Source organism: Carassius auratus, chromosome 23, assembly GCF_003368295.1.
Source record: "Carassius auratus strain Wakin chromosome 23, ASM336829v1, whole genome shotgun sequence".
NCBI lineage: Eukaryota > Metazoa > Chordata > Actinopteri > Cypriniformes > Cyprinidae > Carassius > Carassius auratus.
In genome coordinates, this window is record NC_039265.1 from 8,530,187 (window position 1) to 8,761,756 (window position 231,570).

General features: G+C 35.9%; 7 protein-coding genes and 3 long non-coding RNA genes across 17 annotated transcripts; 7 read left to right on the forward strand and 3 right to left on the reverse strand.

The window, feature by feature from the left end:
- The first annotated feature begins 235 nt into the window (after positions 1-235).
- On the forward strand, positions 236-24,486 carry LOC113041199 (ankyrin repeat domain-containing protein SOWAHB). Of its 2 annotated transcripts, XM_026199601.1 has the most exons (13): positions 236-492; positions 5,899-5,960; positions 6,687-6,926; positions 9,384-9,485; positions 12,298-12,354; positions 12,684-12,785; positions 12,953-12,964; positions 13,611-13,613; positions 21,416-21,502; positions 21,617-21,619; positions 22,932-23,004; positions 23,234-23,323; positions 23,581-24,486. In XM_026199601.1, the coding sequence occupies exons 1-13, from the start codon at positions 369-371 to the stop codon at positions 23,763-23,765; spliced, it is 1,140 nt and encodes a 379-aa protein (XP_026055386.1). In that variant the 5' UTR covers positions 236-368; the 3' UTR covers positions 23,766-24,486. The 2 variants fall into 2 exon arrangements, with proteins under 2 accessions (XP_026055386.1, XP_026055387.1); XM_026199602.1 differs by lacking the exons at positions 12,953-12,964; positions 13,611-13,613 and adding an exon at positions 15,999-16,001.
- Positions 24,487-31,051: 6,565 nt separating this feature from the next.
- irx7 (iroquois homeobox 7) lies at positions 31,052-33,063 on the forward strand. The gene is made up of 2 exons (XM_026199603.1): positions 31,052-31,258; positions 31,439-33,063. The coding sequence occupies exons 1-2, from the start codon at positions 31,052-31,054 to the stop codon at positions 32,171-32,173; spliced, it is 942 nt and encodes a 313-aa protein (XP_026055388.1). The 3' UTR covers positions 32,174-33,063.
- Positions 33,064-34,725: 1,662 nt separating this feature from the next.
- cd40 (CD40 molecule, TNF receptor superfamily member 5) lies at positions 34,726-39,563 on the reverse strand. Its single transcript, XM_026199604.1, has 9 exons — positions 39,395-39,563; positions 38,422-38,506; positions 38,017-38,139; positions 37,555-37,704; positions 37,161-37,251; positions 36,469-36,527; positions 35,982-36,071; positions 35,838-35,857; positions 34,726-35,743 (listed from the first exon to the last, which is right to left on the reverse strand). Exons 1-9 carry the CDS (start codon positions 39,422-39,424, stop codon positions 35,528-35,530), a joined length of 864 nt encoding a protein of 287 aa, XP_026055389.1. The 5' UTR covers positions 39,425-39,563; the 3' UTR covers positions 34,726-35,527.
- Positions 39,564-44,954: 5,391 nt separating this feature from the next.
- On the reverse strand, positions 44,955-45,597 carry LOC113041733 (uncharacterized). The gene is made up of 3 exons (XR_003275454.1): positions 45,524-45,597; positions 45,263-45,410; positions 44,955-45,185 (listed from the first exon to the last, which is right to left on the reverse strand). It is a non-coding gene; the product is annotated as an uncharacterized LOC113041733 (long non-coding RNA).
- On the forward strand, positions 45,495-50,461 carry LOC113041732 (uncharacterized). The gene is made up of 4 exons (XR_003275453.1): positions 45,495-45,607; positions 46,180-46,471; positions 48,347-48,632; positions 49,184-50,461. It is a non-coding gene; the product is annotated as an uncharacterized LOC113041732 (long non-coding RNA).
- Positions 50,462-53,870: 3,409 nt separating this feature from the next.
- LOC113041734 (uncharacterized) lies at positions 53,871-57,555 on the forward strand. Its single transcript, XR_003275455.1, has 3 exons — positions 53,871-54,674; positions 56,268-56,299; positions 56,481-57,555. It is a non-coding gene; the product is annotated as an uncharacterized LOC113041734 (long non-coding RNA).
- Positions 57,556-94,595: 37,040 nt separating this feature from the next.
- LOC113041202 (uncharacterized) lies at positions 94,596-101,365 on the forward strand. The gene is made up of 2 exons (XM_026199605.1): positions 94,596-96,203; positions 99,693-101,365. Exons 1-2 carry the CDS (start codon positions 95,756-95,758, stop codon positions 99,911-99,913), a joined length of 669 nt encoding a protein of 222 aa, XP_026055390.1. The 5' UTR covers positions 94,596-95,755; the 3' UTR covers positions 99,914-101,365.
- Positions 101,366-101,574: 209 nt separating this feature from the next.
- Positions 101,575-109,912, forward strand: LOC113041203 (cytochrome P450 2C31-like). The gene is made up of 10 exons (XM_026199606.1): positions 101,575-101,689; positions 105,309-105,517; positions 105,594-105,756; positions 105,848-105,997; positions 106,643-106,803; positions 106,971-107,147; positions 107,451-107,589; positions 107,672-107,859; positions 109,141-109,282; positions 109,356-109,912. Exons 2-10 carry the CDS (start codon positions 105,320-105,322, stop codon positions 109,529-109,531), a joined length of 1,494 nt encoding a protein of 497 aa, XP_026055391.1. The 5' UTR covers positions 101,575-101,689; positions 105,309-105,319; the 3' UTR covers positions 109,532-109,912.
- A 2,970-nt stretch (positions 109,913-112,882) lies between these two features.
- On the forward strand, positions 112,883-134,341 carry LOC113041204 (cytochrome P450 2J6-like). Of its 4 annotated transcripts, XR_003275349.1 has the most exons (13): positions 120,091-120,412; positions 121,354-121,395; positions 124,450-124,658; positions 124,738-124,900; positions 125,639-125,788; positions 125,908-126,068; positions 126,952-127,128; positions 127,278-127,416; positions 127,511-127,698; positions 127,910-128,051; positions 132,619-132,793; positions 133,190-133,329; positions 133,465-134,341. XR_003275349.1 is itself a non-coding variant. In XM_026199608.1 (12 exons), exons 4-12 carry the CDS (start codon positions 124,461-124,463, stop codon positions 129,049-129,051), a joined length of 1,494 nt encoding a protein of 497 aa, XP_026055393.1. In that variant the 5' UTR covers positions 112,883-113,180; positions 120,376-120,412; positions 121,354-121,395; positions 124,450-124,460; the 3' UTR covers positions 129,052-129,394. The 4 variants fall into 4 exon arrangements, 3 of the variants coding, with proteins under 3 accessions (XP_026055393.1, XP_026055392.1, XP_026055394.1); XM_026199608.1 differs by lacking the exons at positions 132,619-132,793; positions 133,190-133,329; positions 133,465-134,341 and adding exons at positions 112,883-113,180; positions 128,876-129,394 and having other exon boundaries at positions 120,376-120,412; XM_026199607.1 differs by lacking the exons at positions 132,619-132,793; positions 133,190-133,329; positions 133,465-134,341 and adding an exon at positions 128,876-129,394.
- Positions 134,342-134,575: 234 nt separating this feature from the next.
- Positions 134,576-227,756, reverse strand: nhsa (Nance-Horan syndrome a (congenital cataracts and dental anomalies)). Of its 4 annotated transcripts, XM_026199610.1 has the most exons (11): positions 227,175-227,756; positions 150,703-150,855; positions 149,686-149,822; positions 149,558-149,602; positions 147,062-147,124; positions 144,103-144,298; positions 142,902-142,949; positions 141,285-141,416; positions 138,285-141,152; positions 138,060-138,183; positions 134,576-137,965 (listed from the first exon to the last, which is right to left on the reverse strand). In XM_026199610.1, the coding sequence occupies exons 1-11, from the start codon at positions 227,452-227,454 to the stop codon at positions 137,347-137,349; spliced, it is 4,665 nt and encodes a 1,554-aa protein (XP_026055395.1). In that variant the 5' UTR covers positions 227,455-227,756; the 3' UTR covers positions 134,576-137,346. The 4 variants fall into 4 exon arrangements, with proteins under 4 accessions (XP_026055395.1, XP_026055397.1, XP_026055396.1 ...); XM_026199612.1 differs by lacking the exon at positions 147,062-147,124; XM_026199611.1 differs by lacking the exon at positions 142,902-142,949 and having other exon boundaries at positions 227,175-227,755.
- Positions 227,757-231,570: the final 3,814 nt, after the last annotated feature.

Genomic DNA, 231,570 nt, shown 5'->3' on the forward strand with positions numbered 1-231,570 from the left:
ATATTTCACAGATATTTTACTAAAATGTATTAATGTGTTCCTATACTAATGTATCTGTATCTAAAATCATATTTGGTTTATTATTGTATAAAGAGTGTTTATAGAGATGGTTCTGTCATTATAAGGTCATTTAGTTATTTATCCTTTATTAATTCTCTTTGAGTCTTCAGAGCACAAAGGGTTAACTGTAGGAGGTTCAGTTTGCAGCTGAGGGTGGAGTGAACTTGGCCAGTCAGTGTACACTTTTCTTCTTCAGTAATTAGCTTGGCTGCCAGCGAAGTCATGCTTCAGCATCTTCGAGAAGAACCCATCACGACTACATCACATCTGTTGTGAAATTACGTTTTGTTTTCAGTTCCCTGACAGAGATGGGCGAGATCAGTGAAGCGTCCTTACTGGAATACATCTGTTCCTCTGGAGGAAAAGTCAAAAATTCCGATCTGTCCAAAACATATAAGCATTTTATAAACCATAGCGATTTGCAGCTACGTGGTGAGTAAATAAGAATATGACATTTATTTATTTTTTACATTCGCGTGCGCTTTACATCCTTGTCTTCACTGCAAGCACGACGCGACGCAAAGCGCTCTCTCTCTCTCTCACACACACACACACACACACAAGGCACGTTTTGTTTTTAGAAGCACTAGCTTAACTGGATGAAACTGAACGGTTGGGGTCTCGAGACTCGTTCTGATAAATTCCTTTAATAAAGTATATATATATTTATTTGACACGCAAACGCAACGCACGAGACGCGACGCAACTGACGCACGGGTAGACCAAAGGGTTAAAACCCGCTCTAGAATATACTTTTTTTTTATTTTGATGAGTTGCAAACAGCGTTAAGGAGTGTTTCTGGGAGCACATTCCGTTATTTTTAACTCTAAAATAAGATTTAAAAACTCATTTTAACGCACTTAGGAATGGCATTTAGTTTCTTGAAAGTAACTGTGGCAAACATCTGCTTTAGATTAAAAAGCTACCAACAGATAGAATTACACACATGGAATTCTGTCATTTCCTTTGCTCCCTCAGGAAGGGCCTCCACATTCCCCAACCATGAAAGCGGAGTTCTAAATACAATATTCACAGTTTGTTTCATTTTCCAATATTAATCCAAATCCAGTCAGATTGAATTATGTAACACACTAAACTGATTCCTATAATAACCAGAATAAGCTGATATTTCAATTTCTATAAGTCTGAATAATGATAAATCTGAGTGATAGGTCTGTTCAAGTTGTGAAAAATTAAACGATTAAAGAAATGGGTAATTGGTAATTATTTTCCTTGCTTTAATCAGAATATGACCACATTCTGATTGATATTGGAATAATCCTGTGCAAGTTATCACTTTCTGTGTCTTATTTTGATTAATGCTGAATTGTTAATGCTGACAAATGCTTACCTGCTTTTGCTTTTCTGTTGGCCTAAACGAATCAGTTGTTATTTTACACTGACAGGTTCATGTGCGAGCTGATCAACTGTTCAATATTTGATAACTTTTAGATTATTTGCACCTGATTTGCACTCAATTTCAATATCTTTGTTGCCAGTTTATTTAATTGATAAAATGTTTTGATTATGTTCTCAATATGGCTTAAAATTCCATGTTATCAACATCTGCCACTGAAAACAAATATTGTTTGAACGCTGTTTTGTTTATGGACATTAAATATTCATGTAAAAATGGCATAGCGTGTGGCCAAAGAAGGCTGCAGCAAAGTGGGCCAAATAAAAAACATGTTCTCATAAGCCATTTAAATTGTAATTACATTAGATGATGTTGCATTTAATCTTACATACATGTGTCATACATACATTTATGAAACAATTATCCGTAATGGCTTATAATGCCTCGTCCAGCTGTGCCAGTACAGCTGTGAACAGAGGTTTCAAAATCTGCCTTCATCTGGTACCATCTGACATAGCTGACCAATTATCATAATTATTCTTGATTACCGCAACAGCCTGCATGGCATGCTCTAATTCTGGAGTTATAATGATTCCAGTCCTTTTTAGGATGGTGGTTTTGATGGGATCTCTGGCAGTTGCTATATTCTGTGTGGGAACATAGAGTCCTCATGCAGTTGGCAAGCATAGACTAATACATTTGCTCCGAAATCTAAACTGTGTGCCTCTCAGCTCCATGACAGGAATTCTGCGGGCTCCTACTGTTAAGTGCTGACTTCCCTTAAGGTTTCCTGTTGTTGTGGATGCTGTGTTGCAATGTCATCCCTGTCTTTTCCCCTGGCAGGAAAACGGAAAGGTTGTGTAGGGTACATTCTCTATTTAAAGATCCTAGTCCTGATATATTTTGGCTGTTTGGCACAGTTCAGTTCAAGTGGTTCTCATTTTTAACCCTTTATATATCACAATATATAAATGTGCATTTTATTTTTATTTTTTTATTTAACAGCATCCTCCGTCTTCTTCGAGGTATGTTTGTTGACACGAAAAGAGTAAAATATTTCATAAAACAAATTGGATTCTGGGAAATACTTTTTGTGTGTTTATTTTTATTTTATTGTTTTATGTAAATTACATTTATCAATTCATGTTCATCAGTTTGTTACAATTTGTTCATAAAATTATAAATTATAAAAAAAAAATGCATGCATGTTATATAAAAAATAATAAAAGAGATCAATACTATTAGAGCAAAAAAGTGTAAGCAAATGTAAAAAAAAACATAGATTAGACTAAATATATTTTTTTAATAAAATATTTGATAAAAATGATATGCAAATAAATAATGCATCTAAAAAGAATGGGTCAAATATAATAATGATATTTAACAAACAACATTTTCCAAATATTTGGCTAAATATTTTGGAATTTACCCCTAAAAAACAGTGAAAGAAATATATATATCATAGACTATATGTTTATTCTTTTGAAAGGTGAATACTTCAGAATAAGCTTACATGATGACCTTCAACAAAGTGTCTTACTGTCTAACATTGAATGTGTCCATTGCCATGGCAACAAAATAACTATAATAACTAATCAGTCTGATGGATCTTTTAATGAACTCCGTGAAAGCAGATACACACACAACTCATGTAAAATCTCATTGCACCATAGGTGTTTTACTTGTTGTGCAACAAATAAAAAGAAACTATATTCTACTTAGAGGCATGGAATGAAATTGAAGCAGGAAAAGATCTTCTTGGGATCTAAATAAAACTACAATCCAGTGCTGGGGGCATCTGACTGATGGTGACCCATTGGCAATTGTTGTTTTATATATATTTAATTTAAATATGTGTGTGTGTGTGTGTGTGTGTGTGTGTGTGTGTAGTTGGTTAGCTAGGATCGAGTAAAACTTCTGCAAACAGAAGCCTTTATGTGATATGAAAAGTAAACAGGACCATTACAACTAGAGCAGCGTTTTCTTTTAGACTGTGGGTTGTGAATCACCACAGAGGGGAAGTAAGCGGTTCAGGCAAACAGCAAGAATGATGGTACGTTCATGCCATGTCAGAAATATGAAACGTGTTATGTTCTCAAATTCAGTTTGTGGGGTTCATATCTTGTGTTTACATATTTCTGACATGAACGTCTCCTGAACTCCTGCTCCTCATGGTCTTCTGTGCATGTAAAAACAAACAAGAACCACCTGTGTCGTCCGATTCATGAAATAATGACTCTTATGACTCTAACGGTTCTTTTAATGGCTTGTTCTGGCGACTGGCAGTTACTCGTTTAAATCAGTCTAATGAATCTTTTACTGAATGAACTCTGTCAGAGCGGCTACTGAATAATGACTCGCTTTCTGAACTGCATGTTTAATTTCAAAGCTCATTATATCACTATTCATAATGTTGATCAGCAATAACATCTTTCAGTCATAAGCTCATCAATTATTAGGAAATGCATATTAGACATTAAAAAACGAGTTTATTATATTTCAATATATTAGCACCACCCGTGTAGTCCAATTAATGAACAAATGACTCTTATGAGTCATTTCCTTTAATGATTTGTTCACTCAGTGGGCAGTTAATCATTTGGATCAGTCTGATGAATCTTTTAATGAATGGCAAGTTCCATGTCAAAGCTCGCTATACGTCACATGTCATAATATCATCAATAATTAAATCAAATTACTTACAGTGAAAACGATGACTTGTTAATGACTTATTTGAATCATTCTGATGAATCTTTTAATGAACTCCATGAAAGCAGATACACACACAGCTCATGTAAAATCTCATTGCACCATAGGTGTTTTACTTGTGCAACAAATAAAAAGAAACTATATTCTACTTAGAGGCATGGAATGAAATTGAAGAAGGAAAAGATCTTCTTGGGATCTAAATAAAACTACAATCCAGTGCTGGGGGCATTTGAGTGATGGTGACCCATTGGGAATGGTTGTTGAATATGAGCACAGCAGTAATGATGGATTTGTTTGTTCAGCTCTCCCCCCTCTCTGTCATTTAATCATTTTCTATTCTTGTGTAGTAATTCGAGCCAGTTTCTGGTTTCTCCCTGCTGCAGTCAGTCTGTGCTAAAGTGATGTTGCATAACATCACAGACTCCCACAAGCCAGGAATCAGAGTCCAGTGTTTGTGCCAAACGTTACACAGCTAATCTTTTCAGTCCAAAACATGCAGATAGAACAAATAAATCAATAAACAAGTGGTCAAGGTTTGTTTTCAATCACAAATCAGGAAATGTTGTTTTTTAAAGAAAATTACATTAATTCGTCCAAAAATGAACATTTCCTGAAACTTTACTCTCAGGCCATGCAATGTGTGGATGAGATTATTTTACTGCAACATATTTGAAGAAATGTAGTATTAGTTTAGTATATGTTTCTTCATCGGAACAGAGCTGGAGAAATGTAGCATTACATCACTTGATCACTAATGGATCCTCTGCGGTGAATGGGTGCCGTCAGAGTCAGAATCCAAACTGGCCAGATAAAAACATTACAACAATCCACAAGTAATCCACACCACTCTAGTCCATAATTTTTTTTTTTTTTTTAAGTTTGTAAGAAACAAATCCATCAATCAAGCTGTTTTTAACATTAAACCTTTGCTTCCAGATGGTCCTCTATCCATAACATTGCTTTCTCCAGTGAAGAAGTTGTCTTGTCTGAAACAGGGGAGAAATATGCAGATCAAGCACCCTTTGCAAGCATAAATATTCCAAAACAGTTTTACACTAATTTGTTGGTGGATTTTAATGAGAGGACAACAAGAGACAGACTTTTTCACTGGAGGAAGCGTCATTGATAATGGAGTAGTATTTTGCCCAGAAGTGACCGTTTAAAGATAAAACACTGAAACTGTGGAATAATTCTTTTACAGACATGCAGCTTTTTATCTCACAAGGCATTAATTGATGAATTGTAGTCATGTGGCTTGCTTGTGGTTTATCATGATGTTTTTATCAGCTGTTTGGACTCTCATTCTGACGGCACCCATTTACTACAGTGACAAATGATGTAATGCTAAATTTCTTAAATTCTGTTGTGATAAGAAATAAAAAACCTTCTACATTTGTGTGTGTGACTCACTTCTACTACATCTTGGATGAGTACATTTTCAGCAAAGTTTCATTTTTGGGTAAACTGTTCCTTTAAATCTATGTTAATTCTGTCATCTTTTACTCACCATAATCCCCATCCAATCCGGTGTGACTTTCTTTTTTCAGTGAAAAAAAAAAAAACAGAAGAAAGCCATACAGGTTTTAATTCTAGCCTCTGGCATGCTTTGGGTTTTCTTCTGATGCTGAGTTTAGATTTACAAAGGAAAGAACGAATGCAAGGTCATACTGTACGAGTGACCTTTCTCCTAAGATAAATTTAGAAAACATGCTTGGGAAAAATGTTTGCAAGCACATACTTATGGCACTTTAATCTCTTTTTTCCCCCTCTAGCCAAATACAGAGAAGAGTTCAAACTCATCATTGATCGAATTGCGGTGGTGAAATCTGAGAATGTGAGTACATGTGTTGTCTAATCATTACTGCACAGTTTAAACTAATCAACTCCTCCCTCAGTCTGATTATGTAATCATTAGAGCATTTTTTGCATGTGTAATACGATGACATTTTATTCCCTGTCCCTGAAGAATAGTCGCAGAGGACTCTATTCCCACAGTGATTCATTATTTACTCTGTGACTGGGATAAGCTTCCCTTTCTCACATTAATGCTATACACCACACCCTTATGATCTTGGATCATTGTCCCACATGTGTACTTCCCCTCGGATGAGATCACTTTCAGTCTGTTCTGATCTGGTTTCCAGCCATACACTACCATTCATAAGTTTGGGGTCAGTAAGACTTTTGAGGCTTTTGAAGGGTGTCTCATATACTCCCATAGAGAGCATTTATTTGATCAAAAGTACAGTGAAATTTAGAGAAATAATATTACAATTTCAAAAACTGTTTTCTAATTTAATATGTAAAAAATTTAATTTATTCCTGTGATGCAAAGCAGAATTTTCAGCAACATTACGCCACTCTTCTTTTTATTTCGATATTTCTTACGTATCTTTAATGTCACTTTTGATAAATAAATAGATGATAATAATTATTATTAAACAATTGTGTTAAAGTGTTAACCTAGAAATAGATATGTAGGTATTATTTATACACAAGTCATATTTTTTTACGACATTCAAATAACAGAATAAAGGTAATGGTTCCTTTTTCATTTCAGGGAGAGAAATATCTCATCCTCAAGAAGAAGTATAGACAGCAGATGCAAGAGCGAGAGTCTGGCGCTGGAAAGGGAGGAGAACCAATCAAGCCGGTTCAGCCGAACCCACAAAATATTCTCCGGGTCTCCAATCCAGTGCAGAACCATAACCCAACCGCTCAGAAACCAGCACTGGTGGCCTGGTGCTCAGGACCCATGATTACAGTCACAGAAGCACCAGAACCGACTCATACAGATGTTGTGAGTGATTATTGATCATAATAGTTCTCTTTTACTCATTGAAGGTCCGTTTTTTAAAGGAATAGTTCACCCAAAAAGGAAATTTGCTGACAACTTCAGGCCATCTGAGATGTAGATGAGTGTGTTTCCTCATCAGAACACATTTGGAGAAATTTGGAATAACATCATTTGCTCATCAATGGATCCTCTGCAGTGAATGGGTGCCGTCAGAATAAGAGCATAAACAGCTGATAAAAACATCACGAAAAATCCACAAGCATTCCACACAGCCTCAGTCCATCAATTAATGTCTTATGAAGCATGATTGTAATAAAAAAATATCATAGTTAAGACACTTTTAACATCAAACAGTCATCTCATCTGAATCAGGAGAGAAATATGCACATATCAAGAACTGTATACAAGTGCAAGCAGTCCAAAACTGTTATAAGCAGATATGTTGGTGGATTTTGATGTGAGAGGACAATAGAGGATGGGCTTTTTCATTGTTAATCTTTATTATGGATTATGGACTTTTGGCAAGAAGCAACGGTTTAAAGTTAAAATGCCTTACTGATGGATTTGTTTCTTAAAAATCACGCAGCTTTTTACTTCACAAGACGTTAATTGATGGACTGGGGTGGTGTGGATTACTTGTGATGTTTTTGTCAGCTGTCTCATTCTGACGGCACCCATTCACTGTAAGTCCATTTTTTTATTTTAGGTTGAACTGTTTCTTTAAGAGGAGTAAACATTAAGTAAAACCTCTCTTAATAGCTCAGACAGTGACCACCTTTGTCACATCCGTGTTATCATACATGACACATCATGACATCTTATGATTTTGCTAAAAAAAAAACATAAAGAAGAAGAAGAAACAGGAACTAAAGGGGAATCTGGATGAGTTATTTAACCACAGTATTTCATCAGTGTTCTGTAATGTTGACGTTATTCCATTAAACATTCATATTTAAAGCTCTAGTTGAATGTAAGGCATTATTGTTGTTCAAGTATTTGTTATAGTCTCAGTTAGAGCTAGCATGACATGTTCACATCAGCTAAAGTAGTGTAATACTCTTGTGAAATTCAGGTCTCTATTAATCATTTTCTTGGATATCATTCAGAATCCGGTGTTTTTCCTCAGACTGTTTGCTAAAGCTTTTCTGGTCTGGATTAAAGAAGCAGCTGGTGATAAGAGAAAGCTTGTCAAAAGCAGATAACACAGTGTTTCACTTGCCTTATCTTTAGCTGTAGGACTTCAGCTGTTAAAAGCGTTATGTTGAAGCACATATCGAGACTTCCGGCGAGGTAGAGTATAGTGGGCATGTAAAATTTCCTTTTTGGAATGATTAATTGCTATTTTTTTTACTTGGTTTTAAGATCATTTTCACTTATCTGTGATGCCTGAAAGCATCTTTGGATAATTTAAGCCTGTGAGGTTTGCATCTCTCTTTGACTAAAACATCACTTACAAGAGCATTGAGTATGTAGGTTAACGTTGGCACACAACTGTCACAGTGCAACATTCACATTACTATTACTGGTAACCACAACTATTAATGCGAATCTGTGATCTTATATGTGGTCTTATGATTTCAATGTGAAAAAGTGGTTTATCTCTCTTAAAAGGTAAACATCCTTTTGCCCTCATTATTGGAATTTGTGAGCCGATGATAGGTTGTTGTTATAGTTAACTAAAAATGAAAAATATACAAATATTTGATAGAAATATTGCCTCTCTGCAACTTCAAGTTGAAGTACTAAAAATATCTAACTGGGGGGGGGAATAAACAAATTATATGAGAATTTAGAATTTTGTTATTAAAGGTAAAATGATTGAAAATGTTAATATATTCAATTAATAACATGAACATTTATACAGATAATGTATTTTGTGCTTTGGGTATAAATAAATAAATTATATATACATATATATATAAATGTGTGTGTGTGTGTGTGTGTGTGTGTGTGTGTATTCAAAGAAATTTTAACTGTTGCCTTGCACTAAAACGACTACTACTAAACAAAGAGACCAAATACATTTAAATACAATCTGTATTGAATGTATAATTGAAGTTTCTATTCATGTACACATTGATAGTAGATTCTGCTAAAACACTGGTTAATGAGTTGCAGTTTTCACTCACACATAGAGTGCATCAGCGCATTCAGCTCAACACACAACAGTGTGAATTTCCTGTCTGCGCTTATTGTCACTTTGAAATTGTGTCTAGAAAACTGTTAAACAGACATAGCCTATGAAAGCATCTGCATTTACTTCTGAGCAATGAAACCATCACACCATCTTTCTATAGTTTAGTTATCCTGCTCTCAGTATGAGGAGGAGTGAAGGTCTACTGAGAATGTGTTTGGCCTGTTGACCTGGTATTTTGTCAGCATCAGCACATTTGAGCACAGTGAAGTGATCCTTAGTAAGTGATCTTAGTGAAGTGTAACTTCTGCCTTTCTTGTGATTAGCAGGTAGAGAGCACCCTCTCCCCGCCAGCAGCAGAGGAGAAACCAGAGGAGCTTTCAGCCTCCGACCGAGAAGATGACCTCGACAAAGACTCAGGGTCAAAGGTTAGAGTCAAGGAGCTTGAACTAACATGAGCTGTTTTTTTTTTCTAAACTGATCACACTCTATGTTTCTGTTGCTCTGTCTGAAATGGAACTAACGAGCTTCTTTTAGTTGTCATAAAAGCAGTAGAACACAGAAGGGTCAATGGAATATCTGTGTGTATTATTTATATACTAAAAAAAAAGCACCCACATAGAAAATGCATTTCATACAGACAATGGCTTTAATATACCTTTTGTGATTTAACATTATTTAAATATTTTCATTAAAACTGATTCTGGTGTTTTATCCTGGGCTTATAGTAAATATGTCTAGGAGGTTTTACTATCCAGAAAGAAAAATAATAATAAAGACTTAATATATAATTTTATAACATATTCTCAATCATAATATTTATCAAATAATATTTTATAAATGTATTAGATAATATAATATTAAAGTTATAATTATAAATTGTAAAAACAAATTAATAACAAATTATAAGTAATTTTATAGTGGATTTACATTTATCCAGCTAAATAGATGCCAAGACCTATATCTATAATCAAAAAGGTACAGAAAAAAGGCCTGAGCTCTAAAAATATTATATTATGTATTTAAAAACATCAGATAAATCTGTTTTTTTATATATATAAAAAGTAAAAAAAAAAAAAAAAAGTATTAATGCAAAATTAAAGTCAACACTCGAAGCCATTGTGTTTTCATGTCACATAAACAGGAAATGACATCACAAGGGTGCCCACTGTTGACCCTAATTACTGTGTCATAGTATTCAGATTTAAGTTAAGTTAATCACTGAGAATACTTCATGGTATTATTTAAAAAAAAAAATATTTCTCGAAAACATGTTGAATGGCCCAAGCAACCAATTTCTAAAAAATTTGCACATGCATCCAAATTTTTTTTCTCACGATTTAGTTTTTTATTATTTGTCATTTGCCATTTGTCATTGCTCTTATTTGTACATCTTTACTTATCATTCGCTGACAATATAAAAAAATTATTCAGGAGCCCTTATACCAGGGCTACTCAATTGGCGGCCCTCGGGCCAAATGCGGCCCGCCAATCATCTTCACCCCCCCCCCCAATAAAGAGATTGGGATGGCCCCCAACCCCCTTGGCCCCCTTCAAATTTTCAATTCTGTAATCCGGCCCTCAGATGAAATTAATTGAATAGCCCTGCCTTAAACAATCTTCACACATGATATATGTAATACTAGGACTAACCAGAAGGTGGCGCAAGTTAAATAGCTGGATTTGTGAAAGGCCTTAGTTCAGCCAGGAGTGACAGCATGAAAGACGCATTAATCTGCATTTGAAAGAAGCTTTCTATTCTTGTGCAAAACAGAAACATGCTCCACCTCATTATAGAGAAAATGATCATCTGTGCCCTCCAACATTTGTATGCAGATTAACCTGAGATACAGCTAGTTAAAGACCAAGAGCATAATGTTAAAACAAGATTTAATGTTTGAGTTTTGTTTTGTTTCATTAAAAAAATTTTTTTTACTGTATTTTTATTAAAGTTCAAGTAATATAAGTAAATATCGAGTCTTCTATTTTGCTCTTAGAGCTTTAAAACATGAAGTGTTTTGTTTTTTCATTAAATCTTTCTCTTTCAGTCACACTACTTGCAAACTGTTTAAGTAGAAAAGATTCACACTTGAAAGCTCTTCACGCCTGAAAGCTCTTTCCAAGAAGCGAGACAAAACTGACTAGTCCTTTAGAGGAATTATTCATATGATGCATTGAAGCTGAAATCATCTGCATAAAATGTGATCTTTTTAATATTTTACAATGCAGTGAAACTCTTTCATCGACGTATTCATTACTGCATTCAGGCTTCACCGCTGTGATTATTTGTCACCAGTCTGGTTGGTTTCCACATGGAAAAATAATAGTTTCACATGCAATTATTCAGTCACTCTCCCGCTCTTTTCATTCTTCTCTCAAAAGGAAATATGTCTGGCTTGGTTCCTATTTAAGCAAAGGTAAACAAATATTGCACGCAGCTTTCGGAAAACTGTAGCATATATGAAAGAGTGTAAGTGTTTTCCCACTGTCTCGGACACTCTGCAGCTGTCCTGAAAACAATTAGCCATCACGTGCACTGCAGAAATGACCCAACTGCTCCATTTTCCCTCACATTAATCAGCCTGACTGACACTTCAGTACATAAAGAGAAACTGACCATCGCTTTGGCTCACAAAACTGATGGCTTCTGGTAAAACGGCATACGATAAAATAAAACCAAAGGCACAGTTAGAGCAATCTGGTGCTCATTGGAGCCAATCATTCACCTCTGGTGAGTTAAGTGGGGGTTTTATGCTTGTGTTACCTGTCAAGAAGGCAGATTGGAGGAATTATCCTTTGTTTTTACTGTTCTCTTATTTCCACAAGCAGATTTGCTGTGTTTTTAAAGGGGAAATGTCCCTGGAAGTGTTTCTGGTATTCAGTGTGAGTCTGTGTACTGATAAACAAAGCGGCATTATGGGTGTTTTCTGTATTCGCTGCGTTTACTGGATCTTTGATGGGATCTGTTTATGTGTGTGTGTGTGTACTGATGACTTTGTGGACTGTATGCGTTGTGTATTTGCTTGAGTTTGTTCATTCTTCACAGCGCTGGGTTCCCCTCCGTTCATACCGCAACTACAGAACAGGAAGAGGAACCTGTCAAACCCAAACGTCCTCTTTAGCGTGTCGTGTTATTTGTGTTACTAACCGTACAGTGCAGTTTCACACTGACTCGTCCGAGCTCCAGGTGCTACTGACAGGTGGTTTTGTGAGTCATATCACATCCTGTTTCTTTTCCAGAGTGAATCCGAGCAGGATGAGGAGTGCGGAGGCAGTTTGGGATCCACCGCTGTGGCTGTGAGTGTACATAACGCATAACTGATCATAACACGCTTTATGAGAAACCTTTATCATGGTAAATTTACAGTAAAATTCCTTTTGCTACTGTTGCTACAATAAAACTGTGGTTTATATACAGTAACACTAAATTAAACCAAAGAAAGATTCCTAGACTTTTTGAAGGAGATGGCATACTAATGTATCATAACTTGACAATAAAAAAAGTTTGGTTAAAGACGGTGTGCCTTTAAATTAAGACATTTAAGCTCAGGGTACTCCAGGTGTCTCCCTTTAAGAAGTACTGTAAGTTTGTTAGGGTAAAAACATCGTTTTTGTTTGGTCCATAGCTTGATCCTCTTGAGAAAGAGTGGATCTTCTCTGCAGCAAGTGGCAAACTGTCTCAGCTCACTCAGCTCCTGAGGCAAGACTCCTCCCTGGCCAATAAAAAGGTAGATATCATCAGTATATACTCACATTAAGTGTGTTGTGTGTTGCATAATGTGTTCCTCTATGTCTAAATATATGAATGTCATTTGAATGCACGCGTCTCATATCATAAGCTCAAGTTTTAATAATGAATTTTTATTGGTCTTTTCATGTGCTCGGAACAAAATAGGACTTCACCTCAGTAAGTTTGCAACCAATCATACAAACACTGCATGTACAGTAAAAGTTACAGTATAAGTTTAGACATTTAAGTCTTAATTCATATTTTTTTATATATTATTAAAAACCTCAATATGAGATGGAAATGAATTTTATTATATATTTAATTTAAACATAAAATATTTTAAAGTATGCTATATTAATAAATGGACTAAAATATATTATTATATTAATAAACCAATTGCAATTATATAAATAAATTAGTTAAAATAAATTCTACAAATTCAATCAATCATTATAAAAAATATATAAAATGTCTTTGAATTCTGTTTAAAAAGTAGGATGAAGCTTGCGACATTGATTTGAGTGACTAAATCACTGAATAATAACCTTCCACTTTGTGATATTTGATAGTTTTATTGACTTCACTGATCTTCTGAAATGTCAAATGTAAAAAAAAATTGAATATTAAAGGAGCAGATGTTGCCAAACTTATACAGTATACACAAAACCTCAAACATATATTGAGATAGATATGTTTCAAAAGTCTTAAATGACAATTTCCATTTGTAATTTTGTCATTTGCAATTGTATTCATTAATAGACTTCTCTCTCTCTCTCTCTCTCTCTCTCTCTCCCTTATATCTCCTGGATTTGACTTCCAAAAGGGGGTGAGTTAAAAGTTTTCATTATTGGGGAAACCTTTTAAAACAAGTGTCCAAGTGGATAAGTATTTTATCACACATTGGATCACATGTGTGCACTCCAGCACATGTAAATTTTTCGCTCGTCAGCGACGTTCATGACGTTAACTAGAGTTCTGGACCACCGATTCCCTGTGGCTCCTCGAAGGTTACTGACTTTCCACCGTTTCCTCCCTCGTACCCAGGTGCAACACAGACCAAAGAGCGAAGCTCAACCCCGATCATGCGTTTCAAAGGCTTATTTTCAGAAGGATTATGAAAGATAGCTTTTTAGCTCCTTCACCCCCCAAAACAAGCTCAAATCCTTTTATTTGTCCCCCCGGTGCGCTTAAGAGCTTTGAGCCTGTGTTTGTGGTCCCTGCCTGGGCCGGAGTTCTCACACTGTCCCGTGTCAGACCACCTTCTAAGAACCTCTAAGCCCTTCGCCTTCCCCGCGCTGACAAGATACAACGGCGGCCATTGAAGTGCGGGAGAGATTAGGGCTCACCTCAAAGACTTCAACCACTTAAAGATAATCTGAAAGTAATAGAGCAGGCTGGGATTAATTGGAGAACAATCGCCGCCATGTCCCCAGGAAGGTGGTAAGTCTGACCCCCATGTGGCTTTGATGCCCCCCTTCCTGAACCGGGACGACGTGCCAAGCAAGCCACCTCTCCTCCGTTTGGTACAATGCAACTGTGCTTGTGAGATGATAGTTTAAGGGGCGTTTTATCTGTAAAAAAAATTAAAATATCAGAAGTTCAGGCACCCATCATCTCGAGTTATTAGATTTACTCAATTTATGGAAAAATCATTGTATCAATTTTAAGTTTAAGTTAAGTTTAACGCAATATATGTCCGATGAACTCAAAATTCATGTGTTCAATTTTAGATCATTATAAATTAATGTTAGCAATAGTGGTGTAGAATTGCCTTAGTTTATCTTAACTTGTGTATCATATTGTTGAGCCATCTTAAAATACAGATAAAATGAAAATATAGAATAATAATGACTTCCGAAATGGAAAAAAATCTTACTGAAAAGAACCACTCTAATGCTGACTTGACACATACATTTAATGACAATAAAAAACACTGCATAGAGTTAAAACATTGGATATTTCTGAATGACAAATATTTGTTGTTATATCTCCCTGTGCTTTGACTAAAAATACAAATCAAACTGAGCATGCTCAATATTTTCTTAGTTGGACCTTCACCACTAAACTTGACATTGCATGTTCTCAAACTAAATGAGCAAAAAATGGCCTTTAATATTATATATAATGCCAGCATTTCCAACCTTTAAAGTAAAGTTTTTCTGACGAAACAAAAGTTGGATTTTTTTTCAAGGATGCTCGTTTTTTTGCTGTCCTGGATCTTTTCTGCCACTTCTATTGTTTAAGTCTTAAGTTTAAGTAGTTAAGCTTCGCCTTTAGCCTCTCAGTCGCTGAAGTTGCACATCACCCCGAGTCCGTAACCCGACACAATCTCTGTTTTCCTTTCACATGTTGGAAGCTCCTTTGGGAGAAAATTCCAATTGAAGCTCTCACAGTGAAGCCCATAAATAAACAGTCCTGATCTCAGATGCAGCGCAAACACTCCTCGCTTTAAGCCGTGCACTCGAGCAGGACCGCTCGCTTTCTGGCCACAAACCAGATAAAGGCTGATGTCCTTCAAGATCATTTCATGAGAGTGATATACATATAACATGGATATTAAGAATTTCTTCCCTTGTTTTAGTAAATTGTGGCCATGTTGTTTAAATTAATTGCCTTGATTTGAATTCATTAAAACTAAACTACATGGCCATTATTTACTAACAGGGTTTCTGCTTAATTCACCCTTCCATAAATTCAGGCCTAAAAAGATCTTAAATCAGAGTGGAAAATATTACATTCATAGTCATGGCATGTTGCATAGCCTGCAAAAAAATAAAAAAAATAATAAGAACTCTATTTTGCACAATATTTATGTTTTGTTTTCCAATATAAAATGTGGTTTTATTAACAAAGTTCGGGAGAAGCACGATCAGATAATCATCCAATTTGGCACAGGTGCATTTCGTTTAGCTAATCATCTTAAATAGCACACAAGCATATATATATCCAGTCTTCCTACCTCCTGTCCCATGACAGTTTTTTCGGCATCCCTCTTCCACCCCAACTCCTCACTTCTAATCTATTTATCCCAAATTGGGGATAGGGGGAGTTATTTGGGTTCGGGCTGTGCTCCGGGCCCGGACCCCTCCCCCAGGACAGCACGCTAAAATATGCCTACTATTCGCCTTCAGATTAGATGTAAGGGTGAACTTGTGAACATCTAAACATCATAAACCGCTTGTTTTCTGAAAATTAAACAGAATTCTGTGAGTTTGTGCTTAAAACCAGAACGAATGAATGAATGAATTTTCTGAGCCCATAGACTGATCTTATTTTAATCATAAACTCAGAGAACTCACGAAGATCAATTTATCATAAAAAAAATTTTTTTAGGATCTTTTTGGTTCTCAAGTAAATGTAATTTGATTTAGGAATCTTTAGGCTTTTAAACTGAAAAACAAGAATACTGACGAAGATCATTTTTTGTTGTAGTGTTTTGTTTTGTTTTTGTTTTTCCACCCACTGTGATCGGAAGCTAATAAATAAATATCATTTATTAATAAATCAATATTTATTTATTTACTGAAATGAATTAAAATATTATGGAGATAATTCAAATTTGTTTTTGAAGCACTGACAAAAGACATTTACATTTAGAAAGCCGTATTGTGTTCTGTTAAATTTATTCCTTTCAATTTTCTTTACCTGGTCATAAAAAGTCTAACGTTTCATAACACCTGCAAACTCTATCTATTGTATTCTATCTAATATTGACGAAAGACAGTGGACCTTTTTTGACTGTAAAAATCTGCTGAAATATCTATAATATGGCCTCGCCTAAATACAGTTTGATACTATTATTCTCATGTATTTTTAATTTCTTTTTACCCCTGAGTGAAGAATAAAAAAAACTTGCTGTGCATAAGTAACCAGCTATTCAAGAGTGAAAAAAAAACCTTTTACAAAAATGTGCAGCAGCATTGTTAATAATAAGAAACTGTCCTTGACCAGCATATCAGTATATTAGAATGATTTCTGAAACAAATTTTGCCATGCATCAGGCGTAAATGTAAATCCACCTGTGTGCTCATCTCTTTCTCTTTCTCTTCTCCTCCACTATGTCATCCTCTCCCGATGTATCCCGGACTTCCTTCTCCCTCCGCCCAGTTTGTGAGTACATTATTTGTCCATCGCTCTTCTTTATAAGCCGCAGCGAATATGTCTCTATTGTGTCTGTCACAAAGGCGCTATTTGGTTAGTGAGAGTTGAGGGTTCCCCGCCAGGCCAGAACAGGAACCTGAGGAACAAGGGTTTTAGACGTCACATCCTGTTGACCGTCATCCGTCACGCCGAGCCTCCATGAGACCTGTCGCGCTGTCAGTCAAACATGTGCGCCAGCCAATCCATCTCAAGGGTGCGACAGCCCAAACAATAGAGCGGCTGATAGGGAAACCAGACTTCATCTATCACAATATGTCCTGTGGGCAGGACTGGAAACACCTACAGGAGACAGCACCCTCCCGTAGTACAGAACACACAACAGTAGAGATATGATGCATATTGTGTACAGATGAAATAGTATGCCATATGCGTACGTAGATTTCAGACTGGTGTGCATTGTTGTCATGTGACTTTAGTCGGTGAGTTGGGTCTATAGTTATTAAAAACTACTGAAATTGTAATTTAGCATTTTTTATGACATTTTGTGTAAAAATGTCTTTTGGCAGAATCAGGGTTAAGTTACTAAAATTTGTAGCTGATAGATACTGCTTTAGGTTCTTACACTTACATTCATTTATTTGACAAAAATATTAAGCAGCGCAACTGTTTTAACTAAATTGATAATCAGAAATGTTTCTTGAGCAGCAAACCAGCATATTAGAATGAGGAGTAGTATGTTATTAGGAACCAAAAAAGTATTTCAGCATTTCAGTATGACATATTGTTGTCACATGACGTCATTTTGTTTCCTTCCAGAAGTTTTTTGTTTAGAATTCTGGGCAGTCCGAATTAGTATTTGACAAATCAAAATATTATCAGCTGATATAGCATGGAGAAGTGATTTAATTTTTACTTTTGATACATTTATTTGGTATTTTTCACTATGCACTAAAATAAGTGAAACAGAAATTTAAAGTTAAATACTTTGGATCAGAACTGTATTTAAATCTTTGCTACATATACTTTTCTTTTACAAAACTTAAAATTCCATTGGATTCATTCATTCATTCATTCTTTTTTTTTACTCTTTCAGTTTTGTTAAAGGTGCTGTATGTAGGTTTTTGACTCTACTAAAACATAAAAATACCATAATATGTTTGCAGATATTTAAGAAACATGCTAAGTTAGCATATTTGTTTATCTGAAAAACAATGCTACAGTCAGTTATTCTCCTTTAAAAATTTCTGTTTTGGGCCGGAATGTCTTTCTCTGTTTTGCTTTGTGAAACCCGCCCACTAGCAGTTTGCCCAATTGTATTTCAGCATTCCGTGTTGCCAGTTGGCGGAAAACACAAAATTTTTCATTTTTCATTCCTCATCAAGTTCCTTTTCATGGTGTCATCAATGTGGCAAGCTGCATGTGTCAAGTCTGAGGAGGTGGGGCCTTATATTTTTAATTTGGACTGCAATACCTAGTTCAACCACTCGGTGTCAATCCTACATACAGCACCTTTAAGAGTTTTGAGAGGTTTGGTTTAACTTTCAGGAAACAGAAAAATTAACTTAAAGGGATAGTTCACCCAAAAATGAAAATGACCTTGTATTTTACTCACCCACAAGCTATCCTAGGTGTAAATGACTTTCTTCTTTCAGATGAATACAATCAGAGTTGTATTAAAAATGTCTCTATCAAGAGTTATAATGGCAGTGAATTTCCAATAAAATACATCCATCAATAATAAAAAGTGCTCCACGTGGCTCCGGGGGATTATTAAAAGGCCTTATGAAGCAAAGCAATGCAGTTGTGTAAGAAAAATATCCGGTGAGAAAAACCGATAGGAATATGCAAGTCTCCAGGGGTGTAACGGTATGTGTTTTTGTATCCAAACGGTTCACAGGGTAAATTCAAAGTGATCATCCCTATGCCCTACTCCCTTTGAAGGGCAGGTCCCTTGGAGTGGAGACTTTGGAGTGAGCAGGATACGTGCCATTATGTAGTTGTTTGGAATATACTTGGCAAAAGGTACAATGTAATTTCCTCATTATCTTCAGCTAAGATGTTCCCATAACAACACAGCACAGTGTCCGTCAGCAAATATCGCTGTTTTACTGGCACAAATGTATTTTTATTTTTATTAGCATAATTGTTGAAAATCAACATAAATTTTATGTTTTAAAGAGTTTTATATTTCCCTCGCTTCCTTTGCCAAGTACATTCCAAATGGCTACATAATGGCATGTATCCTGCTCACTCCAAAGCCTCCAAGGCTCTGCCCATTGAAGGGAATAGGGCATATGGGATGATCAGTTCCATAGCCCCTTTCACACTGCCATTCCGGCAAATACATGGGTAAAGTGTTCGGCAATTGTTCCCGGGTCGCTAGTTTTTGCACTTTCACACTGCCAGTGATGACCCGGGATATGTGCGTGCTTTCACACACAACCCGTGAAGATCCCGTAACGACATGTGACATCAGCGCGTGATGTGTAATGTACGAGTCGACAACGCTAGGCATGTAATACTTTCACTGAAGCAAGCGAACGATCTCGGCGTCAGTGCGGAAAGTGAGGAACTGATCTCATCTTCATTACAGTTTGCACGTATTTTTTTGTTGCGAACATTGATCTTCCTTCAAAAGACGGTAAAAGAGTTGCGCGATAACGCACGTCATCACTTTGACACGGAATTAGATCTGGCTTTTGTTCACACAGCGCTCGTTCCGGGTTGAATCTGGCAATGTTACTAGGTCCCCGACCCGGGTTCTTACGGGAATCAATCCCGGGACGTGGTTGCTTTCACACAGAAGGCGACCCGGCAATGTTCCGGCAATATGACGGGTCCTACTTGCAGTGTGAAATTTGGAATTTGGAATTTACCCTGTGAACCATTCAGTACGAAAACACATTCCGTTATACCCCTACTAGTCTCACAAAATTCAGATTTTGTGTACAGCAAAGGAAAAACCAGTCTCCTCTTGGTTTATATTGAAATCATCCAACATTTTTCTTTACAAATCATCCTTTTGAACTTTTAATTCATAACCGGGTGCTTTATTTTGCTATCTCCTCTGCGCTTCTGCATTCTCGCTTTTCTTTTTTTCTACAAATGCATTTGGCCTTTTAAAGGTGTTTTCCTTAAATCATGGGGTAATTTTCATTTTTGGGTGATTATACCTGTAAACAGTGCCAGTTAAACTTTCCAGAAATAGAAAATGAAGCATTAAATAATGCATTGAATTCAGATTTTCTCCGTAATACCATTCACAAAGTACAAGCACATAAAGTGGCTGATTTTGATCCAGTGTCCTCTTGAAGAATCCACCTCACATCACCGTCCTATTAAGGAGGTGTGTCGCTCAGGCTGAGGTCAATAGCTTTCCCATCTTGTCCATTCATCGTGTTTGAGAGCGCCGGGTGTTTGAAGCTCCAGTGTCCGTGTGCATGTGTGCGGTGCGTGGCCCCTTCTCCTTCTGACAGGCCTTGTCAACAGCCTGATGCCTGGGTGGGTCCTCCATCAGAGGGTCATACCAACATCATCAATCTTGCACCCCGTGACAGGCCTGTGCTCCCCCCGCAGTGGGCACACTGGTTTGTTGTTTTGTAATTAGACCACCATTAGATGGCAGGAAACCGTCCCCTCCACACCCTCTGTGCACAGCTGGCAGCCTATGGGAGCCGCGGGCCGCTCCACTGTGTGGCGTTAGGGGGGTGGGGATCTACCTAGTGGGAGAGAATGAACATGCAGAGTGTAAATGATGTATAACAAGATTAATCAGATGGCTTGACGATTGTGTACTAGCACAAACAAGCTGTCCAAACAAGCAATATGAGAATTCAGATCCACCATGCTGCCCAAAAGTCTCAGACCACAATTTGGACAGAAAATTATATTTTTGGTTTTAGAATTTAGAAAAATGTTAAATGGTTTACCTCATTTAAGTAATTCTATGAAACTATAAATGTTACATGTTAAAAATGGTTATATACACTTAAAAAAAAATATTTAAAAGATGAAATTAAAACTATGGAATAACATGAATGCAAGTGTGAGAATCATGTAGTGACCAAAAAATGAAAGAATTAATAGTCAATTTTTTCTAATAAGTCAAATAAATAACTATTAAAAATATTTGAAGGGTTTCTTAAGATTATGCACAATTTCTTGGTTAAATGTAGTAATAAAAAAAATGTATTGAGTGAATGAGTGAGTGAAGTAAAATAAATAAATGCAATAAAATAAGTCAATATTAAAATAAAACAATATTATAATGGAAAAATATTTACAAACATTTAGTATTATGCACAATTTTTAGGTTAAATGTAATTGGATAAAAGAATGGATAAGTAAAAAATGAACATTAGAATAAAATTATGATCAAAGTATTATCTGAGGATTGAATATATAGTATTCTGAACAATTTCTAGGTCAAATTTAAAAAAGCATTTAAAAATGGATATAAAAAAGACATTGTACAGAAAGATATAAATTATATTTAATATAATTTTAATGTTTCAATATCTCTGACAGACAGCACTACACTGGGCTGCGAAACATGGTAAAGAAGACGTGACCACAATGTTGGCAGAAGCAGGAGCTGACGTCAATATAAAAGCAGTACGTGCCACTGCTTCATAAATCAATCCATTTTTAGTTGATAACAAACGTATACATGCCTAAACTTAAATGCATTTACTAATCATGATGTTTTTGTCTTCTTTCCTCTCACAGCATGTAAGTCCAGCTCACCTTCCATTCACCCTCGCTGTGTAATGTTTCTCACGTGTGTGTCAGGCTGCCAGAAAGCGTCCGCTTCTGACATAACTCCTGTGAAAGGGTATGCGGGTGCCCAGCTGTGCAAATGAAGCCCGGCGCTGTTTGAGAATGTCTGTTCATAAATCAAACTCTGTCATGTTAACAGCTTCCCTTAAACAATGTCTTCATGTATTCCAACAGCAGGCTCAGAGCAAAGCAATTTCACTCAATTACCAGGCAATTATGATTCTGTCATTAGATTTGTTGCTGTAACCTCAGTTCATTTGTGTCCCGTCTTTCTCTCCCCCTCTTCTCTTCTTTCTGTCACTCTCTGATTCTGTCGTGTTGTGGTTATTATGATTGGGACATGGGCACTAGGGGGTGAGTGTCGAATATTACTTCACCCTGTCCATTTCCTTTTCATTTCTGTTTTGTGGTGAGATTGATCACCAGCGATATTTAAACCAGAAAACATTTTCTGCTTGGGGGAGTCTCACAAATAACATTATTTCACCCCCAAATCTAAAGAAAATAAATAAAATTATATTTAGCAGTGGAGAAAATCACTCATTTTCACTATTGTAATGTGTGCATTACTTTTGTGTTTATTAATATCATTATATATATATATATATATATATATATATATATATATATATATATATATATATATATATATATATATATATATATATATATGAATATATATATGAATATATGAATTAATGATTAAATGTTGCAGTGCAAAAACAAAATATGTAAAATATTTTAATATATATAAAATATATTTTGTTTAATTTAATTAAATATTTTTGTTTAATTTAATACAGTATATCAATATTTAAATCACGCAGAACAAAAAATCTGACAGATTTTACTTTATGTAAAATAGTTGTTAATGTAAAATATAGTTTGTTTTATATTGAATTAAATATTTTCCTTTAATTAAATTTATTACAAAATATGTATATATTAGTGTGTGTGTGTGTGTGTGTTTGTGTGTGTGTTACGGCAGTGACAATTATTAAATACGCTTAATTGTCATGCAAATAATGTCACAGTCCAACAACTGTAAAATATATTTTATTCACAAAAAGAAATATTACTACATTTAAAATATTATATATATTTACTATTTAATTAAATTACATATTTTATATAATTTCATTTCATTTTAAAAAATTTAATTTTATATGTTTTTTTTGTATTTGATTCTTTCGATTATGGGATGAAGTATGACTTGGACATGCTTTTGACACTTTTTGATATATTCAGTCTTTTGTTCTTACAGGGATACACACCGTTACACATCGCAGCACTGCATGGCCATCAACATATATTTGACCTGCTGGTCAGGACGTACGGTAAGCATTCATACCTCCAAATGTTTAATTTTATTTTATTTTATTTTATTTTATTTTATTTTATTTTATTTTATTTTATTTTATTTTATAAGCATGCAAATCAAATTAACAGAGCAAAAATGAACAAAATATCTTGACATGTCCCGAAATTCAATAAGACGTAAAAATAAAAGCAGCAACATTTGAGTTTGCTCCATTTAATATTGCTGAAATATGAACATGTTCACAGGAGCGAAGGACAATCTGCGGGACTACAGCGGCCATTTACCATATCATTACCTTAATTTACAGGAGACACAATTAGAAGACCATGAACTATGTGAGTCAATCTCAGTTTACTTTTTTTGTGCTAAAGTGCAACGCAGCATGTGTGTGTTTGACGTGTGGCACATGTGGAAAGAGCAGCACTGAGGATGTTTTCCACATTAGCGCAGGCATGTGGTTTCTCTCAATCTGCGGGGTGCCTCATGGATCAGTTTTGGACTGTTTGTCTTCACCCTATTTGTCCTTCCAGCATGTTATTTCATGCACAGTGTGGTCTTCTTCTTAACACTGCTTTGATGTCTGTTCTCCAAGCTGAAGTCAGCGAGTGCCACAGCCTGACCCAGGCTGGCGAGCGCAGGAACAGGAAGATCTCCTCATTATTTCACTCCATGAAGAAGTGGGGTTCAGCGGAGGACCTGGCGCCCGTGCTGGAGGAGAGGACTGTTGCTCATCAGCTCATGCTGCCTGCGTTTAGAACCAGAAAGTTCTCACGGTAGACTGTGTGAAGTCTCGCTTTAGTGCCGCTTTAATAGTGTACAGATGAAAACACACTTTGCTGCTTTATTCGAACAGATACTATGATGTTGTTGTATTCACATTTAAGTAGCTTTTTTAACTTAATTGGCATTTGTAGTGTTATGCCACAGCACTGTGTGATATTCTATAAGTCTAATGTCTTATTTTCTCTGCTAAAGGTTTACATTAAGCAATGAAAAGGTGCATTTTAAATTACCGTTTCATCTTATGACCCCAAAGTTTTACAAGTCTGAAGAACTACGTTGTCTGTATGTTAATGCTAAAGTTCTGTCTTGAATAGAGACCAAGTTCAGCATTTACTTGCCTTATTTCCACCTTACCAAACTTAAAAGTCAGAATCATAGTTTGCATAGATAGTTCGATAGAGACCATATAAATGCACAATTTAACTCTATTTTAGCTAAATACATAAATAAGCTCCTGAATTTTTTTTTATGATGTCATGATAAAGGAAAAATTATAACAGCCAATACTATCCCAAACCAGAGTTAGAGTTATGATCCAATTCCAGTTAAAAAATGAGTCACACACTTTGAAATATTGAAATATATTTTTATGGAATTTGAATGCTTTGTAAATGCCAGTTCTTTTCTGCTTTTCTGCTGCTAATGTCTTGAATTGTATGTTTTAGTGCATTTCTATATTCAAATAAATGCATTCCAAATGATGATGCTAAGTAAATCTGCTAGTTTGTGCCTTATGTTGGAAATCTGAAGGTCTTTCCTGTTACCTGAGTGTTTATTTTCATGTAATTTACAGTCCCCTTATATATAAAAAAATAATTATTATTATACTGCGTGTAATGTGTGCTTTTTCTCCTGTTCATTATTTTCCCTCTAATTGTTAAGATCTTTTTTTTTTCATAAAGTTTTTCGTTGCAATCTCCCAGCTTTCCTCCGGGCCCTCGCGCTAATCTAGTGTGCAGCTCTTTCATCAGTCTCCTGGATCACCCTAACAAGATTACACTCTATCAGATCTTCCACCTCAGTCCCTGTCCCCTGGCTCACACCTTCCCAGCGAAGCTCCTTGGTTCTTTTCTCCTCTCCTTCTTTGATGCCCATCGGTCGCTCGGCTTTGAGCTCCCCAGATGGAGCAAATATGGGCCCTAGTGGCCCTCCGTAAGGTCCTGAGCCCTTAATTCCATATTAGTTGCAAAAGGCCAACACTTGCTTTTGGGTATCCCAGGAGAAGACAGGCAAGTGGTTTTGTGCCTCATTTCTGAAGGGCATGGGGGTGTTTGAAGGATAAGAGGGCCTTTCTGTAATAGATACTTATCTGACTGCCCTGCAGTCCTCAAACACGCTGCTCCTCTGAAGAGATTAGAACCCAGGGAGGGCACATTAGCTCTAATCCCGTGCTTTGAGGGCTCTGCCCCACCCCGCGCTCCACTTATTCTTGCCCCTTCTGTTGCAGGGGGATACCTTGTATCTGGCCCATGTGTAAGGGGAGCCTGTGGCTACACAGGAGGGGGGTCAGAGGGTGTGTGCGTGTCTGTGTTTGCAGGGGGAGCCGCTGAAAAGCACCGAGAGGCCTCCACTGCTGTGTAACTGATTCCCAGCTCTCTGAAGAGATTAGGTGCTACATTGTTGGTTTGGATGCTCATTTCCATCTGAGGGCCGCTCCCCCTGCGGTTTGGGGCCGCCGTTGTGCCGGGGAGGGGAACTGAAACCAGCGGCTCAAGGCCTCCAGCTTCCTTGTAGTCTTTGTTTTACAAATGACCCAAAATGTAGATGTCATGTCACAGATGCCTTACAAGCACACCAGGTATTGATTGTGAGGAGAAGACAGTGCATTTGTTAAGCGCTTCATGCGAGTCTCGATGCTGGCTGTTATTCAGAGTTTCTGATCACAAATCAATGATGTCTTATCTGCAAAATATCTATCTATCTATCTATCCATCCATCCATCCATCCATCCATCCATCCATCCAATACATTTAATCTACCAAATCTATCTATCTATCTATCTATCTATCTATCTATCTATCTATCTATCTATCTATCTATCTATCTATCTATCTATCTATCTATCTATCTATCTATCTATCTATCTATCCATCCATCCATCCATCCATCCATCCATCTAATACATTTAATCTACCAAATGCATATCTATCTATCTATCTATCTATATATCTATCTATCTATATATCCATCTATCCATCTATCCATCTATCTATATATCTATCTATCCATCCATCCATCCATCCATCTAATACATTTAATCTACCAAATGCATATCTATCCATCTATCCATCTAACCATCTATCTATCTATCTATCTATCTATCTATCTATCTATCTATCTATCTATCTATCTATCTATCTATCTATCTATCTATCTATCTATCTATCTATCTATCTATCTAATACATTTAATCTACCAAATGCATATCTATCCATCTATCATCTATCTATCTATCTATCTATCTATCTATCTATCTATCTATCTATCTATCTATCTATCTATCTATCTATCTATCTATCTATCTAATACATTTAATCTACCAAATGCATATCCATCCATCCATCCATCCATCTCCTTTTTATTTATAAAATTTATATCAGCCTATTTAATACATTTGAGATTTTTTCTGTCTGTCTCTCTTTCTGTTCATTGAACTGAGGGTGTTCTCTTGTTACTGTCTTGTTCTGCACTTATTTTCGCAGCATCCCTGTCTTTCGTTCAAGCAGCAGAACATGTCGCAGGAATCTGGAGGCCGTATGGACGCAGTGCTCTGTATTCTCCACCACACACGAGGATGCTAATGTAGATGGGCCCCAATCTACAGCACAAACTCCAGCCACCATGCCGCCTGTCGCAGGCTAACGAACACCACCTGTCACTCACCCCATGCGGGGGCTGTCAATCAAATCACACCCCAAAAAGAGAAAGAGGAGTGGGCGGGCCCGGTCCAGACCCCTAACAAAGGCATCCTCCCATTGGTGAGTACTTGCAATGTCACTTCTCTGTAAAGAAGAGTGATAGAGTGGGGCTGATAACACAAATGACAAAAGATAGATGGATAGTGGAGGGGGTGATTGATAGAGGGGAGGTGGGAAAGACTGATAACATTCACGTTCAGCTAACTTCCCTCTGTTTGGGCCTGTGGACTTGGCATAGCTCATTAGCTCTCAAAATGAGGTTTTGAACGCTAAAAACAACAGCATTGTTTTAGGAGACCAACACTTTTATGAGCGCATGCCATTTAAAATGAGACCTGTCTTGTAATGAAATGGCCCACATAAAAGGAAGGTGAATTTTAAAAGAATTAAGGCCAATTTAGTCAACAAACACAACTTTATTTTAATTGCTTTAGGTTTTTTAACTTAGAAAAATGTGCTTCATGACATTCAAATGACTTAAAACCTTTTATTTAGGTCAATATTCAAATATGTTTAATACAACTCAATAAAAAACAAAAACAAAATGAAAGTCTTTTCTAGAGTTCATATTAGGTGGAAATAGCTCCTTAAAGTAACATCTGGCTTTATTCATTAGTTTGATTCTTTAGACTAAATTCCTCTATATTATAATTTAGTAAAAGATAAATGTGATAATTCATTTTTAGCTTTTATTCTTTATTCTTTTTATTCTTTCTTGATTCACAGTGTTTAATTAAATTTGACCTCTTCTCGCCTCAAAACGACTTAACAAGGACCTACTTCCAGAAAGAAAAACTAACATGTGGAAGGTGTGAAACTCTCTGTGGATTCCCTTCATGCTTTTGTTAACAGATCTTATTGACACCTGACTATTGGCCATTCTAATGAGATGTTCAAGCCTTTTGTCTGCTCAGTGGTATGTGATGAGCGCTAAATGAAGTCACACCTCTACCCATTGTCATTATCTACTCATTAGGACACACATACTGCGCTCAATGGATGATCCTCACATTTGCAAAATTTCCATTTGGGTAAAATGCAGATTTAATTTTCAGTTTTGGAGTACCTAGACAGACCAGTCTGGTTTTGTCTGGACATGTTTAAGATTTATATTTCCTCACCAGTATAAACTATGGTTTATTTCTTATAGTTTATTAATTCAAGCTTGGAGAAGTTGATTTATTACAGATTTATTTTTTTATGACTACAACATCAAAAAAAAAAAAAAAAGAAAAAAAAGAAAAGAAATAATATATATATATCCATGAAGTAAATTGAAATTAGAATTCTTTACCATATATAAATTGGATTATTTTACTTTTTATTTACTGTATATTTGTATGGTTATTTATTAAATTACATTAATAAAATTAATTAAAATTAAATTAAAATTAATATAACAGACACTTTATAGGTTATATATATATATATATATATATATATATATATATATATATATATATATATATATATATATATATATAATATATATATATAATTCCATCCATTTGCATGTTATTTCCGTTTATTTAGTTCATTAGTAATAGTTGTTTTTTATTTTAACTTCTATTTTAAGGTATATCTTAAAGCCACATTTTTGCTTATTTATTTATAAGCTTTTTTATTTACCATAATTGTATTTTTAATATCCATTTCGAGTATGTCATATCCATTTCGAGTATGTCTTGCTTATTTATGAGATTATTTATCTAGTTTATTATTATTTTAATTACCATGCATTTGCATGGTTGCTTTATTTTATTTACTTTTATTTTCTAAGCCATTTTAAAGTAGCCATTTTCTAAAAAAAGTAAAACCAGGTTTTGTGCATATTTTTTATATATTGCATTTTTATCTATGCATATTTGTTATATACAAACTAACTGTATATAAGTGTATCCATTAATTATATTTATTTATCGTCCAATTGATTAATCATGACCTATGAAAATATCTTTTCAGTAAACATATTTTATGACGATTTGAGGATTCCAGCAGACCTTGGTGTGAAGAAGTAACACTAAGCTGGTAAGTACCGGCATCTTTTTCTCTGATCCTGCAGTTGTTGATTTGTATTGATTAATCTGGTTGATCTGTTTGGTTAACCACAACACAAACCATGAGGATTTTGACGGGAGGAGTTCCAGTAGAGTGAAACAAAATTGAATTAAGCTCTCAGGAGAAATCTCCACTCACACCAATCTTGATTTCTCTGCTTTCTCTGTGGTGAAAGACTGGAAAAGCTCATCTCTTATCTGAAGTATGTCGGTCTGCTATCTCCCACTGTTCTCCTCTCTGCAAATGACTGGCATCGCATGAGCAAACAGTCTTAACTGGACCTGTCAGGACATGAGTACACCTGTATTGTGTGTGAGAAGAGAGGAAAGAGAGGAGAACGCTGAATGTGTGTGAGGAACACAATAATCACAGCCCTGAGCTGCTTATCTCTAGAGATGCAGCATAAGCTTTGCTCTTTGCTCTTTGCTCTCGGTTTTTACCATTGTGCTAGGTGAGTAAATTTGCTCTTGGCCCTAAGGGATCTTAACCCCACCCTGCTTCCAAACTCATCTGTCCGTCTGTCAGCCCTTAAACGTCTCACACCTTCACAACCTCACCATACAAAATCTTAATAAACATTTCCAAATAAAAGGTTATGAACATATATGACAAAGATCAAGGTAAGTAACACTTCTTTTCATCAGATACACTACTGAAATAATACATAAGATGCATCTAAACTTAATTCTGAGACTCTATCAAAGTTTTAGGAAACAATGCATGCCAGCATTGTTTACTAGATAACAGATTAAAGAGCAGGTTTCAACAAAAAACTTGTATTTCCAATGTCAGAGAGCATGCACCCCCTGCTATCGGGTTGTTTGCTGTGCTTTTCTCTCCAGGGCATTGGTATGTATGTTTAGGAATTCTAATCTTATCTGAGTATCTCTCTACATTAACATCTGTTATGCTGCAATTACCATATACATTAGTCGACACCTGTTTCGCTTTAACCTATTTAATTACGCCAATTGTATCCTACTAGTTTGTTGTGGGCAAAAGCAAAGTCATCCGCTTTTAAAAGAGGTTTGATGTTCGGTAACAATAAAACCAAATAGACTAATTCATAGTCCAGGGTCGTTTGGAACCGAGAGAAAAAAAAAAATCATTTGCAACCGTGCAGAAATGATTTAGACTATAAATGAAATTAGAAAAATAATTTCGCTTTTAGACTAGTTTAGCCTATTGGATTAGAAAACAAAAGAAAAAAATGTACGTGTAGGCTAAACTTTTTTTTTATGTATACTTTGTAAATGAAGTAGACACAAAATTGTATCTGATAAAACAATTTGTATTTTTAATAAGTTTAACGAAAATATTATCTATTTAAAAAAATCTAAATTTAATTTTTAATTTTTTTTAATTTTTTATTAAAATTGAATTAAATGTAATCTACTTTTTATACCTATGAATCAAACGTGCAACCCAAGTTAAATACATCTGCAATTATATATATATATATATATATATATATATATATATATATATATATATATATATATAGAGCCTATATATATATATATATTTTTTACTTGCACTAAATCTAATTTTAAATCAAAGAACCTAAAGTTTCCAGATCGGTGTTAATCTACAAGATACAAGATATTTTCTTGCTTTTTCGAACGCCTCAGACACACATTGCACCGTGTTGCTAATCAAATTCTTATAATGGCTTGTCAAGTCGTGTCTTGTATCGGTTTGCTCAGACAAAAAGATGAAACAGTCTCAGCAAGTTGGAAAAAAGTTTATTCTGAGACGTTAATGTGCGACATTTGTAGCTGTTCCGACGGTTTTCAATCGCTTCTCTATACTGAGCAAATATACATTCAATTCAATTTAAAGTGTTTACATGCAATAAAGATTAAGTAAAACAAATAAAACAAAAACAAAATAGGCTATATTAAATGTAAAATAACATTTTAAGTGATTTCTCTGCGTGAAGCTTACTTTCATGGTTTTAATAAAATCGTTTAATAAAATTTCATGGTTATAATCACAAATCTCATATAGGAGCATTTCCCAAAAGAAAAAAAAAAAAAAAGAATTTTTCTTCGAATGGAGCTCTAATATTTTCCACTCTTCAGGATAAACGTAAGATAAGCGTCGTGAGTTTAAAGACTTTTAGATGCCGTCAAAAGGAACAACCGAGATCCTCCTTTGAAGGGATTTAGCCCCAGTGAAAGCTTTTCGATCACAGCTGTCAATCAACCACCATGGCACCGCCCACTGGCGCGGCTCCGCCTATAAAGAGCGCCCGTGAACTCGAGGGAGTGTCATTCAAACACCAGAGCTCAGGGAATAAGGATGCCTGCTTCTCCAACGGGGTTTGGAAACTTCTTCATGGACAGGAACATCAGCATGCCCGCTGGATATCAATTACTGGGCTGTCCGCCCGGAATGCAACAGCCACCGCAACATCTTGTGGGAATGCCTGGGGTTCCCTTACCTTTCTCAGGAATACCGGGGTACAGTTTCATCCCTTATCCTCATCCCGGACACATGGCACACATTGTAAGTATTCTGAAGTATTATATTATTATATATTGCATATGCAAATTTTAATATTTTATTTTGTACTACACACGGTATAGCCTTATGCATGTGGGAAATAAAAAACACGACAAACTGAAAAATTATTCTTTATATGCATATATTTCATAATCTAAAACCGAATCTCTTGCTTACTTTCAGAGCAATTCCTATGACCTGAAGGCTGCATCTCCGTATCAAGCTCTCCTCGGACGTGGAGGACCCTATTACTCTCCATATCGTCCCATGCCAGCTGATGACCCGAGTAGGGTCACCAAAGTGGCCACCAGAGAGAGCACCAGCGCTTTGAAGGCCTGGCTCAGCGAGCACCTTAAAAACCCATATCCCACCAAAGGTGAGAAGATCATGCTCGCCATCGTCACCAAAATGAGCCTCACGCAGGTGTCCACGTGGTTCGCCAACGCCCGGCGCCGCCTGAAGAAAGAGAACCGGGTCAGCTGGGCCTCCAAAGGAAAGTCCGACGAGGAGGACGAGGAAGAGGAGGGTGAGAGCGAAGAGGAGGGGTCTTTGAGGAAAGGCACGGAGGATGAAGATGAAATCGATCCTCAAACGGTTGATGACGATGAGGAGGATGTCGCGGGGTCAAAGTCGGTCGAGGGCCGTTTAGCGGAAGGACTGGATCAGCAAAAGGAAAGTGACAAGTCTGACACGTCGCGTGAGAGCAAAAACGAGGTGTGTAAACAAAACGTCGATGTCCAGAAACCTAAAATCTGGTCTCTCGCGGAAACCGCGACTTCAGATATCGTCAAGAAACCCAGCGATCTGAAACATCTCCACAGTCCAGACTTCGGGAGGTGGTGGGCTGGGTGGCCTTCACGGGAATCCTACTCGCCTGTGAACCTCTCCACACATGACCTGCTCAAACAAACTCAATGAATCCGTTAATCCAAGACACTATAGATTCAATTCTGGATGCACTTTAAAAACAATTGGGAACGTTTTGTTGTGGAAGTTTGCATGGGCTACAAGATTTCACCCAAATGATGCGCAGACCTATTGTGTAAATATTGTACAGATATTTTGTTTAAATTATAAATGCATTTACTTGCTGACTTATTTTTGGTAAAATAAAACGTTGAAAAATTAAAAAAGAAAAGTTGTGGTCAATGGTTATGGTTAAAGTCTTCGGTAGTGGTTTAGGGTTTGTTTAAATCATATAACTCGTATACGAGTTGCGTTGAAATTGTTATTAAATAATAATAATAATAACGTGTTTAATTGTTTTGCTTTTAGGTTTAGTTACAGCTTACACTTGATTTCCAGCTGCAATGCTGTAGTTTCTTAAAGTCATAATTAAAGACCCATTAATTAGAGCAATAAGTTACGAAAAGTCTCAAATTTCAGTTAATTTAAATAAGTGTTTGTTACCAGCAACATAATTAAACGTTTAACAATTATGAACCTTATGAAATGTAATAATCGAAATAAAAAATAATACAGATAGTTATGCTGTTTACACAAGCAATTAAAGCATCAACATGATGCAGGCATACCAAGGCTCGCCTCACCCAATAAAAAACTGGCCACAGATAGGCCTAATAAAAGTTATAAAATAAATTTTAATTTTGTTAGTAAATCAAATTCGACAGTAATTGGCTTTAAAAAAATAATGCAGAATATTCGCCATTCGCTGTCTGCCAAAAAAACCCAAAAAAAAACATGGCATATTTTTTTAAAGCTTCAGTAATGTGTTCGAAAGTCACATCCAATCAGATATCTATCGGTTCAATGGTCACTCCTCTATCCATGATCACTCTCGAAAAAATAAGAAAGGATGCAAGTTCACTGTCTAACTTTATATATGATAATTCTTGACGTCATTTAAGAGGGGCTCTCAGATTTTGGAGACAGATCAAGACTCAGAGTTTCACTTCAAGGCTGGATTTAGGCTTCATGTTATCAGTGAGGACGCCACTATTAAGGGATTTGCATATCTGCCTCTGATCTGTTAAAACAATTCAAAGCAGCGCGGATTAAGGACATGAATTGTTCCGTTTTAAAGTGTGATAATTAAGATTATTCTCTTGTTTAGTCACGACTTGACAGACGAAAAGTGCCAGAGGCTTCTACCTTTACCCTCATTTAGTGCTTAAATGGGATCAGTAGTGCACAAAGTGACTTATGAGAAAATAAATAGTAGCCTATACTGAAAAAAAAGTCAAATGAAAAACGTTAAAAACTGAAAATAATATTAGAAAACTTGAAAACAAACGTGGAAAAATTTGATTTTATTAAATATATTATATTATATATATTTATTATACACACACACACACACACACATATATATATACATATATATATATATATATATATATATATATATATATATATATATATATATATATATATATATATATATATATATATAAACATGGTACTCACAATTAAATATAGAATAAAACTACTTTTAATGCAAAAAAGGGCAAACAAATAAAATAAACAAATGTAACAATTTATTAGAATATAAAAATCACAATACTTGCAATAATAATAATAATAATAAAATAATTTGCATATTTCACCAATCATCGTTTTTTATTGCTACTAAAACGATCAAATAAATAAAATAATAATAAAAGAAAAAGGTCAAATAAACTGCTCCATCGAGGAATGGGGCATCAAACATCTTGCATCCTTTGGTTTCTTTTATAACTCTCTCTGGCACAAACACACCAATGGGATTAGGCCTTGGGACAATATTCTGTTTTTGCGGCCTCCCCTCTGCAGAGGGAATGATAAAAGGAAAACTCCTCCTTGCCAATCACTATGGCCTCCATGTAAATTCAAAGGCCTGTGGCCTGTTAATCCAAGGATAATGAGAAAACCCCTGAGTACAAAAAAGGAGCACCTCCCGCCCTCCGCCCTCCGAGCACATATTCACAGCTAACACACACTGGGCACAACAATCTCCTCCGTGCCCCCCTTCCAGTGGCCCAAATGATGTGTAATCCCAGTCTAAACATGACAGGCAAAAGGCTGTGATATTGAGATAAGGATTGAGGCGTTGAACAATGGCGTGAGATACATTGCATAAATCAGCCATCAATGGGCTTCTCGATCCGAGCATATGGTCATCATGACCTTATTTATAGTTCAACAAGATACTTTTAGATGTGTTTGTTAAGATATATACAAAAATGGGACCTTCATAATAATGCCAAATGTATTTATGTATTCATGTATACATTTTCTAATAAACAAAGGACGATAAAACAAGAAAAATAGTGTACCTTGTGATTTTCCTTTGATCAAAAAATGAGTTTTAAGATCGATTCATGACAAAATACCTCAAATATGGAAATGGCAGCCTCTGGTGGACAGTCAGAGTATCCCACAATGCATGAGCGATTTATCAGTTTCTCACCAGGACATTTCACATCTCATAAGAAGCGAGAGGAAATCGTATAGTGATAGACAGGTAATTATTTATGGTGAATCAGGAACTTTTTTTATATGTACAGAGAATCAGCCATTTATGTAATATGTACAAAATTATTATTAATACAAAATTAATAATAAAATATAAAAGTAAAAAAATAAACTGGATGGAAATATTTACACAAAATGCAAGCAACCCTGAGTTCACAACACTTAACAGTTGAAATGACAGTTCAAAGACAGCAGCATAAAAAAAAAAAACATATACATCATTTTGAAAACATAATAATAATAACATACACTACTTCTGTACCACATTATTTTCAATCCCAACTTAAATTTTTTGAATGTTCAAAACTTCTATATTTAAGCATTTTGGAAAACACAGAATAAGTGTTTAGTCATAAATATTAAGTAGCAAACAATAACCCTGAGATGCATGCGTGTTTGTTCAGTGCAGTCTTTCTGCATCACATTTTTTTTTAAATAGCAGACTACAGCTGATGTGACAGAAAATCTCCTCAGAAATGCTTCTTTATTTCTCCACTCTTTTAGAATAAGTGTCAGTAGCACGTGTCCATGGAAAGCAAGAAGCCAGCTTCACTAGAATCCATCACTGTTTGCATTTTGGTTTGCTTCTAATTAGATTTGATGGCTTTTCATTTTAAACACATTTTATTGTAATGCTTTTCAGCATATTGTAACAGTCACATTGCAGTGTTAATGAAACTGGGAACACTGATCTTGTAAGACATTACAAGAAGACATTAAGAGTAAAGCAGTGCTTTATAGTGTAATGCTGTATATACAGTATATAGAAGGTTGTAACGCGTTGCAGAAGACTGTGCTCTACAAAAATGAATTTGATTCAGTAGTTGGGGTAATAGTGGGTTTGCCATCCTCTTGTGCCACGAAATTTCCATTGTCAGTCAAGTTACTTAGCGTGGGGCTCACAGGTACGCTGTGGTCAATGTCCTCCTGAGGCTGTTGATTTAGTGGTTGGTATGCTTTCTCCACATCTTCAGGTTCTCCATGTGTTAAGACCTCTATGGTTTTTTTGGGGAACTAAAAACAAAATAACCGTTATCATTCAATTCTAAACAGGAGAATTTTGCTTTCCTTTGTTGCTTGCGACTGAATGGCAAACCCAGACATTTACCTTATAACATCCAGATTTTCCTAGAAGAAAGTAAAAACACGGTTAATGATAAAAAGCTGGAGTATGAGCACTTCAGTGCATAGGAATTGATTGTGAGATATTGTAGATACATGAATTAGATCATCAGTAGGTTGCAGCACTTACTTTTTTTTATGAAAACGAATACGACAATTGCGACGATTATCAGAAAAACTCCCACCCCAAGGAGAATGATGTAAATGTTTGTACCAGCCACTGAAACAAAACACACAACAAATTCGGATGACAATCTTCATCGTTTCTAATAGTATGGGAAATCAGAACATTACTACTGACAACATTTCAGTACTTCTTGCGAAAAAAGCCATCTTTTAAGTTTATTCTCAGAAGTGAACACACCAGTTTAGCTATACAGGAACTAAAATCTGCCCACACAATTCTCCAATTTTACTAATGTACTTTCAATGCTTAAATAAAGTATTTTATATATTTTTAATTTAATTTAATTTAATTTAATTTAAGTCTGTAGACTTAGTCCACATTAAGAGCTATCAAATCAACAACAATTTCCATTCCACTGACTATTTAAGATTCATACTGACTTCGGGCAAAGATTGCAAATGACTGAAAGCACTTTTAACAGTGTACTCACCACAGGTCCGATCTGAGGTCGAATTGCCAGGAGTTTTTTGATAATATCCAGATTCACATCTAGAGGGGAAAAAACAGAACAGAACAGGAAGTTTTATATAAAGACTTCAGGGAATTATTTCTGTTATTGCATTCAGAATGACTGAATCAACCAGATTGCATTAGGTTAAAAATAAATTTAGATCAGGCAGAGATATATTCTTTTTTTGGGCAACAATGACGTTACCCAATTGTTTCACACTCAACATTGCAGAAAAAAAAAAATCTGTTCTAACAATATTTAGGTAGATATTCCCATTATGCTATTAAAAAGCGGTTTCTATATGTTTTCAGAAAGTTCAAAACATCCAGTTTTTAATGTTTTAAAAAACACTTGATTATGTGAAAGTTAAAGGAAACATTAATTGAACATTCAATTTTATAATTTTGGAATCATTATGGGAATGCTACTTTTTGAATGTTCTCTGAACCATCTGAAACTAGAAGGTAGGGACATTTTTTTTTTAAACGTTGGACCCAAGCCCAAGCACTAATGTTTCATTAAAACATTTCATGAATGATGTATAAACAGTGTTTTTGTGCTACCATTTTGGGAAGGTTATTAATGGCCAGATAACTTTAATTGATTCTATTAACATTCCTGGAGGAAAGTTTGAGAACAAAGGGACTTAATATCAGAAGCCTTTTTCATACTCGCTCCATTTCATGCAGGTGTCAGAAGAATCACTGGTGGAGAATGTTCCATTTTCACATGGCTTACACACAGTATCACTAAATGATGCACCTGTCAAAATAAAGAGTAACAAGATGAAACTCTTGTGTGTATTCAGTGTAAATTAAGTGTATGCACAGGGTCTGAACCTACAAGCTTTCATTTAACCACTAGCTATACCACACCATTCAGCTTCTTTCAAGTGTCTTTGGCCAATTAGAGAAGTACCATGATTGTAAATTCATTACAACACATTTAAAATTATATTTTGTGACATGATATTATGATTCATTTTTTAATAAGAATGTAACGGTACAAATTAGAACAGAATCAACATGAAAAAGTAGTTTTACATTCAAATCTGACAGAACAAACCTTTTTTGAAAACTCTCTGTCCTGGCTTGCAAACTGTATGTTTTATACACGTGTCGCAGTCATCAGATTGTGTACAGTAGTATCCAATTTCACACTGACATTTGCTTAGCTCCGTCTTGCTGGGTTTATTTTGTGGCAGAAAATGCAAATCTGAAAATTGAATGAAAATTAAAATTAAAAAAAGAAAATCAAGAGAAAAAAATAAATAAAGAGTAACTTCACGGAGATCTTCCAATTACATTTATTCACTTGGTAGCTGCTTTTATTTATAATTTAAAAATCCTGATTAATTTATACTAAAGATTTATACTAAGATTAATAGTTCTTTAAACAATTAATTATTCATATTTATAGATATTGCTAGTATGCTAAAATAGGTGCAACTGTCTAAAAATATAGATACATTAATCTAAACAAATTGTGTAAAAAAAAAATAAAAAAGTTAAACTAGTGGACACTCACTAGGGTCACAGCTGGGCTGGCGCTCACATGTGGTTTTGATTGTGAAGCCACTTTGATACTCTCCGTCTTGGCAGTCCTGACAGCGAGGGTCCTCGCAGTTATCATCCACCAACATCCTCTTACCTGTGACACAATCACAGTAACTACCCGCTCTGATTAGACTAAGAGATTCATATATTAGGGCTACAAGTAAGCAAAACATGATGCTATTGTTTTTATTTTTTTTTATGTAAAACAATATAAACTATTAAAACTAAGGCAATTTAAGGCAATAAAAACAATATGGTACTGTAGACTATTCATGTGTATTTTTATAGAAAACAAGGAAGTAGAGGCTACATGCTGATACTTCCTCTATCTAGACTATATCAGTTTCCTGACACGCTACACAGTTCGTCAACATACCTGGTCCACACATCTTACAGCATTTTTCATCCTTCATATAATGTGTTCCCATCTCACAACATGACACGAGGTGCACCAGTGTGACCTGTCAAAGGGTAAATACATAAAGAACATCATGAAGAATATTAACCCTTGTGTTGTGCTGAAAATCCTTCCCCTAATTGGTGTTCCTGGTACAAAATTGCTTGTTAATCTTTAAGTATGGCATATTATCACCAGATCTTGGATTCAATCTTTTTGTCAATTTGTTTTCTTGTAATTGGACAATAATCTGAATTGCCCTAACGAAAAATAACCATGGTTTTATTATAGTAAAACTGTAGTAACCCGTGGTTTTCAGACTAAATGGTATAAACACAGATTTACTATAAATACCATGGTTTAACTAACCATGGGTTTTTGTTTTTATTTGTAGTAAAACCATGATTAATTTTCGTAAGGGTGGTCATAAGCTTTATTGAACTGAGCATATATTTACATGTAAGCATGTTCTTGAGTTATTTAAGTGGGCATGCGGTCCCTTAGACCTCCAAACAGAAACACTGGGCAAACTTGAAAACGAAACCACTTTATTAACGTTACAAAAACAATGCGGAAAGTCCCCGAGATCCCCACCCGGAATGACCGCTTTTCAATACAGAAGGCTGCAACCTTACAATAGTGCATTAAATGACTATTAAACAACCAGACGACGCAAATGTTTTTATATGTGTATAAGACCCAGACACTTTAAATGCTTCTCCAAGACCAGTATTCTCGAAACTCGAAAGCGAAAGTAACGCTAACACACGAGTCGCTGTTTTAATAACAACGACAATCTAAGAGTTCTAAATGCAGCACATGAAAAATAGAAACTGATTCATTGTTACACTGAATATTAGCAAGTTCAATAATAACCACCATTCATTTTAATGTGTAGCCTAGTTAACATGCACGCACAAAGCGTTACTCAAGCGTAAAATACATCACTTACCAGCACCCAAGGAATGAAAGCTGTCCTCATTGCTATATCTGTAATAACCGATCCTTGTAACCAGCTGTTGATGTCTCACAAACAAATAAGACACTAAACCGTCTGCTAGAGGTCTTAAACGCTTGACAGGCGCGAAGCGAACAATGGGGAAATTTCTTCCCGCAGACCCGCCTACAATATGACGTGCTGCTTCCCATTTCCAAGAAGAGAGAGTTGAAACTTTAAAGACGTATTATTAATGATATTGATAGGCTAATTCATGATAAAAGTGTAAAAGTATTACATTTTTAAGAATTATTTCACTTTTCGAGTTTTTTTTTTTAAGTTGCCTAAAATAATAATTAATATAATTTTAATTCATATAGCCTAATCTAATATATACATCATAATTTAGTTTGAGAAAATACCCAGATAATAACATGGAATTGGTTTGTCTCTCAGTCTTATTCCATGACAACGTGACTCAAACAGGCAGAACTTCCCAGCTCGACTTTCACTTCCTTCAGAACACAAACCCTATTGAGTGATGTCAGCAGTGACGAAACGTTTACCTCTTATTTGCAAGTGACATTTATTTACTTACGTACTTGGCGGATTAAATATCACCTTAGCATCATTAGCAAAACAGAAAATCCTAGTTCATCTACTGAATGGACTACACTGTGTGACTAAAGCAGAAAGATTCTGAGCACTAAGGCCTGCCATTGCATTTTGTACTTTTTACTTTTGCATTTTGGAGGCAATGTAAACATTTAGTGTTGGTAGCAGTGCAGTGATGTTTGCAGTGCTTTCGAACACACAATTAAATTAAATAAATCAATAAATTGATGTTTTATAATAAGAGACAATTAATTTTGGGGTAAATGTGTACTGCAGTATACAGGTGAATCTCCATAAATTAGATAAGTTCATTTATTTCAGTAATTTAACTCAAATTGTAAAACTTGTGTATTAAATAAATTAAATACGAACAGACTGAAGTATAAGTGTTTAATTATTTTAATTGTGATGATTTTAGCTCACATTTAACAAAACCCAACAATTCACTATCTTAAGAAAATTAGAATATGGTGACATGCCAATCAGCTAATCAACTCAACACACCTGCAAAGGTTTCATGAGCCTTCAAAATGGTTTCTCAGTTTGGTTGAGGCTACACAGTCATGGGGAAGACTGCCGATCTGAAAGCTTTCCAGAAGACAATCATTGACACCCTTCACAAAGGTCATTACCAAAGAATCTGGCTGTTCACGGAGTGCTGTATCCAAACATTTTAACAGAATGTTGAGTGGGAGGAAAAAGTGTTGAAGAAAAAGATGCACAATCAACCAAGATAACTGCAGCTTTATGAGAGTTGTCAAGCAAAATCGATTCAAGAATTTGAGTGAACTTCACAAGGAATGGACTGATTCTGGAGTCAAGGCATACAGACGTGTCAAGGAATTTGGCTAGAGTTGTTGTATTCCTCTTGTTAAGCCACTCCTGAACCACAGACCATGTCAGAGGCATCTAACCTGGGCTGAGAAGAATAATAACTGGACTGTTGCCCAGTGGTCCAAAGTCCTCTTTTCAGATGAGAGCAAATTTTGTATATCATTTGGAAACCAAGGTACTCGAGTCTGGAGGAAGGTTGGAGAAGCTCATAGCACAAGTTGCTTGAAGTCCAGTGTTAAGTTTCGACAGTCTGTGATGATTTGGGGTGCAATGTCATCTGCTGGTGTTGGTCCATTGTGTTTTTTTGAAAACCAAAGTCACTGCACCCATTTACCAAGAAATTTGCCTTCTGCTGAACAGCTTTTTAAAGATGTTGATTTCATTTTTCCAGCAGGATTTGGCACCTGCCCACACTGCCAAAAGCACCAAAAGTTGGTTAAATTTCATTGGTGTTGGTGTGCTTGACTGGCCAGCAAACTCACCAGCCCTGAACCCCATACAAAATCTATAAGATATTGTCAAGAGGAAAATGAGAAATGAGACCAAAAAAATGCAGATGAGCTGAAGTCCACTGTCAAAGAAACCTGGGCTTCCATAACACCACAAATCCATCACCTCCATGCCATGCTGAACTGAGGAAGTAATTAAAGGAGCAAAAGGAGCCCGCACCAAGTACTGAGTACATGTACATGTACAGTAAATTAACATACTTTCCAGATTTTTTATTGCTCTTATGAAGTATTCTAATTTGTTGAGATAGTGAATTGGTGGGTTTTTGTTAAATGCGAGCCAAAATCATCACAATTACAAGAACCAAAGAATTAAACTACTTCATTCTGTGTGCACTGAATTTATTTAATACACAAGTTTCACAATTTGAGTTGAATTACTGAAATAAATGAACTTTTCCATGAATTTCTAATTTGAGATGCACCCGTATAAATAATATAAATAATATGAAGTATTATATAGCATAAAATGATGCTGAAATAATACAATAAAAAGTATTGGAGCAGTGGATAAGACACATGCCTTTGGTGTGAGAGACCCGGGTTTGAATCCACTGTGAGACACCAATGTGTCCCTGAGCAAGACACTTAACCCCTAGTTGCTCCAGTGGCGTGTGACCTTTGACATATATAGCAATGGTAAGTCACATTGGATAAAAGCGTCAGCTAAAAGAATAAATGTAATATAAATAAAAAGCATAATAAATAATACTATACACTTATATAGTTCTATTGATATATAATATAAAACAATAGCCTATAGGATAGATAAAATAGTGATAGCAAAACAGCTCATGAAAAAATAATGTTGATACAATGGCAGCATGAATTTACACAGTTCACACATTTCGCCACTGTGAGAACAGAAGGGCAAAACAGAATGTAACTTGAGAGTTTTACAGCCGCAGGTGAATCCCACCCCTGCTAAAGGGCTCTCCCCTATGAAAAAAAAAAAAACCCAGGTCTGCTGTCAACTGACAGCATGAGGAAATCCCCACTTTACAAGGAAGTTGTTTTGGAATATACATGCATGAGTACTTTTAGGGACATACCGTGGAAGGGAATAAATTGGCCAGATTCCAACAGAATGACGTCTGGATTCAGGAACTTCAGACAGACTTCGATTTTTAAAACATAAAGCCGATTGTCTCTCACTTCCTCACAAGGTATTCTATCTGAGAATGATTTGAGGCATGGCATACTGTAATTAAAGGTTCTAGTGAAAAACCCTTCAGTCCCAAGAGGAACGGTTCAGAGAATATGGACGTCACATTTCCCACGTCAGTAAAAAAAAAAAAAAAAAAAAGCTTTTATTTTTCAAGACACTGTTCAGTCTCGGGGGCTTGTTGTATTAAAGTCTGTAGGCCTGTGTGTTCAAAGTGCAATAATTGACAAGTATGCAAAAGTTATATGACAAATTCTGCAAAAACACCAGAATAAAAAATACATCTGCTTTGCTGTTTGTGAGAGAACTCACTAAACTAAACACTAGACTACTAGCAAATTAAATAGGATGTAACGCTTCCTTTTCTCAGTCTGTCACTTTTTCACGAATATAGGCTATTTTAGGTGTTAATTGACACCTTCATATGAATATGTTTGGGTGTTTTTAGGTGTTGAGGGATTGCTAAGAACACAACCTTTAAACTTAGTTTGTTCTCTGAATTTTGTTTTGTTTAGTCTTAATGTGGTTGTTAAATGTATGAAAAAAAAAGTTTAAGGGAAATTAATTTGGGAAATTAAAATACTAATCTGTTCCCCAAATTAAGTGTCCGTTCCATAGTTTGCCAAACTATTGAAGTTAATAGTTCACAATTAAAAATCATTTTCACAAATGTACGCAATGTTAGGGTGGTTGTCTGGGCATTGCCACAGAGATATGGACCATTGCTTTCAATCAGGAGGGGAGGGGTGTATGGCTTCGATTTGGATTCAATATCAGTTACTTGGTTTAAACTGTGTATTTGCTTGCATTCATTGTGTGTAATTATGCAATCATTATTAAAAAGGATGTAGGCTTAAGTTATTAACTTTTTAAATGTCTTATTTAAAACTCCAGTGTTTAAATTTGTCTAAATATGTATTGAAATTAAGAACTTTAAAAAAATTAAGCAAGTATGACCTGCAGTTTTCTAGATATATTTAGTAAAGACTAAAGAGCCATACAGATAGGGACTAAATCATGGCATTACAAATTAAAATTATTTGTTTTACCTGACCACAAAATGACTCTAATTTGCACAGGAATTTAGAACCTTCCTATTTTAACCTTTCTACACTAATTGTTATATTAGAAAAATATCATAATTGCACAAATAGTATTTAATATCTCTTTAAAATATTAAATTAATATTATTTAACTGAAAAAATAGTTAAGCTTGTATGGTCACATTATAAGTAAGCAATACCTGAGGGTTAAGGAAACCATACTAATGTTGCCTCTCCATCACTCTCCAGAATAAAATGATACTGTAAATGCCATCGACTTAATAATCAATGCATAATATGCTGTAATGTTTACCAAAAATTGCTGCAAGTAATTCCTGTTTGATGGAGCTGTAGTCTATTTAACTTACACCCATTCAAAGGTATTGTCAACGCTGGTTTGTTTGGAGAGCGCTTTGGATAAAAAACGAAGCTATGACTGTGTTTCATACCGCGGGCAGGGTTGTCGCTTTGCGTGAGATTTACGCGGGCAGCGTGAGAGCGCGTGACAGAGCCTGGAAGCGTGTCTGACGCCAAGTGCGTGAGAGTTGGCAACCCTGCATACATAATGCTTAAACAAACAGTCAGGTAAAGGGTGGAGGTGTATTATTTTATTTTTCAGTTTTCCGTCTTCATTTAAGCTGCATTTAAAGAAACTGGCTTGTAAGAATATAAGAATATGGAAGAATGTGTGTTACAGGTAAAACTTCGCCATCTTGTGCTCGTTTACAGTATTGAATATGATAAGTATATTTACTGTAACATGCGTCCCAATGTGCATTCTATCCATCCTAAATTATATGTGATATAAGTGATTTTCAATAATATTTAGGACACATAGGGTGGATAGTATTCACATTATGACGCAGGTTAGGTGTCTAATTTTAACATTGTAAAAGTAGTGCAGTATACTTTAGAGCACATCTGATGTATGTACAGAAGCAGTATGCAATGATTTATTCCTGTTTTAGCACCACATTATTACTTGAATATTATAATTTAAGACTAGTAACGACTATTAGCACTGATTGGAGCACCAAACCTACATTTTGATAAAATGCAGTTGATTATTGACTAATTAAACTGCAGAGAGTGAGGGGAAGTTAATGTCATTAAACCTGATAAGAAATTTCCAGGTTCATTTAACCCCAAAATCAAAAGAAAAATAAGAAATAATATTTTGCTTAAAGAAAATGATGATTATTCTTAGGACCTTATATTTAGGATATGATTATTTTAGGATTAATTTTCTTTCTTTTATTTTTAATAAAGAATATAGAATCTCTCGCTCTCTCTTTTAATTTATTTATGTTTTTTAGATTTTTTGTGAATATGACATTCACTCAGCTTTCAATGTTGAAAAAATTGTATTTTTTTTTTTTATTTATTTTTTTTGTCATTGTTAAAATTTCCAGACAGTGTTTATTAAAGATGGCTGGAATTCTGTAGCATTTGCTTGTGTTTAAGGAAAGGTTAAGCAGTGTGTAGTTCCTTCAGTTTCTGCAGAGCTGATGCGAGGTGAACTTTGCCCTCTCTCTGAGTGTTACGCGTGACCTCGCTGACCTTCAGAGGACTCAGATTCAGATCAAAGATGAGGCTGTAGTTCTGTAGCAGGCGTTTGGCTTGGTCTCTGTCCAAGTGACCTGAAAACATCATTTCATCACAGTTTAAATCACTTACGTGCTTCAGATAAACTGTATTTGTGCGATGGGTTTTATACCTGTGTTTTGGGTGTCACACATTTTTAAGGCCATCTCCATCTTCTGGAACCTCTGAAGCCATGTTTCTTTTTGTTCTGCATTGGCTTCGCTTCTGTCGCTCACTGATTCCAGGTCAGTACTGGTCACTGACACATCCCAGATCTCTGCCTTAAAAACATCCATCAAACCATGTTTAAAAACATCCATCAAAATGTGTTATTTTATTTCAGAAAGCTGCTGACAGTATAAAATGATAATATTTTGGGCAGCTACTGACAGACCTCAACACTTTGCTGTTTGTCGTCTTGTACAGCTTTCTGTATGAACTGCAGCAAGTCTTGATAGTGCACCTGCAAATCAGCATGGTGAGTAAAATGCACATAAAAAAAATAACTTCACATAAAAAATTACAAACTTTAATGAACTTTAAATTTTAATTTTAAACTTCAAACTTATTATTATTTTATTTTTTTACCAAATTGGAAAACCGGTAAATTCCAGAAAAACATACACATAAGTCTTCTTTCATCTTAGAATATAAAGAAAAAAGTAATCAAATCTTTGCAGAAGAAAATGAAACTTTTTTTTTTTAAATTAACATTTTTAAAAAATTGTTTATAAAAAATCATTTTTACAAAATATTTACAACATTTTTACTTTCCGTCTCAAAATCAAAAAAAGAAAAGAAAACAGTTATTTTGCAGAAATACATTTAAATACATTTTCAGAACCATAAAACGATGTCCCCACGACAAACAAACAAAGAGGTTAATAATGAAAACAGTCAGTGGTGTGTAGTGTAATATGAAACTAGAATAATTAAGTCAGTATTCAAGTTAAGATTTCTGATTTAATCATTGGGTTTCATTTTTGACGAATGCATATGCCACTGAAATTAAAAGCTGACACAAATGATATTATTTGCTGTGATTCCCAGAGGTTCTGCTTGATGATTGATCTCCAGTACCTGCTTCGGGTCGCTGGTGTTACTGAAGGAGTGGAACATACAGCCCAGTGTAGTGAGCTTCAGAGGGAGCTGCAGTCTGAGGAACAGACATGTGAGTTCTGACTGATGGATGGTTCCTGATCGGGACGGATCGAGTGATGTCACTTCCTCCTCCATGATCTGGAATGTTCGTGGCTCCAGATCCTGCAGTTCCTCTGAGACGGATGAGAGGAGGCAGAACTCTGGACTCAATTTAACTGGCTCCTCTGTCTGGACATATTGAGTAAGATTTGATTTTAAAGATTTGATTTTTAATTCAGCATACACTATCAAAGGTTTGTGGTCAGTAAGATTTAAAAATTTTTTTTTTTAATTTTATTCCAGTAAAAAATACATTTATAATGTCAAATTAATAATTTATTTTATAGAATATTTATTATTTCTTTTCATCAAATAATTCTATAAAAGGTATCACAGTTTCCGCAAAAATATGAAGCAGCACAACTGTTTTCAGCATTGGCAATAATAAATTACATTTTAACAACATATTCATAGAAAACATTTATTTTTAAATTGTAGGAGTATTTCACAATATTAAGTTTTTTTTACTGTATGTTCAAGCAAATATTCGCAGCCTTAATGAGACTTCTTTCAAAATCACAAACAATTTCTGAGCTCAAACTACTGAATAGTTGTACTTGTTCGATTTGATTAAAGACAGCATGCACATTATGTCTTACCTGTGCTTCCGTAATATGAGGATCTTGCATGAGTTGTTTTGTGTAACCCATGTTGGTTGTGGACTTCAGATGTATGTAGGACTGTGATCGATCTCCACATGGTGCTGTCACACACCGTCTGCCAGGAACCTGGATCATTACCAAACCATTAGCATCCAGCTATCATCAGCACAAGCTTTAGATTATAAAGCACATTTTTTCCTTCTATTAAAGAATGAGAAGTGGATTTCAGAACCCTAAACAGCGCTGGTATTTTGATACTAGGTTTCAGTACCATGGACAGTGCAACCATTTGACCTCTAGAGACCTCTAAACTGGTCAATGACAAGCACACAGTGGTAAACAATGGTTAAGTCTAGCAAAATTACAGAGTTTGTGAGTTGAATATTGCATTGTCAGTGTAGTTTTTGATGGAGTTGATTTTTTATTACCTGTCTGAGGACATCTAAAAGGTTTTCTGTGTGCTCAGCTGGTCTCAGAGGCTCCAGGTCATGAGAAGGTGATTTTCTGCTTGAATCTCCATCTGTGACTCTGTTAGGTGGACTGTGTCTGTGCTTGGAGAAGTTTGTTACCTTAAGATGATCTGTAGGACTATATATTATAATATATTAAATGTTTTTGTATATTTTTATCATTGTTAATATTTAATGTGTAATGGTAAATATCATAACAGTGTTAAATGACATTTAATTTAATTTTAATTTATTTATATATGCTTAATTTATCCTGCACCATTTGTGCTGTGGACAATAATAAATAACAATTAAAATATTTTTAGCAATATTTATATTTTGTCCGAGGTATAAATGTAAGTATAATAAATGTTTGCAAGTTTATTATTATTATATAATCTGCCAATATATAAATTATAACTCTAATTTAACAATTTAAAAAATATATACATAATTTTTTTTTAAATATACATATTTAGATATTTTTAATACATTAAATTATTTATTTTTTTATCATTATATATTTTTATTTTTATTATTCTTTGTTTTGTACCTTTTTGTCCCATTAGTGAAATGCTTAATTTGTTTCCCACCAACAATCTTCACCACCAGCTGTGGCATGAATGTCTTCCCTGTGGTTTTCCATCCATCCATGATGTGGGAAGCTCCTACAGAGAAGATAATGAGACACAAATGAGTGATTGTTCAAATACACACAAGCATATATTGGGCATTAAAATGAATTTTGTGCTTAAAATTGTCTGAATGTCACTGCATTACATGACAAGATGTCAAACCTCATAACCTACTTCACTTTCCTGAGGCTATTTGACTTTAAAAACTGTAAATCTATCAAATACTTTAATGCTGTGAGTTTGGTTGGTGTCTGAATGCAAAAAAAAAAGAAGCAAAAGAAAACATTTACTTACCCACTATCACCGAATCTCTTCTTTTTGTGTCTTTCAGGTCTATAAAACAGGCTCTCTCAAAGCGAGTGCCCTTGTCCGGAGCTGATATGTGTCTGAGATACAAGCACGGATGAGGTTAGGAGCAGCAATATCCACAAATAAGAGCACAGCCTGTTCTCTCTAGAGTTCTCTGGACTCCAGGGGTACAATCTCAACTGTGCCATGGTTACCCGACCAGCCCAACCTCTCTGCCACAGCCACTTCCAGTAAATACACAGATAAGAGTGATTTATTACAGTCTGCTTCAGAAAGAAAGTCATTCCGCCTGACTACACAACGATAAGGTGAGTAAATTGGTTTTAAAAGCCTAAAAATGGTCTCCTAGCTAGCTTGAATAGCGATGGTAAATGCTATTATAAAATATTATTATTATAGTTTTTTTTTATATTCTCATTGTTATTTTTATTATATATATATATATATATATCTATCTATATATATATATATCTATATATCTATATAGATATATATCTATATATATATATATATATATATATATATATATATATATATATATATATATATATATATATATATATATGTGTGTGTGTATATATATATATATATATATATATATATATATATATATATGTGTGTATATATATATATATATATATATATATATATATATATATATATATATATATATATATATATATATATATTTGTAATTTTTTTTATATATTTTGAATAAGCTTGTTTTATTTTATTTTTTAATGGACTACACAATGATAGGTTAAGTAAATGGGTTTTTTAAAGTTCAAAGATAGGTATTAAGGTAGACAAATGACATTTTATAAATTTTTTGGGCATTTTTGCCTTAATTGTGATATAGGACAGATCAGACAAGACAGGAGTGAAGTGGGAGAGAGAGAAGAGGGCGGATTTGGGAAAGGTCCTCAAGTTGGGATTCAAACACGGGACGCCCGAAGCGCAATGGCGCTGTAGTCGGCTACGTCGATTTTATTTTTTAATAAGTAAATATGTAACATACTTTTAAAATATCAATTCATTTAGGCCTTTATGCTTCAGTTGTTCAGGTTTCAAGGGCAGTGATATGAAGTGCTGCCTCTAGGGGGCGACCTAACACAGGAAGTAGACATTTCATTCCCAATCTTTCAAGTGAGCTTTGCCAGTACTTTCAGGTCAAGCTGACATTAGTAATCAACAGCACATTACTTGAAGATTTATTTATTGTTGTTCAGTTCCACGGCAGATGAAGTCTTCCAGCCAGTGTGCCCATCATGCTGATCCTGACCTGTACTCTCAGGGTGTAATTATTTCATCCATCAGGATTAATGACTGGTCTGTAGTTTATTTGATGGCAGTAAAGGTGCTAATAGAATCAGTTTTAATTTGAGCACAATTCTTGATAAGCTACGGGGAGATACAGACCGGTAGAATTGGGCTAATTACCTGTGGAGGACCTCAAACCGGTTAATCCGCTGTCTTTTATTGAAACGTGAGCGCAGAATGTGCTTCTGATTGGACTTGCAATGGTCAAACGAAAGGCCAGCACGTGGCGGATAAAGAACACAAGTCTAATAAGCAACGCGGTTCTCTATTTTGTTTGATTTGTGCAAATTAAGGCGTGAAAGTGGCTCTTAATGAATGCGGAAATGGGTGGTTTTGGGGGGCATCAGTAGTCGTGGCACATCCCAGTGTTTCTGCCTTTCTAAACGGCTTAACACGGTTGAAGTGTGAAAGTCAGGCTAATTCTGATCTTAATGATCAAAATGTAATCCAGCCGGCGGAGGCTCGGACTCCCTCCATGAGGCAGATTGCACAGCTCAAACCTCAAAGGAGCATAAAATCACAGTGCTAACACACCACACAGTCCACTCCAACTTCAGAGGCAGGCAAAGACTGAAAGATGAAAGAGAGAGAGAGTTGGTTAGAGATCTGGGATGACAACTGAAAGACTGTAGGTTCAAACCTCACAAGAGGTGATTGAGGAGCTCAAATGAGGCTCTAATCTATGGTTAAGATTCATATTAATGTGTCATTCCTATCATTCCGATTGGAATTCCGACATCATTTGGAATCAGTCCTGATGGGATGAGATAAATAAATCCTCTTAGAACTAAATGAGATGCAACTGGATAAGATGAAATTACTACAGGATTTTTATAGTGAATGATCTTCATCAGAGCCTTGCTTGATGTTTTTGAATAATGTACTTTTGTTAAATTGGAATGCAAAAAAGAAAATTCACAGTTCTTCTGGACTGCTTCCAAATTATGAAAAAAACTATTTCATTTGTCATTTTTATAGATTGCCTGCTCGATGTATACTTAAATTGACTTGAGACTCAGGAGGACAAAGAGAAACATTTTCTCTGATTTTCATGAACCTGTTTAGATAAAAGGAAGTCTCTTATGCAAGTTGTCACTCTTTTTTCAACTAATAAAATTAGTTTGTTTGTGAATTCCACTAATCCAGCAGTTATTTTTAAGACATCCATAAAATTAATCTTTTTTTTATTTCATATTTATCTCTTTATTGTTCTGCAACAGGATTTATAAAACTAACCTACAATGTACAGAAAGCTAAATTATAAATAAATATTAATAAAATAGGTATATTATTGTTTAATTATTTAATTTTATGGATTTTAAGAAAGCATCTTTTGTTTTCTCAAGTTTTACATTATTGCAGCAATTTTCTTTTTATTCTAAGAGATCCATAGGATTAATTTTGAATTATATATTATTTAATATAACATATTTATTTATTTATTTATTTGTCTGCAGAATTTATTAAAACTGTACTATAATAAATATTAATAAAATAAATATAATAAGTGAATTATTTAATTTTAATTTAATTTTATTTTGTCTTTTACCGTATATAGCAGAGATACAACTATTTGAAAATCTGGAATCTGAGGCTACAGAAAAAAATAATACTACATTCGAATACTGAGAAAATCGCTTTTAAAGTTGTCCAAATTAAGTTCTTAGCAATGCATGTAGCTAATCAAAATTTTTGATAAAAGTTTTGATATATTTACGGTAAGAAATTTACAAAATATCTTCATGGAACATGATCTTTACGTAATATCCTAATGATTTTTGGCATAAAAGCAGAATAAATAATTTTGCCCCATACAATGTATTGTTGGCTATTTCTAAAAATATACCCCAGTGACTAAAGACTGGTTTTGTGCTCCAGGGTCACATATATAAACCTACATTAATAACTATTAATAAAATATATTGTTTTATAAAAAACATAATTATTTCATTTATTATTTTTAATTAATATTTATTTGTCTTACAACAGGGTTTATAAAACTGTCTTGTATGGTGACAAAAAGCCAAAACTTGACTAGAATTGACATGATTTGAGCTTTGACTTAGACTTGAGCACCAGAGACCTGTGAACATTCCATTAAGATTTCTAGGTTTTAGTTGCTCTGAATAAGTTCATCTGCTAAATGCCTTGAATGTAAGTGTTTCTCCAAAAGAACTGTCTTTTATTATTACTGTAAGTCACTGTAGTGTCAAAGAATTGACTAATTAATCCTTAGGGTGAGTCCGTTTGAACATGTGCATCTGAGTGTAAGAATAAGTTAATGGAGGTCGTGACAGAGGCGGCGTGAGAGACTGAAGTGTGTGTGTGTGTGTGTGTGTGTGTGATAGAAAGAGTGATGTATAAGAGGAAGGTGCTGTGGAGACTGACAAGGTGATGAATCACCACCTTCATCCTTTTTATTTCATCTGATGACATCCCGTTATTGTCCAAACCCTCGCACACTTACACATACACCGTATCAGGATGCCGTTTCTGTAGAGAGCAGCTATTTAAACATTTGTGTGTGTCTTTGTGCTGTACAATGGCACATAAAATGTCTTTAAAACATGGAGTTTTTAAAACATTTTTCATAGTAGGATGCATTTTCAGCGTGTTTTCATGTAAGTGAAAGGGCTTTGTTCACTACATTAATCATGTAAGTGTGGTTGCTATCTTGCAGACATACTGATAGGGCTGAAATGAAGATGAATGAAAGCCACAAGGCTCATGGGTGTTGCATTTAAACATTTATCTCAGGAAGGTTTATTTAAATAGTCATTTTTGTTTCAATTTTACTCTCTCATTATCATACTTCCGTTCATGCTCGCAGGTCTTTACAAATGCAAAGTCATCCTGGTTTCTGTTGTGTTGAATGATAAATCTTTGGAGATTCTGTTTAATGTGTTTCTACCAGGCTGAAATCATAACGAAATGTTTAACGGTGCCCTGATAAGGTTGGTTGAGCATTAGCAAGGATGGGATTTCTCTGTGGGTTGACACTTTCATGTTCTGTAATCTCACATCAAGATTTCATGTCTTCTCATTTCAAAAGCAGACACAAGCTGCTCTGTCACACATAAGACTTTAATGTTTATTTAGCTGTGAGGACGACCGGTGTCCATTATTCAAAACATTTATGATTATAGCCTCATTTGTGGAGTTGGTTTTTGTGAGAGATCTTGTAATGAGCATGATTCTACCTTCCTGATGTTCAAACAAACAAACGTATAACCTTCAACCAACTATAATAGAGTTTATATCCCGTAATTCTGACTTTATAATTAGCAATTGATCATTAGCTACTGTGACTACATCCGACAAGCCATGGCGCTCTCATGCTCTCCTGCAATCAGGCGGCAAGGAAGTCGACAGGAAGTTGAAGTCGTCTGCGTGCCGCCATCTTGTAGCAGAACTTCACTTGCGATAGCATCCCATTGACTCCCGTTCATTTTGGCGTCACTTTGACAGCGAATAACTTTACATCTGAGGTGTTTAAAGACTCCATTTGTCCAGTACTTATTTCTAAAGATACACGACAATGTATAAAGGGCTCCATTACCTTCTATGTTACATTATTGCCCCGTAGAAACAGTTGTAAAAAGTTTATTTTTTACAAAAACAGTTTTTGTAAAAATAGGCTAACGATTGCGTCATAACCACGCGTCTCTCTGTCGCATTACCGTACAGACAGGAGGAGAAGCTCGCAGGCAATTAACTTAATATGGCGTACTGACGTTACATTTTAAAATACTATACAAAATAATTAATCAGAATACTTACTCCTGCTCACTCACGACAAAGAACTCCCCGCTCAAGCTCGCCGTCTCTGCAAGATTAACGATGGCAGTTTGCACGCACAGCCACTTAGAAGATTTACATCTGTCAGACAGGTTGCTGACGTCGTCAAGCTTAGTTTGAATCTGCCTTCGTTAATGTACTCTAGTGTTTGGTTTGTTTGTCAGACTAAATGGCAGACTCTGCATTAGGATTGGTCAGATCGCCTGTCAATCAAACTCATCACAATTCTGAGAAAAAAAGTCAAGCAATTGCAAGATAAAGTCAAGTCAAATCACCTTTATTTATATAGGGCTTTATACAATACTGATTGTGTCAAAGCAGCTTTACAGTGTCAACAGGAAGTATATAGTAAATAGTGTGTCAGAAGTCAGAACTGTGAGACAAACAGTCGCAATTACTTTTTAGTTTTTTTTATTCAGTGGTGGAATTCCACATGGTTAAGATGTCACCTGTTATGATGTGTTAGATGTCATCACTTGTTGACGCAACCAAAGTATTTTCTTTGTTAGTTCATCAATCCTAATAAAAGTCAATAGCCTTGTGGTTAGTGCATCAACATATAGCACAACTGTGCTTACAGAGACCTGAGTTTGATTCCCATCTTGAGGTCCTTAGCTGATTCCTCTCCTTGCTGTAATTTATTTTCTTCTGTCCTATGTGAATAAAAGGCATAAAAACAACTTAAAATTGTGATGCACAGTATGTAGTGAACCAGTGTTTGTTACATTATTGTGTCTTTCTGTATTGACCCGCATCAGCATCCAGGATCTGAACTCAGATCTGTTTTGTAATTGCTCATTATATTTGCACTTGGATAATGAAATGATTCTGGAGAGATGTGTTTCCCATCATATCGGTGTGATGTATTCAACACAGCATCTTTTACCTGCCATAATCTCCTTGTTTTTGTCACTCTTGTTGAAAATTTATTTTGTGGCGATCTACGCGATGGTCTCTAATTGATCAGCTCGACAATTAGACAGAACAAGGCCTGTCTCTCTGTTTGTCTCTCTATCTCTGTCTGTCTGTCTGTCTTTGTATGTCTGGCAGCAGCTGCTCTGAATCAGGTTATCCTCTGACAGATAATGGATGTAGCCGGTATCTAAGCATGCTCCCTAAAGCCAGCTCAATCCTTCCAACAAGATAAAGCCGACAAATTACGCAACATGAAAAAAACTCGCCGGAGGAGAGCCAGAGAAAGAGCTGAGGATGTAAAGAAAGAGAGGACACAGGTGAGAGAACAAATGTGCTTAGAGATTAATTGATAATTTGGTGTGTGATTCTCTCGTCGTTAACCTTTAGCGCAGCGCAAATGACGTGTCACTCCATTTAAACAATGGGGTTGTCCGGCGCGGCTGATTGTGTATCTGCTGTCAGGAGGAGCATTGATCAAGAGCTCCACATCAGTCTAAATGTGCAGGAGTCTCTCAGCGCTCCGTTCATTCATCACACGAGCCTCCTCCTGCTCGCGTCCATCCTTATTAATGTCCTCTACGAATGTCAGCACCTCCCTCTTAAGTACGGCCAAGGGAGAGCGTCGCACATCCTTCTTTCTTCCTCAAGGTCTTCAGAAGTTTTAGGGAAACTGACAGTCTGGTGCTGAAAGTTTTCCAAAGGGCATTTAAAGGGACAGTTCACCCATAAATTAAAATGGCGTCATAATTTAAAGAAATAGTTTACGCAAAAATAAAAATTCTGTCATTAAATACTCAACCCCATTCCAAAAATGTAAGACCTTCATCTTCTTCGGAACACACATTAAGATTTTTCTTTATGAAATCTGAGAGCTTTCTTACCAATATAGTGATTTGGCCTCACTTTTTTTTTTACACTGAGAATCTGCTTTAAATAATGGCTATTTTCCACAATCTGATCTTGTTGTATGAAGTTTCAAGTAAAACGGTGACATAAATATATTATTTTCATATGGGTCTGAAGTTAATCAAAGTGGCTACAGACTCTGAGATTTGAAATTATATCCATTTTTTGTTGATCAAGGAAGTGGTTTGAAAAATATGATTATTAATATTGTTGCGGGGGGGGTGGGGGTGGGGGGTTTGTCCTGCCCCCTTTACACTTCGGTTTAGGGTACTGCTCAGCCTTAGTTAAGAGTTGATCAAAATAATTACATTCATTAAAAACTGAGATTCTAAGCTCTAAAATGATACATAGTTTGTGTTATTCCGTTCAGGGGTTGCTTAGTAATTTGATTTAGCAATTTTTTGTGCCGGAGGTGTCCCGCCGGAAGGTAATCTCTGGTTTTAAAGGGTTAAAAAGTCTGGTAGCACATATGTGTATTTATGTATTTATGCATGTGTGTTGTTTTTAGCTCATCAAGTTAAATTCTGAACAACTAGGTTGTTATGGCATTAAATAAATAAATAAATAAAGGTGCATGGAAACACTAAGATGTGGATATAATTTCCAAAATGTGCATAAAAATGGCATGATTACTTTAATTTAGAAGTCATTATTAGTACAGTATAAGCTTAGATGAAAATACAATGATGTTCCATTTCTATTCTGTGGAAGTGATGGTTTTGTTCTCTTGAGCACAAAATGCAAGTTGTTTTATATTATTTGCAAATAGTTTCATATTTTAATTTTCAGTTTTTATTTTATATTTTACTTTACATTTTGTATATATATATTATATATATATATTAATAAAAAAATTCATAATAAAGATTTGAATAAAAACATAGCTGGTGAAACATTTTAATGGTGTTTTTAATCATTTTTAAGGCTTGATTGCTATATATTGTCATTGTATGGAACACATATATGCAAACATTCTTCTAATATTTTCCACTTGTTTTCCACAGAAGAAAAGCATATGGGTCGGAACGACATTAGGGTGAGTAAATGATGAAATAAGTTTCATTTTGGAGTAAATTATCCCTTTAATGTCACCTTGGAAGATTTTCTCCACTTTTCATTCGAGATTTCAGCCCCCCCAGTATGTCTTTACAGATAAAACACGCTGACCTGATTAGAAAATTACCTGAAAATTACTGTTGTTTTTTGTCATGCAATAGAGGATTGTTGCTGGAAATATCTGGAGCAGGTCCGCTGTGACATAATTATTCAAAGGAGCATGTTGTCTAACCTTCACAAACGGCGCCGATCATCCATTCAGAGCCTCGTGTTTAGGTGGGAGATGTAGCAGGACCAGGGTTCAGTGTGGGACCTCAGGAGGCAATGAAGCAATACGTTTCCATCTTTCTGAAGGTCACCTGACCTACATGTGCTGCAGGACGTTGGACACATTTTTTTACTGCCAGTTTGTATAGATTTATCAGTGTCACTCCTTAAAATGTGAATAAATTCACATATTTAGCTCCTTTTATAACATTTGTCAGGGGTGCTTAGTAAGGCATGAATCAAAATAGACTTTGTTTACTTACTAATACATGTTTCAGGTGTTTTTGTGCGTCTTTTATCAGTACATGTTATTCTAAACAAAAATATGACTTATTTTTAACTCTGAATGATGTTTCTTGACTATGAGTCATCCTGTGCTAGTGACGTGTCATGTTATGAACATGTTACGCTATTGCTGAGATATTTTAGTTGTTCTAGAAATGGCAATAAATAATATAGGAGAGCACTCGCATGGGTCCTGGAGATGCGGATGACCTAGAAAGACAGTAAAAACACAGGAGAAAAATAGACAAAGGGTCATTCAGTTCTCTTCAGCCCATCACCATGTGCTCAAAAACGCCGTGGTTTTCAAAGTCACCCAAGACCTGTTGTAAACAGTTCCCTGAGTTGAACCAGTATGTAAATATTCACAATAACCATATACAAGCTGAGTCTTCCACCCACTTAGACTGGCTGATTGGCAGCTAAAGTGACTAATGCTGCATTCAAGATCTTTGGAAATCATAATTACAGCATGATGTGCGTTCCAATGATTTTTGCTAAAGTGAAATGTTTTTGCTCTATAATGTACTTCTGGAAGCATTTTTGCACTAATGCATCACAATGAAGAGCAAAGGATGTGCATTTGGTGAGTAATCAATGTTTTTTTGTCATTCTTGTTTTCACAGAGAATGATGGGAAATGTAGTTTGATTGCACTAGTCTGTCTACTCATGTATCAGCTAAATTACTAGTTCTTATGCTTATTCAGAAAATAAATATTAAGCACAAAAAACATTTTCGAAAACGGTGTTTTCAAAATGTATAATAATACACATTTTTCTTGAGCATCAAATCAGCATGTTTGTATGATTTCTGAAGCATCATGTGATACCGAATACTGGAGTAATGATGCTTTGCATCACAGGAATAAATTATATTTTAAAATATATTCAATCAGAAACCAGTTCTTTTAAATTGCAATAATATTTGTAGCGAATAAAAAAGGTTAAATCCCAAGCATACTACGACTGTATTGATTGAATTCTTTACACAAGTTTTTCTTTTAAAAACATTTTCATTGCTCATATATGTTTTAATTAAAACAGTAATGAATTAACAAAATAACTCTCTGTAGGTCTGCCTTCTGAGCTGACACTATTTAATATAATTCAAAGGTAGAAATTAAGTTTGATATTGAGCTGAATGAGACTTGAATGAAACCTCTTTTTTTTGTGTGAAATTTTGAAGAGTAAATGTTCGGTTTTCAAAGACCTGTGGCTCACGGATGATTGCCTCCCCACCTCTATGTCATTTCATGACAGTGTGTGAATCCGCCGCTGATAAGAAAGCTTTACTGACAGAGAGACTGACGGTCTGTCATGGGCTCATTGCACATTGGCAAAAGCCTGTCGCTTGATCGGGTTTAACTCGCTACTAAAAGGGGTCAGCGCTAGATTTACCCCAGGTGCTCATGTGTTTCTTTAAATGCTAACCAATGCAAATGGCCTCACTGTTATCTCTCAGTTATGCCAAATTATTTTAATCCAACAATACTTTAGATCCGTAATGTGTGCTGGGAATGACAGATGCCAGCTGTTCTTCAAACTCGGACAATGCCTGTTTGAGCTGAAGCATTGATGGCTTCTCTTTGCAATAGTGCTCCAGCTCACCCGAAGGGACGAGGACGGATAATGGAAATTCAGAGCCAAAAAGCTTGAGGGTTTGCTGGGAACGCCACGTGCCTTTCCCTCTGGATCCTCCTGAAGAGAACCTGAAGGATTCGTTCAAACGGCAACGAAAGGCATAAAAAGAAACTGGAAATGCTTGCTTGAAATGCAAAGTTTTGATATGATTGAATTATGTCACATGGTTTAGTGTTTCTGCATTCAGCAAGTTAAACAAAAGCTAATTTTGGATGTGTATACATCTTTTTATTTATTTTTTTATTTTAGGAGTATTTAATTAATGTCTGCAGTCGATACAATACATAGTATATTGACTAAAGTCAACAGTAAAGTCTGTTACTGTTGAAATAGTGTGTCAAACTCTCAGAACTCTATATTGCAGCACAAATAAATTCTAGCAATCAATGAGCATTTGGTTACATGTGTAACATACAGTACTGGAGGTTTTGGTCATTTCTGTGCTAACTTTGGCTGGTTATCATGGCTACACTGCTAACCATTCAGTCTAAACAACTAATAGACCAGCAATACTCCTTTTAAACCAATTTTGGATTTTAAAACTCATGTTCCAAAACGCTGGACTTTTGGTCGTTCCTAGGATAGCAAAGTCCACTAAAGGAGGTAGAGCTTTCTCACATTTGGCTCCCAAACTCTGGAATAGCCTTCCTGATAATATTCGGGGTTCAGACACACTCTCTCTGTTTAAATCTAGATTAAAAACACATCTCTTTCGCCAAGCATTCAAATAATGTATTTTTTTAATTGTGAGTGTAGTTGCATCTGATCAAAGGTGCATTTTTATTCATTAGCTTGGGTTAAACTAATTTTACTTTGTTGGATCAGCAGCTATGCTAATGATGTCTGTATTTTGTTTCTATGTTTCGCCACGGGATTTACACAAGCTCCAGTCTGGATCCAGAACACCTGAGAACAGATGATGCTGACCCTCAGAGGACCCCAGATGATGCTAACCTTGAATCAACAAACAGAACTAACAATTATTGCTAAATGTGTGACTGAATCATATAATAACTTAATTAATAATATTGATAGTTCAACATCTAGCTGACTACGTCTTGTATTATTATTATTATTTTTTCTAAAATCCTGTCAAATGTGCACAAACTACTAGCTACTACTAAATATTGTAGAAACATAATTTTCTGTAAAGTTGCTTTGTAACGATTTATTTTGTAAAAAGCGCTATACAAATAAACTTGAATTGAATTGAATTGATGTTCCTCATAAAACTCATAAGACTTAAGAAGACTGGTACTCAAGAAATGCAACATTTGGATTACTTTTATGGTTCTTTTTTCATCATCTGCTTTATTTTACAGATATTTTTAAATCTTCTCTCTTTGTGTTCTACAATAGAAAAAAATTCTGCTGGTTTGGAATGAGTTTACATCGACTTCAACCTGATGGTGAGCAAATGGAAACATAATATTCATTTTTGGGTGAAGTGAACCTATCTGTTTTATCACATCTGTTTGCCATTTGTTCTACTAAACAAGCAGTGATTAATGCTCATTCACACCAAGAAAGATCACTATGAAGATATAACTATAACGATAACTGCATTGACATCCATTCACACCACCGCACAATAACATCTGTTTATAAACACACTGAAGTTATGTTGTCTTTTATCATTGCTTTAAATGCTTGACCTCTTAAAAATCTAGAGTTGGTTAAATCCTGTTCGTAATACTATTCTTATATATTAAGACCAATTAACCTGTTAAAACTTTATATTTATTGTTCTTGGTGTGAATGAGTTTTTACTATTTCTCATATTTATAGTGATTTGATCAAATCTGTACCCCCTTAGTAAACTCTGGCATATAATTTGAATGAAATATTCCCTAATTAATGTGTCTTGTTCCGGTCAGGTCTGCATTTACTTTAGTAAGCGATGGCAGATGCAAAACAGGTGCCAAAATCCCATAGACTTACAATGGAGGAAGGACCCGAGCTATATTTAGTTGAGCCTAATTGTCTAGCAAAACAAACACAAATGCACTTAATGCACCTTTAATGACAAATGTCTACATATGCATATGTATTTTATGGAAAATAAGGGAACATGGAAATAAAAATCCACCCAAATCATTCATTAGGCTCATATCTAGGTCAGCTCTCTAGGCACGAAGCCCCTGCTCTCATTGTGCTTGAAAAGAAACTTGCAGGATGTGTATGACAAAACTCAGACACAATGTATGATTTTTAAGAGACACATAATGTTCTCATAACTCTAGAAATTTGTATATGGGAAATAAAGCATGAATAATTTAACATGTACATCTAGCTGATTTGGAACGTACTGTAACACCGGAAACAACTCTGTTAATGTCCGTCAGTTTGTGCACTTAACTTAACAAATGGTAAATGCTATATGCTAACAGATGATTTCCGTAGTTTCCCATTAGCAAATGTATTACATGTATAATCAATGAAAATTTAATCTGCATGTCTGTCTATGCTTTTTTTTTTTTTTTTTTTGCAGGGATTATTATAATGCATTTTGGGATTGCCACCTTCAAACATTGGACAAAACATGAAGGTAGGATAATATAGTTTACCTGTGATGCCATAAATGCAATCTAGGTAGTGTTTTTCTACAGTTATACGGTCCATCATTTTCTGTAGTGCTGGTTTCTGTGGTAAAATTCCTATTCATTTTTCCATACTAAGTTTCTTCGTTAAAGCATAATCCGTGAACCAACCCAGACAGCTACAAGGTGAATCACAACATTACAAAGTGACAAGACAAAAGTGTAAGACTGTTTACTTAATGGTTTTAGTGAGGGAAAAAACTACAGTCCCATGAAGAATTGCAATTCCAATTAAAAACAATCGAAAAAAAAAAACTGTTAATTGTTTTGGATAAAAGTTGTGTATATTGAAACAATAAATGTTAGGTTTATTGCACTATATATATATATATATATATATATATATATATATATATATATATATATATATATATATATATATATACATATATACACACACACACACAAATATTTAAGTATTTATGGGAGTGGGCGGAGCTAAAGATTGCATGCTTTGCGCACTGCAACTCTCTTATTGGTGGAATTTTCTGTTCGGCATCATGGGTAATGTAGATTTCACCAGATTCTGCTAATAGCATTATTATATAAACATATTGAATTAATTTGAACAAAAAGGTTAAAGTAAAACATACAATCAAGCTCATAACTGATAAGCGGGTTTATCAACTATCCTTAAAAAACAGTTTTCCTGTGGAGAAAAAGACAACAGAAGCCTTGCACATTTCATTTACAAATCTTAAAGGGGTAGTTCACACAAAAATGAAAATGACCTCATGATTTACTAACTCTCAAGCTATCCTAGGTGTAGATGACTTTCTTCTTTCAGATGAGTACCATCAGCGTTATATAAAAAATGTCCTGGCTCTTCCAAACTTTTATAATGGCAGTTAATTGAGATTTTGAAGCCCCAAAAAAGTGCACCTATCCATCATAAAAAGTGCTCCACATGGCTCCACAGTTAATAAACTCCTTCTGAAGAAAAGCGATGCATTTGTGTAAGAATAATAGGCATATTTAAAACTATAATATCTAGCTTCCATTAACTGTTGTATGCGTGTTCACGAGAGAGTGTTCCAGCGGATGATGTAGAATGGAGACTTAGGCTAACTTCAACTATGGTGAGAAGTCAGGAATTAGAAGTACAAAATAGAGATTTGCAAAGAGAAATGGATTTTATTATAAACCAAGAGGAGACTGCTTTTCCTTTGCTGTAAACAAAAACTGGTTCTCAAAACCTGTCTTACGCACGGCTGAAAATGCCACTCTCTTATAAACGCACGAAACTCTGATATATTAACTCAGACTGTGTTCATCTGAAGGAAGAAAGTCATATACACCTAGGATGGACTGAGGGAGAGTAAATCATGGAGTAATTTTCATTCTTGGGTGAACTATCTCTTTAAAAACTAGATGGCTATAGTAAGCTAGCTGTATATTGCATTTGATCTTTTATTATCACTGTCTTGGTACATTAGGCATGTTTTTCCGAAAGTTTTTCATGTTAAATGCTGTAGAACGTCCCACTGTTTTTGTGATTGAAATACTGAGAGGTTACCTAGATATCCGTGGCTTGATATAGATAGTAATTCGACAGGCTTGGTCTCCAATTCTATAGATGTTTTGCCCTCCAGGTGTTATAATGTGACTAAGGTTGAACTAAGGTTCAGTGCACAAAAATTGACATATGATGCTCAGTACACAAATAATCAGCCAGTCAGAGTAGAATGCTTTTCTGAGCTTGTATGCACTCATTCTTGTCTGCTTTGAAGCACATATGTGTTTGTGTAAGTGAATGTACTGTATATTTCAGTGTCTCTGTGTGTGTATGTGGATGTGTTTAGGTGTCTGCTGTAATAAAGGTTAATAAGGACGTCTTTTTTGCTGCCACACAGACAGAGCTGTCAGTCCGGCACAGAACGTGACTCTAACAGGTCTCCGCCACATGCCGCGGTAGAATATTTTAGAATATTAATTGCATACTTGGTATGCTGTTGTCATATGGCTTTTATTAGTATTCTATCAAGCCAATGAGGCGTGAGACCACCAGATGTAGCTCAAATGTCTCTCACTGGGGGAGTTCCGCTGTGTGTGTGGAGGGTGTAGTGTCAGATCAGCGCTCCACGTCTCCTGTTCATACTGTAAGTGAGATGATGAACACGGATGGGTTTAGAAATGCTGTGAGCAAACAGTGAGTCTATGACTCAATAAGTAAGCATAATAACTCAAGGTCACAGATTTGAGCTATCAGAGATGCAGGTTAAAAACTTCTCATGACACTTCACATATTCAGCAAGGTAATATAAGTCAACATGAAACACCATTTGATAGATAGACAGATAGATAGTTTATATAAATATCTCTATTAAAATATTTCTATATATATTGTGCACATACAGTATTTCATTAATGTTTTTATACACACACTAAATACACTCACAAATAATAATAAAAAACATATAATTATTTATTTAAAATATATAATTAATATTTATGATATACACACAAATAACTGCATATTTATTTATAATTTTTTTGTTATGTATAATAATTAATTACATATATTATTAATTGTCATATAATATTATTGTAATGTTATATATGTGTACATATAAAATGAAAGTTTACATACATGTCTGTATGCATTATTATTATATTTATATCTAAATTATAATGTTAATGATAAATTATATATATTTATTTTGTATATATATAATTAACGTAATATATAAATAATAGAAAAAATATAAATATTGTAATTATTATAAATAAGTGTTTTATATATAAAGAAATAAATAATTGTAAGTCTATATTATATAACGTTATGATTATGTTAGTGTAGACACAGATGACGGCTGAGTTCTGAAATGCATATTTGTTTCACTAATTGTATTTATTAAATTAAAAGTAACTTGGATCACTTGTTTGTGAGCTGTAAGCATCCTCTATTTATGATTTATACAGATACAGATCTGCATACCTATTCTAAGTATTTCTAGTCTTTCTAGTTTTTTTTCTCTTAATTTGTGGAATTATTTTAAAGACCAAATCTGTGAAATATTATTATGCAAACAGTACTGATGATCGAGACAGAAAGAGAAACATCATAGAGGGGCTACAGTGACTCATGACACTGAACACGCTCAATAAATCAAGCCGACAGAGAAAGTGTGTGTGTTTGTGAGAAACAGAAGCAGTGTGAGAGATTGTGAGTGTGTGTGTTTCTGCTCTCCTCTCGTCTTAGGCAGCTGAGGTCAGTGCTCTTGACCTGCTTAAATGCCACAGTCACTGAGCGTTTTATCTGCACCACGCAAATGATCAGCGCCTCATCTGTATTCAACACACACACACACACACTGTTTACCACATAACCACTCAAGCACAGCAATAGCATTATCTCATGCTATCACTCGCAGTCTTTTGCACGGGAAAAACTTGATATGCAGGTCCAACAAATGTGAAGTAGATGTGACCTGTGCATCCTGTTGATACAAATGCTTAAGATGAATCAACTTATTTGTAGGAGTACTCTGTATATTTATTATGTGTATACACACGTGTATGTATATATATTTGAGAAAAATATTTTATGTTTATATATTAAATATATTTATTTATAATATGAATTATATGAATATAAATATAGACATGTATATATGTACTTACATTTACTGTATGTATCTGTATTAATATATACATAATAAATATACACAGAACACACATATACATTATGCAAACAAAAACTTTTTGTATGCATTAATCATTAATTCATATATATATATATATATATATATATATATATATATATATATATATATATATATATATATATATATATATATATATATATATATGAATGATATAGTGTAGTTATTAAAATATAATAAAATATTTTAAACCTTTTATATTAAAAAAATGATATAGGAAATGTAATTATTTAATTAGTAATCTAAAATGTATCTAGATTATTTTATTTAAAACTACAATTTAATATTATTATTATTTAATAATTTAAATGATTACATTTATTGCTTTATAATAATGCTATTGTTTAAATGTATTATATTTAAATGTAAATGTATATAATATCATAAACAATATAGTGTAATTTAATTAATGAATGGTTTTCTAGAAATAACTGATATTATTGTGTCTTTCTGTCTCTGTCCTAACCAGGTGTGACATGATGAGAAGTCATTCATCTGTCCACACTGAAAGTGACACATTGTGTGATGTACAACAGTAAAAACTCCAAAATGTGATTTTCCATCAATTCAACTTTACTGTGTTTACTTTATAAACCAAATTTCCAACAAAATGTATTTTTCAAATATACTTTGATATTGCTCTAGCAGAATTCCTCACTTAAATTATTAAATATAAATAAGTAAAATATAAATATATACAATCCAAGAAAACAAGTTTATGCATTAGTTTTTTTTTTTACTGTGAAAAAAGTCAATATTAATAATTGAAAAGTCATTTTTTGTAGTACAAATGTATGTTGATTTAAATCAATGGTTCTTTCTCTAAACTGTTTTTTTTTTTTTTTTGCTGCTTGGGAAACTGTAAATGATTTTGTTGCTATACAAAAAATTTGCATGTTGACTGTAAAATAAAGTCAGATGGCCTTTATTGTTGTTATATGCAATAATTGGGTTTTACTAAAGATGAATATTCACTGTCAGTCCCCAAATCAGTCGGATCACTAGAGATTTGTGGATTGTTGTAAATGAAAACCAATATTACGGTAAAAATTCTGAAACACAGCCATGATTTTGAGTTCATTTACAGTATGTTTTCCACAGCATCAAACGATCTAACCTATAAAAGTAAAACTGTATGGTATTCTGGTATCTTATTTGCCACTAATTTATGCACTAATTCCAGCTACACAACAAACAGGTTTTAGTGCATTAAATGTATGATGTCTATGTATAGCTTTCTTCATGTTAATTTTCTGTAACCATATACAGTATATATATATATATATATATATATATATATATATATATATATATATATATATATATATATATATATATATATATATATATATATATATATATATATATATATTTAAGTTGTTAACTGTTAAATGCTGTCATCATTTATTATAAGTTAACTAGATATATATTTCTTTGAGGACAAAACTTGGCTTGTTAATCACTGCATTTCAATAATTTAAAGGAACAGTTCACACATAAATGGGAATCATTGACTCTTTTTAACTCTTTCTTTTTAGACTAAATTTTGAATCTTCCACTCTAATGAAACATGCTTCTTCACAAATTCTCAATTTCTCTGCCACAGAATAAGCTCATAGGGTTCTGATGACATGAGGGTGAGAAAATCATGTCACAATTGTCATTTTTGGGTAAATTACCTATTTATAGCTGCACGCTGGATTATAACCTGCATGCACTCCCAAGCCAGCTGCTTTAATAACATGCTTTAATAACACAAACGCCTCTTTACATTTATCTGGAGGAGCATTATAAAGAGTGCATTTACGTGTGTGTGTAAATAATAAAATTGCATGTGATTTAAATGCATTGACTGGAATCTCTGCGCATGTTTGTGTAATATGATTGAGCAGTTGTGATTGAAGAGAGAGCCATTTCATTCAGCCGTGTTTGTGCTTGTGTAATCATTACTTCCTTCTGGAAGCGTGCAGCTGATGGACTGATAACGAGGGTCATTGCAACTGAGCTGTTAAATTACACAACAACCATCAGTCAAAACGTGGAGAGAGAGCATGAAAATGACCAGGTTCTCACTTTCACTGTCGTTCTCTCAATTTGTCTGTCCTCGCTCCTGATCTCTCCAGAGAGATGTGTGTTTCTGTGTGTGTGTGTGTGTGTGTGTGTGTGTGTGTTTGTGTCTTATTTCAGAGAGAAGCCCAGCATTACTGTGAGGTGTCTGACCCTAATTTCGTGAATATTCATGAGCGTATACAATCTGTCAGCCGGTGGCCTGTCGTTGTGTCATCTTTATCAGCTTGTGTGTCATCTCTCTGGCATTGGTTTGGAGAGGCCTGATTTGTAATTATGTTGTTCGATGCCATGAGGCTTCAGCTATGAGATGTATAAGGATGGATCCCAGACACAAGGACAAAGTAAGAACTAGACTGAGACAATTCGCCACTTTAGTTCAAACCTGTTTATTTTTTATTTTTTGTTAGATTGGTGAATTTGTATAAATGTCGAACAAGAAGTTACTGCATAAATTTTAAGGGGTCATATCGTATCAAATTTATATTATTTTTTTTAAATAGTTTTTATTATTTAAATTATATATATATATATATATATATATATATATATATATATATATAATATAAATATATAATTATTTAAATATTATTTAAATACTTTTTCAATATTTCATTATATTATTAAAATACATTAAAATGTTTTATTACAATTACAATTAATTTGTAATAAAATGTATTATATTTAAATATATTGAAATGTAATCTTTAAATATAGTACATTTAATTAATTAAATACATTTTATTACAATTACTAATTACTATATTATTATTATTGAACTAAAATATATTTACATTTAAATAAAATATAGTACATTTCATTATCAATTAACAGTCACTAGGAAAATTGATAGAAAAAAACTTGGAAAAGGAGAAGTTTTATCAGATATTTCAGTCTTTTTTCTTGCTGACCATACAAACATGGTACACACATACACAAGCGCTGTCTGTCCATATCTAAAGACGTAGATAAATTGCCACTGTACCCGAAACAAATCAGGCCAGGTTAAAGAGAATACGTTTGTGGGAGTGTATAGAGAGGTCGTTCTGCTCCGTGTCCTGCAGTATTGCTGACAGTCACTTTACTTCAGCCAGCACATATTTCACATCTCTTCAGCAGCTCAGCAAGGATTCCACGCTCAGAGCTCATTACCTCGCCTGACAATTCATTAATAACAGTGGTGTGTGGCTGGGCTCCGTCCGTGGGGATCACGCTCACGCAGGCCCGCTCATGTGGGCTTCAGGTCATTGATGTGTTTTTTTGAATCCCAGAACTGGGATACAGCACTGTGATAGTAATGACGGCTAAACAAGATTAATTAACACTTGATTCATTTAAGAAGAACTTTCCCAAATGAACTCAAGATTCTTCCACAGGATGTATTTTATTTATTTGACTTTAATTATTTAAATGTAATTTCATTAAATATTAAAGATTTAAAGATTTTCTAAATGTTTGGAATTTTAGTTTTATTGATAATTTTTAACTTAAGTTTTCAGATTTAAGTTTACGATTATATTTAAACTGTATTTTCTTTTTCTTTGTGTGTTTTAATGATGGAAGTATAGGGTACAGACTCTGGGAGGGGGAGGACGAGGAGTGTTGCATTAGCCGGTGTTTGTGACCCACACAGATCCTCAGACTGTTGGCGGCGATAATTACATTTCCCAGAATGAGCACTGGCACTGTGACACAGGGATAACACCTAGAATATCCCCCTCTCTCTCTCCTTGTCTCCATCTCTGGAGGAACAGATAGAGGCCGGGTGAAACAAATGCGTTTCATCAGGGGACCGTGTGCCGCAAAAAAATCCTATTTGTTCCGAGTTGCTCTTTATCAGCGCTGAAGCTGAGATATGGGCGGCACTGGAAGGTCGTGAAATGACCTAATGAATCCTGTCCAAACTGCATGAAGGGGAGGCGAGACCTGCTTTTAGGCAGATATTGCAGAGAAAGATTTTGTCCAATATTTCTTTCTTTTTTCTTCTTCAGTAAATTGTCATGACGGAAAAGATTCCCCCGTGATTCCTCTTGCGCTCCTCATCTTTCCGTATTAAAATCCACGTGGATGACTCAATTTTCTCCTGCTAATTTACTGCAGCACAATTTTAATATTCTTTAACCTTTGGTGATTAAAGTTTTCTCAAGGTGGGTGGATGGGGAACGGCTAAATCAAAGACTGTTAATCTTCATTCTTAACTTATTATTTCTCATCTCACGTAGCGTAGCGGGTGTTCGGCCGTCATGCTATCACACACGTGATTACGTTACACAAACACAAAGCCGTGTGTGTTTGACATGTCTGTGATTGACAGTCTTAATGGAGAATCTTAATGACATACTCATCAGGTTTATTGTTTTTAAACTCATATTTACAATCGTGCTATATTTTATAGCTAATAGCAGGTCCAGGTTTTGCATTTTTGTAACCGTAACTAATTGTAGGTCACCTTGAAAATTAGTTCATGTTAATACAGTTGTTTTTGCATCCATTTTAAATATTTATTTTTGACATTTATGCATTTATTTAGATAGGACAGTAGGTGGACAGGAAGCGAATGGGGAAAGAGACATTGGAGTGGTGTCAGGAAAGGTCTGTAAGTTGGGAGATGAACTCAGGATGCCTGAAGCGCAACAGTACTACATGTCAGAGTGCTGCATTTACACAAATCAAGAATAGGTTTATTTTTACATTCATTGGTGACTGACATGCATGGAATTTTCAGTAATTTGAGATAATGCTTCCCTGACATTTATGAAATTTTTAAGAATTTATGAGATAATGTTTCCTCACAATTAAAATAACTTTTCAGTATTTATAAGACAAAACTTTCCCACCATTGATTAAATTTTTAATAATTTATGAGACGATGCTTCCTGCCATTTAGAGAATTTTCCACCATTTATGAGATAATGCCTTCCAACATTGATGGAATTTGTAATCATTTATGAGATAACGCTTCCTGCCATTGATGGAATTTTCCAGAATTTATGAGATAACCCTTCCTGCGATTGACAGAATTTTTTCATAATTTATGAGATAACGCTTCCTGCCATTGACAGAATTTTTCGTAATTTATGAGATAACGCTTCCTGCCATTGACAGAATTTTTCGTAATTTATGAGATAGTGTTTCCTGCTATTAACTGAATTTTTCCTCATCTATGGGATAATGCTTCCTGCCATTGTTTGATTGGTCTTTCTACCTATGAGGGAATTTTCTGTCATTTATGAAACATCATTAATGAATTAGAAGTCAGAAAGAGCTTTATTACCAACTATGTTTACACACAAGGATTTTGACTGAATTTTCCATCATTTATTAGATATCACTTCCCCGCCATTAACAGAATTGTCCATCATTTTTGCGAGAACGCTTCCCAACCACTGTTGGAATATTGATCTTTCTGTGTGTTCACTGTTATACAGTAGGAGGTGCAATTGCACATCTTCTGAAAGCGTATTGAATCTTTGAATCAAAACACTGTGAAGAAGCAGCAGAAACAAGCGATTGTATATGTAAGCATATGCATATGTGAAATAACATATGTCATCAAATATTAAACGTGTGTATTCTGGGTAGTTGATGGGATGTTCCTATGTAGTTTTTGGGGCATTGATTGGAACTCTACTTGAAATGTAAATCTATTGCTTTTTTGTCATCTGACAGGCAGAAATTGTAAGTCAAGCATAATATGAGGAGTTGCAGGGTTCATAAGAGTCCCTAATACAAAGTACGAGCAATAGTAATAACGATGCTTGACTTGGCAATCACCACTAATACCGATGAGTCAACAGCTATATCTCAGTCAAAAACTGAATATATTTTGCATACGAAGCAACCGTCTGATTGTCTGTGATTGAAGATAAGATAAGAGCTGGAATGGTTCATGTGACGGTTGTTAAGCAGCAATTAACAGCTAGCAGCTTAGCTGAAATCTGCTGTGTCAGTAACTGAGGACTTTCTTCTGTTTGTTGTGCTGATTTTATCATGTGTTTTGCTTCAGTTCAGCAGAATATCAATCTGCACAACACAAATGGGAATAACAAGGATTGTAAACATTGGTAACAGTCTATCTTCACTGCAATGAATTAAATTACTTGCAGTTAACATCACCGACAGATAAAGCTGATGTTGTGTCCCTTCACAAACTGTTTATTTTAATAGAATTTAATTAAGATTTGTGCTAGTGGCTTTGACTTTGAAGATTTGTAATTCAGTACAGAATTATGATGGTTTTCCAGAAAAACAATTTAGTTGTGGAAAAATTTCAAGCAATTATTCACATTTCTGTCCTGTTACTATATTTTGGCTGCAAGGTCCCGAATAATCATTTAGCTTTTAGTGTGTGTGTGTGAGTGTGTGTATGTGCTGTAGTTTGTAAGTTTGAACAAATATATATATAATATTTCTTAAATAATAAAAAAAAAAAAAAAAATATTTATTACAGAAATTATAGTAATTACATATAATGTAATGTAATGTCTGTAATAAATAGCTATATTTCCTTTATTATATATATATACACACACACACACACACACACATATATATATGTTTTAAATGCACAACCTATAATAATATATTTTTATAGAATTTTTTATTACAAATATTTAATAAATGTTAAATATACTTAGAAATAACTGTATTGGCAAATAATCTTTTAGTCCACTGTTATTTCTTCTTCTTTTCTTTTCTTTTCTTCACATAGGCTGTGTTTAGTATGAATTTAATTTAGTCCACATGTGTTTTATCATGTAGTAACTACTGATTTCTTCTAGATCTTCAGGGATTTAGGTGTTTTTGTGAGCCAGCATTTACACATCAGCCTTAACCGAACATGACAGGCATCCTGTCACATGGCTGCATGGAGTTCCTGCAAAATTTAAAGCGAGTGCAGATGAAATGCTTCATTATTAGTGTTGTGTCAGAGCGAGGAGGGAATCTCTGCAGATGGACACAGGGACAAAGAGCCTTCAGAGAGACAGATAAAAGAGCAGCGTGAGAAATGCATTACGAGGTATTGATCACAGTGACATGACTATCAGCTGTGACTTCCACAGAAAAGGTCACACGGCTTGAGCCTGTCTCCCAGATTCGAAGAAAACGAGAGAAAAAGACAGGGAATGAGCGTGACCGAGACATTCAGACAGCTAAATAATCTAGCCATGTTTTTCATTTTAGATAATTGAAGATTGTGTAATCACTGTTGAGTTAATGATGAAATTTAAGATATCACTAGAGATTTAAGATCATATTCAAATCTGTATACATTTTTTTATTTTTACTTTCATAGAACACAAAATGACGGTCACACTTTATTTTAGGGTCCAATTCTCGATATTAACTAACCATTAACTATGACTTTTGCCTCAATTAACCCCTTATTTGCTGCTTATTAATAGTTTATAAGGTAGTTGTTAAGTTTAAGGTATTGGGTAGGATTATGGATGTCATGCATTATATGTACTTTATAAGCACTAATAAACAGCCAATATGTTAATAATAGATATGCTAATAAGCAACTAGTTATTAGTGTGAATTGTAGCCTATACTAAAGTGTTACCAAAATGACATATTTTGCCTGTTCAGGCTGCTCTTTTCTATAGGATGAAACCATAAAATGCAACCACAAGGAAGAATGTCAAGCTTCAAAAATGACACAAAGTTGAACACAAAAGACGATATTTTGATGCATGTTGTTACCCAGCCAGTCTACTGACCATTCAAAGGGTGAGATAGAGTTTTAAATAAGAAATTGTGACTCATAGAGTTGCAGTTCAAACAAATAAAGTTGCAATTGTGAGATATAAAGTCACATGTTACCATATAGAATTCTAAGAAAAAAATAGCAACTGCAAAAACATTGCAATTATGAGACGTGAAGCTGCAATTGTGACATGTAGAGTCAGATTGTGACAAAGTTGCGATCGTGAATATGTAAAGTAACATTTTAAAACATGAAATCACCCCACAATGATAAGAACCATAAGACCTTCGTTCGTCTTTGAAACACAAATTAAGATATTTTCGCGGTTTACGTTGTTTACGCTTTGATCCGAATTTAAACAACATATCCGCATACATACTATAGGGTTGCATATGTTGTTTACGTATGTGATACTCTCCAAAATGGCGGTATAAGGTGACGCTGGGGGGATGAATTGTTGAACAAAATTTTTATTTTTCTTTACGCACAAAAAGTATTTTCATAGTTTCTGAGCCTTGATCGTGTAAGGCTCCCTGCATTCTGTGGGAGAGTCAGAGAGCTCTCGGAATGCATTAAAAATATCTTAATTTGTGTTGGGTCTTACAGGTTTGGAACGACATAAGAGTAATTAATGACAGAATTTTCATTTTAGGGTGAACTATCCCTTTAGTTTGTAACTGTGATATGTAAAGTCAAACTGTGACATAAAAATTGCAGTTATTAAATAAAGGGGCTATTGTGACATGTAAAGTCACACTGGAAACTTAATGAGAAATAAATTATAAATTATCGCAATTATGAAAAATATAATGTCATTTGTGACAGTTGCAATTATGAAAATTACTGTAAATTTCCAGTTATGATATGTGAAGTCACATTGTGTTGCAGCTCTGAGGAATAAAGTTGCAGTTGTCAAATATAAATTCATATGACAAAGTTTTAACTTTGATATGTAAAGTCACATTATGACAAATAAAGCTGCAGTTCTGAGATGTAAAATCACATGGACATAGTTGCAGTTGTGAAACATAGTCAGTCACAAAGTGTGTCAAATTGTGAAATATACTGGATGCAATTAAATTTTTTAATAAATAATTATTTACTCTGTGGTTCCTATTGAAGCCCATTTCCACCACTGAATAAAAAATAAAACAAAGTAGTTGCAACTTTTTATCTCACAATTATTACTTTTTTTCTCAGAATTGTGAGTTTATATCTCGCAATTAACACTTTATAACTCACAATTGTGATAAAAAAAGAAAGTCAGAATTGCGAGATATAAACTCAAATTGCGAGAAAAAAACCCTCAGAATTGTGACTTTATAGCAATTCTGACTTTACTTGCGATTGTTTGTTATAAAGTAAAAATTACAAGATGAACTCACGATTCTGAGAGAAAAAGTCAGAATTGTGAGATAAAAAGTTGCATTTACCTTGTTACCAAATATTTATTTTTTATTCAGTGGTAGAAACGGGCTTCCATTGGCTCCTGTACACATCATTATTTGTGGATATACTTGTTTATATTACTAGCAGTTTCTGAGTGAAATTTATTTCTGCACCAAAATTTTGCAAGTGTATTATGCTAACCTAATGGTGATAATCTAATTATATTAAGATCATATTGTGCATATATTTGTTTATATGAACTATTTATTATACATATATTTATTATATATTTATATAACATTTTTTGTTTGACATCCATCTCCATTCAGTATATAGAAATATATTACTAATATACTTATATTGCCTAATATCTAATTTTGCTTTCCAGAGAAAAAAGAAACTCCTACATGTTTGGAACAACATGACAGTAAAAAGATGATAACTAAACTTTGCGATTTGGCTGAACCATTCCTGTAAAACATTGTTGCATGCTTTTAACAAGAAGAAACTAAGATGTAAGTCTTTAACTAAAGGTGTTTCTAGTGAAATGCACTCAGACTGCACACTGGAGCTCTGATTCTGCATGCGAGTCAGCGTTCTGACTCTAATTTCCTGTGAGATCGTGTATGCGTGTACACGTGAGAGAGGTTTTCACCTCGAAAATCCCTTTGCGATCACAATGTTACAAATCAAAGCAGACAGCAATGCCTGCACCTATTACAGTCCCCTCATTCACTGTAATCGTGACTCATCTCACTTTCCTGTAAATCTTTGTCCTCTGGGTTTATGTAGTGCAGTTTAAATCTCTGAAACCCTCTGGGCATGAAGTGTCTCGTAAAACTGATGAATCTGCTTTTCATGATGGGATTGGCAAAGCTTTATCAGAGCAGCTGGAACGTGCACATCAGGCCCGGATGTGTTTGGGTTTCACTTCTAAAGGGGAACGTTTTGTTCTGCAGTGCCAAACCCTGACCCATAGTGACCACGCACACGGTAGAGCCCCTGAAAAGAAAAACCACCGTAGACAAGTTATAAATGTAGTCCTTATTTCTTGTGTGCTATTTTACAACTCTTCTGAAGCCATACAGTACTGGTCAAAAGGTTAGAATAATTCAGTTTTTGAAAACAGTAATATTGTGAAATATTATTACAATTTAAAAGAACTGTTATCTATTTGAATATATTTTGAAATGTAATTTATTCCTGAGATGCAAAGCTGAATTTTCAGCATCATTACTCCAGTCTTCAGTAATATGCTGATTTGCTGGTCAAGAAACATTCGTTATTATCAATGTTGATAACATTTTGTCTGCTTGATATTTTTGTGGAAACTGATATACTACCACCTAAATCATTATTTTATTCATCAAATACATTGATAATAATCAGAAATGTTTCTGCAAATCAGCATATTAGAAGGATTTCTGAAGGATCATGTGACACTGAAGACTGGAGCAGTGATGCTGAAAATTCAGCTTTGCATCTGGAAAATAATAAATGCAAATAAATGCCGCCTTGTTAGATGAGACTTCTTTCAAAAACATTCAAAAATATGAAATCTTAGAAAACAGACACAAGAGTAAGTAAATAATGACAGAAATGTCATTTTTGGATGAACTATTATTGTATCATGCATATTTTCTGTGTGTGTGTGAGCAAGTGACTGAAATCTGTGTGATGTGCATTAGATTTTCATTGCGTCTGAAGAGAAACGGCTTCTGTCAGCTCTCGGTGCTGTTTCGATTCCCCCTCACGTCAGCGTGACACGCGGCTCTGAGTCATGCAGGCTGGGACGGCTCTGCAGTTTTGCAGCATCACTGCAGACTCTCTCACGCACAGACGCTTTGTGTCTCAGCAGTCCATGGTCACTCTCTTCCACTTTATTTCCTGTTACTCTCTTTGTGTTCTTGAAATAGAAAACAGTTATTTTAAATTGTAAAAATATTTTACAATATTACTGCTTTTGCTATATTTTGGATCAACTAAATGCAGGCTTGGTGAGCAGAAGAGAATTCTTCAAAAAGCATTAAAATCTTACTGTTCAAATTCTTTTGGTGTAATTTTTTTTATATATGCATACGTTTATGTGCATCTAAAAAATTTGAATATCATGGAAAAGTTAATTTAAGTTTAATTCAGAAAACCAAACTTTCTTATATTCTAGTTTTATTCTAGAAGTTTTTTTTTCTTTTTTCTGATGTTTCTGACTTACAGCTTAAGAAAATAAAAAATTCGGTATCTTAAAAAGAAATCTAATATTTTTTCAAGATCAAACCAAAAATATTTACAAAATAGAAATGTTTAAGATCTCCAAAGCAGGTTTGATTATGTAGTCAACACTTGGTTGGGGCTCCTTTTGTATGAATGACTGCTTCAGTGTGGCGTGGCATGGAGGGGATCATCCTGTGGCACGTTAGGCCTTCAGCTCCTCTGTATAGTTTGTCAGATGTTACTTATCTTCCTCTTCACAATACCTCATAGATTCTCTATGAGGTTCAGGTCAGGTAAGTTGGCTGGTCAATCAATCACAGTAATATTATGGTCAGCAAACCACTTGGAAGTGGTTTTGACTCTGTGGGCAGGTGCTAAAGTCCTGCTGGAAAAGGAATTCAGCATCTCCATAAAGCTTGTCATCAGATGGAAGCATTTGGACTTGATAAAACACAATGGAGCAACACCAGCAGATGTCACGGCACCCAAATCATCTCTGACTTCAGAAACTTCACACTGGACTTTAGATTCTGTGTCTCTCCAGTCTTCCTACAGACTCCAGACCTTGATTTCCAAATGAAATGCTAAATTTACTTTCATCTGAAAAGAGGACTGTGGACCACTGAGCAACAGTCCAGTTCTTTTTCTCCTTACCCCAAAGTGAAATGCTTCTGACGTTTTTTTTTTCTAGTTCAGGAGTGGCATAGTTCTAGGAATGTGAAACCTGTAGCTCTTTTCCTGAAAACGTCTGAGTGTTGTGACTCTTGATGCGCTGACTCCGGCTTCAGTCCACTCCTTGTGAAGCTCTCTCAAGTTCTTCAATCTGCTTTTCCTGACAATCTTCACTAGGCTGTGTTCATCCCCGTTGCTTGTGCACAGCACATGAAGTGAGCACTGCAAAAGCCCCAGCGTATAAGGACAGAACAACCCCACATCTCCCCTCTGTCACTTCATAAGCACATTAGAGACAAGAGAGCTAGAGCTAATTAATATCCAATTAATATGCACAACAGCACTTCAGCAGCCCTTATCAAATGAGAATGCACTGTTTAATGCTTTCACTGAAGGGTTTTTAAATCAGGACTTTGTGTTTCATTAATAGAGAGACAAGATGTAACACGTTTTTATTGAAATAGACACTCTCAAGTGTCGGCTCAACATGCATTTTCCTAGCATAGTTCAATACTTCTCAGTTATCTACAGTATATTGTAAAAATCCAGCCAAGTATGAATTTGTCATGCATTCAATTAAATGTATTTGTTATATTGGTACTGTGTTCTTGTTAGCACTTTCTAGAATGGTGGTACCATATACATAACAATGCCTTTTTTCTGCTTGCTTTCTGACATTGGATGTCTTTGGCTTAAAATGCATCTTGCTTTTTTTGTCAACTCATGCAAGGAGTAATGCATTTCTGCCACAGAATAAAGAGATAAATAGTTGCAAAAAAATAATAATTTTGAGGTGTACATTTAGAATTTTAAAAAATTTGTGGAAAAATGTCAGAATTGTCAGATGTTAACTCATATTTCAGAGAAAAAAAAAAACAAATTGGGAGTTTGTAAGCCTGTAGTTACAACTGTAAGATAAAACTGAATTGTGAGATAAACTCTCGACTGGAGAAGGAAAAATTCAGAATTGTGAGATAAAAAGTCTTAATCACCTTATTTTTCGTAGTGGAATCAAGATTCAATACAGTAGCTATTATTTTTGCTCTGCTTTTATGTTTTTACTTGTATTTTAGTGAACTTTTTAGTTTTTGTTTTTAAGTGTACAGTTTTTGTTCTTTTGCAAACTCATTTCTATTTATGAATGTAGCAGGTTATATTTTGAGCCTGTATGCTTTACTTATATCCTATAGCTCTCAGAGGTGTTTGTCACAAAAAACATTTCACTGTGTATAGCATATGTAACTTTAGCAAGAAAACATCTAGTTGTTTTTAGTATTTCTCTTTATGCATGTACTTGTGAAATTACTTGATGGTGCTATATTTTAGTTGCAGTGTGAAACTGCAAACTGCAGTGTTCCCAATGTGTAGAAGTTTGGCACATGGCTGGAATAACCCTATTTTGAGTGCACTCAGTCCTCAAGAACAAATATAATCTATCACACCATTTCTTCCATCCTGCTTCTCTCTCTGGAGAACACAGCGTTTGTCTGATTGATTGAACGTCTTGTTTAGATGCATTTCACCCGAGGCCAATACCAAGCTGAGCTCCATCTGCACCGCACTGCTACTCATATCAAAGGTAAATGTTTGTTTTCTGACGTAATGTTCAAGTGTATTTTTCATCTCTCTTTCCATTTATAAATTTATATATATATTTATAAAATCATAGTGTGCATAAATATATCAAATATTTCAACTATTGACACCCAGGTGAAAATAACACTAGCTGTGCAGCTATTGGCAGCTGAACCCTGATAGAACTACAACAAAATGTATGTTTGATGTTGCTGAACATGGCCTGGAGGGTAGAGGATGAATTTCAACATTTATGTAAGAGTATCCCAAGGTATATATACTGAACGCAAGTAAAAATTGGCTTCTGTATGTACAATAATAAATCTAACCTTGCTGATGTAAAGTGATGTGAACGATTTAAATCAAAGGCAAGAAAGCTCAAGGACACATCTTTCCTTCTTTAACTCATCATTTTTTTAAGACGACCGATTTGAACAGAAACAAATTGGCGATTCTAGGGCAATACTCATGCTCAAGAGCGTGTGTGTGTGTGTGTGTGTGTGTGTGTGCATGTGTTAATAATGACCAGTGGGAGACTGAGACCTGTAGAACCAGGGAAAATTCCCATCAAGGTGTCTGGCTGGACTCTCCTGTCATCAGAGCTGTGATGGCATTTTTCTCTCCAGAGGGAGCGAGTGACAGAAGGGATGAGAGAAGCTGACTAAAATGTGTGAAAGAAATGTGCGGCGGGCTCTAGGCTGCATCACTTCAGCAACATATGGGCTCCTAATGAACAGTCTTCCAGCCAGCAATGTGGAATGAGTTGAGCGATGTCAAGAGACGCACACAGAGACAGCGGGATCACCGAATGAGTCAGTGGGACACCAGACTCCCAGTTCAGTCGTGGGTTGCTTTTCAAAGAGGAGCGAGGAGATGCCACTACAGGTGAACCCAGGAGGTGACCTCAACCATCTGTCCACTGGTTTGTATCCTAGAGACCACCTGTTTCCACAGCAACAAAGTGTTGATGGGTCACGTAAAGCACTGTCGCATTAACGAAATTTTGTGGGCAAAAAAACTAAAATGTCTATTTCAAACAAGCAGCTTTCTTTTTGTAAACGTGACACGTTTTCAAGACCAGCTGAACGCAATACCAGATCTCTGTGAGGAAATCTTGCCCCTCATGAGGAATCACTTGATTTCACCCACGAAAATTTGCAGAAGAATGTAAACATGCCTGTATCTTAAAGGGATAGTTCACCCAAAAATCATAGTTATGTTATTAATAACTCACCCTCATGTAGTTCCAAACCAGTAAGACCTCTGTTTATCTTCAGAACACAGTTTAAGATATTTTAGATTTAGTTCGAGAGCTCCCAGTCCCTCACAGGTCAAAATCAGCATAAAGGTGACCAAAACATCAGGCATGTTATACCTGTAACCAACTGTAGGAGAAAATGTTTGTTGATTTCATTGCACTGCAGTAGTTTCAAATCTTAAGTGTCTTTAGTCTTTAAATGTAATATTTCAAAAGTAATAGTATCCATCTGTATTACATTTCACATTGTTTGTTAATGTAGAGTGTTATTTAATAATTCGGTTTACTAATTTGGTCCCTCAATATATACTTTGCTTACAATTTACTAATTTTTTCCCTGGATTCAGGGGTGGATCTAGAAAAATATTGATGGGGTGGCGAGAAGGGGGCAGGAATTTTTGAGGGGTGGCAACACATGGCAGACGTATATATACTGAATTTAGTCACAGTTATCACAGTTTGATGATAAATAGTATATGTGCACACTACAAAAGGACACAGGCTATCATTTACAAACGTAATTTCATGCAATCAATGTATTGCATTTGAAACAGTTCATATAAGGAATAAGTGACCATACCCCATAAGCACCACACACACTAATGCATACAGTATGCATCAACATGTCATTAAGAGCATTATAAAAGGTTCAGTGTTATCAATATGTCAATTTATTATAAGAAACACAAGATTTTAACAGCCAATGACATTTACAGCTGGGGAGACTCAACTGATTTTCTACTGTTTAGTGTTAATTACCATCTAACTCAACCAGTCAAGAGCTACGTTTAGCCTTAGATGTTATATGGTTCCTGAAGCATAGGTTTTATTAGCTGAAAATAATAATTAATAAATAAACATTATAGACACAAGTAGTTTTATCAAATTAAATGGTGAAATCCTCTCATCAATATAGTGAAGAGCTGAAAACAACATGCGTGCTTCAGTTTGTGTGTGTGTGTAGTAGAGCACACATTCCCAGAGACGTGTATAACAACACCTTAAGGGTTCCCATAAGCAGGATTTATTGTTGTGTCCCCCTTCCTCAAATATGATGATGGAAAAAACCTACTATAGGGGTGAAAAAATAACTTTAATCAAATAAAAAACTAAATGAATAAATTGTATTATTTACAAATGACAATTGTAGCTCTTGACATTTACCTGTGGCTATAACTTTATTATGACTCTAATTTATTTTATAGTCTCAAGCATTCAGAAATCATGCAAAAGGAAACTAAGCAGTTTTACTATGATAAAACCATGGTTTATTTTTGTAAGGGTTGTGATATGCAAATTTTTTGTTGAAGAAATTATAAAGCCTGTGTCATCTATAGCAAAAAGGTGGCCAAAAATGAAAGATTAAGTGAATATTTGAATGAAATGTTTGGTCAGTAGCCTAAACAAGGATTTGATTGTCCTGTAAGAGTAACAGCAGCAATCACATGGCATTTGTAATAGCATGTACATAAATTGTTTATTTTGTATTTGCCTACATTATGTATTTTAACAGTGTTATTATTAACCAATCAATATTGCCTCATTATTTTTTATATAATGCATTTTAAGCCATTTTAAAGGCAATTGATGGCTTAAGTCTGTTTTTATAGGAACAACAACAACATTTGAGTCAGTTTGGGGATCGCAAATCATTTGAGTCAGTGTGGGAGTTCGGAGCGGGATCGCGAATCATTTGTGTCAGTTCGGGAGTTCAAAGCGGGTTCGCGAATCATTTGAGTCAGTTTGGGGATCGCAAACCATTTGAATCAGTTCGGGAGTTCGTAGCGGGATCGCGATCATTTGAGTCAGTTATGGGGATCGCGAATCATTTGAGTCAGTTTGGGAGTTCGGAGCGGGATCGCGAATCATTTGAGTCAGTTCGGGAGTTCAAAGCGGGTTCGCGAATCATTTGAGTCAGTTTGGGGATCACAAACCATTTGAATCAGTTCGGGAGTTCGGAGCGGGTTCGCGAATCATTTGAGTCAGTTTGGGGATCGCGAATCATTTGAATCAGTTCGGGAGTTCGGAGCGGGTTCGCGAATCATTTGAGTCAGTTTGGGGATGGCGAATCATTTGAATCAGTTCGGGAGTTCGTTGCGGTATGGCGAATCATTTGAGTCAGTTATGGGGATCGCGAATCATTTGAATCAGTTTGGGAGTTGAGCGGGATAGCGAATCATTTGAGTCAGTTATGGGGATCGCGAATCATTTGAATCAGTTCGGCAGTTCGTAGCGGGATCGCGAATCATTTGAGTCAGTTTGGGAGTTCAAACCGGGTTCGCGAATCATTTGAGTCAGTTATGGGGATCGCGAATCATTTGAATCAGTTCGGGAGTTCGTAGCGGGATCGCGAATCATTTGAGTCAGTTATGGGGATCGCGAATCCTTTGAATCAGTTCGGGAGTTCGTAGGGGGATCGCGAATCATTTGAGTCAGTTATGGAGATTGCGAATCATTTGAGTCAGTTTGGGAGTTCAAAGCGGGTCCGCGAATCATTTGAGTCAGTTTGGGGATCGCGAATCATTTGATTCAGTTCGGGAGTTCGTAGCGGGATTGCGAATCATTTGAGTCAGTTTGGGAGTTCGGAGCGGGTTCGCAAATCATTTGAATCAGTTCGAGAGTTCGGAGCGGCTTCGCGGATCATTTGAATCAATTCGAGAGTTCGGAGTGGGATCGAAAATCATTTGAATCAGTTCGGGAGTTCGGAGCGGGATCACGAATCACGAAAGATTTGCGCTCTTAAACTTTCAAATTAGCCATAACCTTTAATTCGTTGCTGCCAACTGGAGTGGCAAGGCTTTCTTTTAGGGTGGCATTTGCCTGCCTGGATTTATAAATTGTGTGCACGATTTACTAATTAATTCCCTTGTTTTATAAATTGTGCTCATGATTTACTAATTTGTTCCCTCGATTTCTAAATTGTCTGCTCGATTTACTAATTAGTTTCCTTGATTTATAAATTGTGCACACGATTTACTAATTCGTTCCCTCGATTTATACATTTTTCACACATTTTACGAATTCTTTCCCTCAATTTGCTAAATCGTGCACACGATTTATAAATTGAGAGAACAAATTAATTATTGTGTGCATGATTTAGCAAATTGAGGGAACAAAAGAGTAATTGTGTGCACGTTTTATTACATTGAGGGAACAAATTAGTAAATCGTACACACAATTTATTTATTTCTTCTTGCATGTCATGTACGGGGCTCTGTAGTATTGGGATCGACTGTTAACATTATATCAGTTGTGTGTTTCTCTCTTTTTAAAGTTTTCAGTGTCAGAGCATTTTGTAATGCATGGTATTTTAGGACTTTTGACCTTCTTTGAATCTCTCAGTGCAGAAGCATGAATAAAACATCTCACATGTTGATACTGTCAGTGAATCTGGGCCAGAAGACCTCCGCAGTTTAAGGTGGGTTAACAGACCTTAGATTGTATTGCAGACTGCTGTTTTTTTACTTGACCTTTGATTTTTAGTTGTGTGCTGTGTTGTAGCGGATAAAGCTCAGAGCAGTTTTGGAAACAGTTTTAATTCCATAAATATTGTTTCGAAATAACTGCATTTGTCATGAGCTTCATTTTAAATCAGGTAGTAAAAAGCATTGTCCATCAGAATAAGACCCTATTAATCAGCAGTGGATGTTTCTCGCAGTGTGGTAATTTTAGCAGGATAAGTTTAAATGCCTTTTGGTTGTATTACGCTATGACGTAAGGCCTCTCCCGTTTTCAAATTAATCTTCTTTAAACGAGGCTGTCTGATTTGATACGGTTTCCTATATAGAGATGAGGCTCTAGTATCTACTTATTAGTGAAGAGGGTAATGATAACCACTCGTATGCAGAGACAGTAACTCAAAGTGTGTGTGTGTGTGTGTGTGTGTGTGTGTGTGTCTTTAAATCTGTGTGTCGTCTATCTTTGACCTAAAGACACTGTGATGTCTTGTTCTAATCAGCTCTACCTTCACAGATTTAATGACTTGAACTCCGTCACAGTCCAGTTTAATTTCTATGGCAAGGAAATTAAACTGAGCTTAATTCACAGAGTTCAGATCAAGTTTATAATTAAAAGATGTAGAAATGGCAATAATGATCACCAAATAAGGTCCGTTTGTTCAGGTATCCATGTGTCAGTGTTGGGGAATTTCACCTAAAGATATGTCCAGGCATTTTTTGACATGAAACTCTAAAGACAAAATACAGATTAATATTCAAGGACTTTTATATATAGAAAAAAAACAATATATATATATATATATATATATATATATATATATATATATATATATATTTGAAGATATAAAAATGTTTAAAGTGATTCATGTAAAAAAAAAATCACTTTAATATTTAAATAATAGTGTGTTTGTTTGTTTGTTTGTTTATTAATTTATTTATTAATGAGAATGAGAGATTTTTCTGAACATTTCAGTGTGCCATGAAAATAGAATTAAAATAACTTTTTTTTGTTTGTTTTGTTCTTGACAAGTTTCATTGGATTCACCCAACCAGTGCTGATGCAAGGAGGTAAAAAATAATACAAAAACACTTGCAAACAAAGTGTGAGGGTGAGTTTTACAATTATTCCTGCAGTGTCTGTCTGCTTCCTTAAGCTTATCACCGCCTTCAATCCCATGATTCATAGTGCTATAAAAACAAATTGCTAATGAGTTAATCCCTGTAGCGGTCTGCCCTTCCAAACTTCCTTCACTCAGTAGCAAAAAACTAATCCAGCACTGAAACTTTAGGATTTACAGCCGTGTCCCATAAGATACATATCCTGAATATAAAGCAGATGCGGTTCACCTTCTGTCCCACTGTAAACTCAAGGGGTCGGTCAGGACCTCCTGCCAAACCCAGAGGAGGTGCTGATGAAAACTGCTATCAATTTACAGCTTTCAATTTCCATACTTAGTGAGCCGGGTCACTGTCGACTGCTCATTTTCCCACCATTACTTTCTTTTCCACATATCTTATTAATTGCTCGTTTCACCTTCACATGGTCTCTATTGAACCTGATATTGTTTCTACTGTTGATTCTTAATGTTATGGACAAGACAGACTAATATGATAAAGTCATAAAGGTTTGGAACAGAGCTGGGTAGATTACTATTACAAATTGTAGTTTGTTACTGATTCCAAACAACATGACACAAATTATAATTAATGATGTGATCCATTTTAGTTAATATAATCAGACTAACTTTTTGGTTACTTTTAGGTAACTTTTGAACTAACCCATTTATCACATTGATTTAAGCTGGATAAAATTGTATCATATTGATATAAAAATACAAAGAGTAAGAAAATGTGTTCCATTCATTATTAACATGAAACATGACATTAGATTAAAGTATATATATATATATATATATATTAAATAGCATCAATCAAAATAAAAAACCTTGCAAATTTCTTTTTACATTTTATGTTTACTTGCATGTTATGTGAACATTAACCAAAAGTAAAAGTAAAAGAGTTTGGGAATCCCAGCATTACTTATACATGAGAAGTAACCTGAATTTGTGCATTTTAATGTTTTGAAAATAAAATCCTTCCAAGGACATAGTAATACATGGTTAAATAACACACAATTCAAAAAAAATGTATGTGTTTATCAGTAGGTGATGCCATGTGATGTTATTTCATGGGGGTGGTGTTAGCGCAGTGGATAAGACAAATAAGACACATAAGACATGCCTTTGGTGTGAGAGACCCGGGTTCGAATCCACTGTGAGACACACCAATGTGTCCCTGAGCAAGACACTTAACCCTTAGTTGCTCCAGAGTCGTGCGACCTCTGACGTATATATAGCAATTGTAAGTCGCTTTGGATAAAAGCGTCCAATAAATGTAAATGTGATGTGTACATACACAATGGCATGCAAAAGTTTGTGAACCCCTTGCAGAATCTTTGAAAATGTGAATAATTTGAACAAAATTAGAGATAATACAAAATGCATGTAATTTTTTTTTATTTAATACTGTCCTGAGTAGGATATTGCACGTAAAATATGTTTACAGTCCACAAGACAAACAATAGCTGAAATGATTAAAAAAAAACCTTCAAAAGTTTGTGAACCCTTGGTTCATAAAACTCTTTGTGGTTACGTGTGATCTATGACTATTTTATTATTATTATTTTTTTTGTGATGGTTGTTCATGAGTCCCTTGTTTGTTCTGAACAGTTAAACTGAGCACTGTTTAAAAAAAAAATCCTTCATGCCCTAAAGATTCTTCATATTTGAACCCTTTCCAGCAGTAACTGTATGATTTTGAGAGACATCTTTTCACACTGAGGAAAACTGAGGCACTCAAACACAACTATTAAAAAAGGTTCAAACATTCACTGATGCTCCAGAAGAAAACAAGATGCATTAAGACCTGGGGGGTGAAAACTTCTGAACAAGTTGATTTTGTTCAAATATCTTTTTATTTTTAATTTTTTTATTTGTATTTAGTACTTTGGAAGCAACAGATGATACTTGCATGTTACCTGGAAGACAAATTAATTAAAATTTACCTTGATCTTCAAATTCAAAAAGTTTTCACCCCCAGCTCTTAATGCATCATGCTTCCTTCTGGAGCATCAGTGAATATTTGAACCTTAATGCGTTTAATACTTTCCCCCTACTTTTTCCATTTTATTACACATAACTTATTTCCTGAACTTATTTGTTTTGTTTTCTTTGTGTGTATGGATTACTTGGGTTGTTACCAACATCTTTAAAAATATATTTACTGAGAAAAATGGTGATGTGACTTATTTACCCGCTGTATGTATGTGTATGTACTGTATGTGTGTGTATATATATATATATATATATATATATATATATATATATATATATATATATATATATATATATATATACTGTATATATATATATATATATATATATAGAGAGAGAGAGAGAGAGAGAGAGAGAGAGAGAGAGAGAGAGAGAGAGAGAGAGAGAGAGAGATTATGGAAGTAAAATATGTTCTGAACAGCTTTTCATGTTGATGTCAAATTCAGTGAGATACTTTTAAAACAATAAACCGTAAAAGATGAGCTGCACTGATCTGAACTCCATACTCTCATGTATTCAGGAGCTGTGTGAGTGTGGCAGAAGTCATCAGTGAGCTGTGTGGAATAGAGAGCTCATCTTTGCTGAAGGTGAAAGATTGCTGCAGAATTTCCCCTCATCTAAATGAAGCGGGACAGAATGGAGTGAAGAGGAGCAGAAGCTGATTGAAGAAAGAGTGCTTGTGTTACTGCGTGAGGTCAGTTTCATTTCACCCCAAAGAGAAAAAAATCAACAAGGCTGGGAGTATTCTTTAAACCTCCGAATAACTGGCAGGAAAACATGAAACACAGCACATGAGGGGACGACAGCCTCCTTCACATCAGGATTCAAATAGTTGCTTACAGTATGACACACTTAAAAATGAAACATTTATTTTATGTCCATATTTTTTTAATGACATTGCATTTAACAAATATATTTGGCAGGGGTAGTTGGCAGGGTGTTGCAATGTCATTGCAAGCATGCTTTGGATGGTTGCTATGGCATTAAATTGTGGTTACTAGTGTGTTCTGGATGGCTGCCAGATTATTTGTTATAAGGTTGGTATGATATTCTTCTAAACTGAACATAAGGTTATTAAGAAGGGCCAGTTAGTCCTTTCTGATGCCACTCATTCACTATGTATTTGCTAGGGCATTGACTATATAGTAGCTAGGGTATTCTGAAAGATGTTGCATTGATAGATGTCTATGCTGGTTGTTCTGGTTAAAAGCGAGTAAATACAGTTACTGAATGCAGATCTGTTACAGTAAGAAGAGAATCCACAGCTGTCAGCCCTGAAGGACAGGATGCTGGCCTTGTTTAGACAGGAAGTCTTAAATAAAGTTTAGGAGATCCCTCATTTCTGACAGCTGCTGTGATGGATCTGAAATTTACATCACACATAACCTTGAGAGGAACAGTGGCCAGAGCGCTGACAGGCTGTACAATACAACAGCAATAAACGGAGCAATGAAAAGAGAGCGGGATTGATGGGGGAGTAGGACTGATAAACGTGAACGGAGCAGCTCGCTTGTGACTCGCTGTTGTTCTTATTTTCCTCTGTCCCTGAATAGAACATGAATAGAAAATCAAAATGCAGCTTTCTTTAGTTCTTTAGTTCCTCTTATGTATGTTTTAGAAATACCATAGTTATGCACAGATTAGAATGCAATGCATACATCTTAAAAAAAAATTATCTTATAGTATACAAATTGTGCACATTATCTACAATGTACAAGTAATATAATTCATTGTAATATTATTTTCATGACAATGAAGCACATTTTCTCCTATATTACCATCTTGTATGTTCTCATGTAATATTAATTATTTAAACTGTAAAGTATGTAGTATTTATTGCACCACTTTTATTTTATGCTGATCTATTTTACTATAATACAGAAAAAGCTTCAAGAGTAATGCGATATTAACACATTGCATTTTCTATATTTTAGTTCTAATCATTATTTTATGTGTAAAGTACTGTATTTACCGTGGTATTTAATGCAACGCCTTTATTTGCTAATATGTTTTAATCATTCAGTAAAAAAACTAAAATCAAGATTTTAGGGTAAACAATGTAAGAACATTATTGCTTGTTACATTTTGAATCTGGGGTTATTTCATGAATTTCACCCTCTCACATCAGTGATTATTGCTTTGGGAATACTTAAATGCCCACGTTTGGTCAGAAAAGTGCCTTTACTGATGAGATGAACCTGTTTTAATTCGATTGGGCCATTTCTTGAGCTCTTTGATATTGAAATAGAAATGTTTTAGAAGTGCAAATATAAATAATGTATATAGCTTTATCTACCTTTGATGTTCTGTGTTGAAGCCAGTCGTCTCTTGCAATCAAGGTTGATGATTTAGTAATTATACAACAGTAAACACTCTTATTCTCTGTGAAATGATAGCAGGCCCTTTGAAATGTGAGTGTTGTAAGATAATAAGAATATATGTCATGCACACATTTTAATTAGTTTGAATAGCATTGTCATGTTAGCATTTCAACAAATTGATCAACTTTGAATTATAATGGCGGATTATAGAGAACTGCTCTGATCGTGACTAAATTAGACTTTGAATGTCATTTTTCTAAATATCATTTAGATTCCTTTTTTTTTCTTTTTTTAATAAGCAAATATTCAAGAAACCGAATCACAAGATGTTGAATGGATAAACTACTTGGTTCTAGTGCACTTGAACAGGAAAGGAGCTTGAATATGTTTTCCTCTCACAAGGACAGTTACGGATGAGTCTTTACTTCCTGTCCTGCCACACCAAACAGATGAGTTTAGGTCTTCAGGGCTAAATATCACCACTACTGCTACATCTTCCCAAAGACGTAATCCCCATCAGCCATTAATGTTATTTTTAGAGCCCTAGCTCATCATGAAACGAACATCATAAAGGGTGACTAATGGAGATGCGGGGCAGCAGCGCTGAAATTGAATCTACTTTAGTGCTGAGCTCACCTGAGGACTTGCAGAATTAAACTGAAACATTGCATGAGAGGGAAAACAAGCTCTCTGTCTCACTGTGTTTACCCTGCACAGCAAATGACCTCACTTTCAGTTATCGCAGATGGAGACATGAAAAAACACAAGCAGATTTGCATTTCAAAAGAAAAATAACAGCACTTGCATAATGGCGTTTAAGTTTTAAGCTGAGTTTAGACTTTAGGTTTTGCTTCTAATACATTAAGTCATTTTGCTTCTCAATTAAATGTATCTGGATTTGAAAAAGATTTAGATATTTGTAATGAAAAGACAACAAATGCTGATTAAGAAAACATTTTTGCAGTGTAGAACCAGAATGTTTGAGGAAAATGGCTTGAGAGCACTGTTATGAATGAATACAATTCATTTTGACCACTGAGGGAAGATACACACACACACACACACACACACACACACAGTCTTTTAAATGACAGGAAGAGGAAACAAGGACATGGAGTGAAAGAGAGAGAAAAACACGTGTGCACACACAATGTGCCATGTGCTCCGTCCGAGGTCATATCTGATTTGAAGGAGTGTAGTGAGTATGGAGCAATTTTCATCAGAGCATTTTCATCTGAGATAAGCAGCTCCGCAAAACTGTGACTGTTTATTGCATGTGTCACCTGTGAGCATCATGAGGAAGAGAGGAATGCTCCTCTTCCTCCATCCTCGTATGAATCAGCGCTGATTAGCTCTGATTGGAGAATCATAAGCACCTATCAAAGACTTCACTTATACCTTTAATGAATCATGCAATCCATCTCATGCTAAAGGCAAACCTACAAAACAATCGAAACACTCACACCTGGATATTACAGCATGCTGTATAAATATGCAGAAGTGATTTTGCATTTAAAATAAGAAAAAATGTCTGCCAATAGGGAAGAAAATAAACATGCTTTCCATTAAATGACATTGATCAGTTTTTCAGAAAACAAGACTTAGTATCTTAAGTAATTTTGCCTGTCAAGAGTTTGTATCTTGACTTGAATGTTTAGGAAAAAAAAGACAGAAATACTGAAGAAGAAAACCAATTTCTGCAGTGTGAACACTGGTGTGAATGTTTACATACTGTGTAAATGTGCATTATCAAACATTTTTATGAATGCTTGCTCTCTTGTGACCTCTTGTCTTGTCTTTTATCTGTCTTCTACAGACTCCGAGCTGAAAAACAGCAAAGCTGCACTCGTGTCAGTGTGGGACTGCGACTAACGTCTCCTCTGAGGACTTGGATGATGAAATGTCTGGCCTAGATCTACAAAACACCCAGATGTGCCATTCCAGGCTGGGACAAAAAGGTTATGAATGAAACATGATAAGAGCAAACAGAACAACTGTCTGGAACAAACACTTCCAAAGAGCCAAAATTGGAAACTGTTGGACGAAGGTACAACTCTAGAGGTGATTACATTACAATTAACATTTAATGTTTGCATTTTTCATGTTTGCTCTTTAATAGACGGGTAGATCAGTCATGTAATGGAGAATGATAAACTATTTAAATTATCAGATAGGTATGATAAAGAGAAACCAGCTCTGAAGCCATGCTGTATGATACTACAGTATATGTCACGATTAGCTGAAGAACTTGCACATTTCAACAAGGACAAGTCTCAGGACAAGTCACATCTTGTCATGTCACTTTCATAATATAGAAAAAATTAGTTTAGACATTCCACTAAACTTTTTTCTCAGAAAATAAATAGATTTTTTTTTGTGTATACTATTCATTTAAATCCAATACATAGATATTTGATTAGATTTTAGATATTTGTTTTATTTAGAATTGTATAATTTTAGTAGGTCATGTCCAAGCACAGAATCTGCACATGCATAACCAGTATTATTTTAGTGTTAATTATAAATATATAAATATATATAGTATATAGTGTTTTTTAATATATAGTGTTTTTTTTTCAGTTTTCATTTCATTTGAAGTTTAAGCAGTTTTGTGCTCTTTCTGGGGTTTTTTTCTATACATTTTTTTTCAATGTATTTATATTCTCAAACCAGGTTCGTTCAAAATACTTGCCTTTAATGTCTTATAACACCAGGTAGAAGGCACGTATTTCCAATGAGTTTTACTAATTTTAGTACTTCAAATTTTCACTTAAGGCAACATTTGTAGTTTTCCATTTAAGGTTTTAAAGGGGTCATATGATGTTGCTTAAATGAACATTATTTGGTGTATTTGGTGTAATGAAATGTGTTTATGCAGTTTAAGGTAAAAAAAATAAATAAACACATTACTGTACATTATTGTTGCTCAATAATGCAACAACAATACTACAATGAGAACAAATTTTTTAATAATTATCAATAACTTAGCAATACATCTCTGTGTGGAATTCAGCAGAACTTGCTCTAAAATCAGATAATTCTGTGTGGCTCTAGTGGATATCGCTCATCAATTTAATGTTCAGTGCTGCTCCTCTGCCAATAATGCCCAGTCATCCCAATGCTGAGCATACAAACTCAGTTTATGTGAACATCTGGAGACCTGCACGTCAAATGACATGGCAGCACTTAAAATTAGCACACTTTTTTAGGATTAGAATGTTTTTTGAATAAGCCATTCGGCTCAGATTATCCGCCCAGAATATCTCCATTTTCCCTGTGCATGCCTTTAAAATGATTGCCCTGAGAAGATGGGAAACGTTTAATCTAGAGGTAGCTCACTGCATGATGGCAAGAGAGAGAGTGTTTTATTCTTGCAATGCAGAGGTTTCCATCTGAGGGATTACTGTGAGGATATTGTGTCATTCCAGATATTTTGATGTTACAGACCACTGTAGTGACGACATGACATTCAGCCAAGTATGGTGACCAATACTCAGAATTTGTGCTCTGCATTTAACCCATCCAAAGTGCACACACACACACTGTGAACACACAGCCGGAGCAGTGGGCAGCCATTTATGCTGCAGCACCCAGGGAGCAGTTGGGGGTTCGATGCCTTGCTCAAGGGCACCTAAGTCGTGGTATTGCCGGCCCGAGATTCAAACCTACAACCCTAGGGTTAGGAGTCAAACTCTCTAACCACTAGGCCACGACTTCCGATTTAACAATACAACATTGTGTTTAAACACAGAACACATAGCTTGATGCATATCAGACTTCCTGAATAGGCATCATACTATACAGCAATCTCACTAGATTTTAGCTTTTATTTTAGAAATTCAAACAAGATTGAAAGGGGGGAAAATCATCTCTTTTCAACACCATATTCCCTAAAGTGAGAACTAGTGTTTGCTGTAAACTTGTTGTGCAATGTAATCAACATTACATACTGAAATAATGGAAAGTAATAATAAAAGTAATTCATTTCCAAGACATATCTTGATGGTGATTAGAAAATCAATTTGTGTGGTTAAAAAAACCCAACTAAATATGCAGAACATTTAATAAAATGTTTTTTCTTCACTGCAGGATCTTAATCTCACCTGAAGAGACAGATCTTTGAAGGAGCATTCAGCCAAGCTTTAATAAATGGTCTTTTGATATTTATCATCAAACCCTAAACCGGGAAATCCATCACATCTTGCTCAGACTTCAGTAGCACACGCCTCCCTCTACCTGATTTGGTCTTTTGCTGTAAGGTCACTGACTCCCGTCTCTTCCTCTTCTTCTTCTCGTTGAAAGCTCTGATACGCTCTTAATTGACTCCAGTCCATCAGAAAGGGGGGACGGCAAGGCCAGCGGACACACAGGTGTGCAAAATATCACAGGAGGTAATTGACAAATACAGACGGGGTGACCTCCTGTGGAGAAAAGTGACAGGGGTTACCGCTATACTTGCAAGAGGGACTCGTGGGGGTCAGTGGCGGAGAACTCTTTAGCTAATGGTGGATGGTGTCCAGCATTAGTTAAAAGTTTGAAGTTATAAAATGTATAGTTCCCTTCCAGATTGGTCAATACAGAATTTCTGCTAAATTAAATTATAGTTATGATGCAATGATGCAAAACTATTAAACTTAGTTTAAATGTCAGGGATGTGATTTAATACTATGCATGATGGTGTTTTCGTCAAATAATTAGCCTATGTCATTTGACTTTTGATCAGACCGTTACAGGTTTGAGTCCATTCTAAATTAATGATCGGGAATCTGGATTTCGTATACTTAAAAATAGGAATAGGGCACAGTCCTACCTCTTCATTCATGCATTACAATTCTAAAATGTGCTATAAATCTCTATCCATGACAAATTTCTCTCGGGGAGTAAAAGGTGTGAGCATTTCGTGATGTCTTATTTGTCTTGGGGGAAAGAGCTAACTAAACCACTTTATAATCTTGCATTGGTTATTTCAGGTACGTCACTAATTGGGCAGTTTTGTGTTTCATTAAATCATCTTTATAACAAAACATCTTAAACAAGCATCTCTGGTTCTTGGTTTTAGCTGGTCTCACTATCTTTATAATCAGGTGTTTGGCAAGTTAAACCCTCTAGTATTCCACCATGAATAACTCGAAAACCCCTCTTAAAACATCGAACTGCACTGTGAGAAGTGTATAATATGGAAGTCATTGGCTAGCAACTGTTTGTTTACCAACATATATTCGTGTTCAAGAGAACAAAGAAATTCATACAGATTTGGAACTATTTGATGGTGAGTAAATTATGACAGTTTACATTTTCAGGTGAACAGTCTCTTTGATTTACTTCATTATTACGTATTCGAGTTAAAACCAATTAATTTAGATGTTACCATTGTGTATGCCTGGTATATATATATATATATATATATATATATATATATATATATATATATATATATATATATATATATATATATATATATATATATATAAAAGGGAATAAATTCAGATGACTCACATAGATTCATAATGTTGCAGGAAAGTTGGTCACATTAAGACAATTTTAAAGATATGCTGTATATCTCTTTCTCTCCGGCTCTTGGAGTCGTGAGGCACAGGTCACAACACGAAGGATGTTTTCGCTTGGTCTCCTCATCTCTTATCAGCAGAAGCTAGAGGATATCTCACGACGTGATCAGAAAAAGGGAACACGTGATTTTTGTGGCGCGCACGGCTAGTTATAGATAGTTCGGATGAGATAACCGCAGAGGTTTGTCCTGGGGGTTGAGGTCCTGGACCACCATTATCACCCTGCTAGTGATGGTGATGTTTAAATGTGATATTTTTTATAATACTAAACACATATCCGTCGATTTTGCATAGTCTCCTTCAACCTTGTCCTTCAACAAAACAATGGTTAATGGCCAAAAAAATACCCTAACCTATTTTTTTTTTTTTTTTGCAAAGAAGATGCCCTTTTCCGTGTGAAAATTTCACTTATGACAAAAGCTAATGTTTTAAGTGTTTTGAATGTATAAAGTAGCTCAAAAATTAGGATTCATCACCGCGCTCCCTTCAGCTGTCTGCACGCGCTCTCAGTGGTGGCTGGAAGCGCGAGCGAGTGGCGCGTCGTCCTTATTCTACCTTGGGAAAAGGATGCAAACCCCCCACGAAACCCGTTTCCAGGTCAACATGGGGTTAGATTTGCTGAAGGCGACCCCCGTTACGATCTTGAACGCACTCGCTTTGAATCCCCCGGCCACCCACATCATACAAAATAAACGCGCGTGTTTGGAGCTTGTGATGAAAATGCTGACGTGCTGACGTTACATTTGATCGGTCCGTCTGCGCGTTTGACGTGAAGACCCGCTGAGGGATCTTTATTACTCTTAAGGACTTTTTTATGGACTCGAACGAAGCTCGCAAATGTCTTGCTTGTGGAAACGCTTTCTTGGAGAGCGACACGACTTTAGGATTTTTGCATAGTTATGAGACATTATCAAAATGACGTGTAGGTTACGACAGTAGTCTGCTGGAGGGATTTTTCGTACTTTTATCGACTTTTTATGGATGCGAACGATTGTCGCAAGGATCGTGTTTATTTGGAAATACTTTTCAGGGGAACGCTGTATTTGTGAATGTCCTGCATAGGCGTTTGTTTATTCAGAAACCGGTATGTTTTATGTTTTATACTCAAAACTCCTATCATACTGCACCATTTGTCATTTAAAGAACGTTTGTTTGCATTTTATCTTATTAAAAGAGGAAACATGACTCGAAAGATCATCACAAACATCGTGATTATGTGACACTTGGAAACGGTCTGATTAGAATGAAAGGTATTCATTTCAACGAGGTGTTACAGAATATTCCTAGATCTTTTCGAATTTTTATGGACGCGAACGATCGTCGCATACGTGGAATTTGGGAATGTTCTGAATAGAATACAGCGTACCAATTATTTATACGCAAAGCTCCTACTGCAGAACATTTAGTTCTATGTTATCTAATTAAAGAAAAGAATATAGTGCTGTGATACTGAATTTGGGAGTTATGTTGTGAAATGGTATGCATAATTCTAAAGCTGTAGTTTTATTTCCAAATCATTTGAACATTTCCAAGCTGCATATTATTAACCCAGGAGTCATGACATTCGTGTATAAGGGAACAGTATTTGGATAGACTGAAAGAGACTTCAGAAAGAGTTTGGCGCAACTATCCACTGGTGATGCCGGAGGTCACTTCCACCAGAAGTGATAGGCTAACATCCAAAGGCATTATGTTTTTATGCAACACCACAGCCATCAAGGACTGGAGCTATTTTCTCTCTCAAATCTTGCCTCTTGTGAATAAATCAGCGGGATTTGTTCATCAGAATATGGACCGGGTGGAAGCGGTGACGAGCACCATGGTGACGGCTCTGGAGCCCGACCTGAGCGGCATGAGCGCCAGTCACCCGCCGCTCAACTCTAATCACACGTCCGGAATGGAGCACGTCTTTCAATACTCGTACTCCGAGAGTGACCTGCAGTACACAGACTACAGGACGCCGCCGAGGGACTCGATACAGCTGCCCAAGGCGGTGCTGTACCTGGTTATGGCCGCGCTGGTGGTGGTGGCCGTGGCGTACGCGATCGTCGGGCACCTGGTGAAGGATCTCGTGCACGAGTTTGTGGGTAAGTGCATTCTGGAAATGTAATATATTTGATCATTCAAACAACGCTCTTATTAAACACTGTGCATGTATATGAATGTTTTTGTTATAATAGATGAAAAACAAATGCAAATGCATCCGTTTTCTATTATTGTACTACTAAGTCTAAACCAACAAACGTGCTTAAACCCCCTCTAAAACCAGCTATATGGTTTTCTTTAAGTTTTCATTAGGTGTGTGTTTTGACTATTTATAGCTAACGAGCTAAATAATTGCAACTACGTCTGCATCAGTTTTGTACATTGTACTGTTGAAGAAAAATCAAGACCAACGTATAGTCTGACCTGGTTTCCCAGCTGAACAATGCTTAAAATCCCCATTTAACAGATCAACCTGTTCATGCTGGACCTTCTAAGGTTTTTCAGCAGATTGTACATATCTGCTGCTTATTCATCTGCAGTCTATTGTCATTTTTTGTGTAAATCATTTTCTGTTAGACAATATTTGTGTATTTTGGCTATGCATTTTGAACAGAAATTAAAAACATAAATGTTGCTCCATAAGATAAGTATGTATGTGCGGGTAATGGACTCATAATATTCAGTAGGGTCAGTTTTCCTTGATGGAGGACACAACTGTTTTCATCAGTTTTGACGTGCAACTCTGAAATGTTGACATTCACATTGTACATTCACATTCACCTCCACAAGCCTCCCGACCCGTTCTCTCTCAAAGCTAGTGTTGAGTAACCGGAAGGGGATGAAAAGAATTACATTTAATTTCTTCAGGGTCCCTCACTTCTGTTTTTCAAAGACCTTGACGTTTACCTGAAGCGATGAAGCAGGCAGGTCGGACACACACACACACACACACACACACACACACACACACACACACAAACACACACACACACACACACACACACACACACGCACACAAATGAAGCAGAGAGGGGGCATGAGCACTCAACAATACCTGAGAGATTTCTCCAAAAGCCCTGGTTGTACTCTCCTGTAGATGTTGCTCTGTGCTTTTGTGTCGGTCCTGAGAGGTGTAAATGTGAAGATCATCGGTTTGGTGAGATCCTCACTGTATTTTTTTCTTTCAACAGGGTTAGACAAGGTTATCGTAGTAAAATACAGTTTAAGTCAAATGCTCTCTTTAGTTTACTGTACATTTTGTCTGATAAGGAAAATAGGGTTAGGGTTTCTTCAAAATGTACTTTTGCGCCATTATTTCTCTTAGCGACAGGAGTTTTTTTTCTTTGTGGATGATAAAAATGCCATGGGGGAAAAAAAGGAACCACAGAGAATACACAGAAATCATCTGTCAACTACCCTGAACTTCCTGGAAACCTCTTAGCAATAGCAACCACTCAGGACACCTAAGAATAGTAGCAGTGACTTTTGCCTTTGCATTTGTCTGGAAGGGGAAACAATGAAAATAATCTATTTTGTTTAAATAGCATTTTCAACTGACACCAGTGTGATCATGTGCAGAACACATATTAGCATGGCTTATGAGCTAGAAATTACTGTGTTTTTTATTCAGTTGTATGTTATTTATTTAATAGTTTATTGCATGCACATTTTAAAAAGACATCATATTACACATTATTCTTTCAAAGTTTTTTTAATTTTTATTTTTATTTTGTAAAAATCCTTTTTAACATCCTGATAATTTTATCATGCTCATTTCTCTCCTAATTGGCATACATTCATTATTATGTGGAAAGTTTTTATCAGCCACATTTGTTTACTCACGCACTACAGAGTTCTGCTCATCTATTCCAGCATGCTCTTTGAGTCAAAGGCAAATGCATTTATTCCAGCCTTTGGCAGCATATATACAGTAGGCTGGTGGTTTCAGCTATGGAGCGTTCAGACTAGATGGCGGTTCATTACAGTTGTATAAATCATTAATCAAGTAGCACTTTAATTCGCAATAGGTGAACTGCAAAGTGTTTAATGCAGTCAGACAGCAGGCCTCGGCTCATATATAATATGTAGTGTGTATTGCATTACAGAAAGATGCTGTTGTTGCTTCCTAATTGGAGTATCAATTTTGTTTTCATGAATTGTGAAGTACGATCCGGACATGTTCATGACAGGTTTAGTGAGATTCACCCAACTTGTTTCATAAAGCAGGGCTGCATATCATTTAAGTTTTATTAAATTTTTGAAATCATACCTCTTAATCAAGACCTATTTTTAAGCTTATGTCCTTGAATAATAATGTGTGTAATGTTTGAATAATGAATCTGTAAAAGTGTGTATGGCTCACAAAAGTCTTGCTACATTACTGTCATCAGTAATCAGATGTATGTGCTTGAGTGCATTGCATATGAATATGTATTTTCATCTCAAACTTGTGTGATTTCTGCACCTCTGTCAGTACAGATTACTATGGTTTAACCTCTCACTTCTGCTGCCAGAGGCTGTTTACTGGCATTTCTGGTTTGTGCTTCCTATCACCTATCGTCTTTATTACTTATTTTTTTTAGACCCTAAAAAATACAGAATAATAAAATAAGTTCTGAATAATATTAATAATAATAATAATAGCAAAACACCTCCGGATTAAAATCTGTATTTTATTTTATTTTTGTCAAAAATTGAGACTGAATAAGCCTTGAATGAAAAAAACTAATATGCAGTAGTTAATAGTTGTAACTCCAAGATTCTTCATTGTCCAAAACAACATTCTACACAGGCTCTTATACATCGTCTTGTGCTTCTGCTTCAATAATGTTAAAATGTGGAGAGGATAAGGACACATTTGTTTGAGAAGCACTATTTTGAAACCCTTAGGCAGATGTAAGCATGTGTGGTGGTAATTTTTTTCCATTTAGTGTTATGGGAGAAAAAAAACACACTTGTAATACCCTGCAAGTTAAAATTTTTAAGACAAAAAGTGTAATTGAAACATTATTTTTGCAAACACACTTCTGTTCACTTTTTTATTTATATATAAAAAATATATATATTATGCTCACCAATTATTCGATTCAAACTACAGTAAAAACAGTAATATTGTGAAATATTATTAGAATTTACAATAATAATTTTCTTTTTAAATATATTTTAAAATTTAATTTATTCCTTTGATGCAAATCTGAATATTCAGCATCATTACTCCAGTCTATGATCCTTCAAAATTCCTTCCTGATTTCCTGCTCAGGAAATATTTCTTAATGTTGAAAACAGTTGCTGCATGCTTCATATTTTGTGGAACGTCTTTCAGAAACATCTCAATTAGTGTGGCCTCGTAAACTAAGCTTAATAATTGGTCTCTATGGATGCCTGAGAACAGGTGTTTAACATCAGAGCTGTTGCTGTACAGTACGTCCTTCAGCATGACTGGAATGCTTTACTGGCCAGTCAGCATCTAGAATAATGCTTATCCATTTTTATATTGTCCCAGCTTGCCTGTCACAAAGTTAATGTCCCTTCTGGATCCATTTGAGTCTCGATGTGACTGATAATCATCTGTAATCTGTGTCTCTCATCAGAGTGGGTGTTTGGGCCCCGTTCAGACAACCGCAGGAGCAAGAGTGAGGTGAACTGCATCAGCAGCAGCATGAATGAAATGAGCGAACTCTCGCATCCAGCCGACACTTGCTGCATCGTGTACAATCACTCTGACTGCCCGAGCACCATTAAGCCGGAAGAACTGGTGGTCACCATCGATGAGACCTCGCAGCTACCTCGTGAAGCTTACAGTGGGACCTGACTGAGACCAAACTCTCACCTTTGATCCAGCCCTTTATTGTGAGGAGAAAAGCACATTTGCTTTAGTTTGATCAGCGTCTGTGATGTTGAAAGCCGGTGTGGCGAAGTCACATGGCAGAAGACTTATCCTGGGATGAGGAAAACTGAAGAATCTGGGAGACTTTAGAAGGAATGGAATCACTTTAAAGTACATTAAATGTTCCGTATTGAGTGCTGTGAGACACTTTATATTTTCAAATCGAATAGTGAAAGAGAAAAGACACTTTTTTATCATTCATATCAGTCTTGTCACACAATATTTCGGTTTATTTATTTCTTGTTTTGTGGAGACATGCACTGTGAATCTAGAATAGTGTTCTGCTGTTATCCATTTCCTACACTACCTGCAACTTGCTATGGTTTGATTTTCCCGCTTTTTGCAGATATTTATGGCTGAGTACTTATGGTATTTGCAAATACTCACATTTTACTCAATTTCAGGTTTCTTGTGATCGACTCTGCTGCTTAAAAACAGAAATGATTGGAGATCTTCTCCCTACAGCTTGAAATTTTGAAATTTTAAGTAACGAAGATGGTTTAGATAAACAGCCCTTGATCAGTAGTTAATCCACAATGGCTTTTTCATCTAAGCCATTTTACCAAAAATGTGTTTTATAATAGAGAGATGAGAGATTCTACACAAACACTTCTCACTGAAAATATATATTTAAATGGTAGAAAACTGCAGTTAAATAGACTTTTGATAATATATGTGAGTTATATGTAGACAAAATGTCCTAAAAAATACATATCTCTGTTTACTTCACGACTAAAAGGGCTATAATTTCAGGTTTCATTGCAGATGTTCATCATAATGAAGCTTAATCACATTTTTAAACAGATATTAAAGTAAGTGTGTATTAAAAAGGCATAATCAAATATTTCAAACTTTGTCAACTTCTGCTGTCCTCTCTTTCATACATTTTTAACAATAAAAGTAAAAAAAAGAAGAGAAAAATAGCTCTAGGCAGTTTACCTGGCCACTCCTGCCATATCAGTAACTTGTTATGACCTTTGTAGCCAAAGTGTAATAATTGTTATGTCAGATGTCACAAAATTGCAAAAAATACTAAACTTGTTTTGTTGTAGTCCTAATTCATATGTCCAGTCATGCCATGTAACAATAATCAAAATATGTTACAAAAGTTGTAGAAAAACACAGATTTTATTTTATTTATTTATTTATTTTTTTGGTTCATGTCATGTCCTGTATCTTACACTAATGCCACAAAAGTCACCTTAATAAATGTGTGACATCATGTCTAATTTATCTAAAACAACTTGCTTGGTATTTATTTTTACATAATTGTTTCAGCTACAAAAACAAAGCCTGGCACATTATGAAGATCTAAAAAAGTTATTAGTGGGCACTTTTTCAGTGATATTAATTAATGCAAGCAGAACAAAAGTTAGTCTTCTGGTCAGAAAGGTGATGTGCAAAGGTTTCCAATGTGCAGAAATCCTAATATTTATAATTACATTTTATACATGTATAATAACTATCACACTTTTACTATACTGTCTATTATGAATATTAAATAACTCATATTCCCACTGTTTTGTTTTTATTCTGAGTGTATGCGCATTGACGTCAAGAAGTAGGCTGGCGCGTAGTGACGTCATCACAACATTCCGCACTTCCTCGTTCGCTGAAAGTCGCCTGCAGTTTTTTTCATATGAGCGGCTCTGCGTTTATATTTCCACGGCCGTTCATTTTTTATTAATAAACAGAGTGCTCGTAAGTACACACATCTATTTCTATGCAGTGTTTAACGTTACGATGCGGCTTGTGTTGCAGCTGCGTTTGTGAGGTAAACTCCCAGTCGGGGAGAAAGTCCAACTTTGTTGTGTTTTTAATGATAATGTTAACGCCTTTACCATGAAGGGACTTTTAGCGGTTTGATTTCTTCTAACGTTAACGTTACCTACTTTCTAAAGTTATAGGTGGCAAAAGTCCCTTTTAAAATAATAAATTATACTAAACCTCTGAGTTTCAAAATCAGGACATTCTTAAAAAAATACCAGTGATAAATAAAATTTAAATATATTTGAATAGACATTCAGAAACAATTTTAAAAACGTATTTAACGTTATATAAAATTGGAAATGATATCAACGGTAGACCACAACGTTTTATTGAAATCTTCCATACAAAAATGAATTAAATGTGTTAAGTTAGTCAGATTAGTTTATTCGATTCATGCTTTAAAAATCTGTATTACTGTATGGAAGTATATATATATATATATATATATATATATATATATATATATATATGTATATATATATATATATATATATATATATATATATATATATATATATATATATTTATTAGGGGTGTAACGGTTCACAAAATTCAAGGTTCGGTTAGATACGATTCACTGGTGTCACGGTTCGGTTCGGTTCGGTACGTTTTAGATACAGCAAAAAGAAAAAAATGGCAGATAAATTTCCTTGATTTAAAAAAAATGCTTTATTTATTAAAACTAACAAAGTATGTTTTTATTTTTATTTTTTTACATTGAACAATGATGGAGCTATTCTTTACCCATCTTCTATGGTGTTTTCTTAGCAGCATACTGTATAAAACAAAAAAAGCTCCTTATAAAAAAATGAAAATGTTATATTGTTGTAGTAGTTATTAACAAATACAAAGATGTAACTTTTTATATGGAACTCTATAACTCATTATATTGAGTGTGTTTTTACTCAATTGGTTGGTTCTCTATAGGTCTTATGTTTTTTGGAACAAAGCAGGAATTACGGTCTGGCTGAAATGAGCTCGTGAAGGAATATTGTAACGGGGCTCAATTACGCATGTTCTTAAAACCTGCGTTTTCCACTACAGAGTAAGGCGATCGCTCACTCAGTACGCGCTGAAGGCTCGTTGGAAAATGGCTAAAGGGTCTTTCACACAGGACGCGGTATGTGCGGCGCTGGACCCTGGGCTCAGCGTTGCCCTTCAGATACAACGCGATTTGCGCTGCACTATGCCAAGAGCAAAGTAGGTGGAGTTTTCAAAACTGCCCGTGCATACGTTCTATTTATAACAGTTCTTCTATCTAATAACGTGCAGGCCTGTTAATTGTATCGTACTGCTCAGGAAATTCAGACACAGTACAGTACTAAAGTTAGTCCATTTTGATTTCCGTGCTTGTTTGGATGCCCCGATCGATTGGTAAAGTGCACTCAAACACCAGACCTGTTGGTAATTGGAGGATCTTCTATTTCTGGTCTGTTAAACGCATTGGCCATTTTGCAACGAGACTTCAGCGCGTACTGAGTGAGGGAGCTCCTGACTGAGTAGCCTAACATAAACATATAAGTTGGTGTCTTTTTCTTCTTCGGGGGTGTCAGGGGAGTTGCCTGTTATGTCGTTTGGGTTATTGGGCTACCTTGTTGAACGCATATCATTATATTTCACAATTTTTTATTTATTTTCCATATAATTAATTAGTCAAACGAACCGTTCGGTACATAATAAGTACCGCGTACCGAACCGAAAGCCTCGTACCGATTTGTGTGTGTGTGTGTGTATATATATATATATATATATATATATATATATATATATATATATATATATATATATATATACATACACACAAATATATATATATATATATATATATATATATATATATATATACATATATATAAATTGTATGTAAACTTTTGAATGGGGTCAATTTTATAAATTCAGTCATATATATATATATATATATATATATATATATATATATATATATATGACTGAATTTATAAAATTGACCCCATTCAAAAGTTTACATACAATAGCTACCCTTGAATCTTAATGTGTTAATCCTGGTTGTTTTAATATTTTGAGATAGTTGTTCATGAGTCCCTTGTTAGTCCTGAGCAGCTCAACTGCCTGCTGTTCTTCAGAAAAATCCTCCAGCTCCTCCACATTCTTCAGTTTTCATCTTCTGCATATTTGAAAAATTTTCCAAATAGTATGATTTTGAGATCCATATTTTCACACTAAGAACAACTGAGGGACTCATACACCACTATTACAAAAGGTGAAAACATTTACTGATGCTCATTTGCATGAATTCTATGCTTTTTACTTGGTTAAGGTAAGGTTTTTATTTTTATCTTTATCATGATTATCATTTTTAAATGTACTGTAAAACTGGCACAAATTACACAGAACTTGACACGTTTCGTTTTTTTCTTAACTATTTTTTTAACTATTAGGGTTGGGGTTATTTCCAGTTAAAAAAATAAAAATAATAAGTTCAGTATTCATGCAAGTTGGACAGTTTTTGGACATTGAGTGTTACAGTTTGCACTGTTATGCACTGCAGATTATGCAGTATTAGTTTGCAAGGGTTAGGCCATGAACGTGTGTGTATTTAAACACATTATGCAATGAGTAGAAAGTTAAGTTAGTATGTAATTTATTGTGTTTGTGTGTGAACTCGCACTCCTCAGTTTGAGTCTGATCTGCTGCGGTTGTGACATTAAGAACAGCCAATTATCTCCACCCGCTTATTAAAATTAATGAAGTGTGTTTTAGCACAATAATGAAATGTTACCACAATTCCATAAGCCTTAAATGGGATCAAGCATGAAGGCAAGTGGAGATGCGATTGTAATTAGCCCATATTAACATTCAGATAGTTGTGTTTCTGGCCCAACAGCCATCCTGCTTGTACTTGATTATTCGGCTTTATTCAGTTAGGAAGCAGTTCTCAGATGGAGCTGAAGGAGATTTTATGGAAGTTCTTCTCTAAAGCCTGCTAATAAAACAATAATGCACTAAACATCTGTAGGAAAGTAGGCCATCGCCGCTTCATACACATCAGGTGCCACAGAAGTATGTCATAAAAATTCATAACTGACAACATTCATGCGTTTGCAAGGTCAATAGTGTAATATATTTTCTTGTGTGAATTGATTGATCTGATCCGAGTTCCTCAATGGGACCTGTATGATAATTAGCAGTATTTTCTCTTTGACATGTTTCAAATTCAATGTCCTAGTTCAGCGGACAGCGTTTGGAAGTTCAGGACTATTAGTCAGAAACTCACTGATTCTTGAGATGTGAGACACAACACGTCCCACCAATTTATATTTAATGGGTAACTCTTTACATAAGGAAGCATTCGTTATTGCATTGGTTAACATTAACTCACAATAAGCACTACATTTGTTAAAGTATTTATTACGCTTTGTTAATGTTAATTAATACAAATGCAATTGTATAGTGTTAGTTCATTTTATCTTTGGTCCATATTATTAAAATATACAATTTTGATTTTATATATATATATATATATTTTTTAATGAATTTATAAATGATATATTTGTGTGTAACCTGCCTCTAGTATCAGTAAGCATGGCGTCAGTTCTGTCACAGCTGATGGGTCAGTGGATGGATGTTCAGGGTCTCCTGATCTTTCTGTGTGTGCTGCTGCTGGTCAAACACCTGCGAGATGTTCTTACAAACAACATGCCGCCAGGACCCTTCCCCCTGCCTTTGGTTGGAAACTTTTTAAATATAGGCTTTAGTGATCCTCTTGGCGCCTTTCAGAGGGTAAGTCACATATCAAATGCAAATGTGTTAAACAATTCTGAGTGAATGTGTAACATGTCCAGATCATGTCGATCAGATTGCTGAGAGGTATGGAGATGTGAGCACACTGTATCTGGGAAACAAACCTTGCATACTGCTCACTGGATACGAGAGTTTCAAAGAGGCGTTTGTGGAGCAGGCGGACATCTTCACAGACCGGCCGTACTTCCCTATAGTTGACAAGCTCAGTAAAGGGAAAGGTACAGATGCAGAAAAAGCGATATTGGAGCAATCAGATTTAATACTTTGATTCTAAAATTGACCTTTGCACACTTCATTCTGTCTGTTTAGGTCTTATTATGTCCAGCGGACACATGTGGCGTCAGCAGAGGCGTTTTGCTCTGGCGACTCTAAAATACTTTGGTGTGGGGAAGAAAACTCTAGAAAACTTCATCCTGCAGGAGTGTCGCTTTCTCTGTGACTCTATACAGACTGAACGAGGTCAGTGAGCAACAGTGTAGGGATAAACACCATTTCTTCTACTCTACAAACAAGATTGCTGTCATTCTTATACCAAAACTCCAGTGAAATGTTTCAAAACCAGGAAGGGACATTTTCAGTGTCACAAGCATGTCTTGAAGGGCCTTATGTACATACTGTCCTCTACAGGCCACCATCTGCCAGTGCAAGTGTCCTTTGAAGGTCAAATATATAGGAAACCACATGAGAGATCATCTTATTGAATTTTTCTCTTTTCGTTTAAAAACATACACAGTGAGATTCAAAAGTCTGAGACCACATTGAAAATCCGGGATTTGTTTTGTACCTGTAAAAAAATGTTTTAATAATAATAGCTAATTATACTAATACTAATAATCATCATAAAAAAACCTATAAAATGTAATGATAATAAATAACCTTTAAACAATATAACTGACAATAATTTAATATTAAATATTAAAATAAAATATCATAAATGCATTAAGCAATAAAATAATAATAAGTATAAAAAATGATCATAAATGATAAAAAAATAAAATGTAAAAATAAAAATAAAAAATCAATTCCATAATTGTGAGCAAATGTGTGAATAAAAGCATTTTGACCTCATAACATTGCTCTTTTCTTTCTCTATTGTGTTTCTAGGTTTGCCCTTCGACCCTCAGCATTTTGTGACGGATGCTGTGGCTAATATAATCTGTGGGTTGGTGTTTGGTCACAGGTTTGAGTATGATGACCACAATTTTCATCTGATGCAGAAGTATTTAGATGAATTCTTACAGCTTCCCATCTCGAACTGGGGACGGGTACGAGATCAGCCTGCTTTCACAAGGCTAATAAAAAGACTTAACCCAAAAACTAGTTAATAAACTGAAACGAAATGAATGCTGTAGCATAGTACTTGTCAATTGAACCAAATTTCATGTTTTCTGAAAAGTATTGCATTGTTTGTCCTTTATTTGTCTCTTTCCAGTTATATAATCAGTTTCCCACCCTCATGTCGATGCTGCCTGGAAAACACCACACGGCCTTCGCCAGCATATCTAAACTGAAACCCTTCCTGCAGGAGGAAATCAGAAAACACAAGGAGGAGAGAGACCCGTCCAACCCCAGAGACTACATCGACTGTTATCTGGAAGAGATTGAGAAGGTATCGGTGTATTTCTGTTCTTTTAAGAGACCGTTATTGGTAGTCGGGACATGCGTTAGCACCTCTTTTGTAAATTTTCATGTCTGACCTACAGAAAGATGCTTTTTGCCTAATAATGATGAAGTTACAGCATTTATAGTGAAACATAACTACTGAATTTAAAATGAAGTATGTTTTGAAACGGATTAAAAACAGATCTGAAATTTGTATATATATATTATACATTATTAAATAATATATATATTTTTTGCATATGTGAAATAAAAATTTTTCCTCTGTTTTTTTGTATTTCATCATTCCCAGTGTAAGGACAGTGAGGCGGAGTTCACTGAGGACAACCTGATGTACTGTGTGGTGGATCTGTTTGGAGCAGGGACAGAAACCACCTCTAACACACTCAGATGGGCCTTACTCTTCATGATCAAGTACCCAGAGGCACAAGGTGGGATAGCAATCGATCAAAATAGTCATTTCCTGTTGCTTGCCTTCAAAAACGACCATCAGCATGCTCTTCGTTGACTCAGAGAAAGTCCAGTCTGAGATCGATCAGGTGATTGGACAGACACGCCAACCACTGATGGATGACCGAACAAATCTGCCGTACACCTATGCAGTGATCCATGAAATCCAGAGGTTTGCCAACATTGTTACCTTCACGCCTCCCAGAATGGCCAACAAGGACACGACAGTGGGAGGACGTCTCATCCCGAAGGTTATTTGGTTTTTGTGTCTTGCACCATACAGCATTTACAGTGGGGCTCGAAAGTTTGGGCACCCCTTGCAGAATCTATGAATGATTAAAAAGAAATAAGAGAGATCATACTAAAAGCATGTTATTTTTTATTTAGTTCTCTCCTGAGTAAGATATTGTACATAAAAGATGTTTACATTTAGTCCACAAGACAAAATAAATCGCTGAAATCATTAAAATAACCCCATTCATAAGTTTGGGAACCCTTGGTTCTTAATAGTGTGTTCTGTTACCTGATGATCCTCGACTGTCTTTCTGTTTTGTGATGGTTGTGCATGAGTCCTTTGTTTGTTCTGAACAGTTAAACTGTTAAACAGATTCTTCAGTTTTCCAGCATCTTTGCATTTTTGAACCCTTTCCAGCAGTAACTGTATGATTTTAAGAGACATCTTTTCAACTGAGGCACTCAAACACCACTTTTAAAAAGGATTAAAACATTTACTGATGCTTCAGAAGGAAACAGGATGCATTAAGATGGGGGGGGGGGGGGGGGTGTGAAAACTTTTGGAATTTGAAGATCAAGGTAAATTGTACTTTATTTGTGATCCGGGAAACATACAAGTATCTTCTGTTGCTTACGAAGGGCAGAACTAAATGGGAAAAAATTATATTTCAACAAAATAAAAACAATTTGGCCATCTTCATCCTGTTCAAAAGTTTTCACCCCCCAGCTCTTAATGCATCCAGTTTCCTTCTGGAGCATCAGTGAATGTTTGAATCTTTTTTAATAGTTGTGTTTGAGTCCCTTAATTATCCTCAGTGTGAAAAGATGTCTCTCAAAATCATACAGTCACTGCTGGAAAGGGTTCAAATATGCAAAGATGATGGAAAACTGAAGAATCTGCAGGACCTTAAAGATTTTTCTGAAGAACAGTTCTCAGTTTAACTGTTCAGAACAAACAAGGGACTCATGCACAACCATCACAAAACAGAAAGACATGCGTGGATCATCAGGTAACTGCACACAGTATTAAGAACCAAGGGTTCCCAAACTTATGAATGGGGTTATTTTAATGATTTCAGCGATTTTTTTTTTGGACTTGTGGACTAAATGTAAACATCTTTTATGTACAATATATTACTCAGGACAGTCCTGAATTAAAAATAACATGCATTTAGTATGATCTCTCTTATTTCTTGAAAACTATTCACATTTTCACAGATTCTGCGAAGGGTGCCCAAACTTTCGAGCCCCACTGTATGTATGTGAATGAATCTGCAACTTCTGTTGGTTTATCACAGGGTGTGGTAGTGATGCCACTGCTGAAGTCAGTCCTACAGGATAAGAATGAGTTCAGCACTCCGTATGAATTCAATCCTGCTCACTTTCTGGATGAAAATGGCAAGTTTTTGAAGAAAGACCATTTCATCCCATTTTCAATAGGTAGGTCGTTGTCCATTCAGCTGTAGTACTGTGAGTTAACTCTGAGTTTACTGATCCAGAGCCTGCTTTCCAGGTAAGAGGATGTGTCCAGGTGAGCAGCTCGCTCGAATGGAGCTCTTCCTCTTCTTCACGTCTCTGATGCAGCGTTACACCTTCCTGCCTCTTGAGGGACAAACGTTGAGTCTGAAAGGAACTATCAGCGTCTCATCTGGTCCTGAACCCTTCCAGATACGTGCTGTGCCTCGATAGTGTAGATTTTAATCATTCAGAAATCAGCTCCGCTCCAGAATCATGTTCAAGCACCAGTGTTCATTATATGGGTTCTTTTCCCACAGGAATCCACAGCTGTGGCTCACTAACAGTCATTACTGAAGGAATTTAATTCATTTTGAAAGGAAATTGATCTGATTTTCTTCTTTTAGTACTTCGTTTCTGCTTATATACTGTCTGGTCATCAAATGCAGGGAAATCAGATTTAGCAAGATAAATCCAGTAATATTGTGAAATCTTATGGCAGTTTCAATTTCAATATTTCTTTCTTTTTTAAGTGTGATAAGATTAACCTGAATTTTTAGCATCATTATTCTAGTTTTCAGTGTCACGTGATCCTTCAGAAATCATTCTAATATGCTGATTTGCTGCTCAAGGAACATTTCTCATTATTATCAATGTTGAAAACGGTTGTGCTGCTAAATGTTTTTTAATGGAAACTGATATGTATTTTTTTAGGAGTCTTTTATGAAAGTTCAAAAGAACAGCATTTATTTGAAATAGAAACCTTTTTTTTTATATTATAAATGCCTTTACAGTCACTTTTGATCATTTAAACTCATATCTTCTGAATAAAGTTATACATTTTTTCCCCAAAAAGTTTATTACAGTGTTTTTCAGGAAATAGCCCATATTAAAGGGATACTTCACCCAAATATGAAGATTTTGTCATTAATTACTCAGCCTCATGTCGTTCCTAACCCAACACAAATTAAGATATTTTTGATGAAATCAGTGAATTATACAATACAACTGACTATAACTGAAATGTTCAAGGCCCAGAAATGTAGTAGGAACATTGTTAAAACAGACCATGTGTCAATAGAACCACACGAAGAAATCGCTGAATAAAGTCGTTATTTTTGTTTTGTATTCTCGTAGCTTCATAAAATTATGGTTGAACCATGGTCTTATATATATATATATATATATATATATATGTATATATGTATATATATATATATATATATGTATATATGTATATATATATGTATGTATGTATATATGTATGTATGTATGTATGTGTATATATGTATTTATGTATATATGTATGTATGTATGTGTATATATATATATATATATATATATATATATATATATGTATATATGTATGTATGTATATATATGTATGTCTGTATATATGTATGTATGTATGTGTATATATGTATTTATGTATATATGTATGTATGTATGTGTATATATATATATATATATATATGTATGTATGTGTATATATGTATATATATATATTCGCGAATCATTTGAATCAGTTCGAGAGTTCGGAGCGGCTTCGCGGATCATTTGAATCAATTTGAGAGTTCGGAGCGGATTCATGAATCATTTGAGTCAGTTCGGGAGTTCGGAGTGGGATCGCGAATCATTTAAGTCAGTTCGGGAGTTCAAAGCGGGTTCGCGAATCATTTGAATCAGTTCGGAGCGGGATCACGAATCACGAAAGATTTGCGCTCGTAAATTTTCAAATTGGCCATAACCTTTAATTAGTTGCTGCCAACTGGGGTGGCATTTGCCACCCTATGCCACCCCGGTAGATCTGTCCCTGTGCAGGAGGGACTTCAAAGAGAACTTCGCAGAAGAGAGCTTGGTTCAGTGTCGCTGTCCGTGATACGCGGCTATCTCTCTCTCCGCACCGAACACAGCATGCGAGTAACCAGCTACTCTGTTCAGCTTTTCCGCTTCTTGTGTTTGGATGCTTTAATGTTTAAATCGACAAGCGGTAAAGCTTAACAACACGTGAAAAAGATAAGCTTTCATGACGATGCGCAGCAGTGGCCCGTCAACTGTCCTGAGCATCTTTTTAGGCTGGCCTCAGCCAGTCATTTATATAAAATATCAATCATAGGTTATATCAATATCATAGGTTGCTTAGTAGACCCAGCTCCCAATACAACTTTGAGAATAGATTAACGGCAATATTTTTTTTTTATCGCCCGATAAGAGTCTCACGTTAACGCAGCACGTTAAAGCTGCAGTCGGTAACTTTTTTTTTTGTTTAAAGTATACAAAATGTATATAATAAGCGACTACACCATGAATCCATTTTCCAAACCGTGTTTTTAGCCTTTTATTTATTTATTTATTTTTTCTTCTACCATCCAACCTGAACACAAGTAGATAAATACATGTGAAAGATTTCAGCAAATGAACAAGCTAGTCTGGTACTGTATCTCAAGTACCATTATCATTATGTGCCAAACTGGCCACATAATTCCTGCATATCTTCACGGCATGATAATACTATATTGACTCATGAATATTAACGAGGTGACATGATGGTCCAGAGATGGCCTATGATCATTAAATTAGTTCAATTCACAAGTTCAAATTCTGATTTCCACTCTGTAACTTCTGACAAAATCAACAAACCCTTGAAAATCAAGTGAACACTGGCAGTGATTGAGGCCATTACCTTTGCATATGTCTCCAGCGATGAACAAACAACTTGGCCATAAAAATTCATCACTGGCAGCAGGACGAGGTCAAGGGTGTAATATCATTTCTTGGTGCTAAAGGCTTTCTCAGCTACAGACCCCACAGTGAGAGCTGAATTACAATTAGGTGTATTTTCTGACATGGTACATGATCTCTGAAAATGTGAAATTGAGTTTAAAGCAATAGTTGACCCAAAAATGAAAATTTGCTGAGGATTTACTAAGCCTCGAGTCATCCAAGATGTAGATGGGTTTGTTTCTACACATGAACAGGTTTGGAGAAATGTAACATTACATCACTTGCTCACCAGTGGATCCTCTGCAGTGAATGGGTGCCGTCAGAGTGAGAGTCCAAACAGCTGATAAAAACATCACAACAATCCACATGACTACAGTTCATCAGTTAACATCTCACAAAACAAAAAAAAATTCATGTTAGTATGAAACAAATTCATAATGAAGGCTTTTTACCTTTAAAATATCACTTCTGGCTAAAATACATGTTTATTATCCATAACTCCTCGTCCAGTGAAAAAGTCCACCTCTTGTTCTCTCACATCAAAATCAACCAACATATTTTAAGAACTGTGTTCTCTTGTAAACTGCTTGATCTCTGCATATGACTCTCCTGATTCAGACGCAATGAATTTTTCACTGGAGAAAGCAATATTATAGACAGAGGACTCGTATTTGAACCAGAAGAGATAGTTTTAAGTTAAAAATGTTTAAATGGTGGATTTGTTTCTTACACAGACACACACACACACACACACACAAAAGTCATTAATTTATGAACTAGAGTGATGTGGATTATTGTGATGTTTTTATCAGCTGTTTGGACTCTCATTCTGACGGCACCCATTCACTGCTGAGCAAGTGATGAAATGCTACATTTTTCCAGATCTTTTTCTGAGAAGAAATTCCTCAAACTCATTGTTTTCAGTAAGAAACCTATTTCAGCATTGCTGATTTAAAGTAAACAAACATATGGCTTAAATATGTTGACAGAATGTATTTAAGTTTAAATAATGTTAACAATTTAATTAAATTTGCTTTGGATCATAAAATCTGACCTTTCCCTCTTCATTCTGTCTGTGTCCAGTGGCCACATCAGCAGATGTTTTGGTCTGTCAGCACACCAGACAACTCCATGCTGCAGGAGTGTAGTACTGAATGAGGTCAGTGAGCAACAGAAGACTTTATCTACATGCAGATTTTATGTTGGGGTTTTATATAATGCATTAAAAACTACAAATATATACAGAAAGAAAACCAGGTCAGATCACTGGAGCGATTTTAGGTTGCATTTCATAAAGTCTTGCAGAACAGCTGCATGCATAGAACGTTTGTACTGCCTCCTACAGGCCGCAATATGCAAGTACAACTTACTTTCTGAAGGTTAAGCACAGTAGCGGTTTTAGGCACGGGCGAACCGGGCAGCCGCCCGGGGCGTCATTTTTTCGTGACACATTGGGGGCGGCAGCACGAGCAGATAAACAAAAAATCCTCTGTGTCGTTTTTCGTCATTTATATCATTTCACTGTGTGTGGAATTGGCAAATTGGCGCTCCCTGCAGCTGCCGGCGCCCCTGCTTGCTTAAAATATCCACTGAAGCTTTGTGTTGTGAGAGAAGTGTAAGGGAGTGGGGCGAGAGGCGCGTGCGACATTTCACCTCTGGGTCTCTCTCAAATGGAACGGACAGGGCGGGGGTGGACGGGGACGGGGGATCCACACTAGTAATATAATTAATAATAGGCTAAAGTCAGTCACACACTTCGACTTTCTTCCAAATAACGCACATTTCATTCATAATGTTATAATACAGGCCTATAGTTCCTGCAAATGAAACTAGGTAATACAAAACGATTATGCGGTCATCAAGGTGAATTGGTTTAGTCTTGACTTCTGGTCCTGAGTGACAGTTGGGGGGATGGGGAATCTGTTGATTGTCGAGTGCCAAATAAACAGAGATGGAGAAGAAAAGGTCAAAGCCAGGTGCCCAATTTCGAAAAAAAAGAAAAGAAGAAGAGGAGAAACGAGCAAAAGATAAAGGTATGCAACTATTGTCTCTGTATGATTACAGTATCCATTTCATGAATGAAGGGCTAATGTTAATTTGTGGTGGGTATAACTCTTTGTTAGCCTTTTTGCTAAGACTCTTGCTATGCTTATAGAACAATAATTTGGTTTCAACTCAATCACGAGATCTAATTTATAATATTGTGCTTTGCAATAAAACTGTTAAAAGTTCAGTTATCATTTCCATCAGTTGGTTTAACGTTAGGCCCTGTAAATAACCAACGGCATTTTATTTGGTACACAGTATGCTAAGTATTGTTTCCTAAGTATAATTTTACAAGTCATAACTAAAAGTGTGTCATGCGTATAATTTGAGGCAGTGACCTAATGGTACCTCCATGAAAGTTAGATTGATATACAAATTTTGGTTGAAAAATATCCTGAAACCCAAAAAGTTTTTGTTTTTGCCTATACATATAATTTAAAGTCATTTTATTTTTTTAAACAACTGAGTCCCAGTGACCATAGCATAACGTGAATAAAATATAATTTTTCAATGTATTTTTTTTTTTTACTATTTGTTTCTATGCTCTAAACAATGTGATGACATGGGGGAAAAATGAAATAAATAAATGTTTTTTTTTTTTTTTTTTTTTCCGGGTCTAGGAGGATATAGCGTGTAATGACAGCCAGTTAGTGTGTAAGAGCATGTTTATGTAACCCTTCTATTATGTTTTGAGTCAATTTGACCCTAGGGTGTTTTAGCTTTATAAAACATTATCCTATGGTCTTTTGATTTCAAATGCAGTTAAATTGCAATTTCATGGGCACTTCTAAAATATTTTGGAGCATCCTCTGCCACTGGTCAGGATGAGCCAACCACCTCCTCCGCTACACATATGTCTCCACAAATATCTGATATTGAGGATGAAGACCTCTTTGCCTCTACTTCTACCCATCATGAGCTTTCAGGTGTGCATATCGTGTGTGTGTGTGTGTGTGTGTATGTGTGTGTGTGTGTGTGGGCTACAAGACAACTGCAATTTAATGTAATTTTAATATTTCTGATAATTTATGAGTAGGACTGTGTTTTTTCACTGCTATGTGTTTTGAGTAATATGCCAATATGCTGTCTGATAGAAATTCCTGGAGCTGAACCCCCACTGAGCCCCACTGGCCCTCACATCTGACTGACAGGATTCGGACTGAGCTGGTTCACAGAGGACCAAGTAAAGTGCCACCTGGCTTTGTTTTCCGTAGGAATGAGAGTAATGGGAGAAGTTGCCACCACTAATATTTTAATAAGACATTAGTAAGTGGTGAAAAGATGGCAAGAAGTTGGCTGATTTCTTCAATTAAGAACAACAGCCTCTTTTGCTTCTGCTGCAAATTGTTTTCCAAGAGGAACATCAATTTAACAAGTGCAGGAATGGCAAATTGGAAACATGCATGCAATGATCTCACATCATATGAAAACAGTTGTTATAATAAAAGTATTGCTGTTTGTGCAGAACTTTGTTTGCTATTTTTGTGTGTGTGTGGGGGGGGGGGGGGGGGGGGCGCTCGAAAGGGGTCTCGCCCAGGGTGTATTTCAATGTAGAACCGCCACTGGTTAAGCATGAAGAGCTCATCTGTTTTCACATTTTAAATAATATATTTTCTGTAATTACATAGCATTTGCATCTGCCTTTTTATTTATTTATTTATTTATTTTAATTTCCAGAACATAAATCTGAACATTTAATAAAGCCAGGTTCAATGTTTTTGTTTGTTTTGTATATAAATAGATAGATAGATAGATAGATAGATAGATAGATAGATAGATAGATAGATAGACGGATTGATTTACCATGCATTTAGAAATAAAATGTTGTATAAAATCAGACAATTTTTGGGTGGACTATCAAAAACATATGTTGAGCTAGTAGCACCTCCTGGTGGAGAAGATCATTACAGAAAACCAAGTCATATTTTTTGCAGGGCATATTTATTTCCACACTTTAATTTAAGGGTTTTTTTAAAACGAGATTTGCTGAAAACAAACAAACAAACAAACAAAAAAAACAAAACAATAAAGCTTGAGAAAATAATTCACTGTTCACACATTTAAATCTAATACTGTCACCAGTGTCAGTACATTTGCTGTAGCCCTCAAACCATTTTAAACCAGAAAATGAAAGTATTACCCACTTATTTTCTGTCCATTCAAACCATTATTTCATGACACTGAGGGTAAATTAAATGAATTTAATTTAAAAATGTTTAATTAAAAAAAAATATATATATTGTTTTTAATAAACATTAAACATTCATGCATTGATGCAATTCTTAGCACTGTGTTAAATGTGAATAAAATTCTTATAAGGGATCATATCATGCAAAAGCTAGTTTCACATAATGTTCTAAATTAACTAAAACTGAAATATAAATTAATACAAACTAAAAAGACATAAGAAAAAATCTAATACAAATGTAAAAAATACACAACAAAATTACTAAAACTTTAAACTTGCAGAAAATACAAATAACTATTAAATATATTGGGGGAAAATAATATCAAAAAAATCTCAGTGATATTAAAATAATCTATATCTAATCTAATCTAAAATAATGCTACATCTGAAATTCAAGTAATTCTGAACATGCTGTTTTGCAGCTTAGAACAATACATGGTTTTTTGGAATGGATGATGTTTTTTGTTCTGTAAGTTACAGCATATTCAATAAGCTCTTTTATTTCAAGCAGGAAAATTCAATTCAATATGTCTATTATCTGTCTCCAGAATGTCTGCAGAATTCATTTATGATGTCATATTGGCCACTATTAACATTTATAGATGGATAGCAAAGATAATTGTAAAATATCTAATAAAAAATCTGTTAAATGTGCACTCTGCCATTTTTTCTCTGACATAATAAATACTAGCCAAAAAAAATGCAAAATAAATAAAAAATACTAGCCCTTTTTTTTACCTTTATGCAAAATATTTTTAACACATTTGTATGTGTGCTTCTGTTAAGTATCATATTTGATACATCAGGCTTTTATAATTCATATAGTGTAATATAACGAGAATATCTCAGCAAATTCTTGATCATGTTGCTTATTTCGAGATACTTGAGATATTTAGGAATTTCATTTTTAGTGAAATAAAAAACAAAACACAACAACAACAAAAAACAACAACTGCAGGATTAAACCTTGCAGCATTCTAGGTAGTAAAAGATATAGTGAGTTCATGAGCTTGTATGTTCTCAGCTCTAATGTCACAGATAATCTCATCTTGACTCTTGATGTGTGTCTCTGTAGATTATCCGGCTGTAAGATCAAACCCTTCACACTTCAGAGAGCTGGATCTGAGCTCCAGTCACCTCACACATCTGCTGAAGGATCCATATACTGTCAGCTAGAGAAGCTCAAGCTGGGCATTAAGAGCCATTCATGCAAAGTAAAGGTGTGGTGACATTTACCATTGCTCAGCAAAAAGGAGAAATCCAGTCATTTCAATGGGAAACTGTGCGGCTTGTGAGATACAAAATCACAGGTCCTTTTTCATTTTTTTGTTTCAGGTTTGAAACAAGGCTGACTCTTTCTTTGCAATCGTGAGTTTATATGTCACAATTCAGACTTTTCTCCTTAAACTTGTCAAAAATTTGAATATATATCAAAATTCAGGCTTTTCTGGTCAAAACTGAGTTTATATCTCAGAATTCATACTTTTATATCTCATAATTCAGACTTTTCTAGTCAAAACTGAGTTTACAGTATATCTCACAATCCAGACTTTTCTCCTTTTCTTCTCAAAATTCAGACTTTTCTTGTCAAAACTGCAAGTTTATATCTCAAAATTCAGACTTTTCTTATTTTCTTGTCAAAACTTAGTTTATATCTCAAAATTCAAACTTTTCTGGTCAAAATAATTCAGACTTTTCTTCTCAAAACTGCCAGTTTATCCCAGAATGTATTTATCTTCAAAACTGCATGTTTGTTTTTGTTTGTTTTGAGTTTATATCTCAAAATTCAGGCTTTTCTTCTCAAAACTGTGAGTTTATATCTAAAAATTCAGACTTTTCTGGTCAAAAATGAGTTTATATCTCATAATTCAGGCTTTTCTTCTCAAAACTGCGAGTTTATATCTAAAAATTCAGACTTTTCTGGTCAAAACTGAGTTTATATCTCATAATTCAGGCTTTTCTTCTCAAAACTGCGAGTTTATATCTAAAAATTCAGACTTTTCTTGTCAAAACTCAGTTTACAGTATATCTCACAATCCAGACTTTTCTCCTTTTCTTGTCAAAACTTAGTTTATATCTCAAAATTCAGACTTTTCTGGTCAAAATAATTCAGACTTTTCTCAAAACTGCAAATTTATCCCAGAATGGTTTTATCTTCAAAACGACATGTTTGTTTTTGTTTGTTTTGAGTTTATATGACTTTTCTTCTCAAAACTGCAAATATATATCTAAAAATTCACTTTTTTGCTCAAATTGTGCAAAGTTTACTGTATAACGGACAATACTGGCTTCTAAAAATTGCAAGTTTATATCTCACAGTTCAGATATTTCTTCACAAACTGTGCATTTAAAAGATTTAGCATTCTCAGATTTGTGAGGAAAAAAGTTGCAATACATTTTTTTTTTCAATGTTGGAAACAAGCTTTACTATTTTTTTCTTGCAATTGCAAGTTTACATCTCACAATTCAGACTTTTCGATTCTAAGACGTGAGCGAAGAATGACAGAATTGGTAGATATGAAATAAAAATAAGAAACACAACTGGCAATAGACTTTTTTGTACATGCAACATTTTGCTGAAATTTCACTAATGTAACCGTATCTTAAGCACATTTGAGGATCGTGGAAAAATCAAAACCCATGCATTCAGGCATCAGGTACACCTTTCTAATATTAGTTTTTTTCATTGGAATTGTTCATGATCTGGATACAGCAAGGTGCTAGAAACTTCCCCAGAGATTCTGCTTCATCATGACATGATAACAAGGCTGTGCTTTCAGGCCACAAATCTGCCATTCCACCTCAAACCAAAGGTGCTCTTTTACACTGAGATCTTATGACTGTGGAAGTCATTGCAATACAATAAACCCATTGTGGAAGCAGTCCGAGATGACGTATCCTTTGAGACATGGTGCTTAACCATCAGAACATTGCTATAGTCTGTGACCATAAAGCACTGCTGGGGAGTTTACGAAATACGCAATTGATATTAATGGACCTAATGTGTGGAGAAAATTATCCCACAGATTACACTGTGCCATAATGTTTAACATGCTATATCTCAGTGAAGGTTCATCAGATCAGACAATGCTTTTCTACACTATCTATCTATTTGTTATATAACAGCACGGATAACACTGAGGGAGTGAAATATAGTGAACTTTGTTGCATTTTAATGTCATTTAATGTCATTTTTAAGAAAATAATTGTACTTGACTGTTGTTATTAAAAAAATAAAACTTTAATCATGTGCCATACAGTACATTTAAGGTACAGCGTTTACCATTTTATCTATTCCCTGAGAACGATACAAAATCACAGCCCAATTTATCAAAAACAAGCAGAACGAATTTGTGTGTAAATCATTTCTACAAACACACTTGCATAACTTGTCTCACTGAATGAAGCAATTTACGTAAGAACTGATTTATGAACAATTTACACAGACATTTGTTCTCCTCTTGCTATCAATAAGACCCACAAAAAAGGTTTTGCAATGTCATGCTAAAATCAGGTACGTCAAACCAACTTAAAATTTGTTGAGCCTGTTGATTTTGCTGTTTTAGTAGTAGAACATTTGACTCATGGCGGAGGAATCTAAACACTTTATTAGCTCTGTTTTACAAAGAATGATATAAGAGTCCTGAAGCAACACATTATGACCATCACATAGATTCTACCTGATTTCTATAATTTGTTTACACTCAAGTCAAGTTTGAAATAATTACGATTTTTAAGGTATATAGCCTATTCACTGAGACTGCATTTATTTGATCAAAAACACAGTAAAAACAGTAATATTAAACATATTTTAAAATATAATTTATTCCTGTGATGCAAAGCTGAATTGTCAGAATCATTACTCCAATCTTCAGTGTCACATGATCCTTCAGAAATCATTCTAATGCTGCACATATTAGCCTCCCTCAGTCCTTGTGTGGCCTTTCTCAAACCAAAACCTTTCCAGTCTCACCATTGTGGTCAGTAATGCACTAAATGCAGCATTTTCAGCACGTCATAAGTCACGGAGCTCGCTTTTGTTGGTGAAACGAAATTCTTCCACAGTCCATAAATTGAACAACAACCAAGAGAAACACACTGACCTCGTTCTCATTCACAGCATCTTCAGCCAGCAGCCACTGCTCAAAACACTGAAGGTGAGATCTTGAGTCTTCCTTTTGTCTGTATTCTGACTATATTCATGCCGGCACATGTGATGCAGGATCAGTAGTGTTAGTTCTTCTGTTTTAGGCTACTAATTTATTTCTAGACTTTATGAGATGTGTCTATGTCAAATAATGGAGTATTCTAATATATATGTTTATACTAAAACCGGAAAATGTTTGTAAAGGAAAATATGGGCTCTTTATTAGAAATGGTTCAGTCCAGGTCAAGGCTGAATGTCCTACAACCTTTGTACTCTGTGCTGTCTCTCGAATGGAAGAAGTATGTTTTCCAAGTTAGAGTTCAAAGAACTTAGCACTCAATACACACATATGCTATCTTACACTCAATGCATACATTGTATATCAATTAAGGCAAAAAGATATGGAAGATAACAAAGTAGATCAGAGCCCACAGTTGGGATAAAAACAATAACTGCACATGCATGTTAGCAGCTCAACTGTTCAGATCAGTCTTTGTTTTGTTTTGGAGATATATATTTATTAAAGTGATAAATAGGCCTAATGACAATAGGCTGCATATTTTTGGCCTATAAACCATCCGATTCTGACACTCTGTTGATGTATGCTTAAACGAACATGACCAATTCTTTATTCTAATCTCATTGGCAGCTAGTGAAAATTCTTTCCCTAATTGCTTTATGGTAGCGTTATCTTAAAATACTGTTGATACGCTGATTATGTAATTATGGATATCAAGTTTTGTGGTCTATTTATGATATGATCAGATGCTGGGGGCCCCACCAGGCGACAATCGACCTTTGATATCCCTGATGGACGCTAGAAGCTCGAGCATGAACACATCATTTAAAAAAAAATTTTTCTGAGCTTCTGAATTAATCTAAGTAGTTATCAGACATTGCTGACCCTCTACAGTAGGCTACGTATATAGTAACTGGTTGTGTTTTCTTCAGGTTTATTGAAGAATTTCGGAAACAAACTGGTCTGAACACAGGGTAAGTAATACAATCTTGTTCCTGATATTTTGCATGTCCTTTTCAGCATATTGTGAAGTATAAAACAATACTAAACCTTTGTGAGCATGCCTAGCAAACATTTTAATACTATATATTCTGAAAGTGTTTGGACATTTAAGATACGCTCAAAAATGTAGGGGGAAGGTTAGGAGGATTCCAAGGGAGAGGGAAATGGTTGCCTGGGACGTGTTTTTTTACTGAGGGGCTATACACACTACCAGTCAAAAGGTTTTGGATAGTAAGATTTTTAATGTTTTTTAAATAATTATCTTCTGCTCACCAAGCCTGCATTTTTTTTTAATCCAAAATACTGCAAAATAGAAAGCAGTTATTAAAAATAGTTAAATTATTTCACAATACTACTGCTTTTGCTGTATTTTGGATCAAATAAATGCAAGCTTTGGTGAGCAGAAGAGAATTATTCAAAAAACATGAAAAATCTTGCTGTCCTAAAGGGGTCATAGGATGCTTTTTTTAATGATGTGTATTTGGTGTAACAGAAAATGTTGATGCTTTAATGTAAAAAAAAAAATAAAAATGTTCAAATACTGTACATTATTTTATGTCCTCTATGCCTCGCCTCTCTCAAACATGTAATTTTCTCTAAAGTCCCTCCTTCTGACAAGCACAGTCTGCTCTGATTGGCCAGCTGACCTAGTGCATTGTGATTGGCCGAACACTGCAAGCACTTCATAATCGCGAGCTTCATCTTTCAAAATAAATGTAAAGACAGTTAATAATGTCCTTAGTTTTACCATCAGTTCAAGCACGAAAGGGTAACAGAGTCACGTGACAGACAAATGATGAAGCTCCTATGTGTTTGCAGTACACAAGCCACAGATGTTAAAAAGTAAAAAAAAAAAAAAAATCTGCTGTAAAGTTGGGCATTTTAACATGGGGAGTCTATGGGATTGACTCCCTTTTGGAGCCAGCCTCCAGTGGCCAGTCGGTGAATTGCAGTATTAGTCACTTATGTGTTGGTTTCAACAGAGGGAGCGGAAGGTAGCAGCTTGGCTGGAACACACCGCACAGACTACACCCGAGGACAAACTAACATGTGCATTTTGTGCATGCATTCGAGGAACGAGCTGTTCATATCAACAGCTATTAAAAGTATATATTCATCATTCAAAAGGAGAAACCGAAACAAAGATATACGAGATAAACGCAGATGTACAAAATGTAAATAAAGCAGTGCTTGCTTAACATTTTGAATATCAGTAACGTAAATAACGTTAATCATTTTAAGCAGCTCATGTTATTATGCAAACATTTGCGTATTAGAATGATTGGGAAATATCATGTAACATTTAAACAGCCTTCTATCTGTATCGCCTTCGTTCACATGCTTGTTTTTATCACTTTTTATTTAATTCTCTGCACTGACTCGTTCGCTAAACTGAACATCCAATCAGAGCTCTCATTCTCGCCGGAGGCCCCGATGTCCCCGACACCGATTCAACATGCTGAATGAGGCAAGCTGCCGCCAATGTAAGCCCAAAGAGAGCCGGCGAGTGGAACACACCAAACAAACTAGCCCAACTGTCGCTCGCCATGTGTCTGATTTGCTACTCGCTTGGTGTGTCCCGGGCATAAGACAGCTGACTCAACTGTGATGTGAACATGTCTCTCTCTCTCTCTCTCTCTCTCTCTCACTCACACACACACACACACACGACGCGCAAAAATGTTAACATTCAATAGCAAAAACTAATAACAAAACAAACTTACAGTTGCTGATACAGAAGCACTAGATTGTCGGAGCTAAGTCACAATTACCTCTTCTCCTAGGTTCACGAAACTGTCATCCATAAAATGCGTTGCTGTTCTGTTGTAACTTGTAAGTAATCTTAAAGATTCCTGTAGCAATTAAACCTTCACAATCATCGGGAAGAAGGAGGCGGGAACCGGCAGACAATCAATTCAAACTTAACAGATAAAATAAAGACAAAACAGCGCGTCAGCCCCTCACGGACGACTGACGAGCACAAATAAAAAGCAAACACAAACTAAAGCCCAGGCCTGGTCCTCTCTCGTCCGTCACTGTCATCGCTCTGGTTTTATATCCCTCCATCTCCTCCGTGGGACTCGAGACCGGTGGGTCGAGCAGGTGTCGCTCATTTCCAATCACTCCACCAGCCTCGTTCCCATGTCTCTCGGCCCCGCCCCACTCGCCACAATTCCTAAATGCATCTAACATTCAGATGGCCAAATAAAGTGTTTTTGCGTTCTTATCTACACACAATCAGCTTGTAACACTCCAAAGAGAAAGGATAACTTGAAATCGCACCATATATGACCCCTTTAAATATTTTAACTGGTAGTATTTGTGTGTGTGTGTGTGTGTGTGTGTGTGTTTATATATACAGTACAGACCAAAAGTTTGGACACACGTTCTCATTCAAAGTGTTTTCTTTATTTTCATGACTATGAATTCCCACTGAAGACATCAAAACTATGAATTAACACATGTGGAATTATATATGGAATTATATACATAACAAAAAAGTGTGAAACAACTGAAAATATGTCATATTGTAGGTTCTTCAAAGTAGCCACCTTTTGCTTTGATTACTGCTTTGCACACTCTTGGCTTTCTCTTGATGAGCTTCAAGAGGTAGTCACCTGAAATGGTCTTCCAACAGTCTTGAAGGAGTTCCCCGAGAGATGCTTAGCACTTGTTGGCCCTTTTGCCTTCTGTCTGTGGTCCAGCTCACCCCTAAACCATCTCGATGGGGTTAAGGTCCGGTGACTGTGGAGGCCAGGTCTCTCTCCTTCTTGGTCAAATAGCCCTTGATGCCTTCAGTGTGACTCTACAATTTTCATAGTCATGAAAATAAAGAAAACTCTTTGAATGAGAAGGTGTGTCCAAACTTTTGGTCTGTACTGTGTATATCAACTTCAAGTTCAGCTTATAAACGCACTTTAAAAAGTTTCTAATGCAGTGCCATTCAGACATGTGTGGTCACATAGAGATGAATGATTTCTAAAATATGTATAGAAGTATTCTTCCTGTGTGTAACCTGCCTCTAGTATCAGTAAGCATGGCGTCAGTTCTGTCACAGCTGATGGGTCAGTGGATGGATGTTCAGGGTCTCCTGATCTTTCTGTGTGTGCTACTGCTGGTCAAACACCTGCGAGATGTTCTTACAAACAACATGCCGCCAGGACCCTTCCCCCTGCCTTTGGTTGGAAACGTACTGAATATAGGCTTCAGTGATCCAATGGAGGTTTTTCCAAAGGTACGTTTTCAGTTGTATGAAGAGCAGTAATGACATGCCTGCTACAGTTGTGTACATTATAATATAACATGTTGATCAGATTGCTGAGAGGTATGGAGATGTGAGCACACTGTATCTGGGAAACAAACCTTGCATACTGCTCACTGGATACGAGAGTTTCAAAGAGGCGTTTGTGGAGCAGGCGGACATCTTCACAGACCGGCCGTACTTCCCTGTGAACGACAAGATCTGTAAAGGGAAAGGTAGAGAGACACAGCAAACACAGCCAACACATCACTATGAATAACACCATTTACACTTTAAAATGTTCAGAAATATGACTAATAACCTTGTTAAATCAGATATCAAAAAGAAACTATGCAGCAATATTGTAGAACATCGTGGATTATTTCTTAATTATGTTTTCATTTGATGTTAATATGGATTCACAACATTTCAGATACAGCTAATTTGTTTATCAATAAAATAGCTTGGATATTAACTGTGAAAAGCTCCAGCGATGGTGGTAAAATTTCCTTCAGCAATGGCTACAATAGCAAGCTTTGTAGTTAAAGATATGCAGAACTATTCATGACATACATTGCATTAAACGTTATGGTGATTCTGATGTAATGGAAATTGAATTTTCCTTTCTTGAAATAAAAAGGTTCATTCATTCAGTACTATGAAAACATAGATTCCACAATTTAAAAGTTATATATATTGAAATTACAAGCTGTAAATGCTCCACTTTCATCAAACCGCCATTCATCAACACATGACAGACCACATTTACATGCCAACATTTTGTGACAAACTTGTCATTGTGATGGTGTATGAAAGTTTGTCAGACTTTGTTCTTTTCTTGGCACAGATTGATTGTTCATTGTCAGAGTGTAACACAGCTTTGCAAAGATATGCAAATATCACACCCAGTAGCTAATTTGCAGGCCAAAAATGAATGATCATGGATTTAGCTCTTTTTTAAATTTTGTATGTAGGTCTGATCTTCTCTAGTGGACACATGTGGCGTCATCAGAGGCGTTTTGCTCTGGCAACGCTGAAGTATTTCGGTGTGGGCAAGAAAACTCTAGAAAACTCAATCCTGGAGGAGTGTCGCTTTGTTTGTAGTGCTTTGCAAACCAAGCAAGGTCAGTGAGCACCATTTCTTTGTCAAGTCATATATCTCAGAGTACATACTGCTCTCTAAAGGCAACAATTTGAAAGTAGTTTTCAACTGTAACCATTCTTTCTTTCCTTGCTTTCCAAGGTTTGCCATTCAACCCTCATCACCTCTTGACCTGCGCAGTGGGCAATATAATATGCAGCCTGGTTTTTGGCTACAAGTTTGAGTATGACGACCATCATTTTCATGAGCTGCTGCAGTATTCAGATGAAACCTTTAAGCTGCCCATCAACGTCTGGGGCCGGGTAGGGGAGCAAATGTATTATGTTAGACCCTTTTCAAAGACTGTGATGATAATGCATTCCTACAGTCATTAAAGGCTGTTCCAAACCTGTAAGAGTTTCTTTCTTCTCTTGAATATAAAATATATTTTGAAGAATGTGGGGTATCCTCAATATGGGTGACTTCTATAGTATTTTTGTCCATTCTATGGAAGTCAGTGGGGAACTTGGTTACCCACATTCTTTGTTTAACAAAAGGAAGAAACTTCTATTTATTTAAACTAATAAATTTAAAACACTACACTTTTCATACCCTGACATTAAAGGAAAAAAAGGAAAGAAAAAGAGAAAAGTTAACAGTGCTGTGTAAGTGTTTATAATTCAACGACTAAATGAGCGATTGCATATTTGATGACCAACATAATCTATTTTTTGATATTTACCCTCTTTGGTTTAAGACACAGAAACACTATTACACTATTATATATTTTTTTTTGCTGTTTAGAAATTGGTAATGCAAAGATTTGTTTTGCATTCACCAAAAAATACATTTACCACACTATGCTGACATCCGCTTTCTGGAAAATTTGATAAGTGTTCATAAAAATATAGGCATGCTGTAGCTGCTGAATGTCTTAACTGTAATTTACAAAGTCAATCTGAATCTGTTTTGCAACCCATTTGGATCTTACAATGACAAACGCTTGTTCTTTGGAAAAACATGCACAAATACACGCAGAATAAGACTAGGACCATCCATTAAAAAAAGTTATTATGATCAATTTTGATTTCATATTGACTATTGAGTTTTAACTTTTAACTCATGCATTCAATGCTTATTAAAATATGTCATTTCCTGCAAAGCTTTATAACCTTCTAAAGTCCAAATGTGTTTGTCCCTCAACAGTTGTATAACACGTTTCCCGCTCTGATGTCCCTGCTGCCAGGAAAGCACCAGACTGCATTTGCCAACCTTTCCAAGCTTAAGCTCTTTTTTAAGGAGGAAATCAGGAAGCACAAAAACGACCGAAACCCATCTAGTCCTAGAGACTACATTGACTGTTATCTGGAGGAAATTGAGAAGGTTACTGATTTTAGCCGATGCTTGCAAGTCTTTTCTTAGGTTTTTATGCACATTTGCTAGCTGATAATTCAAGCATTTCAAATCAAACACACTCTGTGTTTAACCCTTTATGTATTGTATGCGATTCCTCATCTTTCCATTATTTTCAGTGTAAGGACAATGAGGCCGAATTCACTGAGGAAAACCTGATACACTGTGTGTTGGATCTGTTTGGAGCAGGAACCGAAAGCACTGCTAAATCACTCAGCTGGGCTTTACTCTACATGGCTAAGTTTCAAGAAGTGCAAGGTGGGCCGCTTCGCTCCTATTAGTTAGTCTACTTGTTAGGCAGATGTGTACGTATATGCATGTCCACCTACTCATGCACATTCATGTTCCACAGAGAAAGTCCATTCTGAGATTGATCAGGTGATTGGACAGATGCGTCAGCCCTTGATGGAAGACAGGGCACATCTGCCGTACACCTACGCAGTGATGCATGAGATTCTGAGGTTCGCAAATGTTCTTGCCTTCATTCCACCGAGAGTTGCCAGCAAAGACACCACAGTAGCAGGATGTCTCATACCAAAGGTAAGTCATAACTTATCGTTTGTAGAATAGAATCCAGGTCATATTTTAACCAGAAATCAAAAGGAAAATTAAAAGAGAGATTTTAGAACCACACTGTATATCGCAATGATTATTCACATAACATACAGCATTAGATGCAAGGATTATGGAAGACCGGAGAGAGAGCATTCTTTCAGTTTTGTTTAATGTTCGAATTCTTACGTTTTGACAGGGTGTGATGGTGCTGCCAATGCTGAAGCCAATTCTGGAGGACAAGAATGAATATCACAATCCATATGAATTCAACCCTGCTCACTTTCTGGATGAAGATGGCAAATTTCTGAAGAGAGAAAATTTCATACCCTTTTCCATAGGTAGGTCATGAGGAGGAACATAATGATATAATAACATAATATATCAACTATAACTAAAATAAATATATACATGCACGCATAAACTACTGGTCAAAAGTTTGAGGTCAGTAAATTTTTGTGTTTCTGAAAGAGGTCTCTTATGCTCACCAAGGCTGCATTTACTTTGTAAATATGACTGCAGTTTTAAATAAAGCAATAAACCCCAAGAAGCTGTGGTGTACATTGAATTTATAACATGATGCAAATTGGACTGCCTAAAACCCCCGTAGCTGTTATAAATTCACTGTACACCACGGCTTCACTGGGCTTATTAGTTTTATAAAATGGTTATTCCATGCCCGTAGTAAGGTTGCACAGAATAAAACAGAGCAAATAAAGTGTAATGATATTAATATAAACAGTATTCTTCCACCAAAAAATGTAGTTCCTCAGAACCAGTTGTGGTTCCAACAGAGTGGCTGCCGAGCAACACACAGAAGTAAACAAAGACGTATGTTTGTAGAGTAATTTACAACAGCTTCAACGCGGCTCAACCAATCAGAATCAAGGACCAGAACATTCAATTTTTTATAATAACTGTTTAACATTTATTTATTCCTGTGACGCAAAGCTAAATTTTCAGCATCATTACTCTTGAGTTCAATAGAACAGCATTCATTTGAAATATAAAGCTTTTGTAAGATTCTAAATATCTTTACTGTCACTTATGGTCAATTTCATGCATTCCTGCTGAATTAATTCTACCTGATCCCCAAACCTTTGAATTGTACTATATATAAACCAATAATAATAATACAAAAACTGATCCAGAGCCTGATTTCCAGGTAAGAGGATGTGTCCAGGTGAGCAGCTCGCTCGTATGGAGCTCTTCCTCTTCTTTATCTCTCTGATGCAGCATTTTACCTTCCTGCCACCTGAGGGAGAAACACTGAGTCTCAAAAGAACAGTCGCCATCGCTTCTGCTCCTGAACCCTTCCACATTTGTGCTGTACCTCGATAGTGCCATATGACTGCATCAAGAATACGCTCATTGAAGCTCACTGTGAAGCACAAATAAGCATTTGTTTTTATTTGGTAACATAAAACCCCCATGTTTAATCATGTATCCTACTGTACATAATTTATTTGGCTAATTTTAGTTGTGTCTGAAATCAAAGGCAGTAAGTCAGTCAAAAGGCTGTTTAGGGTGCATAGCATCTTTCTTTATTGGTAGGCATCCAAAAGTAGCTATATATTCTAATAACTTGTAACATAAATCACATATTTAAATAAATAAATTAAATATGTGAAAAAACTTGCCTCTTTTAGACTTGCACTCTATTCATTTACTAACTGCTTATTTTCTTTAAAAAAAAAAAACCCTAATACTAGCTTCTATGTACTTTTTGTATTCTATCTATGTGTTTTCTTTTAATTTATTATATAATAAAAAAAAAATTACAATAAAATGTCCTCTAACACTAGCTTGCTCTATACAAAGCGACTCATTCATATTCTTACACAGCTGCTATTGTTTCACTCTGCAGTTGTCTCGGGTAATAAAATAACCTTCACTTAAATCAGTATTTTATGTCTGTGTATTTATTTGATTATCATCCTTGTCCCGCTTACCGCAAAATAAACTCTAATACAAGAACCTGTTTGAAGTTTAATATGGGGTTATTTTGTGAGGTTGGTTGATGATATCTTTTTTTCCAATTATTAATAATTAATTTGAAGCAGCACACTGATCGTTTTATGTTTAGTTAGACTAAATAAAAAGCTTCAGTAAAACTTAAGCGTAATGTTTTTTTTTTCTTTCTATTTAGATTGTTTATGCTAGTGACCCTGGACCACAAAACCAATCATAAGCGTACATTTTTGGAAATTGAGAAAATGTATACAAATAATCTTTCCATAGATGTATGGTTTGTAAGGATGGGACAATATTTGGCCGAGATACAACTATTTGAAAATCTGGAAATGTATAAAACATTTTCATGTAGCATGATCTTTACTTAATATCCTAATGATTTTTGGAATAAAAGAAAAATGGATCATTTTGACCCATACAATGTTTTATGGCTATTGCTACAAATATACCCTAGTGATTTAAGACTGGTTTTGTGCTCTAGGGTCACATACTGTATAACTGCAAGTACAGGTCTGTTTATTATTGGGAAAAGGGATAGTTTTAACTGTAGAAATAAACAATTCACTCATGTATTATTTGTAATGCTTTTATTCTGCATTTGAGATTTCTTTATACTTTTAGCCTCATTTTTCCAGTTTCAAGATTAATCTCGGTTTTTGACACAATAATCTGAGGACTGAAACCTCACAGTCCAACATCATCACAGCTTTCTGTCGGTCAGTTGCAGTGGGGGTTGATCACAACCCGGTGTGCAGCATGCACACTTCCACTTATTGACAGGGAATGAGATGGACACTTCATTTCCATTTCACAGTCATCCTGAATGACGGTATTGACCACATGATCATTGCATGATGTCACGTTGCTGCAAGGTTTGTACTGACAAAACAAGTGGCTTGATGTAGATCTACGCATGCTTTCCACATGCTCCGCTGCATTTACCCTCATCCATTATTTTTCATGAGAGGGCATTTAGTGTTTAGAGTGGGTCTCACTTCTTTAAACTTTACAGCTGTACAGTCTTTAGTGTTACATAAGATTGTTTCACTTGCTGTATTTATTTAGATTTCACAGCCTATAGCTTTACATAAGTGTAAATTTGAGTCATTTTAGTTATAATGGGAAAGAAGGTTTAACCAGAAACCTAATTTGTCATCTAAGAGAATTAATCAGACAGATTAACTACTTCTTTCTCGATTTAATCTGACAAGCATGATATAAAGCAGATGTCATCACTCAGTAGTTTTTATAAATCCTCTTTATGGCACACACAAAATGCAGAAAAGCAGCAGCTCTGTGAAATAAAGATAAAAATAGACATGCTTGATGTATATGTGTGGAAAGTGTGACTATGAGGACGTGTGTGTGTGTGTTTTCTCTCAGGAATTGTGAGGACATTTCACAAATAATTACAAATAAACAGCACTTAATATACTGAATTACATATTGTAGTCTTTGTAATAATACAAGATATAGAATGTGATATTTTTGAATGGAAAGACTAATATATGGAAGCTTTTGCAACATTCTATCTCACAATTTTGAGAAAAAAAACTCACAATTCAGAGATGTAAACAGAATCGCAAGACAAACTAAAAATTCTGACTTTTTCCCTCGAAACTGTTGCTTTTCATCTCGCAAATCTGACTTTTTCTCATTTAGATTCTTTCAGTTCTTTTACTTTTATTTATTTTTTTGTTAGGGTTGTGTTCTTATGACTGTAATACATTCTGAAGCCTGTTCATGGGGGGAATGTATTAAGTTATCTGAGAAAGATATATTTGAGTATATCAACATGTTTTTGGTGTTTTGTAAATATGATTCACATATAAGTCTAAGTGACAGGGTTCCAAGGATCCATTGGCTACTATAATAAAAAAACTTAGTGCCAAATTATTATTTTTAGGTGCCACAGAATAAACATGTTTTATTTATTTTATTATTATAATTATTATTATCTTTTTTTTTTTTTACATTAACATACTGTCAGGCTTATGTCTCATGTTTTCTTATCTTTACACTAAACTGTCCCTCTCATTTCAACGCTCTTTCTATTGTGGAAAGCTCCCTCCCACTAATGCTAACGCGCTGCAGGTGCACTCCACTCGCGGATTTAGAATAAAATCGAACGATCAAATCAATCAGATGGTGGATGGTGCTTGTTGACAGTATAGTGTCCCCATCACTACACTAGGGCGTTAGGACCGACACAGACCACAGGGTGAGCACCCCCTGCTGGCCTCACTAGCTCCTCTTCCAGCAGTAACCTAGTTTTCACAGGAGGTCTCCCATCCAGGTACTGACCAGGCTCAGCCCTGCTTAGCTTCAGTGGGCAACCGGTCTTGGGCTCCAGGGTGATATGGCTGCAGGAAGCAGGAATAACACTAAACAACAGTGACAGTGTTGTACACTACAGTGACAGTGATTATGATTCTAAGAATCTGTCTGTCTGTCTGTCTGTCTGTCTGTCAGATTTAGATTTGTTATCTATAATATCTAAATGATGGTAGTAGCACCTCAAAAGTAATTGGAATCAAATCAAATCTGACATAGGTTTTTATCCCTAAGAAAGTGTTATTATTATTTTTTATTATTTTTTAAATAAAGAAACACACACACACACACACACACTAAATTTAATGGGTAAAATAAAATACATAAAGTAAATGTATCAAATGCAACAGTGGCATGGCTAATTTAAAATGTTAGACATGTTTGTATTACTAGCAAACAATGTGGTATTTGGTGTGTCTATAGGATGTTGAAATCTTACTCTCAATGGGACAATATGTTGACCATCTAGATGACTTTTCATAGGATGAAATCATTCATTGGAGCTATTTACAACACATACCATCTTTAATAGCGCAATGATTTTACATTGACAATTTGTGCTGATGAAGTATTTAAATAAGCTGTTAACTCTCTCATCAGACAGGACATTCTTCGCACTCACCAGTGCTGAGCTGGGGTCGGGGTGGAGATGAAAATAAGAATATATATACCAGGTTGATCTGGTTAGAAACACTGAGACATACTTCTCATTTGCTTCATTAAGTCTCAGACAACACAGTCTTCAGACACATTCAGGAAAAAGAACTACAACCATGTAAGTAATGAGCTCAAATATTATGTCATGCTCTTATGATCTGATTTTAGACAATATCATTTCTAGAAATTGATAAATGCAAATGATTTTAATCACATGATGCCCAGGAACGTCTTACTGTATTTCTAAACAGTTCTCTGTGCAAATATCAGTTTCTGTTAAATAATAAGGCCAATAAATATATTCTGGAAGGAATAACAAAATACAAAGAACCCTTGTGATTTTGTTAATAAAAATACAACGGAGGGTTAAAGAAGTTAAGGAGAAACAATTAAATCTTGTAGCTGAGCCAAAGACCTTAACAAACCCCAACAACTTGCTTTCAAATAGTTCATTGTGTGAGTTTTGTTTATGATCATTCATCGATGAGAAACTAATCACGTTTTCTTATGAAAGATCATTTAAAGCTGTCAGACTGGAGTCAAAGAGGTGGACAGAGACATGTAGCGAGGTTTGTGGCTCATCTGTTTCTGAGGATGTCACCACTAGAATCACAAATGTTTCCTCGTGGACACATGCGGAGCCTGTGGTAAATGGTACGAGGTCTTTGGAATGTAATGCATGATGTAAAGATGATGATGTGTTTAAATCAAGTTAAATTAATTGTCATGGCTTTTAAAGAATTGACAGCCCTACTCTCATCAATTATCATCTTCTTTTCTATTTCTCAGCTCTGCCATTGCAGGTCTGTTCTGTTGACCTCATCAAATCCAGGATGGGACAGAATCGACAAGAGCATCACACCGATCGTTATCTTAGCGATCACCTCATCATCCGCAGAGGACACTGTTTTAAGATGTGGATTGAGCTGTCCCGACCCTTCGATCCAAACTGTGACCAACTTCACCTGGAGCTGAGTCAGTTAAGGCCTCTTTTCATTAGATGCCATCTTGCTACCCACCCAGATGTGTTCTGACAACCTAAAGAAACTGGCTAATAATGTCTTACATTTAGAAAGACAAAACAAGTGCAAAATCTGTAGTTATTCTATGTTCGGCCAAAATACAAACCGGAAAGATCACAATATTCTAACGGCATACCCTTACCATTATTTCCTCTTCCTGTGTGGGTTTCATTAGGTAATATCCCATCAGCAGAGATCGAGACGCTCATGGTTGTTCCAATAGTGAAGGAATTCAAGAAAGATTCCTGGGAAGCCAGGATCATTGAACAGATTCAAAACCGAATCAAACTGTGTGTTTACGCTCAGTCTGCTGCTTCTATTGGACGGTACAAACTTACTATCGTAACCAGCTGCCCAGGAGGAAAGGCCACTTCAACTGAAAGCAATATTTACATTCAACCCCTGGTGTACATGCATGTGCCAAGATATTGGATCCTCTTTTCATTTTATAAACCACATCTTAAGCTTGAAACTGGACAATAATGAGGAAAAACTAGAAAATACTGTTAAATATTTAAAAATGTTCTCTTTATTAGATGACGGCGTGTACTTGAGTGATGAGGCGGAGAGAGCTGAGTATGTGCTGAATGACATGGGAAGAATCTACTATGGAACTAAGCAGCAGATTGGCTGCAGAACATGGAACTTTGGTCAAGTACAATTTACCATACTTCAACCCTTTATAAATGAACATTAACAACACACAGGCGTTCATGTGTTTAAAGCAGTCACATTTATTGGCCTCTTCTATGCACATTTACTAAACAGCCAGACAAGCTGGCAAACAGTTTTAGAGACATTTTACAATGGGACTTTCCACAAAGATTACTAAAAAATAAATACAAGACTCAAAAGTGTTGCACAGATCAAAAATATACAAAGGCTTATAATTAATGTAAACTTTGAAAACATTTTACATAAGAAACACCCTTGAAACGATTTTAAAAGGTATTCTATTTACAAGTTTTTACAAAAAAAGAAAAAAAAAATCTTTTTAGTTGCTTGAAGACTTCAGTACCAGAAGAGACATCACGTAACTGTGTGTGTTCAGTACAGCAAGTGTTTGTCTGACTCTGAAATCCTTTGGTACACAAATCTTTGCATGTTACCATTCACCAAGCATGCTTTATTAACTTTAACAATATGAGATTTCAGTTCATAATTGCTTTTGCTATGTGTTAACTATTCCTGTTTAAATAGCCTTAGGTACAGCAATAGACAATGAGAAAACCTTCACAAACATACTAAACATCAGTGCAAATTTTAAGGTTAGACTTTACAATGTTGGAATGGTAGCTTACAAAATCATTTACCTCTGTCTTGGAGATGTATAGTCAAAGTCTTTGCCAACTTTTAGATTGCTCAGATTTACAAATGTGTGTTTTTCCCTTTGTATAACATCGTTACCTAAAGCTAGTTAGTTGTTAGTGATCGAATAGTTGATTCTTGATCCAAAGACTAAATCTCACCAAGCAAGGTAAATTGCAAACACACCAGAAGGTCAATGGTACAAAGGAGAGAAATGCCAAATACACCACTGGACATCATTAGGTTTCAAAGGATCATTAACAGAGTAGCTTATGCCATAACTTTTTTTAAAAATATTATTTATAAGTGGTTTTCTTTTCTGCATTAAATTCGTCTGTCTTTTGAAACCAGTGTTTACCAACTAAAGCTTAACCTCTGAAAAGAAAAACATAAGTCCATTAATCCATAAATAAATCTGCAGTCATAAATGTATCAAAGCCCAATATTTCATAAAAGCCAGCAAGATACTAATAATCATTTTGCATTGGTACCAAAATGAAAAACACGAAGTGGCTCCTGGAAACTGATTTTAAAAAAGCTGAACGATGATCAAACAGTAGTGAAGGTCCATGTTTTTTCACCTGTCCTTTCCAACCTTTTTTCCAACCTTTTTTATCTTTGATTATGCATCCTTTTCTGCACATCCTCATATGCACAGATTTATTTGTTGCCCCAGCAAAAGAAAGTCTTTATCAAGACGCAAACCCTCTTACTGCAGACTTGCTCTGTCTCTCAGTCTGACGTGACTCTACACCTCTGTAGTCTTTCTTTGGATATCTTACTGTGCCACAAACAGCAACAGCATTGAGAAAAGAATCTGTTTTCCATCAGTTTCAAGAATGATACCAAACTTTAAGTCCTTCATGTAACTTTCCTCATTGCCCTCTCAACATTGCAAATTCAAACCCAAAGCAACACAAACTGCAAAGGTCTCCTGACCAAAACGTCCACTACACACTTCTAAAAACTTCTACTTATCCTTCTACGATAGTATTCTGCCATGATCTGTTTACTACATGTAAATGCCTTTGAAAAGATTGTCAAGAGTGTTTCAATCAGATTTTTGACATAAACAGCTCATGGCCTTACAAATCTGAGGAGGCAAATTCCTTGATACACTTAAAAAATGATGTACCAATATCGGCTCCCCTCAAGTTTTATTGCATGCAGTTAATTTGATCTATTAAAGTGAAATATAGAAAAGCTACAACTACTGCAGAAGAGGCATAATTTCAAGTTGGCTGTAAAACGCTTGCACAGTATTAGTCCTGCTGTGTGGGTCAGTGGTCAATAACAAAAAAGTCACTTCACAAAGAGCAGAATTATATATACTTTAGAAACAATTGTTACAGTATTCACAGAATACGTTTAGTGTCTGTGTTGTGGCTGTTGTCATTTTTCTTAAATCAATTTATTGATATAGAAACCATGGGTTGATTTTTAAAAAAAAAATTTAAGAAATTTGCTTAAAAAAGATAAATACCGAATGAAAACAAATAATCATGTGGCCATTAATTACAGCATTGCTTTAAAATTATTAGATGGTGCATTAAAAAGCTCAATATCTTAAAAATGCCAAATATTTGCCTTTTATCTTCTTAAGCTAATCTCATTAAAAATACTTTTTTTACATGTATATTCGTATATATATATTTATTTTTATGTCACTTTTTCTTCTGTGGCATTTTTGTAAAATTTCTTTAAAATGTCAAAATGACATTTTTTTTTTCAGTACCAAAAGAAGTGCAATATAGTGGTTGGCCATCAGGATATTCAAACACAGCTACATTTCTTGCCCAATAATATCCAGTTGCGGGGCTAACTTGAAAGCACTTTCAAGTTAGCCCATTTATGCTACAGCTAACTATACAAAAGGCCACTCTTTGATTGTCCCAAGCTGTCTGCCATAAACAGTCTGTGTGTTAGGTTCAAGAAAGATTTTCCCTTCTTTTAATACCATCTGGACTCATTTTCACAGTTAGCCCAGTACAGTACTGTTTTTATCTTTCTAGACAATATTAAATGTGTGATAAAAAGCATCCGCAACTGAGTCACTGTGAGTAATTACAAAGTGATTAGTGTAGTTCTCCACTCTCATTCTAAAATGAAAGGTACACAAAGTATTCACATAAAATAAATATGTTCATGGAAGCTATTAGAACGCCACTACTGAAAATCATTATTAGAATGTTTTGTTCTTCTTGATACAAAATGGTACAGATGCTACGTAGTTTGTTTACGGTCTTCTTAAGAACAGGATTGAGTATGCCAAGTGCCCAGCATTATGAACTTGATGTCAAAGATTTTGTCTACACTGATTCTAAAAGTAAAGATGCATTTTTCAGGAGGAACGGTCATCGTGTGGGCTTCCATCTGAGTTTTCTGTTTCCCCTTCTGATATGGCCTGCATGGGAGCAGTGTATAGTCGACTGCGTGTACTGTAGCGGCTGCTATTCGCAGCTGGCGGCATCCTTGACCGACCTTGTCTAGTTGAGGCAGATGTGGGAAAAGCTTTTGGAGAATAGCCCTCAGCATACGATTTGGGAAAGGGGCTGGGCATGTGCTCAGGAGTTCCCTCTGGAAGTTGCTGATGTAAAGGAGAGAGTTGCTCCTCAAATGGTCTAGAACCTTCCATCAGGAGCTCACCGGGGCTTTTGGGTGCAACGGGGCTCTTAAGGATCTCTGTGGCTGACATGCGATAACTGGAGTCGGACCTACTTCCCTTTTTCAACAGCAGCAATTTGAACTCTTCATTTGAGGTACTGGACTTTTTGACACTCCTGTAAATTGGGCCTGGGGTTTTCTGAGCCCCAGTTTGAGTAGATGGACTTGCAGGCATGTTTGGGGTGCTTGGCGAGGTTGCAGAATTAGTAGCAGAGCCATTCCCAGAAACAACCTCTAAACGGCTCCGCACTGACTTTTCTCCAGAATCTTTCCTGCCCAGCATTTTTCGTTTTGACCTAAGATGACAAAAAAACAAAACAAGAGACAATAAACATTTTGCGATTTTTCAGTACTTTCTCAGATCATCAAAAATCTACCAGATAAACACACCTGTGAATCATGGCAAAGAGATCCTCTGTTGTGCGACTTTTACTTGGTGAAAGGAAAACACTATCATCCTCAGTTTTGGATTCGTCTGTCAGAGGGGACACAGTTGGATCGCTTGGTGTTGACTCTGAAATAGACAATCTGAAACTCATTCCAATTCGAAATGTCTAAACTTTCCACAAAATGGAAGCTAGTTTACTTAGTAATAGAAATATTACACAAACAAACCTTTGCTGAAATAGTCCTCTGTGTCTGGTGTTGATCCTTCCTGTACAAGTTCCTGTGAGGCACTTCTGGTTGGAACACCTGATGTTACAGATTCTTCTCCAGCACTACTGATTAGATAAGCTTGCAATGTCTCTGATCTTTGATTGACAATATCAGGCACTTGGTCAAGACTATCTGACCTCTTTCCTACACCATTCTGACCAGGGCTTCCCTCATTTGGCTCAGATTTCCATGGTTGGATTTGCTCCACTTCCAGACTACTCTGAGGAAATAAATTGTCTGAGGTGCTCACCTCTTCTAAAACTTCTCTAGAATTCACAGAGATCACTTCATCCATGTTCATCTGCTCAGACGGGGCCTTAAAAGCAGTCATGCTCCAAAGAGGTGATGGGGCTAATCTGTCATATCTATTTCTTGCACCAAAATGGCTTGCTATATTCTTATCAGCTAGTCCATCTACTGGGGTAAACAGTGATTCACAATTGTCCTGAGAGGAGGTTTCTGTGAAAAGGGGTCTATAGGGTGGAGGTTTCCTAGTTTCATGGGGTTTATTGTGAGTAGGTGGGGTAATGATAGTCACAGTGGGACACTTAGGCCTAGTGGCAGTATCAGTTATAGGTCGATCGTGGCTCCCTTCTCCAGATTTGCCAACTGAACGTAGTTGAACTGAACGAAGTACTGTAGGAGTGATGGCCAAAGGACTAGTGACTGCCAGCTCATCACTAGAATCTGAAGTTGCCAGACTCTCACGCTTGGTATCTGCTGAAGCTGCTGCTTTTTGTTTGCTCTGGTGGAGGATGTGCATCTGGTTTTTGCGAATTGAAGGCTTGCTAACATTGGGAAGGGCACTTAGGTCAAGATGGGAGGGAGGTATGATGGACAATTCAAGGTCCCTTTTGGATGAGTACTGCTGCAAAGAAGCAAGTGAGGACTTCCTCTCTGGGACTTTGGGTTTCCTTTTGCCACCAGTAGGGGACATTGGGTGAGCATTTGGGAAGAAAGTTGACGGAAGAGATGATGTTGGTGTCTCTGACTGGCTTGAGTAGCCACTGGAAGGTGATGCTAGACCTACCAGCTTTTCTGGTGAAGGCAATCTAAACTCACTTTCCACCGATGGTAATGAAGGAGTGGTGGCCCTAGATCCGGACTGGGAAGTCTGGGACTCAGAGCTCTCCTGTGACTTAATGCATTCAATGACAGTGGTACCCGTAGCTGTGCTGGAATTTGACAAAGATCTGTAAGGATCACTGGATTTCAAGTCATTAAGAAGCCAGAGATCTGCATAGTCTGACTGGACAGCTCCCTCATCCTTGAAGGAATGTGTTTCTGTGGCGCCAAACAAAGCAACTTCTGGAATTTCTGTAGAACTCTCAACACCCCAAGCCTCCAGTGGCTCCTCACTCTCGAGCTGACTTGAGGATCCTCCGTTCAACCCCACATGCTGTGTTCTCTCACCGGAAGACATAGATTTGTTCTGACCAACAGCATTCTTTGGTTCGATCTTGTCAGTGGGAGGTCCAACATGGCTGCTTATTTTCCTCAAGGATGAGCTGCGTTTTGGTGGGGATGGCTTCACCTTTGGTTTACTTAGAGAGAGACTACGTCTCCCAAGTGTGTTTGTTTGATGTCCATACTCTGCCTGCTGCTGGTCTACAGATGCATAGTTATATGTGAAGCTTTTGCTACCTTTAAGACCACAGTCAAAGTGCATGGAGGTATAGTAGCCCTCAGCATCTACAGAAAAGTGTGAGGTGGTGTCAGCCTTTTCAGATGGTGGCCTATCTGTTAAACTTTCTAAAGTGGCTATGCTAGCAAAACTGGGGCATTCTAGGATGTTCTCTGCCCTAGAGTGCTTAGGACTGAAGTCGGGATGGCAAGGCATGTTGTGCCTGTAATGTGGATAGCTCCACTCACCCTCACTGGCAGTGCTGACTCCAGCATCATCAAGCATGTCAGTCACAGTGGAAGTAAATGAACCTGTCCTATGGCTACGGAGGTCTTGTGATTGGTCTCCAGGATATGGATCAATAATGAAGCCAGTGGAGTCATCATTAGTATTGGTAGCTGCATTCAGCGATAGTTCTGAATCACAGTGGGATGATCCGGTGAGTGGAGGTGAGGCTGCAGGTGGAATGGTCTCTGATGTCTGGGAGGGACAGGTAGAACTGCTACCACTCCAATTGCCGCTCGAGGATTGGTGATCCTCCTTGTGGTCCATTTGGCTAGTCAGCACACCAGCATTGGAAACGGAGTGAATGGGGCTACTGAATGTATCAGAACTAGAGGAAATCTCACAGCTACCCATGTCAGCTTTCCGAGGCAGATGGGATCGACCCCTCTCTATCCAGTCATGTTCTGTACTTCCAGCATGCTGCTTGAATTTCAAACTGTTATGCTGGTCCTCTGGGATTGCCTGGTCATCAGTGCTTTCTTCATCATCTTTTAGAATATGTTCCCCTGGGACTGGTAGGAAATCCTCTGCCTCAAACGGGGACAGTTCTTCCTCATCCTCCTCCTCATCATCCTCATCACTGTCATCATGGCCTTCGTCCACCATTCGCCCTGCCTTACGCGGGAGGCTTCGAGAACGCAGATGGGAGCCTACTGAGGCGGTGAACATTGTGTCAGAGTTGTCAGGCAGAGAAGATATGTTGCCTGTGGAATGGGATAGTGACACAGTCACACCCTGCACCCTTTGTGATCTGATCCGTCTACGTGAGGGTGCTGCCCCAACAATCAGGGATTCTTCTGTCTGGCAACCAGAGTCCTTTGTGCTGAAACGAGAGAGTGTGAGATCCTCTTGGCAAATTTCAGGGTTGGTATGAACTATCACTGTACGTTCTCTGGCCACCGGAGACTCATCAGAATCTAAAAAACAATAAAAGATTTTTCAGTAATAATGTTTTAAACATGCCATTTATTCTTATTATTTGTCTTATTCTTTACGGTAAATAAACATATAATGGAAAATTAAAGAGTAATAAAAGAGAGTTCACACACCAAAATCTTGCTGCACGCATCTGGGAATGCCAGTGATAGTTTTCCGTCTCCTTAGCTTCCTTCGCCGTTGAAGCACTGATTGAGAATGGACTAGTGAACAGCGCACACTGGCCTCTCTGTCGAACCCAACCCCTGCAAAGAACACCAGACATGTGAGAGGCTGTTGGGTGCAAGCCACTTTTTTCTACTTCTCCCTCCCATGTTTCTCACACTCATAAACCACTGAGATTTTTGATGCTAAATACAATATTTTAGTCAAGATGAAAATAATGTATCTTAACTAATACTAATTATATATATTTTTATATATATATATATATATTTATATATATATATATATATATATATATATATACACACACACACACACACATACACACACACACACATTTTTATATAGAGTATATATTTTATATTTAACTACTTTCACATCATATATATGAATAAGTCTGACTTTCTACACAAGTTATGCATCAATATACAAGGCTAACAACACTTCTCAGAAGAAAAAAAAGTATGTACTATACGATCATAAATGCAACAAAAAGATGGTTTTCATTCATGTTAAAATATTTTAACTGACACAAAAGCACACTGGACAGTACGCAACATCATGCAAGGTGAAAGGAGCGACATATTCAGGACGTCAGAACAGAAAACAACCAGGGTTGAAAATGGGAATATTGCTGTCCTACCCGACCCCAGCCTTACTCTAGACTGCAGTCTGCTGCTGTAATCTTGAGCTCTATTTGTTTTGATGTTTGTCCAGTGTCATGCATCATGACTCTCATGTGATTGCAAGGCTTGGCCCTTTAAGCACCAATTACACCACTGTGCCTGTGATGTGCAATTTCCAGTCAACACTGTCTTTGACTCAGTCCTCTCTGACACGCACCTCAAAAGTCCCGTTCTAGTCAAGCCCAGAGTAGATATATTTGGCCTCTTTGTAATTCTAATGCAACTGATTAGCATGCACAAAACGCTTTCTTGACTCTTTGCATTTCCTGGCACAAAGTAAGTTACCACGACAACTGAGAACTTTTTTGTTTCAAATTTCATGACTTGCAGATTTTAACCTACTTTCCAGTTTGTCTAATTCTGTTATTATTCTAATGTATCTGGGTGATTCTCCAGTTTGGGCCCTTCTAACAGCGTGAAGAAAGAAATTCTCAAAATCATGTTTCATCTATGTTAAAACATTAATCATGTGTCATGGAATAAAAAGGCTCTGTTCATGGCCTTATTCAACATTTAACAAAAAAATAAAATAAAATAGCAAATGTCTAAAGCAATTATAATCTACGCTTTAAAACTAGAAACTAAAAAAATCACACATTTACTTTAGCCATCTATGTTTCAGGACTACTAACTCTTAATTTATAGAGTTAGTGGCCACTTAGCGCTAATTTAAAGCAGTGTGTGCTAGTAATGTGAAAATCAAAACAGCTTTTTTCATTAAATTAGAAAGCTACAATAGCCAAAATGAGAGTGTTATTATGGCTGAGATGGCAAGCCCTTCTCTCTCTCTGCATGTTATTCTAAATGGTGATGGTTAGGGAATGAAGTGTCACTGATACTGAAGGGGGAAACTTAATGGACATGTAAAAGATCTCTCACTTAGGAAAGCTGATATCGCTGAGGGAGAAGTAGCGTTGGTGCCCTCCTCTGAAAACAACACACGCAAAATTCAGCGTTCTCACAAGATAATCCTTCTGTTCATTGATGCCAGAGGAGAACTTTGGTCAAGATGATGATATTCTCAATTAGATTTAGTTATGAGGTGTAACACAGACTGTTCAATAATAAATGTCATTTATAAACCATTAATAAACAGTTTGTAATGCTTAACAGATCATTTGTAATATATATATTCACAAAGCTAGAATTATGAGATAATGTGCTTGTTAATGTTTACTAATGAACTGGAACACTATCTAATAATTAACAGATTATTATTTCATGTAAATTAAAATGCTTAAGTCATCAAATATCCAGTTCATGTAATCACACACTTTCCAAAAATCTAAAGGAGTTTAATAGAAATGTGTTAATGTACATTCAAATTCTAACAAATGTCAGTTCAAATCACATATTGTCTAACAGTGTAAAATGTGGTGAAAAAAAGTTTTATTAGTCATTTTAAACACATCACAAACTATTAATGTTAACATATTATTCACTCAATCCCAGTGACCACAAAACCAGTCAATAAAAAAAAGAGAGATTTATAAATCATCTGAAAGCTTAATAAATAAGCTTTCCATTAATGCATGGTTTGTTAGGACAATGTTTTACTGAAATACAACTATTTGAAAATCTGGAATCTGAGGCTGCAAAAAAATCTAAATACTGAGACAAAGAAGTTGTCCAAATGAAGTTCTTAGCAACGCATATTACTAATAAAATTTTTAGTTTTATACATTTATGGTAGGAAATGTACAAAATATCTTCATGGAACATAATGATTATTTTTGGCATAAAAGAAAAATCTATACATTTCACCCATACAATATATTGTTTATATACCTTTCTTTTCTTTTTTTTTTACACACATTCACAACATCACTAGATTCTAATGGACCAAAGTTCTCCTTTAGTAGTGACAGCGTCACCAGACTTTAGCCTTATAGTATGTGAAACATGTATGTTTATGTATAAATATACTTGTACTTGCAACAGTAAGATGAATACAACCATTAATTTTCTTTATTTTAATGAAATTATGTTTTACCCCAAAAATATGCTGCTACTATTTATGTGTCAAACTCAGCCCTGACTCAGCATGCATTATCGACAGAAAACACTAGGGGGCATTTACCTGTTACATTAATGGGAACGATGCATGATGAGATGATTTGAGAGTCCGTCTTCATCTTCTCGTCTGGGGTTGGCAGTGGTAAGATTCCAGCCCAGTTGGTCTGTTTGTCCAGCGTTGAGGGCACGTTCGGGATTGGATACTTCGGCCAGTGGCCCAAAGCCACCACCTCTGAATCAGAATCCACTGGAGGAGCAACCTAGAACAACATTACGGTGTTGAATATAAGGGTTACTGAGGTTGGAAAATCTTTTATATTTGTATCGAACAAATCGATGATGGTTCCACTTGCTTTAAAGCTTTACACCATGCATTCAGTTGATAAGTGCAGTTTATGTTTCTAAATTGGCATAATATTTCCAATTGGAAAAGGATGTTGGGCTGTTTTTTTATTATTATTATTTTATTATTTATTATATATGATTTTTGCTAGTTACAGCAATTGGATACGTCATTATTGCTTTTGGTCCATTTTCACGCATTTTCAATGTGTACGTATGCTAAAAGTTTTAGCAGTGCACTTGTGTGCAGTATACTTCAGTGCAAACAGCCGTAGACAAGACCCCACAAAAATCTATTTTGATTTCATGAGGTCTGTGAAAAAGTGAAACAACATACTAAAAATTTAAAACTTAAAATTAATATTTTTAGTTTTACATGCACATGCATAAAGAAACACTGAAACAAGTAGTAAGGTAAGTAGCAATGGAGATGCATTAGTGTACAACAGTTTCAAGTAAAAGTTATTAAACAAAGAAATTAAACAAATGCATATTCTTATTAAGTATAAAACACAACTCAAGTTCAATCCCTTCTTTTCAGCTTTCACTCACAGCACCTGCTGAAGCACACTTGCTAAATCCTGTCAGATAGTTAACTTAGCAGTTATTCTGATCAGTTAACTTACCTTGTGGAGTTTACAGTGTTAACTAAAGAGCTTTGGAGAGTTTAGTGGCTGTCACCCTGCCACATATGAACATGCACATTGTTAAAGCGAGCTGTGATATTTTGTCTCGGTGTGTCTTTTCCCATCCGGCCAATGAGGATCTCACAATAAACAGCAGCCCCCCCCCAAAAAAAGTGTTACCACGGAAACTTCTCCCAAAACCAGAAGAGGACGAAAAGAATGAGGGAAGCACCACAAAAAGAGACGGACAGAATCAAAAGGAGTTTATGACCGTTTTGTTTGCCAGCACTGAAATGAGGGGCGAGGGGTGAAGTGGAGTTTTGAAAAACACGGGATCAAAGCAGGAAAAAAAAAAAGAAAAAAAAAAGGAGTGCATGGAGCCAAAATGAGCAGGAGAGGAGGGAACGTAGGGGGCTGGGAAAGAGCCAAATGTGACGGTTTGATTTCTCCATCTGGCTCGTGTTCAAAAGCTATTTTGATTAGAAAAGAAACTAGACATTAGGGGAATGAAAGAATGCCATTCATGAAGTTCAGCAGCAGAAAGAGAGAAACACAGAGCGTAAAGGAGCACGAGGAAACAGAAAAAAAGTGACCATTATAATATGTATACAAAACCTATATCAAGAGTCCAAAATTTTAATTTTGGCAACCTTGCAATGGCAAGTGATTAAATAAATAATAATGTAGATGTAAATGTAGATAAAATAATAATAATAATAATAATAATATTAATAATAATAATAATAATAATAATAATAATAGTGTTTTATATTTAAAAAGGAGTGAGACATAATTGTAAAGTTTGTCCATAATAAAATAATAGTAATAATAATATGTATATTATATATATATATATATATATATATATATATATATATATATATATATATATATATATATATATATATATATATATATATATATATATATATAAATATAAAATAAGCGAGTATTGGCAGAGTTTATTTTGCCATGTTCATTGCAACCACAAAGGATGGCCAAAACCCATCACAGTCATTTTAATTATTATTTTTTTTTTTATTTAAATTAATTTTGGACCTTAAATATGCCTTAAAATAGATCAGAAAAGACCAGCAACAACAAGTGACAAGTGAAGAGAAAATTTCAAAAGGGACCTTATGACAGAGTATTCTATTCGCTCTTTAAAGGATCTATCTTGGAGTCAGGGGTTTGTGGGTGAGCCACAGTGCCCGGAGTTGATGGGTAATTATATTTTTCTGCCACAGACACACACACACACACACACACAGTCAGACAGACAGCAGCTCTACCCTATCATTAAGAAACCTCAGACCTGCGCACTTCCGTGTGTGTGTGTGTGTGTGTGTTTCCCATAGACATTCTTCACATAGTATTTCAGGAGCATAATGCTGGAGAGGCTATGAGAAGGGCAGTGTTTTATTAGTCTGTGCTAGTGCTGATTTATACAGCAATACCAGGGTCAGAAACAAGGGCAAAGATAAAGAAGATCATTCAAAGTGACTTGGATTTGCCAAAACATGTGGAAGCCCATTTCCATATGTTATAAAAAAAGGGTATAATTAGACATTTTAAACTTTGTAAAAAATTCTGTTCTTCAATGCATTTATAAAAAGTTTTACTAAAACTTTTGAATGTAAGTTTATACTTTTATAAAGGTCAAAAATGCCCAATCAAAATCAATTTACACACATTTTACATAATTTGCATATTCAAATGAAATTTCAAGTGTACTGCTGATGTTAGAAGGTAGTAGCATCCGAAGAGGAGTTATATAGATTAGTTATATATATATTATAGATATGTTAGACAAACACAAAATAGTCCTGTTAAGATGATAACATTCAGAAGTTAATATCTGATTATATGTTTATAATAAAACTTATTAACACAGACATGTTTTGAAGGCTCTATCTTATGTAAGATGTTCTGTTAAAGCACTGATCTAGAAGCAGTTTTGGCCTCATCCCCATGATTATGATTTGATTAAGGATGTAAAACTGTTTCTAGATCAGCGTGAATGTAGGATTTAGGAGACATTTGGGGGTAAAATACCTTTCTGCTCCATGGGGAAAAATGACAACACTCAGTAGGGGAGGAGGACCGGGTGCTTTGGAACTACAACACATACAAACACAAAGATGGACATGAATGTGAGGATGAACATGAACACATGAGGGTGCATCTGCGTCCATATCAGAACTGAAAGAACAGCTGCGAGTCACGGGGCTTGTCAAAACACAACGTGATAATATAGATTAAATACAATTAAAAGGTCGTCCTCAGTTCTGCAGCAACTGAAACATTTATAACACCCAATTCACATCTAGAGTTATTATGGATTATAGACTCTTATTTTGGCTAGAGATGATGATTTAAAGTTTTTTCTCTTTTTTTTCTATTGATGGACTGGAGTGGTGTGGATTACTTGTGGATTGTTGTGATGCTTTTATCAGCTGTTTGGACTCTCATTTTGACGGCACCCATTCACTGCAGAGGATCCATTATTGAGCAAGTGATGAAATGCTAAATTTTTTCAAATCTGTTCTGATGAGGAAACAAACTCCTTATCAGAATAAATCGTGGATGGCCTGAGAGTAAATAAATAAGCACAATTTCATTTTGAGGGGGTGAAATATTTACTTAGTAAAGGGATGTGATCCAGCACAGATGACTGAACACCTGTCAACAACCCATGAACACCCTGAAATAAATATTGTTATTATAGGAACCATAACAAAGAAATGAACGTTGTTTGTCCACATGGCTTGCTGCAAAAGAGGAGTTATTTTCATAATGACTAGCCTTGTACAAACAAGTAAGAGCTTAATGTCCTTAAAGCACGACATCCAGTGAGACACTCCCTGTTTTTTAAAACAGCTGGATCAAAATAATCATTAAATAATCATTTGACTGGAATGACTACTCGTGCATGGGTAAAAAAGAAAGAAAGAAAGAAACTGGCAACCTGATTAAAATAGATGTTTACCTGCATGTACTTTACTCACAGCGAGTCACAGATACAAACTATGAGGCTGAAAATAAATGCATCATCTAAAACATTATGATTTTATGAACATCAGTGCAAAGAAAATGTCAAAAATCTCTAAATGACTGTGAAGTATGTGCATGTTGATAACATACTTAGCAAGTAATGTCCCTTGTGAAAAAGAAGTGTGCTTAATTGTTTAAGTGTGCACTTATAGCATATTTAAAATCCTAAAAGTATATTTTTAAGCAACCATACTTGCAGATAATATAATATTAGTGAAGTGAAAGTTTACGTCATGTCAGTACTTTCATTCATCAAGGGCATTTTCTTATTTTCTTATTTTATATCAATATGTTTTAATAATCTTTTTATCAAGTATTAAAGTACACATTTTGATGTGTTGACTAGCATACTAAAGCACTTGTAAAATATGTTATTATAATTTTAACTGTTGTAGTGTTATTCAATATAACATTTAACCTGTTAATTGCCTGGCTGTATTTTCTATTACCCTTTTCCCCTATCACATATTTTAGTAATCATCCTAAATTAGATATTATTTGAAAGTTTATGTTGTTATGGAATTTGTTATGGTACTTTAAAGTGGGATCCTCCTTCTTTTGGGCAGTGTCAAGTGTAATATTACAAAATTTACAGCAATATTTACATAATTAAAAAAAAAAATATATATATATATATATATTTTTTTTTTTTTTCACAAGAAAATGCATTTGAAAAGTTGTTGGGGTGTCACCCAGTGGCTATTTTTGGTATAGGGACAAAAAATTCTCAAAAGAACTGTGATTTTTGTGATATCAACTTAAAATTTGAAACATAACTAAGTTAGACATGCAGTTTTAAATAAAACTTTTTTTTTTTGTACAGGGCATTTTCTTTACAGTAAACTTACACTTCATTTTTTTTTTAAATGCCAGCTTTAGTCATGTATTCCAAAGTGTTCATGAATTACAACCAATGAAGTTTGTGTATTTTCATATCTATGTTTAGAAATGGGGGTGACAGTTAAGAGGCAAAAGTTAATACAATAATTACATTTAAATGTACTGAACTGCAAATTTCACCATTTCAAATATCTATTTAAATAAATATACATACATAACATACAAATTTCAATAGAAATTACATTAAAGTACATTTTAGTGTACTATAAATGTTCGGCAGCAAACTTTAACCATATTTCAAAGACAAAATAAGAAATTATGGAATTATATGCAAAGACATGCAATTTTAGTGGGTCACTCTCTTAACACTCTTAACTAATTCCATTTAGTATAAATTTGAACTATGATATATTTTAATTTAATTTCAAATAACATGCAATATACTGTCCGAAAATATTATATTAATTATGTGCTTAAGTATATTCTTTTAAAATAGGTTATTTTTGTAATAAATACTTTTTTGAAAAAAATGCTAAAGTGCACGTCTTTTTCAAACGGCAAAAATACAAAAATAAAGGACAACAAGAATGGATTCATTCAGCTAAAATCAAAAATCTCCATGCAGTGTTTCAGCGTGACACACAGGTGTGTGTTTACCTGTGCTTGTGTTGTCTGAGTTTCTATGTCTCTCTCTGTCCTTTCCTAAACACACAGACACACCATCATCAACATCGTCTACAATCACACTATAGATCAGAGCTGCAGGCCAGTGGCTCGATGTTTACCGTGGTGAGGGGTCTGTCTCTCTGCTGGCGTCTGCGGTGGGCATGGGGCGACGGGTAGGTGGGCATGGGCGGAGCCATGGAGATGGAAATGGTCACCCTGCGCTCTCTCTCGCTGACCTCCTGCCTCTGCTGCTGGTCTGATGAGCAGTTTCACACACAACAGACAAATCCGTAAGTCAGTTTTATCAAATGACCAATTATATCTGGAGCAGGAAATAGTGCTGGACGAGTTACACTGAAGCTGAATACTTACTTACTTTACCTAAATAAAATATAATAACAGTGACGCCTGCAAGCACCACTAGTATTTGGAAATGAGTTCTATGAAATAATAATCATAATAATGATGTTTTGTTTTTGTCCTTTTTTCAATCATTTAAATTTTGGTTATTTTTGACATTTATTATTGATATGTAAAGTGGAGATTTAAAGATTTAATGTATCATAGCATGTGGATGATTTTTGTCATCTGATATTCTTCTGCTGTTTTACCCACTACGCATTACACATACAAATTCGTTGATTCTGTTTAAAGAATACACATGTTCATATTACTATAATTGTAATAGTTCTATCCTGTCATTTACAGTGTTGAAATGAAAGGAAATCTTAATATTAGATTAAAAAACTTACAAAAGAAAATTAGAATTGTTTCCTTGGCAACTAATTAAAATAAAATAAGCACTAAATTACTAAAACTAAAACAGAAACGGCAAAATAAAGCAACCTTACTAACAACATTACTAAAATGTTAAATGAAAATATAAACAATAAGCGAGTTCTTTTTTTTTTTTTTTTTTTTAATAAATACTATAATAGTATATAAATAATACTAAAATAACACTGGTCCTTTAAAAAAGAAACCTGATGCTTCTATCTTCGACCTCTAGAGGGCAGTGTTCACTGCCAGTGGATGGAGGATTTTGACCAGAGTGAACCACTTTGCTTAGATGAGCTCAGAATGTGTTCACTGGGTGATTGATAACTAATCAGTGTTGATTCATAAGTGCGTCTAACCTCTGTACAACGCCCGCAGGCTCTGTTTGGCATTTCGATGCAGCTCTTCCACACACGCGGGCCGAGTCGATGGCAGGAACACATTTCTCTGCAGGTGCCATGGAGCCTGATAATGTCCACTCAGTTTACTCTCAATGTCCAGATTAGACAGCGCTGCAGATGAAAGAGAAAATCTGTTACAAATTATCATTTGTACATCAGTAACCATATGTTTTATCATCCACGTTGACATGTGGAAGACACATACCAATAGTTTTACAACCTATATTCTTCCCTCTTCAATAAAGTTAGTTAGATTCAGACATTATTGCATATCCTCGTCACTTTAAGCTTTACCAAGATAATCTATGCACACAAAGTGAAACAATAGTCTTCAGTTGATATGAGATATCTATCTATCTATCTATCTATCTATCTATCTATCTATCTATCTATCTATCTATCTAGCTATCTATCTATCTATCTATCTATCTATCTATCTATCTATCTATACTATTCTATTTGTGGTTGAAAAGTAAATGCATGTTTTGTGACTACACATATTGCAGACACACATTCATTTCTCGGTTATGAATAGACATAGAGTGTCTGTGTGTCTGGCTGGGATGCTGCAGGCAGTTTTGACTATAATATGAGTGAATAGACGTTCAGCTCCTCTTTCTCTGCCGTCATTAGCACACAGCAGCATTAATGCAGCACAATCTAGGTCACAAACTCAATAGAGCACAACTCTGTGTCTGTGTTATCTCTGTGTGTGCTCCTTTAAGACACACACACACACAAGTGCACACATACACACTTTAATATCTTCCACACTTAACAGCAAAATTACATTTTATGATGCAAATAAGAAATGTGACCCTGGACCACAAAACGAGTCAATTTTTTTTTTCAATTGAGGTTTGTACATCATATTAAAGATGATAAATAAGGTTTCCATTCATGTATGTTTTGTTAGGATAGGACAATATTTTGGCCGAGATACAACTATTTGAAAATCCGAAATCTGAGGGTGCAAAAAAAAATCCAGATACTGAGAACATTGCCTTAAAAGTTGTCCAGATGAAATTCTTAAAAATGCATATTACAAATCAAAATGTATGGTATTTACAAAATATCTTCATTGAACTTATATTTAATTAATATCCTAATGATTTTTCGCATTAAAGATCGATAATTTAGATCTTCTATGACATCTGTAAATGTTCAGTAAACTAAAAACAATTTTCCAGTATTCTATGGCAACATTGGGTAAAATCGGGTAAAATAAATGTTTTATTCTTGTGTTTTAATAAACTAATATGTGACAATACTTAATATAAATTTTACTTAGACTGGTGTAACGATGCTGAAAATTCAGCTTTGCATCACGGGAATAAATTTATTTTTTACAATATATGAAAACCAAAACTATTTAACTTGTAATGTGTTTTCACAATATTACTGTTATTACTGTATTTTTGATCAAATAAATGCAGCCTCGGTGAGCATAAGTGGACTGCTAAAACAGAAAACAATCTTGCCACCCCCAAACTGTTTATTATCCCCAAATTTACACAAATCCCATTTAAACATGATCCTCTACAACACAGACATGCTGATCAGTGGAGCATGACATCACCCTAACACAGAGCTCTTCTGAGGAAATGCATCACGGACCTTGTTTACACCAGACAAGGTTTCCTCCAGTACCTGCTCTGTGTCGACCTGGACCCGTTCTGCTCATATGCCTGTTCTGCAGACCACCTCTGCCATCCCATACCCTGTTCCCCTTTGTAGCTTTGCCAGATTATTTCTCTCATTTTTGCCCTCTGAGGATGTCTCCCATCTGGGACTGGATTCAAAGGTTTTGTTTAAGGGGAATAAGCTGGACCGGAGTTCTGGGTCTTGATCAAAGACGCCTGACTGTGAAGATGAACCGACCCTCAGATGTAATGCCTTTCACTGTGAAAAATAAAGCTTCCAGAGACAATTTCACATGTCACAGGAGAACCTGGGGTTCAGAGAAAAACCTGCCGGGCCTAATGTGTCCTCTAGAACCAATACACTGATCTGAGGAATGTATCATCAAGAACTTTAAAGGTTTTTTAAAAAAAATCTGTTCAGTAAGGCTGTAATTATGGCCTTAACAATTTGGTAAAAACAGTAATATTGTAAAACATTACTACACTATATGGACAAACCCAGTGACTGGGTTGTTTTGACCCAGCGGTTGGGTTACTGCCCAGAAGGTTGGATTAAACATTAAACCCAACTGTTTGTTGCAAACAACTCAATTGCTGGGATTGTCCATATTTAACCCAGCATTTTTGGCATGTATAACTGAAAAAGGACTATTTTCAACATTTATATATTAAAATGTCATTTAAATAAATTTTCGGCATCGATAATCTCATATTCAGTGTCACATGATCCTTCAGAAATCATTTTATATGCTGATTTGCTGCTCAACAAACATTTATTATTACTATCAATGTAGAAAAGTTTTTGCTGCTTAATATTTTTGGTGGAAACTGTGATGCAGTTTGTTTTCGGGACTACTTTGATGAATAGAAAGTCCAAAAGAACAGCATTTACTGATAACTGAAATCTTTTAATCAATTTAACGCATCCTTGCTGAATCAAAGCAGTAATTTCTTTCAAAAAACATCTTACTGACCTCACAGACTGACTGACTGTAGTGTACACTCTGTGTCTCTGAGAGATCACAAGTCAAGTCAAAAGATCTAACCTCTGATCTCAAGCTTCATTATGCCAGACATTCTCAATGACCTTGAAAATATGCTTAGTGACCGTTGTTTGAAGGACTAACCTGAGAAATCCCCAACAGCATGTCAGTTTGTCTTGTTTAATTGCACTCGGCTGTATGGATGAGATAAAAATCGTAGCTTGATTTTCCTGAATTCACCCTAGTTTGAAGTTTATTTACAGTGCCACCCTTCTAGTCTTGGGATGAAATGTTCACATCTGTTAGTCCGAGATGACTCATTCTGTGAAGGCCACAGCATGGTAAATAGGGTGATGGTGACTGGGCACTCAGTGAGGCTGGAAACACGGGGAAGGTTTAGAGCAGGGTTTCCAAGTATGCTCCCCTAGGGGAGACCCCCCACTGAGGACTGAACTAATGCCCTTTTTGGTTGTCTTTATCCAGATAGACATGGCTCCAGTCAACCATGGTGATCATAGTAGCATCTCAGTATCTCAGCCTTTGAGCCCCTGCAGCCCATCAACTCACCATCAGCACGAAAACCAGCACTGATGTCCTAGACGGCACCATGCAACTAAACGCAATAAAATCACATAATGCAACTGAACACAGAGGCATGTTAAAGTTACATTTCACTGATCTAATTTAATTTGCAAGTCTACATTCAAAATGTCTATGCTGATATGCACATCATTTTTATAGGGGTTAAGTGGAAATAAAAAGTATATTTTGTTTAACTTATCACATAATGGGAGGTTGCACGTTCAAAAATAAATAATGCTAAAAAATTATAATAGAAAAGTATTAGTATAGTATTTTAGTATAAATACTAAAGTTACATTTTTAATAAAGTGTGTACATTTATTAAAATATACATTTAAATGTAAAAAATTTATTATTTAAAAAATGATCAATAAAACATTAAATATAAAAGTTTTATTTATTAATAATAATAATATATTTAGGATAAATTATATGCTATATGTAAATATATATATATATATATATATATATATATATATATATATATATATATATATATATATATATATATATATATATATATATATATATATATATAAAACCAGTTATTTATATTCTTGTGCATGTTTTTGTGGAGAAAACCGATTTGATTTGACCTAAAAACATAATGTTTCGTACTCTGGAAAGGGTCAAATGAGGACAATGCATAAATAATAAAGTGCATTAAAAAAGAATGAACAGTGATTCTGACCCAGAAGCCTTTCTATAAATCCATAACAGAAACCACAGCAGGGAACTTACAAACCTTTTTACCTACAAATGCTTAGAAAAGCCAAAACCAAAATTAATTCTCATGTTGAGACTGCAGGATTCTTTCTATTTCATTCCTTTGTATATTAAACAGAAAATATGCTAAAAATGGGAATTTTTGCCAAGCAATAATAGATCATCCAGAATTTCTCAAGCTCAGTCAGTTAATCCAGGACGAGGTAGTTGTGCTGGGGAGGGGGCTGGGAGCTCTCTTCCTCATAAAGCTGTTTGGTTGTTAGTTGTTTAGCAGCATGGGGTAAAGAGCAACCCAGCAGTGATCTCTAACAGCTCTTTCGTTTTATCCCTCCACAGTCCAAACACCTCAGTACTCTCAGAGAGAAGGGCATTTGTCTGTGTGGGTACTTTCAGCAGCTGTTACACCTAATTGATAAACACCCTAAAGTGTTTCCACACTAAACTGAGAAAAATAATCAAGTTGAGTGAATTTATAACATTTGAGCATAGCATTTTAGTGCAAAAGGGGTTGCACATTTTCCAGGTGATCACGGAAGCAGTTATTCATCAAATGATGCTTAAATAATAGAGATCTCACTTTATAACTGGCCATCAATCCATTCAACCAAGCATTAAACAACAAAGACAACATGCAAATTAACATCGCTATCAACAGACACAATTAATTCTTAGTGAATTCCCCCTTCTCCACACAAATCAAGAGAAATCTGGCCAAAGTAGTCACCTCCAATGCCTCTGCTCTGCATAGACATGAATAATCAGCTCGGAAAAACAATAGAAATGGTTAATGGAGACTGCTTGTCTACTGATGGTATCATCTAAGATAAGCCAACAGGTTTATTCTGGCATGAGAAGTGGAGATGGGAAACAGAACGGGCTTTATCACTGAACCTTTTCCTTTCCTGATGTTTTTCCCTGCTATTCTTCTATTATCCATAGATTAAACATGGTGGAACTTACATTTTTAATGCCACAGATGGAAAGCTGAGCTAAAGTTGGAGGCCTTGGCGTGGATTCATGCTGGATATTCCAAAACCTCAAACATTCATTTTCATTTTGGAAGTAAATTTAATAGATATTTCAACTACAACAGAACATACTTTCAGAACATTTTATATAGTTACAGTGTTGGATTTCATAACATTCTCAGCATTATCTTCATCTCATCTCTTTTGCTGTAAATATCAATGGTGCAGAATCTAACCTTTATATGGTTTATATACCTGAATCTGAAATAACCTGAAAAAGGCCAGGGATTTGCATTAGTGACAGCAACCATTGCCAATGCAACCAAACAGAGCTTAACTTTATGCAAAAATATGATGTCATGCATTATGGCAGCTTCCAATGGCAATCCAGAGTGTGGGTCATGTGATCCGCCAACTGATATAGTTACTTAAGGGACATCCTTACAGATTTTCAACCAGCTTTGTAGTTTTACCAATTCAGTAGAATATCAGAAGTCTTTTGTTGACAAATAAACTTAGACATCTGGGTGAAATACAAAACTGGTTGAAAAGCAGCAAAGTTGACCTTTAAACAGCAGTGATGCACTTACATATATTTGAATTCAGCATTAATTATTTTCATGTTATGTTCAAGACCTGATGCAAAAAAAGAAAAAAGAAAAATGAAATAATAAAATATTATTTAAAAAAAAAATCATTTTAAAATGTTTAAATGCTTAATATCCTTTTATTAAACGTTCAGATTTTTATGAATAAATCATATACATGAATAGAATAAAATAAAATGAATGGCTGAAATTAAATGGCTGATGCAAAATTCAATATCAAATTTCACCCATGCCAATATATCATGCAACCCCTTTACAGCTGACTTGCAAGCAAATGTATAACGACTTGATTAGCAGCAGTAATTTTACCTGCTGTCAGGGTGAACATACCTTAAGGCTGCCCTATTTCCCAAGCTCAAACCCACCATCTTCAGTCTACAGTCACCCTCTAATCAACAGACACTGGTTGTGACACAAACCCTGTGCCAAACCCAGACCGTTGACATTCCCCAATCCAAACACACCACACACACCTTCCAACGTGGGAAAGTCTAGCCCTCCAAATGTTATCCATTCATTTCAATGACACCACACCTCACTGAAGACCACCTTCCCTCCTCTTGGGTAACAGCACATTTGGTATTACCACAATTGAAATGTTTTGTGTTTACTTACAGAAGAGCCAAAATAACTAAAGTGTGCCAATTCAGCAAATCTTCCAGGTACACATCATCACAACCATACAATGCTGTTAATAAATCCACTGAGCCATAGAAGAGCCAAAGTAATGCATATTTTACATTGTCAGTATGATGCAAAAGTAAATTTAGCAACATTCAAAGTACATGAGTTAACTTAAATTGGAGTTTCTAGGCTATAAACAAACTACATCCAGGGAAAAGATTGCAATGCAGGATTTGGCAGTTATGGATAAACTCTAAAATATAAGACGCCATAAGAAGCTACAAAGTGTAGCATTCAAGATGTCACTGTAACAGGAGACATCTACTGTACCTTTAGACCGTAACGGCATGCAGCATCCAAGAACCATGACTGTAGTGGAGCGTCTCAGGCAAGCTGGTCAGCAAGGGATAAGTATGTCTTTATCTTTCCTCTTGTTTTTTTCTCGTGTTTTCATTTGATTTTCTGCTTCAGCCCCCTGGGGCTTGTTCATCACCCTCATGGAATCACAGCACACTTCTCTCTCTCTCTCTCTCTCTCTCTCTCTCTCTCTCTCTCTGACTGACTAACTGTGACCTCGGGCTACTTTCAGCTCAGCTTTGCTGCAACATCTGCAACACCCCCAGTCTCCACCCTGTTACCCTAGATGTCCTCTACCCCCCATAGACCATGCACATGGTTCAGTCCAGCTGCAACTTGGGCCGCTATAATCCCTTTATGCTTCACTAGAGCGGTCCAAAGAAAGGAAGCACAGGGTCGCTAATCCGCACTGCTGCCAGTGGGACGCTGGACAGTTAATGCTGTTGGTTGCACAGGCTCATGCATGTTTGATTCACAATGATCAACAGTGCAAGGAAACTTATAAAATCAAATAACTAATTTGACTTTTCAATAATTATAAACAGTGGGACACTTTTAAAACTCTCTTGTTGACAATCTGACATCAACTTTTGGCTCAACCAATGGTGCAAGTTTGAGGGCAGGACTACGTGTTTGTCCAGATAATTGTGGACAAAGCAGTTTTGGAGACATCTTTTGGGGGTCTTCAGTGGTGCAGAAATTACAACTGCTTTTAAAATACATGTATAGCTTTATTGATTTCCAGGCTGGAACAATTAAAATGTTTCCAAATATCCCTAAATATTAATCAATAGTAGAATTGCATTACCATTCGCTAATGAAGCTGGAAGACTATAGTAAGCTTGTTAAGACTTCTGGGGACACCAATATCCAATGTTAGGGATCTAAAACAACATATTCTAAACAAAACAATTACATCTGTAACTTTCTCCTGGGCACCAGACTAAAGTAACTGCATCCTGTCTATTGATAATACTGTAAAGACCCCCCAGTGAAACAATCCGTAAAACAAGGAATTGATCTTCTTATCGCTCTAAAGGAACCAGTATGCAGTTTACAACCTATTGTTTTCAGACACAAATTAAGGTGGAAATGGCTCAGTTACTGGAGTAAATGGCTTTATTTACTGTGAGTTGTGGCTAGTGTGCTAATAGACTCGTATATATGCCTGTGTGTGTGTGTATGTGTGTTATGTTAGCTGGTACACCAATCACTGCTTTGTCATGATAGTGTAGAAGATTCAGAGAGGAGGCAGATGGTAAACTGCTGCAATCCAGCTCTATAACCTGGCCTATATGACAGAAGAAAAAAAAAAAATAGCATTTCCTTGGTGTCTCAATTGTTTTTCAAATTGTCCAGTTTGGTCAAGACACCTAAATCTGCAATCAAAAGTTGGAGATTTCAATATGAACTCAAATATACTTCAAAAATACTTATAGAAACAATGCTATTCACATGAATTATATAGCTCTACTGTACGCTAACACCTATTTAATTTTAGGAGAAACTTCTGAAACAAAGGTTATATAATTATCCTGCTCCCTGGAGGGTCTCAACTGCATAAGTATTGCTGACTAAATGAGAGGGGGCTTCACATACAGTGCTTTGACACTAGTCTCAGAAAGATGAGGACACTTATTCTGTGCTGATCACAAACACAATTATAGAGAAAGAGAGCGACAGAGAGAGAGAAATCCAAGCCTCTGTCTTAATCTCCTCTAATCCGACTCACTCTCAGCCTCCGCTGACCTAAACTCCATCATGACCACATGCTGGATTGAGACCAGAGTGTTTAAAAATACAAAGACCTTACAGAGCTGTTCTCACCTGGGACAAAAGAGGCGGGGCTTGTATAGAAGGAAGTGCATGTGTGTGTGTGTTAATAGAAGTTCAAAATTCCTGACAACGTTGAATTGTTGGTTCCAGATATGTCCCATACCTGACATGCAGTTTATGCTTTTAGAAAATATGTTTCGCATGCTTACCAAGACTACATTTATTGATAAAAAATGCAGTAAAATATTAATATTATGAAATATATTTAAAATAAATGTTAAAATAACTTTTCTATAACTCCAGTCTTCAATGTCACATTATTTTTCAGAAATCATTCTAAAATGCTGATTTGCAAACAGTCATTCTGCATAATATTTTTGTGGAAATGTTTATCTTTTTTTTCTTTTATTTATTTATTTATTTGAAAGTTCAAAAGAAAATCTTTTTATTGAAATATTAATATTGGAACATCATAAATGTATTTAATATCTTTATCTTACTGCTAAACACCAGTAAGCTTCTTCTAAACACCACTTTTGAAAGACAACCATAAAATAAATAAATATGTTGGTGATGTTGGATGTAGGACCAGATAGGAAATGGTTATGTGTTTTATAAAACATTTCAGCAATATTATGAAAACACCTCTGCCGAATTAAGTATGTAGAATACATTTTTTTAAGTTTTTACAATATAGTTGTGTTAGCTGGGTCCTATCCAGCTATCTCCTGTCCAGGATGGTCGTAAATTATTTATCTGCACTGTATACATGGACAAAAAAGTTAGACTGTGAAATAAGTATGATTGAATCAGTGAGAAGCAGGAAAGGGAGGAGCTTAAGTCTCAGACAGCAGGTAGACCAAAAATAACACGTCTAATGCAGTCAGCTATAATTTGGCAGGGTAACCCTCAGTCTGATATGAAGCCAAGAGTGCCTGTTTGTGCGCGCACACACACACACACACACACACACACACACACACACACCAAGGCTGGTGGGTCAGTGGATCTGTTATAAGTGCTAATTCATCACTGCTACCAAAGTGTGATTAACTTTTCAACACTCTTGTCCTAAAGTAAGCATGTTTATATTTAGCTACCATTTGAAAGTAACTCCATCGCCCCCTTGAGTACTGAGGTTTGTAACTGCACACTGCGATTTGCACTTGCAGTTTATAGCCATGGTTTCTAGTCCTTTTATCGAATATCTCCTCCATGATCTCAGCACAGGAAGAAAAGCTTTCCCTGTAATTCTCTCTGTCTCCTGATCTTTGTGATGAAGCTCTTTGATCTGCTCTAAGTGGGTGGAGCTCATAGATCATCCTGGAATGTGATTGTAGGTTTTATAAAGCCTGAGTCTGCCAGGCAGGTTCATGACTGCTCCAGCCGCAGCTGCCCCGCAGGTAACAACCACAGTCATCTACATTACACACCTTCAGGTCTTCCTTCCTGGAGATAACAACTTTTATTCAAAATGAAAAATATATGAGAATTAGAACAAGATTCTGTGAGTAAATGTATGAATACTATTTTTTTTTTTTTTGTATGCATTTGTACTATATAATGCAATGAATAGTACAATGCATGAATATTTTAGGAAATTTGATTCAAAATATTGCTCAAGTAGAGTTGATTAAACTTCCCATCTGCAATTGAAATCACTCAAAGAGGAAGCACAGAACGTCTTTTCTCCACTTTCTTAAACTAACACTGGATCGGGCGACTTGGTTCTCCTATCCAGGGCTAAATTGCAGTGGTTTAGTCTGTGACATACCACCTGACCGCTAAAGCTAAGAGCACACATGGATGGTATTTGTGTGCTCCGTAAGAATGAATAAGACCAAAACTGTGCGGAACGCTGACTGGATTAAACTGTATATCCACAGTGTCTTGTTTTCATTAGCAGGACGCCTGTACCGAATCATTAAAGTATCAAGTGATGTGGTTCACAAGACATTGACTTTCCAAACCAAAGCCTGTGAGACTGCAAACTGAACTCTGACAGAAATGAACTTCATTAGACGTTTCGGACAGAACTGTCAAAGTGCATCAGCATCAACTTGTTTTGTGTGCTTTGGTACATAAAAAATGTGGTATTTTAGAAAGCGTGTGAAGAATTTTGCTTTTAATTTATTTGCATAAAATATAGTGATTTTACTCCCTTTAATAAAACAATAAATTCAGTACATTTATATATAACAATATTTTTTCAAGAATAGACATTTTTTGCATTTACAATTCTCTTGCAAAAATATTCACCAAATTAGATGTCAAAAACAACATCAAGGTCATGGGTTTGATTCCCAGGGACACATCAACTAATAAAATGTGTTACTTGAATGCAACGTTAAGTCACTTTGGATAAAAGTGTTGCATAAATGCAAATGCAAACATAAAATCAACACAACTTGATTCAAGTCTGTACTCTCCACATGCTTGCAATCCAAAATGTGTTTAATTTTCTCAACACATGCACTATGACAATGCACTTATTATGCTGTCTCAAGATAATTGCATACTCCATTTTTTTGGCTATTACATTAGATTAACACTTAACAATTAAGTCATTTTCAGAATTATAAATCTAAATAATTTGACTTATGATTAGAGAGATTTAGAGGGGTGAAAATCTATTAAATAGATCTTATACATATATACAATGCAAACAATTGCAAATGAAACTTTATCAACCATATCCAGTAAGTAAAAACAAACAAACTAATAAACAAATACTAATGATATAAATAATGATACTATGGCATACAATACTTTTATTTTAGTATCATTGAGATACTAAGATACTAATTTTTACATTTTCATTTGATACATTTTCATTAGTTTTAGCTAAAGTTTAAATAAATTTTGTTGTGTTTTTGTAATTGTTATTCTTTTTCTTTCTGAAAAAATGTCTAGTTTCAGTTTAATTTTGTTATTTTTCTACATCCTCTTAACCTAAAAGAAAATGAAAAATGTTGCATTTTTAACTAGCCGAAATAAGTTAAATTATAACATTTTATTTTGCTTTATGTTTATTTTATTTCAAGTAACCAAAAATGATTTTTTTTTAGCATTTAAGATCAAGTTTTAGTTAACTACACTGTTAAACAAATAAAGTTATAAATAAGAAAATAAAATATTGCAGTTCTTCTCTTTTTCAGTTTCATGTTTAAATCACTGGCCATCTCTTTTTAGTTACTAATTTATTTCTAATTACTGAGTGAATATTATTTCTACAGCAAATAATTAAAACTTTTGTGTCTGTGTGTGTGTGTGTGTGTGTGTGTGTGTGTGTGTGTGTGTGTGTGTTAAATAACTCATAACCAGGTCGTTGCTATGCGGTTGCTTACTGTCTGCCATTAAATCTCTGAGATATTCTGAACTCTAGATGTGGCTGGGTTCCCTCTCTAATGTAATTTTATGACATTTTCTCCACCCATTCTCTCATCTGATCTGTCCGACAGGGTCTGGCATCTGAAACAGTAACAGCCTGGCGGAAGGCCACACTGCAAAGAGGCACAAACCCAAACTCATCAAGAAGCACTTATCCAGGCCATGGGAAAACTCTCCTAAACTCTCCAAACATCAAAACTCACCAGACCCCCTGAAAACAGCAGGTCCATGGACGCTTTCACTTTCTAAACAAAAAAAAAAACAACAGTTATCCTTTACGAAGCCATAAATCAGCAGAAAGCGGTGCAGACCCTCACAGCAGCTGTCTAATTTCAGAAGAGAACGCAAACCCCTGAGTCCCAGAGAAAAACACTCTTCAAAGGCCGACAGGAGTCGTCGAGCTAACGCAGAACTTTCGTTTCTCCAGCTGTGATGTATTACTCTGCACCGCGGTTTACTCAAGAATATTTTCCACCTTCGCAGTTCATGACTACACTTCACTGGAACTATTGCTCACACTTACAGGGCCCTATCTTGCACCCAGCGCAATTGACTTTGTACACCGACGCATGTGTCATTCCTATTTTGCACCTGCGCAAAGCGCGCTTTTCCCTCCACAGAAGCACGTCGCTAAACTAGTGAATGAACTTGCGCTCCCTGGGCGGTTCAGCGCAAAAAAGGAGGCGTGTTCCGGCGCAAACAATCCCTGGTGCTATTTTGCTGTTCCATTAAACAATTGCGCCACTGACCAGAAAAAACCTAGTCTAAAGTCAGTGGCGCGTTGCGCGTTGTTCATTATGCTATTTTAAGGGCGCATGCTTGACCATAGTGTATAGCGTGCACAACGCGCATACACTTTGCCCATGTAATCTACACAGATGCAACAGTTATTTTTGCAAATCATAAATTGTTACACTAAAAAAATATTAACACTTGAGATGACGGAAATCATTGTGGTGTGCCACGAAGATGTGAAAAAATAGGCATAAATCTAGCTTACAAATTATTCAGGCTAATTGTAGTAATTAAGGATCAGACATGTTTGAGGTCATATATGTATATAAGGACATCTGACAAATTGGTTTGTCCGTCAGGAACCAGGAAAAAAAATCGATGAAACAATTGTGGCTATTTCCTCCCACGCCTGTTTAACCGACGCTATTTTGGGTGGGTTTCTCCCATCCCCATAAAACACAACTTCTCTGTCTTTCACTGCTCTTACAAGAACATCAGTCTCCTCGGCTGTGAACCGCTCCTGGCGTGCGCCTGGTAAATACGTCATAATAATAGCAATCCATAATGGAACTTGCGCACCTGCTTTTAAAGGGAATGTTGGATGACGCTCCGATTGGTTTATTTCACGTTACGCCCAAACCACACCTATGAATAATGAAGCTACTTCAGACCAACCCATTTTAGATTTGCGCCGGGCGCAAGAGCCATTTATCCCGCCGGGAAAATAGCAACAGCGCCGAGACCCGCCCACAAACTTACTTGCGCTTCGCGCTTTGACACTTGCGTTTCAGATCGTTAAAATAGGGCCCACAGTTAGTGATGTGATCAAGCGCTAATGTAACGCACGTGTCTTGTCCGGGAACATTGACTTCTGTAAACAAAACCAAGATTACTGGAGCATGTTTTACAAGAAAATACTATTTCAGTCTTTCTACCTCAAAATGAAACACAATGCATCATCATCCCTCTGGGTTCAGGACAGGAGATATCATGCCCTCTAGTGGTGCATAGGGCAATGTCTATTTATCTATTTATGTCTATTTAGAATCTCCACAGCCACATTAAGAACAATATCTCAAACTACTGTATATATGAGAATAAGTATTTAATCACTTTATATGCCTGGTTCTATAACTGGCTACATTTCACATCAACAAATAATAATTCAACAATTAACTCATTTACTTTAGGGCTCACACTTTATTTGGAGACTAAATTCTCATTATTAACTATGACTTTTGCCTCAATAAACTCCTAATTTGCTTCTTATTCATAGTTAGTGAGGTGGTTCTTACGTTTAGGAATGGGGTAAGATTAAGGTCATGCAGAATAAAGCATTAAAATGTGCTAAAAGCATGTTAATAATAATAGAGAGAAGTGACAATTTTATAAATACAGATTATGTTAACTTTAAAAAATCACTTCAGAAACTGTATTTTGAGGGAAATTTTAAACATTGGAATTATATTAATAATTCATATATGATGGATCTATATTATATCTTAAATAAAGCATTAATGGACATGGAAATTGTAGAATAAATTTGATACATAAAATAAATGTTTACATTTACAAATATTCAAGGTACCTACAGTACATTCATTGAAAATATAAATAATAATGAATGTCAGGGAATTGTAATTTTTCCAGGCCTGGAAAAGTAGTGGAACAATCTTCATAATAGAAATAGCTGTTATGCTCAGTAGTAAATATGGTGAGAAATTGGCATTAGTGCAGTCACTATGATTCAAGATTTTTTTTTTTTTTTTTTCAAATCCTTCATCTACAGCAGAAGAGACATGGAAAAATCATGGCAATTTATAAGTCAAAAGGTGTATGAACAAAATATTATATTCTGCCATATGTTTTCACTTAACGCTGTACTGTACTTACTGTACCTTTAAAGGGGTTGTATGACGTTGCTAAAAAGACATTATTTGGTGTAATGAAACGTGTCTATGTGTTTTAAGGTAAAAAAAAAAAAAAAAAAAAAAAAAAAACATTATTTTCCACGTACTGTAAATTATTGTTTCTACTCTATGCCCAGCCTTTCTGAAATGCACTGATTATTACAAGAGTCATCATTCTAAAAAGCGAAGTGTACACTGACTGGCCAGCTATCCAGCGCATTGTGATTGGCAGAATGAAAGTGAAGTGAAAGTCATGACATTTGCCAAGTATAGTAGCCCATACTCAGAATTGTGCTCTGCATGTAACCCATGCAAATGCACACACACACACACACACACACAAAGCAGTGAGAAGTGAACACACTGTGAACACACACCCGGAGCTATATATCCAGCGCCCGGCGAGCAACTGGGGGTTCAGTGCCTTGCTTAAGGATACTTCAGCCATGGGTGGAAGAGAGCACTGTTCATTTTTTAGCTTAGCTTAGCATAGATCACTGAATCTGATTAGAACGTTAACATGTCGCTCAAAAATGTCCAAACAGCTTCTATATTTTTCCTATTTAAAACATGACTCTTCTGTAGTTACATCGTGTACCAAGACTGACGGGAAATGAAAAGTTGTGATTTTCTAGGTCGATATGGCTAGGAACCATACTCTCATTCTAGCGTAACAATCGAGGAACTTTGCTGCCATCGACAGTCCAATCCAAAGACATTACGCAGCGCCTGAAAATAGTCCCATCTAGTTTATGTAGTTGCAGCAATAGCATAGAGAGGGACTATTTTATGACCCCTTTAAAAGAAAGATTTTTATGGCACATTGTCTTTGTGATTCCTACTGGGTCATTTTTGTGTACCCTGCATCAGAGACACACACACGCTCGTATGCACAAATCAGACCTCCCACTGGTCATTTATCTGTACTGCCGGGGTCACTGACATCACCACCTACATTCACAGACTTGACCTTTGACCCCCAGCCACCTCATTACAGCACTTCTAACAGAAGCAGAGCCCTCTGATCTGAGACAGACTGACCCGAGGGGAAAGGTCAACTGCTGGCCATGCTGATTTTCCTGCAATTGGGCTCAATGCTGGAGACCCCCTTTTGAATTCAGCTAGCATAGATCGAGTTTCATCCAATCACCATTAAGCTCATCACCACCTGAATACCTCATTCAGTCAAACCAGGGTGCAAATTACTGGGGCTTTGGGGGTCTAACCACTCAAAATATGAGCTGAACCAATTCTAGGGACATGAACTATCAGTGAAAAATACTTATACAGCATTTATTAATCTTCATTAACATTATTCTAAACATTTACTGACATTTAAGATGAAAAGTGTGTCTTTTAACATTAGCTAATGCACTGTGAACAAATATGAACATGAACCATTAACAAAAGTTATTGTAATAAATGCAGTAAAAATATATGGCTTACTGTTAGTTCATATTAGTTAATGCATTAATTACTGATAAGACCTTATTGAAAACTGTTACCCATATTTCCATTACATATATGTTTCAAAATTGTTTTCAAATAAACATTATAGTAACCATATAGGCTATTATGGATAACTAAAACTTTTAAAAACTTTGTTAACTAAAATAAAATGGGGATAAAATAAATACAATTTAAATATTAGATCATACTTAAACTAAGTAAAAATTTAAAAAGCTGCAAATTGCAACTAAATAAATAGCTAGAAATAAACATAAACTATTGAAAACATTTAATTGTTTATTTAATGAAATAAAGCTGAAATATAATAAAACACTATGAATTTAACATCGAAAACTTAAACTGAGCACAAATTAAGTTAAAGTTGAAGGACTAAAATTACTAAACATAAATAAATAAAAACTAAAACTGAATCAAAAAATATGCTAAACCTAAATAGCGATATTAAAAAACATAATAACAAAAAAGAGGTAAAGGCACATAACAACATTTCTAGAAGTTAAACTGAAATTGAAGTGAAACCTAAAAAAAAACAAACATAAAAAATATGAATAACAATTGTAAAACAAATAACAGATTTAGTCTATTTTTTTTAAATATGTATATTTTAATATTGCTATCAATCAGTTAGTGTAAAATAGATGGTAAGTACATATAACATGATGATTACTGCCACTGTTTTATCTGATCATCCACTTATATTTTACAAATAAATCTTATTTTTTAAAAATGTACATTTTTTAGTTTTAAGATGTCTTTGAAAGCCAAAGACAAACCTGCACTACCAAAAATAAACTTTTTTTTAACAAACATCAACACTCTCCAAAAAAAATGTGTACTTATTTTCATCTAGTTAACAATAATAATAACAATCACACTCTGCCAACACCAACATGAGATCCCACATCAACAAAAAGTACCCTTATATCACTTCACTAGAATAAAAACACAACAAAAATGTTGTTGTTGGTTATCTAACTGCGGTTGCTTACAATTCAGCTTACGCAATATGAAACCCAACTGAAAATCTGCCCGCATCTGGATTTTCACAGACCTTTGAGTCAAAGAAGCAGAAGTTACAGACGCTGACGGAGATCCATTTGGCTGGAGGTCTGCTGGAGTTGTTGTGGAGAGAGACAGATGTTACTGAGAGCAGACCTCCGTCATTGCTTCACATCCTTTCATACAGAGCGTCTGCCAATCCTGTAACTGCTGTGTTTTGTGAGAGAAGCAGGTTTGGCGGGAACAAGGCCCTTTGAGATCTGAGCGTAGTGTGTGTTCTCTGCAAAAAAAGCTCATTTAAAAAAAAGGTTTTTATGACCCGTGAAATGTTGAGCAGGCCATGAGAAGAAACTCAATTGGCCTTATGAGCTCCAAAAACAACTTGCTAATCTCAGTGCAGTCGTACCAACACAACGGCCATGAAGAACATGCAGCCTTCATGAATGAAAGAGCGCTAGACAACACAAACATTCTGTTCTGAAGGCGGAAACACATCAGTCAATCATCAAAAACTTGCAAAAGATAGTCAACAAGACATTGGTTCTACAATAAAGTCAGTGGACTCAGCAAATAGTGCTTAGTGAATTAAACCAGCATAAATATAATTGCTGAAAGAAAACCTTTTCATAATATTTCAATATTTATATTTAATTTCAGCTTTATTTCCATTACTGAAAACTATGTTGGTAGTATTTTGTTTTAGTTTTAGTTAGCAATGACAACATTTGTTATTGCACGGGACATGTAATTCACATGGTATCAAACATTCTGGAACTACGGTACTTTACCTCCATGACGGTGGGCCAGAGAAGCAGTATATTACTCAACAGATAGTTCAATTTGAGAGGGGGATTGTGAATTTAGGGAGTCCCCGTCTCACCCAGGTGGGAGTTTCACATCCCTGGAAAATCATGGTCAAACAAAGTCCCTGCTGTTACAAAGAGAACCCAGGAGATCCAGTTACCATTGAGACTTCACCATCTCAATTTGGGAAAGTTTCTGCTCGACTGAACAAGCCCGACCTGAGAGCATCTCTCCCTCACGCCGACCACAACAGGAACACATTCTCCTCTCTCAGAGCAGATCAAACATGCTTATCCTGCTGAAACGAGGAGGAGTTTTAAAAGCACACGCTGTATGTTCACCCTCACGAGCAACCTGCCAACTAAAACATGGAAGAGAATAATATGATGAATCTTTCATCAGACGGTTCGACTGCCAAACTAGCCCACCTCACAAAGCCTGTTCTGTCCTCTGATGTCATCTGTGATGATTTATTTCAGGGATGTACTTCATGCCAGAGTTTAATGAAAGAACAAATTCCTGCATGACTGAAAAATGTGGTAGAGTATAGTTCTTTTTCTAAATTCTGATGGAATGAACTGCACTCAAACTGCTGTAAAATGCACATTAATCGGTTCTGCAAATTCTGTATTAATGTACCATATTGCTGCATTGCTACTATGAACAGCAATGTAACAAAATATAATATCACTCTTTTATTACCACTGCAGACCAGAACTTTGCTAAACACCAGACATAAATAAATAAATAATTTATTTACGATAAATATTTAATAGGGATAAATAAATAAATAAACGGAAAAAAAAATACATGGACCCACTTTATATTAAGTGGCCTTAACTACTATGTACTTACATTTTAATTAATAATTTGGTACAATGTACTTATTGTGTACATACAGGTTTTTACATTGAACATAAAAAAAGACATGTAATTACATCTGTATTTAATTTCTGTAATTACATTTATAATTACACTGTTGACCCATACTTTACACCTTAACCCACCCTTAAACTTACCCATACCTCCAACCCTCTCCCTAACCTCCCCCTATCCCACCTCAATAGCAGCAACAGTGTTTTACGATACAATATGAACACAATAAGTGCATACTTATTTTTTATGTAAGTACATAGTAGTTAAGGCCACCTAATATAAAGTGGGACCAAATACATTTATAATTTAGTTATTGATTTACAAGCAATATTATTTAATAGGGACATAAAACCAAATAAACAGATGGATGGATGAATCTGACTGTGCTGTGAGACCATTATAAACCAGCTAAGACTAGCAAACCATCTGTGGTTGGTTTAATTGGTTTATTTCAGCAAGGAAATCATAGCATCTGAATAGTTTTATTATAATTGCATGAGATATCTTCATTCCTCAAAGCACTCAAAGAATCAGTTATGGTTATTCATTTAACTTGAGTTTACATTCCACTTTAGACACACTGAATACAGTGAATGAAATTCATTCACCACTACATCATTAAAGTTTATTATAATCCTGACAATGAACAGATGACACAGGAGTGGAAGCAGGACAGATAAGGACGAGTAGAGAGATGAATGGGGTATGAATGGAGTACACATCACTTCCTGTTTGATGATATGATGTCACGTTATCATGTACAATAACGACAGGGATACATAAATAAATAAATAAATTAATAGCTTTGATAAGCAATATAAAATATATAAATTTATTACAAGTTATATTAATAATAAGACACAAAATTACATTATATTAATGTTATATACATGTTATTATAATATATAGTTATAATACATTTTTTGTACTTATTTGCAAAAAAAATTGTTAAATATGTAAGTAAATAAAGTAAGTAAATAAATATATAAATAAATTATATTTACATGCAATATTATTAAATTATATGTTATTATAATAAATAGTTTTAATTTAATTTTTACACATTTGCAAGCAATTTAAATAAATAAATCACATATTTATTTTGGGCAAGCAATATTATTGAAAATAAATATATAAATATATTACAATAAATATTATTAAATTCATTATAATAAAGTTACATACAGATTATTCTAATATATATTTATCATTTATTTGTATTTATTGTATTTTTATTTTTATAAGAAATATTATTAAATGTGGACTACATACACACACGTTATTATAATAAATAGTTATAATACGTCTTTGTATTGTAAATAAAGCACCTTCAGCTCACAAATTTTGCGTAAGTGTAAACATCACATATTCCTATTTAGCTGTAAATCCACAATATTCTCTTTTTTTTATTTTTTTTATTTTTTTTTTGCATCTAGCCAAAGTAATACTCACCCAATAAATTATTAATATAGCATAAAAATGAACTGATTTAATCAATAAATACACAAATATTCTAAGGTTGAGTTTCACTTTTCTAACAAGCTTTCCATCAGTTCCCTACTTCCAAAATTGCATAAAAATTCTGCACTAAGCTCACAAAATCATTCACCTCCCTCATACGCCATCATCTCGTGTTCTCCACGTGCAGCATGGGTCATCTGGAAAACACGGCCTGAGATTCTCCCTCCAAAACTAACACAGCACTCTGCCCCACTTCCCTTTTACGAGCCTCATTCTGCAACCCACAAATCATTTTATGTACACACCACAGCGTTTACGTTCGGACATAATTTTAACACGGGGGGAAAACGTGGAGCTAATTGCTTTAAAAGCAGCAGAGCTGACTGAAGAAGAAAAGATTTCCATGTGTCGTGTGAGATACACGTGATCTGAGTGCCGCCCTTTGATTCAGGTTCCTCAGACTGCAGAGCGACGGCCAAAAGCAGCTTGCATGAAGGTGCCTGTTATGTAACCGTCTCACTAGTGTGATCATAAGAGCGTTTCTGCCTACTGAGCCTTGTGTAAACACACACATACAGAGAAACGCATCCAGTTTCAACAATTCCCTCAGCTGTCACTCAACAACTCTTTGCACGCCCACAAACACAGGGCTCGCACAGGTAAAAAGTTTGAGGGAAGGTGAAAGCCAGTTGAGAAATGAGAGACTCGCTTAACACACTCCAGAGGGCTTTTACATCTCCTCGTTTCACCGTATTCATCGTTCTCCTGCAGAAACATGATGCAGCCACTCCCGTCTGTGTCTGAGGAAATGTCAGTATTCCCAAAAGTCACCAACTGCCCAAAGCAGGGGAGGTACGACGCATGCTAAAGCCATCATAGCCCTCATCTGTCAGTCAGAGAAATGAGCCCAACATGGAGAAATGCTGGCTGATGATCGGAACAACAAATTGGTGACAACAGACAGCGACTGACGCTGTTATACAGTCAAAACCAAATGGTGTCGAATAGTCCAGAAAAATAACAAACAACTAACTCAACTGATAGAGGATGAAGGCACAAATAAAGCTTTAAGGGTCGTGTGACCAAAAGAGTATATAAATATTATGTTCACATTAAATGCTATTTAATTTCTGTTATTACTACTTTTATTTATTTTATATAACATACTGTATGTCGTATCCATATATAAACAAATTTTGTATTCAGATTAATTTAACAGGACGTATCAAACAGAGCATGAAAAGTGGATAAAAAAATAACGAATTAATTGCAAATCGCAATATTTTGTCCTGAAATCACGATTTTACATGATTAATCAGTATATATTTTTACCTTTGTTTAATGGCATCTTTTTTCTTTTTATTTTTTGTGACTGAAAGTTAGTATCAATGAAACCAATACTTCTACTGATGTCTCTGTGAAATTTTTTCCTAATAATTACCACTGAATACAGCCACAAGTTATCAAACACTAAATTCTAAATTAAATATAGATGAATAAAGATATTGATTTCCTCTTTCTTCTTTTGTTTTTTGATTAACAGACATAACAGCAGCTATGTTATTTGGTTATTGACTGCTATTACTTTAAGAACTGCCGCTGCCGCTGCTGAAAGTGTCGCAAAGCTGTAACGCATGCCTCTATAGTTTCATTTGCGCTTTAATATGAAATAATTCAGGCTATATGCGCTGCCGTATTTGTGCATGCAATGTGACTCTTCGCAAGGAGTTTGACTGACAGACGATCTGACCAATCATAACTGCGAACCGCATACACTTTGCTCATGTAATCTACACAGATGCAACAGTTATTTTTGCAAATCATAAATTGTTACATTAAAAAAATATTAACACATGAGATGACGGAAATCATTGTGAAATCTTGCTTACAAATTATTCAGGCTAATTGTAGTAATTAAGGATCAGACCTGTTTGCCCGATAGTGGCAAGACATATATGTATATAAGGACATCTGACAAATTTGTTTGTCCGTCAAGAACCAGGAAAAAAATAAATAAATCGATGAAACAATTGTGGCTATTTCCTCCCACGCCTGTTTAACCGACGCTATTTTGGGTGGGTTTCTCCCATCCCCATACAACACAACTTCTCTGTCTTTCACTGCTCTTACAAGAACATCAGTCTCCTCGGCTGTGAACCACTCCTGGCGTGCGCCTGGTAAATACGCCATAATAATAGCAATGCATAATGGAACTTGCGCACCTGCTTTTAAAGGGAATGTTGGATGACGCTCTGATTGGTTTATTTCACGTTACGCCCAAACCACACCTATGAATAATGAAGCTACTTCAGACCAACCCACTTTAGATTTGCGCCGGGCGCAAGAGCCATTTATCCCGCCGGGAAAATAGCAACAGCGCCGAGACCCGCCCACAAAGTTACTTGCGCTTCGCACTTTGACACTTGCGTTTCAGATCGTTAAAATAGGGCCCATTGTCTCCATGGAAACTGCCACATATGAGAAGACCCGCACACTCCTGCCAACTTGCATGGGAGTGTGTAAACCCTCTGCATGTGAGTGTCTGATTTCAGGCCACATCTCTACAGGTCTATGTACCGTAACCAAAAACCGAGACTTGGTTTCGATTCAATTCGGTATCACAATGCATCACGGATATATCAAATTTATTTTGTGCATTTTGAATAAATTATATAAGCAGACTACTTCTTTAATTAAGTTAATTCATGTATTAATAATTGATTTATTAATTAATTATTGTTAAGAATGAAAGTAAACAGCTTCAAAACATACAAGCAAATATAAAGTAATAAAGGGGGTAAAAAAGACAATTACAAGTGATAAATCAAAAAGCACTCTACAGACTATTATATTTATGGGCTCTTCTTTTTTCCTCAGCATTATTGCCATTTGATTATTACTGATGGGATCATAGACAGTGCCAGCTTAAATAGGCCGCATTCACACTAATGCAAAGATCTATTTCACTCTATCAGAGGTCTGTCACTGCATGTGCTACGATGCAACTATTAGTTTTCGACACCACTAGCATTTAAACAATCTGGTGCTTTAAAGAGATTTGAGCCAGGAATTGGTACAAAAGTATAAAGTTTCCCTTCATATAAGTACTACTGACCAACTAAAGGTCCAACATTGTGGTTCAAAACAACACCAAAAACACCAAATCAAACTGATTCTATAGTACTTTCAGCAAAATCAACTTTTGGCTTTGACACAATAAAAACTATATTTAAGGTATAAAAAAATGTTACTTACCTGGAGAAGAAGACAAGACAGGATTGGTGAAGAGACAACATGAAAGAGAAAGAAAGACAGACAGATAGTCAGTCAATGGATATATACTGTAAGTGTGTGTACAGTACTGTTCAAAAGTTTGGGGTCAGTTACCTTTTTTATTTTTTGTAATTTTATCCATAAACAATGCATAATATCAAGCAAAAGTGACAGTAAATATTTGGCAGTTTCCATAAAAGAAATATTTGGCAGCGCAACTGTTTTTAACATTGATAATTAATTTCTGAAGGATGGTGTGACACTAATTTTTTTTAATTAATATTACATATGATCATATGTTTATATATAAAAATCTTATAATAAAATAAAATAAATATTATATTTAAAGTTGCTTTCATCACTGAGGTATGAACTTAAAAATACCTCAAAATGCAATCAGTTTAAAGCGTTGAATTTTCATTTTTGGGTGAACTATCCCTTTAAGTAACCTCAATAAGAGTTGCTCCAGGGATTGAAACTTGCCCTTTTCCCCATTATATGTGAGCAGTGCACTTAAGTGTTTGCCCTCAATGTCTTTATGTCCTGACAATTCATGAGCACAAAGTAGCCATTATAGCCCATAAAGAGAAACCCTCAACTGAATTCTATAATGTGAGGTCATACATTTCAGGTCAACTGCACTTCACTTCATGTGACAGAATTTATGTGTGAAACTCAATATGTGCCCATATATTTAAATATTGTATTTTTTTAACATAATAAAATGTGCACACAGTGGATTTAAAACAACAGACTGAAGGTCAGGTTTAATTTGGGATCATTCAAACTTTATTTCTATACAAATCATAATTAGAATTGATCAATTATAATAAATGTAGATCTTTTAGAGAATTTCTAATATATAAATAACAAAAACATTTTTTAGACCAACTGATCTGAGCTCCTATCCATATTAATTTCATAAATCTATCAATAAGTGTCTTGTTTTTTGTTCTCATAAGTAGTTTCAGGAGAAAAATCTGACACAAAGTTCAAATAGCAAATACAACAACTCACAGAACAATAAAGTCTCCTGAGCTATTAAATGTTCCTCTGAGACCCTTCATTCAAAAATATCTGATGTGCTAAGAGTATGAAGACTGTCTTTCTTTCTCCCAAACACACACACACACACAGCCCAGAGGCACAGTCACACACACTCATTCGCAAGCTGCATCATTACTCGCCTCTGATTGGTCGAGAGGAAATGGATGGGTAGCAACAACGCCAACTGGCACACGTGGTCGACACACTCACACACACACTTTCTGTCTCTCGCTGGCAAACGCGAAAACATTCATCCTCCCTGTCTTCAGCAAATACACTCATTCACTGCTCCATCTTTGTTTCTCTGTTGCCATCACTCTGCGTGATGTCGAGAGAATTAGCGGGAACAGCCAATGGGATGGGCCGTCATTCACACACAGACACACACACACACACACACACACACACACTCTGACCAACCTCAAGCTACTCAAAGCCTACGAGAATGTAGGTCAATTTTTTTTCCTCTTGGTAATAGTTAGAGAGATGTATTCTCTCTTAGAAACACACTAGAGCAGCACAGGATCATTTTAAAGGGATAGTTCATCCAAAAAAAAATAATAAATAAAATAAATGGCTCTCATTGCCTTTTAACCCTGTGTCATTCAAAATAGGCATGACTTTCTTTCTTCCATAGAGCACAAAAGAAGATGTTTTGAAGAATGTATATGCTGCTCTTTCTATAATCTTCAAATATATAAACTTTAAATGTAATATATTTTAACTATGTATTTATATATTACATTACACAAATTTGAGTATTTGTAATATCCTCACTAGAATGTTAAACTTGATCATAATTAGTTAAGTTTAAAGACACTTAAAATGGTCTATAGCAAGTATTACCAGCTAACTAGAATTCCTTCTTTGGAAACGCTGACTTGACAGTACTAACAAGCATGACAAAATGAGAAAAACAAAACAGAGAAAGATACGAGATGTCTTGATGTCTTGATTCCCATTGTATTGATTTTTTTAGCCACAAGCAGAAAACAATCCTGAACAATCTACCCGCAGGTCAGGAAACGACTTGAAACAACCAAAGTTCGAGAATGTGACACCTTATGTGAATGTACTGTCCTTTGTTTTGTTTTTTGTTTTTTTGTTTTTAGATCAACACATTTTAAGAGTTCTCTAATGAGTCTCATAAAATATGTGCATGCTCATAATATGACAGATTTCAAATATGGGCAATATTCCTCAACTAGCACTAAACTACTAAACATCTGACTCCAAATTCATCCATTTCCTTACTCTAAGCAGGTCAAGGCAACACGGCCCTTGTCTGCAGGCAGTCATTACTGAACTGAAGAGATAAGCTAAAAGGACTGGCACAAAGTCAATGAACTCGCCCACACACGGAGTTGGCATCATATCGGACCACCATTACGATATTGCATAGCAAGAGAAGAGTGCTTCTCAATCCCAAAATCAGAAGAATTCCCCCCACACTTTTATATCAGGGCTGGGTCTGTGATAGTCAACAGAAAGTTATGCCACTTTTCCACTGCGTGGTATGACTCGGCTCGGTATGTATGATCCAGTACAGTACGGCATTGGCTTGGTTTGCATTTCCACAGCAGTTTAGTATCGCTTTAGACTGGGCAGGATTATTCACAAGTCGTAACATTGTTGCACCGCATCTACTGCCGCGACTCATGAAAAACTTTTTCATTCCGCATAGCCCCATCAAGCTATTGTTGGATCCGCTCCTCTGCTATCAATGAGAGGAACGTCTGTACTTCGCAACAGACAACAAACAGAATGTAATTTTGTTTTAATTTAAGGAAGTACATTTAAATGAATTGAAATTCATGTAGCAGTATTTTTTTAAAGAAAACAAAACCTATGCATTGTGGGAAATAAAATGTCTCCTAACCATCCATCAGTCATTCCATCCATCCATCAATTATACTATTAATCGAACGTTCGATCAATCCATCCATCCATCAGTTTTTTGGGTTACTGTTGATATTAGAGTTGAGTTCCAATGAAATGAAATTCATGTTATAGTAATTTTTAAAGAAAATACAACCAATGCATTGTGGGAAATTAAGTGCTTCCTATCAATCAATCAATCAATCAATTTAATGTTTGTAATGACAAACTTTGCTATTCTAGTTAAAAATTAGTGTAAAAATTATGTATTTCTTAGTTCATCTTTTAAATCTAGGTCCCTACAATCACATTTGAACTGAAAATTATAATCCCATTTGAATTAACTTCAATTCAAATTCAGGAAGGAAATGGAATTTTAAAATGCTCTCAAATTCAGTTGTAAATGTCACATGACCCTAGAGTCTCTAGCTCTTCTTTTTAAATGCATCCGGTGCTCTGAACCGCAGAACAGATTAAAAACAACCGTTTGAGGGGCACAAGACCTCATTACCAATTCTAAACGTCCCTGAGCGATTTCTACGGAAACAAAGTTTTGAACGCTTCCTTGAAGTTTTACATCAGCTTTGGGACTGGAGAGCAAAACAAAAGCGAGTCATTTTCAGGAAGTTGAGATTTGGATGCTTGACAGGTCCACGAGTAGAGTTCTCCAACAGGCACCTGTGGGACAATAAAAACACGGCAAGCCACTAAATCTGCTCTCCATTATTTCCCAATAGCCCCGACCCCCGAACATAAGAATGCGAGTGGTTACATCTGCGTGCCGAGGCCTGCAGTCTTTGAGTGACCCTCCCTCAAGGCCAGATTATCTTCTGCCTGTAAATCCTGGAAGAAAAATGTGTTGTCTGACCCCTTCATTCCAAAGATCATCTGTCCACCCTGAAGATCCCTTATTTCCCAGCTAAGAAAACATTTGGAGCGTGCCGGATTGACCCGAAGTGAGGGTGTGTCAGTGAACCTGTGTGTTTTACTGTCATTGTTTCTGGCATACCCTTTTTAACTGCATTCTTAAAAACACACATGCATTAAGCAAATAATTATCCTGATTGTTCCCGTATGTTTAATGTTTTTTTGCTGGTCGTGGCCACGAATATCGTCCGATTTCGGTTTAAACTAACGTCCCTGAAGGCTTCTTAAAAACAAGCACCTGCCTTGCCGCCCTGGTGAGGTAAGCACTTCGATTCCTAACTCTGATCTCAAAGATATTGGGTGACACTTTTGGATGAGGAAACACATCCATAATCTGTTTTCAGTTAGACCTCCCTCTTTCCCACAATAAGTTGCGATTCTGATCGTAGTAGAAACGAACCGCATGACGTGTGTACTATAGAAAAGCACAGCGCTGGGGAAGTACAGTCGCTGCATATGGAGGGAATTAGGCAGAGTCTGGTGCTTGTGGATCTACACGTGCTCCAGTTACAGTTTGGCATTGGGACAACAGCTAAAAGGCACCACGCTCAGCTAAAAGGGATGTGGGGCATTCTTGTGAGCCATAAGGTTGAATATTGCTAAAAAGCGAGGACGGAAAAGAGTAACTAAATACATCTGCCGCCACTAGCATTTTCGGGGTCTGTCGAGGGGTTTGTCCAAGACTTTGGATGAGGTTTTGGCACACTGGTAAAACACTGTAACTCGTCTAATGGGGGGAATTCTATTTAAAGGGAAAGTACACACAAAATAATTACAATTCTGTCAACATTCACCCTGATGGAATTTCAAACCCCACTTTTTTCTATTCACACACAAAAAAGTGTTAATGTGCACTTTTTTTATTTTTATTAATGAATAAAATGATAAGCTCAACAGACCAGTGTGTTTATGATTACATTAATAAAATTGCATGATAACAAATCCCAGTTTGCCACATCAGGCAGCATAATAACCTGTTTATGTACAGTAAACTGGAAGTGACAGACACAGGAATTCTTGCACATGCAAGTTTAAAATTAAAGGTAAATATAAAAAGGAAAAGTGTGATGTGTAAAAATAAACATAAGCACCATAAAAACACAGTAAAATTAATGTATATGGCTTATGTACTAACAAAATTTAAAGGCATAGATCTTAAATTTATATTTGTTATATTTAAATTTGTATTTGCTCAATATAAGATAGGGCATGTGAAAACACATTTGCAAGATAAAGCAAGTATATTTACAGTAAATAGCACAATGTATGAACAATGGTAATTCAAAGTGCTTTGCATAAAAATTATAATGATAAGTTAATGACAGATTAAGAAAGACATAAATATTAAAAAATCTAATACTTAAAAAAATATATAAATTAATAAAAAAAATAAAGGTATGCTTTAAAAAAAGAAAATAACTATCAATGATGGTGAACTTTATTCATACGTTGCTCATATGTTTTTCTTCTAAAATGTTTTAGTTTTAGTTGGACATTGATTAAACAATTGTTACTACTTGCTTCAGAACGTTCCAAAAACATTCAAAACGAATGTTTCCATAACATTTGCAAAATTGTATAATTTTTTTTTTTTTTTTTTTTTTACATTCCAATAGCCAAAAAAGTGTTTTTGAAACATTTATAAAAATAAAAAAAAATAAAAAATAAAAACATGGACATTTTGAACGTTTAGAGAACATTCAGAAATAACATTTGCAAAAAATAATGGAAAGGTGTCAACATTTTAAGAACATATTTCTGTTCGCTGGGAAACAGATATTTGTTAGTTGGAAAAAATGTTGTGCATTTTGAAATCTTTTTTAAAGAACACACATCTTTAAATGAATGTTCTATCAATGTTACTGAAATAATTTTATTGAATTACTCCAATCTTGCAGGAATGTTCCATGTTATCTGAGGATGACATATTAATTAAAATTTTTGTGAGTGTCCAACTTGATTCACATTCATTGTAGGCAATTTTCTTTTTTTTTCTTTTTTTACAAATTGTGAATATTTTGCCTAACATCCCTTTTGTTGTGTTGCATGGAAAAAAATCATACTGAAATTCATACAGGTTTCAAAAGATATGAGGGTGAGTAAATGATGAATTAAACACATTTAGTGCCACTTCCATAATTACCAAAAGCATTTCTGGTAGCCTCCCATCTGCCATTGGTCACACAACCAGATATTCCCACCCAAAACTCATGTTAAGTCAAACGTTGACACGTGGTTGCTGCGAGACAAAACAGACCAATATGCTGAAACTGTCACATGGTGCTCAGGAGGTAAACCTATTAAACGAGGACTGAAGACGTATCATACCACCAAAAACATTCACCTCTACTATGTCAAGCTCCTTTAAGAGTATTCCCAGCATACTTTTGTTTATAAGGAACGGGATGTGTATGTTTCTTCTCAGCAGGACTGGAGAAGAGAGCTTTGTCCCTGAATGCTGCAAATGACATTTCTCTCATAGTGAGGATGACATCATTTGTCACACCATGGGCCACACACCAGCGCAGAGGCTCCTGGGACAGCGAATCATTTCTACATCCGTGAGTCTCCACAGACATCACACACACTGACCCAGTTAAAAGCCCCCGACTCACCACAGAGCAACAACACATCAGCTTCAACAAACAAAACCACACACTGCTCAACTGCTCAACACAACACACTTAGTTGAAAAATCATTATTAAAAACAGAAATAAAAAAGAAACTGTCTCAACAATGCATTAGGAAAAAAGCACTTTATTCACACAGGAGGTGAACAGTCTCGTCTGGCCCCCAGGAAAACTACAGTATTGTCATGGAGACAATTGTTGTTACATCTCAAGGCAGGCCTTTGATTTGATTGGCTAAGCAGAATCCACATTAACCAGTAAGGATGCAAATGAAAGTTCCTCGTTTCATCTTGTCCCTTCTCAGCAAAAGACCACAGAAAAATATACTGTGCTTCTAAGTAGGGATGGGAATCATGTGGAATTTAATGCATTTTATCCAAAGTAAAACATTTTATCAGCTAATGCATTGCTTGGAAATTGAACCCATTATGAATTCTGGTTCTGATTTCAATAACACTAATTGATAGGGTTTAAATCCCATTAATGATTATGTTAATACCAGATGATTTCTTGAAAGAATAGTTGGCATAATGAACAACATACATTTGATATTACATATTAGTTTAAAACATTTATTTCCTCAATTCAATAATTTAAAACTTGAAAGTATCCACACATATTTAAGGTCTGATGTGCCTTAAACACAACATAATGCAGATGCAGTTCTTATTTCATATCGACTTGGACCATAAAAATAAAAATAAAAATAATTGATTTGAATCAGTCCAAAAACTCTCTAAATTAATCATAGGGAGTGATTAATAAATGACTAAACATTCAGGAATCATTTAATATAATTCAGTTAGTGAGTCTTTGGACTGATTCAAATAAATTATAAGTTCAAGAGGGATTTTTGAGTATTTTGTTTCAATGACAAAGTGGGCCAGATGGGACTGTTCATTTCCTGTGTGAATAATAAGTGTCTGCTTGTGTTTTGATTTGAATCAGTCCAAAAACTCACTAAATGGATCAAATGAATCTTCATTGGACTTCAAATCAATATTGAGGGTTTTTTTTTTTTGGGGGGGGGGGGGTCTACTTCATGTGTGAATAAAATTTGTTTCATTGTCATGGTTTTAAACTTAATTATTCCCTTAACTCCTCAGCTGCATACAACTGAAACAACTCATCACAGTCCTTTGTCCGCAAGTCAAACTGCATGTAAATTCTAGCTTGCAACCAGCAGGACTTCTCAACACAAAACAAGACTGTCTATTTATTTCTTTGTTTCGTTTCACATAGCTCAGCTAAAACATCATTTATTTTTCTTCTAAAGTCCAGACTTTAAGGAACGGCCTGCAGGTCGGAACATCAAAGCTCAGCCTAGATACTTCACCAGTGTTTGTCTTTCATATTTCTCTACTTTTATCTTCAAATCACACCAATCCTTTTTACCTTATATAGATAGCCACACTCTCTCAACCACTGCGATTCATTCCCCATTGTTATTCAGTTGGGCAAAATGTTGGACACAAAACCTCAGTAACTCCTTCCAGCAGGTTCCCATATGAGGAAGCTGTGAAAATCTGTCTGGAATCTAAAAAAGCAGATGGAAACCACGTCTTCATATATCTGTATATCTGAGTAGCTGTACACCAGAAAGGTAAAGGTCTCAAATAAAATGTGACAGGACTAATAGTTAGTTATGGTGAGTTTGTCTCCCAGTGTTTATATAAGCGCACTAACCCCCTCATCATTCTTCCTCAGCATGTCAAACTTCGACACTAGCTGCCACTTGTTTACTTGTTTTCTTTGATGCTCACATGGAGGGAAGCCGTAGATGGAACCTCAAGGCACTTTCATTTTACCATACAAGGTGAAGCAGCGAGGGCTGTTAAATCTCACCCACGTTGTTATGGGTAACTCCGTCTTTGCTTGGTTTAGTGCTAAACACTCTTTAGTCCACAATGAACCTCTCAAAGTCAAAGTGCAAAGTCGGCTGGGTTTTTAAATATACAAAGTTGGCTGTTACCATGGCGGTGTTTTCTAAAGAGCTTCTAAGAGTTTCCCAGGGTGTTACAGCCGGATCTCCCACACTGTGGAATTTGGGGGTTTTGAAGGTGTTTTCATGCTTGGTCCATTTCACACTAAAAGAATTTCAGCTCAAAACGAATCTTAATCTGACTCAAAGTGCTCTATAACAAAACAAAAGTGTGCTCCAAGTACAGTTCGCTTTAGGTTCGCTGTGCAGTTCACTTATACTGTACCTTTCAATGTGCATGCAAAGCATTTCATATTTAATTCATTGCTTAATAAAAAAAAAAGTAAAAGCATAATGAGACCCTATCGTAACTAAAATCGAGCAAAACTGATCTCAAACCACTTTCAATGCCAATGACAGTGTGAATGCAAAAAAAAACTGGTTTTGTGTTATTACTTTTTGGTCCTAAAAGATCTGAGGTTATATTATACAGGACTCAAATGTTAACACATTCTTATTTTACACTACATTTTTTTACAAGCTATATGCATTTCAGGATTGTAAAGTCACAATTATGAGAAATAAATGTTAGGGTTAACAATTCATTCACATAAATAGATGCGACTCAAAAACAGTTTGGCCCACATGGCAACTAGATAAGATCCAAAAAGACAACACATCGACGTCAATATGGGGAATGATTCATTGAATCTAATTTCTCTCAAACAAAACACAAGTATTTTAAGTAGTTTTTAAAGTATTAGAGTTCATATGCACATAATTTTTATAGCATAGTTAAAAAAAAAAGCATGAAATAAAAGCATAATGACATCCTATTAAAACAAATGTGGAGTAAAGATGAATCTAAATCCATTTTAAAGGTCAATGCAAGTGTGAACGCAAAAATAAGTATTTTCTGTTCATGTGAATATACTGTTTTCCCAAACAGTCGCAAGCAACATATGGAATTCATTCAGCTCAAAACATATTGAAGAATGATCAATAAAACCACTATAAATGCACACCTGCCTGGCTTTAGACCCTTATAAAGGTCTTTCTGCTCAGCCCTCCAGCTTTAGACAAGAGCCAAGCTTGAGGAATTATCATGGAAAATATGTGGCAGTGAAAAAAGGATTTACATACCAAGGACCTGACAGAAAGAGTGTGCACACCTACAGCTGAGAGAAACTAGAAACAGTGCGGCATTACAGTAAATATGCCGAGATGCCCTTATTTACCAGTAATATCACTTGCATCTGTGATCTATCGTAAGTTTTGTCATAAGGGCTATTTTTGAGATCAGTAATGGCAGAAAAACACAATAAATGTAGTGTTAGCTTTCACACAATGCATGGCCCTCATATTCACACAGTTTTCCTTTGGAATGACTTCTAAATAAACAGCACTGATAATTTGTTCACAAAAAGAGTTCAATTTAAGAAAATTACAAGCTTATTCTGAGATTGCATGTGTGTGACACACGTCAATAAATGTCTGGTTTGGTTAATATGCCTCTAGTAGGAGATGAATGTGCTGAAATTACAGATGTCCTTTGCCCCAATCCATTAAACCAAATTAAAACCAGATGACTTTGAGCGTTTCACGTGTGCTACATGTGTCTGAGCGAGTCTATCTAGACAAGTAGATCTGACAATGTGCAATCAAAGTGAGATGACCCCACACAGACCTGGTTTCCATCTGCAGCAGAAGTGAACACTCAAAAATGCAATCGTTTTTTGGCATAAATGCATCATGCTTTATCAAAACTGCTTGGATATGCATTTGCAAAACTGTAAACTTAAAAATAATGCATTTGCTCATTTTTCCCGCTATCGTTTGATGAAAAGCTTTATATTTTTGGACAGAATGATACATGTTAGACAGACGAAGCGTGATTATCATATCAGAAATAAGCTCTCTAAGTCTCCAGGGCTGGATTCTGTTTATTTAACGCCACCATAAAAACTGCAAATGTGATTATAACAAGCTCTGAATAAACAGGTTTTACTTCAGGGACTCTAGGGTCTGCCAATTGTTCAGTAGGTTAATAAGAAATTCCTATGATATTAAAGGCTTAATAGGGAAGAAAAAGAGATGCACAAATGGAAAAGAAGACAAGAGTTCTGTGAAACTGAGAGAACAAGAGATTGGAAATGTTTTTAATGCCATAAAATGAGTTTTACTACTGTTCCAAATTGTTATTTTTTGTGTGTGTGTGTAACAAAATACTTCTATTTCAAGTTAATGCTTTCTTTTCTATTTTTTTCTTAGGATCCTTAAATAATATATCATGGTTTTAACAAAAATAAGAAGCAGCACAACTATTTTCAACACTGGTAGTAAAAAGAAATGTTTCTTGAAGAAGGATCATGTGACACTGAAGACTGGAGTAACGATGCTGAAAATTCAGCTTTGCATCACAGGAATAAATTACATTTTAAAATACCATGAAAAAACCATGACAGCTTTGCTCATTTCTTGGATTTTAACAGTGTTTAACAAAATTAGGCAAAGAGAAAAATCTGTAAATAAAAGAGCACAACTGTCTCTTTAAAGTCAACATGATATATCAGAATTGACCTTGTTTACTTTCTTAAAGGGACAGTTCATCCAAAATCAAAACAACAGAGAAGGGGGGAATCCTTTTGGACGAGGCCGGATTACACAGATGCAGCATGCGTATTGTAATTCAGAACAAAACAAGCTGTGATTGGACGGTGAAGCATGTGCTGGCAGCCAATGGCCTGGTTTTGCATTGTTTGTGTGTGTGATGTCTGTCTGTCGGAGCTCAGATTATTCCAAACCTTCTGTTAATAGTCACACAAACTCTGTCAGGGATTCGTCTCTTGTTTTCTCACCATCTCTCTTGCTTTCAAACCAATTGTTTTCTGCCAGTACTTCACTGTGTTCCTGTTTCTGTCTCTCTCTCTGTCTGTTTTAAAGAGGACGAGAGAGGTCTGAATGGACTGGGTCTGGAAAATTCGGGTGGAACCTTCTAAGCAAAATGATTTCATTGTTTATTCCCATCCACACACACACACACACAGTTTCCTCTACAACACCATCATCACTCCATACATAGCCTAAATACACCCCTATTATATACACAATAACTTAAAAGCACTTAAACTTGTCTGAATATTTTCCTCCAAAACACTTACGGTCAATTCCAAAGCAATAAAATAAATGTAAATAAATATTCTTTATGATTCTCTGTGATATTTATTATGCAAGCATGTGTGTGTTTGTGTGTGTGTGTATGTGTGTGTGTGTGTATAAAATTAATGACACTATTTATTTTTTTAAGACAAATTAAGCAAATTTTCATCAAAATTCTATATGAATATAAAGCTAATCCTATATATTTGTTTCTGAATGTATTACTAATTTCTTTATATCTTGAAGGTGCTATATTAAATTAAATATATTACATACAAATACATATATTATTATTATTACTAAATATTTTGTTTCACAGCAATGAAAATCTAAAGTCCATGTCTGGAAATTAATATCAGCATTTAAGAATTTAATTTTAAATAAGCTTCATATACAAAGGAAAAATCTAAAATCATTTTTTGACACAGATATGTTCCTTACAAGTTTTCTCTCCTAAGTCCTCAACATATTACTCCTTAACTCCTATTGTCCTTAAATCATATTTCACATACAGCATATAAAGAGAAATGTTTCTTAAAAGGTTAAAGAGGTCAATCAGGAACTGTATTAAGGGATCAGCGGTTACTACAATCAACTGATTCTGAAGAACAGGGTGATGATTTTTAAAAAAAAAATGATTTTAGTATTTAGATTAGTATTAAACGCTAGTGTGTGTTGTGAAGAAACTCTCTCACTCTCTCTTGCCACTCTGAAGCGGCAAAAATGTGACTTGGCAGCCTGGGCACATCTTGCCTGGCAACACCACGGAGAGCGAATCCGCTCCGGCATCCCCGCCGGAGTTTGCATCCCGCTCGGCTCGTGGCAGACCGTCTGACTCGGCAACAGAGCGAAGCTCCCAGACTAAACTGTGACAGGTTGAGTCAAGGTAGCCGACGGCCGAATCTGGCTGCAATTATGCCTACCACCTTCATCTGAAAACGAGCTGTTTTAACAAGGGCACTCATAATTATGAAGAGCCTCCTACCTTCAAACGACCGTCGACAAACATCTGTACAGACCTTTAAAAATAAATTGTGAGGTTTAGACCAATTACAATCTGATTTCACCTTATTTGCCTGCACCCAGAACAGGCGGTTTATGGGTCTGCTTTTCTCCCTCACAACTTTCCAAATCTTTTTTTTTTCCCCCAAACAAAAACTGTTGATTTATCCCATCAAAACAGAGACAGTTGAAGGAATTATGATCTCAGTCTGGTTTTTGTGTAATCTGGCACAACGGACTGCAGATGGTCAATTTAGCATAAGGAAACTCGACGAACAAAGTCCTTGGACGAAGACGCCAGCTGACGCACAATAGTGTGATTAGAACTGATTTGAATGACTTAAAAGCAATGAAAAGACCAGCTGTGGGGATCTACTGTTTCCTAAGAAGTTATCTGATTAGTTTAGATTTGTTTAAAAGTCTCAGGTTTGCTAAATTATCTTTTGGCGTAAGATAATTCAGCAGACTCACCGATTTAGACTCAGATAGAGAGAACAAGGGCTGGAAGGCGGTTTTCTATGCGGGTGGTTTCTATAGTAAAAGTGTGGGCATACTTTCACTGCAGGCTAATGGAAGTCAAATGGCTGGTTTCAGTGAGCGCTCAGGAGCATATCTGCCAAGAAAGAGCATTGAAGATGAAACTCTGAGGGACAAAAAGAACGGGAGAGAAACGGAGATTGTGTGAAGGAGGAAACCAGCTGATTGCTTTTATGCACCAAAACACTATATATACTTTCAAACATATATTTTGTTATTAATACGCACTATAGTTGGAACACAAAAATTTTTTTTCAGGTGTTAAAATTGTTTCACAACCTGTGCTAAAAAGACAGTAAATCTGATGTGTATATGTTTTGTTGTTGTATATCCATGCTGTTTATGGTCAATTTAGGTTTTCAAAGTAAATTCTGCTTTAAAGCTTGATAGTCTTGATCTCTTGCAGTCTTGATGGTTAAAGGGATAGTTCTCCCTAAAATGAAAATTAAGGCATAAATTACTTGCTCTCGTTGAATTAAGTCATTATTTTTGTTTTCTTTGAACACAAAAATTATTCTCGTAGCTTCATAACATTGCGTTGAATCACTTATGTCACATGGTCTGTTTTAACTATCTTTTTACTACGTTTGAACGTGTCAGTTGCGTTGCTGTCTATGGAGGGTCAGAAATCTCTCGGATTTCATCAAAATATATTAATTTGTGTTAGGAAGATGAACAAAGGTCTTACGGGTTTGGAATGACATGAGGGTGAGTAATTAATAACATAATTTTTAGGGTGAACGATCCCTTTTGTGTTTCACAAAGGAATCACAAATTATACAGGTTTGTATGTTTGAGGGTGAGCGAATGATTTTTTTAGTGAACTGTTCCTTTAAGATAAGCAAGCTTGCACACAGCAAACCACCTCTCACAGCCACAGCGCTCCGCTCGAGGAGAATTCAGAGAAAGGTAAATATTTGATGCCTGAACTGCTTGTTACTTCTCCACCACGGGAATAGACATCTTGTGTGGGCCACCGTGAATTCCCAGCAAAAATGCCACAACCAGAAACACTTTTAAACTGAGAGAGAGTGAGGAAGACGCAAGTTTGTTAGTGATGGGTGTGTGAAAGCAAAGCACAATATAGTAACTCACAGTCACAGTCAGGGTAGGTAAAGTTTAAACATGAAATTCCAGTGATAATTTATGACAATTTAATATTTATGTGTATATATATATATATATATATATATATATATATATATATACTGTATATATGTGTGTCTGAGCAATCCTCAGGTAAAGAAAAATCACCCCATTTCTAGCAAAACAAGCGTCATGGCCAAGTTCCACATAAGAGCTGGCTAGAGAGCGCCAGAGAGATTGTAGGCCTCAAATGAATGAGCGAGGCTTCGGTCATGCTAAATTAGATTCTGCATACGGCAGAATTGTGGCTTATATCGTTTTCATTCTCTGTGGGAACTGAGTTCTGTGGGTAATACGGCTCCACAGGCTATGACATCTAGAGACAGAGAAAGACAGATATATATAGAGAGAGAGAGACAGATTCATTGCAGAACACTTCAGTCGTGTGAGTTACGTTAAAAGTGAATGTTGAGAGAGAAAAAAAACAATGCCAAAAATGGAAAGCGCAGGAGAGAAAACAGAGACACAACAAAGGAGATAATGGTTTTGAGGAATTTTTAAAAGGCTGGAACGTTGTGTAGAAAGAGAAAAGAGAAGCAAGAGAGAGACAGTGAGAGAAAGATGAAAAGAGAACAGCATGTATGACAACACCGAAAGTGATGTCAGTGATGCTAATCACATTAGCATGTAGCGAGGCTGATGACATCACAACGAGCCCCTCATCAATCATGGACCACTGAAATCTAATGGAAATTCAATTGGATTGCATAATGGGCATGAGTCCACAGGGCCCAATCAGAATCTAACCAGATAAACTGTGCAAAGCATCAAAATAACAAATAATGAATTAATTAGATTTATTTTATTTTTTTTATAAAGAAAGCGTTTTACATTGTGACATAATTTTCATGTTAATTTTCATGATTTCCTCCCCACATATTATTCACTATAATGAATTACCCTGAAATCGTATTAAATAAATTAAAATAAAATACAATTTACAATTTAAATAAAATGAAATAATAAAATAAACATATAAGTAACCATACTATGTGAACATACTTCATAAAAATAAGTTACAATATTTATAAATAATATATATATTTATTTTTTTATTGTGACATTATTTTCAAAATATTTTAATGATTTCCTTCCAAATTAGAGTGATTATAGCAGGGTTATTATTACTCTAAAATACTCTACAATTGTGAAATACTTTTAATAAAATAATGAAAAGATAAAATGTCATAAAACAATACAAAATATCATAAAAGGTCATAAAATGTTTTAAAAGAAAAAGTAATATATGATAAAATAATAAGCATACAGCTACTTCTGTACCATTATGAATGCACTTTACAACTGTACATTTGTGTTTGTTAAGAATGACAAAAATGGTACTGCAATATGGGGAGAAAGTATTTAACTGTGAAAAGAATGTCACAATGCAAAAAAAGAAACATTTAGGCAAAATACATTTTCTTTTTTTTTCTTCTACTTTTTCACTGCTCATAGTCATGTGGGCCGTGACGTCCACTGTGGAAAAATGAAGACGAGCGTCATCAGAATGTGTCATCAGGCCAGGAATAAACTGAGAGAATCTTTCCTGAGAGGATTTTCTGATGCATCTTAAGAATTTCAGCTTTGGTGGAGTGCATTAAATGAAAGTATTATGTTCAGCTACACAAAAGGACAGACCTCATCTAAGAAGTTTTGCTGAAGTGTATAAACTATGGTAGGACTGATCTATAAAAGTTTCATTCTTATTCTTTTCAGTCTGTCTTTTACTTTTTCAATCTCTTTTAAAACTCGACATTAAGAAGCTTATGACATTAAAATGAAATTTCATTGAGCATGAATGTATAACACACTGAGTCACTGATTTTGACATAATGCTCTCAGAGAAGATCTGCAAGGAAGTTCAGCCAAATAGGATGAACCGTACACGGATCTGACAGCCCCTGATGTCATATATGATTAAATTAACTTCACATTTCAGGGAAGGGCTAAAATTACTCCGCAATACAAAATGGGTCAGGATTTTCACGTCAAATTTAATCCTACTCTTTCTGCAGATTAGAGATCTATAAAAAACAAAAACAAAGCATTTTTACCGCTCCTTGAAAGCAACCCATACAAAAGAAATGAAAAGGAAAGAAAAGAAAAGAAAAGAAAATTTATATGGAGGTGAAGTGGAACACGAAATGAACACATTTAGGGTGAATCTCATGAAAATACTTTAAATTTATTAATATTTGTATTTTATTTTAGGGTGAAATATGACCTCATGAGATCCAGTCTTTAAAAAATATGCTCAGTCAGAAAATATACTAGCCATTGTGACCTCAGGGTGAGTTGGAGTGTGTCATGCTAATGTTAATGAGAGATGTTTGTCTGTGTCTGGATGAGCACAGAAAACCAGAGCAGATTACAAGGATGTGACACAAAGAGACAGTGGCCCCCAAAAACCGATTACGGAGAGAATGGGGTGACACAAAGAAAAAAACTGTTCAAAGGCATCATTCAAATATTAAAAAGTTGCTCAAGACCAAAGGAGCAATATCAAGTTTCTCATAAGCAAAAATAGTAAAATAAATTATCATTCAGTATTTATGTTATTTTTTATGCATTTTGAGTTAAAGTTTTAGTAATTTTATTGTGCATTTTAGACTTTTTTTTTTAGCTAAATTGGTTTTAGTTTTAGTTGACTATAATAACCCTGGCCTCTGGCTTGTTGTTGGCAAGTTACAAAATGCATAGAAAGTTTCCACAAACTGTTAACTCATTCCCCGAGTGTGTAGTGTGTAAAATCATCCTGTCTGCTTGTTGTCAGGCTCATTGAGAGATGCTCGCGGCAGGAGGCAGAGATTACAGCTCAGCACAAACAAGCGCACATGCCACCGCACAAGGGGAGGAGACATTAGTTCCCATGGAGACAGAGCAGGGAGAGTCGGGACCTCCAATAGGGGCACATGCTGGGTGGGAACATGTGGAAAGGGAGGGGGAGCGACTCCCAAAATCTGCCATCAGCATCATTACACACAGTGTAGCGTCTCAGTTTCCCTCTAAGCATCCATGATTACGTTAATCCACACTAACACGTGAGATCAAGACAAAGGCCATGTTTTGGCTGTCAGCAGTGAACATGTGGGATGCTGCTTTGTGAACTCGCTGACAAACTGCACAGAAATACCACAACATCTACTGATTTAATGAGCAACACAATTAAACTCCATCCACTGTCCAATTCAGAGACCCGCAGAGCCAATACACAACACATTAAGTTCCCACATGTTTTCTGGGTCACAACTGTTCTGTGTGGTTAAGAATGGTGCATTCAAGTCATGTTGGAAAGACTGCATTTATGAGTTAAACACACATAAACATTACCACAAAGAAGTAATCATGAGTGGGAAAGTTGAGGAAAACAGGAAAGTTTGGGGCGTGTCATTGGATGCAATGATGCAGCATCTGTATTAATAGTACATTTGGTCAAACGAATGCAAATTTAATGCAATTTGTAGATAAAACATCAAAATATTTTACAGTTTAAAATGCAATTAACATTCCAATTTACAGCACCTTCAGAAATTGCATTAAACACACATACACATGATGCACATTCTTTATGCACTATTTTGTAGATGTAGAGTTAAAAAAATCTTATTGAATTTTATGCAGAAAAGGTACATTGCCATCTTGCTTTTTAAGTTGCCATCTTAAGTTATCTGAACACACCTAACATTGTATTTACAACTTCTAACTTCACAGGACTTGAAGGCACCATAAATTGCATACTGACCAAATCAATAAAACAAATAACAATGTTGCTTTGAATGTCTATGGTCCATAGACTTTCTGTCGTTCACTCTGACGCTGTGTTGAGTGTACGACACTAGGGGTCGCTCTTGGGAGCCCAAACACCTCTGACATCTTTGAGAAAAGGCCAATGAAATTGGGTGTGCAGAATTTGCATAGCAGGCCACGCCCCGGACATTTAGGTATAAATAGGCCAGTGTGGCATCTGCTCACCCATTCTGTTTTTTTAAAGCCGAATGCTCCATCTTTTCCGGGTATCACACACAGCGTGAGTGTTTTTGCCCTCCCATTTGCAGATGCTGGAGCCATTCATCAGAACTTGTTTGGACAGAAACTCTGTCTCCTCAAGTATAAGAAGTATCCTCATGTAACAGACCGTGCAGACAAGGCACGTTGTGTTTCACAGGATGTTTTACCTCCTACAACAGCACCTTCCACTCCGCTCAGCCACAGGAACCCTCCCCGAGGTATGTTGAACATGGTTCCTATGCTTTGTTAAGCCTCTCCAATTCCTCCCGATGGCTCCTCAGAACCATTCAGCTTGGCTATGTGATTCGGTTCTCCAGGCGCCCACCCATGTTCAGGGGCATTCTGTTTACCGCAGTACGAAGCGAGAATGTGGCTCTTCTTTGTGGCAGAGGTTGCAACCCTTCTCAAGAATGGTGAAATTGAGTCTGTCCCCCTGCCCGAAATGAACAAGGGGTTTTACATTTATTAATTTACATTTTATTCATTTAGCTGAGGCTTTTATGCAAAGCGACTTACAATTGCTATATATGTCAGAGGTCGCATGCCTCTGGAGCAACTAGGGGTTAAGTGTCTTGCTCTCTTGTTTTACAGCCCATACTTCATTGTAATCAAGAAAGAAGGGGGGCTCAGTCCAATCCTGGATTTGAGGACTCTGAACCAAGCCCTTCACAATCTTCCATTCAGAATGTTAACCCTCAAGCTGGGACTAATGCATATGAGACCGCTTCAGCACTGGCTTCGTACCCGAGTCCCGAGATGGGCATGGCGTCATGGCTCACATTGTGTGAACATCACACCGTTGTGTCACAAAGCTTCACTCCTTGGGAGGACATCTCTTTTCTACAGGCAGGAGTGCCCTTAGAACAGGCGTCCAGATGCATTGTTACTACAACAGATGTTTCCAAGACAGGCTGGGGCAACGTGTGCAATGGGCATGCATCATCAGGGGTCTGGACAGGCCCTTGGCTGCATTGGCATATCAGTTGCCTGGAGTTGTTGACAGTGATTTTGGCCTTGAGGAGGTTTTGACCCTTGATCCAATGCAAGCACGTGCATGTCACAACTCATCCACCATCTATAACTTTGGAGCCAGCACAGACTCAGGTCTCTGTATGCCGCTCATATCCTGGGTGACCTCAATAGTGTAGCGGATCTCCTCTAGCAACAGGTTCTAGTGGAGGCAAGTGGACACAGACACTGTGCACAGTCAGGGAAGATGGAGAACAGCTCCTGCTTGTGGCCCCTTATTGGCCCAACAGGGCCTGGTTCTCGGAGCTTGTGCTCAGAGCATCAGTTTCCCTTGAGGAAGGACCTCCTTTCTAGGTGGAAGGGCACACCATTACTCAGGCCAGAGCCCCCTCAACGAGGTGGCTGTATGACCTGAAGTGGCACATTATTGTGAATCTGTGTTCTTCCCAGGGAAAAGACGCTCTGAGATGTGGTATCAGATCTGTGCTCTCCTTCCTCCGAGGAGGCCTGGACAGGCACCTATCCCTCCTATCTCACCTATCTCTTCTACACTTTAAGGTGTACATGGCCGCGATTGCGGCTAACCACGACACAATGGGAGGCAGATCACTGGGGAAGCACGATCTAGTTATTCGGTATTTCAGAGGTGCCTGGAGGTTGAACAGTGTGAGCCCTACGCACATAACTAGATCACACTCAGAGTTCCAGACGTTCTGAACAGCACTTTATAGGCTTTGAAGGACATCAGAAGGGGAGTGCTGTCTCCAGACAAAGGATCTTCCACTGGATTGTGGGTGCGATTCTAACGGCCTGAGGCCAGAGGCCTACCTTGCCTACTGGGAGAGAGGGCTCACTCAACCAGGGGCATCTTTGCATCAGCAGCCATAGAAAACGGGGCCTCTCTAGCAGATATCTGTAGAGCTGCAGGCTTTCTTAGCAAAGTTGGACAGAGGAACTTGTTATTAGAATTCATTATGAGGTAGTTTCCCTTAAGTGAACTCTTGTATTGGGTTAGTGCTCCACATGTAGTGGCTCCTCTTTAGGCCCCATGTGTGCATTCTGCACTGTATTGCCCCTGAAGCTCAGTGTTCCTCTAGACAGACATTCTGTCCATAGTTTCTGGGTTTTGGTAGATCTTAACTTACGCATAGCCCTCCCCTGTACCTTCCCTATGTGGTACCTTCTCTGTCCATAGGTGGATCTTCACATGTTACCTCCCCATCTGGTTGGATATGATCTCCATAGTGACTTTTAGCCTAAGGGGAAAACTTTTGACTTTTTTCCCCAACGTTACTACCAAGACTTTTCAGCTGTTATATTATGGTGAGTATTACTATCGGAAAAGGCTCCAGCTGAGGGGAACTCTGCGTGTAAGGTTACAAGGAGGAGAGGTGCATTTGGTTGTGACACAGTTTGGCAGTTGTGCCATTTAGTATAGGGACACCTACTGTCATACACTCTACAAAATGTCGGAGATAATGACAAAAAGGCAATGTCTCTTGGTTACACATGGTAACCCTCATTCCCTGATGGAGGGAACTGAGACATTGTGTTCTTCATGCCACAACTCCAAATTTCCTCTGAGTGCTTCTCGATTCCTCAGAAAAGAGCGTGTGAGCTGGCCTATTTATACCCAGTTGTCCGAGGTGTGGCCAGCTATGCAAACTCTGCACACCCAATTTCATTGGCCTTTTCTCAAATATGTCAGAGGTGTTTGGTCTCCCAAGAGTGGCCCCTAGTGTCGTACACTCGACACAACATCTCTGTTCCCTCCATCATCCCTCCAGAATTTTTAAACTAAAATTCTTATATAAAAAAGAATTAAATAAAAAAATTATCATGGTTCTGTATATGTAAAACTCAAGGACACAATTACAGCATACCCATATCCTAAACCTATTAATATTTTCAACTTTTTTTTTCAATAGGTTCTCAGCACTAGGCTTGGTTGGCAGGCCGCCTTGGGGAACCAACATGCAGGTACAGCAGGACTGTAGTGAACACAAAGCACAAACGAATACACAGCAAGGCACCACTCAAGACCACACAGCAACACTGCTCAGCGCAACACACAGAGAAACAACTTGATGTAAAAAGTGAAAAAAAAAATTTAATGTTATATATATATATATATATAAAAAATACCAACAAATGTAATGGAAGTATCCAAGACTGAAAAATATCTAAATTATAAAATCTAAATAGCTCAAGAGTAGAAACAAGACTGATGAATAACTAAATATGATATTACAATTAAATATAAACAAGATTACTAAAGAGCTAAACCAAAATAAAAAAATAAAAAATAAAGAGAAAAAACTGAAACAAGGATACACAGTAACTGGGCAAGATTGGAATATAGAGTAGCAAGTCAGTAACTGTCTCTATGGCACAAGACGAACCAGAAACCACAAGAGGAAAAACAGCACAATATAAAGAAAGGAAGGTACATAAGGACCAGGTGAGGAAAATTACAGAAATGAGGACAAGACAAGGCCTGAACAAGAGGACGTGACCAAGGGAAACAAGGAGGTGGGACCACAGAAACACATGGCAGGCATAAACAAAGACAAAGCAATAAGTAGACACACGACAAACAAAGAAACATTAAACAAAGAAAATACAGACAAAGCTGCCAGAGCAGAGCCCTGACAACTTAACTCAAGTTCCTCCATCTACAGCGATGGCTATTATAGAAACACATTGCATTTATTCAAAGTGTGTGTCTAAATGGACTAATTCACCCAATGTATATTGTGTATATTGTATATTGTAAATGTATATTGTGTCATCATTAACTCTTCTTTCAAAGTCACTTTGGGATAAATAAAAATACTATATACTATATTTAGTTTCCAATAATTGAGAAACGCTTTAAATCATATTACCTATGTACTTGTACTTTTGAGTCAGCAGTAAAGTAAAATATATATTTAAAAGATTCCATGTAAATGAGTTTTAACAAAACCCAGGTAGTTTTACCAGGTAGTAAACTAAACATTTACTAGTTAAAATAATTAAATGCATTTATATTTTTAATTTTATTTAATTTTTGAAATAAATAAGATAAGAAACAAATAACATAAAAAATGTAAAATGTTACATTTAATAAATAAATAAATTAGTTATATGCAGACACAGAATGTGAAACCTTATCATACATCCCTGCAAAAATATTCTGTGAACACAATAATGTAACAAATTTCAAAAAACAACCCTCAAAACTACATACAGTGTCTTCAGAACTGAAAATAAGTGTATTCTTGCACCTACTAATAAACTCAAGCCGACGGCCTCGTTTCAAATTCCTCCCTGATTGATTTAGCAAGCAGTTTTGCACATTAAAGTTCTTCTTTCTCTCTCCCTCTCCAGCAGACGCTGGGTAAATAGCCATCAGTGCTGTAAAGATCAGCAATAAAGTCATTAGGCCAGTTAGCTGACAAGTAACCTCCCTGGAAGAAGGTTATAAACACACCACTAAACCAGCACCACACCTTGCTAATGCAGCACGCTAATCTAATCAACAGACATAAACACAATCAGGTCAATGATGTGTAGAAGTAATGCAGGGCTCTGACTGTGTAAAATGCGTCTGAAGCACTTTAGTAGAGTCTTTAGTAAATGACGGGTCAGGGATAGGCGCTCGCAGGCATGGAAGAGGAATGTGAGTGGACATGGAGATTTAGGAAGCGTCTGGAATGTTGTTATTAGATGTGTAATTCTCAAGTGCTGCCATTAGTCGTTTATTTATGCAGATGTCAACACAAACGTTAAAGACACCAGTCTTCAGATTACAGATTAAATGAATAGGGTTGCAAAAAAGTGGAATATTTGCAGAAATTTCCAGAATCTTTCGCCAATTTGCAACCCTATATTCCATTGACAAATAATATAAATATGCAACTTGATAAAAAAAAGAAGAAGAAGATAATAAAGATAAAAATTATAGAAAATGTAATAGAAAAAAAAGTACAAAATAAGATATACAGAGAACAAACACAATATATAAAATAATAAAGTGTGCTTTTTTCTGTTCTGACTGCATTAATTTATTTAGTATTTTGACAAAGTATATATACACACACACACACACACAAACACAAAAATGTACCTCAAATTCAATAGACATTGCATGAAAATTTTTTTTTTAAATTATAACATCTCATCAATACTAAAATAAGACTGTAACATTTGAAGATGATAAATAAACCTCTGTTCTCTTAGTTCTGGCAACTTGTTAATGCTCTACTTAGCATGTGTTGCCGTATCGATAATTAATTAGTGGTTAATTTGAAGTCCATAGAGAAGCTATGTACTTTATAGAGTATAAACCATACTCTATGTGCATACACAGTTTGCAGAGTGCTACACATTTTCACACTAACGGTGTGGGGTAGTAAAATCAGGCTACTTAACATATTTATCAGGCTATATTTATCATGTCCTGTTTATATAGATGGAAGAATTCAATGCTGAACAAACACAGTCTGGAGAGTCTGCTTTCATTCACATGAATAACAGCACTTGCAGTTCCGGCTGTAAACAATTCAGACATGTGCAAACAAATCAATAAGTTCAAATCAAAGTCTGCCATCACTCAGTTTCTGTAAGACAAGCTCTTTTTCAACACAAACACTCTCAATGCACTATATTGTTGTGTTGTTGCAGCTATTGTGACATTTTGAGCATTAGATAACGCCCAAATGATTCTCCTCTCTAGAGTCAGTTACTGTATGCGCCTTAAGGGAGGATCAAGAATATAATGCATGCATCAATGCACAGAATACAACAGTATCATGGGAATTTGGCTCAAATCAAAGTAGAAACAAGCAACAGCATGAGAGCCACATTGAAAACTACAAGTTTATCCTGCAGTTTTAACTGCTGTGCCATTAATTTAAAATGTAAGTTTTTATGAGTTTTAGTACATGTATTTTTCATTTTGACTTATTTGCTAAAGTACTCCTTAATGTTGATAATAAAATAGCTTCAAAACATGAACGAATGAGTGAAATAAAAAAAAAAATAATAATAAAAAATAAATAAAATAAAATAAAAAATTTTTTTTTAGACTGTTTGGTATATGTTATGTCGTTATGTAATTATGTCATAATAACATAATTACATTCACAACAAATTTTTAAAGATGAAAACATTCCATATAACAAATTGCATAGAAGGTTTCTGCAACATGAAGATATGCATTATCTGATATTAAGGCGGACTAAAATGTTATTACGTGCAGTGCCGATATTGTTAACTAAGAATAAAAATCTATGTTATTTTCTTTTGTTAAATGAATTCAAGCTGAAAAAATAATACATAAAAAAAAAAGTTAAAAATAAAGTTGATTAGTCGCCTTGGAATCAAAGTTAAATGAATAAGATTAAGTTAAAGTGCTAAAAAAGTGCTATAAATTCAAGGTTACTGGAATTAGAAGAAGTAAAAAAACTAATACAAACGATAAAAGAGCATGAAATAATTACTAAAACCTAAACTGAAATTATATTAAAACAAAAATACTTTTAAAAAGCTCATTCAAAACAACAACACATATTAAATTCATAAATAACCCTAAAATTTCCTTAAATAAATATATTAAAAAGACAAATAAACTTGACTTGGCTAGCTGGGAAGCTCTTTGAAAACTGCCTCAGCTTCCTGTTTTAATAGGAAATACTGCAACTGCTACTGGCAGGTCATCCATTTAACATCCATGGAATGTGACGAGGACATTTTCTTAATGTCTGTGTACACCACACTGACCCAGACTGAACGGCTAAAGCTCACGAATATCAATAGTTGGGCTCAACGGACGAGGAAATGATCCGGCCGTCAGTGATGCTGTATGTCATCAAAGGATCAGATCCAGCGAGAAAACATTGTTTATGGAATTAAAAAACCTAAATAATTCACCCAAATCAGTTCTACTGCGCTCCAGGTTCCAAAACATTTCGACAAGACAAGTGCATATCAAAATACCCTGTTTGGTTGGCCAACAGTGTAATGGAGTTTTGATTTCCAACGCAGCGGGGACTGTTGATTCACACACACAGTAAATCATAGTATTTTACCACACTTCTCAAGCGCTCAGGTGACTCTGTCTGATGTGAAACCCGAGCCTCCGAGGCCACTGTTTGGAGCCAGTCTGGCGATTCCTTCAGCACTTGTTGAATTACAACCAAGTACATGAGAAGGAAGCGATTTCAGGAGAACGCATAATCAGGAAGAGATCTCTTACTGTCCGTCATGACCCGTCACAGATACCTTGAAATCAGACAGGTAGACGGCAGGGATCCTCACTTGGTGCCAACGTCTGTCTAAACATCTCAGAGAGTCCAGGAATCATTAACTTACAGCATTATTTCTCAGAAGGTATTAGTTTATTAATTAAAGGTCTGGCTAAAATGTCACCACTACCTGGGTACAGACACGGTACACTGTAGAGCCCATTATAGACAGAAACGGATGATTGACTCAACAGAAGTCAACAAATAGTATAGTAGCTGTTAACCATTGACAATGTGATTCCCAAGCAGGAAATTACCAGGACAGAAAGGGGAATGGGATCAGGACTTGAACCTATGTGTGTGCTCTTGTTTTTGAGACATATCAGGACACAACTCTGTATAATGACATAGGTATGACACAGGTATTACAAGGAGAGGGTGCCCTATGAGGACATAACCCATGTCCCCATTTTTCTAAATGCTTATAAACCATACAGAATGAGTTTTTCTGAGAAAGTAAAAATGCACAAAGTTTCCTGTGAGGGTTAGGGTTAGGTTTAGGGTTGGTGTAGGGCCATAGAATATACAGTTTGTACAGTATAAATCCATTTAAGCACCTTTGTCATGTTGAACACAAAATAAGATATTTTGAAGAATATTCATTATTAGTTGTTGGTAGCCATTGACTTCTATAGTCATTTTTTGTCTCCATACTATGGAAGTCAATGGCTACCATCAACAGTTTGGTTAAGTGATGACAGAATAATTAAACACAATATACTACACATACACAAACACAAACCCCTTATAGCCTCAGTCTGAACCCCCCTGCTCTACAATAATGGGGTCTATTGTGATTGAATGAGGTCATATGTTCAACCCCTCATCAAACTGTAAGGTGCTTATTACTGTAATCCGCCTGCAGAGGGGGGATATCTGGAGCAATGGGCATTCTATTGGGGGCAAGAGGGGCCCTCATATCCCCCACCCCATATCTGTTTATCTATTTTCCTTGCAGTCAAATTCTCAGCCTATCTCTGTGTGTTTGGTGCCAAGGATTGTGTCGTTCCAGTCGTTGTTCTGGCCGGGCACCAACGTCAACAGCAATAGACACAAATCACATCGAGGAAGCTGCTGACAGGCAGTGAAATTTTATTCACCCCTCAGCATTTTAAGTTATCGACATGATGTGACTTGCTCGCTCGTATAGTGGAAACATGCAAACAAAGTCAATGAACGTACAAATAAACAAGAGGTGAGGTAATGGGGTTATGCAAAACTTGTACTTCACTTTCTCAGATCAAATTACTATTTTATGCTCACCAAAGCTAATCCAAAATACAGTAAAATCAGTAGTATTGTGAAATAGTATTACAAATGAAAATAACTTTTCTATTTGAATATATTTTGAAATGAAATTGTTATGCTTTCTAGACCGCTGGCAGCATTCACACCTTCATAGATCAGATTTGACCCTCAGATTCCAGACCAGACCCAGTTCAGATCAGACATGACAGACGACCCAGTGACGGGCAGGTCGAACTGCTCTGCTAACCCAACACATCGGCCATCTGTGCAGGACAGATGGGACCCCACGCCCCCCTTCAGCCCGAGGCTACTTTCGCTTGCATTCTCCCACACTTACGATCACACACTCTCTGTTCTGAAAGAGGTCCAGGAAAACAGAAACATGAGATGAGATGAAACAAGAGTTTCATTGGAAAAGGAGGGAAAATAAATAGTAATTTCACTTTAATACTTATTGAAATGCACTTTCTGTTTGAAATGAATATCAGAATCATTAGACTGATTATTTAAGGTGAAGTGTGTAATTTTTGGCTAATTTGGATGCTCAAACAAACAAATTAATGTTTTTTACAATACATTGTAGTGTCAAATACAGTACAGGTTTCAACTTATTAATTATTCATTAAATGAGAAATTTGAACATGCCTGATCTGTATAACACATACAAATTATCATTAGCTAATTCTTGTTCATTTTATAACAGGGATGACTAACAGCCTGTTGAGGGAACATTTCCTCTTTGAAGACCTGAACGACCTTTGAATGAGACCACCCTGGCATCCCGTCCTTGACCCCTGCTGACCTCTGCTGAGACTAATCAGAAAGACAAATTCTCCTTAAAGGTACACCAACAGTTCCCGAGCTTAAACAGACTCCATATTTAGCCTAAACTGCCTAAACAAAACAAGGCTATGAGAAATAGAAATAAAGTTTGTGTACCATACTGTCTTTCCAAACAGGGGCGCCGTACTGGGTGTAAAACCAGTACTGATTATCAGGGCCCCAAAGGAAGAGAGGGCCCTTGAAAAGTCTGGAATATATATTTTCAGCTATAATAACACTATTATAGCTTTTTTATCTTGAATTAGCATTTATTTTTATATTTCCAGTGTTCATTTTAATTTTCAGTTACATTTCTATTATATTTCTATGTAGCTTTTATTTAATTTTTATTTCACTTTTAGTTATTTTAATGCTATAGCTTCAATATATTATAGTCGCTTTTTTATTTATTTTACTTTATTTATATTTTACCCTATATTTTATTTTCTATTTTGTTTTCTTTTAAATGTTATTTTCTTTTAAATGTTATTTTACTTAATTCTTTATTTGATTTTATTTGATTTATTATTTTGGGTTTCTTAATCACAAAAAAATGGGCTCTCAGGTCTATTGTCATGGTAGAAATGAAGAAAACAGCAACAGTTTGTAAAAAAAAAAACCTTGGATGCAAGTTAGTTCAAGTAAGTTAAACTGTTAACATGTTTACAATTATCTAAACTTTATATAAACTATAATCTTTTACGGCACATACATTTACTGCCCAGTGATAATATCGAACACATCACATACTTGTGATGCATTGGCCAACTTATCCTAAAGTAGATCATGCATCTTTTCACAGCATGTTTTTTTATTTTATTTTTTATTTTTTTGTCCACCAGAAATAATCCATCAACTAAATGATCAAACAAATGACAATCCATTGTAAAATACATAATTTCTTCTGTTCATGTTCTTGATTGTGAAAATAATGGTGGTGGTTTTTAATCTTGATAAATCCCTTTCACTTTTATTAATGAATGTGCTTCTATGGTATATAATTAAACCCTCCGGCCTTGGGAATAAACAAGTGAAATCCCCTGAGACACGGCCCTCACTTCACACGTCCTTCTCCTCAGGCCGCCAGCTGCTCGACCGCTCGCCACCACAAAGAGAAAGAGAAAGAGAAACAGAGAGAGGCCAGAGACAGAACGAGTGGCCACATGCGGCCGGTTGCAACATCAGCCGCGTAAAACCTGCTTTGAATTAAAATTGCACAACCACGCGCCCCTCTCCAAACAACCCCCCCTCCCCCCAACCCTTTTGTTTAGGGATGCCTGTCCTGCCAACTCTCCTTCTAAACTCTCACTCCACTTTCTGTCTCTCTCATTGCTGCGTTTCTGTCTCACACAACAACACGAACCGTCTGTGGTGCTGACAATCGAGGGGTTTTCCTCGGGCCGTCTGGCTAGTGCTGGAAACATGTTCAGAAATGTGTGCGAATTTGCTGAGGAGTGAGTATGTGGGTTTATTTAGCAGTAATTTAGGGACATATTGTTCCCAGAAGTTAGATAAAGCTGACAAAACCTCACATTGCTGTGTGAACTGACTAGTGCAAGAGTCACTTAATCTCAGGAGATAAGAGTCACTTATTCTGAGGCTCATTTAGGTTCTGAAACACCTTGTTTTCATTTAATGTCATACAGTATAACGCAATATATATTCATAAAAGTTTATTAGGAGTAATTAAAAGGTGACCATTACACCGTTATCGTAACTTAGAATTTACACCATAATAGTTTGTTGAATTCAATACAAAGCAACAATTTAAACAAAATATATTACTTTTTATTATGACAGGTTCTTGTCAGTATTTAGGCCATTACATCTGAAATACTGTAGCGAAAATTTTAACTTTTCAACAAGAGTAACAAAAATGTAACTTTCTACTTTTCTCATTTACAAAATAAGTCTCTAGTTACTTGTTATTTCAATAGAAAATCAACAATGAAATAAATTGTGTTATTTTTCATTAGAAGTAACAGTAATGTGATACGTTATTTTTAGTGTATACACCAAACACCTGAGAATGTAACATGTTAGTTCCTGGAAAACAACAACGGCATACATTTGGTTACTTTTTTAATAGAAGTAACAATAATGTAACTCGTAACTTTTTGAATTTATACTATACCACTCTAGTTACTCATTAATTCTATACAATATAACAATGAAAGAAAATCTGTTACTTTTCATTAGAAGTAACAGTAATGTAACAAGTTATTTTTGGTATTTACACCATAACACCTGAGAACATTTTCCTGAGGGGGGAAAAACAATAGCAAAAATGGTGTTACTTTTTCATAGGAGTAACAAAAAAGTACTTGGTACTTTTCAAAAACCACTTCAGTTTCCCATTATTTGTATACAAAAGCAACAATGAAACAAAATGTGTTACATTCCATTCCAAGTGACAGTAATGCAGCATGCTTTTTTGTATTTACACCATAACACCAGAGAATGAAACATTACTTCCTTAAAAAATAGCAACAAATTTAGTTACTTTTAATTTTTATACCACACTACTTCAGTTACGCATTATACATTACTTCCCATAAAAAGTAACAACGAAACAAACCTTTTTTTCAATTGATGAAACAATAACATAACTTATGTTTTAGATTTACTCCTCATAGTTGCTTGTTTTACGGCTACATAGTAAGTGCATTCACATGTTTTACATTTTAAAATTTGATTAATATGTAAATCATCATTTAAAGGGATACTCCAGCCCAAAATGAAAATTTTGTCATTAATCACTTAGCCCCATGTGGTTGTAAACCCATAAAATCTTAATTCATCTTTAGAACACAATATTATGAATGAAAACAGGGCGGCTTGTGACTGTCCCATAGACTGCCAAGTACATTACACTGTCAAGGACCTCCCGGTTTTCGTCCGAAATATCTTAAATTGTGTTCTGAAGACAAACAAAGCTTTTATGGGTTTGGAACGACACGAGGATAAGTGATTAATGACAAACTTTTCATTTTGGGGTGGAGTAACCCTTTAAAATGTGGTTACTTACTTAAAACACTTTAAGCAATTTGTATCATTTTAATTGTAAAAGTAAAGTAACCCATCGATGCATATTATTAATTTTGTTCCTAATCTAAAACAGACAACAAAAACCCCTTCTTTCACCACACACGCAAATTCACTGAAAACAGCTGATGTTCAGTCTGGTAGCTACAATGACGACTCTAGCTTGTGACATAACATGCACACACACATACAAAAACATACACACACTCTCGCACGTTTTCCCGAAAGTGAGTCAGCAGGGTTTTGCTGTTTCCAAGAACAATATCAGAGCCCGGAAAACAAAGGCAGCAGAACCCACAAAACAGAGTCAGGTCACTGGCAGCTCGACCGGGTGTAACTGTGTATAAAGGAAAGTGGTCTAATGTAGGGAAACTGAGAATTTATGGTGGTACGTCTGGATGTACCGTGACCATGTTTTTATCCAACATTCCCGCCGGAATTGAGATTTCTCTCTGATGCACAGCCAAGCTAGACGCATTCATCTGGGATGCTATCACAGCCGGCTCTCTCTCGCAGACACATATGTATGTTCATCTGTTAATCTGACTGTGGTAACACTGTTTATCTTGGCCGAGAGCAGCCATAATGCAATGAAAATAACATAATTTTTGGTGCATGTCAGTGCATTGGCTGTATGTTAAGGGCTTCCTCCACAATTGTGTCCACACTATTCATGCCTTCTGAGTGAATCTAATCCCTACATAACAACTAACCCGTGAGCCCCATGCTTTCGCATGACTAGTGGCGAAGTTTTCATTCATTTCCGTCTCTTTTGTGGCCATGCACATGAATAGCGTGCAGCTGTAAGTGTTACGTCATTCTCCTCTGACAGGTTTGCCTCATAATAGAAGTTATTAGCATGAAGCTAAACACCTGCATGTCACGCCACTCATGTCCTGTTACATCCTTCAAAGTTATCTCCTGAAATATTTGTCAGGAACAGTCCTGGGTCATTAAATACAACCTAAGCTCTAAAGTTTCTATATCATGCCATTGAATATTTCAAGAAAGTTAATTGACTCAGTTTATAAAATTTTTAAATAACAATGGAAGTCGACGAACAATTTGTAATTTAAAAGATCTAAAGCTCACATTTTTAAAGATCAATTTTAGAATTGGTTGTTCTGAAATTCTGAAATGAATTAAGTGTAAATTTGAATTGACCACATCCCATGCACAGGAAGTGGACACTAAGGGCCCTATCATACACCCAGCACAATGCGACGCAAGGCAGTGTGTTTGCTAGTTTCAGTCCAGCGCCATTCGCATTTTCCCGTCCAGCATCATGTCATTTAATTAGCAAATGAATTTGCGCTCATTTTTGCACCCATGGGTGTGCTGGTCTAAAAAAGAGCTGTGTTCAGGCGCATTGCTGGCGCAATGCTATTTTAAGGAGCTGAAAATGGACTGCACCATAGACCAGCTCAAACCTGGTCTAAAGTCTGGCGCAATGTTTTTTCTTTTTATTTAAACCGCGTACACGTTGCTTATTAAACACAGGGACGCACAGCAGCACACAAACATGCCAAATATTAAAAATTTAAGGATTGCAATGCATAAGATTTTTTTTGTAGGCTAAATATATATATATATATATATATATATATATATATATATATATATATATATATATATATATAAATGCCTACATGTCATTTACTCGCACACAAATAGCTCTGTTTCATCTCGGAGATGCTTTCTGTCTTTGTGCTTGCCAAATTCCTAAAATTATTAAATAAACTGATCTATCCATCCATCCAACCATCTATCCATTTCGCCCAGCCTTAGTGCAAATGAAAATGTGCAAAATTAAAATCTAACAGTGTTCAACTCAAAGTGTTTGTGTGATTTGAAACAGTATAAAAACACTTCCATTAACTGCCCACTGGTGAGCACAAGCTACTAGGCATGGCAAATAATGCCTTAAAGTTTTATTCAGTCATTCAAACAAGATGTAGATCCAAAGGCAAGGACATACTAGGAATGAACACTGGCTCAGCCGAGCCAAAACCAAAACGTATTTATGTATTCATAACTGTATTGAGCATGTGTGTGTGTGAGAGAGAAAGAGAACCACACAATCTGATCCTCAGTGGAGCCCAAAGTATTGCTTCTCATGCCAAACTGGCTCAGGGGAGTCATTCCGAACAATGTGCGGAGAGCTACAATGCCAGTGAATGATTTCTCTGCCTCTGCACTGCTTTTGAAGAATCATACCCGACGTCATTTGTACATACTTAAAGGGATAGTTCACCCAGAAAGGAAAATTCTGTCATCATTTATTCATAAAAAAAAAACACATTTTCACAGGAGGAAGCAATATTAAGGATATAAGATTTGTCATTTAGCAATGGTTTGAAGTTAAAAAATCTTAATGATTGATTTGTTTCTTAGAAACATGGAGCTTTTCACTTTTCAGAAGTTGTAAGAAACAAACTCATTTCCATATTGAATGGCCTGAAGGTGAGTACATTTTCATTGAATGTTTGGTTGAGCTATTACTTTAAACCAGATATTTTAGCATTCAAGACTCTCTTCAAAATGTTGCTTTGTCATCACAATAGTTGACTTTACAATAACGACTGCCTCATTTTGTTCAGCAAATCTGAGAATGTGACACCACAGTGATCTTACAGATTCAATGAGTGGGCTCATGTAACTGAGAATGTCTCTGCCTTGGAGATTCACAAAGCTCAACTTGAGCAAGGCCAGAGCCGACGTGAGCCTCAATTCCAGGACATTTTCTTGGGTACACCATTCATAAAAGTTCCCTCCTGTCCTACGAGAGGAATCAATGCGAATTAACTGGATTAAAAACGCAGATAATCTAACTCAGATATTAAAAACTGATATCCAGCTGTCCTCCTCCGCTCGGATAACACATGTCTGCCCAATCAAATTAAATGAAACTCTGCATCTTCCTTCATATTGGATTATGACAGTGGTCTGTTTCAGTCCATCGCCCACTATAAATACACACACACATGCACACACATAACACATGTAACTATTCTAGTTGTGTTTATTCTGTTCTTTATGTGTGATTTTTGGTTTCCAGAAACATATCCAAGTTACATTCCAAAGTGTGTGCGCTTAAGTTTGAGAATCCAGCAAAACAAGAGAAAAAGAGAAGCAAAAACCCCTTTAACATCATGTTTTGTGGACGAACTCCCCGAGGTGCTGTACAACCACATTTGATGACTCTAATAGACTATTAATGGTCTGGAATAAAATGACAACATGGTGGTTGTAGTCGTTTTGTTTTTCCTCCCCTCTTCTCCTCTTCCTTTGATCTTTACTGTTTTCCTAATAGTGGGAGAGAGTCGACTCAATTCTGCCGGAGTCCTGGGGGTTCGCTTTCTGGGACCTGGGATACTCAGCAACAAACACAAAAACTAAAAGAAAAGCTAACATATGTAAAAACTCTTTTGCAACTTAATATCTTTAATTAAGGCATATTTTACCATTTATAACACAAAGCTTCCAATCTAGTCCACTCACTGAATACTGACTATATGCAAATACTGGCTGTCATATGTTAATGAGCTCATAATGGTCGCTTCATAATCACGACCATTTCTAAATGACCATTTTTGCAATTTATTTTCCATTGATCAATAATCAAACTCATATCAAAACTCATCAAATTCTCATCAAAGTCATCTGTTTTTGTTTTTTTGAACTCTTTTGAAGTTGTAGTTGTTGTTGTTGCGTGCTCAAACAGACCCAAAGTTTAAAAGAACACCTAAATTTTGTGTAATGCAGTAGAACATCATTTTAAATTAGTAGTTTCCAATGAACAAATATGATTCCACTTGCATTTTTAGTCATGTTTATATTTCCCCAAAACATTCATAATTTAGTTTTTCATGATGGTTCCCATCTGTCCCATCCTTATTATGTAAATGGTAAATGATCGATGGAAACTAAACTGCCCAAATTGTTATGACAATCATGATCTTAAACATTTGGCAACAGTCATTTACATATGATAACATATTCCGAATAAAGGTGGCATAAATTATGTAAATTACTTAAGTGGAATTTATATGAATTCCAAGGAAGTAAACTGAGCCAACACAGTTTTGTTAATCATATTCTGTGGAAATACTTAGATAAAAAAAAATATCACTCAAAAAAAATCTTAATTTATTCAAAGTCATGTTTTATGAAAAACAGATTTTATGCTTAAATTTAGAAGAAGAAGAAATCTGGCAATGGGGTATTTTTTTTTAAGTTTAATTTCAACTGTTTATTTTTTATTTTTTACTGGCAGACTTTTGTTGTTTTTGTTTGTTTTAAGTTTTGCTTCTCAAATAAATGCATCTTGATTTAAGAATGTTTAGGTATTTGTCCTGAAAAACAACTCAAAATTTTATGGAAAACAGCAGCTTGAACATGCTTCAAATGATCTCTTTTTGTGTTCTACAGAAGAAAGGGAAGCTCTGAAAATCATGAGTGGCGGACGTTGATGACAGAATTTGTTTTCGGTTTAACTATTCCTTTCATTGCAAATTTAACTGGAGATAAACCAATGAGAAAATGAACTTTAGCGGGACACCAGATGCTTGTGTTGTGGGAAAATCCGAGGCCTCCAGGGGAACTTTGGGAAGTTACAGCATGCCATCACATCGGCCAAAATGAGAACAAATAAAGCAACAAGAAACAGAATAAGACTGTGTGTGTATGTTTGTGAGTGAGAGTGATCCATCAGCGGATGCATCATTACGCACTAAATTCACCAACAGCTCCAGAAGGGTGTGAAAGCGAATGAGCCAGACAGACAGAGAGAGACAGAAATCCCCAGTTTAGTTTCATGGATGATCCGTGACATTAGTATGTGTCTCGGATATCTCTGGAAGTTCCCATATGATTACCACACACAGATGTATGATTGCATGACTCTTCTCCAGTTTCATATTCAAAAATCCACCATATCACTGCATGAATCAAAGGATTAAATTCAATAGGTGCATGTTTGATTTCAACGCACACATCGCTGAAATGCAAAAGTGCACAAGCGTTCACCCCTGATTTTGTGCTGTTATTGCACATAACACATCATCATGAGAATCAGTGTAAAAAGACTGACAGGAAGTGGACATACAGGCAGACGCTAATGCATTTATAATGAGGGGTTATTCTGGTGCCACGGCCGCAGAAGGAATGACAGAATCGGAAAAAGAGAAACGGAGCATTGAATGTAAAGCTAAAGACAGAGCAAATGTTTCTCAGAACGCACAAATAAAGATTTGTATTGCTATTCTAAAGTGTGAGCTTCATGTGCTATGCAGATGTAGTCATTCTTTGTAAAAACAATCTGTGTAAAATGACTTGTATCTAGATCTTATAAAATATATATATATATATATATCATAGAAATGAATTGGTCAAAAGTTAAAGGAACCCTGAACTATGCTTGTACACAGAGTCTTACAGTACTTGATGAATGCTATCACTGGACTTCATTGGTTTGTCTTACAAACTCTTCTTTTATCTAGAGCTGTAAAATAACAATGAGCAGAAAATCCCTCCTCCTTTTGGCCATAGACACCATCATTCAGACCACAGATAAGGTGAAGAGGGTTCTGCTGATAACAGACGGTCCTCAGCAGGCCAGAGCACGCTTACAACACAGAGACTGGTTAATAGAAGGGCTGTAATTTGGGACAAAGCTTGTGTGTATAAAATCAGAAATGGTCCAGAAAAATTAAAATACTTTTATTTAGAAATGTAGGGAAAAAAAGACCACACTGCAGTATTTATTTATTTATTTATTTGATGGAGTGTGACATATTTTTTAATGAAAATCAAACATTTCATATATAATGTATTTTTATTGCAAAAGTGCAAAAGTCTTAGGCCACTAGTATTTTCACCAACAAAAAATGGATTTAAGTCAGTTATTTGATCTTTGATGATCCTTGTGCAAACAAAAATCTCACTGGATTATTACATTTAATGGCAAAGAATAATGTTTGGAAACGTAAACTGATATTTATTACTGACACACTACAGCAAAACAAAGAAATAACTGACTTAAAGCCATTTTTTGTTGGTGAAATAGAGGCCTAAGACTTTTACACAGTACTGTTTAATAATTAATAATAATTATTATTATTACTATTATCACAAGTTATAGTGACATAACCATAAAATATTATAAATTATCATTTCTAATAATAAGTACTACTACTATTACTAATTGTTATAATAAATAACATATAAATAACATTATTATATTATAATAATACAATCATTAGTTATAAACAATAATTGCTACTACTACTACTAACAATAAAAATGAGTAATAATCATATATTAATATATTTATAATAATGAATAGTAGAAGTAATAAGCATTGTGTGATATACAAAATTATTAATAATATTGATAAAAACTATTGTTAGAAAATAACACTAATAACGTAAATTACGAATAACACTATTACTAATAATAATTGTTTTAATATTACAACAACAACTACTACTACTACTATTGTTATTAATAACAATAGTAATCGGTGTGTGATACAGAACTTACCTTTTTGTTTATTTTAATAAAAGTATTAATAAAATAAAAATTAAAAACCTCACGACAGTAGCGTTTACAAAAATTGTGCTTGTCATGAATATAATGGCACAATGCAAAAATATTTATATGCGTCGTAAGACTCAACAATGATCTGCAACAGGGTAAAGTAATCTAAGCACACATTTGTGTGTGTGTGTGTGTGTGTTTGTGGGTGGGTGTGTGTGTGTGTGTGTGGTAAGGCCAATCCACTCATGTGGTCTGGCATCTGTTTGAGTGGAAACAAGTCAGTTTGAACCTCATAGCTGTGGAATCGTCTAGAAGGATCTCAGACATCGTTCACAGGAGCTTTTGGGACACATATTTAGTTTTCTGGCCAATTACAGACCCAAAACTACCAACAGCATCAGGCCCAGAGTCACATCCAATCAGGAAAGAGTTAAATTCACCCTAGACAGGAACGCTGGTCAAAGAATGGACACGCATACACTCAACACAAGAGGGGTCAAGAGGTGAGAGAAAGCGTGTCAGATCTCATAGACTGAACAAACAGCGCTGCAGATAATCCGACAAAAGAGGAAAGACTGAAAGAGAGAAAATACAGGAATGTTATTGTGGCTCAGACTAGCTGGCAGCCAGCGTTTATTCCTATGGACTGATTCCTGAGAGCAGGCGCTCAGTCTCCAGCCGTAACAGATGTCTGAGACAGCATGGTCAAACATTTACACTGCCTGTCAAAGCCGTGACTGACCGCAGACTGTCCAGTCGCTGATCTGCTGGGGTTTGAGATACTGCAGACCGTGAATCAATGAGACCCTTCTGTAAACCATGAAGCGCGGCTCCGCCCACAATCTGTGATGTCATACATGGTCATTTTTATAGATAGATTTGAATATATCACTGCTGGAGAAGGACCAATTTTTGGTCAATTTAGTCCTATTTTCAATACTTTTCTACTCTTCCCAACAACATTTTTTCTGTCTTTCTATATTTTTTGCTTAAAAAGTGTAAATCTGGAGAGCTACAGAAAGTTTGCACTGAAAAAGTATATTTTCAGCTAATCAGTAAACACTTGACCATGATGTAAATGTGCTCCATCTAAAAAAAAAAATTAGGGATTGTTAACAATTTTCCTACAATATTTATTGTTTGCAATCAAAAGTGCATATTGAAATGAAATGCATATTGAAAATAATAATTATAATAATAATTACATCTACTTAAGAAGCAAAACTGCTTAAAATATTAAGACTTGTCCATAAAATATATCTTTAATATAAGTATACTTTGTCTTTTTGCGCTGCTAGATTCTTCTATTTTTATTTATTTATTTATTGTCAGTGCAGTTAAGACAAAATAGTCATATATTCTAGATGCAGTCTATAAAATAAAACTGATAAGAAGTCTTAATATCTTACACAGTGCTACTTCTCCAGAAATGTATCTTGTTTTATGTAATTTTATATATTTTAGCTGGAGAAAAAGACAATAATAGACATTATGTATAAGATTTTTTTAGGTGCAAGGTTTAGGGATTCTGTATCTGTCTGTCTGCGTAAAAACAGTATGTTTGTTGTTTATATATACGGTGTAAAAACATCTTTAGCAAAGATATATGAGATATGAGGGTCTGGAGTCTTAAAGGCTCACTGAAGCTTTGGCTGAAAAGGAACTTCAACTGAGTGCTGTGTGCTCTTTCCCTCCCTCTTTTTGTCTCCTCACTTCCACAGGTGTTATTTTTTGACTTCGGCACTGGTTTGCTCATAAAAATGATTTATGAAGATGAGCTTTTAATTCAGATGAAAAAAGGGAGTTTGCATTATTCCAGAGAGACCCACTTACTGGCACCATGTGCTGGGTTATGGGTAGTGAGGGCCCATCTGGTTTAGTGGGATTTGAGACTTTTAAAGGGGACATATTCCTCACTTTTGTAGCATTTTATGGTTTCAATCCCACTCATAACATTAGTTGAGGTTTCTTGCTCCAAAAAAATAAATAAATAAATTGTTTATTATGATGCTTCCCAGGCAAAAACTGATTAGACCAGACTGGTTTGTTGTCTCCTCTGTGGTCTTCTGCTGGCGTTTAAACGGTCAGCCAGGTGAGTTTCAGTCACAAAGGTTGTTTTTAGCCCCTCCCCTCGAACGTAGATGAGCCAATGGCAGTTGAGTATCATTTACACTTTTCCTCTGCTCAAGCAGAACGTTAATGTCATCTTGCGTTTCAGCAAGCTAAAACTAGCTAACGTAAAAGTTAGTGAGTATATGCTATTACAAACCTAAATAGCGAGCTGTTAGCACATCATGTACATATTAGGGCAAAAACACATAAACGAAGGTCAATATTTCACTGTCCCTTCATATTAAAGTGGTTAAATGTAAATTAATTTAATCATACCCTGTGATACATGAACCGTGTCGATCTGGGATGTTGTTATCTGTGATCATGACGAACGTAACATGAGGCTTCTCCTTCTTGAATTGTGATCTATAAACCCTTGCCTATTTAGGTTCAACTTGAATGGTGGTCTTTCTGTGTCCAAAATGTATCAAAAAGATAAAATGACAAGGTTTTCACACGAACAGCTATCACTGTAAGACAGTTAGCAACACCGTTTGTTTGACTGAGTTCACAACAGTGAATAAGGGAGGCGGGGCTTACCGATAGGTCAATTATTTCCATCAGATTTAGAACTAACAGGTTATTTATATTCAAATAGTCATGGTACACAGAAAATACAGGGTTCCCATGTCATCAGTTCTAAAACTCATTTATCATATAATGACATCAGGAAGATATTATGGGATGGAAATGTGTGTGTGTGTGTGTGTGTTATCAGATGCCTTACTAACACACACTTTTTAGCCAGCACTGGCGGGCCGGTTGGTTGGTCTCCCTCACCCAAAAACCCTGGAAATTGGAATAACTTGTAGCTCTTAAATCCATCCCTCCCTCTTCCCTGCTCTCTGGTTCCTGATGACAGGCCTCTCTGGCTGTGCTCTCCAGCACTTATTCTGAGGAAATGTAAAATGGAAAGTTTTACTGTGGCATTATGGGAGTGTTTTAGCTTTTAAAGTGTCTTCACTTCTGACTGTAACCAGTGAGCAGGGCAGGGTTAGGGCTAGCTGTGTTTTGTCTATATAATACAGTTACATAACGTCTCTCACAGTTATGGGGGGATTTTAAGAGGGGGACACAGCCAAACTCCAGGGAGGAGCCATTCAATTCTCATCTGGTTTTGGCTGGAGTCACAGGGCTGTTAGAAGGCCCTTTGAAGGCCCTTTCTGAGATGATGAGAAAGAGATGAGGGCAGGTGGGCTGGCTCCAGGGGTGCATGGGAGCCAGGAGGGTCTGGGGACTTTTATGGGAATAATCTGCTTTAGATGTTTCTCTGCGCTGCCATGGAGAGACAAACTCCACTGAGAACAACCACAGAGATAGCTTACAGCATAAGACACTGGCCATTCATGAGACTATTGTGAGAACTGAAGATGTAAGAAAATCCAACAAGACAGAATTAGATGAGAGAAGAGATTAAATGAGGCAAAAGGAATCAAAAGGAAAGGAGGAAATGTGGGATAAAGAGGGAGGGGAGAGGAGAGGAGAAGATGAGACAAGGCAGACTGGGAGAAAATAAAATGTGAGAAGAGAAGTAGTCAAATAGTGTTGAAAGAGATGAGTTTTCAGTTGTTGCCTGAAAATTGCCAGGGATTCAGCATTCTACATAGGGGTGGGATTATCATTTCACCAGCCAGGAACAGTGAATGATAATGTTCTGGAAAGTGATTTCGAGCCAATCTGTGATGGTACCACAAGGCGTCACTCACTCATAGATCTCAGACTTCTGGAGGGGATGTAGATTCGTAATAGTGAGTGGAAGTAGGTGGGTGCTGAGTCTGTGGTTGTTCTATATGCAAGCATTAAAGTCTTGAACCTGTTGCAAGAGATCTGTGCAGCTACCGTTGGATCATCTGACTGAAATGAGAGATAGAGCTGTGATGTAGTGTGTATGGAGAAGAGAAGGGGTCCAAGAACTGATCCCTGAGGAATGCCAATGATCAGTTGATGTGCTTTGGATACCTCCCCACCAAAGGCCACCCTAAAAGACCATCCAGTGAGATAGGATTCCAAACAGCTAAGTGGAATTCCTGTGATCCCCAGTGATGAATGGGCAGACAGGAGGATCTGGTGACTGACAGTGTCAAACGCAGCATATAGATCCAGCAGAATAAGAAATGTTGATTTGGAATCAGATTTTGCAATCTGCAAGGTTTCCGTAACTGACAGTAGCACAGTCTCAGTTGAATGGCCATTCCTGAAACCTGACTGGTTAACATCCAGTTTGTTGTTCTGTGAAAGAAACAATGATACCTGGTTGGAAACTACTCATTTGAGGGTTTTTGCTATGAATGGAAAGAGAGAGATAGGCATTAGAACAGGGCTGGAAATGAACTTTTCAGATAGGTGACTCTACAGAAACAGAACTAGGCATCCCTGGTGTAGACCATGGCCCCTTTAAAAAGTCTCAAATTCCACTGAACTGTACTGAGAGGAGAGAGTCTTGCTGTGAAGACATTAAACACATGTAGAGTAATTAGAGGTTTGCTGGAGGTCTCGGGGAGACAGGCGACCGGGTCTGAGTTATGAGCAGCAGAGTTTGTAATGACACGTCTGAGGACGCACCCCTCATTTTCATCAATCTAATCACAGAGAAGAACATGTGTGTGTGTGAGTGTGTGCTGGGCGGGCAGATCTAACAGCACGGTAAGCCGGAGGAATGTCTTTGATGTCATGGATAGAGTGTGCAGGGCAAAGTCATAACAGCCATTTTTTCAGAGGAAAAATTACACAGGGGCTCCTTCGACATCAAACCCTGAACAACAGCATGAAGTCAGTCCAAGCGGCAGCTTTCTATGGTAACGCAAGCCTGGAGAGCTCAACCGCCAGGAGATGAGCTGTCATCATCACAAAAACACACACTGAAACAACACAAAGGGAGAAGAGAGAGCGACAAAAATACCTGACAGCAATGAAAGGCATTCCAGAGCCCGGAGTGTCACTCCTAATCCTCAGACATTTCATACTTGCGTGTTAGGCTGGAGCGTGATCTCAACAATACACAGAAATCCAGAGGAATGATTGCAACACTCATGGACACATTACCTGACATAAAAAAACTTACAAAGTTGATTTTCTATTGTCATACTTAGTGTAAATTATTCAAATAAACCTTTAAGTATTAATTTTAGCATGTACTCTTCAATAAAAACACTCAAAGCTGTGTAACTGTAGGGCAACATGCTACAAATGCTAAAAACGCTTTAGGAACTACTTATCCATACATAAAGATGTTAAAGATCACAAAAAAAAACTTAGCATCTGCCAAACTGTATAATGATATTGCTAAAAGACTTTCAGGACATTCAAAAACTACAACAATATGCTAACAATGACTACAACACTCTAGGAAACACTTAACAATATAGCTACATGCTAAAAAATACTTAAATCACCACAACAAACTGCGTAACTGTACAGCTCATTAAAAACCACAACATCATGCTAACAACAACTAAAATAATGTAGAAAACACAGCCATATGGCAACATGCTAAGAACAACAAGAAAACCTCACTGGATAACCGTAAAGTGGCTTGTTTACAAAAACTGGGAAAAAAACTAACATAACTGTACAGTACCTGCACATCCCAGGAACCATTTAAACATATAAAAGATGCTAACAATAACTCAGAACAGCTTATTATCTCTATAACTGTAATGTGACAAAGATGCTAAAGATAGCTCAGAACAGCTTATTAACTATATAATTGTAATGTGACATACTAACAAACACATTTAACAAACAACCGAGCAACCACAGGAACATGCTAGCGCCTACCTGAAATGTTCCTAATTTCAGTCTTTTCCCTTACTAAAAGCTATCAAATGGCTTCATATGACTTGGAATATAATGGACAAGTTATATGAACTGTTTCACAGTGCTTTTGTAAATTTTGGAGCCTGACAGCCCTGGTCAACACTTTGTCTGCAGTGAAAAAGAACACCCGGAGCATCCTTTAAAACACCTTTAAAACAAGGAAAAAAGTCATACGGGTTTGGAATGCCATGAGGGTGATGATGACAGAACTTTCATTTTTTGGTGAATTGTCCCTTTAAGACATTTTAACACCAGCAGTGCATGTGTGTGTGTGTTTGTGTGTGTGTGTGTGTGTGTGTGTGTGTGTGTGTGAGAGAGAGAGAGAAGAGAAATGCAAGGGTTACACGGGCACCTGGGTGACCTCCATTGCATTAAGAAACACACCCTTACAACAACAAACAGGTGTTGAGTTTCTGCCCCACAATGTCAGATCGCACAGGAAGAGGCTGTACGTCTAGGTTCAATGTAAGTCAGAGCATTCATGCACAGGGGGGAGGATTCAGTGTTTATTACTTATGGAGGTGTGCAATTATAAAGACTATGGGATTAGGATTGAGATCTGCCTGTCTACAGGTGTGTGTGTGTGTGTGTGTGTGTGCGCGCACAAGTTTGTGTGCTGTATTAAAACAGATCATGAGTGAGGGTGACCTGATTATTTATGTGATAAACATACACATACAAAAACAAACTCTGGTTGAGAGCTGCTGTCATGGGATTTCATGCTCAATTTTCTTATGGAAACATGTAAAAGATTTGTCAATCTTTTCTTAAACACTACAGGACCCTCCATTTGGGCTCTATTTAATCTCATTGCTTTCGAGATATCGAAAGTTTCAAGAGATTTCAGATCAGTATAAATAAAGAGATCTAAACTGTGACTGCCCTATGGGAATACACATCTACTTTACACAGACAAACAAACATCAACTCCAAACAAATCATGGACTACCCTGAGAGGTCATGACCTTTTCCAAAGTCTCGTCTCGTCTTTCAATAGCTTTCACTCCCTTTCACACTCCACCACAACTTTCTCATACATTCACAAAACTATAGTTATGCAGACAGTTACAATTACTTACATCTTAACCACAAACTTACACTTAAAAAAAAACTTTGAAAAGGAAAATATATTAAAAAGAAAATTTCTTTACTTTTCACTATATATAATAAAACAAGTGTTTAAATTCGTACCTCTGATATGCCAAACAAAAAATTATATATTGCTGTTTATTATTGTGTATTTTAATATTTGTATGTATAAAACAAAAGAAATTTAACATTATTTGATTTATTTGACTGTATTTTATTTATTTTATTATCTATTTCTTTATTTAGCATTAAACACTATGAATCTACTTGACAACACTGATCATTTCAAACAATGTTTCTTCTGAAAACACAATTGTTTCAAATAGTTTTAAATATCTGAAAAATTGCCTAAAAATTACCCAGCCCTACTAAAGTATTTCTAAACATTTCTAAAGTATAAACATTCCTAAGTATTTACCTAAGTAAGTTACAACACACACACATACAAACACAAACTTTGTTCAAGCTTGAAAGACTCTCAAAGTGTAAACACTCCCAAATCCTCCCTTTAACCTTTGACCCCTTCCTCTTTCCCCATCATACCACTCATCACTCTCGGTTTGGAAATGGACTCAGCCTCCCTGAGGTGTAAAAAGTGTTTTCCTGTAAGTCAGCTGGATTTAAACTGCTTGATATGACTGAGCAACCCACTGAAACCACATCAAACAGACAGACACTTCCCTTAAAACACCAAAACCATCCTACCGGAGACCGCCGTTGAATTTGGGTTCACCAGTAGTGTGTGTGTGTGAGCGAGAGACAAAGCCAATAACCGCCAGCCTATGATTCATTTCTTACCAAAGTGCAACCAGGATTCATTTCACCACTTAATTTCAGTGCAATTAAAACAACTAAAGAAAAAAAAAACAGATGTACTAATCCTTTTCAAACACATTCCCACCTGAAGCAGACATAAAGTGTCTTTTTGACACCTGCTTTTAGCTAAAAATTGGAGGTGTCTCCTGTGGCCCCAGGGCCATGAACTCAGCATTATGGCCTCAAACCTGACCTGAGATGTGCATGGAGAAACTAGCAGAGGTGCATCAAGCCTGTCTGCAGACACGTACTCAAGAAATGAGACGGGTCTTTGATTTCCAGCTATAATTAACAACCATATTTTATCTCCTCACAGTCATCTAGACCTGCATGAGGCTTTTAACAGAAAGATAAAGAGACACTGAGAGAATGTGCATTAGAGTTTAGAGTTGATATTTGGTAAGAGGCTTGATACCAATACACCGTCTGGATAGAGTCAAATCCTAGCTGCTAGAACTGTTTAGTAGAGCTTTATTTTAGAAGAAGGGAATGGTGCATCGCAAGGACATTGCCAAAGAGACACTCTCTCATGTGACCAAACCAAAGGCATTTGCTGCATTTACCAAATGAAAACTTCAGCTGTGCCTTTGGAAATCCAATTCACTGACCTGACTCGTTTACATTACATAAAAAGGGATCTCAAGCATTCCTATCTATCAAACGCACAGTCAGATCTTGACAACCTCAAAAGAAACAACCTTGAGACCATTCGAGAATATTAATGCACATTACTTATGCCAATAAATAAGACCTGTGACCAAACCAAACCAGATCTGACCAGTACAGATAAATTGTAAATTTCCAAATTCAGCCCAAACCTGACAACCTTTCGATTTCCTTTCTGAGAAAGTACATTTAAACACTCTGATTCACTACAATCTGACTCAAAGATCAACAAATGTGCATAAGCAAATGTACAAAAAAGAGTTACATTAAGCTTTAGAGTTCAATTCACAAGAACTGTCTGAAACTGAAAAAAAAAAATACTTTTAGAGAACATAATTCATCAAAAAGATGAGATGGATGGATGGATGGATGGATGGATGGATGGATGGATGAATGGATGGATGGATGGATGGATGGATGGATGGATGGATAGATAGATAGATAGATAGATAGATAGATAGATAGATAGATAGATAGATAGATAGATAGATAGATAGATAGATAGATAGATAGATAGATGAAAAGTGTTGACAGAACATTCTTCAGAAATTCACAGTTGTGTACCACAGAGCAAAGAAAGTCATACAGGTTTAGAAGTAAATATTGACCATTTGAAGCTCCTTTGTACATTTTATGAGGATTAAAGTGTGTAGAAGAAGTGATGCAGAAGAAATATGCTGTGGATGGAGAAGAGAAACACGCAAGCACAGCTGCAGTCTGGGTCCTCGATGAGAAGGTTAGACGAGTTTCACCTCCAGGCTGTTACTATGCAGACTCTGCGGTAGAGGGAGAGAGAGAGAGGGAGAGAGAAAGTTGCCTGCAGCCCGCTGGCCTACTCTAAATGTTGCATAACAAATGCGCTCGCTGTGTTCCTTGTTTAGCTGCTTAGCCTGGAGACGCATGACAACACAGCGAACGCTGCCTCCCGCCCTCCACCTTCTGAAAAGAGTAGAGGACCCAGAACAGCTGGATGAGACAAAGAGAAAAACAGAATGATGCAAACGGGGGAAGGGCGAGGTGTTTGTTGTCATCCTTCTCCTTCAGGTGATTCAGCCCCCGAAAAACAGTTCAACGGGTGCGTGTGAGATCGGGGAAACACGCGTAAGGAAGCACGCAAAGCATTAGTATCTGGAGTCTCCAGTCTAACCATACACAAGAGCTGCCTCACGCCGTCATATATAATTCAACAAAACTGAGGTGAAAAGCACACTGGAGCGCAGCATGGATTCGCTCGCCGTGTCTAAGATATCAATGCAAGTGTGCTGAAAGGTGACTGTGTTAGGGAATAGACTTCCAGGTTCAGTGCTTTATTTATTTTTTATGAAAACATCATTTTGACATACATTGACGACAGCAAATGATGGAGAGACGGCAAGGGAATTGGGATCGAGACACTACACAAGACAAACGAAAGGAGATGGGGATGGAAAAACTGATAAAAAATGGACAGAAGAATCGACAGAGAGATGGACAGACGAACAGATGAATATACAATATATATATATATATATATAGACAGAAGGATAGACGTGATAGATCCATCTATCTAGATATATAGATATCAGATCTATCTTAGATTTTCACCCTTGAGATAGATAGACAAATAGACAGACAGATCGATAGAGTCTAGACAGAGACTGATAGATGGATGGACCGACTGATATAAAGTGCATATAAACAGAGATTGACAAATGATAAACAAACTAGACCTGTCTATCTATTTACATCTACAGATAGACAGACAAATGGATTTACAGTACATATAGGCAGAAAGAGAGATTGACACATGATAAAAGACAGACAGACAGACAGCTCACACCCATCTCAAAAATAATCGGCTGTCTCATGTTTCAGACACACCCTGTCCATCTCGATATCAAAGCACTCCACCTGCACACTGCTCCACCCATGACATTGGGTTGACAGGATGTTGACTGTTCCTCTCAGTGTGAATCTGTCTTCAACACAAGCAGCGAAAGCAGTGAGAGCTCACCGTCCAGTAATACAGTCTCACTGACAACCCTGCAGTCTACCATCAACACACCTGCACCGCTAAAAACGATGAATGTCCACAGCGCAGTCACTTGAGCCGGAGCCAGGGTCCTCGAGGAGCAACTACAGAGACTGTGTGCAAGTGTAAGATACTCTTTTCCTAGAAAAGGCTTTCCTGAGAACTTCACACACATCGCAAGCCATTAATCTCCACTGGAAAGAAATACACAAACATGACAGGCAGGACTGGAATGTGGCTCACGGCCAAGCACGTGTGTTTCCAGACCGTAGCCAAAGACCAGACCTCTTCTCTGCACCCTTATTAGTTCTCTACTGTAGCAGCAGACATAGGATATACTGGGAAACATGGAACACCAGCATGCTTCTTACTAAATACTGTATGTGCAAACTGTATCCTATTTTTAAAGCAGAATGCAATACTGTCTTCTCACTTTCTGCCTCTCTTTATACTTCCACTCATCTCTAGCTATCATTACTCCCAGCATTTGCTCTGATCAGTGAAACGGACCAAATGTTTAAGCGTATGCATGAAAGAAAGGATGTGCTTCCTGAATTATTAATATTGACATATCTTATCAAAATAAACCCAGAAGACCAGAATCGACAGGACAAAAGTGAGGCCAAAGAGAAATCAGTCTGACCTCAATCAGGTTTGGCCCCCGTGTTCTCCTGAGACTGATTTACTTCCATTCTGTCTAAAAAAAAAAAAATAAAATATATATATATATATATATATATATATATATATATATATATATATATATATATATATATATATATATATATATATAATAAATAAATAAATAAATAAAATACTTTGCTATGGAGCCAACATTACATCAAAACCGACTACATCAACTTAATAAATGTCTCTGGTCCTATGTGCACAATTTATCAGTATGTTATTATTATTATTTTTTTAAATGCTTTTAATAAAGAAAAAAATTAAATAAAATTAAACTATTTTTTTACAGCTGATTTCACCAAGGATAAATAAATAAATAAATAAAATACATAAATAATATTTCAACCGCTAAAATATTAAATACTAAAAACATTTTTCTTTTAAAATGTAAAATGTAAAAAAAACATACTATAAACAGATTATGAAGTGATGCCCGACTCTCAGCAATGTTCTCTCTCAGTTTAGAGTTTTTGTCTCGTTACCACGGATATGCTAATCTGAAAGAGCCAAACACACTTCAGTGCCTCACAGTCATGCGTTCTTCTATTACGCTTACAAACACCCCCCTGCACACACACACACACTTCAGCATTTACAGCTGTTCGACCCACCAAAAAGTGTTTCACTTACTCTGAGGCTTTAGAGGCTAAAAAATAAACCCCACACACACACACACACACACAGACACACACACACACACAAATATAGACATTTTTGGAATAATATAATATAATATAATATAATATAATATAATATAATATAATATAATATAATATAATATAATATAATATAATATAATATAATATATATGCAAGCATATAAGTGATTATTATTTACAATTATTTAAATATTATTATTTCAAAAAAGAAATCATGCAAAATAAAATAACAATCACGCGTAATAACATGTTACATGTTTGTCAAATGTTCCCCACCTCTGAGATGACAGAGAGATATCAACAAAATAATAAAATAGCCTACTTCTCATGATTCAGTTCTCATAAATCGACCCCCATTCTTATTTCAATATTTTATTTGCATAAAAATAAGTCTCTTTAGAAAGGTTAAATGCATTGTAAATGTTGTTTCATGTTAACCACACTGATATTTTTTTAAATACTGGACCATTGTTAGCATTTAGACAATATATGAGGAAAATAGAAGGGCATGTTTATATGAGAGTGTGTTGAACAGGGATGAGGCTTAGAGAGCATGTGCAAAACACTGACCTAATTGTGTCAGCATCATGCCTGATATCACAGAGATGAACACACACACACACACAGTCACACACACACACACACATACCATGTGTAGCGGAAGCAACGTAAACAGATCCTAACGTGGTGATTCTGGATGGTACTACAGGCCCTAACAAACCCGCCCCCCATCCCACCACACACACACACACATTTGCACTAATTCAGATTCATATTAGCTGCTCTGTTGTTAAAGTGCACAAGAGACAATCACTATGAAAGGGCTGATGGAGAGTAATTACGGTGCTGGGGGATGGTGTACACAAATCTATTCAATATATCATTACCACAACAATAACACAGACTTCAAAAGTTCGTCTGATATGAGAAACCAACATCATACTCACGACACCAGCTGGTAGCTCACAAATCAGTTTTCTGAAGAAAATATGAGCAGAGCAGGCCAAAATAAAACTTGCCATAATGTGACTGCTGGGATGGATCACAGGGCGTTGCTAAAAGGTTGCTAAGGTGTTCAGAGTGATTTAGTGTTTTTAGGGCCTCCAGCTGCTTACAGGCTCAAGTTACACACTAAAGTTGAACACTTCAGATTTAAACAGAGCTCTAGCCCATATTAACAAAAATAAAAGCAATGTAAAAATCCAAATGAAGGTGCACCAAGTACATTTTTCCACATAAAAAGTTAAAAACGTAAAAATAGTCAAATAATAAATCTTCCACATAATAGCAAAATACTACCACTGCACTATTTCATTTGTTTTGTTTTGGCGGGAGTGGGGCCAAATAGTAATAAAAAATATATATAATTGAAAAAAAAATGCAATTTTTAATCATGAATCAACTATTACTAAATAAAACAAAATAAGAATACTATTGTAATATTTCACTGTAAAATAAAAACTTATTTAATAATAATAATAATAATAATAATTTTATTTTAGACTTTAAAATTACAACACTAATATTTATGTCTGTCTTGTTTATTTTTAAAATTAAACCAAACCATCCAACATTTATTCTGATGAATAAATGCAGCGAGTCCTTAAAGTTTCTCTTCAGTGCCGTGCTTCACTCTGAAACATAGCCATACGTAAATTTAACTAAATTTGAATCTGATTTGATAATCACACCAAAACCTATTGTAATTTAGTTTTCTGAATCATGATTGTGCACTTACTGAACATTATTCACTTCATTTCGTTAACCACATATTTTGCACATTTTTGATTGCAGAATTAATTGGTAATGCATGAAAAATAGGTCTGGATTTTTTTCTTCTTTATAATTGCATTGTAACTAAAACTTTGGCATGGTTCTGTGTCCTCTCCGCCCAGGTCTGCTGTAATTGCCGACAAAAATAACAGGTTACTTTCAAGACCCTCTTAAATTGAAAAAATAAAAAGTTTATGTGGTCTGGTTTGATGAATTACCATAATTATGATGTCATGTTTAAAGCAGGCCGACACAAACAAAAGATCCCAATCTGTTTGATTAATGACGAAATTCATCTGGCTGACCCACGATGACCCACAGGTACTAGCAACTAGAGCTGGATGAAGCACATTAGTGACCTTTGACCCCCAAACCACAGGTTAAACAGGAACAAGAGGCTGAAAACAGGTGCTTGTTCAGTTATTGAAGCAGATTTACACAAGCCCATGTGTTATGAATTTTGTTCAGGATCCTCTCACAGTCTCGGTTGGACCAGACTTCCTTCTTGACCCCTGAATGGGTCACACACAGAAACAAACCTTATGAGGAAAGTGTTTGAACGAGATCTCCCTGAGCAAAACAAACTCTCAGTGGCTAAAGAAAGACGTGACAGGGAAGGAAGGAAGGAGGGCTGGAAGGACAAAGGTTGGGTGTTATTCCATAAATACTGCATTCTTCCAAAATGACCCTGAAGATCTGGAGAAGAGACAGAACGTCCCGACAGCACGGTAGAGGCTTTTCTGCTATTACAAACACCCATTATTTGATCAGCTACTCGCAGTTTACATTTTCACAGGTTTATATTTATCATGAACAAACAAACGAACTAAAAATAAAAATAAATAGAATTTCGCAGCTCTTATGAAACATTGCTTTCAACCTTGTCCATACTGGTCATTGGTTTATATGAATATATGTAAAATCATACATGCAAACTCCAGGTCTTCTTAAAGAGAACATTATGGGCTTTTTCTACAATGCCAGATGTTTTGACCTCAACAACAGCAATAATGTTTTTATGTAATAAAATAATAATTTCAATAATAGTTTTTTTATGTGTTACATTTTAGATTATTCTATTCATATTTTCATTTAATATTGTTTAATATTTTATAAAATAATAATAATAATAATAATAATTATTATTATAAGTATTATTATTAGTAGTAGTAGTAGTAGTAGTGGTAGTAGTAGTAGTAGCAGTAGTATTATCATTTTATAAACATTTAAATAAAGCTGTTAAAATAACATAAATAAACACAAAAATGTAATATAAAACAATACATTAAACAAAATAAATATTTTTATTATTATATAAAATATTTTAAATAAACAAAATAATACAAAATATAAACATTACATGAAATAAGTTACAAATGATAATAACAAAATAATATTAATATATTTTATTTCATTATTTATGTCATAATTATTATTAGTGGTAGTTGTGGTATTAATAATATTTTACATATTTAACATAAATATTAATAAAATATAAAATACAATTATACAAAATATAATAAATAAATACTAATAAATATTATTGAAACACTTTCATGATTTTTTTTTTTTTATCCAAAAGGCCAGAGACTTTAAAACTCTGAAAGAAGAAGAAGAAGAAAACTTTCTCTGTCACTCTTGCAGGTCCATTTGGGCTGCATTACTCATGTGATGCAAATCAGCAGATACACAAAACAACCTAACCTTACTGAATTCATTATGCCACACAAACTGAGTACAGAATCCAACAGAAACAGACACACTGCCTGGATCTATCATGGATCACAGACATCAGGCTTGTTTCACTTTCACATGTGCATGAATGACAGAATCTGTTCTTGTGCAACACGGAAATGATGTTCTCAGTAACAACATGTTTTCCCAATGTCATCTGCTGTGAGGAGCACACACCCCTTCTGCTGCCCTTCACTACATAAACCAACTACTTTCACACAATCTCCAAAGTGACTCACAACCTTACAGTAGCTGCGTTTCTGGAACATGTTTGCTGGTTTCTGGTTTAAGATGGTGATTAGCTACAATGATGTCTAAAAACCAGCTTGATCAAGATGGTCTACCTAGAAACCAAACAACCACACGTTCCCCTTAGATTAACAAGAGGTTTTGAGAATTGGATGAATCACTTCAGATTGGGTTCAAACCCACAAGTTTCAGATCACAAGTCCAGATCTTACAACACCAGACCACCAGTCATGCGGGTTGGAGAGGAGTCAAGAGCGCGCGAGAGTAAACAAGTATTTGTTTTATTACATAACTCTTTAAGGGCTGTTAGTATGATGTATCCGAGCGGTAAAACATCTGGACTGGTGACCCAAAGACCGCAAGCGCAATCGATCACCATGACGCAGGGACTAAACCTTGAGTAAACGAACTCTTCATCACTTTTTGGATAGAAAAGACACTCCAGGAGCGGGGTAGGTACTCACGCACTGCCTCCTGTTTGGGGTCGAGCGCGCCGGTGGTCTCCTGGATCCTGCCCATCTTGTCCCGGAGCGCACAGACGCGCAGGTTCGTGGCGAGCAGCTCGTGCTCCAGCTCCTGGAAGAGCGAGCAGGCGTGCTTGGCCAGATCCGACAGCTGGCGCAGGGTCCGGGACAGAGCCACATTACTGAAGGCGCACAGGTCCTGGAACAGGAGACCCTCCTCATCCGCGTCCGCGCGTCTGCACAGCCACTGGGGCTCCACGATCCGCTTGGCAAATGGCATTTTGTCCTGTAGTGTTTCAGTATAAAATCCACCTTTGGAGGAAAACGCAAACAGGTTCCATGTAAAAAGCAAGACCCCTCCTCCTCCTCCTCCTGCGTTAGTCCAGGGTCTCTCGCGGCTCGTCCTCCATCCTCCTCCGGACACACACACACGCTGAACCGCACTGAGATCCGCCTCTGCCGCTCTGATCCCTCTTCCACTCACTCGCGTGTTTTACTGCGCTTTAAACTCCGATTGCTTTTAAGGAAAGGCGGAGCGAAAACGTGGAGCGGAGCGCGGCAACAGCTGGATCCGGAGCGACCGCTATGCGTTCATCAGACAGACAGATGTTATTCAATTAAAAAAATGAATAAAAGTGTATGCTAAATGACTTGGTAAATGTAAACTTATGGCAAATACATTAAAAGATCTTCAATTCCCTTTTCATCTCTTGCTGGATAGAGAAACTGGGCATTTTAAATAAAATATCAGTACAAATTACTTTTCTTTTTAAATTAAAATAAATAGTTTTTATGTACAGGGCAGTGTTATTTTAGTATTATTTATTTCATATTGTAGCATTTATTAATATGTTGAATTAGCTATTTTTTTTATGTTCCGTTTTAAATTTTATTCATGTGGTGCCATTTCTATTTGTTCTTGTTTATATATATATATATATATATATATATATATATACGGTACCGTAACTGTATTTTATGAGTATATTATGAGAATTAAGTAAGATTATGAGAATAAAGTCATAATATTTTGAAATTACACTCATATTTAACTTTATTCTCATATTGCCATGACTTTAATATAAATATTTTATTTTATTTAAGCTTTATTTCAATTAACCTTTTTTTTAATAGTGTCATTTAACAATAACAACACTGGTAGACAGTCATATGTATGTTTAATATGTTAATATGTAAAATTTATACATTTTAATAATAAAGTGGAAATGTTAAAAATAAAAATAAAAAAAATAAAATAAAAAACATTTACTTAATATTGTATTTTTCTTTAATGCATATTTTTATTAAGCCAAGAAACTAGATCTAACCATAATTTTTGGACTCCCTTTTGATTTCAGTCTGGCTGCTTTTTTATGACTTTTCAGAACATTCAAAACATTTTAAACAGTAAAATAAATAAGAATAACTAATGAACCATTAAACAAAACTAAATGCAAAGGAATTTGTGAAAGCAAAAATATAAAATATAATAAATATATCAAACCACTGTTTTGGTGCATAGAAACTGTAAATAATCTTAAAAAATTACAAAACATATTAGAGAATGTGCCAACATATAAAACATAGATATTGGACTAGATATGTGACATCTTCAACATTTAATGACTTGTCCTGGTTTTCTTATAGAGCAGAGCAGAATAGAATAGAATGCATTTGGATGCTTGTTGTAAACATTAGCTTGTATAATAACCTGTAAACCTGTAGCTTTGAGTGAATAAATGTTGCTCTTCGCAGACTGTGGGGGTGTGAAACATTAAAATGTGTTTCCACACTTCAGTCCATGCAGGTTAGTATGTGTGAGTGTGTGTGTGTGAGAGAGAGAGAGATTCCTGTGTGGACGCGTCACTGAGAGAGTCTCATTCACATTTGCTGAGTGAGGATTTCACTAAAGCCTGATAAGAGCCGAAGAGCTCGCGACCCTAAAGCCCTTCCTACTGCACCGCTCACACACAACTGCCATCACTGCAGAGCACAAACACACAGAGCAGTGCAGAGCTGCTTACTGCCTCAAAATCAGAGAAATCACAGTGAATTTGGTCAGTTTATTCACTATTATTACAGCAATCACTGTAGCCTCTGGATTGTGTTTCATCAGATGCTGCAGATCCCTCTAGTGGCAGATCCCTCACAGCCTTCTTTTCGGGACACAACTTTACTGTTGGATTGGGAAAAGATATTTTGGATCAGTGGTTCTTAATCAGGAGCTAGGAACATGATGATAATCTAACCTAATTAAAATTACAAATTTAACCCCCATTTATTTTCAGGAAGTAACTTGTCAAAACATTTTTTTTTCAATCTGTGTGTGTGTACATGTACACAAAGTATATATCATCTAAACAAAAAGTTACATTATTAGTAGTTAGTTGTATCTAGGGTAATGTTCATTATTACAGTGTCTTTGGTGCATTTCTTGAATCATCCTTAATATTTGCAAAGAAGTATGGGCATTTTCTTTTTCCAAATAATTTGTACAAACAGCACCACACAATGGATTACCTGCAAAAGCCTGTAACTTACTCAAAATAGTTAGTTCATCTATCAAAAGTAAATATTTATGCCAGTGAACATATAAGTGCCACCAGAATCAAAAGTCATTATGTCATTGATCACAAACAAGATAATCCAAATGCTAAGACATGTTGTTAATATTATTCATGCTGTTAATATTACCTGATATAAACTATGGCAACAGTTTGGATGACAGTTGCTGTATTGAAATGCAGAAGGCTGCACTTCTTATGCATGCCATATTTCAATTTCAAAAGTACAAATTTATACACTACTGTAAGTAATGTAGTGTAATACACAGTTGCATTTATTATTTATTATTTTATGTAAAAGCATTTATTAAAAAAACCCGCACAGGCACACTTAAAAAAAGAAAAAAAAAGAAATGCTAAAACAATAGATGTAGTGTTGCAAATGAACACATACTTCTTTAAAACACTGACTCATTTAAATACAGTGAGAAAAACGTGAGAAGACCCTGGAGTAGTGGCTTTGATATTTTGTTTTTTAAATTCAATGTCATTCTGAAGTGTGCATCAAGCATCTAAATACATTTTAGGCTCAATAAGGTGAACTTCAGCTCATTTTTTTCTGAAGTATGAAGTCATATTGAATATTGAACCATGCAGAGCCCCATCAGCCATCACAAACAAACACATCAATACAGACAGATTTGGGTCACATGAGTGTTTGGCTTCATTCTGTCAGGATACAAATCTATACATGAGTTCAAATCCAGTTCAGCTCTGTTTCTCTTTCTAGCTCCGTCTCTGTATTTTCTCTCTGCTTGCTTTTGTCATTCATTATTGATGCTCTTTTTTTTCTGTGAACAATGTAAAACAAAGCCTTCTGGATGTATCTGAATGAGCTTTCACGAGGTGAAAACACAGGGTTAAGCGTCACAGATGAGACGTCGTTTTAGCAGAGAGACATATTTAGACACATACACATGGACTCTCACACAAGTTAACAGACAGATATAGAAACACACTCACTGGTGGCAGCTGCGCCGGTCTCACAAAGACACGAGCAGCGTGGAGGTCAGAGGTCAAGCGGCTGAGACTCCCACTCTCTCCATGTCCCCAAAATAAGCTGTGCTCAGTCGTCCTGGATCTCTCTCACATGGATGTATGAAGCCAGATCTGCTCAAGTTCACACAGGTGTTCAGTCACAGGTGTAGTTCAACAGTTCACAGAGCAGAGTTTATAGTTCAACAGTTCTAGAGTTTATAAATGTATAAATATATTTTATTAATATATTTTTATTTTGGTAAAATATAGTATTGTTTTATATTTATTAATAAGGTAATGTTTTTATAAAGATATTTTTAAATATACTGTTTGATTGTTTAAATTAAGACATCTGTAGCGCTGCAGGCTGGGCAACACCGAACACTTTTGTGTGCATCTCTATATTGAGGCAGTTTCTTCCCGTGTGTTGGGTAAAAGGTAAGTGGCGGGAAGGGCTTGCGGCGCCATTTCCCCCTCACCCAGGGATGTGAGCGCCTTTTTTCTTCTCCAGTAAGTCCCCTGCATGGCGAATCCTGGTTGAGTATCCTCCAGCACCCTCAGCAGTCAGACTGAGCGGAGCAGTCTGACGCCAGGCCCAGTATCGGTGTTAGCTTGCCCAGATCTCCGGTCAGCCCATGTACTTGGCTAGGTGTCCATATGGCTTGATTCCCTGCCGGCAATCCCATATGTGTATTCATCCACATTAAGGTTCCCCTCTCGGTGAGACTGTGTCTTCCCTTTGACAGATTCTGTCAGTCTCTGCTGGCAGTCGTTCCATCCCTACTCTCAGGTAGAACTGGCCTCAGAGACCCGTCCTATATGCACAGTAGTACTGCCCCAGTCCTGGGTCAGTC

What these genes read in the sequence shown, in the direction of transcription:
- LOC113041199 (XM_026199601.1), top strand. Translation starts at nt 369, where the DNA reads ATGGGCGAGATCAGTGAAGCGTCCTTACTGGAATACATCTGTTCCTCT. An exon ending in CGGTGGTGAAATCTGAGAAT is followed by an intron (nt 5,961 to 6,686) that starts GTGAGTACATGT and finishes TTTTCATTTCAG; the next exon opens with GGAGAGAAATATCTCATCCT. An exon ending in CCTGCTGGTCAGGACGTACG is followed by an intron (nt 23,005 to 23,233) that starts GTAAGCATTCAT and finishes ACATGTTCACAG; the next exon opens with GAGCGAAGGACAATCTGCGG.
- irx7 (XM_026199603.1), top strand. Translation starts at nt 31,052, where the DNA reads ATGCCTGCTTCTCCAACGGGGTTTGGAAACTTCTTCATGGACAGGAAC. An exon ending in CCGGACACATGGCACACATT is followed by an intron (nt 31,259 to 31,438) that starts GTAAGTATTCTG and finishes GCTTACTTTCAG; the next exon opens with AGCAATTCCTATGACCTGAA.
- cd40 (XM_026199604.1), bottom strand. Translation starts at nt 39,424, where the DNA reads ATGAGGACAGCTTTCATTCCTTGGGTGCTG. An exon ending in ACCTGCATGAAATGGAGCGA is followed by an intron (nt 36,528 to 37,160) that starts GTATGAAAAAGG and finishes TTTCCCCTCTAG; the next exon opens with ATGTGAATCTGGATATTATC. An exon ending in GACCTCAGATCGGACCTGTG is followed by an intron (nt 36,072 to 36,468) that starts GTGAGTACACTG and finishes GTTTTGTTTCAG; the next exon opens with TGGCTGGTACAAACATTTAC.
- LOC113041202 (XM_026199605.1), top strand. Translation starts at nt 95,756, where the DNA reads ATGCCGGAGGTCACTTCCACCAGAAGTGATAGGCTAACATCCAAAGGC. An exon ending in TCTCGTGCACGAGTTTGTGG is followed by an intron (nt 96,204 to 99,692) that starts GTAAGTGCATTC and finishes GTCTCTCATCAG; the next exon opens with AGTGGGTGTTTGGGCCCCGT.
- LOC113041203 (XM_026199606.1), top strand. Translation starts at nt 105,320, where the DNA reads ATGGCGTCAGTTCTGTCACAGCTGATGGGTCAGTGGATGGATGTTCAG. An exon ending in CAAGCTCAGTAAAGGGAAAG is followed by an intron (nt 105,757 to 105,847) that starts GTACAGATGCAG and finishes CTGTCTGTTTAG; the next exon opens with GTCTTATTATGTCCAGCGGA. An exon ending in ATCTGGAAGAGATTGAGAAG is followed by an intron (nt 107,148 to 107,450) that starts GTATCGGTGTAT and finishes CATCATTCCCAG; the next exon opens with TGTAAGGACAGTGAGGCGGA.
- LOC113041204 (XM_026199608.1), top strand. Translation starts at nt 124,461, where the DNA reads ATGGCGTCAGTTCTGTCACAGCTGATGGGTCAGTGGATGGATGTTCAG. An exon ending in CAATGGAGGTTTTTCCAAAG is followed by an intron (nt 124,659 to 124,737) that starts GTACGTTTTCAG and finishes CATGTTGATCAG; the next exon opens with ATTGCTGAGAGGTATGGAGA. An exon ending in CAGGATGTCTCATACCAAAG is followed by an intron (nt 127,699 to 127,909) that starts GTAAGTCATAAC and finishes ACGTTTTGACAG; the next exon opens with GGTGTGATGGTGCTGCCAAT.
- nhsa (XM_026199610.1), bottom strand. Translation starts at nt 227,454, where the DNA reads ATGCCATTTGCCAAGCGGATCGTGGAGCCCCAGTGGCTGTGCAGACGC. An exon ending in CCCCAAACAGGAGGCAGTGC is followed by an intron (nt 150,856 to 227,174) that starts GTGAGTACCTAC and finishes TTTCATCTGCAG; the next exon opens with CGCTGTCTAATCTGGACATT. An exon ending in ATGCGTGCAGCAAGATTTTG is followed by an intron (nt 141,153 to 141,284) that starts GTGTGTGAACTC and finishes ATTGTTTTTTAG; the next exon opens with ATTCTGATGAGTCTCCGGTG.